Below are 288,358 nucleotides of genomic sequence, written 5' to 3'. Positions count from 1 at the left end.
GGGAAAGGGAAGTCAGACACCAACATAGTTTGAAAAGTGTAAGGTTCGACGATGAGCAGCTGGGCCTAAGGTGCCTCCCATCCTTGTCCCCCAGGAAGAGTGTGTTTCCAGTTAGTACCTGCCAGTATGGGCCAAGGATTCCAGGTGCCCCAGCCCGCCATAAACACTGTCCAAGGCATTGTCATCTTTGGGGAGGTGTCTTGCCTGGTCGACAGTAAAATCCTTCTTTAGTCTTCCCTTTAGTAGGAAAACATGTCTCCAAGTAAAAATTCAGTCCATGTAGAGAAAATGATTTTCTCATTAGCACATCCAAGATATTTAATGTTCCCCAATACATATATATTTTTTTTTTTCTAATAAAAGCATAGTGTAATGGCAAAAAAAAAGAAATTTAAAACGGCATGGAAAAATGCTGAACATTAGGAATAATTAAAGATATGCAAATCCAAATTACAAAAACCTATCCGCTCACACCAGTCAGAATGGCCATCAGCAAGAATTCTGCAAAAAGTAAATGCTGAAGGGGTTTTAGAGAAATGCCTACCCTTGGTCCAAAGTGGGACATGGTAAGAGCCAGTAATGAAAACAAAAATGAGGTGCCTTGTAAAGGTAAATACTGAGCTACCATTCAATCAAGCATACCCACTGCTGGGCCTATCGCCTGAGGGGATGAGAATCAAAAAAACACAGGCTGGGCTTCACTGGTGGCGCAGTGGTTGAGAGCCCGCCTGCCAATGCAGGGGACATGCGTTCATGCTCCGGGTCGGGAAGATCCCACGTGCCGCGGAGCGGCTTGTCCCGTGAGCTAGGGCTGCTGGGCCTGCGCGTCCGGAGCCTGTGCTCTGCAATGGGAGGGACCACCGCAGTGAGAGGCCCACGTACCGAAAAAAAAAAAAAAAAAAAAAAAACACAGGCTGGCAATCCTCCACTCCAGCAATATTTACCATAGCCAACACTTGGAAGCTACGAAAGTGTCCATCATCAGAGGAAGGCACAAAGAAGAAGTGGTCCATGTACACAATGGAATATGACTCCAATAAAAAATATATATAAATACAATTTATAAAACAAACCTAAGTAAGGAGACATCAGCTTTTGGGGGCACATTCCACTCTAATATATAACCGAGGAACACCACTGCCCGGATGGTCTGTTTCCCTAGTTCCCAGGTTGGGAAAAGCAGAAATGCTGCCGCCCTCTGGCCGTTACCTGCAACAGCAGCTTTAAGACCTGTGCTAAGGGTCACTTCATATGCAGCAGTACTGGTGGGCTGTAAATGAAACCTGCCCTCAAAACGTCTTGAGGGAGGTAATGGCCAAAATATTTCTAAATGTCACACACACTTCACGAAGACAATTTGAAGAGGTAAGCTGTACTCACAGTTGAAGAAAAGAAGGACATGCCAGAAAGCTCAATTTCAAGGGATTATGAGACGCATGCAAATCCAGCCACAAAGTGGTATCGGCTCACACTAGTCAGAACACACATCAGCAAAAAAAACTACAAACAAAAAATGCTGAAGGTGTTGTGGAGAAGTGCATACCCTCAACTTTAAGCGGGACGTAACCTGGAAAGAGCCACTAATGAGAACAGACTGGAGGTGCCTCTACAAGGTAAACATTCCGCTACCATATGATCCAGCAGGCCCACTCCTGGGCCTATAACCTAAGAAGACAGAATTGGAAAGACACAGGCAGGCAAATGTGCATTGCCGCAGCATTACAATAGCCATGACGTGGAAGCAACCAAAAAGTCCATCAACAGATGAGTGGACAAAGAAGAACTGGTACATGTACAGACAGAATATTAGCCAAGGAAGAAAAGGACACCATGCCATTTGCAGCACCGTAGATGAGTCTAGAGGTGATCACGTGACTTGTAGTAAGTCAGAAAGAGAAAGACACGTATCGTAGGATATCACTTATAGATGTTACCTAAAAATTGATACCAGTGAAGATATTTCCACAGAGAAGGGCAATCCCAGATTCATTAAACAAACTTATGGATCACCAACGGAAAGGTGTGAGGATTGGATACATTACGAGATTGGGGTGAACAGACATATACAAACACAGGTGAAATATATAATCACCAAAGACCTACAGAATACCAAGAGAAGACTACTCAACATTCTGTCATAACGTACATGGGAAAAGGATCCCAGCAAGAACAGACATATGTATATGTGTAAAAGAACCACATCTTGCACACCTGCAACAAGCCAAACATTGTAATCAAACATGCTGTGATTAAAAAAATAAAAAAATTAAATTAAAAAAACGAACAAGAAGTAGTGAGACAAACTTAAGGGGCCTTCTCCTGGCACATTCCATTCTAAATTACAACCTAGAACACGACTTCCATTGAGGCTCTGCTGCCCTAGTAACCAGATTTGGTAAGGGAGAACTGCTGCCCCCTTGTGGCCGTTTCACACAACAGCACCTTTAATCCCAGCGCTAATGGTCAGTTGATATTCAAAATCATTGCAGGCCTGTAAATGACACCTGCCCTGAAAACAAATCCTGGGGTCATATATCGACCAAAAAATTCAAAAGACGTCCATATTTCAAAACGACACTTTCAAGAGGCATATTTTGTTCTGCATATTTGTTCTGCACATTAGGGTTCTGCTTCTTTTGCTTTCTTTCTTTCTTTGTTAAAAAAAAAAAACGGGAATGGAAAAAGACAACCCTCAGAATGGGAGAAAATATTTGCAAACGAATCCACGGACAAAGGTTTAATCTCCAATATATATAACAGCTCATGCAGCTTAATATTAAAAAAAAACAAACAACCCAATACAAAAATGGGCAGAAGATCTAAATAGACGTTTCTTCAAAGAAGACACAGAGATGGCCAAGACGCACATGAAAAGCTGCTCAACATCACTCATCATTAGAGAAATGCACATCAAAACTACAGTGAGGTATCACCTCACACCTGTTAGAATGGGCATCATCAGAAAATGTACAAACAACAAATGCTGGCGAGGGTGTGGACCAAAGGAACCCTCTTCCACTACTGGTGGGAATGTAAATTGATACAGTCACTATGGAGAACAGCATGGAGGTTCCTTAAAAAACTAAAAATAGAATTACCATAGGATCCAGCAATCCCACTTCCGGGCATATACCCAGAGAAAACCATAAATGAAAAAGACACATTCACCACAATGTTCATTGCAGCACTATTTACAATAGCCAGGTAATGGAAGCAACCTAAATGCCCACAGACAGACGAACGGATAATGATGTGGTCCATCTATGAAACGGAATATTACTCAGCCATAAAAAGGAACGAAACTGGGTCATCTGTGGAGACGTCGACGGATCTAGAGACTGTCATACAGAGTGAAGTAAGTCAGAAGGAGAAAAACAAATATTGTATATTAATGCATATATGTGGAACCTAGAAAAATGGTACAGATGACCCGGTTTGCAGGGCAGAAATAGAGACACAGAGGTAGAGAACAAACGTATGGACACCAAGAGGGGGGAAGCCATGGGTTGTTGGTGGTGGGATGAGTCGGGAGATTGGGATTGTCCTGTATACATGTATATGCATAAAATAGATAACTAATAATAATCCTGCTGAATAAAAAAATAAACTTAAATTATAAAATTTTAAAATAAAACGGAAAAAAGTTCTTCCCTTCACACAGATGTATTTATAGGAATGAATTATTTCCATGCTTATATCTATAAATACATAGAAGAGGAATAAAATCTAACTTGAAGCAAAAAAGAAAAAAAAAAAAACCAGAACCCACCAGTTATACACAGGAAAACCCTATCAGGGCACTGGCTCCAGCGGCAAACAATTCTGAAGTTGGTCAGAGGTGGGGAATCATCTCCCATGCAGCCAGCAGCCCCCCCACCCCCGCAAGGAGCGTCCTCATTGCAAAGCTGGGGGACCGTGCCGAGGCGTCTGTGAGTAAACGTGAGCCGAGCCCCAGGCCAGCTGCTGCTGAACTGTTCCCACCCTTCCCAGGTAAAACACCTGAATATGTCCAAGGACTTGAAAGCCCAGAGGAAGGGCCGTGGAGCCACAGCAGCGACAGCACGCAGGCCGACTTGGTGCCTGCAGGCCAGCCAGGATGGTCCTGGCCCCGGGCGCTCTTCTGGAAGCTTTCCATTTCCCTGCCTGAGATACTCCTCCTGTCCCGGCCCCCACTGCTTTTTTCCTTCCTCACCTCTGCCCGGGGAGAAATTCCAACGGAAGGTATGGGTGACACATCCTCTTCTTTAGCAGGTGGCAGCCCGGCAACTCCTGCAGAAAGTCCAGCAGAGCCCCACTCACACCGGGCCACCCACAGAGCCGTGGCCCCTCACTCCCTCCCACCAGCACAGCCCCGAGACTGCTGACGGGGCAGAGAATATGGCGTCAGGCACAGCTGCAGGGGCTCTTGCTGCCTGGAGCCGTGTTTATATGGACCTCAACCCAGGCACACCTGGGGAGGGCTGGCCGGCAGGGTCAGGCTGCCCAGGTCAGCCCATCCTCACCCCTCAGGGACTCACATTGCAGAAAATGGACCTCGCTGAACCGGCCAGGTCCAAGGAACAGGTGTGGGCTCCTGAGAGTCTGGATAGACAAGGGGCTGCAGCTCCGGCTTGTTTTCTAATCCTTTTATCTGGCCCATGAGTGGGAGACAACTTCAAGAAGACCCTCTCCTAATGAGAGGAACCCAGGAGTCAGGGAGAGGAGGGGTGATGGGTGGAGACAGAGGCCTGGTGCCCCGGCTGCGGTGGAAGCCTCTGGAAGACCAGGCAGAGGGAGGCCGCACAGAGTGATGCCCAGGGTCACAGACCTGTCGGAGCTGCTGTTTGTTAGCTCAAGTCCTGCTCCGAGGTGCTCTGTGTCAGCTCTGAGTGACAGGTGATCTGGGCTGCTCTGCAATGAGGGCTACGTGCACGGTACCTGTGTGCCCAGCCCTGCCGGGGTACCTGCCCAGGGCAGCTCCGTATCCTGGGAGGGGCCTGACCACGAGAGCGCCATGGGCTGCTGGGGAGGGGGGGCCTGCCCAGGTGAGCTCCATATCCTGGGATTGCCCTGACCACGAGAGCCCCGTGGGCTGCTGGGGACCTGGTAAACGATGTCGGGACAGTCAGTGAAGCCACCGAGGATATACATCCGGTAGTTCCTAATTCCTACACCCTGCTGGTCATTCTACCATCCACCAGGACACGGTATTCTGTATTAGCCTTCAGGGATGCCTTCTTCTGGATTCCATTGGTCCCCGAAAGGCTCTGCTGCCCTAGTAACCAGATTTGGGAATGGAGAAATGCTGCCGCCTTGTGGCCGTTTGCCACAACAGCAGCTTTAAACCCAGTGCTCATGGTCACTAAATATTCACACTCATTGCAGCCTGTAAATGGCACCTGCCCTGAAAAACAATCCTGGGGTCGAAAATGGACCCAAAACTTCTAAAGAGGGCAACCATGCAAGAGGACAATTTCAAGAGGTTAATTGTACTCTCCGTTTTTTTCTGTTTTTCTGTACCAGAAATTTAAAACGGCCCCTCCGCCACGCCCCGGTACCCGAGGCCTCCGTTGCCCTGCCTGGGCGGGCGGCGGGGCGCTGCCGGGGCGGGCTGGCCGCGGGGATGGCGGTAAGGCGCAAGGACAAGCGAAGCTGGGCCTCAAGAGGCAGCCCGCGGTCCCCGCCCCCGTCTACGGCCATACCACCCTGAACGCGCCCGATCTCGTCTGATCTCGGAAGCTAAGCAGGGTCGGGCCTGGTTAGTACTTGTGATGGGAGACCGCCTGGGAATACCGGGTGCTGTAGGCTTTTGGCCTCCCGCTGCGGCTCCGCCTTCTCCTTTAGTCGCCCGCGGCGGTGGCCGCCAGCTCCGCCCCCCGCCGGGCACCGCTGCAGGCCCCACCTCCTCCGCCCACCCCCCCCCACCACCACAGAGCGCCAGAGGGGCCGCTCCATGCGGCCCGAAGGCGGCCCTGGAAGGCAGCGGCACACCCGACGCTCCGGGGGTGGCTGGCCCGGACCCAGACTCCGCCGCGGGCCCGGGTGCCGTCCGTGCGGCCCGCGAGCCCCTCCACCTGCACCTGGCCGGCCCCACCGGCGCCCAGCCCCGGCGCCGCCACCTGTCCGCCGGTGTGGCTCTCCGCAGCTCTCTCCGGATAAAGCTGGATAAAGGTCTGGACGGGAAGGAGGGGCAGTGATTCAGCCTATTGCTCTTAGTGCCCCTCCCCCACACTCAGGAGCCCTTTGTGACAAGGCCACAGCTCTGTGATGCAGGCCTGGGGTTCTGCCATCAAGTGAACTCCCAGGGCTCTGTTGCCTGAGGGCGGCAATGCAGTTCAGAAGACGGAGAATCTCTTTTCTTTGAAAAACACTGTTGCTATCTGGCTGAGATCCAGCCCAACTTCCTGGGTGATTGATATCATCCTTGGCTTCCTGTGTGGACTGGGGCTCTTCCTCGTGTTACTCCCCTGCTTCCAGAGTAATCCATTCTTAGCACCACCTAGGAAACCTAGAAACATCAGGAAGCATCAAGTAGAGCTGAAGGGGAGGAGCAGGAGTAGGAAGAAAAGTCGATCTTTGAAAGCTTGCAGAGATTGCCTGGAAGAACTGGAGGGGACTCACAACCTGGCTTCACCTCTGCGGAGCTGCCTGGGGAGGCTTCCTGGCAAGGGCAACTTTCATCAGCTCTCATGGCAAGACCCTCCTGGTGAGATGTGCAAAGCAGTGCCTGCTGGAGCCTGTGGAGGATACTGCTTGAAGGGTTGGGAACCCTGCAGGAACACCTCCTGTAGGGTTTCCTTCCTGGTTCAAGACACTCGAGAGGTGCTGGAAGCACATATTACAAGGTTTTGGGTAAAGCACGGGTGGACCCTACCCCTCAAGGTCCTCAAGCCCATCAATCTCTTGAAGTCGACAAAGTTCCAACCCTCCACCACCCTGCGGTTAGCCTCGTCCCCTTCAGCCACCTGTGTATCTGGGTCCCACTCAACAGTCACGTTTGCTGAGTTCCCGGAGAAACCTCCTCAGGCTCATTCAGGAGAGAAGGTGAGAACAGAAGAGTCCGTTCCTGCCCTGAAGAGGCCTCTCCTTGTCCCCTCCACTGTGTGTAAGGAAATCCAGAGTGCCCTGAGAGCGATTCCACCTGGTGACTACCATGGGCCCTCAAAGGCTTCTCTGACTGCACAGCAGGGCAGGCCACCTTCTCAGTCCCTCACACTCAGCCTTGTGGGCAGAACCTGGAAGAGTGAGACTGTGGAGTGGGTCAAGAGGGACAGCCTAGAGCCAGGTCCAAGTTCAGCAATGGTCAGGAACGAGCCAAGAGAGGAGAGTGGTGGTCAGGCCTCAGGAGACCCCTGCCATAGGGTAACAGTGATGGAGGTGAACTTAGGATCCCAATCTTTGAGAGGTGAAGAGGCCAGGGAGGCTATGGAGGCCAAGGAGTCTCCTGCTCTTCAACCACAGTCTAGTGTTATCTTGGAAACCAAAGTGTTGACAAAATCCCAAACCACAAATGCACCTATGAGGAGTTTAGAGGTGCCAGGGGCCAGTAAAAGTTTCCTACTACCTAGAATGTCTGTTTTCCAACATCTAGGTGAGCCATGCCTTAACATGGAGGTTGCTAGTGAGTTTAACTCCAAAGTAAAGGTACAGTCAGACAACCAGCTTCAGGACTTTCCCAAACACAGGTTCCTTGCTGCAGACAACTTGGCTTCTCAGGTGCCTCAGTGCCATCCCCAGAGAGTCCCCACCAGAGACACGTTAGCTTCCCAGGAGCCAAGTGGCCTTATGGAAGGCCAAAGGAGCAACCTAGGGCAGCAGGAGCCCCAAACTTCAAAACTCCAAGACTCATGGAAGAGCCAGAGCAAGATGATTGCCCCTACTTACAAAAGAGAGGACCGTAGGAGGCATAAACCAGGAGAGCATGAAGAGAGGTTTAAAGAATGAGGGACCCCTCAAGCTGGAAGTATGAGCCGCCCTGCCCAGGTCAGGGGCATAACAGACTCTATTGGGAGCAGATGTCTCCAGCTCATGCCAGAGAAGAAATATAGCCCTCCAGAAAGCCTCTTCAGAAAAAGGATGAGGCTATTTTTAAAGTGGATTTTCCCCAATAAAAAAGTCAATGGTCGAGATGCTCTGCAAAGAAAAAAAAAAAAAAAGCCCATATCAGCCACTGCCCGGAGTCACGGATCAGTCAAAAGCAGATCAATCTTGAAGAGTGAGACTGCTGAGGGTCAGGCACTCATGACAGCTGTTGGACAGATCGTAGAAGAAAAAAGAGCAATTCACCATGGACTTCATGCCACAAAGTTAAATGAGCACAGACTGGAATTCCAAGTCCCAGTATGTGGGGGTTTCTGCTACCATAGGCTTACCTCCTACCCAGAGCAAGGGAGAATGATGGGTTCTACAGCCTGCAGTCATAAAGCCACCTCCAAGGGCCAGAGTTGTTCTGTCAGGGAAAGGGAAGTCAGACACCAACATAGTTTGAAAAGTGTAAGGTTCGACGATGAGCAGCTGGGCCTAAGGTGCCTCCCATCCTTGTCCCCCAGGAAGAGTGTGTTTCCAGTTAGTACCTGCCAGTATGGGCCAAGGATTCCAGGTGCCCCAGCCCGCCATAAACACTGTCCAAGGCATTGTCATCTTTGGGGAGGTGTCTTGCCTGGTCGACAGTAAAATCCTTCTTTAGTCTTCCCTTTAGTAGGAAAACATGTCTCCAAGTAAAAATTCAGTCCATGTAGAGAAAATGATTTTCTCATTAGCACATCCAAGATATTTAATGTTCCCCAATACATATATATATATTTTTTTCTAATAAAAGCATAGTGTAATGGCAAAAAAAAAGAAATTTAAAACGGCATGGAAAAATGCTGAACATTAGGAATAATTAAAGATATGCAAATCCAAATTACAAAAACCTATCTGCTCACACCAGTCAGAATGGCCATCAGCAAGAATTCTGCAAAAAGTAAATGCTGAAGGGGTTTTAGAGAAATGCCTACCCTTGGTCCAAAGTGGGACATGGTAAGAGCCAGTAATGAAAACAAAAATGAGGTGCCTTGTAAAGGTAAATACTGAGCTACCATTCAATCAAGCATACCCACTGCTGGGCCTATCGCCTGAGGGGATGAGAATCAAAAAATCACAGGCTGGGCTTCACTGGTGGCGCAGTGGTTGAGAGCCCGCCTGCCAATGCAGGGGACACGCGTTCATGCTCCGGGTCGGGAAGATCCCACGTGCCGCGGAGCGGCTTGTCCCGTGAGCTAGGGCTGCTGGGCCTGCGCGTCCGGAGCCTGTGCTCTGCATTGGGAGGGACCACCGCAGTGAGAGGCCCACGTACCGAAAAAAAAAAAAAAAAAAAAACACAGGCTGGCAATCCTCCACTCCAGCAATATTTACCATAGCCAACACTTGGAAGCTACGAAAGTGTCCATCATCAGAGGAAGGCACAAAGAAGAAGTGGTCCATGTACACAATGGAATATGACTCCAATAAAAATATATATAAATACAATTTATAAAACAAACCTAAGTAAGGAGACATCAGCTTTTGGGGGCACATTCCACTCTAATATATAACCGAGGAACACCACTGCCCGGATGGTCTGTTTCCCTAGTTCCCAGGTTGGGAAAAGCAGAAATGCTGCCGCCCTCTGGCCGTTACCTGCAACAGCAGCTTTAAGACCTGTGCTAAGGGTCACTTCATATGCAGCAGTACTGGTGGGCTGTAAATGAAACCTGCCCTCAAAACGTCTTGAGGGAGGTAATGGCCAAAATATTTCTAAATGTCACACACACTTCACGAAGACAATTTGAAGAGGTAAGCTGTACTCACAGTTGAAGAAAAGAAGGACATGCCAGAAAGCTCAATTTCAAGGGATTATGAGACGCATGCAAATCCAGCCACAAAGTGGTATCGGCTCACACTAGTCAGAACACACATCAGCAAAAAAACTACAAACAAAAAATGCTGAAGGTGTTGTGGAGAAGTGCATACCCTCAACTTTAAGCGGGACGTAACCTGGAAAGAGCCACTAATGAGAACAGACTGGAGGTGCCTCTACAAGGTAAACATTCCGCTACCATATGATCCAGCAGGCCCACTCCTGGGCCTATAACCTAAGAAGACAGAATTGGAAAGACACAGGCAGGCAAATGTGCATTGCCGCAGCATTACAATAGCCATGACGTGGAAGCAACCAAAAAGTCCATCAACAGATGAGTGGACAAAGAAGAGCTGGTACATGTACAGAGAGAATATTAGCCAAGGAAGAAAAGGACACCATGCCATTTGCAGCACCGTAGATGAGTCTAGAGGTGATCACGTGACTTGTAGTAAGTCAGAAAGAGAAAGACACGTATCGTAGGATATCACTTATAGATGTTACCTAAAAATTGATACCAGTGAAGATATTTCCACAGAGAAGGGCAATCCCAGATTCATTAAACAAACTTATGGATCACCAACGGAAAGGTGTGAGGATTGGATACATTACGAGATTGGGGTGAACAGACATATACAAACACAGGTGAAATATATAATCACCAAAGACCTACAGAATACCAAGAGAAGACTACTCAACATTCTGTCATAACGTACATGGGAAAAGGATCCCAGCAAGAACAGACATATGTATATGTGTAAAAGAACCACATCTTGCACACCTGCAACAAGCCAAACATTGTAATCAAACATGCTGTGATTAAAAAAATAAAAAAATTAAATTAAGAAAACGAACAAGAAGTAGTGAGACAAACTTAAGGGGCCTTCTCCTGGCACATTCCATTCTAAATTACAACCTAGAACACGACTTCCATTGAGGCTCTGCTGCCCTAGTAACCAGATTTGGTAAGGGAGAACTGCTGCCCCCTTGTGGCCGTTTCACACAACAGCACCTTTAATCCCAGCGCTAATGGTCAGTTGATATTCAAAATCATTGCAGGCCTGTAAATGACACCTGCCCTGAAAACAAATCCTGGGGTCATATATCGACCAAAAAATTCAAAAGACGTCCATATTTCAAAACGACACTTTCAAGAGGCATATTTTGTTCTGCATATTTGTTCTGCACATTAGGGTTCTGCTTCTTTTGCTTTCTTTCTTTCTTTGTTAAAAAAAAAAAACGGGAATGGAAAAAGGCAACCCTCAGAATGGGAGAAAATATTTGCAAACGAATCCACGGACAAAGGTTTAATCTCCAATATATATAACAGCTCATGCAGCTTAATATTAAAAAAAAACAAACAACCCAATACAAAAATGGGCAGAAGATCTAAATAGACGTTTCTTCAAAGAAGACACAGAGATGGCCAAGACGCACATGAAAAGCTGCTCAACATCACTCATCATTAGAGAAATGCACATCAAAACTACAGTGAGGTATCACCTCACACCTGTTAGAATGGGCATCATCAGAAAATGTACAAACAACAAATGCTGGCGAGGGTGTGGACCAAAGGAACCCTCTTCCACTACTGGTGGGAATGTAAATTGATACAGTCACTATGGAGAACAGCATGGAGGTTCCTTAAAAAACTAAAAATAGAATTACCATAGGATCCAGCAATCCCACTTCCGGGCATATACCCAGAGAAAACCATAAATGAAAAAGACACATTCACCACAATGTTCATTGCAGCACTATTTACAATAGCCAGGTAATGGAAGCAACCTAAATGCCCACAGACAGACGAACGGATAATGATGTGGTCCATCTATGAAACGGAATATTACTCAGCCATAAAAAGGAACGAAACTGGGTCATCTGTGGAGACGTCGACGGATCTAGAGACTGTCATACAGAGTGAAGTAAGTCAGAAGGAGAAAAACAAATATTGTATATTAATGCATATATGTGGAACCTAGAAAAATGGTACAGATGACCCGGTTTGCAGGGCAGAAATAGAGACACAGAGGTAGAGAACAAACGTATGGACACCAAGAGGGGGGAAGCCATGGGTTGTTGGTGGTGGGATGAGTCGGGAGATTGGGATTGTCCTGTATACATGTATATGCATAAAATAGATAACTAATAATAATCCTGCTGAATAAAAAAATAAACTTAAATTATAAAATTTTAAAATAAAACGGAAAAAAGTTCTTCCCTTCACACAGATGTATTTATAGGAATGAATTATTTCCATGCTTATATCTATAAATACATAGAAGAGGAATAAAATCTAACTTGAAGCAAAAAAGAAAAAAAAAAAAAACCAGAACCCACCAGTTATACACAGGAAAACCCTATCAGGGCACTGGCTCCAGCGGCAAACAATTCTGAAGTTGGTCAGAGGTGGGGAATCATCTCCCATGCAGCCAGCAGCCCCCCCACCCCCGCAAGGAGCGTCCTCATTGCAAAGCTGGGGGACCGTGCCGAGGCGTCTGTGAGTAAACGTGAGCCGAGCCCCAGGCCAGCTGCTGCTGAACTGTTCCCACCCTTCCCAGGTAAAACACCTGAATATGTCCAAGGACTTGAAAGCCCAGAGGAAGGGCCGTGGAGCCACAGCAGCGACAGCACGCAGGCCGACTTGGTGCCTGCAGGCCAGCCAGGATGGTCCTGGCCCCGGGCGCTCTTCTGGAAGCTTTCCATTTCCCTGCCTGAGATACTCCTCCTGTCCCGGCCCCCACTGCTTTTTTCCTTCCTCACCTCTGCCCGGGGAGAAATTCCAACGGAAGGTATGGGTGACACATCCTCTTCTTTAGCAGGTGGCAGCCCGGCAACTCCTGCAGAAAGTCCAGCAGAGCCCCACTCACACCGGGCCACCCACAGAGCCGTGGCCCCTCACTCCCTCCCACCAGCACAGCCCCGAGACTGCTGACGGGGCAGAGAATATGGCGTCAGGCACAGCTGCAGGGGCTCTTGCTGCCTGGAGCCGTGTTTATATGGACCTCAACCCAGGCACACCTGGGGAGGGCTGGCCGGCAGGGTCAGGCTGCCCAGGTCAGCCCATCCTCACCCCTCAGGGACTCACATTGCAGAAAATGGACCTCGCTGAACCGGCCAGGTCCAAGGAACAGGTGTGGGCTCCTGAGAGTCTGGATAGACAAGGGGCTGCAGCTCCGGCTTGTTTTCTAATCCTTTTATCTGGCCCATGAGTGGGAGACAACTTCAAGAAGACCCTCTCCTAATGAGAGGAACCCAGGAGTCAGGGAGAGGAGGGGTGATGGGTGGAGACAGAGGCCTGGTGCCCCGGCTGCGGTGGAAGCCTCTGGAAGACCAGGCAGAGGGAGGCCGCACAGAGTGATGCCCAGGGTCACAGACCTGTCGGAGCTGCTCTTTGTTAGCTCAAGTCCTGCTCCGAGGTGCTCTGTGTCAGCTCTGAGTGACAGGTGATCTGGGCTGCTCTGCAATGAGGGCTACGTGCACGGTACCTGTGTGCCCAGCCCTGCCGGGGTACCTGCCCAGGGCAGCTCCGTATCCTGGGAGGGGCCTGACCACGAGAGCGCCATGGGCTGCTGGGGAGGGGGGGCCTGCCCAGGTGAGCTCCATATCCTGGGATTGCCCTGACCACGAGAGCCCCGTGGGCTGCTGGGGACCTGGTAAACGATGTCGGGACAGTCAGTGAAGCCACCGAGGATATACATCCGGTAGTTCCTAATTCCTACACCCTGCTGGTCATTCTACCATCCACCAGGACACGGTATTCTGTATTAGCCTTCAGGGATGCCTTCTTCTGGATTCCATTGGTCCCCGAAAGGCTCTGCTGCCCTAGTAACCAGATTTGGGAATGGAGAAATGCTGCCGCCTTGTGGCCGTTTGCCACAACAGCAGCTTTAAACCCAGTGCTCATGGTCACTAAATATTCACACTCATTGCAGCCTGTAAATGGCACCTGCCCTGAAAAACAATCCTGGGGTCGAAAATGGACCCAAAACTTCTAAAGAGGGCAACCATGCAAGAGGACAATTTCAAGAGGTTAATTGTACTCTCCGTTTTTTTCTGTTTTTCTGTACCAGAAATTTAAAACGGCCCCTCCGCCACGCCCCGGTACCCGAGGCCTCCGTTGCCCTGCCTGGGCGGGCGGCGGGGCGCTGCCGGGGCGGGCTGGCCGCGGGGATGGCGGTAAGGCGCAAGGACAAGCGAAGCTGGGCCTCAAGAGGCAGCCCGCGGTCCCCGCCCCCGTCTACGGCCATACCACCCTGAACGCGCCCGATCTCGTCTGATCTCGGAAGCTAAGCAGGGTCGGGCCTGGTTAGTACTTGTGATGGGAGACCGCCTGGGAATACCGGGTGCTGTAGGCTTTTGGCCTCCCGCTGCGGCTCCGCCTTCTCCTTTAGTCGCCCGCGGCGGTGGCCGCCAGCTCCGCCCCCCGCCGGGCACCGCTGCAGGCCCCACCTCCTCCGCCCACCCCCCACCACCACCACAGAGCGCCAGAGGGGCCGCTCCATGCGGCCCGAAGGCGGCCCTGGAAGGCAGCGGCACACCCGACGCTCCGGGGGTGGCTGGCCCGGACCCAGACTCCGCCGCGGGCCCGGGTGCCGTCCGTGCGGCCCGCGAGCCCCTCCACCTGCACCTGGCCGGCCCCACCGGCGCCCAGCCCCGGCGCCGCCACCTGTCCGCCGGTGTGGCTCTCCGCAGCTCTCTCCGGATAAAGCTGGATAAAGGTCTGGACGGGAAGGAGGGGCAGTGATTCAGCCTATTGCTCTTAGTGCCCCTCCCCCACACTCAGGAGCCCTTTGTGACAAGGCCACAGCTCTGTGATGCAGGCCTGGGGTTCTGCCATCAAGTGAACTCCCAGGGCTCTGTTGCCTGAGGGCGGCAATGCAGTTCAGAAGACGGAGAATCTCTTTTCTTTGAAAAACACTGTTGCTATCTGGCTGAGATCCAGCCCAACTTCCTGGGTGATTGATATCATCCTTGGCTTCCTGTGTGGACTGGGGCTCTTCCTCGTGTTACTCCCCTGCTTCCAGAGTAATCCATTCTTAGCACCACCTAGGAAACCTAGAAACATCAGGAAGCATCAAGTAGAGCTGAAGGGGAGGAGCAGGAGTAGGAAGAAAAGTCGATCTTTGAAAGCTTGCAGAGATTGCCTGGAAGAACTGGAGGGGACTCACAACCTGGCTTCACCTCTGCGGAGCTGCCTGGGGAGGCTTCCTGGCAAGGGCAACTTTCATCAGCTCTCATGGCAAGACCCTCCTGGTGAGATGTGCAAAGCAGTGCCTGCTGGAGCCTGTGGAGGATACTGCTTGAAGGGTTGGGAACCCTGCAGGAACACCTCCTGTAGGGTTTCCTTCCTGGTTCAAGACACTCGAGAGGTGCTGGAAGCACATATTACAAGGTTTTGGGTAAAGCACGGGTGGACCCTACCCCTCAAGGTCCTCAAGCCCATCAATCTCTTGAAGTCGACAAAGTTCCAACCCTCCACCACCCTGCGGTTAGCCTCGTCCCCTTCAGCCACCTGTGTATCTGGGTCCCACTCAACAGTCACGTTTGCTGAGTTCCCGGAGAAACCTCCTCAGGCTCATTCAGGAGAGAAGGTGAGAACAGAAGAGTCCGTTCCTGCCCTGAAGAGGCCTCTCCTTGTCCCCTCCACTGTGTGTAAGGAAATCCAGAGTGCCCTGAGAGCGATTCCACCTGGTGACTACCATGGGCCCTCAAAGGCTTCTCTGACTGCACAGCAGGGCAGGCCACCTTCTCAGTCCCTCACACTCAGCCTTGTGGGCAGAACCTGGAAGAGTGAGACTGTGGAGTGGGTCAAGAGGGACAGCCTAGAGCCAGGTCCAAGTTCAGCAATGGTCAGGAACGAGCCAAGAGAGGAGAGTGGTGGTCAGGCCTCAGGAGACCCCTGCCATAGGGTAACAGTGATGGAGGTGAACTTAGGATCCCAATCTTTGAGAGGTGAAGAGGCCAGGGAGGCTATGGAGGCCAAGGAGTCTCCTGCTCTTCAACCACAGTCTAGTGTTATCTTGGAAACCAAAGTGTTGACAAAATCCCAAACCACAAATGCACCTATGAGGAGTTTAGAGGTGCCAGGGGCCAGTAAAAGTTTCCTACTACCTAGAATGTCTGTTTTCCAACATCTAGGTGAGCCATGCCTTAACATGGAGGTTGCTAGTGAGTTTAACTCCAAAGTAAAGGTACAGTCAGACAACCAGCTTCAGGACTTTCCCAAACACAGGTTCCTTGCTGCAGACAACTTGGCTTCTCAGGTGCCTCAGTGCCATCCCCAGAGAGTCCCCACCAGAGACACGTTAGCTTCCCAGGAGCCAAGTGGCCTTATGGAAGGCCAAAGGAGCAACCTAGGGCAGCAGGAGCCCCAAACTTCAAAACTCCAAGACTCATGGAAGAGCCAGAGCAAGATGATTGCCCCTACTTACAAAAGAGAGGACCGTAGGAGGCATAAACCAGGAGAGCATGAAGAGAGGTTTAAAGAATGAGGGACCCCTCAAGCTGGAAGTATGAGCCGCCCTGCCCAGGTCAGGGGCATAACAGACTCTATTGGGAGCAGATGTCTCCAGCTCATGCCAGAGAAGAAATATAGCCCTCCAGAAAGCCTCTTCAGAAAAAGGATGAGGCTATTTTTAAAGTGGATTTTCCCCAATAAAAAAGTCAATGGTCGAGATGCTCTGCAAAGAAAAAAAAAAAAAAAGCCCATATCAGCCACTGCCCGGAGTCACGGATCAGTCAAAAGCAGATCAATCTTGAAGAGTGAGACTGCTGAGGGTCAGGCACTCATGACAGCTGTTGGACAGATCGTAGAAGAAAAAAGAGCAATTCACCATGGACTTCATGCCACAAAGTTAAATGAGCACAGACTGGAATTCCAAGTCCCAGTATGTGGGGGTTTCTGCTACCATAGGCTTACCTCCTACCCAGAGCAAGGGAGAATGATGGGTTCTACAGCCTGCAGTCATAAAGCCACCTCCAAGGGCCAGAGTTGTTCTGTCAGGGAAAGGGAAGTCAGACACCAACATAGTTTGAAAAGTGTAAGGTTCGACGATGAGCAGCTGGGCCTAAGGTGCCTCCCATCCTTGTCCCCCAGGAAGAGTGTGTTTCCAGTTAGTACCTGCCAGTATGGGCCAAGGATTCCAGGTGCCCCAGCCCGCCATAAACACTGTCCAAGGCATTGTCATCTTTGGGGAGGTGTCTTGCCTGGTCGACAGTAAAATCCTTCTTTAGTCTTCCCTTTAGTAGGAAAACATGTCTCCAAGTAAAAATTCAGTCCATGTAGAGAAAATGATTTTCTCATTAGCACATCCAAGATATTTAATGTTCCCCAATACATATATATATATTTTTTTCTAATAAAAGCATAGTGTAATGGCAAAAAAAAAGAAATTTAAAACGGCATGGAAAAATGCTGAACATTAGGAATAATTAAAGATATGCAAATCCAAATTACAAAAACCTATCTGCTCACACCAGTCAGAATGGCCATCAGCAAGAATTCTGCAAAAAGTAAATGCTGAAGGGGTTTTAGAGAAATGCCTACCCTTGGTCCAAAGTGGGACATGGTAAGAGCCAGTAATGAAAACAAAAATGAGGTGCCTTGTAAAGGTAAATACTGAGCTACCATTCAATCAAGCATACCCACTGCTGGGCCTATCGCCTGAGGGGATGAGAATCAAAAAATCACAGGCTGGGCTTCACTGGTGGCGCAGTGGTTGAGAGCCCGCCTGCCAATGCAGGGGACACGCGTTCATGCTCCGGGTCGGGAAGATCCCACGTGCCGCGGAGCGGCTTGTCCCGTGAGCTAGGGCTGCTGGGCCTGCGCGTCCGGAGCCTGTGCTCTGCATTGGGAGGGACCACCGCAGTGAGAGGCCCACGTACCGAAAAAAAAAAAAAAAAAAAAACACAGGCTGGCAATCCTCCACTCCAGCAATATTTACCATAGCCAACACTTGGAAGCTACGAAAGTGTCCATCATCAGAGGAAGGCACAAAGAAGAAGTGGTCCATGTACACAATGGAATATGACTCCAATAAAAATATATATAAATACAATTTATAAAACAAACCTAAGTAAGGAGACATCAGCTTTTGGGGGCACATTCCACTCTAATATATAACCGAGGAACACCACTGCCCGGATGGTCTGTTTCCCTAGTTCCCAGGTTGGGAAAAGCAGAAATGCTGCCGCCCTCTGGCCGTTACCTGCAACAGCAGCTTTAAGACCTGTGCTAAGGGTCACTTCATATGCAGCAGTACTGGTGGGCTGTAAATGAAACCTGCCCTCAAAACGTCTTGAGGGAGGTAATGGCCAAAATATTTCTAAATGTCACACACACTTCACGAAGACAATTTGAAGAGGTAAGCTGTACTCACAGTTGAAGAAAAGAAGGACATGCCAGAAAGCTCAATTTCAAGGGATTATGAGACGCATGCAAATCCAGCCACAAAGTGGTATCGGCTCACACTAGTCAGAACACACATCAGCAAAAAAACTACAAACAAAAAATGCTGAAGGTGTTGTGGAGAAGTGCATACCCTCAACTTTAAGCGGGACGTAACCTGGAAAGAGCCACTAATGAGAACAGACTGGAGGTGCCTCTACAAGGTAAACATTCCGCTACCATATGATCCAGCAGGCCCACTCCTGGGCCTATAACCTAAGAAGACAGAATTGGAAAGACACAGGCAGGCAAATGTGCATTGCCGCAGCATTACAATAGCCATGACGTGGAAGCAACCAAAAAGTCCATCAACAGATGAGTGGACAAAGAAGAGCTGGTACATGTACAGAGAGAATATTAGCCAAGGAAGAAAAGGACACCATGCCATTTGCAGCACCGTAGATGAGTCTAGAGGTGATCACGTGACTTGTAGTAAGTCAGAAAGAGAAAGACACGTATCGTAGGATATCACTTATAGATGTTACCTAAAAATTGATACCAGTGAAGATATTTCCACAGAGAAGGGCAATCCCAGATTCATTAAACAAACTTATGGATCACCAACGGAAAGGTGTGAGGATTGGATACATTACGAGATTGGGGTGAACAGACATATACAAACACAGGTGAAATATATAATCACCAAAGACCTACAGAATACCAAGAGAAGACTACTCAACATTCTGTCATAACGTACATGGGAAAAGGATCCCAGCAAGAACAGACATATGTATATGTGTAAAAGAACCACATCTTGCACACCTGCAACAAGCCAAACATTGTAATCAAACATGCTGTGATTAAAAAAATAAAAAAATTAAATTAAGAAAACGAACAAGAAGTAGTGAGACAAACTTAAGGGGCCTTCTCCTGGCACATTCCATTCTAAATTACAACCTAGAACACGACTTCCATTGAGGCTCTGCTGCCCTAGTAACCAGATTTGGTAAGGGAGAACTGCTGCCCCCTTGTGGCCGTTTCACACAACAGCACCTTTAATCCCAGCGCTAATGGTCAGTTGATATTCAAAATCATTGCAGGCCTGTAAATGACACCTGCCCTGAAAACAAATCCTGGGGTCATATATCGACCAAAAAATTCAAAAGACGTCCATATTTCAAAACGACACTTTCAAGAGGCATATTTTGTTCTGCATATTTGTTCTGCACATTAGGGTTCTGCTTCTTTTGCTTTCTTTCTTTCTTTGTTAAAAAAAAAAAACGGGAATGGAAAAAGGCAACCCTCAGAATGGGAGAAAATATTTGCAAACGAATCCACGGACAAAGGTTTAATCTCCAATATATATAACAGCTCATGCAGCTTAATATTAAAAAAAAACAAACAACCCAATACAAAAATGGGCAGAAGATCTAAATAGACGTTTCTTCAAAGAAGACACAGAGATGGCCAAGACGCACATGAAAAGCTGCTCAACATCACTCATCATTAGAGAAATGCACATCAAAACTACAGTGAGGTATCACCTCACACCTGTTAGAATGGGCATCATCAGAAAATGTACAAACAACAAATGCTGGCGAGGGTGTGGACCAAAGGAACCCTCTTCCACTACTGGTGGGAATGTAAATTGATACAGTCACTATGGAGAACAGCATGGAGGTTCCTTAAAAAACTAAAAATAGAATTACCATAGGATCCAGCAATCCCACTTCCGGGCATATACCCAGAGAAAACCATAAATGAAAAAGACACATTCACCACAATGTTCATTGCAGCACTATTTACAATAGCCAGGTAATGGAAGCAACCTAAATGCCCACAGACAGACGAACGGATAATGATGTGGTCCATCTATGAAACGGAATATTACTCAGCCATAAAAAGGAACGAAACTGGGTCATCTGTGGAGACGTCGACGGATCTAGAGACTGTCATACAGAGTGAAGTAAGTCAGAAGGAGAAAAACAAATATTGTATATTAATGCATATATGTGGAACCTAGAAAAATGGTACAGATGACCCGGTTTGCAGGGCAGAAATAGAGACACAGAGGTAGAGAACAAACGTATGGACACCAAGAGGGGGGAAGCCATGGGTTGTTGGTGGTGGGATGAGTCGGGAGATTGGGATTGTCCTGTATACATGTATATGCATAAAATAGATAACTAATAATAATCCTGCTGAATAAAAAAATAAACTTAAATTATAAAATTTTAAAATAAAACGGAAAAAAGTTCTTCCCTTCACACAGATGTATTTATAGGAATGAATTATTTCCATGCTTATATCTATAAATACATAGAAGAGGAATAAAATCTAACTTGAAGCAAAAAAGAAAAAAAAAAAAACCAGAACCCACCAGTTATACACAGGAAAACCCTATCAGGGCACTGGCTCCAGCGGCAAACAATTCTGAAGTTGGTCAGAGGTGGGGAATCATCTCCCATGCAGCCAGCAGCCCCCCCACCCCCGCAAGGAGCGTCCTCATTGCAAAGCTGGGGGACCGTGCCGAGGCGTCTGTGAGTAAACGTGAGCCGAGCCCCAGGCCAGCTGCTGCTGAACTGTTCCCACCCTTCCCAGGTAAAACACCTGAATATGTCCAAGGACTTGAAAGCCCAGAGGAAGGGCCGTGGAGCCACAGCAGCGACAGCACGCAGGCCGACTTGGTGCCTGCAGGCCAGCCAGGATGGTCCTGGCCCCGGGCGCTCTTCTGGAAGCTTTCCATTTCCCTGCCTGAGATACTCCTCCTGTCCCGGCCCCCACTGCTTTTTTCCTTCCTCACCTCTGCCCGGGGAGAAATTCCAACGGAAGGTATGGGTGACACATCCTCTTCTTTAGCAGGTGGCAGCCCGGCAACTCCTGCAGAAAGTCCAGCAGAGCCCCACTCACACCGGGCCACCCACAGAGCCGTGGCCCCTCACTCCCTCCCACCAGCACAGCCCCGAGACTGCTGACGGGGCAGAGAATATGGCGTCAGGCACAGCTGCAGGGGCTCTTGCTGCCTGGAGCCGTGTTTATATGGACCTCAACCCAGGCACACCTGGGGAGGGCTGGCCGGCAGGGTCAGGCTGCCCAGGTCAGCCCATCCTCACCCCTCAGGGACTCACATTGCAGAAAATGGACCTCGCTGAACCGGCCAGGTCCAAGGAACAGGTGTGGGCTCCTGAGAGTCTGGATAGACAAGGGGCTGCAGCTCCGGCTTGTTTTCTAATCCTTTTATCTGGCCCATGAGTGGGAGACAACTTCAAGAAGACCCTCTCCTAATGAGAGGAACCCAGGAGTCAGGGAGAGGAGGGGTGATGGGTGGAGACAGAGGCCTGGTGCCCCGGCTGCGGTGGAAGCCTCTGGAAGACCAGGCAGAGGGAGGCCGCACAGAGTGATGCCCAGGGTCACAGACCTGTCGGAGCTGCTGTTTGTTAGCTCAAGTCCTGCTCCGAGGTGCTCTGTGTCAGCTCTGAGTGACAGGTGATCTGGGCTGCTCTGCAATGAGGGCTACGTGCACGGTACCTGTGTGCCCAGCCCTGCCGGGGTACCTGCCCAGGGCAGCTCCGTATCCTGGGAGGGGCCTGACCACGAGAGCGCCATGGGCTGCTGGGGAGGGGGGGCCTGCCCAGGTGAGCTCCATATCCTGGGATTGCCCTGACCACGAGAGCCCCGTGGGCTGCTGGGGACCTGGTAAACGATGTCGGGACAGTCAGTGAAGCCACCGAGGATATACATCCGGTAGTTCCTAATTCCTACACCCTGCTGGTCATTCTACCATCCACCAGGACACGGTATTCTGTATTAGCCTTCAGGGATGCCTTCTTCTGGATTCCATTGGTCCCCGAAAGGCTCTGCTGCCCTAGTAACCAGATTTGGGAATGGAGAAATGCTGCCGCCTTGTGGCCGTTTGCCACAACAGCAGCTTTAAACCCAGTGCTCATGGTCACTAAATATTCACACTCATTGCAGCCTGTAAATGGCACCTGCCCTGAAAAACAATCCTGGGGTCGAAAATGGACCCAAAACTTCTAAAGAGGGCAACCATGCAAGAGGACAATTTCAAGAGGTTAATTGTACTCTCCGTTTTTTTCTGTTTTTCTGTACCAGAAATTTAAAACGGCCCCTCCGCCACGCCCCGGTACCCGAGGCCTCCGTTGCCCTGCCTGGGCGGGCGGCGGGGCGCTGCCGGGGCGGGCTGGCCGCGGGGATGGCGGTAAGGCGCAAGGACAAGCGAAGCTGGGCCTCAAGAGGCAGCCCGCGGTCCCCGCCCCCGTCTACGGCCATACCACCCTGAACGCGCCCGATCTCGTCTGATCTCGGAAGCTAAGCAGGGTCGGGCCTGGTTAGTACTTGTGATGGGAGACCGCCTGGGAATACCGGGTGCTGTAGGCTTTTGGCCTCCCGCTGCGGCTCCGCCTTCTCCTTTAGTCGCCCGCGGCGGTGGCCGCCAGCTCCGCCCCCCGCCGGGCACCGCTGCAGGCCCCACCTCCTCCGCCCACCCCCCACCACCACCACAGAGCGCCAGAGGGGCCGCTCCATGCGGCCCGAAGGCGGCCCTGGAAGGCAGCGGCACACCCGACGCTCCGGGGGTGGCTGGCCCGGACCCAGACTCCGCCGCGGGCCCGGGTGCCGTCCGTGCGGCCCGCGAGCCCCTCCACCTGCACCTGGCCGGCCCCACCGGCGCCCAGCCCCGGCGCCGCCACCTGTCCGCCGGTGTGGCTCTCCGCAGCTCTCTCCGGATAAAGCTGGATAAAGGTCTGGACGGGAAGGAGGGGCAGTGATTCAGCCTATTGCTCTTAGTGCCCCTCCCCCACACTCAGGAGCCCTTTGTGACAAGGCCACAGCTCTGTGATGCAGGCCTGGGGTTCTGCCATCAAGTGAACTCCCAGGGCTCTGTTGCCTGAGGGCGGCAATGCAGTTCAGAAGACGGAGAATCTCTTTTCTTTGAAAAACACTGTTGCTATCTGGCTGAGATCCAGCCCAACTTCCTGGGTGATTGATATCATCCTTGGCTTCCTGTGTGGACTGGGGCTCTTCCTCGTGTTACTCCCCTGCTTCCAGAGTAATCCATTCTTAACACCACCTAGGAAACCTAGAAACATCAGGAAGCATCAAGTAGAGCTGAAGGGGAGGAGCAGGAGTAGGAAGAAAAGTCGATCTTTGAAAGCTTGCAGAGATTGCCTGGAAGAACTGGAGGGGACTCACAACCTGGCTTCACCTCTGCGGAGCTGCCTGGGGAGGCTTCCTGGCAAGGGCAACTTTCATCAGCTCTCATGGCAAGACCCTCCTGGTGAGATGTGCAAAGCAGTGCCTGCTGGAGCCTGTGGAGGATACTGCTTGAAGGGTTGGGAACCCTGCAGGAACACCTCCTGTAGGGTTTCCTTCCTGGTTCAAGACACTCGAGAGGTGCTGGAAGCACATATTACAAGGTTTTGGGTAAAGCACGGGTGGACCCTACCCCTCAAGGTCCTCAAGCCCATCAATCTCTTGAAGTCGACAAAGTTCCAACCCTCCACCACCCTGCGGTTAGCCTCGTCCCCTTCAGCCACCTGTGTATCTGGGTCCCACTCAACAGTCACGTTTGCTGAGTTCCCGGAGAAACCTCCTCAGGCTCATTCAGGAGAGAAGGTGAGAACAGAAGAGTCCGTTCCTGCCCTGAAGAGGCCTCTCCTTGTCCCCTCCACTGTGTGTAAGGAAATCCAGAGTGCCCTGAGAGCGATTCCACCTGGTGACTACCATGGGCCCTCAAAGGCTTCTCTGACTGCACAGCAGGGCAGGCCACCTTCTCAGTCCCTCACACTCAGCCTTGTGGGCAGAACCTGGAAGAGTGAGACTGTGGAGTGGGTCAAGAGGGACAGCCTAGAGCCAGGTCCAAGTTCAGCAATGGTCAGGAACGAGCCAAGAGAGGAGAGTGGTGGTCAGGCCTCAGGAGACCCCTGCCATAGGGTAACAGTGATGGAGGTGAACTTAGGATCCCAATCTTTGAGAGGTGAAGAGGCCAGGGAGGCTATGGAGGCCAAGGAGTCTCCTGCTCTTCAACCACAGTCTAGTGTTATCTTGGAAACCAAAGTGTTGACAAAATCCCAAACCACAAATGCACCTATGAGGAGTTTAGAGGTGCCAGGGGCCAGTAAAAGTTTCCTACTACCTAGAATGTCTGTTTTCCAACATCTAGGTGAGCCATGCCTTAACATGGAGGTTGCTAGTGAGTTTAACTCCAAAGTAAAGGTACAGTCAGACAACCAGCTTCAGGACTTTCCCAAACACAGGTTCCTTGCTGCAGACAACTTGGCTTCTCAGGTGCCTCAGTGCCATCCCCAGAGAGTCCCCACCAGAGACACGTTAGCTTCCCAGGAGCCAAGTGGCCTTATGGAAGGCCAAAGGAGCAACCTAGGGCAGCAGGAGCCCAAAACTTCAAAACTCCAAGACTCATGGAAGAGCCAGAGCAAGATGATTGCCCCTACTTACAAAAGAGAGGACCGTAGGAGGCATAAACCAGGAGAGCATGAAGAGAGGTTTAAAGAATGAGGGACCCCTCAAGCTGGAAGTATGAGCCGCCCTGCCCAGGTCAGGGGCATAACAGACTCTATTGGGAGCAGATGTCTCCAGCTCATGCCAGAGAAGAAATATAGCCCTCCAGAAAGCCTCTTCAGAAAAAGGATGAGGCTATTTTTAAAGTGGATTTTCCCCAATAAAAAAGTCAATGGTCGAGATGCTCTGCAAAGAAAAAAAAAAAAAAGCCCATATCAGCCACTGCCCGGAGTCACGGATCAGTCAAAAGCAGATCAATCTTGAAGAGTGAGACTGCTGAGGGTCAGGCACTCATGACAGCTGTTGGACAGATCGTAGAAGAAAAAAGAGCAATTCACCATGGACTTCATGCCACAAAGTTAAATGAGCACAGACTGGAATTCCAAGTCCCAGTATGTGGGGGTTTCTGCTACCATAGGCTTACCTCCTACCCAGAGCAAGGGAGAATGATGGGTTCTACAGCCTGCAGTCATAAAGCCACCTCCAAGGGCCAGAGTTGTTCTGTCAGGGAAAGGGAAGTCAGACACCAACATAGTTTGAAAAGTGTAAGGTTCGACGATGAGCAGCTGGGCCTAAGGTGCCTCCCATCCTTGTCCCCCAGGAAGAGTGTGTTTCCAGTTAGTACCTGCCAGTATGGGCCAAGGATTCCAGGTGCCCCAGCCCGCCATAAACACTGTCCAAGGCATTGTCATCTTTGGGGAGGTGTCTTGCCTGGTCGACAGTAAAATCCTTCTTTAGTCTTCCCTTTAGTAGGAAAACATGTCTCCAAGTAAAAATTCAGTCCATGTAGAGAAAATGATTTTCTCATTAGCACATCCAAGATATTTAATGTTCCCCAATACATATATATATATTTTTTTCTAATAAAAGCATAGTGTAATGGCAAAAAAAAAGAAATTTAAAACGGCATGGAAAAATGCTGAACATTAGGAATAATTAAAGATATGCAAATCCAAATTACAAAAACCTATCCGCTCACACCAGTCAGAATGGCCATCAGCAAGAATTCTGCAAAAAGTAAATGCTGAAGGGGTTTTAGAGAAATGCCTACCCTTGGTCCAAAGTGGGACATGGTAAGAGCCAGTAATGAAAACAAAAATGAGGTGCCTTGTAAAGGTAAATACTGAGCTACCATTCAATCAAGCATACCCACTGCTGGGCCTATCGCCTGAGGGGATGAGAATCAAAAAATCACAGGCTGGGCTTCACTGGTGGCGCAGTGGTTGAGAGCCCGCCTGCCAATGCAGGGGACACGCGTTCATGCTCCGGGTCGGGAAGATCCCACGTGCCGCGGAGCGGCTTGTCCCGTGAGCTAGGGCTGCTGGGCCTGCGCGTCCGGAGCCTGTGCTCTGCATTGGGAGGGACCACCGCAGTGAGAGGCCCACGTACCGAAAAAAAAAAAAAAAAAAAAAAACACAGGCTGGCAATCCTCCACTCCAGCAATATTTACCATAGCCAACACTTGGAAGCTACGAAAGTGTCCATCATCAGAGGAAGGCACAAAGAAGAAGTGGTCCATGTACACAATGGAATATGACTCCAATAAAAAATATATATAAATACAATTTATAAAACAAACCTAAGTAAGGAGACATCAGCTTTTGGGGGCACATTCCACTCTAATATATAACCGAGGAACACCACTGCCCGGATGGTCTGTTTCCCTAGTTCCCAGGTTGGGAAAAGCAGAAATGCTGCCGCCCTCTGGCCGTTACCTGCAACAGCAGCTTTAAGACCTGTGCTAAGGGTCACTTCATATGCAGCAGTACTGGTGGGCTGTAAATGAAACCTGCCCTCAAAACGTCTTGAGGGAGGTAATGGCCAAAATATTTCTAAATGTCACACACACTTCACGAAGACAATTTGAAGAGGTAAGCTGTACTCACAGTTGAAGAAAAGAAGGACATGCCAGAAAGCTCAATTTCAAGGGATTATGAGACGCATGCAAATCCAGCCACAAAGTGGTATCGGCTCACACTAGTCAGAACACACATCAGCAAAAAAACTACAAACAAAAAATGCTGAAGGTGTTGTGGAGAAGTGCATACCCTCAACTTTAAGCGGGACGTAACCTGGAAAGAGCCACTAATGAGAACAGACTGGAGGTGCCTCTACAAGGTAAACATTCCGCTACCATATGATCCAGCAGGCCCACTCCTGGGCCTATAACCTAAGAAGACAGAATTGGAAAGACACAGGCAGGCAAATGTGCATTGCCGCAGCATTACAATAGCCATGACGTGGAAGCAACCAAAAAGTCCATCAACAGATGAGTGGACAAAGAAGAGCTGGTACATGTACAGAGAGAATATTAGCCAAGGAAGAAAAGGACACCATGCCATTTGCAGCACCGTAGATGAGTCTAGAGGTGATCACGTGACTTGTAGTAAGTCAGAAAGAGAAAGACACGTATCGTAGGATATCACTTATAGATGTTACCTAAAAATTGATACCAGTGAAGATATTTCCACAGAGAAGGGCAATCCCAGATTCATTAAACAAACTTATGGATCACCAACGGAAAGGTGTGAGGATTGGATACATTACGAGATTGGGGTGAACAGACATATACAAACACAGGTGAAATATATAATCACCAAAGACCTACAGAATACCAAGAGAAGACTACTCAACATTCTGTCATAACGTACATGGGAAAAGGATCCCAGCAAGAACAGACATATGTATATGTGTAAAAGAACCACATCTTGCACACCTGCAACAAGCCAAACATTGTAATCAAACATGCTGTGATTAAAAAAATAAAAAAATTAAATTAAGAAAACGAACAAGAAGTAGTGAGACAAACTTAAGGGGCCTTCTCCTGGCACATTCCATTCTAAATTACAACCTAGAACACGACTTCCATTGAGGCTCTGCTGCCCTAGTAACCAGATTTGGTAAGGGAGAACTGCTGCCCCCTTGTGGCCGTTTCACACAACAGCACCTTTAATCCCAGCGCTAATGGTCAGTTGATATTCAAAATCATTGCAGGCCTGTAAATGACACCTGCCCTGAAAACAAATCCTGGGGTCATATATCGACCAAAAAATTCAAAAGACGTCCATATTTCAAAACGACACTTTCAAGAGGCATATTTTGTTCTGCATATTTGTTCTGCACATTAGGGTTCTGCTTCTTTTGCTTTCTTTCTTTCTTTATTAAAAAAAAAACGGGAATGGAAAAAGGCAACCCTCAGAATGGGAGAAAATATTTGCAAACGAATCCACGGACAAAGGTTTAATCTCCAATATATATAACAGCTCATGCAGCTTAATATTAAAAAAAAACAAACAACCCAATACAAAAATGGGCAGAAGATCTAAATAGACGTTTCTTCAAAGAAGACACAGAGATGGGCAAGACGCACATGAAAAGCTGCTCAACATCACTCATCATTAGAGAAATGCACATCAAAACTACAGTGAGGTATCACCTCACACCTGTTAGAATGGGCATCATCAGAAAATGTACAAACAACAAATGCTGGTGAGGGTGTGGACCAAAGGAACCCTCTTCCACTATTGGTGGGAATGTAAATTGATACAGTCACTATGGAGAACAGCATGGAGGTTCCTTAAAAAACTAAAAATAGAATTACCATAGGATCCAGCAATCCCACTTCCGGGCATATACCCAGAGAAAACCATAAATGAAAAAGACACATTCACCACAATGTTCATTGCAGCACTATTTACAATAGCCAGGTAATGGAAGCAACCTAAATGCCCACAGACAGACGAACGGATAATGATGTGGTCCATCTATGAAACGGAATATTACTCAGCCATAAAAAGGAACGAAACTGGGTCATCTGTGGAGACGTCGACGGATCTAGAGACTGTCATACAGAGTGAAGTAAGTCAGAAGGAGAAAAACAAATATTGTATATTAATGCATATATGTGGAACCTAGAAAAATGGTACAGATGACCCGGTTTGCAGGGCAGAAATAGAGACACAGAGGTAGAGAACAAACGTATGGACACCAAGAGGGGGGAAGCCATGGGTTGTTGGTGGTGGGATGAGTCGGGAGATTGGGATTGTCCTGTATACATGTATATGCATAAAATAGATAACTAATAATAATCCTGCTGAATAAAAAAATAAACTTAAATTTCAAAATTTTTAAAAATAAATAAAATTTTAAAATAAAACGGAAAAAAAGTTCTTCCCTTCACACAGATGTATTTATAGGAATGAATTATTTCCATGCTTATATCTATAAATACATAGAAGAGGAATAAAATCTAACTTGAAGCAAAAAAGAAGAAAAAAAAAACCAGAACCCACCAGTTATACACAGGAAAACCCTATCAGGGCACTGGCTCCAGCGGCAAACAATTCTGAAGTTGGTCAGAGGTGGGGAATCATCTCCCATGCAGCCAGCAGCCCCCCCACCCCCGCAAGGAGCGTCCTCATTGCAAAGCTGGGGGACCGTGCCGAGGCGTCTGTGAGTAAACGTGAGCCGAGCCCCAGGCCAGCTGCTGCTGAACTGTTCCCACCCTTCCCAGGTAAAACACCTGAATATGTCCAAGGACTTGAAAGCCCAGAGGAAGGGCCGTGGAGCCACAGCAGCGACAGCACGCAGGCCGACTTGGTGCCTGCAGGCCAGCCAGGATGGTCCTGGCCCCGGGCGCTCTTCTGGAAGCTTTCCATTTCCCTGCCTGAGATACTCCTCCTGTCCCGGCCCCCACTGCTTTTTTCCTTCCTCACCTCTGCCCGGGGAGAAATTCCAACGGAAGGTATGGGTGACACATCCTCTTCTTTAGCAGGTGGCAGCCCGGCAACTCCTGCAGAAAGTCCAGCAGAGCCCCACTCACACCGGGCCACCCACAGAGCCGTGGCCCCTCACTCCCTCCCACCAGCACAGCCCCGAGACTGCTGACGGGGCAGAGAATATGGCGTCAGGCACAGCTGCAGGGGCTCTTGCTGCCTGGAGCCGTGTTTATATGGACCTCAACCCAGGCACACCTGGGGAGGGCTGGCCGGCAGGGTCAGGCTGCCCAGGTCAGCCCATCCTCACCCCTCAGGGACTCACATTGCAGAAAATGGACCTCGCTGAACCGGCCAGGTCCAAGGAACAGGTGTGGGCTCCTGAGAGTCTGGATAGACAAGGGGCTGCAGCTCCGGCTTGTTTTCTAATCCTTTTATCTGGCCCATGAGTGGGAGACAACTTCAAGAAGACCCTCTCCTAATGAGAGGAACCCAGGAGTCAGGGAGAGGAGGGGTGATGGGTGGAGACAGAGGCCTGGTGCCCCGGCTGCGGTGGAAGCCTCTGGAAGACCAGGCAGAGGGAGGCCGCACAGAGTGATGCCCAGGGTCACAGACCTGTCGGAGCTGCTGTTTGTTAGCTCAAGTCCTGCTCCGAGGTGCTCTGTGTCAGCTCTGAGTGACAGGTGATCTGGGCTGCTCTGCAATGAGGGCTACGTGCACGGTACCTGTGTGCCCAGCCCTGCCGGGGTACCTGCCCAGGGCAGCTCCGTATCCTGGGAGGGGCCTGACCACGAGAGCGCCATGGGCTGCTGGGGAGGGGGGGCCTGCCCAGGTGAGCTCCATATCCTGGGATTGCCCTGACCACGAGAGCCCCGTGGGCTGCTGGGGACCTGGTAAACGATGTCGGGACAGTCAGTGAAGCCACCGAGGATATACATCCGGTAGTTCCTAATTCCTACACCCTGCTGGTCATTCTACCATCCACCAGGACACGGTATTCTGTATTAGCCTTCAGGGATGCCTTCTTCTGGATTCCATTGGTCCCCGAAAGGCTCTGCTGCCCTAGTAACCAGATTTGGGAATGGAGAAATGCTGCCGCCTTGTGGCCGTTTGCCACAACAGCAGCTTTAAACCCAGTGCTCATGGTCACTAAATATTCACACTCATTGCAGCCTGTAAATGGCACCTGCCCTGAAAAACAATCCTGGGGTCGAAAATGGACCCAAAACTTCTAAAGAGGGCAACCATGCAAGAGGACAATTTCAAGAGGTTAATTGTACTCTCCGTTTTTTTCTGTTTTTCTGTACCAGAAATTTAAAACGGCCCCTCCGCCACGCCCCGGTACCCGAGGCCTCCGTTGCCCTGCCTGGGCGGGCGGCGGGGCGCTGCCGGGGCGGGCTGGCCGCGGGGATGGCGGTAAGGCGCAAGGACAAGCGAAGCTGGGCCTCAAGAGGCAGCCCGCGGTCCCTGCCCCCGTCTACGGCCATACCACCCTGAACGCGCCCGATCTCGTCTGATCTCGGAAGCTAAGCAGGGTCGGGCCTGGTTAGTACTTGTGATGGGAGACCGCCTGGGAATACCGGGTGCTGTAGGCTTTTGGCCTCCCGCTGCGGCTCTGCCTTCTCCTTTAGTCGCCCGCGGCGGTGGCCGCCAGCTCCGCCCCCCACCGGGCACCGCTGCAGGCCCCACCTCCTCCGCCCACCCCCCACCACCACCACAGAGCGCCAGAGGGGCCGCTCCATGCGGCCCGAAGGCGGCCCTGGAAGGCAGCGGCACACCCGACGCTCCGGGGGTGGCTGGCCCGGACCCAGACTCCGCCGCGGGCCCGGGTGCCGTCCGTGCGGCCCGCGAGCCCCTCCACCTGCACCTGGCCGGCCCCACCGGCGCCCAGCCCCGGCGCCGCCACCTGTCCGCCGGTGTGGCTCTCCGCAGCTCTCTCCGGATAAAGCTGGATAAAGGTCTGGACGGGAAGGAGGGGCAGTGATTCAGCCTATTGCTCTTAGTGCCCCTCCCCCACACTCAGGAGCCCTTTGTGACAAGGCCACAGCTCTGTGATGCAGGCCTGGGGTTCTGCCATCAAGTGAACTCCCAGGGCTCTGTTGCCTGAGGGCGGCAATGCAGTTCAGAAGACGGAGAATCTCTTTTCTTTGAAAAACACTGTTGCTATCTGGCTGAGATCCAGCCCAACTTCCTGGGTGATTGATATCATCCTTGGCTTCCTGTGTGGACTGGGGCTCTTCCTCGTGTTACTCCCCTGCTTCCAGAGTAATCCATTCTTAGCACCACCTAGGAAACCTAGAAACATCAGGAAGCATCAAGTAGAGCTGAAGGGGAGGAGCAGGAGTAGGAAGAAAAGTCGATCTTTGAAAGCTTGCAGAGATTGCCTGGAAGAACTGGAGGGGACTCACAACCTGGCTTCACCTCTGCGGAGCTGCCTGGGGAGGCTTCCTGGCAAGGGCAACTTTCATCAGCTCTCATGGCAAGACCCTCCTGGTGAGATGTGCAAAGCAGTGCCTGCTGGAGCCTGTGGAGGATACTGCTTGAAGGGTTGGGAACCCTGCAGGAACACCTCCTGTAGGGTTTCCTTCCTGGTTCAAGACACTCGAGAGGTGCTGGAAGCACATATTACAAGGTTTTGGGTAAAGCACGGGTGGACCCTACCCCTCAAGGTCCTCAAGCCCATCAATCTCTTGAAGTCGACAAAGTTCCAACCCTCCACCACCCTGCGGTTAGCCTCGTCCCCTTCAGCCACCTGTGTATCTGGGTCCCACTCAACAGTCACGTTTGCTGAGTTCCCGGAGAAACCTCCTCAGGCTCATTCAGGAGAGAAGGTGAGAACAGAAGAGTCCGTTCCTGCCCTGAAGAGGCCTCTCCTTGTCCCCTCCACTGTGTGTAAGGAAATCCAGAGTGCCCTGAGAGCGATTCCACCTGGTGACTACCATGGGCCCTCAAAGGCTTCTCTGACTGCACAGCAGGGCAGGCCACCTTCTCAGTCCCTCACACTCAGCCTTGTGGGCAGAACCTGGAAGAGTGAGACTGTGGAGTGGGTCAAGAGGGACAGCCTAGAGCCAGGTCCAAGTTCAGCAATGGTCAGGAACGAGCCAAGAGAGGAGAGTGGTGGTCAGGCCTCAGGAGACCCCTGCCATAGGGTAACAGTGATGGAGGTGAACTTAGGATCCCAATCTTTGAGAGGTGAAGAGGCCAGGGAGGCTATGGAGGTCAAGGAGTCTCCTGCTCTTCAACCACAGTCTAGTGTTATCTTGGAAACCAAAGTGTTGACAAAATCCCAAACCACAAATGCACCTATGAGGAGTTTAGAGGTGCCAGGGGCCAGTAAAAGTTTCCTACTACCTAGAATGTCTGTTTTCCAACATCTAGGTGAGCCATGCCTTAACATGGAGGTTGCTAGTGAGTTTAACTCCAAAGTAAAGGTACAGTCAGACAACCAGCTTCAGGACTTTCCCAAACACAGGTTCCTTGCTGCAGACAACTTGGCTTCTCAGGTGCCTCAGTGCCATCCCCAGAGAGTCCCCACCAGAGACACGTTAGCTTCCCAGGAGCCAAGTGGCCTTATGGAAGGCCAAAGGAGCAACCTAGGGCAGCAGGAGCCCAAAACTTCAAAACTCCAAGACTCATGGAAGAGCCAGAGCAAGATGATTGTCCCTACTTACAAAAGAGAGGACCGTAGGAGGCATAAACCAGGAGAGCATGAAGAGAGGTTTAAAGAATGAGGGACCCCTCAAGCTGGAAGTATGAGCCGCCCTGCCCAGGTCAGGGGCATAACAGACTCTATTGGGAGCAGATGTCTCCAGCTCATGCCAGACAAGAAATATAGCCCCCCAGAAAGCCTCTTCAGAAAAAGGATGAGGCTATTTTTAAAGTGGATTTTCCCCAATAAAAAAGTCAATGGTCGAGATGCTCTGCAAAGAAAAAAAAAAAAAAGCCCATATCAGCCACTGCCCGGAGTCACGGATCAGTCAAAAGCAGATCAATCTTGAAGAGTGAGACTGCTGAGGGTCAGGCACTCATGACAGCTGTTGGACAGATCGTAGAAGAAAAAAGAGCAATTCACCATGGACTTCATGCCACAAAGTTAAATGAGCACAGACTGGAATTCCAAGTCCCAGTATGTGGGGGTTTCTGCTACCATAGGCTTACCTCCTACCCAGAGCAAGGGAGAATGATGGGTTCTACAGCCTGCAGTCATAAAGCCACCTCCAAGGGCCAGAGTTGTTCTGTCAGGGAAAGGGAAGTCAGACACCAACATAGTTTGAAAAGTGTAAGGTTCGACGATGAGCAGCTGGGCCTAAGGTGCCTCCCATCCTTGTCCCCCAGGAAGAGTGTGTTTCCAGTTAGTACCTGCCAGTATGGGCCAAGGATTCCAGGTGCCCCAGCCCGCCATAAACACTGTCCAAGGCATTGTCATCTTTGGGGAGGTGTCTTGCCTGGTCGACAGTAAAATCCTTCTTTAGTCTTCCCTTTAGTAGGAAAACATGTCTCCAAGTAAAAATTCAGTCCATGTAGAGAAAATGATTTTCTCATTAGCACATCCAAGATATTTAATGTTCCCCAATACATATATATATATATTTTTTCTAATAAAAGCATAGTGTAATGGCAAAAAAAAAAAGAAATTTAAAACGGCATGGAAAAATGCTGAACATTAGGAATAATTAAAGATATGCAAATCCAAATTACAAAAACCTATCCGCTCACACCAGTCAGAATGGCCATCAGCAAGAATTCTGCAAAAAGTAAATGCTGAAGGGGTTTTAGAGAAATGCCTACCCTTGGTCCAAAGTGGGACATGGTAAGAGCCAGTAATGAAAAGAAAAATGAGGTGCCTTGTAAAGGTAAATACTGAGCTACCATTCAATCAAGCATACCCACTGCTGGGCCTATCGCCTGAGGGGGTGAGAATCAAAAAAACACAGGCTGGGCTTCACTGGTGGCGCAGTGGTTGAGAGCCCGCCTGCCAATGCAGGGGACATGCGTTCATGCTCCGGGTCGGGAAGATCCCACGTGCCGCGGAGCGGCTTGTCCCGTGAGCTAGGGCTGCTGGGCCTGCGCGTCCGGAGCCTGTGCTCTGCATTGGGAGGGACCACCGCAGTGAGAGGCCCACGTACCGAAAAAAAAAAAAAAAAAAAAAAAACACAGGCTGGCAATCCTCCACTCCAGCAATATTTACCATAGCCAACACTTGGAAGCTACGAAAGTGTCCATCATCAGAGGAAGGCACAAAGAAGAAGTGGTCCATGTACACAATGGAATATGACTCCAATAAAAAATATATATAAATACAATTTATAAAACAAACCTAAGTAAGGAGACATCAGCTTTTGGGGGCACATTCCACTCTAATATATAACCGAGGAACACCACTGCCCGGATGGTCTGTTTCCCTAGTTCCCAGGTTGGGAAAAGCAGAAATGCTGCCGCCCTCTGGCCGTTACCTGCAACAGCAGCTTTAAGACCTGTGCTAAGGGTCACTTCATATGCAGCAGTACTGGTGGGCTGTAAATGAAACCTGCCCTCAAAACGTCTTGAGGGAGGTAATGGCCAAAATATTTCTAAATGTCACACACACTTCACGAAGACAATTTGAAGAGGTAAGCTGTACTCACAGTTGAAGAAAAGAAGGACATGCCAGAAAGCTCAATTTCAAGGGATTATGAGACGCATGCAAATCCAGCCACAAAGTGGTATCGGCTCACACTAGTCAGAACACACATCAGCAAAAAAACTACAAACAAAAAATGCTGAAGGTGTTGTGGAGAAGCGCATACCCTCAACTTTAAGCGGGACGTAACCTGGAAAGAGCCACTAATGAGAACAGACTGGAGGTGCCTCTACAAGGTAAACATTCCGCTACCATATGATCCAGCAGGCCCACTCCTGGGCCTATAACCTAAGAAGACAGAATTGGAAAGACACAGGCAGGCAAATGTGCATTGCCGCAGCATTACAATAGCCATGACGTGGAAGCAACCAAAAAGTCCATCAACAGATGAGTGGACAAAGAAGAACTGGTACATGTACAGACAGAATATTAGCCAAGGAAGAAAAGGACACCATGCCATTTGCAGCACCGTAGATGAGTCTAGAGGTGATCACGTGACTTGTAGTAAGTCAGAAAGAGAAAGACACGTATCGTAGGATATCACTTATAGATGTTACCTAAAAATTGATACCAGTGAAGATATTTCCACAGAGAAGGGCAATCCCAGATTCATTAAACAAACTTATGGATCACCAACGGAAAGGTGTGAGGATTGGATACATTACGAGATTGGGGTGAACAGACATATACAAACACAGGTGAAATATATAATCACCAAAGACCTACAGAATACCAAGAGAAGACTACTCAACATTCTGTCATAACGTACATGGGAAAAGGATCCCAGCAAGAACAGACATATGTATATGTGTAAAAGAACCACATCTTGCACACCTGCAACAAGCCAAACATTGTAATCAAACATGCTGTGATTAAAAAAATAAAAAAATTAAATTAAGAAAACGAACAAGAAGTAGTGAGACAAACTTAAGGGGCCTTCTCCTGGCACATTCCATTCTAAATTACAACCTAGAACACGACTTCCATTGAGGCTCTGCTGCCCTAGTAACCAGATTTGGTAAGGGAGAACTGCTGCCCCCTTGTGGCCGTTTCACACAACAGCACCTTTAATCCCAGCGCTAATGGTCAGTTGATATTCAAAATCATTGCAGGCCTGTAAATGACACCTGCCCTGAAAACAAATCCTGGGGTCATATATCGACCAAAAAATTCAAAAGACGTCCATATTTCAAAACGACACTTTCAAGAGGCATATTTTGTTCTGCATATTTGTTCTGCACATTAGGGTTCTGCTTCTTTTGCTTTCTTTCTTTCTTTGTTAAAAAAAAAAAACGGGAATGGAAAAAGGCAACCCTCAGAATGGGAGAAAATATTTGCAAACGAATCCACGGACAAAGGTTTAATCTCCAATATATATAACAGCTCATGCAGCTTAATATTAAAAAAAAACAAACAACCCAATACAAAAATGGGCAGAAGATCTAAATAGACGTTTCTTCAAAGAAGACACAGAGATGGCCAAGACGCACATGAAAAGCTGCTCAACATCACTCATCATTAGAGAAATGCACATCAAAACTACAGTGAGGTATCACCTCACACCTGTTAGAATGGGCATCATCAGAAAATGTACAAACAACAAATGCTGGCGAGGGTGTGGACCAAAGGAACCCTCTTCCACTACTGGTGGGAATGTAAATTGATACAGTCACTATGGAGAACAGCATGGAGGTTCCTTAAAAAACTAAAAATAGAATTACCATAGGATCCAGCAATCCCACTTCCGGGCATATACCCAGAGAAAACCATAAATGAAAAAGACACATTCACCACAATGTTCATTGCAGCACTATTTACAATAGCCAGGTAATGGAAGCAACCTAAATGCCCACAGACAGACGAACGGATAATGATGTGGTCCATCTATGAAACGGAATATTACTCAGCCATAAAAAGGAACGAAACTGGGTCATCTGTGGAGACGTCGACGGATCTAGAGACTGTCATACAGAGTGAAGTAAGTCAGAAGGAGAAAAACAAATATTGTATATTAATGCATATATGTGGAACCTAGAAAAATGGTACAGATGACCCGGTTTGCAGGGCAGAAATAGAGACACAGAGGTAGAGAACAAACGTATGGACACCAAGAGGGGGGAAGCCATGGGTTGTTGGTGGTGGGATGAGTCGGGAGATTGGGATTGTCCTGTATACATGTATATGCATAAAATAGATAACTAATAATAATCCTGCTGAATAAAAAAATAAACTTAAATTATAAAATTTTAAAATAAAACGGAAAAAATTTCTTCCCTTCACACAGATGTATTTATAGGAATGAATTATTTCCATGCTTATATCTATAAATACATAGAAGAGGAATAAAATCTAACTTGAAGCAAAAAAGAAAAAAAAAAAACCAGAACCCACCAGTTATACACAGGAAAACCCTATCAGGGCACTGGCTCCAGCGGCAAACAATTCTGAAGTTGGTCAGAGGTGGGGAATCATCTCCCATGCAGCCAGCAGCCCCCCCACCCCCGCAAGGAGCGTCCTCATTGCAAAGCTGGGGGACCGTGCCGAGGCGTCTGTGAGTAAACGTGAGCCGAGCCCCAGGCCAGCTGCTGCTGAACTGTTCCCACCCTTCCCAGGTAAAACACCTGAATATGTCCAAGGACTTGAAAGCCCAGAGGAAGGGCCGTGGAGCCACAGCAGCGACAGCACGCAGGCCGACTTGGTGCCTGCAGGCCAGCCAGGATGGTCCTGGCCCCGGGCGCTCTTCTGGAAGCTTTCCATTTCCCTGCCTGAGATACTCCTCCTGTCCCGGCCCCCACTGCTTTTTTCCTTCCTCACCTCTGCCCGGGGAGAAATTCCAACGGAAGGTATGGGTGACACATCCTCTTCTTTAGCAGGTGGCAGCCCGGCAACTCCTGCAGAAAGTCCAGCAGAGCCCCACTCACACCGGGCCACCCACAGAGCCGTGGCCCCTCACTCCCTCCCACCAGCACAGCCCCGAGACTGCTGACGGGGCAGAGAATATGGCGTCAGGCACAGCTGCAGGGGCTCTTGCTGCCTGGAGCCGTGTTTATATGGACCTCAACCCAGGCACACCTGGGGAGGGCTGGCCGGCAGGGTCAGGCTGCCCAGGTCAGCCCATCCTCACCCCTCAGGGACTCACATTGCAGAAAATGGACCTCGCTGAACCGGCCAGGTCCAAGGAACAGGTGTGGGCTCCTGAGAGTCTGGATAGACAAGGGGCTGCAGCTCCGGCTTGTTTTCTAATCCTTTTATCTGGCCCATGAGTGGGAGACAACTTCAAGAAGACCCTCTCCTAATGAGAGGAACCCAGGAGTCAGGGAGAGGAGGGGTGATGGGTGGAGACAGAGGCCTGGTGCCCCGGCTGCGGTGGAAGCCTCTGGAAGACCAGGCAGAGGGAGGCCGCACAGAGTGATGCCCAGGGTCACAGACCTGTCGGAGCTGCTGTTTGTTAGCTCAAGTCCTGCTCCGAGGTGCTCTGTGTCAGCTCTGAGTGACAGGTGATCTGGGCTGCTCTGCAATGAGGGCTACGTGCACGGTACCTGTGTGCCCAGCCCTGCCGGGGTACCTGCCCAGGGCAGCTCCGTATCCTGGGAGGGGCCTGACCACGAGAGCGCCATGGGCTGCTGGGGAGGGGGGGCCTGCCCAGGTGAGCTCCATATCCTGGGATTGCCCTGACCACGAGAGCCCCGTGGGCTGCTGGGGACCTGGTAAACGATGTCGGGACAGTCAGTGAAGCCACCGAGGATATACATCCGGTAGTTCCTAATTCCTACACCCTGCTGGTCATTCTACCATCCACCAGGACACGGTATTCTGTATTAGCCTTCAGGGATGCCTTCTTCTGGATTCCATTGGTCCCCGAAAGGCTCTGCTGCCCTAGTAACCAGATTTGGGAATGGAGAAATGCTGCCGCCTTGTGGCCGTTTGCCACAACAGCAGCTTTAAACCCAGTGCTCATGGTCACTAAATATTCACACTCATTGCAGCCTGTAAATGGCACCTGCCCTGAAAAACAATCCTGGGGTCGAAAATGGACCCAAAACTTCTAAAGAGGGCAACCATGCAAGAGGACAATTTCAAGAGGTTAATTGTACTCTCCGTTTTTTTCTGTTTTTCTGTACCAGAAGTTTAAAACGGCCCCTCCGCCACGCCCCGGTACCCGAGGCCTCCGTTGCCCTGCCTGGGCGGGCGGCGGGGCGCTGCCGGGGCGGGCTGGCCGCGGGGATGGCGGTAAGGCGCAAGGACAAGCGAAGCTGGGCCTCAAGAGGCAGCCCGCGGTCCCCGCCCCCGTCTACGGCCATACCACCCTGAACGCGCCCGATCTCGTCTGATCTCGGAAGCTAAGCAGGGTCGGGCCTGGTTAGTACTTGTGATGGGAGACCGCCTGGGAATACCGGGTGCTGTAGGCTTTTGGCCTCCCGCTGCGGCTCCGCCTTCTCCTTTAGTCGCCCGCGGCGGTGGCCGCCAGCTCCGCCCCCCGCCGGGCACCGCTGCAGGCCCCACCTCCTCCGCCCACCCCCCACCACCACCACAGAGCGCCAGAGGGGCCGCTCCATGCGGCCCGAAGGCGGCCCTGGAAGGCAGCGGCACACCCGACGCTCCGGGGGTGGCTGGCCCGGACCCAGACTCCGCCGCGGGCCCGGGTGCCGTCCGTGCGGCCCGCGAGCCCCTCCACCTGCACCTGGCCGGCCCCACCGGCGCCCAGCCCCGGCGCCGCCACCTGTCCGCCGGTGTGGCTCTCCGCAGCTCTCTCCGGATAAAGCTGGATAAAGGTCTGGACGGGAAGGAGGGGCAGTGATTCAGCCTATTGCTCTTAGTGCCCCTCCCCCACACTCAGGAGCCCTTTGTGACAAGGCCACAGCTCTGTGATGCAGGCCTGGGGTTCTGCCATCAAGTGAACTCCCAGGGCTCTGTTGCCTGAGGGCGGCAATGCAGTTCAGAAGACGGAGAATCTCTTTTCTTTGAAAAACACTGTTGCTATCTGGCTGAGATCCAGCCCAACTTCCTGGGTGATTGATATCATCCTTGGCTTCCTGTGTGGACTGGGGCTCTTCCTCGTGTTACTCCCCTGCTTCCAGAGTAATCCATTCTTAGCACCACCTAGGAAACCTAGAAACATCAGGAAGCATCAAGTAGAGCTGAAGGGGAGGAGCAGGAGTAGGAAGAAAAGTCGATCTTTGAAAGCTTGCAGAGATTGCCTGGAAGAACTGGAGGGGACTCACAACCTGGCTTCACCTCTGCGGAGCTGCCTGGGGAGGCTTCCTGGCAAGGGCAACTTTCATCAGCTCTCATGGCAAGACCCTCCTGGTGAGATGTGCAAAGCAGTGCCTGCTGGAGCCTGTGGAGGATACTGCTTGAAGGGTTGGGAACCCTGCAGGAACACCTCCTGTAGGGTTTCCTTCCTGGTTCAAGACACTCGAGAGGTGCTGGAAGCACATATTACAAGGTTTTGGGTAAAGCACGGGTGGACCCTACCCCTCAAGGTCCTCAAGCCCATCAATCTCTTGAAGTCGACAAAGTTCCAACCCTCCACCACCCTGCGGTTAGCCTCGTCCCCTTCAGCCACCTGTGTATCTGGGTCCCACTCAACAGTCACGTTTGCTGAGTTCCCGGAGAAACCTCCTCAGGCTCATTCAGGAGAGAAGGTGAGAACAGAAGAGTCCGTTCCTGCCCTGAAGAGGCCTCTCCTTGTCCCCTCCACTGTGTGTAAGGAAATCCAGAGTGCCCTGAGAGCGATTCCACCTGGTGACTACCATGGGCCCTCAAAGGCTTCTCTGACTGCACAGCAGGGCAGGCCACCTTCTCAGTCCCTCACACTCAGCCTTGTGGGCAGAACCTGGAAGAGTGAGACTGTGGAGTGGGTCAAGAGGGACAGCCTAGAGCCAGGTCCAAGTTCAGCAATGGTCAGGAACGAGCCAAGAGAGGAGAGTGGTGGTCAGGCCTCAGGAGACCCCTGCCATAGGGTAACAGTGATGGAGGTGAACTTAGGATCCCAATCTTTGAGAGGTGAAGAGGCCAGGGAGGCTATGGAGGCCAAGGAGTCTCCTGCTCTTCAACCACAGTCTAGTGTTATCTTGGAAACCAAAGTGTTGACAAAATCCCAAACCATAAATGCACCTATGAGGAGTTTAGAGGTGCCAGGGGCCAGTAAAAGTTTCCTACTACCTAGAATGTCTGTTTTCCAACATCTAGGTGAGCCATGCCTTAACATGGAGGTTGCTAGTGAGTTTAACTCCAAAGTAAAGGTACAGTCAGACAACCAGCTTCAGGACTTTCCCAAACACAGGTTCCTTGCTGCAGACAACTTGGCTTCTCAGGTGCCTCAGTGCCATCCCCAGAGAGTCCCCACCAGAGACACGTTAGCTTCCCAGGAGCCAAGTGGCCTTATGGAAGGCCAAAGGAGCAACCTAGGGCAGCAGGAGCCCCAAACTTCAAAACTCCAAGACTCATGGAAGAGCCAGAGCAAGATGATTGCCCCTACTTACAAAAGAGAGGACCGTAGGAGGCATAAACCAGGAGAGCATGAAGAGAGGTTTAAAGAATGAGGGACCCCTCAAGCTGGAAGTATGAGCCGCCCTGCCCAGGTCAGGGGCATAACAGACTCTATTGGGAGCAGATGTCTCCAGCTCATGCCAGAGAAGAAATATAGCCCTCCAGAAAGCCTCTTCAGAAAAAGGATGAGGCTATTTTTAAAGTGGATTTTCCCCAATAAAAAAGTCAATGGTCGAGATGCTCTGCAAAGAAAAAAAAAAAAAAAGCCCATATCAGCCACTGCCCGGAGTCACGGATCAGTCAAAAGCAGATCAATCTTGAAGAGTGAGACTGCTGAGGGTCAGGCACTCATGACAGCTGTTGGACAGATCGTAGAAGAAAAAAGAGCAATTCACCATGGACTTCATGCCACAAAGTTAAATGAGCACAGACTGGAATTCCAAGTCCCAGTATGTGGGGGTTTCTGCTACCATAGGCTTACCTCCTACCCAGAGCAAGGGAGAATGATGGGTTCTACAGCCTGCAGTCATAAAGCCACCTCCAAGGGCCAGAGTTGTTCTGTCAGGGAAAGGGAAGTCAGACACCAACATAGTTTGAAAAGTGTAAGGTTCGACGATGAGCAGCTGGGCCTAAGGTGCCTCCCATCCTTGTCCCCCAGGAAGAGTGTGTTTCCAGTTAGTACCTGCCAGTATGGGCCAAGGATTCCAGGTGCCCCAGCCCGCCATAAACACTGTCCAAGGCATTGTCATCTTTGGGGAGGTGTCTTGCCTGGTCGACAGTAAAATCCTTCTTTAGTCTTCCCTTTAGTAGGAAAACATGTCTCCAAGTAAAAATTCAGTCCATGTAGAGAAAATGATTTTCTCATTAGCACATCCAAGATATTTAATGTTCCCCAATACATATATATATATATTTTTTTCTAATAAAAGCATAGTGTAATGGCAAAAAAAAAGAAATTTAAAACGGCATGGAAAAATGCTGAACATTAGGAATAATTAAAGATATGCAAATCCAAATTACAAAAACCTATCCGCTCACACCAGTCAGAATGGCCATCAGCAAGAATTCTGCAAAAAGTAAATGCTGAAGGGGTTTTAGAGAAATGCCTACCCTTGGTCCAAAGTGGGACATGGTAAGAGCCAGTAATGAAAACAAAAATGAGGTGCCTTGTAAAGGTAAATACTGAGCTACCATTCAATCAAGCATACCCACTGCTGGGCCTATCGCCTGAGGGGATGAGAATCAAAAAATCACAGGCTGGGCTTCACTGGTGGCGCAGTGGTTGAGAGCCCGCCTGCCAATGCAGGGGACACGCGTTCATGCTCCGGGTCGGGAAGATCCCACGTGCCGTGGAGCGGCTTGTCCCGTGAGCTAGGGCTGCTGGGCCTGCGCGTCCGGAGCCTGTGCTCTGCATTGGGAGGGACCACCGCAGTGAGAGGCCCACGTACCGAAAAAAAAAAAAAAAAAAAAACACAGGCTGGCAATCCTCCACTCCAGCAATATTTACCATAGCCAACACTTGGAAGCTACGAAAGTGTCCATCATCAGAGGAAGGCACAAAGAAGAAGTGGTCCATGTACACAATGGAATATGACTCCAATAAAAAATATATATAAATACAATTTATAAAACAAACCTAAGTAAGGAGACATCAGCTTTTGGGGGCACATTCCACTCTAATATATAACCGAGGAACACCACTGCCCGGATGGTCTGTTTCCCTAGTTCCCAGGTTGGGAAAAGCAGAAATGCTGCCGCCCTCTGGCCGTTACCTGCAACAGCAGCTTTAAGACCTGTGCTAAGGGTCACTTCATATGCAGCAGTACTGGTGGGCTGTAAATGAAACCTGCCCTCAAAACGTCTTGAGGGAGGTAATGGCCAAAATATTTCTAAATGTCACACACACTTCACGAAGACAATTTGAAGAGGTAAGCTGTACTCACAGTTGAAGAAAAGAAGGACATGCCAGAAAGCTCAATTTCAAGGGATTATGAGACGCATGCAAATCCAGCCACAAAGTGGTATCGGCTCACACTAGTCAGAACACACATCAGCAAAAAAACTACAAACAAAAAATGCTGAAGGTGTTGTGGAGAAGTGCATACCCTCAACTTTAAGCGGGACGTAACCTGGAAAGAGCCACTAATGAGAACAGACTGGAGGTGCCTCTACAAGGTAAACATTCCGCTACCATATGATCCAGCAGGCCCACTCCTGGGCCTATAACCTAAGAAGACAGAATTGGAAAGACACAGGCAGGCAAATGTGCATTGCCGCAGCATTACAATAGCCATGACGTGGAAGCAACCAAAAAGTCCATCAACAGATGAGTGGACAAAGAAGAGCTGGTACATGTACAGAGAGAATATTAGCCAAGGAAGAAAAGGACACCATGCCATTTGCAGCACCGTAGATGAGTCTAGAGGTGATCACGTGACTTGTAGTAAGTCAGAAAGAGAAAGACACGTATCGTAGGATATCACTTATAGATGTTACCTAAAAATTGATACCAGTGAAGATATTTCCACAGAGAAGGGCAATCCCAGATTCATTAAACAAACTTATGGATCACCAACGGAAAGGTGTGAGGATTGGATACATTACGAGATTGGGGTGAACAGACATATACAAACACAGGTGAAATATATAATCACCAAAGACCTACAGAATACCAAGAGAAGACTACTCAACATTCTGTCATAACGTACATGGGAAAAGGATCCCAGCAAGAACAGACATATGTATATGTGTAAAAGAACCACATCTTGCACACCTGCAACAAGCCAAACATTGTAATCAAACATGCTGTGATTAAAAAAATAAAAAAATTAAATTAAAAAAACGAACAAGAAGTAGTGAGACAAACTTAAGGGGCCTTCTCCTGGCACATTCCATTCTAAATTACAACCTAGAACACGACTTCCATTGAGGCTCTGCTGCCCTAGTAACCAGATTTGGTAAGGGAGAACTGCTGCCCCCTTGTGGCCGTTTCACACAACAGCACCTTTAATCCCAGCGCTAATGGTCAGTTGATATTCAAAATCATTGCAGGCCTGTAAATGACACCTGCCCTGAAAACAAATCCTGGGGTCATATATCGACCAAAAAATTCAAAAGACGTCCATATTTCAAAACGACACTTTCAAGAGGCATATTTTGTTCTGCATATTTGTTCTGCACATTAGGGTTCTGCTTCTTTTGCTTTCTTTCTTTCTTTATTAAAAAAAAAACGGGAATGGAAAAAGGCAACCCTCAGAATGGGAGAAAATATTTGCAAACGAATCCACGGACAAAGGTTTAATCTCCAATATATATAACAGCTCATGCAGCTTAATATTAAAAAAAAACAAACAACCCAATACAAACATGGGCAGAAGATCTAAATAGACGTTTCTTCAAAGAAGACACAGAGATGGCCAAGACGCACATGAAAAGCTGCTCAACATCACTCATCATTAGAGAAATGCACATCAAAACTACAGTGAGGTATCACCTCACACCTGTTAGAATGGGCATCATCAGAAAATGTACAAACAACAAATGCTGGCGAGGGTGTGGACCAAAGGAACCCTCTTCCACTATTGGTGGGAATGTAAATTGATACAGTCACTATGGAGAACAGCATGGAGGTTCCTTAAAAAACTAAAAATAGAATTACCATAGGATCCAGCAATCCCACTTCCGGGCATATACCCAGAGAAAACCATAAATGAAAAAGACACATTCACCACAATGTTCATTGCAGCACTATTTACAATAGCCAGGTAATGGAAGCAACCTAAATGCCCACAGACAGACGAACGGATAATGATGTGGTCCATCTATGAAACGGAATATTACTCAGCCATAAAAAGGAACGAAACTGGGTCATCTGTGGAGACGTCGACGGATCTAGAGACTGTCATACAGAGTGAAGTAAGTCAGAAGGAGAAAAACAAATATTGTATATTAATGCATATATGTGGAACCTAGAAAAATGGTACAGATGACCCGGTTTGCAGGGCAGAAATAGAGACACAGAGGTAGAGAACAAACGTATGGACACCAAGAGGGGGGAAGCCATGGGTTGTTGGTGGTGGGATGAGTCGGGAGATTGGGATTGTCCTGTATACATGTATATGCATAAAATAGATAACTAATAATAATCCTGCTGAATAAAAAAATAAACTTAAATTTCAAAATTTTTAAAAATAAATAAAATTTTAAAATAAAACGGAAAAAAAGTTCTTCCCTTCACACAGATGTATTTATAGGAATGAATTATTTCCATGCTTATATCTATAAATACATAGAAGAGGAATAAAATCTAACTTGAAGCAAAAAAGAAGAAAAAAAAAACCAGAACCCACCAGTTATACACAGGAAAACCCTATCAGGGCACTGGCTCCAGCGGCAAACAATTCTGAAGTTGGTCAGAGGTGGGGAATCATCTCCCATGCAGCCAGCAGCCCCCCCACCCCCGCAAGGAGCGTCCTCATTGCAAAGCTGGGGGACCGTGCCGAGGCGTCTGTGAGTAAACGTGAGCCGAGCCCCAGGCCAGCTGCTGCTGAACTGTTCCCACCCTTCCCAGGTAAAACACCTGAATATGTCCAAGGACTTGAAAGCCCAGAGGAAGGGCCGTGGAGCCACAGCAGCGACAGCACGCAGGCCGACTTGGTGCCTGCAGGCCAGCCAGGATGGTCCTGGCCCCGGGCGCTCTTCTGGAAGCTTTCCATTTCCCTGCCTGAGATACTCCTCCTGTCCCGGCCCCCACTGCTTTTTTCCTTCCTCACCTCTGCCCGGGGAGAAATTCCAACGGAAGGTATGGGTGACACATCCTCTTCTTTAGCAGGTGGCAGCCCGGCAACTCCTGCAGAAAGTCCAGCAGAGCCCCACTCACACCGGGCCACCCACAGAGCCGTGGCCCCTCACTCCCTCCCACCAGCACAGCCCCGAGACTGCTGACGGGGCAGAGAATATGGCGTCAGGCACAGCTGCAGGGGCTCTTGCTGCCTGGAGCCGTGTTTATATGGACCTCAACCCAGGCACACCTGGGGAGGGCTGGCCGGCAGGGTCAGGCTGCCCAGGTCAGCCCATCCTCACCCCTCAGGGACTCACATTGCAGAAAATGGACCTCGCTGAACCGGCCAGGTCCAAGGAACAGGTGTGGGCTCCTGAGAGTCTGGATAGACAAGGGGCTGCAGCTCCGGCTTGTTTTCTAATCCTTTTATCTGGCCCATGAGTGGGAGACAACTTCAAGAAGACCCTCTCCTAATGAGAGGAACCCAGGAGTCAGGGAGAGGAGGGGTGATGGGTGGAGACAGAGGCCTGGTGCCCCGGCTGCGGTGGAAGCCTCTGGAAGACCAGGCAGAGGGAGGCCGCACAGAGTGATGCCCAGGGTCACAGACCTGTCGGAGCTGCTGTTTGTTAGCTCAAGTCCTGCTCCGAGGTGCTCTGTGTCAGCTCTGAGTGACAGGTGATCTGGGCTGCTCTGCAATGAGGGCTACGTGCACGGTACCTGTGTGCCCAGCCCTGCCGGGGTACCTGCCCAGGGCAGCTCCGTATCCTGGGAGGGGCCTGACCACGAGAGCGCCATGGGCTGCTGGGGAGGGGGGGCCTGCCCAGGTGAGCTCCATATCCTGGGATTGCCCTGACCACGAGAGCCCCGTGGGCTGCTGGGGACCTGGTAAACGATGTCGGGACAGTCAGTGAAGCCACCGAGGATATACATCCGGTAGTTCCTAATTCCTACACCCTGCTGGTCATTCTACCATCCACCAGGACACGGTATTCTGTATTAGCCTTCAGGGATGCCTTCTTCTGGATTCCATTGGTCCCCGAAAGGCTCTGCTGCCCTAGTAACCAGATTTAGGAATGGAGAAATGCTGCCGCCTTGTGGCCGTTTGCCACAACAGCAGCTTTAAACCCAGTGCTCATGGTCACTAAATATTCACACTCATTGCAGCCTGTAAATGGCACCTGCCCTGAAAAACAATCCTGGGGTCGAAAATGGACCCAAAACTTCTAAAGAGGGCAACCATGCAAGAGGACAATTTCAAGAGGTTAATTGTACTCTCCGTTTTTTTCTGTTTTTCTGTACCAGAAATTTAAAACGGCCCCTCCGCCACGCCCCGGTACCCGAGGCCTCCGTTGCCCTGCCTGGGCGGGCGGCGGGGCGCTGCCGGGGCGGGCTGGCCGCGGGGATGGCGGTAAGGCGCAAGGACAAGCGAAGCTGGGCCTCAAGAGGCAGCCCGCGGTCCCCGCCCCCGTCTACGGCCATACCACCCTGAACGCGCCCGATCTCGTCTGATCTCGGAAGCTAAGCAGGGTCGGGCCTGGTTAGTACTTGTGATGGGAGACCGCCTGGGAATACCGGGTGCTGTAGGCTTTTGGCCTCCCGCTGCGGCTCCGCCTTCTCCTTTAGTCGCCCGCGGCGGTGGCCGCCAGCTCCGCCCCCCGCCGGGCACCGCTGCAGGCCCCACCTCCTCCGCCCACCCCCCACCACCACCACAGAGCGCCAGAGGGGCCGCTCCATGCGGCCCGAAGGCGGCCCTGGAAGGCAGCGGCACACCCGACGCTCCGGGGGTGGCTGGCCCGGACCCAGACTCCGCCGCGGGCCCGGGTGCCATCCGTGCGGCCCGCGAGCCCCTCCACCTGCACCTGGCCGGCCCCACCGGCGCCCAGCCCCGGCGCCGCCACCTGTCCGCCGGTGTGGCTCTCCGCAGCTCTCTCCGGATAAAGCTGGATAAAGGTCTGGACGGGAAGGAGGGGCAGTGATTCAGCCTATTGCTCTTAGTGCCCCTCCCCCACACTCAGGAGCCCTTTGTGACAAGGCCACAGCTCTGTGATGCAGGCCTGGGGTTCTGCCATCAAGTGAACTCCCAGGGCTCTGTTGCCTGAGGGCGGCAATGCAGTTCAGAAGACGGAGAATCTCTTTTCTTTGAAAAACACTGTTGCTATCTGGCTGAGATCCAGCCCAACTTCCTGGGTGATTGATATCATCCTTGGCTTCCTGTGTGGACTGGGGCTCTTCCTCGTGTTACTCCCCTGCTTCCAGAGTAATCCATTCTTAGCACCACCTAGGAAACCTAGAAACATCAGGAAGCATCAAGTAGAGCTGAAGGGGAGGAGCAGGAGTAGGAAGAAAAGTCGATCTTTGAAAGCTTGCAGAGATTGCCTGGAAGAACTGGAGGGGACTCACAACCTGGCTTCACCTCTGCGGAGCTGCCTGGGGAGGCTTCCTGGCAAGGGCAACTTTCATCAGCTCTCATGGCAAGACCCTCCTGGTGAGATGTGCAAAGCAGTGCCTGCTGGAGCCTGTGGAGGATACTGCTTGAAGGGTTGGGAACCCTGCAGGAACACCTCCTGTAGGGTTTCCTTCCTGGTTCAAGACACTCGAGAGGTGCTGGAAGCACATATTACAAGGTTTTGGGTAAAGCACGGGTGGACCCTACCCCTCAAGGTCCTCAAGCCCATCAATCTCTTGAAGTCGACAAAGTTCCAACCCTCCACCACCCTGCGGTTAGCCTCGTCCCCTTCAGCCACCTGTGTATCTGGGTCCCACTCAACAGTCACGTTTGCTGAGTTCCCGGAGAAACCTCCTCAGGCTCATTCAGGAGAGAAGGTGAGAACAGAAGAGTCCGTTCCTGCCCTGAAGAGGCCTCTCCTTGTCCCCTCCACTGTGTGTAAGGAAATCCAGAGTGCCCTGAGAGCGATTCCACCTGGTGACTACCATGGGCCCTCAAAGGCTTCTCTGACTGCACAGCAGGGCAGGCCACCTTCTCAGTCCCTCACACTCAGCCTTGTGGGCAGAACCTGGAAGAGTGAGACTGTGGAGTGGGTCAAGAGGGACAGCCTAGAGCCAGGTCCAAGTTCAGCAATGGTCAGGAACGAGCCAAGAGAGGAGAGTGGTGGTCAGGCCTCAGGAGACCCCTGCCATAGGGTAACAGTGATGGAGGTGAACTTAGGATCCCAATCTTTGAGAGGTGAAGAGGCCAGGGAGGCTATGGAGGCCAAGGAGTCTCCTGCTCTTCAACCACAGTCTAGTGTTATCTTGGAAACCAAAGTGTTGACAAAATCCCAAACCACAAATGCACCTATGAGGAGTTTAGAGGTGCCAGGGGCCAGTAAAAGTTTCCTACTACCTAGAATGTCTGTTTTCCAACATCTAGGTGAGCCATGCCTTAACATGGAGGTTGCTAGTGAGTTTAACTCCAAAGTAAAGGTACAGTCAGACAACCAGCTTCAGGACTTTCCCAAACACAGGTTCCTTGCTGCAGACAACTTGGCTTCTCAGGTGCCTCAGTGCCATCCCCAGAGAGTCCCCACCAGAGACACGTTAGCTTCCCAGGAGCCAAGTGGCCTTATGGAAGGCCAAAGGAGCAACCTAGGGCAGCAGGAGCCCCAAACTTCAAAACTCCAAGACTCATGGAAGAGCCAGAGCAAGATGATTGCCCCTACTTACAAAAGAGAGGACCGTAGGAGGCATAAACCAGGAGAGCATGAAGAGAGGTTTAAAGAATGAGGGACCCCTCAAGCTGGAAGTATGAGCCGCCCTGCCCAGGTCAGGGGCATAACAGACTCTATTGGGAGCAGATGTCTCCAGCTCATGCCAGAGAAGAAATATAGCCCTCCAGAAAGCCTCTTCAGAAAAAGGATGAGGCTATTTTTAAAGTGGATTTTCCCCAATAAAAAAGTCAATGGTCGAGATGCTCTGCAAAGAAAAAAAAAAAAAAAGCCCATATCAGCCACTGCCCGGAGTCACGGATCAGTCAAAAGCAGATCAATCTTGAAGAGTGAGACTGCTGAGGGTCAGGCACTCATGACAGCTGTTGGACAGATCGTAGAAGAAAAAAGAGCAATTCACCATGGACTTCATGCCACAAAGTTAAATGAGCACAGACTGGAATTCCAAGTCCCAGTATGTGGGGGTTTCTGCTACCATAGGCTTACCTCCTACCCAGAGCAAGGGAGAATGATGGGTTCTACAGCCTGCAGTCATAAAGCCACCTCCAAGGGCCAGAGTTGTTCTGTCAGGGAAAGGGAAGTCAGACACCAACATAGTTTGAAAAGTGTAAGGTTCGACGATGAGCAGCTGGGCCTAAGGTGCCTCCCATCCTTGTCCCCCAGGAAGAGTGTGTTTCCAGTTAGTACCTGCCAGTATGGGCCAAGGATTCCAGGTGCCCCAGCCCGCCATAAACACTGTCCAAGGCATTGTCATCTTTGGGGAGGTGTCTTGCCTGGTCGACAGTAAAATCCTTCTTTAGTCTTCCCTTTAGTAGGAAAACATGTCTCCAAGTAAAAATTCAGTCCATGTAGAGAAAATGATTTTCTCATTAGCACATCCAAGATATTTAATGTTCCCCAATACATATATATATATATTTTTCTAATAAAAGCATAGTGTAATGGCAAAAAAAAAGAAATTTAAAACGGCATGGAAAAATGCTGAACATTAGGAATAATTAAAGATATGCAAATCCAAATTACAAAAACCTATCCGCTCACACCAGTCAGAATGGCCATCAGCAAGAATTCTGCAAAAAGTAAATGCTGAAGGGGTTTTAGAGAAATGCCTACCCTTGGTCCAAAGTGGGACATGGTAAGAGCCAGTAATGAAAACAAAAATGAGGTGCCTTGTAAAGGTAAATACTGAGCTACCATTCAATCAAGCATACCCACTGCTGGGCCTATCGCCTGAGGGGATGAGAATCAAAAAATCACAGGCTGGGCTTCACTGGTGGCGCAGTGGTTGAGAGCCCGCCTGCCAATGCAGGGGACACGCGTTCATGCTCCGGGTCGGGAAGATCCCACGTGCCGTGGAGCGGCTTGTCCCGTGAGCTAGGGCTGCTGGGCCTGCGCGTCCGGAGCCTGTGCTCTGCATTGGGAGGGACCACCGCAGTGAGAGGCCCACGTACCGAAAAAAAAAAAAAAAAAAAAACACAGGCTGGCAATCCTCCACTCCAGCAATATTTACCATAGCCAACACTTGGAAGCTACGAAAGTGTCCATCATCAGAGGAAGGCACAAAGAAGAAGTGGTCCATGTACACAATGGAATATGACTCCAATAAAAAATATATATAAATACAATTTATAAAACAAACCTAAGTAAGGAGACATCAGCTTTTGGGGGCACATTCCACTCTAATATATAACCGAGGAACACCACTGCCCGGATGGTCTGTTTCCCTAGTTCCCAGGTTGGGAAAAGCAGAAATGCTGCCGCCCTCTGGCCGTTACCTGCAACAGCAGCTTTAAGACCTGTGCTAAGGGTCACTTCATATGCAGCAGTACTGGTGGGCTGTAAATGAAACCTGCCCTCAAAACGTCTTGAGGGAGGTAATGGCCAAAATATTTCTAAATGTCACACACACTTCACGAAGACAATTTGAAGAGGTAAGCTGTACTCACAGTTGAAGAAAAGAAGGACATGCCAGAAAGCTCAATTTCAAGGGATTATGAGACGCATGCAAATCCAGCCACAAAGTGGTATCGGCTCACACTAGTCAGAACACACATCAGCAAAAAAACTACAAACAAAAAATGCTGAAGGTGTTGTGGAGAAGTGCATACCCTCAACTTTAAGCGGGACGTAACCTGGAAAGAGCCACTAATGAGAACAGACTGGAGGTGCCTCTACAAGGTAAACATTCCGCTACCATATGATCCAGCAGGCCCACTCCTGGGCCTATAACCTAAGAAGACAGAATTGGAAAGACACAGGCAGGCAAATGTGCATTGCCGCAGCATTACAATAGCCATGACGTGGAAGCAACCAAAAAGTCCATCAACAGATGAGTGGACAAAGAAGAGCTGGTACATGTACAGAGAGAATATTAGCCAAGGAAGAAAAGGACACCATGCCATTTGCAGCACCGTAGATGAGTCTAGAGGTGATCACGTGACTTGTAGTAAGTCAGAAAGAGAAAGACACGTATCGTAGGATATCACTTATAGATGTTACCTAAAAATTGATACCAGTGAAGATATTTCCACAGAGAAGGGCAATCCCAGATTCATTAAACAAACTTATGGATCACCAACGGAAAGGTGTGAGGATTGGATACATTACGAGATTGGGGTGAACAGACATATACAAACACAGGTGAAATATATAATCACCAAAGACCTACAGAATACCAAGAGAAGACTACTCAACATTCTGTCATAACGTACATGGGAAAAGGATCCCAGCAAGAACAGACATATGTATATGTGTAAAAGAACCACATCTTGCACACCTGCAACAAGCCAAACATTGTAATCAAACATGCTGTGATTAAAAAAATAAAAAAATTAAATTAAAAAAACGAACAAGAAGTAGTGAGACAAACTTAAGGGGCCTTCTCCTGGCACATTCCATTCTAAATTACAACCTAGAACACGACTTCCATTGAGGCTCTGCTGCCCTAGTAACCAGATTTGGTAAGGGAGAACTGCTGCCCCCTTGTGGCCGTTTCACACAACAGCACCTTTAATCCCAGCGCTAATGGTCAGTTGATATTCAAAATCATTGCAGGCCTGTAAATGACACCTGCCCTGAAAACAAATCCTGGGGTCATATATCGACCAAAAAATTCAAAAGACGTCCATATTTCAAAACGACACTTTCAAGAGGCATATTTTGTTCTGCATATTTGTTCTGCACATTAGGGTTCTGCTTCTTTTGCTTTCTTTCTTTCTTTATTAAAAAAAAAACGGGAATGGAAAAAGGCAACCCTCAGAATGGGAGAAAATATTTGCAAACGAATCCACGGACAAAGGTTTAATCTCCAATATATATAACAGCTCATGCAGCTTAATATTAAAAAAAAACAAACAACCCAATACAAAAATGGGCAGAAGATCTAAATAGACGTTTCTTCAAAGAAGACACAGAGATGGCCAAGACGCACATGAAAAGCTGCTCAACATCACTCATCATTAGAGAAATGCACATCAAAACTACAGTGAGGTATCACCTCACACCTGTTAGAATGGGCATCATCAGAAAATGTACAAACAACAAATGCTGGCGAGGGTGTGGACCAAAGGAACCCTCTTCCACTATTGGTGGGAATGTAAATTGATACAGTCACTATGGAGAACAGCATGGAGGTTCCTTAAAAAACTAAAAATAGAATTACCATAGGATCCAGCAATCCCACTTCCGGGCATATACCCAGAGAAAACCATAAATGAAAAAGACACATTCACCACAATGTTCATTGCAGCACTATTTACAATAGCCAGGTAATGGAAGCAACCTAAATGCCCACAGACAGACGAACGGATAATGATGTGGTCCATCTATGAAACGGAATATTACTCAGCCATAAAAAGGAACGAAACTGGGTCATCTGTGGAGACGTCGACGGATCTAGAGACTGTCATACAGAGTGAAGTAAGTCAGAAGGAGAAAAACAAATATTGTATATTAATGCATATATGTGGAACCTAGAAAAATGGTACAGATGACCCGGTTTGCAGGGCAGAAATAGAGACACAGAGGTAGAGAACAAACGTATGGACACCAAGAGGGGGGAAGCCATGGGTTGTTGGTGGTGGGATGAGTCGGGAGATTGGGATTGTCCTGTATACATGTATATGCATAAAATAGATAACTAATAATAATCCTGCTGAATAAAAAAATAAACTTAAATTTCAAAATTTTTAAAAATAAATAAAATTTTAAAATAAAACGGAAAAAAAGTTCTTCCCTTCACACAGATGTATTTATAGGAATGAATTATTTCCATGCTTATATCTATAAATACATAGAAGAGGAATAAAATCTAACTTGAAGCAAAAAAGAAGAAAAAAAAAACCAGAACCCACCAGTTATACACAGGAAAACCCTATCAGGGCACTGGCTCCAGCGGCAAACAATTCTGAAGTTGGTCAGAGGTGGGGAATCATCTCCCATGCAGCCAGCAGCCCCCCCACCCCCGCAAGGAGCGTCCTCATTGCAAAGCTGGGGGACCGTGCCGAGGCGTCTGTGAGTAAACGTGAGCCGAGCCCCAGGCCAGCTGCTGCTGAACTGTTCCCACCCTTCCCAGGTAAAACACCTGAATATGTCCAAGGACTTGAAAGCCCAGAGGAAGGGCCGTGGAGCCACAGCAGCGACAGCACGCAGGCCGACTTGGTGCCTGCAGGCCAGCCAGGATGGTCCTGGCCCCGGGCGCTCTTCTGGAAGCTTTCCATTTCCCTGCCTGAGATACTCCTCCTGTCCCGGCCCCCACTGCTTTTTTCCTTCCTCACCTCTGCCCGGGGAGAAATTCCAACGGAAGGTATGGGTGACACATCCTCTTCTTTAGCAGGTGGCAGCCCGGCAACTCCTGCAGAAAGTCCAGCAGAGCCCCACTCACACCGGGCCACCCACAGAGCCGTGGCCCCTCACTCCCTCCCACCAGCACAGCCCCGAGACTGCTGACGGGGCAGAGAATATGGCGTCAGGCACAGCTGCAGGGGCTCTTGCTGCCTGGAGCCGTGTTTATATGGACCTCAACCCAGGCACACCTGGGGAGGGCTGGCCGGCAGGGTCAGGCTGCCCAGGTCAGCCCATCCTCACCCCTCAGGGACTCACATTGCAGAAAATGGACCTCGCTGAACCGGCCAGGTCCAAGGAACAGGTGTGGGCTCCTGAGAGTCTGGATAGACAAGGGGCTGCAGCTCCGGCTTGTTTTCTAATCCTTTTATCTGGCCCATGAGTGGGAGACAACTTCAAGAAGACCCTCTCCTAATGAGAGGAACCCAGGAGTCAGGGAGAGGAGGGGTGATGGGTGGAGACAGAGGCCTGGTGCCCCGGCTGCGGTGGAAGCCTCTGGAAGACCAGGCAGAGGGAGGCCGCACAGAGTGATGCCCAGGGTCACAGACCTGTCGGAGCTGCTGTTTGTTAGCTCAAGTCCTGCTCCGAGGTGCTCTGTGTCAGCTCTGAGTGACAGGTGATCTGGGCTGCTCTGCAATGAGGGCTACGTGCACGGTACCTGTGTGCCCAGCCCTGCCGGGGTACCTGCCCAGGGCAGCTCCGTATCCTGGGAGGGGCCTGACCACGAGAGCGCCATGGGCTGCTGGGGAGGGGGGGCCTGCCCAGGTGAGCTCCATATCCTGGGATTGCCCTGACCACGAGAGCCCCGTGGGCTGCTGGGGACCTGGTAAACGATGTCGGGACAGTCAGTGAAGCCACCGAGGATATACATCCGGTAGTTCCTAATTCCTACACCCTGCTGGTCATTCTACCATCCACCAGGACACGGTATTCTGTATTAGCCTTCAGGGATGCCTTCTTCTGGATTCCATTGGTCCCCGAAAGGCTCTGCTGCCCTAGTAACCAGATTTAGGAATGGAGAAATGCTGCCGCCTTGTGGCCGTTTGCCACAACAGCAGCTTTAAACCCAGTGCTCATGGTCACTAAATATTCACACTCATTGCAGCCTGTAAATGGCACCTGCCCTGAAAAACAATCCTGGGGTCGAAAATGGACCCAAAACTTCTAAAGAGGGCAACCATGCAAGAGGACAATTTCAAGAGGTTAATTGTACTCTCCGTTTTTTTCTGTTTTTCTGTACCAGAAATTTAAAACGGCCCCTCCGCCACGCCCCGGTACCCGAGGCCTCCGTTGCCCTGCCTGGGCGGGCGGCGGGGCGCTGCCGGGGCGGGCTGGCCGCGGGGATGGCGGTAAGGCGCAAGGACAAGCGAAGCTGGGCCTCAAGAGGCAGCCCGCGGTCCCCGCCCCCGTCTACGGCCATACCACCCTGAACGCGCCCGATCTCGTCTGATCTCGGAAGCTAAGCAGGGTCGGGCCTGGTTAGTACTTGTGATGGGAGACCGCCTGGGAATACCGGGTGCTGTAGGCTTTTGGCCTCCCGCTGCGGCTCCGCCTTCTCCTTTAGTCGCCCGCGGCGGTGGCCGCCAGCTCCGCCCCCCGCCGGGCACCGCTGCAGGCCCCACCTCCTCCGCCCACCCCCCACCACCACCACAGAGCGCCAGAGGGGCCGCTCCATGCGGCCCGAAGGCGGCCCTGGAAGGCAGCGGCACACCCGACGCTCCGGGGGTGGCTGGCCCGGACCCAGACTCCGCCGCGGGCCCGGGTGCCATCCGTGCGGCCCGCGAGCCCCTCCACCTGCACCTGGCCGGCCCCACCGGCGCCCAGCCCCGGCGCCGCCACCTGTCCGCCGGTGTGGCTCTCCGCAGCTCTCTCCGGATAAAGCTGGATAAAGGTCTGGACGGGAAGGAGGGGCAGTGATTCAGCCTATTGCTCTTAGTGCCCCTCCCCCACACTCAGGAGCCCTTTGTGACAAGGCCACAGCTCTGTGATGCAGGCCTGGGGTTCTGCCATCAAGTGAACTCCCAGGGCTCTGTTGCCTGAGGGCGGCAATGCAGTTCAGAAGACGGAGAATCTCTTTTCTTTGAAAAACACTGTTGCTATCTGGCTGAGATCCAGCCCAACTTCCTGGGTGATTGATATCATCCTTGGCTTCCTGTGTGGACTGGGGCTCTTCCTCGTGTTACTCCCCTGCTTCCAGAGTAATCCATTCTTAGCACCACCTAGGAAACCTAGAAACATCAGGAAGCATCAAGTAGAGCTGAAGGGGAGGAGCAGGAGTAGGAAGAAAAGTCGATCTTTGAAAGCTTGCAGAGATTGCCTGGAAGAACTGGAGGGGACTCACAACCTGGCTTCACCTCTGCGGAGCTGCCTGGGGAGGCTTCCTGGCAAGGGCAACTTTCATCAGCTCTCATGGCAAGACCCTCCTGGTGAGATGTGCAAAGCAGTGCCTGCTGGAGCCTGTGGAGGATACTGCTTGAAGGGTTGGGAACCCTGCAGGAACACCTCCTGTAGGGTTTCCTTCCTGGTTCAAGACACTCGAGAGGTGCTGGAAGCACATATTACAAGGTTTTGGGTAAAGCACGGGTGGACCCTACCCCTCAAGGTCCTCAAGCCCATCAATCTCTTGAAGTCGACAAAGTTCCAACCCTCCACCACCCTGCGGTTAGCCTCGTCCCCTTCAGCCACCTGTGTATCTGGGTCCCACTCAACAGTCACGTTTGCTGAGTTCCCGGAGAAACCTCCTCAGGCTCATTCAGGAGAGAAGGTGAGAACAGAAGAGTCCGTTCCTGCCCTGAAGAGGCCTCTCCTTGTCCCCTCCACTGTGTGTAAGGAAATCCAGAGTGCCCTGAGAGCGATTCCACCTGGTGACTACCATGGGCCCTCAAAGGCTTCTCTGACTGCACAGCAGGGCAGGCCACCTTCTCAGTCCCTCACACTCAGCCTTGTGGGCAGAACCTGGAAGAGTGAGACTGTGGAGTGGGTCAAGAGGGACAGCCTAGAGCCAGGTCCAAGTTCAGCAATGGTCAGGAACGAGCCAAGAGAGGAGAGTGGTGGTCAGGCCTCAGGAGACCCCTGCCATAGGGTAACAGTGATGGAGGTGAACTTAGGATCCCAATCTTTGAGAGGTGAAGAGGCCAGGGAGGCTATGGAGGCCAAGGAGTCTCCTGCTCTTCAACCACAGTCTAGTGTTATCTTGGAAACCAAAGTGTTGACAAAATCCCAAACCATAAATGCACCTATGAGGAGTTTAGAGGTGCCAGGGGCCAGTAAAAGTTTCCTACTACCTAGAATGTCTGTTTTCCAACATCTAGGTGAGCCATGCCTTAACATGGAGGTTGCTAGTGAGTTTAACTCCAAAGTAAAGGTACAGTCAGACAACCAGCTTCAGGACTTTCCCAAACACAGGTTCCTTGCTGCAGACAACTTGGCTTCTCAGGTGCCTCAGTGCCATCCCCAGAGAGTCCCCACCAGAGACACGTTAGCTTCCCAGGAGCCAAGTGGCCTTATGGAAGGCCAAAGGAGCAACCTAGGGCAGCAGGAGCCCAAAACTTCAAAACTCCAAGACTCATGGAAGAGCCAGAGCAAGATGATTGTCCCTACTTACAAAAGAGAGGACCGTAGGAGGCATAAACCAGGAGAGCATGAAGAGAGGTTTAAAGAATGAGGGACCCCTCAAGCTGGAAGTATGAGCCGCCCTGCCCAGGTCAGGGGCATAACAGACTCTATTGGGAGCAGATGTCTCCAGCTCATGCCAGAGAAGAAATATAGCCCTCCAGAAAGCCTCTTCAGAAAAAGGATGAGGCTATTTTTAAAGTGGATTTTCCCCAATAAAAAAGTCAATGGTCGAGATGCTCTGCAAAGAAAAAAAAAAAAAAAAGCCCATATCAGCCACTGCCCGGAGTCACGGATCAGTCAAAAGCAGATCAATCTTGAAGAGTGAGACTGCTGAGGGTCAGGCACTCATGACAGCTGTTGGACAGATCGTAGAAGAAAAAAGAGCAATTCACCATGGACTTCATGCCACAAAGTTAAATGAGCACAGACTGGAATTCCAAGTCCCAGTATGTGGGGGTTTCTGCTACCATAGGCTTACCTCCTACCCAGAGCAAGGGAGAATGATGGGTTCTACAGCCTGCAGTCATAAAGCCACCTCCAAGGGCCAGAGTTGTTCTGTCAGGGAAAGGGAAGTCAGACACCAACATAGTTTGAAAAGTGTAAGGTTCGACGATGAGCAGCTGGGCCTAAGGTGCCTCCCATCCTTGTCCCCCAGGAAGAGTGTGTTTCCAGTTAGTACCTGCCAGTATGGGCCAAGGATTCCAGGTGCCCCAGCCCGCCATAAACACTGTCCAAGGCATTGTCATCTTTGGGGAGGTGTCTTGCCTGGTCGACAGTAAAATCCTTCTTTAGTCTTCCCTTTAGTAGGAAAACATGTCTCCAAGTAAAAATTCAGTCCATGTAGAGAAAATGATTTTCTCATTAGCACATCCAAGATATTTAATGTTCCCCAATACATATATATATATATTTTTTCTAATAAAAGCATAGTGTAATGGCAAAAAAAAAAAGAAATTTAAAACGGCATGGAAAAATGCTGAACATTAGGAATAATTAAAGATATGCAAATCCAAATTACAAAAACCTATCCGCTCACACCAGTCAGAATGGCCATCAGCAAGAATTCTGCAAAAAGTAAATGCTGAAGGGGTTTTAGAGAAATGCCTACCCTTGGTCCAAAGTGGGACATGGTAAGAGCCAGTAATGAAAAGAAAAATGAGGTGCCTTGTAAAGGTAAATACTGAGCTACCATTCAATCAAGCATACCCACTGCTGGGCCTATCGCCTGAGGGGATGAGAATCAAAAAAACACAGGCTGGGCTTCACTGGTGGCGCAGTGGTTGAGAGCCCGCCTGCCAATGCAGGGGACATGCGTTCATGCTCCGGGTCGGGAAGATCCCACGTGCCGCGGAGCGGCTTGTCCCGTGAGCTAGGGCTGCTGGGCCTGCGCGTCCGGAGCCTGTGCTCTGCATTGGGAGGGACCACCGCAGTGAGAGGCCCACGTACCGAAAAAAAAAAAAAAAAAAAAAAAAACACAGGCTGGCAATCCTCCACTCCAGCAATATTTACCATAGCCAACACTTGGAAGCTACGAAAGTGTCCATCATCAGAGGAAGGCACAAAGAAGAAGTGGTCCATGTACACAATGGAATATGACTCCAATAAAATATATATATAAATACAATTTATAAAACAAACCTAAGTAAGGAGACATCAGCTTTTGGGGGCACATTCCACTCTAATATATAACCGAGGAACACCACTGCCCGGATGGTCTGTTTCCCTAGTTCCCAGGTGGGGAAAAGCAGAAATGCTGCCGCCCTCTGGCCGTTACCTGCAACAGCAGCTTTAAGACCTGTGCTAAGGGTCACTTCATATTCAGCAGTACTGGTGGGCTGTAAATGAAACCTGCCCTCAAAACGTCTTGAGGGAGGTAATGGCCAAAATATTTCTAAATGTCACACACACTTCACGAAGACAATTTGAAGAGGTAAGCTGTACTCACAGTTGAAGAAAAGAAGGACATGCCAGAAAGCTCAATTTCAAGGGATTATGAGACGCATGCAAATCCAGCCACAAAGTGGTATCGGCTCACACTAGTCAGAACACACATCAGCAAAAAAACTACAAACAAAAAATGCTGAAGGTGTTGTGGAGAAGCGCATACCCTCAACTTTAAGCGGGACGTAACCTGGAAAGAGCCACTAATGAGAACAGACTGGAGGTGCCTCTACAAGGTAAACATTCCGCTACCATATGATCCAGCAGGCCCACTCCTGGGCCTATAACCTAAGAAGACAGAATTGGAAAGACACAGGCAGGCAAATGTGCATTGCCGCAGCATTACAATAGCCATGACGTGGAAGCAACCAAAAAGTCCATCAACAGATGAGTGGACAAAGAAGAACTGGTACATGTACAGACAGAATATTAGCCAAGGAAGAAAAGGACACCATGCCATTTGCAGCACCGTAGATGAGTCTAGAGGTGATCACGTGACTTGTAGTAAGTCAGAAAGAGAAAGACACGTATCGTAGGATATCACTTATAGATGTTACCTAAAAATTGATACCAGTGAAGATATTTCCACAGAGAAGGGCAATCCCAGATTCATTAAACAAACTTATGGATCACCAACGGAAAGGTGTGAGGATTGGATACATTACGAGATTGGGGTGAACAGACATATACAAACACAGGTGAAATATATAATCACCAAAGACCTACAGAATACCAAGAGAAGACTACTCAACATTCTGTCATAACGTACATGGGAAAAGGATCCCAGCAAGAACAGACATATGTATATGTGTAAAAGAACCACATCTTGCACACCTGCAACAAGCCAAACATTGTAATCAAACATGCTGTGATTAAAAAAATAAAAAAATTAAATTAAGAAAACGAACAAGAAGTAGTGAGACAAACTTAAGGGGCCTTCTCCTGGCACATTCCATTCTAAATTACAACCTAGAACACGACTTCCATTGAGGCTCTGCTGCCCTAGTAACCAGATTTGGTAAGGGAGAACTGCTGCCCCCTTGTGGCCGTTTCACACAACAGCACCTTTAATCCCAGCGCTAATGGTCAGTTGATATTCAAAATCATTGCAGGCCTGTAAATGACACCTGCCCTGAAAACAAATCCTGGGGTCATATATCGACCAAAAAATTCAAAAGACGTCCATATTTCAAAACGACACTTTCAAGAGGCATATTTTGTTCTGCATATTTGTTCTGCACATTAGGGTTCTGCTTCTTTTGCTTTCTTTCTTTCTTTATTAAAAAAAAAACGGGAATGGAAAAAGGCAACCCTCAGAATGGGAGAAAATATTTGCAAACGAATCCACGGACAAAGGTTTAATCTCCAATATATATAACAGCTCATGCAGCTTAATATTAAAAAAAAACAAACAACCCAATACAAAAATGGGCAGAAGATCTAAATAGACGTTTCTTCAAAGAAGACACAGAGATGGCCAAGACGCACATGAAAAGCTGCTCAACATCACTCATCATTAGAGAAATGCACATCAAAACTACAGTGAGGTATCACCTCACACCTGTTAGAATGGGCATCATCAGAAAATGTACAAACAACAAATGCTGGCGAGGGTGTGGACCAAAGGAACCCTCTTCCACTATTGGTGGGAATGTAAATTGATACAGTCACTATGGAGAACAGCATGGAGGTTCCTTAAAAAACTAAAAATAGAATTACCATAGGATCCAGCAATCCCACTTCCGGGCATATACCCAGAGAAAACCATAAATGAAAAAGACACATTCACCACAATGTTCATTGCAGCACTATTTACAATAGCCAGGTAATGGAAGCAACCTAAATGCCCACAGACAGACGAACGGATAATGATGTGGTCCATCTATGAAACGGAATATTACTCAGCCATAAAAAGGAACGAAACTGGGTCATCTGTGGAGACGTCGACGGATCTAGAGACTGTCATACAGAGTGAAGTAAGTCAGAAGGAGAAAAACAAATATTGTATATTAATGCATATATGTGGAACCTAGAAAAATGGTACAGATGACCCGGTTTGCAGGGCAGAAATAGAGACACAGAGGTAGAGAACAAACGTATGGACACCAAGAGGGGGGAAGCCATGGGTTGTTGGTGGTGGGATGAGTCGGGAGATTGGGATTGTCCTGTATACATGTATATGCATAAAATAGATAACTAATAATAATCCTGCTGAATAAAAAAATAAACTTAAATTTCAAAATTTTTAAAAATAAATAAAATTTTAAAATAAAACGGAAAAAAAGTTCTTCCCTTCACACAGATGTATTTATAGGAATGAATTATTTCCATGCTTATATCTATAAATACATAGAAGAGGAATAAAATCTAACTTGAAGCAAAAAAGAAGAAAAAAAAAACCAGAACCCACCAGTTATACACAGGAAAACCCTATCAGGGCACTGGCTCCAGCGGCAAACAATTCTGAAGTTGGTCAGAGGTGGGGAATCATCTCCCATGCAGCCAGCAGCCCCCCCACCCCCGCAAGGAGCGTCGTCATTGCAAAGCTGGGGGACCGTGCCGAGGCGTCTGTGAGTCAACGTGAGCCGAGCCCCAGGCCAGCTGCTGCTGAACTGTTCCCACCCTTCCCAGGTAAAACACCTGAATATGTCCAAGGACTTGAAAGCCCAGAGGAAGGGCCGTGGAGCCACAGCAGCGACAGCACGCAGGCCGACTTGGTGCCTGCAGGCCAGCCAGGATGGTCCTGGCCCCGGGCGCTCTTCTGGAAGCTTTCCATTTCCCTGCCTGAGATACTCCTCCTGTCCCGGCCCCCACTGCTTTTTTCCTTCCTCACCTCTGCCCGGGGAGAAATTCCAACGGAAGGTATGGGTGACACATCCTCTTCTTTAGCAGGTGGCAGCCCGGCAACTCCTGCAGAAAGTCCAGCAGAGCCCCACTCACACCGGGCCACCCACAGAGCCGTGGCCCCTCACTCCCTCCCACCAGCACAGCCCCGAGACTGCTGACGGGGCAGAGAATATGGCGTCAGGCACAGCTGCAGGGGCTCTTGCTGCCTGGAGCCGTGTTTATATGGACCTCAACCCAGGCACACCTGGGGAGGGCTGGCCGGCAGGGTCAGGCTGCCCAGGTCAGCCCATCCTCACCCCTCAGGGACTCACATTGCAGAAAATGGACCTCGCTGAACCGGCCAGGTCCAAGGAACAGGTGTGGGCTCCTGAGAGTCTGGATAGACAAGGGGCTGCAGCTCCGGCTTGTTTTCTAATCCTTTTATCTGGCCCATGAGTGGGAGACAACTTCAAGAAGACCCTCTCCTAATGAGAGGAACCCAGGAGTCAGGGAGAGGAGGGGTGATGGGTGGAGACAGAGGCCTGGTGCCCCGGCTGCGGTGGAAGCCTCTGGAAGACCAGGCAGAGGGAGGCCGCACAGAGTGATGCCCAGGGTCACAGACCTGTCGGAGCTGCTGTTTGTTAGCTCAAGTCCTGCTCCGAGGTGCTCTGTGTCAGCTCTGAGTGACAGGTGATCTGGGCTGCTCTGCAATGAGGGCTACGTGCACGGTACCTGTGTGCCCAGCCCTGCCGGGGTACCTGCCCAGGGCAGCTCCGTATCCTGGGAGGGGCCTGACCACGAGAGCGCCATGGGCTGCTGGGGAGGGGGGGCCTGCCCAGGTGAGCTCCATATCCTGGGATTGCCCTGACCACGAGAGCCCCGTGGGCTGCTGGGGACCTGGTAAACGATGTCGGGACAGTCAGTGAAGCCACCGAGGATATACATCCGGTAGTTCCTAATTCCTACACCCTGCTGGTCATTCTACCATCCACCAGGACACGGTATTCTGTATTAGCCTTCAGGGATGCCTTCTTCTGGATTCCATTGGTCCCCGAAAGGCTCTGCTGCCCTAGTAACCAGATTTAGGAATGGAGAAATGCTGCCGCCTTGTGGCCGTTTGCCACAACAGCAGCTTTAAACCCAGTGCTCATGGTCACTAAATATTGACACTCATTGCAGCCTGTAAATGGCACCTGCCCTGAAAAACAATCCTGGGGTCGAAAATGGACCCAAAACTTCTAAAGAGGGCAACCATGCAAGAGGACAATTTCAAGAGGTTAATTGTACTCTCCGTTTTTTTCTGTTTTTCTGTACCAGAAATTTAAAACGGCCCCTCCGCCACGCCCCGGTACCCGAGGCCTCCGTTGCCCTGCCTGGGCGGGCGGCGGGGCGCTGCCGGGGCGGGCTGGCCGCGGGGATGGCGGTAAGGCGCAAGGACAAGCGAAGCTGGGCCTCAAGAGGCAGCCCGCGGTCCCCGCCCCCGTCTACGGCCATACCACCCTGAACGCGCCCGATCTCGTCTGATCTCGGAAGCTAAGCAGGGTCGGGCCTGGTTAGTACTTGTGATGGGAGACCGCCTGGGAATACCGGGTGCTGTAGGCTTTTGGCCTCCCGCTGCGGCTCCGCCTTCTCCTTTAGTCGCCCGCGGCGGTGGCCGCCAGCTCCGCCCCCCGCCGGGCACCGCTGCAGGCCCCACCTCCTCCGCCCACCCCCCACCACCACCACAGAGCGCCAGAGGGGCCGCTCCATGCGGCCCGAAGGCGGCCCTGGAAGGCAGCGGCACACCCGACGCTCCGGGGGTGGCTGGCCCGGACCCAGACTCCGCCGCGGGCCCGGGTGCCGTCCGTGCGGCCCGCGAGCCCCTCCACCTGCACCTGGCCGGCCCCACCGGCGCCCAGCCCCGGCGCCGCCACCTGTCCGCCGGTGTGGCTCTCCGCAGCTCTCTCCGGATAAAGCTGGATAAAGGTCTGGACGGGAAGGAGGGGCAGTGATTCAGCCTATTGCTCTTAGTGCCCCTCCCCCACACTCAGGAGCCCTTTGTGACAAGGCCACAGCTCTGTGATGCAGGCCTGGGGTTCTGCCATCAAGTGAACTCCCAGGGCTCTGTTGCCTGAGGGCGGCAATGCAGTTCAGAAGACGGAGAATCTCTTTTCTTTGAAAAACACTGTTGCTATCTGGCTGAGATCCAGCCCAACTTCCTGGGTGATTGATATCATCCTTGGCTTCCTGTGTGGACTGGGGCTCTTCCTCGTGTTACTCCCCTGCTTCCAGAGTAATCCATTCTTAGCACCACCTAGGAAACCTAGAAACATCAGGAAGCATCAAGTAGAGCTGAAGGGGAGGAGCAGGAGTAGGAAGAAAAGTCGATCTTTGAAAGCTTGCAGAGATTGCCTGGAAGAACTGGAGGGGACTCACAACCTGGCTTCACCTCTGCGGAGCTGCCTGGGGAGGCTTCCTGGCAAGGGCAACTTTCATCAGCTCTCATGGCAAGACCCTCCTGGTGAGATGTGCAAAGCAGTGCCTGCTGGAGCCTGTGGAGGATACTGCTTGAAGGGTTGGGAACCCTGCAGGAACACCTCCTGTAGGGTTTCCTTCCTGGTTCAAGACACTCGAGAGGTGCTGGAAGCACATATTACAAGGTTTTGGGTAAAGCACGGGTGGACCCTACCCCTCAAGGTCCTCAAGCCCATCAATCTCTTGAAGTCGACAAAGTTCCAACCCTCCACCACCCTGCGGTTAGCCTCGTCCCCTTCAGCCACCTGTGTATCTGGGTCCCACTCAACAGTCACGTTTGCTGAGTTCCCGGAGAAACCTCCTCAGGCTCATTCAGGAGAGAAGGTGAGAACAGAAGAGTCCGTTCCTGCCCTGAAGAGGCCTCTCCTTGTCCCCTCCACTGTGTGTAAGGAAATCCAGAGTGCCCTGAGAGCGATTCCACCTGGTGACTACCATGGGCCCTCAAAGGCTTCTCTGACTGCACAGCAGGGCAGGCCACCTTCTCAGTCCCTCACACTCAGCCTTGTGGGCAGAACCTGGAAGAGTGAGACTGTGGAGTGGGTCAAGAGGGACAGCCTAGAGCCAGGTCCAAGTTCAGCAATGGTCAGGAACGAGCCAAGAGAGGAGAGTGGTGGTCAGGCCTCAGGAGACCCCTGCCATAGGGTAACAGTGATGGAGGTGAACTTAGGATCCCAATCTTTGAGAGGTGAAGAGGCCAGGGAGGCTATGGAGGCCAAGGAGTCTCCTGCTCTTCAACCACAGTCTAGTGTTATCTTGGAAACCAAAGTGTTGACAAAATCCCAAACCATAAATGCACCTATGAGGAGTTTAGAGGTGCCAGGGGCCAGTAAAAGTTTCCTACTACCTAGAATGTCTGTTTTCCAACATCTAGGTGAGCCATGCCTTAACATGGAGGTTGCTAGTGAGTTTAACTCCAAAGTAAAGGTACAGTCAGACAACCAGCTTCAGGACTTTCCCAAACACAGGTTCCTTGCTGCAGACAACTTGGCTTCTCAGGTGCCTCAGTGCCATCCCCAGAGAGTCCCCACCAGAGACACGTTAGCTTCCCAGGAGCCAAGTGGCCTTATGGAAGGCCAAAGGAGCAACCTAGGGCAGCAGGAGCCCAAAACTTCAAAACTCCAAGACTCATGGAAGAGCCAGAGCAAGATGATTGTCCCTACTTACAAAAGAGAGGACCGTAGGAGGCATAAACCAGGAGAGCATGAAGAGAGGTTTAAAGAATGAGGGACCCCTCAAGCTGGAAGTATGAGCCGCCCTGCCCAGGTCAGGGGCATAACAGACTCTATTGGGAGCAGATGTCTCCAGCTCATGCCAGAGAAGAAATATAGCCCTCCAGAAAGCCTCTTCAGAAAAAGGATGAGGCTATTTTTAAAGTGGATTTTCCCCAATAAAAAAGTCAATGGTCGAGATGCTCTGCAAAGAAAAAAAAAAAAAAAGCCCATATCAGCCACTGCCCGGAGTCACGGATCAGTCAAAAGCAGATCAATCTTGAAGAGTGAGACTGCTGAGGGTCAGGCACTCATGACAGCTGTTGGACAGATCGTAGAAGAAAAAAGAGCAATTCACCATGGACTTCATGCCACAAAGTTAAATGAGCACAGACTGGAATTCCAAGTCCCAGTATGTGGGGGTTTCTGCTACCATAGGCTTACCTCCTACCCAGAGCAAGGGAGAATGATGGGTTCTACAGCCTGCAGTCATAAAGCCACCTCCAAGGGCCAGAGTTGTTCTGTCAGGGAAAGGGAAGTCAGACACCAACATAGTTTGAAAAGTGTAAGGTTCGACGATGAGCAGCTGGGCCTAAGGTGCCTCCCATCCTTGTCCCCCAGGAAGAGTGTGTTTCCAGTTAGTACCTGCCAGTATGGGCCAAGGATTCCAGGTGCCCCAGCCCGCCATAAACACTGTCCAAGGCATTGTCATCTTTGGGGAGGTGTCTTGCCTGGTCGACAGTAAAATCCTTCTTTAGTCTTCCCTTTAGTAGGAAAACATGTCTCCAAGTAAAAATTCAGTCCATGTAGAGAAAATGATTTTCTCATTAGCACATCCAAGATATTTAATGTTCCCCAATACATATATATATATATTTTTTCTAATAAAAGCATAGTGTAATGGCAAAAAAAAAAGAAATTTAAAACGGCATGGAAAAATGCTGAACATTAGGAATAATTAAAGATATGCAAATCCAAATTACAAAAACCTATCCGCTCACACCAGTCAGAATGGCCATCAGCAAGAATTCTGCAAAAAGTAAATGCTGAAGGGGTTTTAGAGAAATGCCTACCCTTGGTCCAAAGTGGGACATGGTAAGAGCCAGTAATGAAAAGAAAAATGAGGTGCCTTGTAAAGGTAAATACTGAGCTACCATTCAATCAAGCATACCCACTGCTGGGCCTATCGCCTGAGGGGATGAGAATCAAAAAAACACAGGCTGGGCTTCACTGGTGGCGCAGTGGTTGAGAGCCCGCCTGCCAATGCAGGGGACATGCGTTCATGCTCCGGGTCGGGAAGATCCCACGTGCCGCGGAGCGGCTTGTCCCGTGAGCTAGGGCTGCTGGGCCTGCGCGTCCGGAGCCTGTGCTCTGCATTGGGAGGGACCACCGCAGTGAGAGGCCCACGTACCGAAAAAAAAAAAACAAAAAAAAAACACAGGCTGGCAATCCTCCACTCCAGCAATATTTACCATAGCCAACACTTGGAAGCTACGAAAGTGTCCATCATCAGAGGAAGGCACAAAGAAGAAGTGGTCCATGTACACAATGGAATATGACTCCAATAAAATATATATATAAATACAATTTATAAAACAAACCTAAGTAAGGAGACATCAGCTTTTGGGGGCACATTCCACTCTAATATATAACCGAGGAACACCACTGCCCGGATGGTCTGTTTCCCTAGTTCCCAGGTTGGGAAAAGCAGAAATGCTGCCGCCCTCTGGCCGTTACCTGCAACAGCAGCTTTAAGACCTGTGCTAAGGGTCACTTCATATGCAGCAGTACTGGTGGGCTGTAAATGAAACCTGCCCTCAAAACGTCTTGAGGGAGGTAATGGCCAAAATATTTCTAAATGTCACACACACTTCACGAAGACAATTTGAAGAGGTAAGCTGTACTCACAGTTGAAGAAAAGAAGGACATGCCAGAAAGCTCAATTTCAAGGGATTATGAGACGCATGCAAATCCAGCCACAAAGTGGTATCGGCTCACACTAGTCAGAACACACATCAGCAAAAAAACTACAAACAAAAAATGCTGAAGGTGTTGTGGAGAAGCGCATACCCTCAACTTTAAGCGGGACGTAACCTGGAAAGAGCCACTAATGAGAACAGACTGGAGGTGCCTCTACAAGGTAAACATTCCGCTACCATATGATCCAGCAGGCCCACTCCTGGGCCTATAACCTAAGAAGACAGAATTGGAAAGACACAGGCAGGCAAATGTGCATTGCCGCAGCATTACAATAGCCATGACGTGGAAGCAACCAAAAAGTCCATCAACAGATGAGTGGACAAAGAAGAACTGGTACATGTACAGACAGAATATTAGCCAAGGAAGAAAAGGACACCATGCCATTTGCAGCACCGTAGATGAGTCTAGAGGTGATCACGTGACTTGTAGTAAGTCAGAAAGAGAAAGACACGTATCGTAGGATATCACTTATAGATGTTACCTAAAAATTGATACCAGTGAAGATATTTCCACAGAGAAGGGCAATCCCAGATTCATTAAACAAACTTATGGATCACCAACGGAAAGGTGTGAGGATTGGATACATTACGAGATTGGGGTGAACAGACATATACAAACACAGGTGAAATATATAATCACCAAAGACCTACAGAATACCAAGAGAAGACTACTCAACATTCTGTCATAACGTACATGGGAAAAGGATCCCAGCAAGAACAGACATATGTATATGTGTAAAAGAACCACATCTTGCACACCTGCAACAAGCCAAACATTGTAATCAAACATGCTGTGATTAAAAAAATAAAAAAATTAAATTAAGAAAACGAACAAGAAGTAGTGAGACAAACTTAAGGGGCCTTCTCCTGGCACATTCCATTCTAAATTACAACCTAGAACACGACTTCCATTGAGGCTCTGCTGCCCTAGTAACCAGATTTGGTAAGGGAGAACTGCTGCCCCCTTGTGGCCGTTTCACACAACAGCACCTTTAATCCCAGCGCTAATGGTCAGTTGATATTCAAAATCATTGCAGGCCTGTAAATGACACCTGCCCTGAAAACAAATCCTGGGGTCATATATCGACCAAAAAATTCAAAAGACGTCCATATTTCAAAACGACACTTTCAAGAGGCATATTTTGTTCTGCATATTTGTTCTGCACATTAGGGTTCTGCTTCTTTTGCTTTCTTTCTTTCTTTATTAAAAAAAAAACGGGAATGGAAAAAGGCAACCCTCAGAATGGGAGAAAATATTTGCAAACGAATCCACGGACAAAGGTTTAATCTCCAATATATATAACAGCTCATGCAGCTTAATATTAAAAAAAAACAAACAACCCAATACAAAAATGGGCAGAAGATCTAAATAGACGTTTCTTCAAAGAAGACACAGAGATGGCCAAGACGCACATGAAAAGCTGCTCAACATCACTCATCATTAGAGAAATGCACATCAAAACTACAGTGAGGTATCACCTCACACCTGTTAGAATGGGCATCATCAGAAAATGTACAAACAACAAATGCTGGCGAGGGTGTGGACCAAAGGAACCCTCTTCCACTATTGGTGGGAATGTAAATTGATACAGTCACTATGGAGAACAGCATGGAGGTTCCTTAAAAAACTAAAAATAGAATTACCATAGGATCCAGCAATCCCACTTCCGGGCATATACCCAGAGAAAACCATAAATGAAAAAGACACATTCACCACAATGTTCATTGCAGCACTATTTACAATAGCCAGGTAATGGAAGCAACCTAAATGCCCACAGACAGACGAACGGATAATGATGTGGTCCATCTATGAAACGGAATATTACTCAGCCATAAAAAGGAACGAAACTGGGTCATCTGTGGAGACGTCGACGGATCTAGAGACTGTCATACAGAGTGAAGTAAGTCAGAAGGAGAAAAACAAATATTGTATATTAATGCATATATGTGGAACCTAGAAAAATGGTACAGATGACCCGGTTTGCAGGGCAGAAATAGAGACACAGAGGTAGAGAACAAACGTATGGACACCAAGAGGGGAGAAGCCATGGGTTGTTGGTGGTGGGATGAGTCGGGAGATTGGGATTGTCCTGTATACATGTATATGCATAAAATAGATAACTAATAATAATCCTGCTGAATAAAAAAATAAACTTAAATTTCAAAATTTTTAAAAATAAATAAAATTTTAAAATAAAACGGAAAAAAAGTTCTTCCCTTCACACAGATGTATTTATAGGAATGAATTATTTCCATGCTTATATCTATAAATACATAGAAGAGGAATAAAATCTAACTTGAAGCAAAAAAGAAGAAAAAAAAAACCAGAACCCACCAGTTATACACAGGAAAACCCTATCAGGGCACTGGCTCCAGCGGCAAACAATTCTGAAGTTGGTCAGAGGTGGGGAATCATCTCCCATGCAGCCAGCAGCCCCCCCACCCCCGCAAGGAGCGTCCTCATTGCAAAGCTGGGGGACCGTGCCGAGGCGTCTGTGAGTAAACGTGAGCCGAGCCCCAGGCCAGCTGCTGCTGAACTGTTCCCACCCTTCCCAGGTAAAACACCTGAATATGTCCAAGGACTTGAAAGCCCAGAGGAAGGGCCGTGGAGCCACAGCAGCGACAGCACGCAGGCCGACTTGGTGCCTGCAGGCCAGCCAGGATGGTCCTGGCCCCGGGCGCTCTTCTGGAAGCTTTCCATTTCCCTGCCTGAGATACTCCTCCTGTCCCGGCCCCCACTGCTTTTTTCCTTCCTCACCTCTGCCCGGGGAGAAATTCCAACGGAAGGTATGGGTGACACATCCTCTTCTTTAGCAGGTGGCAGCCCGGCAACTCCTGCAGAAAGTCCAGCAGAGCCCCACTCACACCGGGCCACCCACAGAGCCGTGGCCCCTCACTCCCTCCCACCAGCACAGCCCCGAGACTGCTGACGGGGCAGAGAATATGGCGTCAGGCACAGCTGCAGGGGCTCTTGCTGCCTGGAGCCGTGTTTATATGGACCTCAACCCAGGCACACCTGGGGAGGGCTGGCCGGCAGGGTCAGGCTGCCCAGGTCAGCCCATCCTCACCCCTCAGGGACTCACATTGCAGAAAATGGACCTCGCTGAACCGGCCAGGTCCAAGGAACAGGTGTGGGCTCCTGAGAGTCTGGATAGACAAGGGGCTGCAGCTCCGGCTTGTTTTCTAATCCTTTTATCTGGCCCATGAGTGGGAGACAACTTCAAGAAGACCCTCTCCTAATGAGAGGAACCCAGGAGTCAGGGAGAGGAGGGGTGATGGGTGGAGACAGAGGCCTGGTGCCCCGGCTGCGGTGGAAGCCTCTGGAAGACCAGGCAGAGGGAGGCCGCACAGAGTGATGCCCAGGGTCACAGACCTGTCGGAGCTGCTGTTTGTTAGCTCAAGTCCTGCTCTGAGGTGCTCTGTGTCAGCTCTGAGTGACAGGTGATCTGGGCTGCTCTGCAATGAGGGCTACGTGCACGGTACCTGTGTGCCCAGCCCTGCCGGGGTACCTGCCCAGGGCAGCTCCGTATCCTGGGAGGGGCCTGACCACGAGAGCGCCATGGGCTGCTGGGGAGGGGGGGCCTGCCCAGGTGAGCTCCATATCCTGGGATTGCCCTGACCACGAGAGCCCCGTGGGCTGCTGGGGACCTGGTAAACGATGTCGGGACAGTCAGTGAAGCCACCGAGGATATACATCCGGTAGTTCCTAATTCCTACACCCTGCTGGTCATTCTACCATCCACCAGGACACGGTATTCTGTATTAGCCTTCAGGGATGCCTTCTTCTGGATTCCATTGGTCCCCGAAAGGCTCTGCTGCCCTAGTAACCAGATTTAGGAATGGAGAAATGCTGCCGCCTTGTGGCCGTTTGCCACAACAGCAGCTTTAAACCCAGTGCTCATGGTCACTAAATATTGACACTCATTGCAGCCTGTAAATGGCACCTGCCCTGAAAAACAATCCTGGGGTCGAAAATGGACCCAAAACTTCTAAAGAGGGCAACCATGCAAGAGGACAATTTCAAGAGGTTAATTGTACTCTCCGTTTTTTTCTGTTTTTCTGTACCAGAAATTTAAAACGGCCCCTCCGCCACGCCCCGGTACCCGAGGCCTCCGTTGCCCTGCCTGGGCGGGCGGCGGGGCGCTGCCGGGGCGGGCTGGCCGCGGGGATGGCGGTAAGGCGCAAGGACAAGCGAAGCTGGGCCTCAAGAGGCAGCCCGCGGTCCCCGCCCCCGTCTACGGCCATACCACCCTGAACGCGCCCGATCTCGTCTGATCTCGGAAGCTAAGCAGGGTCGGGCCTGGTTAGTACTTGTGATGGGAGACCGCCTGGGAATACCGGGTGCTGTAGGCTTTTGGCCTCCCGCTGCGGCTCCGCCTTCTCCTTTAGTCGCCCGCGGCGGTGGCCGCCAGCTCCGCCCCCCGCCGGGCACCGCTGCAGGCCCCACCTCCTCCGCCCACCCCCCACCACCACCACAGAGCGCCAGAGGGGCCGCTCCATGCGGCCCGAAGGCGGCCCTGGAAGGCAGCGGCACACCCGACGCTCCGGGGGTGGCTGGCCCGGACCCAGACTCCGCCGCGGGCCCGGGTGCCGTCCGTGCGGCCCGCGAGCCCCTCCACCTGCACCTGGCCGGCCCCACCGGCGCCCAGCCCCGGCGCCGCCACCTGTCCGCCGGTGTGGCTCTCCGCAGCTCTCTCCGGATAAAGCTGGATAAAGGTCTGGACGGGAAGGAGGGGCAGTGATTCAGCCTATTGCTCTTAGTGCCCCTCCCCCACACTCAGGAGCCCTTTGTGACAAGGCCACAGCTCTGTGATGCAGGCCTGGGGTTCTGCCATCAAGTGAACTCCCAGGGCTCTGTTGCCTGAGGGCGGCAATGCAGTTCAGAAGACGGAGAATCTCTTTTCTTTGAAAAACACTGTTGCTATCTGGCTGAGATCCAGCCCAACTTCCTGGGTGATTGATATCATCCTTGGCTTCCTGTGTGGACTGGGGCTCTTCCTCGTGTTACTCCCCTGCTTCCAGAGTAATCCATTCTTAGCACCACCTAGGAAACCTAGAAACATCAGGAAGCATCAAGTAGAGCTGAAGGGGAGGAGCAGGAGTAGGAAGAAAAGTCGATCTTTGAAAGCTTGCAGAGATTGCCTGGAAGAACTGGAGGGGACTCACAACCTGGCTTCACCTCTGCGGAGCTGCCTGGGGAGGCTTCCTGGCAAGGGCAACTTTCATCAGCTCTCATGGCAAGACCCTCCTGGTGAGATGTGCAAAGCAGTGCCTGCTGGAGCCTGTGGAGGATACTGCTTGAAGGGTTGGGAACCCTGCAGGAACACCTCCTGTAGGGTTTCCTTCCTGGTTCAAGACACTCGAGAGGTGCTGGAAGCACATATTACAAGGTTTTGGGTAAAGCACGGGTGGACCCTACCCCTCAAGGTCCTCAAGCCCATCAATCTCTTGAAGTCGACAAAGTTCCAACCCTCCACCACCCTGCGGTTAGCCTCGTCCCCTTCAGCCACCTGTGTATCTGGGTCCCACTCAACAGTCACGTTTGCTGAGTTCCCGGAGAAACCTCCTCAGGCTCATTCAGGAGAGAAGGTGAGAACAGAAGAGTCCGTTCCTGCCCTGAAGAGGCCTCTCCTTGTCCCCTCCACTGTGTGTAAGGAAATCCAGAGTGCCCTGAGAGCGATTCCACCTGGTGACTACCATGGGCCCTCAAAGGCTTCTCTGACTGCACAGCAGGGCAGGCCACCTTCTCAGTCCCTCACACTCAGCCTTGTGGGCAGAACCTGGAAGAGTGAGACTGTGGAGTGGGTCAAGAGGGACAGCCTAGAGCCAGGTCCAAGTTCAGCAATGGTCAGGAACGAGCCAAGAGAGGAGAGTGGTGGTCAGGCCTCAGGAGACCCCTGCCATAGGGTAACAGTGATGGAGGTGAACTTAGGATCCCAATCTTTGAGAGGTGAAGAGGCCAGGGAGGCTATGGAGGCCAAGGAGTCTCCTGCTCTTCAACCACAGTCTAGTGTTATCTTGGAAACCAAAGTGTTGACAAAATCCCAAACCATAAATGCACCTATGAGGAGTTTAGAGGTGCCAGGGGCCAGTAAAAGTTTCCTACTACCTAGAATGTCTGTTTTCCAACATCTAGGTGAGCCATGCCTTAACATGGAGGTTGCTAGTGAGTTTAACTCCAAAGTAAAGGTACAGTCAGACAACCAGCTTCAGGACTTTCCCAAACACAGGTTCCTTGCTGCAGACAACTTGGCTTCTCAGGTGCCTCAGTGCCATCCCCAGAGAGTCCCCACCAGAGACACGTTAGCTTCCCAGGAGCCAAGTGGCCTTATGGAAGGCCAAAGGAGCAACCTAGGGCAGCAGGAGCCCAAAACTTCAAAACTCCAAGACTCATGGAAGAGCCAGAGCAAGATGATTGTCCCTACTTACAAAAGAGAGGACCGTAGGAGGCATAAACCAGGAGAGCATGAAGAGAGGTTTAAAGAATGAGGGACCCCTCAAGCTGGAAGTATGAGCCGCCCTGCCCAGGTCAGGGGCATAACAGACTCTATTGGGAGCAGATGTCTCCAGCTCATGCCAGAGAAGAAATATAGCCCTCCAGAAAGCCTCTTCAGAAAAAGGATGAGGCTATTTTTAAAGTGGATTTTCCCCAATAAAAAAGTCAATGGTCGAGATGCTCTGCAAAGAAAAAAAAAAAAAAAAGCCCATATCAGCCACTGCCCGGAGTCACGGATCAGTCAAAAGCAGATCAATCTTGAAGAGTGAGACTGCTGAGGGTCAGGCACTCATGACAGCTGTTGGACAGATCGTAGAAGAAAAAAGAGCAATTCACCATGGACTTCATGCCACAAAGTTAAATGAGCACAGACTGGAATTCCAAGTCCCAGTATGTGGGGGTTTCTGCTACCATAGGCTTACCTCCTACCCAGAGCAAGGGAGAATGATGGGTTCTACAGCCTGCAGTCATAAAGCCACCTCCAAGGGCCAGAGTTGTTCTGTCAGGGAAAGGGAAGTCAGACACCAACATAGTTTGAAAAGTGTAAGGTTCGACGATGAGCAGCTGGGCCTAAGGTGCCTCCCATCCTTGTCCCCCAGGAAGAGTGTGTTTCCAGTTAGTACCTGCCAGTATGGGCCAAGGATTCCAGGTGCCCCAGCCCGCCATAAACACTGTCCAAGGCATTGTCATCTTTGGGGAGGTGTCTTGCCTGGTCGACAGTAAAATCCTTCTTTAGTCTTCCCTTTAGTAGGAAAACATGTCTCCAAGTAAAAATTCAGTCCATGTAGAGAAAATGATTTTCTCATTAGCACATCCAAGATATTTAATGTTCCCCAATACATATATATATATATTTTTTCTAATAAAAGCATAGTGTAATGGCAAAAAAAAAAAGAAATTTAAAACGGCATGGAAAAATGCTGAACATTAGGAATAATTAAAGATATGCAAATCCAAATTACAAAAACCTATCCGCTCACACCAGTCAGAATGGCCATCAGCAAGAATTCTGCAAAAAGTAAATGCTGAAGGGGTTTTAGAGAAATGCCTACCCTTGGTCCAAAGTGGGACATGGTAAGAGCCAGTAATGAAAAGAAAAATGAGGTGCCTTGTAAAGGTAAATACTGAGCTACCATTCAATCAAGCATACCCACTGCTGGGCCTATCGCCTGAGGGGATGAGAATCAAAAAAACACAGGCTGGGCTTCACTGGTGGCGCAGTGGTTGAGAGCCCGCCTGCCAATGCAGGGGACATGCGTTCATGCTCCGGGTCGGGAAGATCCCACGTGCCGCGGAGCGGCTTGTCCCGTGAGCTAGGGCTGCTGGGCCTGCGCGTCCGGAGCCTGTGCTCTGCATTGGGAGGGACCACCGCAGTGAGAGGCCCACGTACCGAAAAAAAAAAAAAAAAAAAAAAACACAGGCTGGCAATCCTCCACTCCAGCAATATTTACCATAGCCAACACTTGGAAGCTACGAAAGTGTCCATCATCAGAGGAAGGCACAAAGAAGAAGTGGTCCATGTACACAATGGAATATGACTCCAATAAAAAATATATATAAATACAATTTATAAAACAAACCTAAGTAAGGAGACATCAGCTTTTGGGGGCACATTCCACTCTAATATATAACCGAGGAACACCACTGCCCGGATGGTCTGTTTCCCTAGTTCCCAGGTTGGGAAAAGCAGAAATGCTGCCGCCCTCTGGCCGTTACCTGCAACAGCAGCTTTAAGACCTGTGCTAAGGGTCACTTCATATTCAGCAGTACTGGTGGGCTGTAAATGAAACCTGCCCTCAAAACGTCTTGAGGGAGGTAATGGCCAAAATATTTCTAAATGTCACACACACTTCACGAAGACAATTTGAAGAGGTAAGCTGTACTCACAGTTGAAGAAAAGAAGGACATGCCAGAAAGCTCAATTTCAAGGGATTATGAGACGCATGCAAATCCAGCCACAAAGTGGTATCGGCTCACACTAGTCAGAACACACATCAGCAAAAAAACTACAAACAAAAAATGCTGAAGGTGTTGTGGAGAAGCGCATACCCTCAACTTTAAGCGGGACGTAACCTGGAAAGAGCCACTAATGAGAACAGACTGGAGGTGCCTCTACAAGGTAAACATTCCGCTACCATATGATCCAGCAGGCCCACTCCTGGGCCTATAACCTAAGAAGACAGAATTGGAAAGACACAGGCAGGCAAATGTGCATTGCCGCAGCATTACAATAGCCATGACGTGGAAGCAACCAAAAAGTCCATCAACAGATGAGTGGACAAAGAAGAACTGGTACATGTACAGACAGAATATTAGCCAAGGAAGAAAAGGACACCATGCCATTTGCAGCACCGTAGATGAGTCTAGAGGTGATCACGTGACTTGTAGTAAGTCAGAAAGAGAAAGACACGTATCGTAGGATATCACTTATAGATGTTACCTAAAAATTGATACCAGTGAAGATATTTCCACAGAGAAGGGCAATCCCAGATTCATTAAACAAACTTATGGATCACCAACGGAAAGGTGTGAGGATTGGATACATTACGAGATTGGGGTGAACAGACATATACAAACACAGGTGAAATATATAATCACCAAAGACCTACAGAATACCAAGAGAAGACTACTCAACATTCTGTCATAACGTACATGGGAAAAGGATCCCAGCAAGAACAGACATATGTATATGTGTAAAAGAACCACATCTTGCACACCTGCAACAAGCCAAACATTGTAATCAAACATGCTGTGATTAAAAAAATAAAAAAATTAAATTAAGAAAACGAACAAGAAGTAGTGAGACAAACTTAAGGGGCCTTCTCCTGGCACATTCCATTCTAAATTACAACCTAGAACACGACTTCCATTGAGGCTCTGCTGCCCTAGTAACCAGATTTGGTAAGGGAGAACTGCTGCCCCCTTGTGGCCGTTTCACACAACAGCACCTTTAATCCCAGCGCTAATGGTCAGTTGATATTCAAAATCATTGCAGGCCTGTAAATGACACCTGCCCTGAAAACAAATCCTGGGGTCATATATCGACCAAAAAATTCAAAAGACGTCCATATTTCAAAACGACACTTTCAAGAGGCATATTTTGTTCTGCATATTTGTTCTGCACATTAGAGTTCTGCTTCTTTTGCTTTCTTTCCTTCTTTGTTAAAAAAAAAAAAACGGGAATGGAAAAAGGCAACCCTCAGAATGGGAGAAAATATTTGCAAACGAATCCACGGACAAAGGTTTAATCTCCAATATATATAACAGCTCATGCAGCTTAATATTAAAAAAAAAACAAACAACCCAATACAAAAATGGGCAGAAGATCTAAATAGACGTTTCTTCAAAGAAGACACAGAGATGGCCAAGACGCACATGAAAAGCTGCTCAACATCACTCATCATTAGAGAAATGCACATCAAAACTACAGTGAGGTATCACCTCACACCTGTTAGAATGGGCATCATCAGAAAATGTACAAACAACAAATGCTGGCGAGGGTGTGGACCAAAGGAACCCTCTTCCACTACTGGTGGGAATGTAAATTGATACAGTCACTATGGAGAACAGCATGGAGGTTCCTTAAAAAACTAAAAATAGAATTACCATAGGATCCAGCAATCCCACTTCCGGGCATATACCCAGAGAAAACCATAAATGAAAAAGACACATTCACCACAATGTTCATTGCAGCACTATTTACAATAGCCAGGTAATGGAAGCAACCTAAATGCCCACAGACAGACGAACGGATAATGATGTGGTCCATCTATGAAACGGAATATTACTCAGCCATAAAAAGGAACGAAACTGGGTCATCTGTGGAGACGTCGACGGATCTAGAGACTGTCATACAGAGTGAAGTAAGTCAGAAGGAGAAAAACAAATATTGTATATTAATGCATATATGTGGAACCTAGAAAAATGGTACAGATGACCCGGTTTGCAGGGCAGAAATAGAGACACAGAGGTAGAGAACAAACGTATGGACACCAAGAGGGGGGAAGCCATGGGTTGTTGGTGGTGGGATGAGTCGGGAGATTGGGATTGTCCTGTATACATGTATATGCATAAAATAGATAACTAATAATAATCCTGCTGAATAAAAAAATAAACTTAAATTATAAAATTTTAAAATAAAACGGAAAAAAGTTCTTCCCTTCACACAGATGTATTTATAGGAATGAATTATTTCCATGCTTATATCTATAAATACATAGAAGAGGAATAAAATCTAACTTGAAGCAAAAAAGAAAAAAAAAAAACCAGAACCCACCAGTTATACACAGGAAAACCCTATCAGGGCACTGGCTCCAGCGGCAAACAATTCTGAAGTTGGTCAGAGGTGGGGAATCATCTCCCATGCAGCCAGCAGCCCCCCCACCCCCGCAAGGAGCGTCCTCATTGCAAAGCTGGGGGACCGTGCCGAGGCGTCTGTGAGTAAACGTGAGCCGAGCCCCAGGCCAGCTGCTGCTGAACTGTTCCCACCCTTCCCAGGTAAAACACCTGAATATGTCCAAGGACTTGAAAGCCCAGAGGAAGGGCCGTGGAGCCACAGCAGCGACAGCACGCAGGCCGACTTGGTGCCTGCAGGCCAGCCAGGATGGTCCTGGCCCCGGGCGCTCTTCTGGAAGCTTTCCATTTCCCTGCCTGAGATACTCCTCCTGTCCCGGCCCCCACTGCTTTTTTCCTTCCTCACCTCTGCCCGGGGAGAAATTCCAACGGAAGGTATGGGTGACACATCCTCTTCTTTAGCAGGTGGCAGCCCGGCAACTCCTGCAGAAAGTCCAGCAGAGCCCCACTCACACCGGGCCACCCACAGAGCCGTGGCCCCTCACTCCCTCCCATCAGCACAGCCCCGAGACTGCTGACGGGGCAGAGAATATGGCGTCAGGCACAGCTGCAGGGGCTCTTGCTGCCTGGAGCCGTGTTTATATGGACCTCAACCCAGGCACACCTGGGGAGGGCTGGCCGGCAGGGTCAGGCTGCCCAGGTCAGCCCATCCTCACCCCTCAGGGACTCACATTGCAGAAAATGGACCTCGCTGAACCGGCCAGGTCCAAGGAACAGGTGTGGGCTCCTGAGAGTCTGGATAGACAAGGGGCTGCAGCTCCGGCTTGTTTTCTAATCCTTTTATCTGGCCCATGAGTGGGAGACAACTTCAAGAAGACCCTCTCCTAATGAGAGGAACCCAGGAGTCAGGGAGAGGAGGGGTGATGGGTGGAGACAGAGGCCTGGTGCCCCGGCTGCGGTGGAAGCCTCTGGAAGACCAGGCAGAGGGAGGCCGCACAGAGTGATGCCCAGGGTCACAGACCTGTCGGAGCTGCTGTTTGTTAGCTCAAGTCCTGCTCTGAGGTGCTCTGTGTCAGCTCTGAGTGACAGGTGATCTGGGCTGCTCTGCAATGAGGGCTACGTGCACGGTACCTGTGTGCCCAGCCCTGCCGGGGTACCTGCCCAGGGCAGCTCCGTATCCTGGGAGGGGCCTGACCACGAGAGCGCCATGGGCTGCTGGGGAGGGGGGGCCTGCCCAGGTGAGCTCCATATCCTGGGATTGCCCTGACCACGAGAGCCCCGTGGGCTGCTGGGGACCTGGTAAACGATGTCGGGACAGTCAATGAAGCCACCGAGGATATACATCCGGTAGTTCCTAATTCCTACACCCTGCTGGTCGTTCTACCATCCACCAGGACACGGTATTCTGTATGAGACTTCAGGGATGCCTTCTTCTGGATTCCATTGGTCCCCGAAAGGCTCTGCTGCCCTAGTAACCAGATTTGGGAATGGAGAAATGCTGCCGCCTTGTGGCCGTTTGCCACAACAGCAGCTTTAAACCCAGTGCTCATGGTCACTAAATATTCACACTCATTGCAGCCTGTAAATGGCACCTGCCCTGAAAAACAATCCTGGGGTCGAAAATGGACCCAAAACTTCTAAAGAGGGCAACCATGCAAGAGGACAATTTCAAGAGGTTAATTGTACTCTCCGTTTTTTTCTGTTTTTCTGTACCAGAAGTTTAAAACGGCCCCTCCGCCACGCCCCGGTACCCGAGGCCTCCGTTGCCCTGCCTGGGCGGGCGGCGGGGCGCTGCCGGGGCGGGCTGGCCGCGGGGATGGCGGTAAGGTGCAAGGACAAGCGAAGCTGGGCCTCAAGAGGCAGCCCGCGGTCCCCGCCCCCGTCTACGGCCATACCACCCTGAACGCGCCCGATCTCGTCTGATCTCGGAAGCTAAGCAGGGTCGGGCCTGGTTAGTACTTGTGATGGGAGACCGCCTGGGAATACCGGGTGCTGTAGGCTTTTGGCCTCCCGCTGCGGCTCCGCCTTCTCCTTTAGTCGCCCGCGGCGGTGGCCGCCAGCTCCGCCCCCCGCCGGGCACCGCTGCAGGCCCCACCTCCTCCGCCCACCCACCACCACCACCACAGAGCGCCAGAGGGGCCGCTCCATGCGGCCCGAAGGCGGCCCTGGAAGGCAGCGGCACACCCGACGCTCCGGGGGTGGCTGGCCCGGACCCAGACTCCGCCGCGGGCCCGGGTGCCGTCCGTGCGGCCCGCGAGCCCCTCCACCTGCACCTGGCCGGCCCCACCGGCGCCCAGCCCCGGCGCCGCCACCTGTCCGCCGGTGTGGCTCTCCGCAGCTCTCTCCGGATAAAGCTGGATAAAGGTCTGGACGGGAAGGAGGGGCAGTGATTCAGCCTATTGCTCTTAGTGCCCCTCCCCCACACTCAGGAGCCCTTTGTGACAAGGCCACAGCTCTGTGATGCAGGCCTGGGGTTCTGCCATCAAGTGAACTCCCAGGGCTCTGTTGCCTGAGGGCGGCAATGCAGTTCAGAAGACGGAGAATCTCTTTTCTTTGAAAAACACTGTTGCTATCTGGCTGAGATCCAGCCCAACTTCCTGGGTGATTGATATCATCCTTGGCTTCCTGTGTGGACTGGGGCTCTTCCTCGTGTTACTCCCCTGCTTCCAGAGTAATCCATTCTTAGCACCACCTAGGAAACCTAGAAACATCAGGAAGCATCAAGTAGAGCTGAAGGGGAGGAGCAGGAGTAGGAAGAAAAGTCGATCTTTGAAAGCTTGCAGAGATTGCCTGGAAGAACTGGAGGGGACTCACAACCTGGCTTCACCTCTGCGGAGCTGCCTGGGGAGGCTTCCTGGCAAGGGCAACTTTCATCAGCTCTCATGGCAAGACCCTCCTGGTGAGATGTGCAAAGCAGTGCCTGCTGGAGCCTGTGGAGGATACTGCTTGAAGGGTTGGGAACCCTGCAGGAACACCTCCTGTAGGGTTTCCTTCCTGGTTCAAGACACTCGAGAGGTGCTGGAAGCACATATTACAAGGTTTTGGGTAAAGCACGGGTGGACCCTACCCCTCAAGGTCCTCAAGCCCATCAATCTCTTGAAGTCGACAAAGTTCCAACCCTCCACCACCCTGCGGTTAGCCTCGTCCCCTTCAGCCACCTGTGTATCTGGGTCCCACTCAACAGTCACGTTTGCTGAGTTCCCGGAGAAACCTCCTCAGGCTCATTCAGGAGAGAAGGTGAGAACAGAAGAGTCCGTTCCTGCCCTGAAGAGGCCTCTCCTTGTCCCCTCCACTGTGTGTAAGGAAATCCAGAGTGCCCTGAGAGCGATTCCACCTGGTGACTACCATGGGCCCTCAAAGGCTTCTCTGACTGCACAGCAGGGCAGGCCACCTTCTCAGTCCCTCACACTCAGCCTTGTGGGCAGAACCTGGAAGAGTGAGACTGTGGAGTGGGTCAAGAGGGACAGCCTAGAGCCAGGTCCAAGTTCAGCAATGGTCAGGAACGAGCCAAGAGAGGAGAGTGGTGGTCAGGCCTCAGGAGACCCCTGCCATAGGGTAACAGTGATGGAGGTGAACTTAGGATCCCAATCTTTGAGAGGTGAAGAGGCCAGGGAGGCTATGGAGGCCAAGGAGTCTCCTGCTCTTCAACCACAGTCTAGTGTTATCTTGGAAACCAAAGTGTTGACAAAATCCCAAACCACAAATGCACCTATGAGGAGTTTAGAGGTGCCAGGGGCCAGTAAAAGTTTCCTACTACCTAGAATGTCTGTTTTCCAACATCTAGGTGAGCCATGCCTTAACATGGAGGTTGCTAGTGAGTTTAACTCCAAAGTAAAGGTACAGTCAGACAACCAGTTTCAGGACTTTCCCAAACACAGGTTCCTTGCTGCAGACAACTTGGCTTCTCAGGTGCCTCAGTGCCATCCCCAGAGAGTCCCCACCAGAGACACGTTAGCTTCCCAGGAGCCAAGTGGCCTTATGGAAGGCCAAAGGAGCAACCTAGGGCAGCAGGAGCCCAAAACTTCAAAACTCCAAGACTCATGGAAGAGCCAGAGCAAGATGATTGTCCCTACTTACAAAAGAGAGGACCGTAGGAGGCATAAACCAGGAGAGCATGAAGAGAGGTTTAAAGAATGAGGGACCCCTCAAGCTGGAAGTATGAGCCGCCCTGCCCAGGTCAGGGGCATAACAGACTCTATTGGGAGCAGATGTCTCCAGCTCATGCCAGAGAAGAAATATAGCCCTCCAGAAAGCCTCTTCAGAAAAAGGATGAGGCTATTTTTAAAGTGGATTTTCCCCAATAAAAAAGTCAATGGTCGAGATGCTCTGCAAAGAAAAAAAAAAAAAAAGCCCATATCAGCCACTGCCCGGAGTCACGGATCAGTCAAAAGCAGATCAATCTTGAAGAGTGAGACTGCTGAGGGTCAGGCACTCATGACAGCTGTTGGACAGATCGTAGAAGAAAAAAGAGCAATTCACCATGGACTTCATGCCACAAAGTTAAATGAGCACAGACTGGAATTCCAAGTCCCAGTATGTGGGGGTTTCTGCTACCATAGGCTTACCTCCTACCCAGAGCAAGGGAGAATGATGGGTTCTACAGCCTGCAGTCATAAAGCCACCTCCAAGGGCCAGAGTTGTTCTGTCAGGGAAAGGGAAGTCAGACACCAACATAGTTTGAAAAGTGTAAGGTTCGACGATGAGCAGCTGGGCCTAAGGTGCCTCCCATCCTTGTCCCCCAGGAAGAGTGTGTTTCCAGTTAGTACCTGCCAGTATGGGCCAAGGATTCCAGGTGCCCCAGCCCGCCATAAACACTGTCCAAGGCATTGTCATCTTTGGGGAGGTGTCTTGCCTGGTCGACAGTAAAATCCTTCTTTAGTCTTCCCTTTAGTAGGAAAACATGTCTCCAAGTAAAAATTCAGTCCATGTAGAGAAAATGATTTTCTCATTAGCACATCCAAGATATTTAATGTTCCCCAATACATATATATATATATTTTTTCTAATAAAAGCATAGTGTAATGGCAAAAAAAAAAAGAAATTTAAAACGGCATGGAAAAATGCTGAACATTAGGAATAATTAAAGATATGCAAATCCAAATTACAAAAACCTATCCGCTCACACCAGTCAGAATGGCCATCAGCAAGAATTCTGCAAAAAGTAAATGCTGAAGGGGTTTTAGAGAAATGCCTACCCTTGGTCCAAAGTGGGACATGGTAAGAGCCAGTAATGAAAAGAAAAATGAGGTGCCTTGTAAAGGTAAATACTGAGCTACCATTCAATCAAGCATACCCACTGCTGGGCCTATTGCCTGAGGGGATGAGAATCAAAAAAACACAGGCTGGGCTTCACTGGTGGCGCAGTGGTTGAGAGCCCGCCTGCCAATGCAGGGGACATGCGTTCATGCTCCGGGTCGGGAAGATCCCACGTGCCGCGGAGCGGCTTGTCCCGTGAGCTAGGGCTGCTGGGCCTGCGCGTCCGGAGCCTGTGCTCTGCATTGGGAGGGACCACCGCAGTGAGAGGCCCACGTACCGAAAAAAAAAAAAAAAAAAAAAAACACAGGCTGGCAATCCTCCACTCCAGCAATATTTACCATAGCCAACACTTGGAAGCTACGAAAGTGTCCATCATCAGAGGAAGGCACAAAGAAGAAGTGGTCCATGTACACAATGGAATATGACTCCAATAAAAAATATATATAAATACAATTTATAAAACAAACCTAAGTAAGGAGACATCAGCTTTTGGGGGCACATTCCACTCTAATATATAACCGAGGAACACCACTGCCCGGATGGTCTGTTTCCCTAGTTCCCAGGTTGGGAAAAGCAGAAATGCTGCCGCCCTCTGGCCGTTACCTGCAACAGCAGCTTTAAGACCTGTGCTAAGGGTCACTTCATATGCAGCAGTACTGGTGGGCTGTAAATGAAACCTGCCCTCAAAACGTCTTGAGGGAGGTAATGGCCAAAATATTTCTAAATGTCACACACACTTCACGAAGACAATTTGAAGAGGTAAGCTGTACTCACAGTTGAAGAAAAGAAGGACATGCCAGAAAGCTCAATTTCAAGGGATTATGAGACGCATGCAAATCCAGCCACAAAGTGGTATCGGCTCACACTAGTCAGAACACACATCAGCAAAAAAACTACAAACAAAAAATGCTGAAGGTGTTGTGGAGAAGCGCATACCCTCAACTTTAAGCGGGACGTAACCTGGAAAGAGCCACTAATGAGAACAGACTGGAGGTGCCTCTACAAGGTAAACATTCCGCTACCATATGATCCAGCAGGCCCACTCCTGGGCCTATAACCTAAGAAGACAGAATTGGAAAGACACAGGCAGGCAAATGTGCATTGCCGCAGCATTACAATAGCCATGACGTGGAAGCAACCAAAAAGTCCATCAACAGATGAGTGGACAAAGAAGAACTGGTACATGTACAGACAGAATATTAGCCAAGGAAGAAAAGGACACCATGCCATTTGCAGCACCGTAGATGAGTCTAGAGGTGATCACGTGACTTGTAGTAAGTCAGAAAGAGAAAGACACGTATCGTAGGATATCACTTATAGATGTTACCTAAAAATTGATACCAGTGAAGATATTTCCACAGAGAAGGGCAATCCCAGATTCATTAAACAAACTTATGGATCACCAACGGAAAGGTGTGAGGATTGGATACATTACGAGATTGGGGTGAACAGACATATACAAACACAGGTGAAATATATAATCACCAAAGACCTACAGAATACCAAGAGAAGACTACTCAACATTCTGTCATAACGTACATGGGAAAAGGATCCCAGCAAGAACAGACATATGTATATGTGTAAAAGAACCACATCTTGCACACCTGCAACAAGCCAAACATTGTAATCAAACATGCTGTGATTAAAAAAATAAAAAAATTAAATTAAGAAAACGAACAAGAAGTAGTGAGACAAACTTAAGGGGCCTTCTCCTGGCACATTCCATTCTAAATTACAACCTAGAACACGACTTCCATTGAGGCTCTGCTGCCCTAGTAACCAGATTTGGTAAGGGAGAACTGCTGCCCCCTTGTGGCCGTTTCACACAACAGCACCTTTAATCCCAGCGCTAATGGTCAGTTGATATTCAAAATCATTGCAGGCCTGTAAATGACACCTGCCCTGAAAACAAATCCTGGGGTCATATATCGACCAAAAAATTCAAAAGACGTCCATATTTCAAAACGACACTTTCAAGAGGCATATTTTGTTCTGCATATTTGTTCTGCACATTAGGGTTCTGCTTCTTTTGCTTTCTTTCCTTCTTTGTTAAAAAAAAAAAAACGGGAATGGAAAAAGGCAACCCTCAGAATGGGAGAAAATATTTGCAAACGAATCCACGGACAAAGGTTTAATCTCCAATATATATAACAGCTCATGCAGCTTAATATTAAAAAAAAACAAACAACCCAATACAAAAATGGGCAGAAGATCTAAATAGACGTTTCTTCAAAGAAGACACAGAGATGGCCAAGACGCACATGAAAAGCTGCTCAACATCACTCATCATTAGAGAAATGCACATCAAAACTACAGTGAGGTATCACCTCACACCTGTTAGAATGGGCGTCATCAGAAAATGTACAAACAACAAATGCTGGCGAGGGTGTGGACCAAAGGAACCCTCTTCCACTACTGGTGGGAATGTAAATTGATACAGTCACTATGGAGAACAGCATGGAGGTTCCTTAAAAAACTAAAAATAGAATTACCATAGGATCCAGCAATCCCACTTCCGGGCATATACCCAGAGAAAACCATAAATGAAAAAGACACATTCACCACAATGTTCATTGCAGCACTATTTACAATAGCCAGGTAATGGAAGCAACCTAAATGCCCACAGACAGACGAACGGATAATGATGTGGTCCATCTATGAAACGGAATATTACTCAGCCATAAAAAGGAACGAAACTGGGTCATCTGTGGAGACGTCGACGGATCTAGAGACTGTCATACAGAGTGAAGTAAGTCAGAAGGAGAAAAACAAATATTGTATATTAATGCATATATGTGGAACCTAGAAAAATGGTACAGATGACCCGGTTTGCAGGGCAGAAATAGAGACACAGAGGTAGAGAACAAACGTATGGACACCAAGAGGGGGGAAGCCATGGGTTGTTGGTGGTGGGATGAGTCGGGAGATTGGGATTGTCCTGTATACATGTATATGCATAAAATAGATAACTAATAATAATCCTGCTGAATAAAAAAATAAACTTAAATTATAAAATTTTAAAATAAAACGGAAAAAAGTTCTTCCCTTCACACAGATGTATTTATAGGAATGAATTATTTCCATGCTTATATCTATAAATACATAGAAGAGGAATAAAATCTAACTTGAAGCAAAAAAGAAAAAAAAAAAACCAGAACCCACCAGTTATACACAGGAAAACCCTATCAGGGCACTGGCTCCAGCGGCAAACAATTCTGAAGTTGGTCAGAGGTGGGGAATCATCTCCCATGCAGCCAGCAGCCCCCCCACCCCCGCAAGGAGCGTCCTCATTGCAAAGCTGGGGGACCGTGCCGAGGCGTCTGTGAGTAAACGTGAGCCGAGCCCCAGGCCAGCTGCTGCTGAACTGTTCCCACCCTTCCCAGGTAAAACACCTGAATATGTCCAAGGACTTGAAAGCCCAGAGGAAGGGCCGTGGAGCCACAGCAGCGACAGCACGCAGGCCGACTTGGTGCCTGCAGGCCAGCCAGGATGGTCCTGGCCCCGGGCGCTCTTCTGGAAGCTTTCCATTTCCCTGCCTGAGATACTCCTCCTGTCCCGGCCCCCACTGCTTTTTTCCTTCCTCACCTCTGCCCGGGGAGAAATTCCAACGGAAGGTATGGGTGACACATCCTCTTCTTTAGCAGGTGGCAGCCCGGCAACTCCTGCAGAAAGTCCAGCAGAGCCCCACTCACACCGGGCCACCCACAGAGCCGTGGCCCCTCACTCCCTCCCATCAGCACAGCCCCGAGACTGCTGACGGGGCAGAGAATATGGCGTCAGGCACAGCTGCAGGGGCTCTTGCTGCCTGGAGCCGTGTTTATATGGACCTCAACCCAGGCACACCTGGGGAGGGCTGGCCGGCAGGGTCAGGCTGCCCAGGTCAGCCCATCCTCACCCCTCAGGGACTCACATTGCAGAAAATGGACCTCGCTGAACCGGCCAGGTCCAAGGAACAGGTGTGGGCTCCTGAGAGTCTGGATAGACAAGGGGCTGCAGCTCCGGCTTGTTTTCTAATCCTTTTATCTGGCCCATGAGTGGGAGACAACTTCAAGAAGACCCTCTCCTAATGAGAGGAACCCAGGAGTCAGGGAGAGGAGGGGTGATGGGTGGAGACAGAGGCCTGGTGCCCCGGCTGCGGTGGAAGCCTCTGGAAGACCAGGCAGAGGGAGGCCGCACAGAGTGATGCCCAGGGTCACAGACCTGTCGGAGCTGCTGTTTGTTAGCTCAAGTCCTGCTCTGAGGTGCTCTGTGTCAGCTCTGAGTGACAGGTGATCTGGGCTGCTCTGCAATGAGGGCTACGTGCACGGTACCTGTGTGCCCAGCCCTGCCGGGGTACCTGCCCAGGGCAGCTCCGTATCCTGGGAGGGGCCTGACCACGAGAGCGCCATGGGCTGCTGGGGAGGGGGGGCCTGCCCAGGTGAGCTCCATATCCTGGGATTGCCCTGACCACGAGAGCCCCGTGGGCTGCTGGGGACCTGGTAAACGATGTCGGGACAGTCAATGAAGCCACCGAGGATATACATCCGGTAGTTCCTAATTCCTACACCCTGCTGGTCGTTCTACCATCCACCAGGACACGGTATTCTGTATGAGACTTCAGGGATGCCTTCTTCTGGATTCCATTGGTCCCCGAAAGGCTCTGCTGCCCTAGTAACCAGATTTGGGAATGGAGAAATGCTGCCGCCTTGTGGCCGTTTGCCACAACAGCAGCTTTAAACCCAGTGCTCATGGTCACTAAATATTGACACTCATTGCAGCCTGTAAATGGCACCTGCCCTGAAAAACAATCCTGGGGTCGAAAATGGACCCAAAACTTCTAAAGAGGGCAACCATGCAAGAGGACAATTTCAAGAGGTTAATTGTACTCTCCGTTTTTTTCTGTTTTTCTGTACCAGAAGTTTAAAACGGCCCCTCCGCCACGCCCCGGTACCCGAGGCCTCCGTTGCCCTGCCTGGGCGGGCGGCGGGGCGCTGCCGGGGCGGGCTGGCCGCGGGGATGGCGGTAAGGCGCAAGGACAAGCGAAGCTGGGCCTCAAGAGGCAGCCCGCGGTCCCCGCCCCCGTCTACGGCCATACCACCCTGAACGCGCCCGATCTCGTCTGATCTCGGAAGCTAAGCAGGGTCGGGCCTGGTTAGTACTTGTGATGGGAGACCGCCTGGGAATACCGGGTGCTGTAGGCTTTTGGCCTCCCGCTGCGGCTCCGCCTTCTCCTTTAGTCGCCCGCGGCGGTGGCCGCCAGCTCCGCCCCCCGCCGGGCACCGCTGCAGGCCCCACCTCCTCCGCCCACCCCCCACCACCACCACAGAGCGCCAGAGGGGCCGCTCCATGCGGCCCGAAGGCGGCCCTGGAAGGCAGCGGCACACCCGACGCTCCGGGGGTGGCTGGCCCGGACCCAGACTCCGCCGCGGGCCCGGGTGCCGTCCGTGCGGCCCGCGAGCCCCTCCACCTGCACCTGGCCGGCCCCACCGGCGCCCAGCCCCGGCGCCGCCACCTGTCCGCCGGTGTGGCTCTCCGCAGCTCTCTCCGGATAAAGCTGGATAAAGGTCTGGACGGGAAGGAGGGGCAGTGATTCAGCCTATTGCTCTTAGTGCCCCTCCCCCACACTCAGGAGCCCTTTGTGACAAGGCCACAGCTCTGTGATGCAGGCCTGGGGTTCTGCCATCAAGTGAACTCCCAGGGCTCTGTTGCCTGAGGGCGGCAATGCAGTTCAGAAGACGGAGAATCTCTTTTCTTTGAAAAACACTGTTGCTATCTGGCTGAGATCCAGCCCAACTTCCTGGGTGATTGATATCATCCTTGGCTTCCTGTGTGGACTGGGGCTCTTCCTCGTGTTACTCCCCTGCTTCCAGAGTAATCCATTCTTAGCACCACCTAGGAAACCTAGAAACATCAGGAAGCATCAAGTAGAGCTGAAGGGGAGGAGCAGGAGTAGGAAGAAAAGTCGATCTTTGAAAGCTTGCAGAGATTGCCTGGAAGAACTGGAGGGGACTCACAACCTGGCTTCACCTCTGCGGAGCTGCCTGGGGAGGCTTCCTGGCAAGGGCAACTTTCATCAGCTCTCATGGCAAGACCCTCCTGGTGAGATGTGCAAAGCAGTGCCTGCTGGAGCCTGTGGAGGATACTGCTTGAAGGGTTGGGAACCCTGCAGGAACACCTCCTGTAGGGTTTCCTTCCTGGTTCAAGACACTCGAGAGGTGCTGGAAGCACATATTACAAGGTTTTGGGTAAAGCACGGGTGGACCCTACCCCTCAAGGTCCTCAAGCCCATCAATCTCTTGAAGTCGACAAAGTTCCAACCCTCCACCACCCTGCGGTTAGCCTCGTCCCCTTCAGCCACCTGTGTATCTGGGTCCCACTCAACAGTCACGTTTGCTGAGTTCCCGGAGAAACCTCCTCAGGCTCATTCAGGAGAGAAGGTGAGAACAGAAGAGTCCGTTCCTGCCCTGAAGAGGCCTCTCCTTGTCCCCTCCACTGTGTGTAAGGAAATCCAGAGTGCCCTGAGAGCGATTCCACCTGGTGACTACCATGGGCCCTCAAAGGCTTCTCTGACTGCACAGCAGGGCAGGCCACCTTCTCAGTCCCTCACACTCAGCCTTGTGGGCAGAACCTGGAAGAGTGAGACTGTGGAGTGGGTCAAGAGGGACAGCCTAGAGCCAGGTCCAAGTTCAGCAATGGTCAGGAACGAGCCAAGAGAGGAGAGTGGTGGTCAGGCCTCAGGAGACCCCTGCCATAGGGTAACAGTGATGGAGGTGAACTTAGGATCCCAATCTTTGAGAGGTGAAGAGGCCAGGGAGGCTATGGAGGCCAAGGAGTCTCCTGCTCTTCAACCACAGTCTAGTGTTATCTTGGAAACCAAAGTGTTGACAAAATCCCAAACCACAAATGCACCTATGAGGAGTTTAGAGGTGCCAGGGGCCAGTAAAAGTTTCCTACTACCTAGAATGTCTGTTTTCCAACATCTAGGTGAGCCATGCCTTAACATGGAGGTTGCTAGTGAGTTTAACTCCAAAGTAAAGGTACAGTCAGACAACCAGTTTCAGGACTTTCCCAAACACAGGTTCCTTGCTGCAGACAACTTGGCTTCTCAGGTGCCTCAGTGCCATCCCCAGAGAGTCCCCACCAGAGACACGTTAGCTTCCCAGGAGCCAAGTGGCCTTATGGAAGGCCAAAGGAGCAACCTAGGGCAGCAGGAGCCCAAAACTTCAAAACTCCAAGACTCATGGAAGAGCCAGAGCAAGATGATTGTCCCTACTTACAAAAGAGAGGACCGTAGGAGGCATAAACCAGGAGAGCATGAAGAGAGGTTTAAAGAATGAGGGACCCCTCAAGCTGGAAGTATGAGCCGCCCTGCCCAGGTCAGGGGCATAACAGACTCTATTGGGAGCAGATGTCTCCAGCTCATGCCAGAGAAGAAATATAGCCCTCCAGAAAGCCTCTTCAGAAAAAGGATGAGGCTATTTTTAAAGTGGATTTTCCCCAATAAAAAAGTCAATGGTCGAGATGCTCTGCAAAGAAAAAAAAAAAAAAAGCCCATATCAGCCACTGCCCGGAGTCACGGATCAGTCAAAAGCAGATCAATCTTGAAGAGTGAGACTGCTGAGGGTCAGGCACTCATGACAGCTGTTGGACAGATCGTAGAAGAAAAAAGAGCAATTCACCATGGACTTCATGCCACAAAGTTAAATGAGCACAGACTGGAATTCCAAGTCCCAGTATGTGGGGGTTTCTGCTACCATAGGCTTACCTCCTACCCAGAGCAAGGGAGAATGATGGGTTCTACAGCCTGCAGTCATAAAGCCACCTCCAAGGGCCAGAGTTGTTCTGTCAGGGAAAGGGAAGTCAGACACCAACATAGTTTGAAAAGTGTAAGGTTCGACGATGAGCAGCTGGGCCTAAGGTGCCTCCCATCCTTGTCCCCCAGGAAGAGTGTGTTTCCAGTTAGTACCTGCCAGTATGGGCCAAGGATTCCAGGTGCCCCAGCCCGCCATAAACACTGTCCAAGGCATTGTCATCTTTGGGGAGGTGTCTTGCCTGGTCGACAGTAAAATCCTTCTTTAGTCTTCCCTTTAGTAGGAAAACATGTCTCCAAGTAAAAATTCAGTCCATGTAGAGAAAATGATTTTCTCATTAGCACATCCAAGATATTTAATGTTCCCCAATACATATATATATATATTTTTTCTAATAAAAGCATAGTGTAATGGCAAAAAAAAAAAGAAATTTAAAACGGCATGGAAAAATGCTGAACATTAGGAATAATTAAAGATATGCAAATCCAAATTACAAAAACCTATCCGCTCACACCAGTCAGAATGGCCATCAGCAAGAATTCTGCAAAAAGTAAATGCTGAAGGGGTTTTAGAGAAATGCCTACCCTTGGTCCAAAGTGGGACATGGTAAGAGCCAGTAATGAAAAGAAAAATGAGGTGCCTTGTAAAGGTAAATACTGAGCTACCATTCAATCAAGCATACCCACTGCTGGGCCTATCGCCTGAGGGGATGAGAATCAAAAAAACACAGGCTGGGCTTCACTGGTGGCGCAGTGGTTGAGAGCCCGCCTGCCAATGCAGGGGACATGCGTTCATGCTCCGGGTCGGGAAGATCCCACGTGCCGCGGAGCGGCTTGTCCCGTGAGCTAGGGCTGCTGGGCCTGCGCGTCCGGAGCCTGTGCTCTGCATTGGGAGGGACCACCGCAGTGAGAGGCCCACGTACCGAAAAAAAAAAAAAAAAAAAAAAAAACACAGGCTGGCAATCCTCCACTCCAGCAATATTTACCATAGCCAACACTTGGAAGCTACGAAAGTGTCCATCATCAGAGGAAGGCACAAAGAAGAAGTGGTCCATGTACACAATGGAATATGACTCCAATAAAAAATATATATAAATACAATTTATAAAACAAACCTAAGTAAGGAGACATCAGCTTTTGGGGGCACATTCCACTCTAATATATAACCGAGGAACACCACTGCCCGGATGGTCTGTTTCCCTAGTTCCCAGGTTGGGAAAAGCAGAAATGCTGCCGCCCTCTGGCCGTTACCTGCAACAGCAGCTTTAAGACCTGTGCTAAGGGTCACTTCATATGCAGCAGTACTGGTGGGCTGTAAATGAAACCTGCCCTCAAAACGTCTTGAGGGAGGTAATGGCCAAAATATTTCTAAATGTCACACACACTTCACGAAGACAATTTGAAGAGGTAAGCTGTACTCACAGTTGAAGAAAAGAAGGACATGCCAGAAAGCTCAATTTCAAGGGATTATGAGACGCATGCAAATCCAGCCACAAAGTGGTATCGGCTCACACTAGTCAGAACACACATCAGCAAAAAAACTACAAACAAAAAATGCTGAAGGTGTTGTGGAGAAGCGCATACCCTCAACTTTAAGCGGGACGTAACCTGGAAAGAGCCACTAATGAGAACAGACTGGAGGTGCCTCTACAAGGTAAACATTCCGCTACCATATGATCCAGCAGGCCCACTCCTGGGCCTATAACCTAAGAAGACAGAATTGGAAAGACACAGGCAGGCAAATGTGCATTGCCGCAGCATTACAATAGCCATGACGTGGAAGCAACCAAAAAGTCCATCAACAGATGAGTGGACAAAGAAGAACTGGTACATGTACAGACAGAATATTAGCCAAGGAAGAAAAGGACACCATGCCATTTGCAGCACCGTAGATGAGTCTAGAGGTGATCACGTGACTTGTAGTAAGTCAGAAAGAGAAAGACACGTATCGTAGGATATCACTTATAGATGTTACCTAAAAATTGATACCAGTGAAGATATTTCCACAGAGAAGGGCAATCCCAGATTCATTAAACAAACTTATGGATCACCAACGGAAAGGTGTGAGGATTGGATACATTACGAGATTGGGGTGAACAGACATATACAAACACAGGTGAAATATATAATCACCAAAGACCTACAGAATACCAAGAGAAGACTACTCAACATTCTGTCATAACGTACATGGGAAAAGGATCCCAGCAAGAACAGACATATGTATATGTGTAAAAGAACCACATCTTGCACACCTGCAACAAGCCAAACATTGTAATCAAACATGCTGTGATTAAAAAAATAAAAAAATTAAATTAAGAAAACGAACAAGAAGTAGTGAGACAAACTTAAGGGGCCTTCTCCTGGCACATTCCATTCTAAATTACAACCTAGAACACGACTTCCATTGAGGCTCTGCTGCCCTAGTAACCAGATTTGGTAAGGGAGAACTGCTGCCCCCTTGTGGCCGTTTCACACAACAGCACCTTTAATCCCAGCGCTAATGGTCAGTTGATATTCAAAATCATTGCAGGCCTGTAAATGACACCTGCCCTGAAAACAAATCCTGGGGTCATATATCGACCAAAAAATTCAAAAGACGTCCATATTTCAAAACGACACTTTCAAGAGGCATATTTTGTTCTGCATATTTGTTCTGCACATTAGGGTTCTGCTTCTTTTGCTTTCTTTCCTTCTTTGTTAAAAAAAAAAAAACGGGAATGGAAAAAGGCAACCCTCAGAATGGGAGAAAATATTTGCAAACGAATCCACGGACAAAGGTTTAATCTCCAATATATATAACAGCTCATGCAGCTTAATATTAAAAAAAAACAAACAACCCAATACAAAAATGGGCAGAAGATCTAAATAGACGTTTCTTCAAAGAAGACACAGAGATGGCCAAGACGCACATGAAAAGCTGCTCAACATCACTCATCATTAGAGAAATGCACATCAAAACTACAGTGAGGTATCACCTCACACCTGTTAGAATGGGCATCATCAGAAAATGTACAAACAACAAATGCTGGCGAGGGTGTGGACCAAAGGAACCCTCTTCCACTACTGGTGGGAATGTAAATTGATACAGTCACTATGGAGAACAGCATGGAGGTTCCTTAAAAAACTAAAAATAGAATTACCATAGGATCCAGCAATCCCACTTCCGGGCATATACCCAGAGAAAACCATAAATGAAAAAGACACATTCACCACAATGTTCATTGCAGCACTATTTACAATAGCCAGGTAATGGAAGCAACCTAAATGCCCACAGACAGACGAACGGATAATGATGTGGTCCATCTATGAAACGGAATATTACTCAGCCATAAAAAGGAACGAAACTGGGTCATCTGTGGAGACGTCGACGGATCTAGAGACTGTCATACAGAGTGAAGTAAGTCAGAAGGAGAAAAACAAATATTGTATATTAATGCATATATGTGGAACCTAGAAAAATGGTACAGATGACCCGGTTTGCAGGGCAGAAATAGAGACACAGAGGTAGAGAACAAACGTATGGACACCAAGAGGGGGGAAGCCATGGGTTGTTGGTGGTGGGATGAGTCGGGAGATTGGGATTGTCCTGTATACATGTATATGCATAAAATAGATAACTAATAATAATCCTGCTGAATAAAAAAATAAACTTAAATTTCAAAATTTTTAAAAATAAATAAAATTTTAAAATAAAACGGAAAAAAAGTTCTTCCCTTCACACAGATGTATTTATAGGAATGAATTATTTCCATGCTTATATCTATAAATACATAGAAGAGGAATAAAATCTAACTTGAAGCAAAAAAGAAGAAAAAAAAAACCAGAACCCACCAGTTATACACAGGAAAACCCTATCAGGGCACTGGCTCCAGCGGCAAACAATTCTGAAGTTGGTCAGAGGTGGGGAATCATCTCCCATGCAGCCAGCAGCCCCCCCACCCCCGCAAGGAGCGTCCTCATTGCAAAGCTGGGGGACCGTGCCGAGGCGTCTGTGAGTAAACGTGAGCCGAGCCCCAGGCCAGCTGCTGCTGAACTGTTCCCACCCTTCCCAGGTAAAACACCTGAATATGTCCAAGGACTTGAAAGCCCAGAGGAAGGGCCGTGGAGCCACAGCAGCGACAGCACGCAGGCCGACTTGGTGCCTGCAGGCCAGCCAGGATGGTCCTGGCCCCGGGCGCTCTTCTGGAAGCTTTCCATTTCCCTGCCTGAGATACTCCTCCTGTCCCGGCCCCCACTGCTTTTTTCCTTCCTCACCTCTGCCCGGGGAGAAATTCCAACGGAAGGTATGGGTGACACATCCTCTTCTTTAGCAGGTGGCAGCCCGGCAACTCCTGCAGAAAGTCCAGCAGAGCCCCACTCACACCGGGCCACCCACAGAGCCGTGGCCCCTCACTCCCTCCCACCAGCACAGCCCCGAGACTGCTGACGGGGCAGAGAATATGGCGTCAGGCACAGCTGCAGGGGCTCTTGCTGCCTGGAGCCGTGTTTATATGGACCTCAACCCAGGCACACCTGGGGAGGGCTGGCCGGCAGGGTCAGGCTGCCCAGGTCAGCCCATCCTCACCCCTCAGGGACTCACATTGCAGAAAATGGACCTCGCTGAACCGGCCAGGTCCAAGGAACAGGTGTGGGCTCCTGAGAGTCTGGATAGACAAGGGGCTGCAGCTCCGGCTTGTTTTCTAATCCTTTTATCTGGCCCATGAGTGGGAGACAACTTCAAGAAGACCCTCTCCTAATGAGAGGAACCCAGGAGTCAGGGAGAGGAGGGGTGATGGGTGGAGACAGAGGCCTGGTGCCCCGGCTGCGGTGGAAGCCTCTGGAAGACCAGGCAGAGGGAGGCCGCACAGAGTGATGCCCAGGGTCACAGACCTGTCGGAGCTGCTGTTTGTTAGCTCAAGTCCTGCTCCGAGGTGCTGTGTGTCAGCTCTGAGTGACAGGTGATCTGGGCTGCTCTGCAATGAGGGCTACGTGCACGGTACCTGTGTGCCCAGCCCTGCCGGGGTACCTGCCCAGGGCAGCTCCGTATCCTGGGAGGGGCCTGACCACGAGAGCGCCATGGGCTGCTGGGGAGGGGGGGCCTGCCCAGGTGAGCTCCATATCCTGGGATTGCCCTGACCACGAGAGCCCCGTGGGCTGCTGGGGACCTGGTAAACGATGTCGGGACAGTCAGTGAAGCCACCGAGGATATACATCCGGTAGTTCCTAATTCCTACACCCTGCTGGTCATTCTACCATCCACCAGGACACGGTATTCTGTATTAGCCTTCAGGGATGCCTTCTTCTGGATTCCATTGGTCCCCGAAAGGCTCTGCTGCCCTAGTAACCAGATTTAGGAATGGAGAAATGCTGCCGCCTTGTGGCCGTTTGCCACAACAGCAGCTTTAAACCCAGTGCTCATGGTCACTAAATATTGACACTCATTGCAGCCTGTAAATGGCACCTGCCCTGAAAAACAATCCTGGGGTCGAAAATGGACCCAAAACTTCTAAAGAGGGCAACCATGCAAGAGGACAATTTCAAGAGGTTAATTGTACTCTCCGTTTTTTTCTGTTTTTCTGTACCAGAAATTTAAAACGGCCCCTCCGCCACGCCCCGGTACCCGAGGCCTCCGTTGCCCTGCCTGGGCGGGCGGCGGGGCGCTGCCGGGGCGGGCTGGCCGCGGGGATGGCGGTAAGGCGCAAGGACAAGCGAAGCTGGGCCTCAAGAGGCAGCCCGCGGTCCCCGCCCCCGTCTACGGCCATACCACCCTGAACGCGCCCGATCTCGTCTGATCTCGGAAGCTAAGCAGGGTCGGGCCTGGTTAGTACTTGTGATGGGAGACCGCCTGGGAATACCGGGTGCTGTAGGCTTTTGGCCTCCCGCTGCGGCTCCGCCTTCTCCTTTAGTCGCCCGCGGCGGTGGCCGCCAGCTCCGCCCCCCGCCGGGCACCGCTGCAGGCCCCACCTCCTCCGCCTACCCCCCACCACCACCACAGAGCGCCAGAGGGGCCGCTCCATGCGGCCCGAAGGCGGCCCTGGAAGGCAGCGGCACACCCGACGCTCCGGGGGTGGCTGGCCCGGACCCAGACTCCGCCGCGGGCCCGGGTGCCGTCCGTGCGGCCCGCGAGCCCCTCCACCTGCACCTGGCCGGCCCCACCGGCGCCCAGCCCCGGCGCCGCCACCTGTCCGCCGGTGTGGCTCTCCGCAGCTCTCTCCGGATAAAGCTGGATAAAGGTCTGGACGGGAAGGAGGGGCAGTGATTCAGCCTATTGCTCTTAGTGCCCCTCCCCCACACTCAGGAGCCCTTTGTGACAAGGCCACAGCTCTGTGATGCAGGCCTGGGGTTCTGCCATCAAGTGAACTCCCAGGGCTCTGTTGCCTGAGGGCGGCAATGCAGTTCAGAAGACGGAGAATCTCTTTTCTTTGAAAAACACTGTTGCTATCTGGCTGAGATCCAGCCCAACTTCCTGGGTGATTGATATCATCCTTGGCTTCCTGTGTGGACTGGGGCTCTTCCTCGTGTTACTCCCCTGCTTCCAGAGTAATCCATTCTTAGCACCACCTAGGAAACCTAGAAACATCAGGAAGCATCAAGTAGAGCTGAAGGGGAGGAGCAGGAGTAGGAAGAAAAGTCGATCTTTGAAAGCTTGCAGAGATTGCCTGGAAGAACTGGAGGGGACTCACAACCTGGCTTCACCTCTGCGGAGCTGCCTGGGGAGGCTTCCTGGCAAGGGCAACTTTCATCAGCTCTCATGGCAAGACCCTCCTGGTGAGATGTGCAAAGCAGTGCCTGCTGGAGCCTGTGGAGGATACTGCTTGAAGGGTTGGGAACCCTGCAGGAACACCTCCTGTAGGGTTTCCTTCCTGGTTCAAGACACTCGAGAGGTGCTGGAAGCACATATTACAAGGTTTTGGGTAAAGCACGGGTGGACCCTACCCCTCAAGGTCCTCAAGCCCATCAATCTCTTGAAGTCGACAAAGTTCCAACCCTCCACCACCCTGCGGTTAGCCTCGTCCCCTTCAGCCACCTGTGTATCTGGGTCCCACTCAACAGTCACGTTTGCTGAGTTCCCGGAGAAACCTCCTCAGGCTCATTCAGGAGAGAAGGTGAGAACAGAAGAGTCCGTTCCTGCCCTGAAGAGGCCTCTCCTTGTCCCCTCCACTGTGTGTAAGGAAATCCAGAGTGCCCTGAGAGCGATTCCACCTGGTGACTACCATGGGCCCTCAAAGGCTTCTCTGACTGCACAGCAGGGCAGGCCACCTTCTCAGTCCCTCACACTCAGCCTTGTGGGCAGAACCTGGAAGAGTGAGACTGTGGAGTGGGTCAAGAGGGACAGCCTAGAGCCAGGTCCAAGTTCAGCAATGGTCAGGAACGAGCCAAGAGAGGAGAGTGGTGGTCAGGCCTCAGGAGACCCCTGCCATAGGGTAACAGTGATGGAGGTGAACTTAGGATCCCAATCTTTGAGAGGTGAAGAGGCCAGGGAGGCTATGGAGGCCAAGGAGTCTCCTGCTCTTCAACCACAGTCTAGTGTTATCTTGGAAACCAAAGTGTTGACAAAATCCCAAACCATAAATGCACCTATGAGGAGTTTAGAGGTGCCAGGGGCCAGTAAAAGTTTCCTACTACCTAGAATGTCTGTTTTCCAACATCTAGGTGAGCCATGCCTTAACATGGAGGTTGCTAGTGAGTTTAACTCCAAAGTAAAGGTACAGTCAGACAACCAGCTTCAGGACTTTCCCAAACACAGGTTCCTTGCTGCAGACAACTTGGCTTCTCAGGTGCCTCAGTGCCATCCCCAGAGAGTCCCCACCAGAGACACGTTAGCTTCCCAGGAGCCAAGTGGCCTTATGGAAGGCCAAAGGAGCAACCTAGGGCAGCAGGAGCCCAAAACTTCAAAACTCCAAGACTCATGGAAGAGCCAGAGCAAGATGATTGTCCCTACTTACAAAAGAGAGGACCGTAGGAGGCATAAACCAGGAGAGCATGAAGAGAGGTTTAAAGAATGAGGGACCCCTCAAGCTGGAAGTATGAGCCGCCCTGCCCAGGTCAGGGGCATAACAGACTCTATTGGGAGCAGATGTCTCCAGCTCATGCCAGAGAAGAAATATAGCCCTCCAGAAAGCCTCTTCAGAAAAAGGATGAGGCTATTTTTAAAGTGGATTTTCCCCAATAAAAAAGTCAATGGTCGAGATGCTCTGCAAAGAAAAAAAAAAAAAAAAGCCCATATCAGCCACTGCCCGGAGTCACGGATCAGTCAAAAGCAGATCAATCTTGAAGAGTGAGACTGCTGAGGGTCAGGCACTCATGACAGCTGTTGGACAGATCGTAGAAGAAAAAAGAGCAATTCACCATGGACTTCATGCCACAAAGTTAAATGAGCACAGAGTGGAATTCCAAGTCCCAGTATGTGGGGGTTTCTGCTACCATAGGCTTACCTCCTACCCAGAGCAAGGGAGAATGATGGGTTCTACAGCCTGCAGTCATAAAGCCACCTCCAAGGGCCAGAGTTGTTCTGTCAGGGAAAGGGAAGTCAGACACCAACATAGTTTGAAAAGTGTAAGGTTCGACGATGAGCAGCTGGGCCTAAGGTGCCTCCCATCCTTGTCCCCCAGGAAGAGTGTGTTTCCAGTTAGTACCTGCCAGTATGGGCCAAGGATTCCAGGTGCCCCAGCCCGCCATAAACACTGTCCAAGGCATTGTCATCTTTGGGGAGGTGTCTTGCCTGGTCGACAGTAAAATCCTTCTTTAGTCTTCCCTTTAGTAGGAAAACATGTCTCCAAGTAAAAATTCAGTCCATGTAGAGAAAATGATTTTCTCATTAGCACATCCAAGATATTTAATGTTCCCCAATACATATATATATATATTTTTTCTAATAAAAGCATAGTGTAATGGCAAAAAAAAAAAGAAATTTAAAACGGCATGGAAAAATGCTGAACATTAGGAATAATTAAAGATATGCAAATCCAAATTACAAAAACCTATCCGCTCACACCAGTCAGAATGGCCATCAGCAAGAATTCTGCAAAAAGTAAATGCTGAAGGGGTTTTAGAGAAATGCCTACCCTTGGTCCAAAGTGGGACATGGTAAGAGCCAGTAATGAAAAGAAAAATGAGGTGCCTTGTAAAGGTAAATACTGAGCTACCATTCAATCAAGCATACCCACTGCTGGGCCTATCGCCTGAGGGGATGAGAATCAAAAAAACACAGGCTGGGCTTCACTGGTGGCGCAGTGGTTGAGAGCCCGCCTGCCAATGCAGGGGACATGCGTTCATGCTCCGGGTCGGGAAGATCCCACGTGCCGCGGAGCGGCTTGTCCCGTGAGCTAGGGCTGCTGGGCCTGCGCGTCCGGAGCCTGTGCTCTGCATTGGGAGGGACCACCGCAGTGAGAGGCCCACGTACCGAAAAAAAAAAAAAAAAAAAAAAAACACAGGCTGGCAATCCTCCACTCCAGCAATATTTACCATAGCCAACACTTGGAAGCTACGAAAGTGTCCATCATCAGAGGAAGGCACAAAGAAGAAGTGGTCCATGTACACAATGGAATATGACTCCAATAAAAAATATATATAAATACAATTTATAAAACAAACCTAAGTAAGGAGACATCAGCTTTTGGGGGCACATTCCACTCTAATATATAACGGAGGAACACCACTGCCCGGATGGTCTGTTTCCCTAGTTCCCAGGTTGGGAAAAGCAGAAATGCTGCCGCCCTCTGGCCGTTACCTGCAACAGCAGCTTTAAGACCTGTGCTAAGGGTCACTTCATATTCAGCAGTACTGGTGGGCTGTAAATGAAACCTGCCCTCAAAACGTCTTGAGGGAGGTAATGGCCAAAATATTTCTAAATGTCACACACACTTCACGAAGACAATTTGAAGAGGTAAGCTGTACTCACAGTTGAAGAAAAGAAGGACATGCCAGAAAGCTCAATTTCAAGGGATTATGAGACGCATGCAAATCCAGCCACAAAGTGGTATCGGCTCACACTAGTCAGAACACACATCAGCAAAAAAACTACAAACAAAAAATGCTGAAGGTGTTGTGGAGAAGCGCATACCCTCAACTTTAAGCGGGACGTAACCTGGAAAGAGCCACTAATGAGAACAGACTGGAGGTGCCTCTACAAGGTAAACATTCCGCTACCATATGATCCAGCAGGCCCACTCCTGGGCCTATAACCTAAGAAGACAGAATTGGAAAGACACAGGCAGGCAAATGTGCATTGCCGCAGCATTACAATAGCCATGACGTGGAAGCAACCAAAAAGTCCATCAACAGATGAGTGGACAAAGAAGAACTGGTACATGTACAGACAGAATATTAGCCAAGGAAGAAAAGGACACCATGCCATTTGCAGCACCGTAGATGAGTCTAGAGGTGATCACGTGACTTGTAGTAAGTCAGAAAGAGAAAGACACGTATCGTAGGATATCACTTATAGATGTTACCTAAAAATTGATACCAGTGAAGATATTTCCACAGAGAAGGGCAATCCCAGATTCATTAAACAAACTTATGGATCACCAACGGAAAGGTGTGAGGATTGGATACATTACGAGATTGGGGTGAACAGACATATACAAACACAGGTGAAATATATAATCACCAAAGACCTACAGAATACCAAGAGAAGACTACTCAACATTCTGTCATAACGTACATGGGAAAAGGATCCCAGCAAGAACAGACATATGTATATGTGTAAAAGAACCACATCTTGCACACCTGCAACAAGCCAAACATTGTAATCAAACATGCTGTGATTAAAAAAATAAAAAAATTAAATTAAGAAAACGAACAAGAAGTAGTGAGACAAACTTAAGGGGCCTTCTCCTGGCACATTCCATTCTAAATTACAACCTAGAACACGACTTCCATTGAGGCTCTGCTGCCCTAGTAACCAGATTTGGTAAGGGAGAACTGCTGCCCCCTTGTGGCCGTTTCACACAACAGCACCTTTAATCCCAGCGCTAATGGTCAGTTGATATTCAAAATCATTGCAGGCCTGTAAATGACACCTGCCCTGAAAACAAATCCTGGGGTCATATATCGACCAAAAAATTCAAAAGACGTCCATATTTCAAAACGACACTTTCAAGAGGCATATTTTGTTCTGCATATTTGTTCTGCACATTAGGGTTCTGCTTCTTTTGCTTTCTTTCCTTCTTTGTTAAAAAAAAAAAAACGGGAATGGAAAAAGGCAACCCTCAGAATGGGAGAAAATATTTGCAAACGAATCCACGGACAAAGGTTTAATCTCCAATATATATAACAGCTCATGCAGCTTAATATTAAAAAAAAACAAACAACCCAATACAAAAATGGGCAGAAGATCTAAATAGACGTTTCTTCAAAGAAGACACAGAGATGGCCAAGACGCACATGAAAAGCTGCTCAACATCACTCATCATTAGAGAAATGCACATCAAAACTACAGTGAGGTATCACCTCACACCTGTTAGAATGGGCATCATCAGAAAATGTACAAACAACAAATGCTGGCGAGGGTGTGGACCAAAGGAACCCTCTTCCACTACTGGTGGGAATGTAAATTGATACAGTCACTATGGAGAACAGCATGGAGGTTCCTTAAAAAACTAAAAATAGAATTACCATAGGATCCAGCAATCCCACTTCCGGGCATATACCCAGAGAAAACCATAAATGAAAAAGACACATTCACCACAATGTTCATTGCAGCACTATTTACAATAGCCAGGTAATGGAAGCAACCTAAATGCCCACAGACAGACGAACGGATAATGATGTGGTCCATCTATGAAACGGAATATTACTCAGCCATAAAAAGGAACGAAACTGGGTCATCTGTGGAGACGTCGACGGATCTAGAGACTGTCATACAGAGTGAAGTAAGTCAGAAGGAGAAAAACAAATATTGTATATTAATGCATATATGTGGAACCTAGAAAAATGGTACAGATGACCCGGTTTGCAGGGCAGAAATAGAGACACAGAGGTAGAGAACAAACGTATGGACACCAAGAGGGGGGAAGCCATGGGTTGTTGGTGGTGGGATGAGTCGGGAGATTGGGATTGTCCTGTATACATGTATATGCATAAAATAGATAACTAATAATAATCCTGCTGAATAAAAAAATAAACTTAAATTTCAAAATTTTTAAAAATAAATAAAATTTTAAAATAAAACGGAAAAAAAGTTCTTCCCTTCACACAGATGTATTTATAGGAATGAATTATTTCCATGCTTATATCTATAAATACATAGAAGAGGAATAAAATCTAACTTGAAGCAAAAAAGAAGAAAAAAAAAACCAGAACCCACCAGTTATACACAGGAAAACCCTATCAGGGCACTGGCTCCAGCGGCAAACAATTCTGAAGTTGGTCAGAGGTGGGGAATCATCTCCCATGCAGCCAGCAGCCCCCCCACCCCCGCAAGGAGCGTCCTCATTGCAAAGCTGGGGGACCGTGCCGAGGCGTCTGTGAGTAAACGTGAGCCGAGCCCCAGGCCAGCTGCTGCTGAACTGTTCCCACCCTTCCCAGGTAAAACACCTGAATATGTCCAAGGACTTGAAAGCCCAGAGGAAGGGCCGTGGAGCCACAGCAGCGACAGCACGCAGGCCGACTTGGTGCCTGCAGGCCAGCCAGGATGGTCCTGGCCCCGGGCGCTCTTCTGGAAGCTTTCCATTTCCCTGCCTGAGATACTCCTCCTGTCCCGGCCCCCACTGCTTTTTTCCTTCCTCACCTCTGCCCGGGGAGAAATTCCAACGGAAGGTATGGGTGACACATCCTCTTCTTTAGCAGGTGGCAGCCCGGCAACTCCTGCAGAAAGTCCAGCAGAGCCCCACTCACACCGGGCCACCCACAGAGCCGTGGCCCCTCACTCCCTCCCACCAGCACAGCCCCGAGACTGCTGACGGGGCAGAGAATATGGCGTCAGGCACAGCTGCAGGGGCTCTTGCTGCCTGGAGCCGTGTTTATATGGACCTCAACCCAGGCACACCTGGGGAGGGCTGGCCGGCAGGGTCAGGCTGCCCAGGTCAGCCCATCCTCACCCCTCAGGGACTCACATTGCAGAAAATGGACCTCGCTGAACCGGCCAGGTCCAAGGAACAGGTGTGGGCTCCTGAGAGTCTGGATAGACAAGGGGCTGCAGCTCCGGCTTGTTTTCTAATCCTTTTATCTGGCCCATGAGTGGGAGACAACTTCAAGAAGACCCTCTCCTAATGAGAGGAACCCAGGAGTCAGGGAGAGGAGGGGTGATGGGTGGAGACAGAGGCCTGGTGCCCCGGCTGCGGTGGAAGCCTCTGGAAGACCAGGCAGAGGGAGGCCGCACAGAGTGATGCCCAGGGTCACAGACCTGTCGGAGCTGCTGTTTGTTAGCTCAAGTCCTGCTCCGAGGTGCTCTGTGTCAGCTCTGAGTGACAGGTGATCTGGGCTGCTCTGCAATGAGGGCTACGTGCACGGTACCTGTGTGCCCAGCCCTGCCGGGGTACCTGCCCAGGGCAGCTCCGTATCCTGGGAGGGGCCTGACCACGAGAGCGCCATGGGCTGCTGGGGAGGGGGGGCCTGCCCAGGTGAGCTCCATATCCTGGGATTGCCCTGACCACGAGAGCCCCGTGGGCTGCTGGGGACCTGGTAAACGATGTCGGGACAGTCAGTGAAGCCACCGAGGATATACATCCGGTAGTTCCTAATTCCTACACCCTGCTGGTCATTCTACCATCCACCAGGACACGGTATTCTGTATTAGCCTTCAGGGATGCCTTCTTCTGGATTCCATTGGTCCCCGAAAGGCTCTGCTGCCCTAGTAACCAGATTTAGGAATGGAGAAATGCTGCCGCCTTGTGGCCGTTTGCCACAACAGCAGCTTTAAACCCAGTGCTCATGGTCACTAAATATTGACACTCATTGCAGCCTGTAAATGGCACCTGCCCTGAAAAACAATCCTGGGGTCGAAAATGGACCCAAAACTTCTAAAGAGGGCAACCATGCAAGAGGACAATTTCAAGAGGTTAATTGTACTCTCCGTTTTTTTCTGTTTTTCTGTACCAGAAATTTAAAACGGCCCCTCCGCCACGCCCCGGTACCCGAGGCCTCCGTTGCCCTGCCTGGGCGGGCGGCGGGGCGCTGCCGGGGCGGGCTGGCCGCGGGGATGGCGGTAAGGCGCAAGGACAAGCGAAGCTGGGCCTCAAGAGGCAGCCCGCGGTCCCCGCCCCCGTCTACGGCCATACCACCCTGAACGCGCCCGATCTCGTCTGATCTCGGAAGCTAAGCAGGGTCGGGCCTGGTTAGTACTTGTGATGGGAGACCGCCTGGGAATACCGGGTGCTGTAGGCTTTTGGCCTCCCGCTGCGGCTCCGCCTTCTCCTTTAGTCGCCCGCGGCGGTGGCCGCCAGCTCCGCCCCCCGCCGGGCACCGCTGCAGGCCCCACCTCCTCCGCCCACCCCCCACCACCACCACAGAGCGCCAGAGGGGCCGCTCCATGCGGCCCGAAGGCGGCCCTGGAAGGCAGCGGCACACCCGACGCTCCGGGGGTGGCTGGCCCGGACCCAGACTCCGCCGCGGGCCCGGGTGCCGTCCGTGCGGCCCGCGAGCCCCTCCACCTGCACCTGGCCGGCCCCACCGGCGCCCAGCCCCGGCGCCGCCACCTGTCCGCCGGTGTGGCTCTCCGCAGCTCTCTCCGGATAAAGCTGGATAAAGGTCTGGACGGGAAGGAGGGGCAGTGATTCAGCCTATTGCTCTTAGTGCCCCTCCCCCACACTCAGGAGCCCTTTGTGACAAGGCCACAGCTCTGTGATGCAGGCCTGGGGTTCTGCCATCAAGTGAACTCCCAGGGCTCTGTTGCCTGAGGGCGGCAATGCAGTTCAGAAGACGGAGAATCTCTTTTCTTTGAAAAACACTGTTGCTATCTGGCTGAGATCCAGCCCAACTTCCTGGGTGATTGATATCATCCTTGGCTTCCTGTGTGGACTGGGGCTCTTCCTCGTGTTACTCCCCTGCTTCCAGAGTAATCCATTCTTAGCACCACCTAGGAAACCTAGAAACATCAGGAAGCATCAAGTAGAGCTGAAGGGGAGGAGCAGGAGTAGGAAGAAAAGTCGATCTTTGAAAGCTTGCAGAGATTGCCTGGAAGAACTGGAGGGGACTCACAACCTGGCTTCACCTCTGCGGAGCTGCCTGGGGAGGCTTCCTGGCAAGGGCAACTTTCATCAGCTCTCATGGCAAGACCCTCCTGGTGAGATGTGCAAAGCAGTGCCTGCTGGAGCCTGTGGAGGATACTGCTTGAAGGGTTGGGAACCCTGCAGGAACACCTCCTGTAGGGTTTCCTTCCTGGTTCAAGACACTCGAGAGGTGCTGGAAGCACATATTACAAGGTTTTGGGTAAAGCACGGGTGGACCCTACCCCTCAAGGTCCTCAAGCCCATCAATCTCTTGAAGTCGACAAAGTTCCAACCCTCCACCACCCTGCGGTTAGCCTCGTCCCCTTCAGCCACCTGTGTATCTGGGTCCCACTCAACAGTCACGTTTGCTGAGTTCCCGGAGAAACCTCCTCAGGCTCATTCAGGAGAGAAGGTGAGAACAGAAGAGTCCGTTCCTGCCCTGAAGAGGCCTCTCCTTGTCCCCTCCACTGTGTGTAAGGAAATCCAGAGTGCCCTGAGAGCGATTCCACCTGGTGACTACCATGGGCCCTCAAAGGCTTCTCTGACTGCACAGCAGGGCAGGCCACCTTCTCAGTCCCTCACACTCAGCCTTGTGGGCAGAACCTGGAAGAGTGAGACTGTGGAGTGGGTCAAGAGGGACAGCCTAGAGCCAGGTCCAAGTTCAGCAATGGTCAGGAACGAGCCAAGAGAGGAGAGTGGTGGTCAGGCCTCAGGAGACCCCTGCCATAGGGTAACAGTGATGGAGGTGAACTTAGGATCCCAATCTTTGAGAGGTGAAGAGGCCAGGGAGGCTATGGAGGCCAAGGAGTCTCCTGCTCTTCAACCACAGTCTAGTGTTATCTTGGAAACCAAAGTGTTGACAAAATCCCAAACCATAAATGCACCTATGAGGAGTTTAGAGGTGCCAGGGGCCAGTAAAAGTTTCCTACTACCTAGAATGTCTGTTTTCCAACATCTAGGTGAGCCATGCCTTAACATGGAGGTTGCTAGTGAGTTTAACTCCAAAGTAAAGGTACAGTCAGACAACCAGCTTCAGGACTTTCCCAAACACAGGTTCCTTGCTGCAGACAACTTGGCTTCTCAGGTGCCTCAGTGCCATCCCCAGAGAGTCCCCACCAGAGACACGTTAGCTTCCCAGGAGCCAAGTGGCCTTATGGAAGGCCAAAGGAGCAACCTAGGGCAGCAGGAGCCCAAAACTTCAAAACTCCAAGACTCATGGAAGAGCCAGAGCAAGATGATTGTCCCTACTTACAAAAGAGAGGACCGTAGGAGGCATAAACCAGGAGAGCATGAAGAGAGGTTTAAAGAATGAGGGACCCCTCAAGCTGGAAGTATGAGCCGCCCTGCCCAGGTCAGGGGCATAACAGACTCTATTGGGAGCAGATGTCTCCAGCTCATGCCAGAGAAGAAATATAGCCCTCCAGAAAGCCTCTTCAGAAAAAGGATGAGGCTATTTTTAAAGTGGATTTTCCCCAATAAAAAAGTCAATGGTCGAGATGCTCTGCAAAGAAAAAAAAAAAAAAAAGCCCATATCAGCCACTGCCCGGAGTCACGGATCAGTCAAAAGCAGATCAATCTTGAAGAGTGAGACTGCTGAGGGTCAGGCACTCATGACAGCTGTTGGACAGATCGTAGAAGAAAAAAGAGCAATTCACCATGGACTTCATGCCACAAAGTTAAATGAGCACAGAGTGGAATTCCAAGTCCCAGTATGTGGGGGTTTCTGCTACCATAGGCTTACCTCCTACCCAGAGCAAGGGAGAATGATGGGTTCTACAGCCTGCAGTCATAAAGCCACCTCCAAGGGCCAGAGTTGTTCTGTCAGGGAAAGGGAAGTCAGACACCAACATAGTTTGAAAAGTGTAAGGTTCGACGATGAGCAGCTGGGCCTAAGGTGCCTCCCATCCTTGTCCCCCAGGAAGAGTGTGTTTCCAGTTAGTACCTGCCAGTATGGGCCAAGGATTCCAGGTGCCCCAGCCCGCCATAAACACTGTCCAAGGCATTGTCATCTTTGGGGAGGTGTCTTGCCTGGTCGACAGTAAAATCCTTCTTTAGTCTTCCCTTTAGTAGGAAAACATGTCTCCAAGTAAAAATTCAGTCCATGTAGAGAAAATGATTTTCTCATTAGCACATCCAAGATATTTAATGTTCCCCAATACATATATATATATATTTTTTCTAATAAAAGCATAGTGTAATGGCAAAAAAAAAAAGAAATTTAAAACGGCATGGAAAAATGCTGAACATTAGGAATAATTAAAGATATGCAAATCCAAATTACAAAAACCTATCCGCTCACACCAGTCAGAATGGCCATCAGCAAGAATTCTGCAAAAAGTAAATGCTGAAGGGGTTTTAGAGAAATGCCTACCCTTGGTCCAAAGTGGGACATGGTAAGAGCCAGTAATGAAAAGAAAAATGAGGTGCCTTGTAAAGGTAAATACTGAGCTACCATTCAATCAAGCATACCCACTGCTGGGCCTATCGCCTGAGGGGATGAGAATCAAAAAAACACAGGCTGGGCTTCACTGGTGGCGCAGTGGTTGAGAGCCCGCCTGCCAATGCAGGGGACATGCGTTCATGCTCCGGGTCGGGAAGATCCCACGTGCCGCGGAGCGGCTTGTCCCGTGAGCTAGGGCTGCTGGGCCTGCGCGTCCGGAGCCTGTGCTCTGCATTGGGAGGGACCACCGCAGTGAGAGGCCCACGTACCGAAAAAAAAAAAAAAAAAAAAAAACACAGGCTGGCAATCCTCCACTCCAGCAATATTTACCATAGCCAACACTTGGAAGCTACGAAAGTGTCCATCATCAGAGGAAGGCACAAAGAAGAAGTGGTCCATGTACACAATGGAATATGACTCCAATAAAAAATATATATAAATACAATTTATAAAACAAACCTAAGTAAGGAGACATCAGCTTTTGGGGGCACATTCCACTCTAATATATAACCGAGGAACACCACTGCCCGGATGGTCTGTTTCCCTAGTTCCCAGGTTGGGAAAAGCAGAAATGCTGCCGCCCTCTGGCCGTTACCTGCAACAGCAGCTTTAAGACCTGTGCTAAGGGTCACTTCATATTCAGCAGTACTGGTGGGCTGTAAATGAAACCTGCCCTCAAAACGTCTTGAGGGAGGTAATGGCCAAAATATTTCTAAATGTCACACACACTTCACGAAGACAATTTGAAGAGGTAAGCTGTACTCACAGTTGAAGAAAAGAAGGACATGCCAGAAAGCTCAATTTCAAGGGATTATGAGACGCATGCAAATCCAGCCACAAAGTGGTATCGGCTCACACTAGTCAGAACACACATCAGCAAAAAAACTACAAACAAAAAATGCTGAAGGTGTTGTGGAGAAGCGCATACCCTCAACTTTAAGCGGGACGTAACCTGGAAAGAGCCACTAATGAGAACAGACTGGAGGTGCCTCTACAAGGTAAACATTCCGCTACCATATGATCCAGCAGGCCCACTCCTGGGCCTATAACCTAAGAAGACAGAATTGGAAAGACACAGGCAGGCAAATGTGCATTGCCGCAGCATTACAATAGCCATGACGTGGAAGCAACCAAAAAGTCCATCAACAGATGAGTGGACAAAGAAGAACTGGTACATGTACAGACAGAATATTAGCCAAGGAAGAAAAGGACACCATGCCATTTGCAGCACCGTAGATGAGTCTAGAGGTGATCACGTGACTTGTAGTAAGTCAGAAAGAGAAAGACACGTATCGTAGGATATCACTTATAGATGTTACCTAAAAATTGATACCAGTGAAGATATTTCCACAGAGAAGGGCAATCCCAGATTCATTAAACAAACTTATGGATCACCAACGGAAAGGTGTGAGGATTGGATACATTACGAGATTGGGGTGAACAGACATATACAAACACAGGTGAAATATATAATCACCAAAGACCTACAGAATACCAAGAGAAGACTACTCAACATTCTGTCATAACGTACATGGGAAAAGGATCCCAGCAAGAACAGACATATGTATATGTGTAAAAGAACCACATCTTGCACACCTGCAACAAGCCAAACATTGTAATCAAACATGCTGTGATTAAAAAAATAAAAAAATTAAATTAAGAAAACGAACAAGAAGTAGTGAGACAAACTTAAGGGGCCTTCTCCTGGCACATTCCATTCTAAATTACAACCTAGAACACGACTTCCATTGAGGCTCTGCTGCCCTAGTAACCAGATTTGGTAAGGGAGAACTGCTGCCCCCTTGTGGCCGTTTCACACAACAGCACCTTTAATCCCAGCGCTAATGGTCAGTTGATATTCAAAATCATTGCAGGCCTGTAAATGACACCTGCCCTGAAAACAAATCCTGGGGTCATATATCGACCAAAAAATTCAAAAGACGTCCATATTTCAAAACGACACTTTCAAGAGGCATATTTTGTTCTGCATATTTGTTCTGCACATTAGGGTTCTGCTTCTTTTGCTTTCTTTCCTTCTTTGTTAAAAAAAAAAAAAACGGGAATGGAAAAAGGCAACCCTCAGAATGGGAGAAAATATTTGCAAACGAATCCACGGACAAAGGTTTAATCTCCAATATATATAACAGCTCATGCAGCTTAATATTAAAAAAAAACAAACAACCCAATACAAAAATGGGCAGAAGATCTAAATAGACGTTTCTTCAAAGAAGACACAGAGATGGCCAAGACGCACATGAAAAGCTGCTCAACATCACTCATCATTAGAGAAATGCACATCAAAACTACAGTGAGGTATCACCTCACACCTGTTAGAATGGGCATCATCAGAAAATGTACAAACAACAAATGCTGGCGAGGGTGTGGACCAAAGGAACCCTCTTCCACTACTGGTGGGAATGTAAATTGATACAGTCACTATGGAGAACAGCATGGAGGTTCCTTAAAAAACTAAAAATAGAATTACCATAGGATCCAGCAATCCCACTTCCGGGCATATACCCAGAGAAAACCATAAATGAAAAAGACACATTCACCACAATGTTCATTGCAGCACTATTTACAATAGCCAGGTAATGGAAGCAACCTAAATGCCCACAGACAGACGAACGGATAATGATGTGGTCCATCTATGAAACGGAATATTACTCAGCCATAAAAAGGAACGAAACTGGGTCATCTGTGGAGACGTCGACGGATCTAGAGACTGTCATACAGAGTGAAGTAAGTCAGAAGGAGAAAAACAAATATTGTATATTAATGCATATATGTGGAACCTAGAAAAATGGTACAGATGACCCGGTTTGCAGGGCAGAAATAGAGACACAGAGGTAGAGAACAAACGTATGGACACCAAGAGGGGGGAAGCCATGGGTTGTTGGTGGTGGGATGAGTCGGGAGATTGGGATTGTCCTGTATACATGTATATGCATAAAATAGATAACTAATAATAATCCTGCTGAATAAAAAAATAAACTTAAATTATAAAATTTTAAAATAAAACGGAAAAAAGTTCTTCCCTTCACACAGATGTATTTATAGGAATGAATTATTTCCATGCTTATATCTATAAATACATAGAAGAGGAATAAAATCTAACTTGAAGCAAAAAAGAAAAAAAAAAAACCAGAACCCACCAGTTATACACAGGAAAACCCTATCAGGGCACTGGCTCCAGCGGCAAACAATTCTGAAGTTGGTCAGAGGTGGGGAATCATCTCCCATGCAGCCAGCAGCCCCCCCACCCCCGCAAGGAGCGTCCTCATTGCAAAGCTGGGGGACCGTGCCAAGGCGTCTGTGAGTAAACGTGAGCCGAGCCCCAGGCCAGCTGCTGCTGAACTGTTCCCACCCTTCCCAGGTAAAACACCTGAATATGTCCAAGGACTTGAAAGCCCAGAGGAAGGGCCGTGGAGCCACAGCAGCGACAGCACGCAGGCCGACTTGGTGCCTGCAGGCCAGCCAGGATGGTCCTGGCCCCGGGCGCTCTTCTGGAAGCTTTCCATTTCCCTGCCTGAGATACTCCTCCTGTCCCGGCCCCCACTGCTTTTTTCCTTCCTCACCTCTGCCCGGGGAGAAATTCCAACGGAAGGTATGGGTGACACATCCTCTTCTTTAGCAGGTGGCAGCCCGGCAACTCCTGCAGAAAGTCCAGCAGAGCCCCACTCACACCGGGCCACCCACAGAGCCGTGGCCCCTCACTCCCTCCCACCAGCACAGCCCCGAGACTGCTGACGGGGCAGAGAATATGGCGTCAGGCACAGCTGCAGGGGCTCTTGCTGCCTGGAGCCGTGTTTATATGGACCTCAACCCAGGCACACCTGGGGAGGGCTGGCCGGCAGGGTCAGGCTGCCCAGGTCAGCCCATCCTCACCCCTCAGGGACTCACATTGCAGAAAATGGACCTCGCTGAACCGGCCAGGTCCAAGGAACAGGTGTGGGCTCCTGAGAGTCTGGATAGACAAGGGGCTGCAGCTCCGGCTTGTTTTCTAATCCTTTTATCTGGCCCATGAGTGGGAGACAACTTCAAGAAGACCCTCTCCTAATGAGAGGAACCCAGGAGTCAGGGAGAGGAGGGGTGATGGGTGGAGACAGAGGCCTGGTGCCCCGGCTGCGGTGGAAGCCTCTGGAAGACCAGGCAGAGGGAGGCCGCACAGAGTGATGCCCAGGGTCACAGACCTGTCGGAGCTGCTGTTTGTTAGCTCAAGTCCTGCTCTGAGGTGCTCTGTGTCAGCTCTGAGTGACAGGTGATCTGGGCTGCTCTGCAATGAGGGCTACGTGCACGGTACCTGTGTGCCCAGCCCTGCCGGGGTACCTGCCCAGGGCAGCTCCGTATCCTGGGAGGGGCCTGACCACGAGAGCGCCATGGGCTGCTGGGGAGGGGGGGCCTGCCCAGGTGAGCTCCATATCCTGGGATTGCCCTGACCACGAGAGCCCCGTGGGCTGCTGGGGACCTGGTAAACGATGTCGGGACAGTCAATGAAGCCACCGAGGATATACATCCGGTAGTTCCTAATTCCTACACCCTGCTGGTCGTTCTACCATCCACCAGGACACGGTATTCTGTATGAGACTTCAGGGATGCCTTCTTCTGGATTCCATTGGTCCCCGAAAGGCTCTGCTGCCCTAGTAACCAGATTTGGGAATGGAGAAATGCTGCCGCCTTGTGGCCGTTTGCCACAACAGCAGCTTTAAACCCAGTGCTCATGGTCACTAAATATTCACACTCATTGCAGCCTGTAAATGGCACCTGCCCTGAAAAACAATCCTGGGGTCGAAAATGGACCCAAAACTTCTAAAGAGGGCAACCATGCAAGAGGACAATTTCAAGAGGTTAATTGTACTCTCCGTTTTTTTCTGTTTTTCTGTACCAGAAGTTTAAAACGGCCCCTCCGCCACGCCCCGGTACCCGAGGCCTCCGTTGCCCTGCCTGGGCGGGCGGCGGGGCGCTGCCGGGGCGGGCTGGCCGCGGGGATGGCGGTAAGGCGCAAGGACAAGCGAAGCTGGGCCTCAAGAGGCAGCCCGCGGTCCCCGCCCCCGTCTACGGCCATACCACCCTGAACGCGCCCGATCTCGTCTGATCTCGGAAGCTAAGCAGGGTCGGGCCTGGTTAGTACTTGTGATGGGAGACCGCCTGGGAATACCGGGTGCTGTAGGCTTTTGGCCTCCCGCTGCGGCTCCGCCTTCTCCTTTAGTCGCCCGCGGCGGTGGCCGCCAGCTCCGCCCCCCGCCGGGCACCGCTGCAGGCCCCACCTCCTCCGCCCACCCCCCACCACCACCACAGAGCGCCAGAGGGGCCGCTCCATGCGGCCCGAAGGCGGCCCTGGAAGGCAGCGGCACACCCGACGCTCCGGGGGTGGCTGGCCCGGACCCAGACTCCGCCGCGGGCCCGGGTGCCGTCCGTGCGGCCCGCGAGCCCCTCCACCTGCACCTGGCCGGCCCCACCGGCGCCCAGCCCCGGCGCCGCCACCTGTCCGCCGGTGTGGCTCTCCGCAGCTCTCTCCGGATAAAGCTGGATAAAGGTCTGGACGGGAAGGAGGGGCAGTGATTCAGCCTATTGCTCTTAGTGCCCCTCCCCCACACTCAGGAGCCCTTTGTGACAAGGCCACAGCTCTGTGATGCAGGCCTGGGGTTCTGCCATCAAGTGAACTCCCAGGGCTCTGTTGCCTGAGGGCGGCAATGCAGTTCAGAAGACGGAGAATCTCTTTTCTTTGAAAAACACTGTTGCTATCTGGCTGAGATCCAGCCCAACTTCCTGGGTGATTGATATCATCCTTGGCTTCCTGTGTGGACTGGGGCTCTTCCTCGTGTTACTCCCCTGCTTCCAGAGTAATCCATTCTTAGCACCACCTAGGAAACCTAGAAACATCAGGAAGCATCAAGTAGAGCTGAAGGGGAGGAGCAGGAGTAGGAAGAAAAGTCGATCTTTGAAAGCTTGCAGAGATTGCCTGGAAGAACTGGAGGGGACTCACAACCTGGCTTCACCTCTGCGGAGCTGCCTGGGGAGGCTTCCTGGCAAGGGCAACTTTCATCAGCTCTCATGGCAAGACCCTCCTGGTGAGATGTGCAAAGCAGTGCCTGCTGGAGCCTGTGGAGGATACTGCTTGAAGGGTTGGGAACCCTGCAGGAACACCTCCTGTAGGGTTTCCTTCCTGGTTCAAGACACTCGAGAGGTGCTGGAAGCACATATTACAAGGTTTTGGGTAAAGCACGGGTGGACCCTACCCCTCAAGGTCCTCAAGCCCATCAATCTCTTGAAGTCGACAAAGTTCCAACCCTCCACCACCCTGCGGTTAGCCTCGTCCCCTTCAGCCACCTGTGTATCTGGGTCCCACTCAACAGTCACGTTTGCTGAGTTCCCGGAGAAACCTCCTCAGGCTCATTCAGGAGAGAAGGTGAGAACAGAAGAGTCCGTTCCTGCCCTGAAGAGGCCTCTCCTTGTCCCCTCCACTGTGTGTAAGGAAATCCAGAGTGCCCTGAGAGCGATTCCACCTGGTGACTACCATGGGCCCTCAAAGGCTTCTCTGACTGCACAGCAGGGCAGGCCACCTTCTCAGTCCCTCACACTCAGCCTTGTGGGCAGAACCTGGAAGAGTGAGACTGTGGAGTGGGTCAAGAGGGACAGCCTAGAGCCAGGTCCAAGTTCAGCAATGGTCAGGAACGAGCCAAGAGAGGAGAGTGGTGGTCAGGCCTCAGGAGACCCCTGCCATAGGGTAACAGTGATGGAGGTGAACTTAGGATCCCAATCTTTGAGAGGTGAAGAGGCCAGGGAGGCTATGGAGGCCAAGGAGTCTCCTGCTCTTCAACCACAGTCTAGTGTTATCTTGGAAACCAAAGTGTTGACAAAATCCCAAACCACAAATGCACCTATGAGGAGTTTAGAGGTGCCAGGGGCCAGTAAAAGTTTCCTACTACCTAGAATGTCTGTTTTCCAACATCTAGGTGAGCCATGCCTTAACATGGAGGTTGCTAGTGAGTTTAACTCCAAAGTAAAGGTACAGTCAGACAACCAGCTTCAGGACTTTCCCAAACACAGGTTCCTTGCTGCAGACAACTTGGCTTCTCAGGTGCCTCAGTGCCATCCCCAGAGAGTCCCCACCAGAGACACGTTAGCTTCCCAGGAGCCAAGTGGCCTTATGGAAGGCCAAAGGAGCAACCTAGGGCAGCAGGAGCCCAAAACTTCAAAACTCCAAGACTCATGGAAGAGCCAGAGCAAGATGATTGTCCCTACTTACAAAAGAGAGGACCGTAGGAGGCATAAACCAGGAGAGCATGAAGAGAGGTTTAAAGAATGAGGGACCCCTCAAGCTGGAAGTATGAGCCGCCCTGCCCAGGTCAGGGGCATAACAGACTCTATTGGGAGCAGATGTCTCCAGCTCATGCCAGAGAAGAAATATAGCCCTCCAGAAAGCCTCTTCAGAAAAAGGATGAGGCTATTTTTAAAGTGGATTTTCCCCAATAAAAAAGTCAATGGTCGAGATGCTCTGCAAAGAAAAAAAAAAAAAAAAGCCCATATCAGCCACTGCCCGGAGTCACGGATCAGTCAAAAGCAGATCAATCTTGAAGAGTGAGACTGCTGAGGGTCAGGCACTCATGACAGCTGTTGGACAGATCGTAGAAGAAAAAAGAGCAATTCACCATGGACTTCATGCCACAAAGTTAAATGAGCACAGACTGGAATTCCAAGTCCCAGTATGTGGGGGTTTCTGCTACCATAGGCTTACCTCCTACCCAGAGCAAGGGAGAATGATGGGTTCTACAGCCTGCAGTCATAAAGCCACCTCCAAGGGCCAGAGTTGTTCTGTCAGGGAAAGGGAAGTCAGACACCAACATAGTTTGAAAAGTGTAAGGTTCGACGATGAGCAGCTGGGCCTAAGGTGCCTCCCATCCTTGTCCCCCAGGAAGAGTGTGTTTCCAGTTAGTACCTGCCAGTATGGGCCAAGGATTCCAGGTGCCCCAGCCCGCCATAAACACTGTCCAAGGCATTGTCATCTTTGGGGAGGTGTCTTGCCTGGTCGACAGTAAAATCCTTCTTTAGTCTTCCCTTTAGTAGGAAAACATGTCTCCAAGTAAAAATTCAGTCCATGTAGAGAAAATGATTTTCTCATTAGCACATCCAAGATATTTAATGTTCCCCAATACATATATATATATATTTTTTCTAATAAAAGCATAGTGTAATGGCAAAAAAAAAAAGAAATTTAAAACGGCATGGAAAAATGCTGAACATTAGGAATAATTAAAGATATGCAAATCCAAATTACAAAAACCTATCCGCTCACACCAGTCAGAATGGCCATCAGCAAGAATTCTGCAAAAAGTAAATGCTGAAGGGGTTTTAGAGAAATGCCTACCCTTGGTCCAAAGTGGGACATGGTAAGAGCCAGTAATGAAAAGAAAAATGAGGTGCCTTGTAAAGGTAAATACTGAGCTACCATTCAATCAAGCATACCCACTGCTGGGCCTATCGCCTGAGGGGATGAGAATCAAAAAAACACAGGCTGGGCTTCACTGGTGGCGCAGTGGTTGAGAGCCCGCCTGCCAATGCAGGGGACATGCGTTCATGCTCCGGGTCGGGAAGATCCCACGTGCCGCGGAGCGGCTTGTCCCGTGAGCTAGGGCTGCTGGGCCTGCGCGTCCGGAGCCTGTGCTCTGCATTGGGAGGGACCACCGCAGTGAGAGGCCCACGTACCGAAAAAAAAAAAAAAAAAAAAAACACAGGCTGGCAATCCTCCACTCCAGCAATATTTACCATAGCCAACACTTGGAAGCTACGAAAGTGTCCATCATCAGAGGAAGGCACAAAGAAGAAGTGGTCCATGTACACAATGGAATATGACTCCAATAAAAAATATATATAAATACAATTTATAAAACAAACCTAAGTAAGGAGACATCAGCTTTTGGGGGCACATTCCACTCTAATATATAACCGAGGAACACCACTGCCCGGATGGTCTGTTTCCCTAGTTCCCAGGTTGGGAAAAGCAGAAATGCTGCCGCCCTCTGGCCGTTACCTGCAACAGCAGCTTTAAGACCTGTGCTAAGGGTCACTTCATATGCAGCAGTACTGGTGGGCTGTAAATGAAACCTGCCCTCCAAACGTCTTGAGGGAGGTAATGGCCAAAATATTTCTAAATGTCACACACACTTCACGAAGACAATTTGAAGAGGTAAGCTGTACTCACAGTTGAAGAAAAGAAGGACATGCCAGAAAGCTCAATTTCAAGGGATTATGAGACGCATGCAAATCCAGCCACAAAGTGGTATCGGCTCACACTAGTCAGAACACACATCAGCAAAAAAACTACAAACAAAAAATGCTGAAGGTGTTGTGGAGAAGCGCATACCCTCAACTTTAAGCGGGACGTAACCTGGAAAGAGCCACTAATGAGAACAGACTGGAGGTGCCTCTACAAGGTAAACATTCCGCTACCATATGATCCAGCAGGCCCACTCCTGGGCCTATAACCTAAGAAGACAGAATTGGAAAGACACAGGCAGGCAAATGTGCATTGCCGCAGCATTACAATAGCCATGACGTGGAAGCAACCAAAAAGTCCATCAACAGATGAGTGGACAAAGAAGAACTGGTACATGTACAGACAGAATATTAGCCAAGGAAGAAAAGGACACCATGCCATTTGCAGCACCGTAGATGAGTCTAGAGGTGATCACGTGACTTGTAGTAAGTCAGAAAGAGAAAGACACGTATCGTAGGATATCACTTATAGATGTTACCTAAAAATTGATACCAGTGAAGATATTTCCACAGAGAAGGGCAATCCCAGATTCATTAAACAAACTTATGGATCACCAACGGAAAGGTGTGAGGATTGGATACATTACGAGATTGGGGTGAACAGACATATACAAACACAGGTGAAATATATAATCACCAAAGACCTACAGAATACCAAGAGAAGACTACTCAACATTCTGTCATAACGTACATGGGAAAAGGATCCCAGCAAGAACAGACATATGTATATGTGTAAAAGAACCACATCTTGCACACCTGCAACAAGCCAAACATTGTAATCAAACATGCTGTGATTAAAAAAATAAAAAAATTAAATTAAGAAAACGAACAAGAAGTAGTGAGACAAACTTAAGGGGCCTTCTCCTGGCACATTCCATTCTAAATTACAACCTAGAACACGACTTCCATTGAGGCTCTGCTGCCCTAGTAACCAGATTTGGTAAGGGAGAACTGCTGCCCCCTTGTGGCCGTTTCACACAACAGCACCTTTAATCCCAGCGCTAATGGTCAGTTGATATTCAAAATCATTGCAGGCCTGTAAATGACACCTGCCCTGAAAACAAATCCTGGGGTCATATATCGACCAAAAAATTCAAAAGACGTCCATATTTCAAAACGACACTTTCAAGAGGCATATTTTGTTCTGCATATTTGTTCTGCACATTAGGGTTCTGCTTCTTTTGCTTTCTTTCCTTCTTTGTTAAAAAAAAAAAACGGGAATGGAAAAAGGCAACCCTCAGAATGGGAGAAAATATTTGCAAACGAATCCACAGACAAAGGTTTAATCTCCAATATATATAACAGCTCATGCAGCTTAATATTAAAAAAAAACAAACAACCCAATACAAAAATGGGCAGAAGATCTAAATAGACGTTTCTTCAAAGAAGACACAGAGATGGCCAAGACGCACATGAAAAGCTGCTCAACATCACTCATCATTAGAGAAATGCACATCAAAACTACAGTGAGGTATCACCTCACACCTGTTAGAATGGGCATCATCAGAAAATGTACAAACAACAAATGCTGGCGAGGGTGTGGACCAAAGGAACCCTCTTCCACTACTGGTGGGAATGTAAATTGATACAGTCACTATGGAGAACAGCATGGAGGTTCCTTAAAAAACTAAAAATAGAATTACCATAGGATCCAGCAATCCCACTTCCGGGCATATACCCAGAGAAAACCATAAATGAAAAAGACACATTCACCACAATGTTCATTGCAGCACTATTTACAATAGCCAGGTAATGGAAGCAACCTAAATGCCCACAGACAGACGAACGGATAATGATGTGGTCCATCTATGAAACGGAATATTACTCAGCCATAAAAAGGAACGAAACTGGGTCATCTGTGGAGACGTCGACGGATCTAGAGACTGTCATACAGAGTGAAGTAAGTCAGAAGGAGAAAAACAAATATTGTATATTAATGCATATATGTGGAACCTAGAAAAATGGTACAGATGACCCGGTTTGCAGGGCAGAAATAGAGACACAGAGGTAGAGAACAAACGTATGGACACCAAGAGGGGGGAAGCCATGGGTTGTTGGTGGTGGGATGAGTCGGGAGATTGGGATTGTCCTGTATACATGTATATGCATAAAATAGATAACTAATAATAATCCTGCTGAATAAAAAAATAAACTTAAATTATAAAATTTTAAAATAAAACGGAAAAAAGTTCTTCCCTTCACACAGATGTATTTATAGGAATGAATTATTTCCATGCTTATATCTATAAATACATAGAAGAGGAATAAAATCTAACTTGAAGCAAAAAAGAAAAAAAAAAAAACAGAACCCACCAGTTATACACAGGAAAACCCTATCAGGGCACTGGCTCCAGCGGCAAACAATTCTGAAGTTGGTCAGAGGTGGGGAATCATCTCCCATGCAGCCAGCAGCCCCCCCACCCCCGCAAGGAGCGTCCTCATTGCAAAGCTGGGGGACCGTGCCGAGGCGTCTGTGAGTAAACGTGAGCCGAGCCCCAGGCCAGCTGCTGCTGAACTGTTCCCACCCTTCCCAGGTAAAACACCTGAATATGTCCAAGGACTTGAAAGCCCAGAGGAAGGGCCGTGGAGCCACAGCAGCGACAGCACGCAGGCCGACTTGGTGCCTGCAGGCCAGCCAGGATGGTCCTGGCCCCGGGCGCTCTTCTGGAAGCTTTCCATTTCCCTGCCTGAGATACTCCTCCTGTCCCGGCCCCCACTGCTTTTTTCCTTCCTCACCTCTGCCCGGGGAGAAATTCCAACGGAAGGTATGGGTGACACATCCTCTTCTTTAGCAGGTGGCAGCCCGGCAACTCCTGCAGAAAGTCCAGCAGAGCCCCACTCACACCGGGCCACCCACAGAGCCGTGGCCCCTCACTCCCTCCCATCAGCACAGCCCCGAGACTGCTGACGGGGCAGAGAATATGGCGTCAGGCACAGCTGCAGGGGCTCTTGCTGCCTGGAGCCGTGTTTATATGGACCTCAACCCAGGCACACCTGGGGAGGGCTGGCCGGCAGGGTCAGGCTGCCCAGGTCAGCCCATCCTCACCCCTCAGGGACTCACATTGCAGAAAATGGACCTCGCTGAACCGGCCAGGTCCAAGGAACAGGTGTGGGCTCCTGAGAGTCTGGATAGACAAGGGGCTGCAGCTCCGGCTTGTTTTCTAATCCTTTTATCTGGCCCATGAGTGGGAGACAACTTCAAGAAGACCCTCTCCTAATGAGAGGAACCCAGGAGTCAGGGAGAGGAGGGGTGATGGGTGGAGACAGAGGCCTGGTGCCCCGGCTGCGGTGGAAGCCTCTGGAAGACCAGGCAGAGGGAGGCCGCACAGAGTGATGCCCAGGGTCACAGACCTGTCGGAGCTGCTGTTTGTTAGCTCAAGTCCTGCTCTGAGGTGCTCTGTGTCAGCTCTGAGTGACAGGTGATCTGGGCTGCTCTGCAATGAGGGCTACGTGCACGGTACCTGTGTGCCCAGCCCTGCCGGGGTACCTGCCCAGGGCAGCTCCGTATCCTGGGAGGGGCCTGACCACGAGAGCGCCATGGGCTGCTGGGGAGGGGGGGCCTGCCCAGGTGAGCTCCATATCCTGGGATTGCCCTGACCACGAGAGCCCCGTGGGCTGCTGGGGACCTGGTAAACGATGTCGGGACAGTCAATGAAGCCACCGAGGATATACATCCGGTAGTTCCTAATTCCTACACCCTGCTGGTCGTTCTACCATCCACCAGGACACGGTATTCTGTATGAGACTTCAGGGATGCCTTCTTCTGGATTCCATTGGTCCCCGAAAGGCTCTGCTGCCCTAGTAACCAGATTTGGGAATGGAGAAATGCTGCCGCCTTGTGGCCGTTTGCCACAACAGCAGCTTTAAACCCAGTGCTCATGGTCACTAAATATTCACACTCATTGCAGCCTGTAAATGGCACCTGCCCTGAAAAACAATCCTGGGGTCGAAAATGGACCCAAAACTTCTAAAGAGGGCAACCATGCAAGAGGACAATTTCAAGAGGTTAATTGTACTCTCCGTTTTTTTCTGTTTTTCTGTACCAGAAGTTTAAAACGGCCCCTCCGCCACGCCCCGGTACCCGAGGCCTCCGTTGCCCTGCCTGGGCGGGCGGCGGGGCGCTGCCGGGGCGGGCTGGCCGCGGGGATGGCGGTAAGGCGCAAGGACAAGCGAAGCTGGGCCTCAAGAGGCAGCCCGCGGTCCCCGCCCCCGTCTACGGCCATACCACCCTGAACGCGCCCGATCTCGTCTGATCTCGGAAGCTAAGCAGGGTCGGGCCTGGTTAGTACTTGTGATGGGAGACCGCCTGGGAATACCGGGTGCTGTAGGCTTTTGGCCTCCCGCTGCGGCTCCGCCTTCTCCTTTAGTCGCCCGCGGCGGTGGCCGCCAGCTCCGCCCCCCGCCGGGCACCGCTGCAGGCCCCACCTCCTCCGCCCACCCCCCCCCACCACCACAGAGCGCCAGAGGGGCCGCTCCATGCGGCCCGAAGGCGGCCCTGGAAGGCAGCGGCACACCCGACGCTCCGGGGGTGGCTGGCCCGGACCCAGACTCCGCCGCGGGCCCGGGTGCCGTCCGTGCGGCCCGCGAGCCCCTCCACCTGCACCTGGCCGGCCCCACCGGCGCCCAGCCCCGGCGCCGCCACCTGTCCGCCGGTGTGGCTCTCCGCAGCTCTCTCCGGATAAAGCTGGATAAAGGTCTGGACGGGAAGGAGGGGCAGTGATTCAGCCTATTGCTCTTAGTGCCCCTCCCCCACACTCAGGAGCCCTTTGTGACAAGGCCACAGCTCTGTGATGCAGGCCTGGGGTTCTGCCATCAAGTGAACTCCCAGGGCTCTGTTGCCTGAGGGCGGCAATGCAGTTCAGAAGACGGAGAATCTCTTTTCTTTGAAAAACACTGTTGCTATCTGGCTGAGATCCAGCCCAACTTCCTGGGTGATTGATATCATCCTTGGCTTCCTGTGTGGACTGGGGCTCTTCCTCGTGTTACTACCCTGCTTCCAGAGTAATCCATTCTTAGCACCACCTAGGAAACCTAGAAACATCAGGAAGCATCAAGTAGAGCTGAAGGGGAGGAGCAGGAGTAGGAAGAAAAGTCGATCTTTGAAAGCTTGCAGAGATTGCCTGGAAGAACTGGAGGGGACTCACAACCTGGCTTCACCTCTGCGGAGCTGCCTGGGGAGGCTTCCTGGCAAGGGCAACTTTCATCAGCTCTCATGGCAAGACCCTCCTGGTGAGATGTGCAAAGCAGTGCCTGCTGGAGCCTGTGGAGGATACTGCTTGAAGGGTTGGGAACCCTGCAGGAACACCTCCTGTAGGGTTTCCTTCCTGGTTCAAGACACTCGAGAGGTGCTGGAAGCACATATTACAAGGTTTTGGGTAAAGCACGGGTGGACCCTACCCCTCAAGGTCCTCAAGCCCATCAATCTCTTGAAGTCGACAAAGTTCCAACCCTCCACCACCCTGCGGTTAGCCTCGTCCCCTTCAGCCACCTGTGTATCTGGGTCCCACTCAACAGTCACGTTTGCTGAGTTCCCGGAGAAACCTCCTCAGGCTCATTCAGGAGAGAAGGTGAGAACAGAAGAGTCCGTTCCTGCCCTGAAGAGGCCTCTCCTTGTCCCCTCCACTGTGTGTAAGGAAATCCAGAGTGCCCTGAGAGCGATTCCACCTGGTGACTACCATGGGCCCTCAAAGGCTTCTCTGACTGCACAGCAGGGCAGGCCACCTTCTCAGTCCCTCACACTCAGCCTTGTGGGCAGAACCTGGAAGAGTGAGACTGTGGAGTGGGTCAAGAGGGACAGCCTAGAGCCAGGTCCAAGTTCAGCAATGGTCAGGAACGAGCCAAGAGAGGAGAGTGGTGGTCAGGCCTCAGGAGACCCCTGCCATAGGGTAACAGTGATGGAGGTGAACTTAGGATCCCAATCTTTGAGAGGTGAAGAGGCCAGGGAGGCTATGGAGGCCAAGGAGTCTCCTGCTCTTCAACCACAGTCTAGTGTTATCTTGGAAACCAAAGTGTTGACAAAATCCCAAACCACAAATGCACCTATGAGGAGTTTAGAGGTGCCAGGGGCCAGTAAAAGTTTCCTACTACCTAGAATGTCTGTTTTCCAACATCTAGGTGAGCCATGCCTTAACATGGAGGTTGCTAGTGAGTTTAACTCCAAAGTAAAGGTACAGTCAGACAACCAGTTTCAGGACTTTCCCAAACACAGGTTCCTTGCTGCAGACAACTTGGCTTCTCAGGTGCCTCAGTGCCATCCCCAGAGAGTCCCCACCAGAGACACGTTAGCTTCCCAGGAGCCAAGTGGCCTTATGGAAGGCCAAAGGAGCAACCTAGGGCAGCAGGAGCCCAAAACTTCAAAACTCCAAGACTCATGGAAGAGCCAGAGCAAGATGATTGTCCCTACTTACAAAAGAGAGGACCGTAGGAGGCATAAACCAGGAGAGCATGAAGAGAGGTTTAAAGAATGAGGGACCCCTCAAGCTGGAAGTATGAGCCGCCCTGCCCAGGTCAGGGGCATAACAGACTCTATTGGGAGCAGATGTCTCCAGCTCATGCCAGAGAAGAAATATAGCCCTCCAGAAAGCCTCTTCAGAAAAAGGATGAGGCTATTTTTAAAGTGGATTTTCCCCAATAAAAAAGTCAATGGTCGAGATGCTCTGCAAAGAAAAAAAAAAAAAAAAGCCCATATCAGCCACTGCCCGGAGTCACGGATCAGTCAAAAGCAGATCAATCTTGAAGAGTGAGACTGCTGAGGGTCAGGCACTCATGACAGCTGTTGGACAGATCGTAGAAGAAAAAAGAGCAATTCACCATGGACTTCATGCCACAAAGTTAAATGAGCACAGACTGGAATTCCAAGTCCCAGTATGTGGGGGTTTCTGCTACCATAGGCTTACCTCCTACCCAGAGCAAGGGAGAATGATGGGTTCTACAGCCTGCAGTCATAAAGCCACCTCCAAGGGCCAGAGTTGTTCTGTCAGGGAAAGGGAAGTCAGACACCAACATAGTTTGAAAAGTGTAAGGTTCGACGATGAGCAGCTGGGCCTAAGGTGCCTCCCATCCTTGTCCCCCAGGAAGAGTGTGTTTCCAGTTAGTACCTGCCAGTATGGGCCAAGGATTCCAGGTGCCCCAGCCCGCCATAAACACTGTCCAAGGCATTGTCATCTTTGGGGAGGTGTCTTGCCTGGTCGACAGTAAAATCCTTCTTTAGTCTTCCCTTTAGTAGGAAAACATGTCTCCAAGTAAAAATTCAGTCCATGTAGAGAAAATGATTTTCTCATTAGCACATCCAAGATATTTAATGTTCCCCAATACATATATATATATATTTTTTCTAATAAAAGCATAGTGTAATGGCAAAAAAAAAAGAAATTTAAAACGGCATGGAAAAATGCTGAACATTAGGAATAATTAAAGATATGCAAATCCAAATTACAAAAACCTATCCGCTCACACCAGTCAGAATGGCCATCAGCAAGAATTCTGCAAAAAGTAAATGCTGAAGGGGTTTTAGAGAAATGCCTACCCTTGGTCCAAAGTGGGACATGGTAAGAGCCAGTAATGAAAAGAAAAATGAGGTGCCTTGTAAAGGTAAATACTGAGCTACCATTCAATCAAGCATACCCACTGCTGGGCCTATCGCCTGAGGGGATGAGAATCAAAAAAACACAGGCTGGGCTTCACTGGTGGCGCAGTGGTTGAGAGCCCGCCTGCCAATGCAGGGGACATGCGTTCATGCTCCGGGTCGGGAAGATCCCACGTGCCGCGGAGCGGCTTGTCCCGTGAGCTAGGGCTGCTGGGCCTGCGCGTCCGGAGCCTGTGCTCTGCATTGGGAGGGACCACCGCAGTGAGAGGCCCACGTACCGAAAAAAAAAAAAAAAAAAAAAAAAACACAGGCTGGCAATCCTCCACTCCAGCAATATTTACCATAGCCAACACTTGGAAGCTACGAAAGTGTCCATCATCAGAGGAAGGCACAAAGAAGAAGTGGTCCATGTACACAATGGAATATGACTCCAATAAAAAATATATATAAATACAATTTATAAAACAAACCTAAGTAAGGAGACATCAGCTTTTGGGGGCACATTCCACTCTAATATATAACCGAGGAACACCACTGCCCGGATGGTCTGTTTCCCTAGTTCCCAGGTTGGGAAAAGCAGAAATGCTGCCGCCCTCTGGCCGTTACCTGCAACAGCAGCTTTAAGACCTGTGCTAAGGGTCACTTCATATGCAGCAGTACTGGTGGGCTGTAAATGAAACCTGCCCTCCAAACGTCTTGAGGGAGGTAATGGCCAAAATATTTCTAAATGTCACACACACTTCACGAAGACAATTTGAAGAGGTAAGCTGTACTCACAGTTGAAGAAAAGAAGGACATGCCAGAAAGCTCAATTTCAAGGGATTATGAGACGCATGCAAATCCAGCCACAAAGTGGTATCGGCTCACACTAGTCAGAACACACATCAGCAAAAAAACTACAAACAAAAAATGCTGAAGGTGTTGTGGAGAAGCGCATACCCTCAACTTTAAGCGGGACGTAACCTGGAAAGAGCCACTAATGAGAACAGACTGGAGGTGCCTCTACAAGGTAAACATTCCGCTACCATATGATCCAGCAGGCCCACTCCTGGGCCTATAACCTAAGAAGACAGAATTGGAAAGACACAGGCAGGCAAATGTGCATTGCCGCAGCATTACAATAGCCATGACGTGGAAGCAACCAAAAAGTCCATCAACAGATGAGTGGACAAAGAAGAACTGGTACATGTACAGACAGAATATTAGCCAAGGAAGAAAAGGACACCATGCCATTTGCAGCACCGTAGATGAGTCTAGAGGTGATCACGTGACTTGTAGTAAGTCAGAAAGAGAAAGACACGTATCGTAGGATATCACTTATAGATGTTACCTAAAAATTGATACCAGTGAAGATATTTCCACAGAGAAGGGCAATCCCAGATTCATTAAACAAACTTATGGATCACCAACGGAAAGGTGTGAGGATTGGATACATTACGAGATTGGGGTGAACAGACATATACAAACACAGGTGAAATATATAATCACCAAAGACCTACAGAATACCAAGAGAAGACTACTCAACATTCTGTCATAACGTACATGGGAAAAGGATCCCAGCAAGAACAGACATATGTATATGTGTAAAAGAACCACATCTTGCACACCTGCAACAAGCCAAACATTGTAATCAAACATGCTGTGATTAAAAAAATAAAAAAATTAAATTAAGAAAACGAACAAGAAGTAGTGAGACAAACTTAAGGGGCCTTCTCCTGGCACATTCCATTCTAAATTACAACCTAGAACACGACTTCCATTGAGGCTCTGCTGCCCTAGTAACCAGATTTGGTAAGGGAGAACTGCTGCCCCCTTGTGGCCGTTTCACACAACAGCACCTTTAATCCCAGCGCTAATGGTCAGTTGATATTCAAAATCATTGCAGGCCTGTAAATGACACCTGCCCTGAAAACAAATCCTGGGGTCATATATCGACCAAAAAATTCAAAAGACGTCCATATTTCAAAACGACACTTTCAAGAGGCATATTTTGTTCTGCATATTTGTTCTGCACATTAGGGTTCTGCTTCTTTTGCTTTCTTTCTTTCTTTGTTAAAAAAAAAAAAACGGGAATGGAAAAAGGCAACCCTCAGAATGGGAGAAAATATTTGCAAACGAATCCACGGACAAAGGTTTAATCTCCAATATATATAACAGCTCATGCAGCTTAATATTAAAAAAAAACAAACAACCCAATACAAAAATGGGCAGAAGATCTAAATAGACGTTTCTTCAAAGAAGACACAGAGATGGCCAAGACGCACATGAAAAGCTGCTCAACATCACTCATCATTAGAGAAATGCACATCAAAACTACAGTGAGGTATCACCTCACACCTGTTAGAATGGGCATCATCAGAAAATGTACAAACAACAAATGCTGGCGAGGGTGTGGACCAAAGGAACCCTCTTCCACTACTGGTGGGAATGTAAATTGATACAGTCACTATGGAGAACAGCATGGAGGTTCCTTAAAAAACTAAAAATAGAATTACCATAGGATCCAGCAATCCCACTTCCGGGCATATACCCAGAGAAAACCATAAATGAAAAAGACACATTCACCACAATGTTCATTGCAGCACTATTTACAATAGCCAGGTAATGGAAGCAACCTAAATGCCCACAGACAGACGAACGGATAATGATGTGGTCCATCTATGAAACGGAATATTACTCAGCCATAAAAAGGAACGAAACTGGGTCATCTGTGGAGACGTCGACGGATCTAGAGACTGTCATACAGAGTGAAGTAAGTCAGAAGGAGAAAAACAAATATTGTATATTAATGCATATATGTGGAACCTAGAAAAATGGTACAGATGACCCGGTTTGCAGGGCAGAAATAGAGACACAGAGGTAGAGAACAAACGTATGGACACCAAGAGGGGGGAAGCCATGGGTTGTTGGTGGTGGGATGAGTCGGGAGATTGGGATTGTCCTGTATACATGTATATGCATAAAATAGATAACTAATAATAATCCTGCTGAATAAAAAAATAAACTTAAATTATAAAATTTTAAAATAAAACGGAAAAAAGTTCTTCCCTTCACACAGATGTATTTATAGGAATGAATTATTTCCATGCTTATATCTATAAATACATAGAAGAGGAATAAAATCTAACTTGAAGCAAAAAAGAAAAAAAAAAAACCAGAACCCACCAGTTATACACAGGAAAACCCTATCAGGGCACTGGCTCCAGCGGCAAACAATTCTGAAGTTGGTCAGAGGTGGGGAATCATCTCCCATGCAGCCAGCAGCCCCCCCACCCCCGCAAGGAGCGTCCTCATTGCAAAGCTGGGGGACCGTGCCGAGGCGTCTGTGAGTAAACGTGAGCCGAGCCCCAGGCCAGCTGCTGCTGAACTGTTCCCACCCTTCCCAGGTAAAACACCTGAATATGTCCAAGGACTTGAAAGCCCAGAGGAAGGGCCGTGGAGCCACAGCAGCGACAGCACGCAGGCCGACTTGGTGCCTGCAGGCCAGCCAGGATGGTCCTGGCCCCGGGCGCTCTTCTGGAAGCTTTCCATTTCCCTGCCTGAGATACTCCTCCTGTCCCGGCCCCCACTGCTTTTTTCCTTCCTCACCTCTGCCCGGGGAGAAATTCCAACGGAAGGTATGGGTGACACATCCTCTTCTTTAGCAGGTGGCAGCCCGGCAACTCCTGCAGAAAGTCCAGCAGAGCCCCACTCACACCGGGCCACCCACAGAGCCGTGGCCCCTCACTCCCTCCCACCAGCACAGCCCCGAGACTGCTGACGGGGCAGAGAATATGGCGTCAGGCACAGCTGCAGGGGCTCTTGCTGCCTGGAGCCGTGTTTATATGGACCTCAACCCAGGCACACCTGGGGAGGGCTGGCCGGCAGGGTCAGGCTGCCCAGGTCAGCCCATCCTCACCCCTCAGGGACTCACATTGCAGAAAATGGACCTCGCTGAACCGGCCAGGTCCAAGGAACAGGTGTGGGCTCCTGAGAGTCTGGATAGACAAGGGGCTGCAGCTCCGGCTTGTTTTCTAATCCTTTTATCTGGCCCATGAGTGGGAGACAACTTCAAGAAGACCCTCTCCTAATGAGAGGAACCCAGGAGTCAGGGAGAGGAGGGGTGATGGGTGGAGACAGAGGCCTGGTGCCCCGGCTGCGGTGGAAGCCTCTGGAAGACCAGGCAGAGGGAGGCCGCACAGAGTGATGCCCAGGGTCACAGACCTGTCGGAGCTGCTGTTTGTTAGCTCAAGTCCTGCTCTGAGGTGCTCTGTGTCAGCTCTGAGTGACAGGTGATCTGGGCTGCTCTGCAATGAGGGCTACGTGCACGGTACCTGTGTGCCCAGCCCTGCCGGGGTACCTGCCCAGGGCAGCTCCGTATCCTGGGAGGGGCCTGACCACGAGAGCGCCATGGGCTGCTGGGGAGGGGGGGCCTGCCCAGGTGAGCTCCATATCCTGGGATTGCCCTGACCACGAGAGCCCCGTGGGCTGCTGGGGACCTGGTAAACGATGTCGGGACAGTCAATGAAGCCACCGAGGATATACATCCGGTAGTTCCTAATTCCTACACCCTGCTGGTCGTTCTACCATCCACCAGGACACGGTATTCTTTATGAGACTTCAGGGATGCCTTCTTCTGGATTCCATTGGTCCCCGAAAGGCTCTGCTGCCCTAGTAACCAGATTTGGGAATGGAGAAATGCTGCCGCCTTGTGGCCGTTTGCCACAACAGCAGCTTTAAACCCAGTGCTCATGGTCACTAAATATTCACACTCATTGCAGCCTGTAAATGGCACCTGCCCTGAAAAACAATCCTGGGGTCGAAAATGGACCCAAAACTTCTAAAGAGGGCAACCATGCAAGAGGACAATTTCAAGAGGTTAATTGTACTCTCCGTTTTTTTCTGTTTTTCTGTACCAGAAATTTAAAACGGCCCCTCCGCCACGCCCCGGTACCCGAGGCCTCCGTTGCCCTGCCTGGGCGGGCGGCGGGGCGCTGCCGGGGCGGGCTGGCCGCGGGGATGGCGGTAAGGTGCAAGGACAAGCGAAGCTGGGCCTCAAGAGGCAGCCCGCGGTCCCCGCCCCCGTCTACGGCCATACCACCCTGAACGCGCCCGATCTCGTCTGATCTCGGAAGCTAAGCAGGGTCGGGCCTGGTTAGTACTTGTGATGGGAGACCGCCTGGGAATACCGGGTGCTGTAGGCTTTTGGCCTCCCGCTGCGGCTCCGCCTTCTCCTTTAGTCGCCCGCGGCGGTGGCCGCCAGCTCCGCCCCCCGCCGGGCACCGCTGCAGGCCCCACCTCCTCCGCCCACCCCCCACCACCACCACAGAGCGCCAGAGGGGCCGCTCCATGCGGCCCGAAGGCGGCCCTGGAAGGCAGCGGCACACCCGACGCTCCGGGGGTGGCTGGCCCGGACCCAGACTCCGCCGCGGGCCCGGGTGCCGTCCGTGCGGCCCGCGAGCCCCTCCACCTGCACCTGGCCGGCCCCACCGGCGCCCAGCCCCGGCGCCGCCACCTGTCCGCCGGTGTGGCTCTCCGCAGCTCTCTCCGGATAAAGCTGGATAAAGGTCTGGACGGGAAGGAGGGGCAGTGATTCAGCCTATTGCTCTTAGTGCCCCTCCCCCACACTCAGGAGCCCTTTGTGACAAGGCCACAGCTCTGTGATGCAGGCCTGGGGTTCTGCCATCAAGTGAACTCCCAGGGCTCTGTTGCCTGAGGGCGGCAATGCAGTTCAGAAGACGGAGAATCTCTTTTCTTTGAAAAACACTGTTGCTATCTGGCTGAGATCCAGCCCAACTTCCTGGGTGATTGATATCATCCTTGGCTTCCTGTGTGGACTGGGGCTCTTCCTCGTGTTACTCCCCTGCTTCCAGAGTAATCCATTCTTAGCACCACCTAGGAAACCTAGAAACATCAGGAAGCATCAAGTAGAGCTGAAGGGGAGGAGCAGGAGTAGGAAGAAAAGTCGATCTTTGAAAGCTTGCAGAGATTGCCTGGAAGAACTGGAGGGGACTCACAACCTGGCTTCACCTCTGCGGAGCTGCCTGGGGAGGCTTCCTGGCAAGGGCAACTTTCATCAGCTCTCATGGCAAGACCCTCCTGGTGAGATGTGCAAAGCAGTGCCTGCTGGAGCCTGTGGAGGATACTGCTTGAAGGGTTGGGAACCCTGCAGGAACACCTCCTGTAGGGTTTCCTTCCTGGTTCAAGACACTCGAGAGGTGCTGGAAGCACATATTACAAGGTTTTGGGTAAAGCACGGGTGGACCCTACCCCTCAAGGTCCTCAAGCCCATCAATCTCTTGAAGTCGACAAAGTTCCAACCCTCCACCACCCTGCGGTTAGCCTCGTCCCCTTCAGCCACCTGTGTATCTGGGTCCCACTCAACAGTCACGTTTGCTGAGTTCCCGGAGAAACCTCCTCAGGCTCATTCAGGAGAGAAGGTGAGAACAGAAGAGTCCGTTCCTGCCCTGAAGAGGCCTCTCCTTGTCCCCTCCACTGTGTGTAAGGAAATCCAGAGTGCCCTGAGAGCGATTCCACCTGGTGACTACCATGGGCCCTCAAAGGCTTCTCTGACTGCACAGCAGGGCAGGCCACCTTCTCAGTCCCTCACACTCAGCCTTGTGGGCAGAACCTGGAAGAGTGAGACTGTGGAGTGGGTCAAGAGGGACAGCCTAGAGCCAGGTCCAAGTTCAGCAATGGTCAGGAACGAGCCAAGAGAGGAGAGTGGTGGTCAGGCCTCAGGAGACCCCTGCCATAGGGTAACAGTGATGGAGGTGAACTTAGGATCCCAATCTTTGAGAGGTGAAGAGGCCAGGGAGGCTATGGAGGCCAAGGAGTCTCCTGCTCTTCAACCACAGTCTAGTGTTATCTTGGAAACCAAAGTGTTGACAAAATCCCAAACCACAAATGCACCTATGAGGAGTTTAGAGGTGCCAGGGGCCAGTAAAAGTTTCCTACTACCTAGAATGTCTGTTTTCCAACATCTAGGTGAGCCATGCCTTAACATGGAGGTTGCTAGTGAGTTTAACTCCAAAGTAAAGGTACAGTCAGACAACCAGCTTCAGGACTTTCCCAAACACAGGTTCCTTGCTGCAGACAACTTGGCTTCTCAGGTGCCTCAGTGCCATCCCCAGAGAGTCCCCACCAGAGACACGTTAGCTTCCCAGGAGCCAAGTGGCCTTATGGAAGGCCAAAGGAGCAACCTAGGGCAGCAGGAGCCCCAAACTTCAAAACGCCAAGACTCATGGAAGAGCCAGAGCAAGATGATTGCCCCTACTTACAAAAGAGAGGACCGTAGGAGGCATAAACCAGGAGAGCATGAAGAGAGGTTTAAAGAATGAGGGACCCCTCAAGCTGGAAGTATGAGCCGCCCTGCCCAGGTCAGGGGCATAACAGACTCTATTGGGAGCAGATGTCTCCAGCTCATGCCAGAGAAGAAATATAGCCCTCCAGAAAGCCTCTTCAGAAAAAGGATGAGGCTATTTTTAAAGTGGATTTTCCCCAATAAAAAAGTCAATGGTCGAGATGCTCTGCAAAGAAAAAAAAAAAAAAGCCCATATCAGCCACTGCCCGGAGTCACGGATCAGTCAAAAGCAGATCAATCTTGAAGAGTGAGACTGCTGAGGGTCAGGCACTCATGACAGCTGTTGGACAGATCGTAGAAGAAAAAAGAGCAATTCACCATGGACTTCATGCCACAAAGTTAAATGAGCACAGACTGGAATTCCAAGTCCCAGTATGTGGGGGTTTCTGCTACCATAGGCTTACCTCCTACCCAGAGCAAGGGAGAATGATGGGTTCTACAGCCTGCAGTCATAAAGCCACCTCCAAGGGCCAGAGTTGTTCTGTCAGGGAAAGGGAAGTCAGACACCAACATAGTTTGAAAAGTGTAAGGTTCGACGATGAGCAGCTGGGCCTAAGGTGCCTCCCATCCTTGTCCCCCAGGAAGAGTGTGTTTCCAGTTAGTACCTGCCAGTATGGGCCAAGGATTCCAGGTGCCCCAGCCCGCCATAAACACTGTCCAAGGTATTGTCATCTTTGGGGAGGTGTCTTGCCTGGTCGACAGTAAAATCCTTCTTTAGTCTTCCCTTTAGTAGGAAAACATGTCTCCAAGTAAAAATTCAGTCCATGTAGAGAAAATGATTTTCTCATTAGCACATCCAAGATATTTAATGTTCCCCAATACATATATATATATTTTTTTCTAATAAAAGCATAGTGTAATGGCAAAAAAAAAAAGAAATTTAAAACGGCATGGAAAAATGCTGAACATTAGGAATAATTAAAGATATGCAAATCCAAATTACAAAAACCTATCCGCTCACACCAGTCAGAATGGCCATCAGCAAGAATTCTGCAAAAAGTAAATGCTGAAGGGGTTTTAGAGAAATGCCTACCCTTGGTCCAAAGTGGGACATGGTAAGAGCCAGTAATGAAAACAAAAATGAGGTGCCTTGTAAAGGTAAATACTGAGCTACCATTCAATCAAGCATACCCACTGCTGGGCCTATCGCCTGAGGGGATGAGAATCAAAAAAACACAGGCTGGGCTTCACTGGTGGCGCAGTGGTTGAGAGCCCGCCTGCCAATGCAGGGGACATGCGTTCATGCTCTGGGTCGGGAAGATCCCACGTGCCGCGGAGCGGCTTGTCCCGTGAGCTAGGGCTGCTGGGCCTGCGCGTCCGGAGCCTGTGCTCTGCATTGGGAGGGACCACCGCAGTGAGAGGCCCACGTACCGAAAAAAAAAAAAAAAAAAAAACACAGGCTGGCAATCCTCCACTCCAGCAATATTTACCATAGCCAACACTTGGAAGCTACGAAAGTGTCCATCATCAGAGGAAGGCACAAAGAAGAAGTGGTCCATGTACACAATGGAATATGACTCCAATAAAAAATATATATAAATACAATTTATAAAACAAACCTAAGTAAGGAGACATCAGCTTTTGGGGGCACATTCCACTCTAATATATAACCGAGGAACACCACTGCCCGGATGGTCTGTTTCCCTAGTTCCCAGGTTGGGAAAAGCAGAAATGCTGCCGCCCTCTGGCCGTTACCTGCAACAGCAGCTTTAAGACCTGTGCTAAGGGTCACTTCATATGCAGCAGTACTGGTGGGCTGTAAATGAAACCTGCCCTCAAAACGTCTTGAGGGAGGTAATGGCCAAAATATTTCTAAATGTCACACACACTTCACGAAGACAATTTGAAGAGGTAAGCTGTACTCACAGTTGAAGAAAAGAAGGACATGCCAGAAAGCTCAATTTCAAGGGATTATGAGACGCATGCAAATCCAGCCACAAAGTGGTATCGGCTCACACTAGTCAGAACACACATCAGCAAAAAAACTACAAACAAAAAATGCTGAAGGTGTTGTGGAGAAGCGCATACCCTCAACTTTAAGCGGGACGTAACCTGGAAAGAGCCACTAATGAGAACAGACTGGAGGTGCCTCTACAAGGTAAACATTCCGCTACCATATGATCCAGCAGGCCCACTCCTGGGCCTATAACCTAAGAAGACAGAATTGGAAAGACACAGGCAGGCAAATGTGCATTGCCGCAGCATTACAATAGCCATGACGTGGAAGCAACCAAAAAGTCCATCAACAGATGAGTGGACAAAGAAGAACTGGTACATGTACAGACAGAATATTAGCCAAGGAAGAAAAGGACACCATGCCATTTGCAGCACCGTAGATGAGTCTAGAGGTGATCACGTGACTTGTAGTAAGTCAGAAAGAGAAAGACACGTATCGTAGGATATCACTTATAGATGTTACCTAAAAATTGATACCAGTGAAGATATTTCCACAGAGAAGGGCAATCCCAGATTCATTAAACAAACTTATGGATCACCAACGGAAAGGTGTGAGGATTGGATACATTACGAGATTGGGGTGAACAGACATATACAAACACAGGTGAAATATATAATCACCAAAGACCTACAGAATACCAAGAGAAGACTACTCAACATTCTGTCATAACGTACATGGGAAAAGGATCCCAGCAAGAACAGACATATGTATATGTGTAAAAGAACCACATCTTGCACACCTGCAACAAGCCAAACATTGTAATCAAACATGCTGTGATTAAAAAAATAAAAAAATTAAATTAAGAAAACGAACAAGAAGTAGTGAGACAAACTTAAGGGGCCTTCTCCTGGCACATTCCATTCTAAATTACAACCTAGAACACGACTTCCATTGAGGCTCTGCTGCCCTAGTAACCAGATTTGGTAAGGGAGAACTGCTGCCCCCTTGTGGCCGTTTCACACAACAGCACCTTTAATCCCAGCGCTAATGGTCAGTTGATATTCAAAATCATTGCAGGCCTGTAAATGACACCTGCCCTGAAAACAAATCCTGGGGTCATATATCGACCAAAAAATTCAAAAGACGTCCATATTTCAAAACGACACTTTCAAGAGGCATATTTTGTTCTGCATATTTGTTCTGCACATTAGGGTTCTGCTTCTTTTGCTTTCTTTCTTTCTTTGTTAAAAAAAAAAAACGGGAATGGAAAAAGGCAACCCTCAGAATGGGAGAAAATATTTGCAAACGAATCCACGGACAAAGGTTTAATCTCCAATATATATAACAGCTCATGCAGCTTAATATTAAAAAAAAACAAACAACCCAATACAAAAATGGGCAGAAGATCTAAATAGACGTTTCTTCAAAGAAGACACAGAGATGGCCAAGACGCACATGAAAAGCTGCTCAACATCACTCATCATTAGAGAAATGCACATCAAAACTACAGTGAGGTATCACCTCACACCTGTTAGAATGGGCATCATCAGAAAATGTACAAACAACAAATGCTGGCGAGGGTGTGGACCAAAGGAACCCTCTTCCACTACTGGTGGGAATGTAAATTGATACAGTCACTATGGAGAACAGCATGGAGGTTCCTTAAAAATCTAAAAATAGAATTACCATAGGATCCAGCAATCCCACTTCCGGGCATATACCCAGAGAAAACCATAAATGAAAAAGACACATTCACCACAATGTTCATTGCAGCACTATTTACAATAGCCAGGTAATGGAAGCAACCTAAATGCCCACAGACAGACGAACGGATAATGATGTGGTCCATCTATGAAACGGAATATTACTCAGCCATAAAAAGGAACGAAACTGGGTCATCTGTGGAGACGTCGACGGATCTAGAGACTGTCATACAGAGTGAAGTAAGTCAGAAGGAGAAAAACAAATATTGTATATTAATGCATATATGTGGAACCTAGAAAAATGGTACAGATGACCCGGTTTGCAGGGCAGAAATAGAGACACAGAGGTAGAGAACAAACGTATGGACACCAAGAGGGGGGAAGCCATGGGTTGTTGGTGGTGGGATGAGTCGGGAGATTGGGATTGTCCTGTATACATGTATATGCATAAAATAGATAACTAATAATAATCCTGCTGAATAAAAAAATAAACTTAAATTATAAAATTTTAAAATAAAACGGAAAAAAGTTCTTCCCTTCACACAGATGTATTTATAGGAATGAATTATTTCCATGCTTATATCTATAAATACATAGAAGAGGAATAAAATCTAACTTGAAGCAAAAAAGAAAAAAAAAAAACCAGAACCCACCAGTTATACACAGGAAAACCCTATCAGGGCACTGGCTCCAGCGGCAAACAATTCTGAAGTTGGTCAGAGGTGGGGAATCATCTCCCATGCAGCCAGCAGCCCCCCCACCCCCGCAAGGAGCGTCCTCATTGCAAAGCTGGGGGACCGTGCCGAGGCGTCTGTGAGTAAACGTGAGCCGAGCCCCAGGCCAGCTGCTGCTGAACTGTTCCCACCCTTCCCAGGTAAAACACCTGAATATGTCCAAGGACTTGAAAGCCCAGAGGAAGGGCCGTGGAGCCACAGCAGCGACAGCACGCAGGCCGACTTGGTGCCTGCAGGCCAGCCAGGATGGTCCTGGCCCCGGGCGCTCTTCTGGAAGCTTTCCATTTCCCTGCCTGAGATACTCCTCCTGTCCCGGCCCCCACTGCTTTTTTCCTTCCTCACCTCTGCCCGGGGAGAAATTCCAACGGAAGGTATGGGTGACACATCCTCTTCTTTAGCAGGTGGCAGCCCGGCAACTCCTGCAGAAAGTCCAGCAGAGCCCCACTCACACCGGGCCACCCAGAGAGCCGTGGCCCCTCACTCCCTCCCATCAGCACAGCCCCGAGACTGCTGACGGGGCAGAGAATATGGCGTCAGGCACAGCTGCAGGGGCTCTTGCTGCCTGGAGCCGTGTTTATATGGACCTCAACCCAGGCACACCTGGGGAGGGCTGGCCGGCAGGGTCAGGCTGCCCAGGTCAGCCCATCCTCACCCCTCAGGGACTCACATTGCAGAAAATGGACCTCGCTGAACCGGCCAGGTCCAAGGAACAGGTGTGGGCTCCTGAGAGTCTGGATAGACAAGGGGCTGCAGCTCCGGCTTGTTTTCTAATCCTTTTATCTGGCCCATGAGTGGGAGACAACTTCAAGAAGACCCTCTCCTAATGAGAGGAACCCAGGAGTCAGGGAGAGGAGGGGTGATGGGTGGAGACAGAGGCCTGGTGCCCCGGCTGCGGTGGAAGCCTCTGGAAGACCAGGCAGAGGGAGGCCGCACAGAGTGATGCCCAGGGTCACAGACCTGTCGGAGCTGCTGTTTGTTAGCTCAAGTCCTGCTCTGAGGTGCTCTGTGTCAGCTCTGAGTGACAGGTGATCTGGGCTGCTCTGCAATGAGGGCTACGTGCACGGTACCTGTGTGCCCAGCCCTGCCGGGGTACCTGCCCAGGGCAGCTCCGTATCCTGGGAGGGGCCTGACCACGAGAGCGCCATGGGCTGCTGGGGAGGGGGGGCCTGCCCAGGTGAGCTCCATATCCTGGGATTGCCCTGACCACGAGAGCCCCGTGGGCTGCTGGGGACCTGGTAAACGATGTCGGGACAGTCAATGAAGCCACCGAGGATATACATCCGGTAGTTCCTAATTCCTACACCCTGCTGGTCGTTCTACCATCCACCAGGACACGGTATTCTGTATGAGACTTCAGTGATGCCTTCTTCTGGATTCCATTGGTCCCCGAAAGGCTCTGCTGCCCTAGTAACCAGATTTGGGAATGGAGAAATGCTGCCGCCTTGTGGCCGTTTGCCACAACAGCAGCTTTAAACCCAGTGCTCATGGTCACTAAATATTCACACTCATTGCAGCCTGTAAATGGCACCTGCCCTGAAAAACAATCCTGGGGTCGAAAATGGACCCAAAACTTCTAAAGAGGGCAACCATGCAAGAGGACAATTTCAAGAGGTTAATTGTACTCTCCGTTTTTTTCTGTTTTTCTGTACCAGAAATTTAAAACGGCCCCTCCGCCACGCCCCGGTACCCGAGGCCTCCGTTGCCCTGCCTGGGCGGGCGGCGGGGCGCTGCCGGGGCGGGCTGGCCGCGGGGATGGCGGTAAGGCGCAAGGACAAGCGAAGCTGGGCCTCAAGAGGCAGCCCGCGGTCCCCGCCCCCGTCTACGGCCATACCACCCTGAACGCGCCCGATCTCGTCTGATCTCGGAAGCTAAGCAGGGTCGGGCCTGGTTAGTACTTGTGATGGGAGACTGCCTGGGAATACCGGGTGCTGTAGGCTTTTGGCCTCCCGCTGCGGCTCCGCCTTCTCCTTTAGTCGCCCGCGGCGGTGGCCGCCAGCTCCGCCCCCCGCCGGGCACCGCTGCAGGCCCCACCTCCTCCGCCCACCCCCCACCACCACCACAGAGCGCCAGAGGGGCCGCTCCATGCGGCCCGAAGGCGGCCCTGGAAGGCAGCGGCACACCCGACGCTCCGGGGGTGGCTGGCCCGGACCCAGACTCCGCCGCGGGCCCGGGTGCCGTCCGTGCGGCCCGCGAGCCCCTCCACCTGCACCTGGCCGGCCCCACCGGCGCCCAGCCCCGGCGCCGCCACCTGTCCGCCGGTGTGGCTCTCCGCAGCTCTCTCCGGATAAAGCTGGATAAAGGTCTGGATGGGAAGGAGGGGCAGTGATTCAGCCTATTGCTCTTAGTGCCCCTCCCCCACACTCAGGAGCCCTTTGTGACAAGGCCACAGCTCTGTGATGCAGGCCTGGGGTTCTGCCATCAAGTGAACTCCCAGGGCTCTGTTGCCTGAGGGCGGCAATGCAGTTCAGAAGACGGAGAATCACTTTTCTTTGAAAAACACTGTTGCTATCTGGCTGAGATCCAGCCCAACTTCCTGGGTGATTGATATCATCCTTGGCTTCCTGTGTGGACTGGGGCTCTTCCTCGTGTTACTCCCCTGCTTCCAGAGTAATCCATTCTTAGCACCACCTAGGAAACCTAGAAACATCAGGAAGCATCAAGTAGAGCTGAAGGGGAGGAGCAGGAGTAGGAAGAAAAGTCGATCTTTGAAAGCTTGCAGAGATTGCCTGGAAGAACTGGAGGGGACTCACAACCTGGCTTCACCTCTGCGGAGCTGCCTGGGGAGGCTTCCTGGCAAGGGCAACTTTCATCAGCTCTCATGGCAAGACCCTCCTGGTGAGACGTGCAAAGCAGTGCCTGCTGGAGCCTGTGGAGGATACTGCTTGAAGGGTTGGGAACCCTGCAGGAACACCTCCTGTAGGGTTTCCTTCCTGGTTCAAGACACTCGAGAGGTGCTGGAAGCACATATTACAAGGTTTTGGGTAAAGCACGGGTGGACCCTACCCCTCAAGGTCCTCAAGCCCATCAATCTCTTGAAGTCGACAAAGTTCCAACCCTCCACCACCCTGCGGTTAGCCTCGTCCCCTTCAGCCACCTGTGTATCTGGGTCCCACTCAACAGTCACGTTTGCTGAGTTCCCGGAGAAACCTCCTCAGGCTCATTCAGGAGAGAAGGTGAGAACAGAAGAGTCCGTTCCTGCCCTGAAGAGGCCTCTCCTTGTCCCCTCCACTGTGTGTAAGGAAATCCAGAGTGCCCTGAGAGCGATTCCACCTGGTGACTACCATGGGCCCTCAAAGGCTTCTCTGACTGCACAGCAGGGCAGGCCACCTTCTCAGTCCCTCACACTCAGCCTTGTGGGCAGAACCTGGAAGAGTGAGACTGTGGAGTGGGTCAAGAGGGACAGCCTAGAGCCAGGTCCAAGTTCAGCAATGGTCAGGAACGAGCCAAGAGAGGAGAGTGGTGGTCAGGCCTCAGGAGACCCCTGCCATAGGGTAACAGCGATGGAGGTGAACTTAGGATCCCAATCTTTGAGAGGTGAAGAGGCCAGGGAGGCTATGGAGGCCAAGGAGTCTCCTGCTCTTCAACCACAGTCTAGTGTTATCTTGGAAACCAAAGTGTTGACAAAATCCCAAACCACAAATGCACCTATGAGGAGTTTAGAGGTGCCAGGGGCCAGTAAAAGTTTCCTACTACCTAGAATGTCTGTTTTCCAACATCTAGGTGAGCCATGCCTTAACATGGAGGTTGCTAGTGAGTTTAACTCCAAAGTAAAGGTACAGTCAGACAACCAGCTTCAGGACTTTCCCAAACACAGGTTCCTTGCTGCAGACAACTTGGCTTCTCAGGTGCCTCAGTGCCATCCCCAGAGAGTCCCCACCAGAGACACGTTAGCTTCCCAGGAGCCAAGTGGCCTTATGGAAGGCCAAAGGAGCAACCTAGGGCAGCAGGAGCCCAAAACTTCAAAACTCCAAGACTCATGGAAGAGCCAGAGCAAGATGATTGCCCCTACTTACAAAAGAGAGGACCGTAGGAGGCATAAACCAGGAGAGCATGAAGAGAGGTTTAAAGAATGAGGGACCCCTCAAGCTGGAAGTATGAGCCGCCCTGCCCAGGTCAGGGGCATAACAGACTCTATTGGGAGCAGATGTCTCCAGCTCATGCCAGAGAAGAAATATAGCCCTCCAGAAAGCCTCTTCAGAAAAAGGATGAGGCTATTTTTAAAGTGGATTTTCCCCAATAAAAAAGTCAATGGTCGAGATGCTCTGCAAAGAAAAAAAAAAAAAAAAGCCCATATCAGCCACTGCCCGGAGTCACGGATCAGTCAAAAGCAGATCAATCTTGAAGAGTGAGACTGCTGAGGGTCAGGCACTCATGACAGCTGTTGGACAGATCGTAGAAGAAAAAAGAGCAATTCACCATGGACTTCATGCCACAAAGTTAAATGAGCACAGACTGGAATTCCAAGTCCCAGTATGTGGGGGTTTCTGCTACCATAGGCTTACCTCCTACCCAGAGCAAGGGAGAATGATGGGTTCTACAGCCTGCAGTCATAAAGCCACCTCCAAGGGCCAGAGTTGTTCTGTCAGGGAAAGGGAAGTCAGACACCAACATAGTTTGAAAAGTGTAAGGTTCGACGATGAGCAGCTGGGCCTAAGGTGCCTCCCATCCTTGTCCCCCAGGAAGAGTGTGTTTCCAGTTAGTACCTGCCAGTATGGGCCAAGGATTCCAGGTGCCCCAGCCCGCCATAAACACTGTCCAAGGCATTGTCATCTTTGGGGAGGTGTCTTGCCTGGTCGACAGTAAAATCCTTCTTTAGTCTTCCCTTTAGTAGGAAAACATGTCTCCAAGTAAAAATTCAGTCCATGTAGAGAAAATGATTTTCTCATTAGCACATCCAAGATATTTAATGTTCCCCAATACATATATATATATTTTTTCTAATAAAAGCATAGTGTAATGGCAAAAAAAAAAGAAATTTAAAACGGCATGGAAAAATGCTGAACATTAGGAATAATTAAAGATATGCAAATCCAAATTACAAAAACCTATCCGCTCACACCAGTCAGAATGGCCATCAGCAAGAATTCTGCAAAAAGTAAATGCTGAAGGGGTTTTAGAGAAATGCCTACCCTTGGTCCAAAGTGGGACATGGTAAGAGCCAGTAATGAAAAGAAAAATGAGGTGCCTTGTAAAGGTAAATACTGAGCTACCATTCAATCAAGCATACCCACTGCTGGGCCTATCGCCTGAGGGGATGAGAATCAAAAAAACACAGGCTGGGCTTCACTGGTGGCGCAGTGGTTGAGAGCCCGCCTGCCAATGCAGGGGACATGCGTTCATGCTCCGGGTCGGGAAGATCCCACGTGCCACGGAGCGGCTTGTCCCGTGAGCTAGGGCTGCTGGGCCTGCGCGTCCGGAGCCTGTGCTCTGCATTGGGAGGGACCACCGCAGTGAGAGGCCCACGTACCGAAAAAAAAAAAAAAAAAAAAAAACACAGGCTGGCAATCCTCCACTCCAGCAATATTTACCATAGCCAACACTTGGAAGCTACGAAAGTGTCCATCATCAGAGGAAGGCACAAAGAAGAAGTGGTCCATGTACACAATGGAATATGACTCCAATAAAAAATATATATAAATACAATTTATAAAACAAACCTAAGTAAGGAGACATCAGCTTTTGGGGGCACATTCCACTCTAATATATAACCGAGGAACACCACTGCCCGGATGGTCTGTTTCCCTAGTTCCCAGGTTGGGAAAAGCAGAAATGCTGCCGCCCTCTGGCCGTTACCTGCAACAGCAGCTTTAAGACCTGTGCTAAGGGTCACTTCATATGCAGCAGTACTGGTGGGCTGTAAATGAAACCTGCCCTCAAAACGTCTTGAGGGAGGTAATGGCCAAAATATTTCTAAATGTCACACACACTTCACGAAGACAATTTGAAGAGGTAAGCTGTACTCACAGTTGAAGAAAAGAAGGACATGCCAGAAAGCTCAATTTCAAGGGATTATGAGACGCATGCAAATCCAGCCACAAAGTGGTATCGGCTCACACTAGTCAGAACACACATCAGCAAAAAAACTACAAACAAAAAATGCTGAAGGTGTTGTGGAGAAGCGCATACCCTCAACTTTAAGCGGGACGTAACCTGGAAAGAGCCACTAATGAGAACAGACTGGAGGTGCCTCTACAAGGTAAACATTCCGCTACCATATGATCCAGCAGGCCCACTCCTGGGCCTATAACCTAAGAAGACAGAATTGGAAAGACACAGGCAGGCAAATGTGCATTGCCGCAGCATTACAATAGCCATGACGTGGAAGCAACCAAAAAGTCCATCAACAGATGAGTGGACAAAGAAGAACTGGTACATGTACAGACAGAATATTAGCCAAGGAAGAAAAGGACACCATGCCATTTGCAGCACCGTAGATGAGTCTAGAGGTGATCACGTGACTTGTAGTAAGTCAGAAAGAGAAAGACACGTATCGTAGGATATCACTTATAGATGTTACCTAAAAATTGATACCAGTGAAGATATTTCCACAGAGAAGGGCAATCCCAGATTCATTAAACAAACTTATGGATCACCAACGGAAAGGTGTGAGGATTGGATACATTACGAGATTGGGGTGAACAGACATATACAAACACAGGTGAAATATATAATCACCAAAGACCTACAGAATACCAAGAGAAGACTACTCAACATTCTGTCATAACGTACATGGGAAAAGGATCCCAGCAAGAACAGACATATGTATATGTGTAAAAGAACCACATCTTGCACACCTGCAACAAGCCAAACATTGTAATCAAACATGCTGTGATTAAAAAAATAAAAAAATTAAATTAAGAAAACGAACAAGAAGTAGTGAGACAAACTTAAGGGGCCTTCTCCTGGCACATTCCATTCTAAATTACAACCTAGAACACGACTTCCATTGAGGCTCTGCTGCCCTAGTAACCAGATTTGGTAAGGGAGAACTGCTGCCCCCTTGTGGCCGTTTCACACAACAGCACCTTTAATCCCAGCGCTAATGGTCAGTTGATATTCAAAATCATTGCAGGCCTGTAAATGACACCTGCCCTGAAAACAAATCCTGGGGTCATATATCGACCAAAAAATTCAAAAGACGTCCATATTTCAAAACGACACTTTCAAGAGGCATATTTTGTTCTGCATATTTGTTCTGCACATTAGGGTTCTGCTTCTTTTGCTTTCTTTCTTTCTTTGTTAAAAAAAAAAACGGGAATGGAAAAAGGCAACCCTCAGAATGGGAGAAAATATTTGCAAACGAATCCACGGACAAAGGTTTAATCTCCAATATATATAACAGCTCATGCAGCTTAATATTAAAAAAAAACAAACAACCCAATACAAAAATGGGCAGAAGATCTAAATAGACGTTTCTTCAAAGAAGACACAGAGATGGCCAAGACGCACATGAAAAGCTGCTCAACATCACTCATCATTAGAGAAATGCACATCAAAACTACAGTGAGGTATCACCTCACACCTGTTAGAATGGGCATCATCAGAAAATGTACAAACAACAAATGCTGGCGAGGGTGTGGACCAAAGGAACCCTCTTCCACTACTGGTGGGAATGTAAATTGATACAGTCACTATGGAGAACAGCATGGAGGTTCCTTAAAAATCTAAAAATAGAATTACCATAGGATCCAGCAATCCCACTTCCGGGCATATACCCAGAGAAAACCATAAATGAAAAAGACACATTCACCACAATGTTCATTGCAGCACTATTTACAATAGCCAGGTAATGGAAGCAACCTAAATGCCCACAGACAGACGAACGGATAATGATGTGGTCCATCTATGAAACGGAATATTACTCAGCCATAAAAAGGAACGAAACTGGGTCATCTGTGGAGACGTCGACGGATCTAGAGACTGTCATACAGAGTGAAGTAAGTCAGAAGGAGAAAAACAAATATTGTATATTAATGCATATATGTGGAACCTAGAAAAATGGTACAGATGACCCGGTTTGCAGGGCAGAAATAGAGACACAGAGGTAGAGAACAAACGTATGGACACCAAGAGGGGGGAAGCCATGGGTTGTTGGTGGTGGGATGAGTCGGGAGATTGGGATTGTCCTGTATACATGTATATGCATAAAATAGATAACTAATAATAATCCTGCTGAATAAAAAAATAAACTTAAATTATAAAATTTTAAAATAAAACGGAAAAAAGTTCTTCCCTTCACACAGATGTATTTATAGGAATGAATTATTTCCATGCTTATATCTATAAATACATAGAAGAGGAATAAAATCTAACTTGAAGCAAAAAAGAAAAAAAAAAAACCAGAACCCACCAGTTATACACAGGAAAACCCTATCAGGGCACTGGCTCCAGCGGCAAACAATTCTGAAGTTGGTCAGAGGTGGGGAATCATCTCCCATGCAGCCAGCAGCCCCCCCACCCCCGCAAGGAGCGTCCTCATTGCAAAGCTGGGGGACCGTGCCGAGGCGTCTGTGAGTAAACGTGAGCCGAGCCCCAGGCCAGCTGCTGCTGAACTGTTCCCACCCTTCCCAGGTAAAACACCTGAATATGTCCAAGGACTTGAAAGCCCAGAGGAAGGGCCGTGGAGCCACAGCAGCGACAGCACGCAGGCCGACTTGGTGCCTGCAGGCCAGCCAGGATGGTCCTGGCCCCGGGCGCTCTTCTGGAAGCTTTCCATTTCCCTGCCTGAGATACTCCTCCTGTCCCGGCCCCCACTGCTTTTTTCCTTCCTCACCTCTGCCCGGGGAGAAATTCCAACGGAAGGTATGGGTGACACATCCTCTTCTTTAGCAGGTGGCAGCCCGGCAACTCCTGCAGAAAGTCCAGCAGAGCCCCACTCACACCGGGCCACCCAGAGAGCCGTGGCCCCTCACTCCCTCCCATCAGCACAGCCCCGAGACTGCTGACGGGGCAGAGAATATGGCGTCAGGCACAGCTGCAGGGGCTCTTGCTGCCTGGAGCCGTGTTTATATGGACCTCAACCCAGGCACACCTGGGGAGGGCTGGCCGGCAGGGTCAGGCTGCCCAGGTCAGCCCATCCTCACCCCTCAGGGACTCACATTGCAGAAAATGGACCTCGCTGAACCGGCCAGGTCCAAGGAACAGGTGTGGGCTCCTGAGAGTCTGGATAGACAAGGGGCTGCAGCTCCGGCTTGTTTTCTAATCCTTTTATCTGGCCCATGAGTGGGAGACAACTTCAAGAAGACCCTCTCCTAATGAGAGGAACCCAGGAGTCAGGGAGAGGAGGGGTGATGGGTGGAGACAGAGGCCTGGTGCCCCGGCTGCGGTGGAAGCCTCTGGAAGACCAGGCAGAGGGAGGCCGCACAGAGTGATGCCCAGGGTCACAGACCTGTCGGAGCTGCTGTTTGTTAGCTCAAGTCCTGCTCTGAGGTGCTCTGTGTCAGCTCTGAGTGACAGGTGATCTGGGCTGCTCTGCAATGAGGGCTACGTGCACGGTACCTGTGTGCCCAGCCCTGCCGGGGTACCTGCCCAGGGCAGCTCCGTATCCTGGGAGGGGCCTGACCACGAGAGCGCCATGGGCTGCTGGGGAGGGGGGGCCTGCCCAGGTGAGCTCCATATCCTGGGATTGCCCTGACCACGAGAGCCCCGTGGGCTGCTGGGGACCTGGTAAACGATGTCGGGACAGTCAATGAAGCCACCGAGGATATACATCCGGTAGTTCCTAATTCCTACACCCTGCTGGTCGTTCTACCATCCACCAGGACACGGTATTCTGTATGAGACTTCAGTGATGCCTTCTTCTGGATTCCATTGGTCCCCGAAAGGCTCTGCTGCCCTAGTAACCAGATTTGGGAATGGAGAAATGCTGCCGCCTTGTGGCCGTTTGCCACAACAGCAGCTTTAAACCCAGTGCTCATGGTCACTAAATATTCACACTCATTGCAGCCTGTAAATGGCACCTGCCCTGAAAAACAATCCTGGGGTCGAAAATGGACCCAAAACTTCTAAAGAGGGCAACCATGCAAGAGGACAATTTCAAGAGGTTAATTGTACTCTCCGTTTTTTTCTGTTTTTCTGTACCAGAAATTTAAAACGGCCCCTCCGCCACGCCCCGGTACCCGAGGCCTCCGTTGCCCTGCCTGGGCGGGCGGCGGGGCGCTGCCGGGGCGGGCTGGCCGCGGGGATGGCGGTAAGGCGCAAGGACAAGCGAAGCTGGGCCTCAAGAGGCAGCCCGCGGTCCCCGCCCCCGTCTACGGCCATACCACCCTGAACGCGCCCGATCTCGTCTGATCTCGGAAGCTAAGCAGGGTCGGGCCTGGTTAGTACTTGTGATGGGAGACCGCCTGGGAATACCGGGTGCTGTAGGCTTTTGGCCTCCCGCTGCGGCTCCGCCTTCTCCTTTAGTCGCCCGCGGCGGTGGCCGCCAGCTCCGCCCCCCGCCGGGCACCGCTGCAGGCCCCACCTCCTCCGCCCACCCCCCACCACCACCACAGAGCGCCAGAGGGGCCGCTCCATGCGGCCCGAAGGCGGCCCTGGAAGGCAGCGGCACACCCGACGCTCCGGGGGTGGCTGGCCCGGACCCAGACTCCGCCGCGGGCCCGGGTGCCGTCCGTGCGGCCCGCGAGCCCCTCCACCTGCACCTGGCCGGCCCCACCGGCGCCCAGCCCCGGCGCCGCCACCTGTCCGCCGGTGTGGCTCTCCGCAGCTCTCTCCGGATAAAGCTGGATAAAGGTCTGGACGGGAAGGAGGGGCAGTGATTCAGCCTATTGCTCTTAGTGCCCCTCCCCCACACTCAGGAGCCCTTTGTGACAAGGCCACAGCTCTGTGATGCAGGCCTGGGGTTCTGCCATCAAGTGAACTCCCAGGGCTCTGTTGCCTGAGGGCGGCAATGCAGTTCAGAAGATGGAGAATCTCTTTTCTTTGAAAAACACTGTTGCTATCTGGCTGAGATCCAGCCCAACTTCCTGGGTGATTGATATCATCCTTGGCTTCCTGTGTGGACTGGGGCTCTTCCTCGTGTTACTCCCCTGCTTCCAGAGTAATCCATTCTTAGCACCACCTAGGAAACCTAGAAACATCAGGAAGCATCAAGTAGAGCTGAAGGGGAGGAGCAGGAGTAGGAAGAAAAGTCGATCTTTGAAAGCTTGCAGAGATTGCCTGGAAGAACTGGAGGGGACTCACAACCTGGCTTCACCTCTGCGGAGCTGCCTGGGGAGGCTTCCTGGCAAGGGCAACTTTCATCAGCTCTCATGGCAAGACCCTCCTGGTGAGATGTGCAAAGCAGTGCCTGCTGGAGCCTGTGGAGGATACTGCTTGAAGGGTTGGGAACCCTGCAGGAACACCTCCTGTAGGGTTTCCTTCCTGGTTCAAGACACTCGAGAGGTGCTGGAAGCACATATTACAAGGTTTTGGGTAAAGCACGGGTGGACCCTACCCCTCAAGGTCCTCAAGCCCATCAATCTCTTGAAGTCGACAAAGTTCCAACCCTCCACCACCCTGCGGTTAGCCTCGTCCCCTTCAGCCACCTGTGTATCTGGGTCCCACTCAACAGTCACGTTTGCTGAGTTCCCGGAGAAACCTCCTCAGGCTCATTCAGGAGAGAAGGTGAGAACAGAAGAGTCCGTTCCTGCCCTGAAGAGGCCTCTCCTTGTCCCCTCCACTGTGTGTAAGGAAATCCAGAGTGCCCTGAGAGCGATTCCACCTGGTGACTACCATGGGCCCTCAAAGGCTTCTCTGACTGCACAGCAGGGCAGGCCACCTTCTCAGTCCCTCACACTCAGCCTTGTGGGCAGAACCTGGAAGAGTGAGACTGTGGAGTGGGTCAAGAGGGACAGCCTAGAGCCAGGTCCAAGTTCAGCAATGGTCAGGAACGAGCCAAGAGAGGAGAGTGGTGGTCAGGCCTCAGGAGACCCCTGCCATAGGGTAACAGTGATGGAGGTGAACTTAGGATCCCAATCTTTGAGAGGTGAAGAGGCCAGGGAGGCTATGGAGGCCAAGGAGTCTCCTGCTCTTCAACCACAGTCTAGTGTTATCTTGGAAACCAAAGTGTTGACAAAATCCCAAACCACAAATGCACCTATGAGGAGTTTAGAGGTGCCAGGGGCCAGTAAAAGTTTCCTACTACCTAGAATGTCTGTTTTCCAACATCTAGGTGAGCCATGCCTTAACATGGAGGTTGCTAGTGAGTTTAACTCCAAAGTAAAGGTACAGTCAGACAACCAGCTTCAGGACTTTCCCAAACACAGGTTCCTTGCTGCAGACAACTTGGCTTCTCAGGTGCCTCAGTGCCATCCCCAGAGAGTCCCCACCAGAGACACGTTAGCTTCCCAGGAGCCAAGTGGCCTTATGGAAGGCCAAAGGAGCAACCTAGGGCAGCAGGAGCCCCAAACTTCAAAACTCCAAGACTCATGGAAGAGCCAGAGCAAGATGATTGCCCCTACTTACAAAAGAGAGGACCGTAGGAGGCATAAACCAGGAGAGCATGAAGAGAGGTTTAAAGAATGAGGGACCCCTCAAGCTGGAAGTATGAGCCGCCCTGCCCAGGTCAGGGGCATAACAGACTCTATTGGGAGCAGATGTCTCCAGCTCATGCCAGAGAAGAAATATAGCCCTCCAGAAAGCCTCTTCAGAAAAAGGATGAGGCTATTTTTAAAGTGGATTTTCCCCAATAAAAAAGTCAATGGTCGAGATGCTCTGCAAAGAAAAAAAAAAAAAAAGCCCATATCAGCCACTGCCCGGAGTCACGGATCAGTCAAAAGCAGATCAATCTTGAAGAGTGAGACTGCTGAGGGTCAGGCACTCATGACAGCTGTTGGACAGATCGTAGAAGAAAAAAGAGCAATTCACCATGGACTTCATGCCACAAAGTTAAATGAGCACAGACTGGAATTCCAAGTCCCAGTATGTGGGGGTTTCTGCTACCATAGGCTTACCTCCTACCCAGAGCAAGGGAGAATGATGGGTTCTACAGCCTGCAGTCATAAAGCCACCTCCAAGGGCCAGAGTTGTTCTGTCAGGGAAAGGGAAGTCAGACACCAACATAGTTTGAAAAGTGTAAGGTTCGACGATGAGCAGCTGGGCCTAAGGTGCCTCCCATCCTTGTCCCCCAGGAAGAGTGTGTTTCCAGTTAGTACCTGCCAGTATGGGCCAAGGATTCCAGGTGCTCCAGCCCGCCATAAACACTGTCCAAGGCATTGTCATCTTTGGGGAGGTGTCTTGCCTGGTCGACAGTAAAATCCTTCTTTAGTCTTCCCTTTAGTAGGAAAACATGTCTCCAAGTAAAAATTCAGTCCATGTAGAGAAAATGATTTTCTCATTAGCACATCCAAGATATTTAATGTTCCCCAATACATATATATTTTTTTTTCTAATAAAAGCATAGTGTAATGGCAAAAAAAAAAAGAAATTTAAAACGGCATGGAAAAATGCTGAACATTAGGAATAATTAAAGATATGCAAATCCAAATTACAAAAACCTATCCGCTCACACCAGTCAGAATGGCCATCAGCAAGAATTCTGCAAAAAGTAAATGCTGAAGGGGTTTTAGAGAAATGCCTACCCTTGGTCCAAAGTGGGACATGGTACGAGCCAGTAATGAAAAGAAAAATGAGGTGCCTTGTAAAGGTAAATACTGAGCTACCATTCAATCAAGCATACCCACTGCTGGGCCTATCGCCTGAGGGGATGAGAATCAAAAAAACACAGGCTGGGCTTCACTAGTGGCGCAGTGGTTGAGAGCCCGCCTGCCAATGCAGGGGACATGCGTTCATGCTCCGGGTCGGGAAGATCCCACGTGCCGCGGAGCGGCTTGTCCCGTGAGCTAGGGCTGCTGGGCCTGCGCGTCCGGAGCCTGTGCTCTGCATTGGGAGGGACCACCGCAGTGAGAGGCCCACGTACCGAAAAAAAAAAAAAAAAAAAAAACACAGGCTGGCAATCCTCCACTCCAGCAATATTTACCATAGCCAACACTTGGAAGCTACGAAAGTGTCCATCATCAGAGGAAGGCACAAAGAAGAAGTGGTCCATGTACACAATGGAATATGACTCCAATAAAAAATATATATAAATACAATTTATAAAACAAACCTAAGTAAGGAGACATCAGCTTTTGGGGGCACATTCCACTCTAATATATAACCGAGGAACACCACTGCCCGGATGGTCTGTTTCCCTAGTTCCCAGGTTGGGAAAAGCAGAAATGCTGCCGCCCTCTGGCCGTTACCTGCAACAGCAGCTTTAAGACCTGTGCTAAGGGTCACTTCATATTCAGCAGTACTGGTGGGCTGTAAATGAAACCTGCCCTCAAAACGTCTTGAGGGAGGTAATGGCCAAAATATTTCTAAATGTCACACACACTTCACGAAGACAATTTGAAGAGGTAAGCTGTACTCACAGTTGAAGAAAAGAAGGACATGCCAGAAAGCTCAATTTCAAGGGATTATGAGACGCATGCAAATCCAGCCACAAAGTGGTATCGGCTCACACTAGTCAGAACACACATCAGCAAAAAAACTACAAACAAAAAATGCTGAAGGTGTTGTGGAGAAGCGCATACCCTCAACTTTAAGCGGGACGTAACCTGGAAAGAGCCACTAATGAGAACAGACTGGAGGTGCCTCTACAAGGTAAACATTCCGCTACCATATGATCCAGCAGGCCCACTCCTGGGCCTATAACCTAAGAAGACAGAATTGGAAAGACACAGGCAGGCAAATGTGCATTGCCGCAGCATTACAATAGCCATGACGTGGAAGCAACCAAAAAGTCCATCAACAGATGAGTGGACAAAGAAGAACTGGTACATGTACAGACAGAATATTAGCCAAGGAAGAAAAGGACACCATGCCATTTGCAGCACCGTAGATGAGTCTAGAGGTGATCACGTGACTTGTAGTAAGTCAGAAAGAGAAAGACACGTATCGTAGGATATCACTTATAGATGTTACCTAAAAATTGATACCAGTGAAGATATTTCCACAGAGAAGGGCAATCCCAGATTCATTAAACAAACTTATGGATCACCAACGGAAAGGTGTGAGGATTGGATACATTACGAGATTGGGGTGAACAGACATATACAAACACAGGTGAAATATATAATCACCAAAGACCTACAGAATACCAAGAGAAGACTACTCAACATTCTGTCATAACGTACATGGGAAAAGGATCCCAGCAAGAACAGACATATGTATATGTGTAAAAGAACCACATCTTGCACACCTGCAACAAGCCAAACATTGTAATCAAACATGCTGTGATTAAAAAAATAAAAAAATTAAATTAAGAAAACGAACAAGAAGTAGTGAGACAAACTTAAGGGGCCTTCTCCTGGCACATTCCATTCTAAATTACAACCTAGAACACGACTTCCATTGAGGCTCTGCTGCCCTAGTAACCAGATTTGGTAAGGGAGAACTGCTGCCCCCTTGTGGCCGTTTCACACAACAGCACCTTTAATCCCAGCGCTAATGGTCAGTTGATATTCAAAATCATTGCAGGCCTGTAAATGACACCTGCCCTGAAAACAAATCCTGGGGTCATATATCGACCAAAAAATTCAAAAGACGTCCATATTTCAAAACGACACTTTCAAGAGGCATATTTTGTTCTGCATATTTGTTCTGCACATTAGGGTTCTGCTTCTTTTGCTTTCTTTCCTTCTTTGTTAAAAAAAAAAAAACGGGAATGGAAAAAGGCAACCCTCAGAATGGGAGAAAATATTTGCAAACGAATCCACGGACAAAGGTTTAATCTCCAATATATATAACAGCTCATGCAGCTTAATATTAAAAAAAAAACAAACAACCCAATACAAAAATGGGCAGAAGATCTAAATAGACGTTTCTTCAAAGAAGACACAGAGATGGCCAAGACGCACATGAAAAGCTGCTCAACATCACTCATCATTAGAGAAATGCACATCAAAACTACAGTGAGGTATCACCTCACACCTGTTAGAATGGGCATCATCAGAAAATGTACAAACAACAAATGCTGGCGAGGGTGTGGACCAAAGGAACCCTCTTCCACTACTGGTGGGAATGTAAATTGATACAGTCACTATGGAGAACAGCATGGAGGTTCCTTAAAAAACTAAAAATAGAATTACCATAGGATCCAGCAATCCCACTTCCGGGCATATACCCAGAGAAAACCATAAATGAAAAAGACACATTCACCACAATGTTCATTGCAGCACTATTTACAATAGCCAGGTAATGGAAGCAACCTAAATGCCCACAGACAGACGAACGGATAATGATGTGGTCCATCTATGAAACGGAATATTACTCAGCCATAAAAAGGAACGAAACTGGGTCATCTGTGGAGACGTCGACGGATCTAGAGACTGTCATACAGAGTGAAGTAAGTCAGAAGGAGAAAAACAAATATTGTATATTAATGCATATATGTGGAACCTAGAAAAATGGTACAGATGACCCGGTTTGCAGGGCAGAAATAGAGACACAGAGGTAGAGAACAAACGTATGGACACCAAGAGGGGGGAAGCCATGGGTTGTTGGTGGTGGGATGAGTCGGGAGATTGGGATTGTCCTGTATACATGTATATGCATAAAATAGATAACTAATAATAATCCTGCTGAATAAAAAAATAAACTTAAATTATAAAATTTTAAAATAAAACGGAAAAAAGTTCTTCCCTTCACACAGATGTATTTATAGGAATGAATTATTTCCATGCTTATATCTATAAATACATAGAAGAGGAATAAAATCTAACTTGAAGCAAAAAAGAAAAAAAAAAAACCAGAACCCACCAGTTATACACAGGAAAACCCTATCAGGGCACTGGCTCCAGCGGCAAACAATTCTGAAGTTGGTCAGAGGTGGGGAATCATCTCCCATGCAGCCAGCAGCCCCCCCACCCCCGCAAGGAGCGTCCTCATTGCAAAGCTGGGGGACCGTGCCGAGGCGTCTGTGAGTAAACGTGAGCCGAGCCCCAGGCCAGCTGCTGCTGAACTGTTCCCACCCTTCCCAGGTAAAACACCTGAATATGTCCAAGGACTTGAAAGCCCAGAGGAAGGGCCGTGGAGCCACAGCAGCGACAGCACGCAGGCCGACTTGGTGCCTGCAGGCCAGCCAGGATGGTCCTGGCCCCGGGCGCTCTTCTGGAAGCTTTCCATTTCCCTGCCTGAGATACTCCTCCTGTCCCGGCCCCCACTGCTTTTTTCCTTCCTCACCTCTGCCCGGGGAGAAATTCCAACGGAAGGTATGGGTGACACATCCTCTTCTTTAGCAGGTGGCAGCCCGGCAACTCCTGCAGAAAGTCCAGCAGAGCCCCACTCACACCGGGCCACCCACAGAGCCGTGGCCCCTCACTCCCTCCCACCAGCACAGCCCCGAGACTGCTGACGGGGCAGAGAATATGGCGTCAGGCACAGCTGCAGGGGCTCTTGCTGCCTGGAGCCGTGTTTATATGGACCTCAACCCAGGCACACCTGGGGAGGGCTGGCCGGCAGGGTCAGGCTGCCCAGGTCAGCCCATCCTCACCCCTCAGGGACTCACATTGCAGAAAATGGACCTCGCTGAACCGGCCAGGTCCAAGGAACAGGTGTGGGCTCCTGAGAGTCTGGATAGACAAGGGGCTGCAGCTCCGGCTTGTTTTCTAATCCTTTTATCTGGCCCATGAGTGGGAGACAACTTCAAGAAGACCCTCTCCTAATGAGAGGAACCCAGGAGTCAGGGAGAGGAGGGGTGATGGGTGGAGACAGAGGCCTGGTGCCCCGGCTGCGGTGGAAGCCTCTGGAAGACCAGGCAGAGGGAGGCCGCACAGAGTGATGCCCAGGGTCACAGACCTGTCGGAGCTGCTGTTTGTTAGCTCAAGTCCTGCTCTGAGGTGCTCTGTGTCAGCTCTGAGTGACAGGTGATCTGGGCTGCTCTGCAATGAGGGCTACGTGCACGGTACCTGTGTGCCCAGCCCTGCCGGGGTACCTGCCCAGGGCAGCTCCGTATCCTGGGAGGGGCCTGACCACGAGAGCGCCATGGGCTGCTGGGGAGGGGGGGCCTGCCCAGGTGAGCTCCATATCCTGGGATTGCCCTGACCACGAGAGCCCCGTGGGCTGCTGGGGACCTGGTAAACGATGTCGGGACAGTCAATGAAGCCACCGAGGATATACATCCGGTAGTTCCTAATTCCTACACCCTGCTGGTCGTTCTACCATCCACCAGGACACGGTATTCTGTATGAGACTTCAGTGATGCCTTCTTCTGGATTCCATTGGTCCCCGAAAGGCTCTGCTGCCCTAGTAACCAGATTTGGGAATGGAGAAATGCTGCCGCCTTGTGGCCGTTTGCCACAACAGCAGCTTTAAACCCAGTGCTCATGGTCACTAAATATTCACACTCATTGCAGCCTGTAAATGGCACCTGCCCTGAAAAACAATCCTGGGGTCGAAAATGGACCCAAAACTTCTAAAGAGGGCAACCATGCAAGAGGACAATTTCAAGAGGTTAATTGTACTCTCCGTTTTTTTCTGTTTTTCTGTACCAGAAATTTAAAACGGCCCCTCCGCCACGCCCCGGTACCCGAGGCCTCCGTTGCCCTGCCTGGGCGGGCGGCGGGGCGCTGCCGGGGCGGGCTGGCCGCGGGGATGGCGGTAAGGCGCAAGGACAAGCGAAGCTGGGCCTCAAGAGGCAGCCCGCGGTCCCCGCCCCCGTCTACGGCCATACCACCCTGAACGCGCCCGATCTCGTCTGATCTCGGAAGCTAAGCAGGGTCGGGCCTGGTTAGTACTTGTGATGGGAGACCGCCTGGGAATACCGGGTGCTGTAGGCTTTTGGCCTCCCGCTGCGGCTCCGCCTTCTCCTTTAGTCGCCCGCGGTGGTGGCCGCCAGCTCCGCCCCCCGCCGGGCACCGCTGCAGGCCCCACCTCCTCCGCCCACCCCCCACCACCACCACAGAGCGCCAGAGGGGCCGCTCCATGCGGCCCGAAGGCGGCCCTGGAAGGCAGCGGCACACCCGACGCTCCGGGGGTGGCTGGCCCGGACCCAGACTCCGCCGCGGGCCCGGGTGCCGTCCGTGCGGCCCGCGAGCCCCTCCACCTGCACCTGGCCGGCCCCACCGGCGCCCAGCCCCGGCGCCGCCACCTGTCCGCCGGTGTGGCTCTCCGCAGCTCTCTCCGGATAAAGCTGGATAAAGGTCTGGACGGGAAGGAGGGGCAGTGATTCAGCCTATTGCTCTTAGTGCCCCTCCCCCACACTCAGGAGCCCTTTGTGACAAGGCCACAGCTCTGTGATGCAGGCCTGGGGTTCTGCCATCAAGTGAACTCCCAGGGCTCTGTTGCCTGAGGGCGGCAATGCAGTTCAGAAGACGGAGAATCTCTTTTCTTTGAAAAACACTGTTGCTATCTGGCTGAGATCCAGCCCAACTTCCTGGGTGATTGATATCATCCTTGGCTTCCTGTGTGGACTGGGGCTCTTCCTCGTGTTACTCCCCTGCTTCCAGAGTAATCCATTCTTAGCACCACCTAGGAAACCTAGAAACATCAGGAAGCATCAAGTAGAGCTGAAGGGGAGGAGCAGGAGTAGGAAGAAAAGTCGATCTTTGAAAGCTTGCAGAGATTGCCTGGAAGAACTGGAGGGGACTCACAACCTGGCTTCACCTCTGCGGAGCTGCCTGGGGAGGCTTCCTGGCAAGGGCAACTTTCATCAGCTCTCATGGCAAGACCCTCCTGGTGAGATGTGCAAAGCAGTGCCTGCTGGAGCCTGTGGAGGATACTGCTTGAAGGGTTGGGAACCCTGCAGGAACACCTCCTGTAGGGTTTCCTTCCTGGTTCAAGACACTCGAGAGGTGCTGGAAGCACATATTACAAGGTTTTGGGTAAAGCACAGGTGGACCCTACCCCTCAAGGTCCTCAAGCCCATCAATCTCTTGAAGTCGACAAAGTTCCAACCCTCCACCACCCTGCGGTTAGCCTCGTCCCCTTCAGCCACCTGTGTATCTGGGTCCCACTCAACAGTCACGTTTGCCGAGTTCGCGGAGAAACCTCCTCAGGCTCATTCAGGAGAGAAGGTGAGAACAGAAGAGTCCGTTCCTGCCCTGAAGAGGCCTCTCCTTGTCCCCTCCACTGTGTGTAAGGAAATCCAGAGTGCCCTGAGAGCGATTCCACCTGGTGACTACCATGGGCCCTCAAAGGCTTCTCTGACTGCACAGCAGGGCAGGCCACCTTCTCAGTCCCTCACACTCAGCCTTGTGGGCAGAACCTGGAAGAGTGAGACTGTGGAGTGGGTCAAGAGGGACAGCCTAGAGCCAGGTCCAAGTTCAGCAATGGTCAGGAACGAGCCAAGAGAGGAGAGTGGTGGTCAGGCCTCAGGAGACCCCTGCCATAGGGTAACAGTGATGGAGGTGAACTTAGGATCCCAATCTTTGAGAGGTGAAGAGGCCAGGGAGGCTATGGAGGCCAAGGAGTCTCCTGCTCTTCAACCACAGTCTAGTGTTATCTTGGAAACCAAAGTGTTGACAAAATCCCAAACCACAAATGCACCTATGAGGAGTTTAGAGGTGCCAGGGGCCAGTAAAAGTTTCCTACTACCTAGAATGTCTGTTTTCCAACATCTAGGTGAGCCATGCCTTAACATGGAGGTTGCTAGTGAGTTTAACTCCAAAGTAAAGGTACAGTCAGACAACCAGCTTCAGGACTTTCCCAAACACAGGTTCCTTGCTGCAGACAACTTGGCTTCTCAGGTGCCTCAGTGCCATCCCCAGAGAGTCCCCACCAGAGACACGTTAGCTTCCCAGGAGCCAAGTGGCCTTATGGAAGGCCAAAGGAGCAACCTAGGGCAGCAGGAGCCCAAAACTTCAAAACTCCAAGACTCATGGAAGAGCCAGAGCAAGATGATTGTCCCTACTTACAAAAGAGAGGACCGTAGGAGGCATAAACCAGGAGAGCATGAAGAGAGGTTTAAAGAATGAGGGACCCCTCAAGCTGGAAGTATGAGCCGCCCTGCCCAGGTCAGGGGCATAACAGACTCTATTGGGAGCAGATGTCTCCAGCTCATGCCAGAGAAGAAATATAGCCCTCCAGAAAGCCTCTTCAGAAAAAGGATGAGGCTATTTTTAAAGTGGATTTTCCCCAATAAAAAAGTCAATGGTCGAGATGCTCTGCAAAGAAAAAAAAAAAAAAAAAGCCCATATCAGCCACTGCCCGGAGTCACGGATCAGTCAAAAGCAGATCAATCTTGAAGAGTGAGACTGCTGAGGGTCAGGCACTCATGACAGCTGTTGGACAGATCGTAGAAGAAAAAAGAGCAATTCACCATGGACTTCATGCCACAAAGTTAAATGAGCACAGACTGGAATTCCAAGTCCCAGTATGTGGGGGTTTCTGCTACCATAGGCTTACCTCCTACCCAGAGCAAGGGAGAATGATGGGTTCTACAGCCTGCAGTCATAAAGCCACCTCCAAGGGCCAGAGTTGTTCTGTCAGGGAAAGGGAAGTCAGACACCAACATAGTTTGAAAAGTGTAAGGTTCGACGATGAGCAGCTGGGCCTAAGGTGCCTCCCATCCTTGTCCCCCAGGAAGAGTGTGTTTCCAGTTAGTACCTGCCAGTATGGGCCAAGGATTCCAGGTGCCCCAGCCCGCCATAAACACTGTCCAAGGCATTGTCATCTTTGGGGAGGTGTCTTGCCTGGTCGACAGTAAAATCCTTCTTTAGTCTTCCCTTTAGTAGGAAAACATGTCTCCAAGTAAAAATTCAGTCCATGTAGAGAAAATGATTTTCTCATTAGCACATCCAAGATATTTAATGTTCCCCAATACATATATATATATTTTTTTCTAATAAAAGCATAGTGTAATGGCAAAAAAAAAGAAATTTAAAACGGCATGGAAAAATGCTGAACATTAGGAATAATTAAAGATATGCAAATCCAAATTACAAAAACCTATCCGCTCACACCAGTCAGAATGGCCATCAGCAAGAATTCTGCAAAAAGTAAATGCTGAAGGGGTTTTAGAGAAATGCCTACCCTTGGTCCAAAGTGGGACATGGTAAGAGCCAGTAATGAAAAGAAAAATGAGGTGCCTTGTAAAGGTAAATACTGAGCTACCATTCAATCAAGCATACCCACTGCTGGGCCTATCGCCTGAGGGGATGAGAATCAAAAAAACACAGGCTGGGCTTCACTGGTGGCGCAGTGGTTGAGAGCCCGCCTGCCAATGCAGGGGACATGCGTTCATGCTCCGGGTCGGGAAGATCCCACGTGCCGCGGAGCGGCTTGTCCCGTGAGCTAGGGCTGCTGGGCCTGCGCGTCCGGAGCCTGTGCTCTGCATTGGGAGGGACCACCGCAGTGAGAGGCCCACGTACCGAAAAAAAAAAAAAAAAAAAAACACAGGCTGGCAATCCTCCACTCCAGCAATATTTACCATAGCCAACACTTGGAAGCTACGAAAGTGTCCATCATCAGAGGAAGGCACAAAGAAGAAGTGGTCCATGTACACAATGGAATATGACTCCAATAAAAAATATATATAAATACAATTTATAAAACAAACCTAAGTAAGGAGACATCAGCTTTTGGGGGCACATTCCACTCTAATATATAACCGAGGAACACCACTGCCCGGATGGTCTGTTTCCCTAGTTCCCAGGTTGGGAAAAGCAGAAATGCTGCCGCCCTCTGGCCGTTACCTGCAACAGCAGCTTTAAGACCTGTGCTAAGGGTCACTTCATATGCAGCAGTACTGGTGGGCTGTAAATGAAACCTGCCCTCAAAACGTCTTGAGGGAGGTAATGGCCAAAATATTTCTAAATGTCACACACACTTCACGAAGACAATTTGAAGAGGTAAGCTGTACTCACAGTTGAAGAAAAGAAGGACATGCCAGAAAGCTCAATTTCAAGGGATTATGAGACGCATGCAAATCCAGCCACAAAGTGGTATCGGCTCACACTAGTCAGAACACACATCAGCAAAAAAACTACAAACAAAAAATGCTGAAGGTGTTGTGGAGAAGCGCATACCCTCAACTTTAAGCGGGACGTAACCTGGAAAGAGCCACTAATGAGAACAGACTGGAGGTGCCTCTACAAGGTAAACATTCCGCTACCATATGATCCAGCAGGCCCACTCCTGGGCCTATAACCTAAGAAGACAGAATTGGAAAGACACAGGCAGGCAAATGTGCATTGCCGCAGCATTACAATAGCCATGACGTGGAAGCAACCAAAAAGTCCATCAACAGATGAGTGGACAAAGAAGAACTGGTACATGTACAGACAGAATATTAGCCAAGGAAGAAAAGGACACCATGCCATTTGCAGCACCGTAGATGAGTCTAGAGGTGATCACGTGACTTGTAGTAAGTCAGAAAGAGAAAGACACGTATCGTAGGATATCACTTATAGATGTTACCTAAAAATTGATACCAGTGAAGATATTTCCACAGAGAAGGGCAATCCCAGATTCATTAAACAAACTTATGGATCACCAACGGAAAGGTGTGAGGATTGGATACATTACGAGATTGGGGTGAACAGACATATACAAACACAGGTGAAATATATAATCACCAAAGACCTACAGAATACCAAGAGAAGACTACTCAACATTCTGTCATAACGTACATGGGAAAAGGATCCCAGCAAGAACAGACATATGTATATGTGTAAAAGAACCACATCTTGCACACCTGCAACAAGCCAAACATTGTAATCAAACATGCTGTGATTAAAAAAATTAAAAAATTAAATTAAGAAAACGAACAAGAAGTAGTGAGACAAACTTAAGGGGCCTTCTCCTGGCACATTCCATTCTAAATTACAACCTAGAACACGACTTCCATTGAGGCTCTGCTGCCCTAGTAACCAGATTTGGTAAGGGAGAACTGCTGCCCCCTTGTGGCCGTTTCACACAACAGCACCTTTAATCCCAGCGCTAATGGTCAGTTGATATTCAAAATCATTGCAGGCCTGTAAATGACACCTGCCCTGAAAACAAATCCTGGGGTCATATATCGACCAAAAAATTCAAAAGACGTCCATATTTCAAAACGACACTTTCAAGAGGCATATTTTGTTCTGCATATTTGTTCTGCACATTAGGGTTCTGCTTCTTTTGCTTTCTTTCTTTCTTTGTTAAAAAAAAAAAACGGGAATGGAAAAAGGCAACCCTCAGAATGGGAGAAAATATTTGCAAACGAATCCACGGACAAAGGTTTAATCTCCAATATATATAACAGCTCATGCAGCTTAATATTAAAAAAAAACAAACAACCCAATACAAAAATGGGCAGAAGATCTAAATAGACGTTTCTTCAAAGAAGACACAGAGATGGCCAAGACGCACATGAAAAGCTGCTCAACATCACTCATCATTAGAGAAATGCACATCAAAACTACAGTGAGGTATCACCTCACACCTGTTAGAATGGGCATCATCAGAAAATGTACAAACAACAAATGCTGGCGAGGGTGTGGACCAAAGGAACCCTCTTCCACTACTGGTGGGAATGTAAATTGATACAGTCACTATGGAGAACAGCATGGAGGTTCCTTAAAAAACTAAAAATAGAATTACCATAGGATCCAGCAATCCCACTTCCGGGCATATACCCAGAGAAAACCATAAATGAAAAAGACACATTCACCACAATGTTCATTGCAGCACTATTTACAATAGCCAGGTAATGGAAGCAACCTAAATGCCCACAGACAGACGAACGGATAATGATGTGGTCCATCTATGAAACGGAATATTACTCAGCCATAAAAAGGAACGAAACTGGGTCATCTGTGGAGACGTCGACGGATCTAGAGACTGTCATACAGAGTGAAGTAAGTCAGAAGGAGAAAAACAAATATTGTATATTAATGCATATATGTGGAACCTAGAAAAATGGTACAGATGACCCGGTTTGCAGGGCAGAAATAGAGACACAGAGGTAGAGAACAAACGTATGGACACCAAGAGGGGGGAAGCCATGGGTTGTTGGTGGTGGGATGAGTCGGGAGATTGGGATTGTCCTGTATACATGTATATGCATAAAATAGATAACTAATAATAATCCTGCTGAATAAAAAAATAAACTTAAATTTCAAAATTTTTAAAAATAAATAAAATTTTAAAATAAAACGGAAAAAAGTTCTTCCCTTCACACAGATGTATTTATAGGAATGAATTATTTCCATGCTTATATCTATAAATACATAGAAGAGGAATAAAATCTAACTTGAAGCAAAAAAGAAAAAAAAAAAACCAGAACCCACCAGTTATACACAGGAAAACCCTATCAGGGCACTGGCTCCAGCGGCAAACAATTCTGAAGTTGGTCAGAGGTGGGGAATCATCTCCCATGCAGCCAGCAGCCCCCCCACCCCCGCAAGGAGCGTCCTCATTGCAAAGCTGGGGGACCGTGCCGAGGCGTCTGTGAGTAAACGTGAGCCGAGCCCCAGGCCAGCTGCTGCTGAACTGTTCCCACCCTTCCCAGGTAAAACACCTGAATATGTCCAAGGACTTGAAAGCCCAGAGGAAGGGCCGTGGAGCCACAGCAGCGACAGCACGCAGGCCGACTTGGTGCCTGCAGGCCAGCCAGGATGGTCCTGGCCCCGGGCGCTCTTCTGGAAGCTTTCCATTTCCCTGCCTGAGATACTCCTCCTGTCCCGGCCCCCACTGCTTTTTTCCTTCCTCACCTCTGCCCGGGGAGAAATTCCAACGGAAGGTATGGGTGACACATCCTCTTCTTTAGCAGGTGGCAGCCCGGCAACTCCTGCAGAAAGTCCAGCAGAGCCCCACTCACACCGGGCCACCCACAGAGCCGTGGCCCCTCACTCCCTCCCATCAGCACAGCCCCGAGACTGCTGACGGGGCAGAGAATATGGCGTCAGGCACAGCTGCAGGGGCTCTTGCTGCCTGGAGCCGTGTTTATATGGACCTCAACCCAGGCACACCTGGGGAGGGCTGGCCGGCAGGGTCAGGCTGCCCAGGTCAGCCCATCCTCACCCCTCAGGGACTCACATTGCAGAAAATGGACCTCGCTGAACCGGCCAGGTCCAAGGAACAGGTGTGGGCTCCTGAGAGTCTGGATAGACAAGGGGCTGCAGCTCCGGCTTGTTTTCTAATCCTTTTATCTGGCCCATGAGTGGGAGACAACTTCAAGAAGACCCTCTCCTAATGAGAGGAACCCAGGAGTCAGGGAGAGGAGGGGTGATGGGTGGAGACAGAGGCCTGGTGCCCCGGCTGCGGTGGAAGCCTCTGGAAGACCAGGCAGAGGGAGGCCGCACAGAGTGATGCCCAGGGTCACAGACCTGTCGGAGCTGCTGTTTGTTAGCTCAAGTCCTGCTCCGAGGTGCTCTGTGTCAGCTCTGAGTGACAGGTGATCTGGGCTGCTCTGCAATGAGGGCTACGTGCACGGTACCTGTGTGCCCAGCCCTGCCGGGGTACCTGCCCAGGGCAGCTCCGTATCCTGGGAGGGGCCTGACCACGAGAGCGCCATGGGCTGCTGGGGAGGGGGGGCCTGCCCAGGTGAGCTCCATATCCTGGGATTGCCCTGACCACGAGAGCCCCGTGGGCTGCTGGGGACCTGGTAAACGATGTCGGGACAGTCAATGAAGCCACCGAGGATATACATCCGGTAGTTCCTAATTCCTACACCCTGCTGGTCGTTCTACCATCCACCAGGACACGGTATTCTGTATGAGACTTCAGTGATGCCTTCTTCTGGATTCCATTGGTCCCCGAAAGGCTCTGCTGCCCTAGTAACCAGATTTGGGAATGGAGAAATGCTGCCGCCTTGTGGCCGTTTGCCACAACAGCAGCTTTAAACCCAGTGCTCATGGTCACTAAATATTCACACTCATTGCAGCCTGTAAATGGCACCTGCCCTGAAAAACAATCCTGGGGTCGAAAATGGACCCAAAACTTCTAAAGAGGGCAACCATGCAAGAGGACAATTTCAAGAGGTTAATTGTACTCTCCGTTTTTTTCTGTTTTTCTGTACCAGAAATTTAAAACGGCCCCTCCGCCACGCCCCGGTACCCGAGGCCTCCGTTGCCCTGCCTGGGCGGGCGGCGGGGCGCTGCCGGGGCGGGCTGGCCGCGGGGATGGCGGTAAGGCGCAAGGACAAGCGAAGCTGGGCCTCAAGAGGCAGCCCGCGGTCCCCGCCCCCGTCTACGGCCATACCACCCTGAACGCGCCCGATCTCGTCTGATCTCGGAAGCTAAGCAGGGTCGGGCCTGGTTAGTACTTGTGATGGGAGACCGCCTGGGAATACCGGGTGCTGTAGGCTTTTGGCCTCCCGCTGCGGCTCCGCCTTCTCCTTTAGTCGCCCACGGCGGTGGCCGCCAGCTCCGCCCCCCGCCGGGCACCGCTGCAGGCCCCACCTCCTCCGCCCACCCCCCACCACCACCACAGAGCGCCAGAGGGGCCGCTCCATGCGGCCCGAAGGCGGCCCTGGAAGGCAGCGGCACACCCGACGCTCCGGGGGTGGCTGGCCCGGACCCAGACTCCGCCGCGGGCCCGGGTGCCGTCCGTGCGGCCCGCGAGCCCCTCCACCTGCACCTGGCCGGCCCCACCGGCGCCCAGCCCCGGCGCCGCCACCTGTCCGCCGGTGTGGCTCTCCGCAGCTCTCTCCGGATAAAGCTGGATAAAGGTCTGGACGGGAAGGAGGGGCAGTGATTCAGCCTATTGCTCTTAGTGCCCCTCCCCCACACTCAGGAGCCCTTTGTGACAAGGCCACAGCTCTGTGATGCAGGCCTGGGGTTCTGCCATCAAGTGAACTCCCAGGGCTCTGTTGCCTGAGGGCGGCAATGCAGTTCAGAAGACAGAGAATCTCTTTTCTTTGAAAAACACTGTTGCTATCTGGCTGAGATCCAGCCCAACTTCCTGGGTGATTGATATCATCCTTGGCTTCCTGTGTGGACTGGGGCTCTTCCTCGTGTTACTCCCCTGCTTCCAGAGTAATCCATTCTTAGCACCACCTAGGAAACCTAGAAACATCAGGAAGCATCAAGTAGAGCTGAAGGGGAGGAGCAGGAGTAGGAAGAAAAGTCGATCTTTGAAAGCTTGCAGAGATTGCCTGGAAGAACTGGAGGGGACTCACAACCTGGCTTCACCTCTGCGGAGCTGCCTGGGGAGGCTTCCTGGCAAGGGCAACTTTCATCAGCTCTCATGGCAAGACCCTCCTGGTGAGATGTGCAAAGCAGTGCCTGCTGGAGCCTGTGGAGGATACTGCTTGAAGGGTTGGGAACCCTGCAGGAACACCTCCTGTAGGGTTTCCTTCCTGGTTCAAGACACTCGAGAGGTGCTGGAAGCACATATTACAAGGTTTTGGGTAAAGCACGGGTGGACCCTACCCCTCAAGGTCCTCAAGCCCATCAATCTCTTGAAGTCGACAAAGTTCCAACCCTCCACCACCCTGCGGTTAGCCTCGTCCCCTTCAGCCACCTGTGTATCTGGGTCCCACTCAACAGTCACGTTTGCTGAGTTCCCGGAGAAACCTCCTCAGGCTCATTCAGGAGAGAAGGTGAGAACAGAAGAGTCCGTTCCTGCCCTGAAGAGGCCTCTCCTTGTCCCCTCCACTGTGTGTAAGGAAATCCAGAGTGCCCTGAGAGCGATTCCACCTGGTGACTACCATGGGCCCTCAAAGGCTTCTCTGACTGCACAGCAGGGCAGGCCACCTTCTCAGTCCCTCACACTCAGCCTTGTGGGCAGAACCTGGAAGAGTGAGACTGTGGAGTGGGTCAAGAGGGACAGCCTAGAGCCAGGTCCAAGTTCAGCAATGGTCAGGAACGAGCCAAGAGAGGAGAGTGGTGGTCAGGCCTCAGGAGACCCCTGCCATAGGGTAACAGTGATGGAGGTGAACTTAGGATCCCAATCTTTGAGAGGTGAAGAGGCCAGGGAGGCTATGGAGGCCAAGGAGTCTCCTGCTCTTCAACCACAGTCTAGTGTTATCTTGGAAACCAAAGTGTTGACAAAATCCCAAACCACAAATGCACCTATGAGGAGTTTAGAGGTGCCAGGGGCCAGTAAAAGTTTCCTACTACCTAGAATGTCTGTTTTCCAACATCTAGGTGAGCCATGCCTTAACATGGAGGTTGCTAGTGAGTTTAACTCCAAAGTAAAGGTACAGTCAGACAACCAGCTTCAGGACTTTCCCAAACACAGGTTCCTTGCTGCAGACAACTTGGCTTCTCAGGTGCCTCAGTGCCATCCCCAGAGAGTCCCCACCAGAGACACGTTAGCTTCCCAGGAGCCAAGTGGCCTTATGGAAGGCCAAAGGAGCAACCTAGGGCAGCAGGAGCCCCAAACTTCAAAACTCCAAGACTCATGGAAGAGCCAGAGCAAGATGATTGCCCCTACTTACAAAAGAGAGGACCGTAGGAGGCATAAACCAGGAGAGCATGAAGAGAGGTTTAAAGAATGAGGGACCCCTCAAGCTGGAAGTATGAGCCGCCCTGCCCAGGTCAGGGGCATAACAGACTCTATTGGGAGCAGATGTCTCCAGCTCATGCCAGAGAAGAAATATAGCCCTCCAGAAAGCCTCTTCAGAAAAAGGATGAGGCTATTTTTAAAGTGGATTTTCCCCAATAAAAAAGTCAATGGTCGAGATGCTCTGCAAAGAAAAAAAAAAAAAAAGCCCATATCAGCCACTGCCCGGAGTCACGGATCAGTCAAAAGCAGATCAATCTTGAAGAGTGAGACTGCTGAGGGTCAGGCACTCATGACAGCTGTTGGACAGATCGTAGAAGAAAAAAGAGCAATTCACCATGGACTTCATGCCACAAAGTTAAATGAGCACAGACTGGAATTCCAAGTCCCAGTATGTGGGGGTTTCTGCTACCATAGGCTTACCTCCTACCCAGAGCAAGGGAGAATGATGGGTTCTACAGCCTGCAGTCATAAAGCCACCTCCAAGGGCCAGAGTTGTTCTGTCAGGGAAAGGGAAGTCAGACACCAACATAGTTTGAAAAGTGTAAGGTTCGACGATGAGCAGCTGGGCCTAAGGTGCCTCCCATCCTTGTCCCCCAGGAAGAGTGTGTTTCCAGTTAGTACCTGCCAGTATGGGCCAAGGATTCCACGTGCCCCAGCCCGCCATAAACACTGTCCAAGGCATTGTCATCTTTGGGGAGGTGTCTTGCCTGGTCGACAGTAAAATCCTTCTTTAGTCTTCCCTTTAGTAGGAAAACATGTCTCCAAGTAAAAATTCAGTCCATGTAGAGAAAATGATTTTCTCATTAGCACATCCAAGATATTTAATGTTCCCCAATACATATATATTTTTTTTTCTAATAAAAGCATAGTGTAATGGCAAAAAAAAAAAGAAATTTAAAACGGCATGGAAAAATGCTGAACATTAGGAATAATTAAAGATATGCAAATCCAAATTACAAAAACCTATCCGCTCACACCAGTCAGAATGGCCATCAGCAAGAATTCTGCAAAAAGTAAATGCTGAAGGGGTTTTAGAGAAATGCCTACCCTTGGTCCAAAGTGGGACATGGTAAGAGCCAGTAATGAAAAGAAAAATGAGGTGCCTTGTAAAGGTAAATACTGAGCTACCATTCAATCAAGCATACCCACTGCTGGGCCTATCGCCTGAGGGGATGAGAATCAAAAAAACACAGGCTGGGCTTCACTGGTGGCGCAGTGGTTGAGAGCCCGCCTGCCAATGCAGGGGACATGCGTTCATGCTCCGGGTCGGGAAGATCCCATGTGCCGCGGAGCGGCTTGTCCCGTGAGCTAGGGCTGCTGGGCCTGCGCGTCCGGAGCCTGTGCTCTGCATTGGGAGGGACCACCGCAGTGAGAGGCCCACGTACCGAAAAAAAAAAAAAAAAAAAAAACACAGGCTGGCAATCCTCCACTCCAGCAATATTTACCATAGCCAACACTTGGAAGCTACGAAAGTGTCCATCATCAGAGGAAGGCACAAAGAAGAAGTGGTCCATGTACACAATGGAATATGACTCCAATAAAAAATATATATAAATACAATTTATAAAACAAACCTAAGTAAGGAGACATCAGCTTTTGGGGGCACATTCCACTCTAATATATAACCGAGGAACACCACTGCCCGGATGGTCTGTTTCCCTAGTTCCCAGGTTGGGAAAAGCAGAAATGCTGCCGCCCTCTGGCCGTTACCTGCAACAGCAGCTTTAAGACCTGTGCTAAGGGTCACTTCATATGCAGCAGTACTGGTGGGCTGTAAATGAAACCTGCCCTCAAAACGTCTTGAGGGAGGTAATGGCCAAAATATTTCTAAATGTCACACACACTTCACGAAGACAATTTGAAGAGGTAAGCTGTACTCACAGTTGAAGAAAAGAAGGACATGCCAGAAAGCTCAATTTCAAGGGATTATGAGACGCATGCAAATCCAGCCACAAAGTGGTATCGGCTCACACTAGTCAGAACACACATCAGCAAAAAAACTACAAACAAAAAATGCTGAAGGTGTTGTGGAGAAGCGCATACCCTCAACTTTAAGCGGGACGTAACCTGGAAAGAGCCACTAATGAGAACAGACTGGAGGTGCCTCTACAAGGTAAACATTCCGCTACCATATGATCCAGCAGGCCCACTCCTGGGCCTATAACCTAAGAAGACAGAATTGGAAAGACACAGGCAGGCAAATGTGCATTGCCGCAGCATTACAATAGCCATGACGTGGAAGCAACCAAAAAGTCCATCAACAGATGAGTGGACAAAGAAGAACTGGTACATGTACAGACAGAATATTAGCCAAGGAAGAAAAGGACACCATGCCATTTGCAGCACCGTAGATGAGTCTAGAGGTGATCACGTGACTTGTAGTAAGTCAGAAAGAGAAAGACACGTATCGTAGGATATCACTTATAGATGTTACCTAAAAATTGATACCAGTGAAGATATTTCCACAGAGAAGGGCAATCCCAGATTCATTAAACAAACTTATGGATCACCAACGGAAAGGTGTGAGGATTGGATACATTACGAGATTGGGGTGAACAGACATATACAAACACAGGTGAAATATATAATCACCAAAGACCTACAGAATACCAAGAGAAGACTACTCAACATTCTGTCATAACGTACATGGGAAAAGGATCCCAGCAAGAACAGACATATGTATATGTGTAAAAGAACCACATCTTGCACACCTGCAACAAGCCAAACATTGTAATCAAACATGCTGTGATTAAAAAAATAAAAAAATTAAATTAAGAAAACGAACAAGAAGTAGTGAGACAAACTTAAGGGGCCTTCTCCTGGCACATTCCATTCTAAATTACAACCTAGAACACGACTTCCATTGAGGCTCTGCTGCCCTAGTAACCAGATTTGGTAAGGGAGAACTGCTGCCCCCTTGTGGCCGTTTCACACAACAGCACCTTTAATCCCAGCGCTAATGGTCAGTTGATATTCAAAATAATTGCAGGCCTGTAAATGACACCTGCCCTGAAAACAAATCCTGGGGTCATATATCGACCAAAAAATTCAAAAGACGTCCATATTTCAAAACGACACTTTCAAGAGGCATATTTTGTTCTGCATATTTGTTCTGCACATTAGGGTTCTGCTTCTTTTGCTTTCTTTCTTTCTTTGTTAAAAAAAAAAAACGGGAATGGAAAAAGGCAACCCTCAGAATGGGAGAAAATATTTGCAAACGAATCCACGGACAAAGGTTTAATCTCCAATATATATAACAGCTCATGCAGCTTAATATTAAAAAAAAACAAACAACCCAATACAAAAATGGGCAGAAGATCTAAATAGACGTTTCTTCAAAGAAGACACAGAGATGGCCAAGACGCACATGAAAAGCTGCTCAACATCACTCATCATTAGAGAAATGCACATCAAAACTACAGTGAGGTATCACCTCACACCTGTTAGAATGGGCATCATCAGAAAATGTACAAACAACAAATGCTGGCGAGGGTGTGGACCAAAGGAACCCTCTTCCACTACTGGTGGGAATGTAAATTGATACAGTCACTATGGAGAACAGCATGGAGGTTCCTTAAAAAACTAAAAATAGAATTACCATAGGATCCAGCAATCCCACTTCCGGGCATATACCCAGAGAAAACCATAAATGAAAAAGACACATTCACCACAATGTTCATTGCAGCACTATTTACAATAGCCAGGTAATGGAAGCAACCTAAATGCCCACAGACAGACGAACGGATAATGATGTGGTCCATCTATGAAACGGAATATTACTCAGCCATAAAAAGGAACGAAACTGGGTCATCTGTGGAGACGTCGACGGATCTAGAGACTGTCATACAGAGTGAAGTAAGTCAGAAGGAGAAAAACAAATATTGTATATTAATGCATATATGTGGAACCTAGAAAAATGGTACAGATGACCCGGTTTGCAGGGCAGAAATAGAGACACAGAGGTAGAGAACAAACGTATGGACACCAAGAGGGGGGAAGCCATGGGTTGTTGGTGGTGGGATGAGTCGGGAGATTGGGATTGTCCTGTATACATGTATATGCATAAAATAGATAACTAATAATAATCCTGCTGAATAAAAAAATAAACTTAAATTTCAAAATTTTAAAAAATAAATAAAATTTTAAAATAAAACGGAAAAAAGTTCTTCCCTTCACACAGATGTATTTATAGGAATGAATTATTTCCATGCTTATATCTATAAATACATAGAAGAGGAATAAAATCTAACTTGAAGCAAAAAAGAAAAAAAAAAAAAAACCAGAACCCACCAGTTATACACAGGAAAACCCTATCAGGGCACTGGCTCCAGCGGCAAACAATTCTGAAGTTGGTCAGAGGTGGGGAATCATCTCCCATGCAGCCAGCAGCCCCCCCACCCCCGCAAGGAGCGTCCTCATTGCAAAGCTGGGGGACCGTGCCGAGGCGTCTGTGAGTAAACGTGAGCCGAGCCCCAGGCCAGCTGCTGCTGAACTGTTCCCACCCTTCCCAGGTAAAACACCTGAATATGTCCAAGGACTTGAAAGCCCAGAGGAAGGGCCGTGGAGCCACAGCAGCGACAGCACGCAGGCCGACTTGGTGCCTGCAGGCCAGCCAGGATGGTCCTGGCCCCGGGCGCTCTTCTGGAAGCTTTCCATTTCCCTGCCTGAGATACTCCTCCTGTCCCGGCCCCCACTGCTTTTTTCCTTCCTCACCTCTGCCCGGGGAGAAATTCCAACGGAAGGTATGGGTGACACATCCTCTTCTTTAGCAGGTGGCAGCCCGGCAACTCCTGAAGAAAGTCCAGCAGAGCCCCACTCACACCGGGCCACCCACAGAGCCGTGGCCCCTCACTCCCTCCCACCAGCACAGCCCCGAGACTGCTGACGGGGCAGAGAATATGGCGTCAGGCACAGCTGCAGGGGCTCTTGCTGCCTGGAGCCGTGTTTATATGGACCTCAACCCAGGCACACCTGGGGAGGGCTGGCCGGCAGGGTCAGGCTGCCCAGGTCAGCCCATCCTCACCCCTCAGGGACTCACATTGCAGAAAATGGACCTCGCTGAACCGGCCAGGTCCAAGGAACAGGTGTGGGCTCCTGAGAGTCTGGATAGACAAGGGGCTGCAGCTCCGGCTTGTTTTCTAATCCTTTTATCTGGCCCATGAGTGGGAGACAACTTCAAGAAGACCCTCTCCTAATGAGAGGAACCCAGGAGTCAGGGAGAGGAGGGGTGATGGGTGGAGACAGAGGCCTGGTGCCCCGGCTGCGGTGGAAGCCTCTGGAAGACCAGGCAGAGGGAGGCCGCACAGAGTGATGCCCAGGGTCACAGACCTGTCGGAGCTGCTGTTTGTTAGCTCAAGTCCTGCTCCGAGGTGCTCTGTGTCAGCTCTGAGTGACAGGTGATCTGGGCTGCTCTGCAATGAGGGCTACGTGCACGGTACCTGTGTGCCCAGCCCTGCCGGGGTACCTGCCCAGGGCAGCTCCGTATCCTGGGAGGGGCCTGACCACGAGAGCGCCATGGGCTGCTGGGGAGGGGGGGCCTGCCCAGGTGAGCTTCATATCCTGGGATTGCCCTGACCACGAGAGCCCCGTGGGCTGCTGGGGACCTGGTAAACGATGTCGGGACAGTCAGTGAAGCCACCGAGGATATACATCCGGTAGTTCCTAATTCCTACACCCTGCTGGTCATTCTACCATCCACCAGGACACGGTATTCTGTATTAGCCTTCAGGGATGCCTTCTTCTGGATTCCATTGGTCCCCGAAAGGCTCTGCTGCCCTAGTAACCAGATTTGGGAATGGAGAAATGCTGCCGCCTTGTGGCCGTTTGCCACAACAGCAGCTTTAAACCCAGTGCTCATGGTCACTAAATATTCACACTCATTGCAGCCTGTAAATGGCACCTGCCCTGAAAAACAATCCTGGGGTCGAAAATGGACCCAAAACTTCTAAAGAGGGCAACCATGCAAGAGGACAATTTCAAGAGGTTAATTGTACTCTCCGTTTTTTTCTGTTTTTCTGTACCAGAAATTTAAAACGGCCCCTCCGCCACGCCCCGGTACCCGAGGCCTCCGTTGCCCTGCCTGGGCGGGCGGCGGGGCGCTGCCGGGGCGGGCTGGCCGCGGGGATGGCGGTAAGGCGCAAGGACAAGCGAAGCTTGGCCTCAAGAGGCAGCCCGCGGTCCCCGCCCCCGTCTACGGCCATACCACCCTGAACGTGCCCGATCTCGTCTGATCTCGGAAGCTAAGCAGGGTCGGGCCTGGTTAGTACTTGTGATGGGAGACCGCCTGGGAATACCGGGTGCTGTAGGCTTTTGGCCTCCCGCTGCGGCTCCGCCTTCTCCTTTAGTCGCCCGCGGCGGTGGCCTCCAGCTCCGCCCCCCGCCGGGCACCGCTGCAGGCCCCACCTCCTCCGCCCACCCCCCACCACCACCACAGAGCGCCAGAGGGGCCGCTCCATGCGGCCCGAAGGCGGCCCTGGAAGGCAGCGGCACACCCGACGCTCCGGGGGTGGCTGGCCCGGACCCAGACTCCGCCGCGGGCCCGGGTGCCGTCCGTGCGGCCCGCGAGCCCCTCCACCTGCACCTGGCCGGCCCCACCGGCGCCCAGCCCCGGCGCCGCCACCTGTCCGCCGGTGTGGCTCTCCGCAGCTCTCTCCGGATAAAGCTGGATAAAGGTCTGGACGGGAAGGAGGGGCAGTGATTCAGCCTATTGCTCTTAGTGCCCCTCCCCCACACTCAGGAGCCCTTTGTGACAAGGCCACAGCTCTGTGATGCAGGCCTGGGGTTCTGCCATCAAGTGAACTCCCAGGGCTCTGTTGCCTGAGGGCGGCAATGCAGTTCAGAAGACGGAGAATCTCTTTTCTTTGAAAAACACTGTTGCTATCTGGCTGAGATCCAGCCCAACTTCCTGGGTGATTGATATCATCCTTGGCTTCCTGTGTGGACTGGGGCTCTTCCTCGTGTTACTCCCCTGCTTCCAGAGTAATCCATTCTTAGCACCACCTAGGAAACCTAGAAACATCAGGAAGCATCAAGTAGAGCTGAAGGGGAGGAGCAGGAGTAGGAAGAAAAGTCGATCTTTGAAAGCTTGCAGAGATTGCCTGGAAGAACTGGAGGGGACTCACAACCTGGCTTCACCTCTGTGGAGCTGCCTGGGGAGGCTTCCTGGCAAGGGCAACTTTCATCAGCTCTCATGGCAAGACCCTCCTGGTGAGATGTGCAAAGCAGTGCCTGCTGGAGCCTGTGGAGGATACTGCTTGAAGGGTTGGGAACCCTGCAGGAACACCTCCTGTAGGGTTTCCTTCCTGGTTCAAGACACTCGAGAGGTGCTGGAAGCACATATTACAAGGTTTTGGGTAAAGCACGGGTGGACCCTACCCCTCAAGGTCCTCAAGCCCATCAATCTCTTGAAGTCGACAAAGTTCCAACCCTCCACCACCCTGCGGTTAGCCTCGTCCCCTTCAGCCACCTGTGTATCTGGGTCCCACTCAACAGTCACGTTTGCTGAGTTCCCGGAGAAACCTCCTCAGGCTCATTCAGGAGAGAAGGTGAGAACAGAAGAGTCCGTTCCTGCCCTGAAGAGGCCTCTCCTTGTCCCCTCCACTGTGTGTAAGGAAATCCAGAGTGCCCTGAGAGCGATTCCACCTGGTGACTACCATGGGCCCTCAAAGGCTTCTCTGACTGCACAGCAGGGCAGGCCACCTTCTCAGTCCCTCACACTCAGCCTTGTGGGCAGAACCTGGAAGAGTGAGACTGTGGAGTGGGTCAAGAGGGACAGCCTAGAGCCAGGTCCAAGTTCAGCAATGGTCAGGAACGAGCCAAGAGAGGAGAGTGGTGGTCAGGCCTCAGGAGACCCCTGCCATAGGGTAACAGTGATGGAGGTGAACTTAGGATCCCAATCTTTGAGAGGTGAAGAGGCCAGGGAGGCTATGGAGGCCAAGGAGTCTCCTGCTCTTCAACCACAGTCTAGTGTTATCTTGGAAACCAAAGTGTTGACAAAATCCCAAACCACAAATGCACCTATGAGGAGTTTAGAGGTGCCAGGGGCCAGTAAAAGTTTCCTACTACCTAGAATGTCTGTTTTCCAACATCTAGGTGAGCCATGCCTTAACATGGAGGTTGCTAGTGAGTTTAACTCCAAAGTAAAGGTACAGTCAGACAACCAGCTTCAGGACTTTCCCAAACACAGGTTCCTTGCTGCAGACAACTTGGCTTCTCAGGTGCCTCAGTGCCATCCCCAGAGAGTCCCCACCAGAGACACGTTAGCTTCCCAGGAGCCAAGTGGCCTTATGGAAGGCCAAAGGAGCAACCTAGGGCAGCAGGAGCCCAAAACTTCAAAACTCCAAGACTCATGGAAGAGCCAGAGCAAGATGATTGCCCCTACTTACAAAAGAGAGGACCGTAGGAGGCATAAACCAGGAGAGCATGAAGAGAGGTTTAAAGAATGAGGGACCCCTCAAGCTGGAAGTATGAGCCGCCCTGCCCAGGTCAGGGGCATAACAGACTCTATTGGGAGCAGATGTCTCCAGCTCATGCCAGAGAAGAAATATAGCCCTCCAGAAAGCCTCTTCAGAAAAAGGATGAGGCTATTTTTAAAGTGGATTTTCCCCAATAAAAAAGTCAATGGTCGAGATGCTCTGCAAAGAAAAAAAAAAAAAAAGCCCATATCAGCCACTGCCCGGAGTCACGGATCAGTCAAAAGCAGATCAATCTTGAAGAGTGAGACTGCTGAGGGTCAGGCACTCATGACAGCTGTTGGACAGATCGTAGAAGAAAAAAGAGCAATTCACCATGGACTTCATGCCACAAAGTTAAATGAGCACAGACTGGAATTCCAAGTCCCAGTATGTGGGGGTTTCTGCTACCATAGGCTTACCTCCTACCCAGAGCAAGGGAGAATGATGGGTTCTACAGCCTGCAGTCATAAAGCCACCTCCAAGGGCCAGAGTTGTTCTGTCAGGGAAAGGGAAGTCAGACACCAACATAGTTTGAAAAGTGTAAGGTTCGACGATGAGCAGCTGGGCCTAAGGTGCCTCCCATCCTTGTCCCCCAGGAAGAGTGTGTTTCCAGTTAGTACCTGCCAGTATGGGCCAAGGATTCCAGGTGCCCCAGCCCGCCATAAACACTGTCCAAGGCATTGTCATCTTTGGGGAGGTGTCTTGCCTGGTCGACAGTAAAATCCTTCTTTAGTCTTCCCTTTAGTAGGAAAACATGTCTCCAAGTAAAAATTCAGTCCATGTAGAGAAAATGATTTTCTCATTAGCACATCCAAGATATTTAATGTTCCCCAATACATATATATATATTTTTTCTAATAAAAGCATAGTGTAATGGCAAAAAAAAAGAAATTTAAAACGGCATGGAAAAATGCTGAACATTAGGAATAATTAAAGATATGCAAATCCAAATTACAAAAACCTATCCGCTCACACCAGTCAGAATGGCCATCAGCAAGAATTCTGCAAAAAGTAAATGCTGAAGGGGTTTTAGAGAAATGCCTACCCTTGGTCCAAAGTGGGACATGGTAAGAGCCAGTAATGAAAACAAAAATGAGGTGCCTTGTAAAGGTAAATACTGAGCTACCATTCAATCAAGCATACCCACTGCTGGGCCTATCGCCTGAGGGGATGAGAATCAAAAAATCACAGGCTGGGCTTCACTGGTGGCGCAGTGGTTGAGAGCCCGCCTGCCAATGCAGGGGACACGCGTTCATGCTCCGGGTCGGGAAGATCCCACGTGCCGCGGAGCGGCTTGTCCCGTGAGCTAGGGCTGCTGGGCCTGCGCGTCCGGAGCCTGTGCTCTGCATTGGGAGGGACCACCGCAGTGAGAGGCCCACGTACCGAAAAAAAAAAAAAAAAAAAAACACAGGCTGGCAATCCTCCACTCCAGCAATATTTACCATAGCCAACACTTGGAAGCTACGAAAGTGTCCATCATCAGAGGAAGGCACAAAGAAGAAGTGGTCCATGTACACAATGGAATATGACTCCAATAAAAAATATATATAAATACAATTTATAAAACAAACCTAAGTAAGGAGACATCAGCTTTTGGGGGCACATTCCACTCTAATATATAACCGAGGAACACCACTGCCCGGATGGTCTGTTTCCCTAGTTCCCAGGTTGGGAAAAGCAGAAATGCTGCCGCCCTCTGGCCGTTACCTGCAACAGCAGCTTTAAGACCTGTGCTAAGGGTCACTTCATATGCAGCAGTACTGGTGGGCTGTAAATGAAACCTGCCCTCAAAACGTCTTGAGGGAGGTAATGGCCAAAATATTTCTAAATGTCACACACACTTCACGAAGACAATTTGAAGAGGTAAGCTGTACTCACAGTTGAAGAAAAGAAGGACATGCCAGAAAGCTCAATTTCAAGGGATTATGAGACGCATGCAAATCCAGCCACAAAGTGGTATCGGCTCACACTAGTCAGAACACACATCAGCAAAAAAACTACAAACAAAAAATGCTGAAGGTGTTGTGGAGAAGTGCATACCCTCAACTTTAAGCGGGACGTAACCTGGAAAGAGCCACTAATGAGAACAGACTGGAGGTGCCTCTACAAGGTAAACATTCCGCTACCATATGATCCAGCAGGCCCACTCCTGGGCCTATAACCTAAGAAGACAGAATTGGAAAGACACAGGCAGGCAAATGTGCATTGCCGCAGCATTACAATAGCCATGACGTGGAAGCAACCAAAAAGTCCATCAACAGATGAGTGGACAAAGAAGAACTGGTACATGTACAGAGAGAATATTAGCCAAGGAAGAAAAGGACACCATGCCATTTGCAGCACCGTAGATGAGTCTAGAGGTGATCACGTGACTTGTAGTAAGTCAGAAAGAGAAAGACACGTATCGTAGGATATCACTTATAGATGTTACCTAAAAATTGATACCAGTGAAGATATTTCCACAGAGAAGGGCAATCCCAGATTCATTAAACAAACTTATGGATCACCAACGGAAAGGTGTGAGGATTGGATACATTACGAGATTGGGGTGAACAGACATATACAAACACAGGTGAAATATATAATCACCAAAGACCTACAGAATACCAAGAGAAGACTACTCAACATTCTGTCATAACGTACATGGGAAAAGGATCCCAGCAAGAACAGACATATGTATATGTGTAAAAGAACCACATCTTGCACACCTGCAACAAGCCAAACATTGTAATCAAACATGCTGTGATTAAAAAAATAAAAAAAATTAAATTAAGAAAACGAACAAGAAGTAGTGAGACAAACTTAAGGGGCCTTCTCCTGGCACATTCCATTCTAAATTACAACCTAGAACACGACTTCCATTGAGGCTCTGCTGCCCTAGTAACCAGATTTGGTAAGGGAGAACTGCTGCCCCCTTGTGGCCGTTTCACACAACAGCACCTTTAATCCCAGCGCTAATGGTCAGTTGATATTCAAAATCATTGCAGGCCTGTAAATGACACCTGCCCTGAAAACAAATCCTGGGGTCATATATCGACCAAAAAATTCAAAAGACGTCCATATTTCAAAACGACACTTTCAAGAGGCATATTTTGTTCTGCATATTTGTTCTGCACATTAGGGTTCTGCTTCTTTTGCTTTCTTTCTTTCTTTGTTAAAAAAAAAAACGGGAATGGAAAAAGGCAACCCTCAGAATGGGAGAAAATATTTGCAAACGAATCCACGGACAAAGGTTTAATCTCCAATATATATAACAGCTCATGCAGCTTAATATTAAAAAAAACAAACAACCCAATACAAAAATGGGCAGAAGATCTAAATAGACGTTTCTTCAAAGAAGACACAGAGATGGCCAAGACGCACATGAAAAGCTGCTCAACATCACTCATCATTAGAGAAATGCACATCAAAACTACAGTGAGGTATCACCTCACACCTGTTAGAATGGGCATCATCAGAAAATGTACAAACAACAAATGCTGGGGAGGGTGTGGACCAAAGGAACCCTCTTCCACTATTGGTGGGAATGTAAATTGATACAGTCACTATGGAGAACAGCATGGAGGTTCCTTAAAAAACTAAAAATAGAATTACCATAGGATCCAGCAATCCCACTTCCGGGCATATACCCAGAGAAAACCATAAATGAAAAAGACACATTCACCACAATGTTCATTGCAGCACTATTTACAATAGCCAGGTAATGGAAGCAACCTAAATGCCCACAGACAGACGAACGGATAATGATGTGGTCCATCTATGAAACGGAATATTACTCAGCCATAAAAAGGAACGAAACTGGGTCATCTGTGGAGACGTCGATGGATCTAGAGACTGTCATACAGAGTGAAGTAAGTCAGAAGGAGAAAAACAAATATTGTATATTAATGCATATATGTGGAACCTAGAAAAATGGTACAGATGACCCGGTTTGCAGGGCAGAAATAGAGACACAGAGGTAGAGAACAAACGTATGGACACCAAGAGGGGGGAAGCCATGGGTTGTTGGTGGTGGGATGAGTCGGGAGATTGGGATTGTCCTGTATACATGTATATGCATAAAATAGATAACTAATAATAATCCTGCTGAATAAAAAAATAAACTTAAATTTCAAAATTTTTTAAAATAAATAAAATTTTAAAATAAAACGGAAAAAAAGTTCTTCCCTTCACACAGATGTATTTATAGGAATGAATTATTTCCATGCTTATATCTATAAATACATAGAAGAGGAATAAAATCTAACTTGAAGCAAAAAAGAAGAAAAAAAAAAACCAGAACCCACCAGTTATACACAGGAAAACCCTATCAGGGCACTGGCTCCAGCGGCAAACAATTCTGAAGTTGGTCAGAGGTGGGGAATCATCTCCCATGCAGCCAGCAGCCCCCCCACCCCCGCAAGGAGCGTCCTCATTGCAAAGCTGGGGGACCGTGCCGAGGCGTCTGTGAGTAAACGTGAGCTGAGCCCCAGGCCAGCTGCTGCTGAACTGTTCCCACCCTTCCCAGGTAAAACACCTGAATATGTCCAAGGACTTGAAAGCCCAGAGGAAGGGCCGTGGAGCCACAGCAGCGACAGCACGCAGGCCGACTTGGTGCCTGCAGGCCAACCAGGATGGTCCTGGCCCCGGGCGCTCTTCTGGAAGCTTTCCATTTCCCTGCCTGAGATACTCCTCCTGTCCCGGCCCCCACTGCTTTTTTCCTTCCTCACCTCTGCCCGGGGAGAAATTCCAACGGAAGGTATGGGTGACACATCCTCTTCTTTAGCAGGTGGCAGCCCGGCAACTCCTGCAGAAAGTCCAGCAGAGCCCCACTCACACCGGGCCACCCACAGAGCCGTGGCCCCTCACTCCCTCCCACCAGCACAGCCCCGAGACTGCTGACGGGGCAGAGAATATGGCGTCAGGCACAGCTGCAGGGGCTCTTGCTGCCTGGAGCCGTGTTTATATGGACCTCAACCCAGGCACACCTGGGGAGGGCTGGCCGGCAGGGTCAGGCTGCCCAGGTCAGCCCATCCTCACCCCTCAGGGACTCACATTGCAGAAAATGGACCTCGCTGAACCGGCCAGGTCCAAGGAACAGGTGTGGGCTCCTGAGAGTCTGGATAGACAAGGGGCTGCAGCTCCGGCTTGTTTTCTAATCCTTTTATCTGGCCCATGAGTGGGAGACAACTTCAAGAAGACCCTCTCCTAATGAGAGGAACCCAGGAGTCAGGGAGAGGAGGGGTGATGGGTGGAGACAGAGGCCTGGTGCCCCGGCTGCGGTGGAAGCCTCTGGAAGACCAGGCAGAGGGAGGCCGCACAGAGTGATGCCCAGGGTCACAGACCTGTCGGAGCTGCTGTTTGTTAGCTCAAGTCCTGCTCCGAGGTGCTCTGTGTCAGCTCTGAGTGACAGGTGATCTGGGCTGCTCTGCAATGAGGGCTACGTGCACGGTACCTGTGTGCCCAGCCCTGCCGGGGTACCTGCCCAGGGCAGCTCCGTATCCTGGGAGGGGCCTGACCACGAGAGCGCCATGGGCTGCTGGGGAGGGGGGGCCTGCCCAGGTGAGCTCCATATCCTGGGATTGCCCTGACCACGAGAGCCCCGTGGGCTGCTGGGGACCTGGTAAACGATGTCGGGACAGTCAGTGAAGCCACCGAGGATATACATCCGGTAGTTCCTAATTCCTACACCCTGCTGGTCATTCTACCATCCACCAGGACACGGTATTCTGTATTAGCCTTCAGGGATGCCTTCTTCTGGATTCCATTGGTCCCCGAAAGGCTCTGCTGCCCTAGTAACCAGATTTGGGAATGGAGAAATGCTGCCGCCTTGTGGCCGTTTGCCACAACAGCAGCTTTAAACCCAGTGCTCATGGTCACTAAATATTCACACTCATTGCAGCCTGTAAATGGCACCTGCCCTGAAAAACAATCCTGGGGTCGAAAATGGACCCAAAACTTCTAAAGAGGGCAACCATGCAAGAGGACAATTTCAAGAGGTTAATTGTACTCTCCGTTTTTTTCTGTTTTTCTGTACCAGAAATTTAAAACGGCCCCTCCGCCACGCCCCGGTACCCGAGGCCTCCGTTGCCCTGCCTGGGCGGGCGGCGGGGCGCTGCCGGGGCGGGCTGGCCGCGGGGATGGCGGTAAGGCGCAAGGACAAGCGAAGCTGGGCCTCAAGAGGCAGCCCGCGGTCCCCGCCCCCGTCTACGGCCATACCACCCTGAACGCGCCCGATCTCGTCTGATCTCAGAAGCTAAGCAGGGTCGGGCCTGGTTAGTACTTGTGATGGGAGACCGCCTGGGAATACCGGGTGCTGTAGGCTTTTGGCCTCCCGCTGCGGCTCCGCCTTCTCCTTTAGTCGCCCGCGGCGGTGGCCGCCAGCTCCGCCCCCCGCCGGGCACCGCTGCAGGCCCCACCTCCTCCGCCCACCCCCCACCACCACCACAGAGCGCCAGAGGGGCCGCTCCATGCGGCCCGAAGGCGGCCCTGGAAGGCAGCGGCACACCCGACGCTCCGGGGGTGGCTGGCCCGGACCCAGACTCCGCCGCGGGCCCGGGTGCCGTCCGTGCGGCCCGCGAGCCCCTCCACCTGCACCTGGCCGGCCCCACCGGCGCCCAGCCCCGGCGCCGCCACCTGTCCGCCGGTGTGGCTCTCCGCAGCTCTCTCCGGATAAAGCTGGATAAAGGTCTGGACGGGAAGGAGGGGCAGTGATTCAGCCTATTGCTCTTAGTGCCCCTCCCCCACACTCAGGAGCCCTTTGTGACAAGGCCACAGCTCTGTGATGCAGGCCTGGGGTTCTGCCATCAAGTGAACTCCCAGGGCTCTGTTGCCTGAGGGCGGCAATGCAGTTCAGAAGACGGAGAATCTCTTTTCTTTGAAAAACACTGTTGCTATCTGGCTGAGATCCAGCCCAACTTCCTGGGTGATTGATATCATCCTTGGCTTCCTGTGTGGACTGGGGCTCTTCCTCGTGTTACTCCCCTGCTTCCAGAGTAATCCATTCTTAGCACCACCTAGGAAACCTAGAAACATCAGGAAGCATCAAGTAGAGCTGAAGGGGAGGAGCAGGAGTAGGAAGAAAAGTCGATCTTTGAAAGCTTGCAGAGATTGCCTGGAAGAACTGGAGGGGACTCACAACCTGGCTTCACCTCTGCGGAGCTGCCTGGGGAGGCTTCCTGGCAAGGGCAACTTTCATCAGCTCTCATGGCAAGACCCTCCTGGTGAGACGTGCAAAGCAGTGCCTGCTGGAGCCTGTGGAGGATACTGCTTGAAGGGTTGGGAACCCTGCAGGAACACCTCCTGTAGGGTTTCCTTCCTGGTTCAAGACACTCGAGAGGTGCTGGAAGCACATATTACAAGGTTTTGGGTAAAGCACGGGTGGACCCTACCCCTCAAGGTCCTCAAGCCCATCAATCTCTTGAAGTCGACAAAGTTCCAACCCTCCACCACCCTGCGGTTAGCCTCGTCCCCTTCAGCCACCTGTGTATCTGGGTCCCACTCAACAGTCACGTTTGCTGAGTTCCCGGAGAAACCTCCTCAGGCTCATTCAGGAGAGAAGGTGAGAACAGAAGAGTCCGTTCCTGCCCTGAAGAGGCCTCTCCTTGTCCCCTCCACTGTGTGTAAGGAAATCCAGAGTGCCCTGAGAGCGATTCCACCTGGTGACTACCATGGGCCCTCAAAGGCTTCTCTGACTGCACAGCAGGGCAGGCCACCTTCTCAGTCCCTCACACTCAGCCTTGTGGGCAGAACCTGGAAGAGTGAGACTGTGGAGTGGGTCAAGAGGGACAGCCTAGAGCCAGGTCCAAGTTCAGCAATGGTCAGGAACGAGCCAAGAGAGGAGAGTGGTGGTCAGGCCTCAGGAGACCCCTGCCATAGGGTAACAGTGATGGAGGTGAACTTAGGATCCCAATCTTTGAGAGGTGAAGAGGCCAGGGAGGCTATGGAGGCCAAGGAGTCTCCTGCTCTTCAACCACAGTCTAGTGTTATCTTGGAAACCAAAGTGTTGACAAAATCCCAAACCACAAATGCACCTATGAGGAGTTTAGAGGTGCCAGGGGCCAGTAAAAGTTTCCTACTACCTAGAATGTCTGTTTTCCAACATCTAGGTGAGCCATGCCTTAACATGGAGGTTGCTAGTGAGTTTAACTCCAAAGTAAAGGTACAGTCAGACAACCAGCTTCAGGACTTTCCCAAACACAGGTTCCTTGCTGCAGACAACTTGGCTTCTCAGGTGCCTCAGTGCCATCCCCAGAGAGTCCCCACCAGAGACACGTTAGCTTCCCAGGAGCCAAGTGGCCTTATGGAAGGCCAAAGGAGCAACCTAGGGCAGCAGGAGCCCCAAACTTCAAAACTCCAAGACTCATGGAAGAGCCAGAGCAAGATGATTGCCCCTACTTACAAAAGAGAGGACCGTAGGAGGCATAAACCAGGAGAGCATGAAGAGAGGTTTAAAGAATGAGGGACCCCTCAAGCTGGAAGTATGAGCCGCCCTGCCCAGGTCAGGGGCATAACAGACTCTATTGGGAGCAGATGTCTCCAGCTCATGCCAGAGAAGAAATATAGCCCTCCAGAAAGCCTCTTCAGAAAAAGGATGAGGCTATTTTTAAAGTGGATTTTCCCCAATAAAAAAGTCAATGGTCGAGATGCTCTGCAAAGAAAAAAAAAAAAAAGCCCATATCAGCCACTGCCCGGAGTCACGGATCAGTCAAAAGCAGATCAATCTTGAAGAGTGAGACTGCTGAGGGTCAGGCACTCATGACAGCTGTTGGACAGATCGTAGAAGAAAAAAGAGCAATTCACCATGGACTTCATGCCACAAAGTTAAATGAGCACAGACTGGAATTCCAAGTCCCAGTATGTGGGGGTTTCTGCTACCATAGGCTTACCTCCTACCCAGAGCAAGGGAGAATGATGGGTTCTACAGCCTGCAGTCATAAAGCCACCTCCAAGGGCCAGAGTTGTTCTGTCAGGGAAAGGGAAGTCAGACACCAACATAGTTTGAAAAGTGTAAGGTTCGACGATGAGCAGCTGGGCCTAAGGTGCCTCCCATCCTTGTCCCCCAGGAAGAGTGTGTTTCCAGTTAGTACCTGCCAGTATGGGCCAAGGATTCCAGGTGCCCCAGCCCGCCATAAACACTGTCCAAGGCATTGTCATCTTTGGGGAGGTGTCTTGCCTGGTCGACAGTAAAATCCTTCTTTAGTCTTCCCTTTAGTAGGAAAACATGTCTCCAAGTAAAAATTCAGTCCATGTAGAGAAAATGATTTTCTCATTAGCACATCCAAGATATTTAATGTTCCCCAATACATATATATATATTTTTTTCTAATAAAAGCATAGTGTAATGGCAAAAAAAAAGAAATTTAAAACGGCATGGAAAAATGCTGAACATTAGGAATAATTAAAGATATGCAAATCCAAATTACAAAAACCTATCCGCTCACACCAGTCAGAATGGCCATCAGCAAGAATTCTGCAAAAAGTAAATGCTGAAGGGGTTTTAGAGAAATGCCTACCCTTGGTCCAAAGTGGGACATGGTAAGAGCCAGTAATGAAAACAAAAATGAGGTGCCTTGTAAAGGTAAATACTGAGCTACCATTCAATCAAGCATACCCACTGCTGGGCCTATCGCCTGAGGGGATGAGAATCAAAAAATCACAGGCTGGGCTTCACTGGTGGCGCAGTGGTTGAGAGCCCGCCTGCCAATGCAGGGGACACGCGTTCATGCTCCGGGTCGGGAAGATCCCACGTGCCGCGGAGCGGCTTGTCCCGTGAGCTAGGGCTGCTGGGCCTGCGCGTCCGGAGCCTGTGCTCTGCATTGGGAGGGACCACCGCAGTGAGAGGCCCACGTACCGAAAAAAAAAAAAAAAAAAAAAACCACAGGCTGGCAATCCTCCACTCCAGCAATATTTACCATAGCCAACACTTGGAAGCTACGAAAGTGTCCATCATCAGAGGAAGGCACAAAGAAGAAGTGGTCCATGTACACAATGGAATATGACTCCAATAAAATATATATATAAATACAATTTATAAAACAAACCTAAGTAAGGAGACATCAGCTTTTGGGGGCACATTCCACTCTAATATATAACCGAGGAACACCACTGCCCGGATGGTCTGTTTCCCTAGTTCCCAGGTTGGGAAAAGCAGAAATGCTGCCGCCCTCTGGCCGTTACCTGCAACAGCAGCTTTAAGACCTGTGCTAAGGGTCACTTCATATGCAGCAGTACTGGTGGGCTGTAAATGAAACCTGCCCTCAAAACGTCTTGAGGGAGGTAATGGCCAAAATATTTCTAAATGTCACACACACTTCACGAAGACAATTTGAAGAGGTAAGCTGTACTCACAGTTGAAGAAAAGAAGGACATGCCAGAAAGCTCAATTTCAAGGGATTATGAGACGCATGCAAATCCAGCCACAAAGTGGTATCGGCTCACACTAGTCAGAACACACATCAGCAAAAAAACTACAAACAAAAAATGCTGAAGGTGTTGTGGAGAAGTGCATACCCTCAACTTTAAGCGGGACGTAACCTGGAAAGAGCCACTAATGAGAACAGACTGGAGGTGCCTCTACAAGGTAAACATTCCGCTACCATATGATCCAGCAGGCCCACTCCTGGGCCTATAACCTAAGAAGACAGAATTGGAAAGACACAGGCAGGCAAATGTGCATTGCCGCAGCATTACAATAGCCATGACGTGGAAGCAACCAAAAAGTCCATCAACAGATGAGTGGACAAAGAAGAGCTGGTACATGTACAGAGAGAATATTAGCCAAGGAAGAAAAGGACACCATGCCATTTGCAGCACCGTAGATGAGTCTAGAGGTGATCACGTGACTTGTAGTAAGTCAGAAAGAGAAAGACACGTATCGTAGGATATCACTTATAGATGTTACCTAAAAATTGATACCAGTGAAGATATTTCCACAGAGAAGGGCAATCCCAGATTCATTAAACAAACTTATGGATCACCAACGGAAAGGTGTGAGGATTGGATACATTACGAGATTGGGGTGAACAGACATATACAAACACAGGTGAAATATATAATCACCAAAGACCTACAGAATACCAAGAGAAGACTACTCAACATTCTGTCATAACGTACATGGGAAAAGGATCCCAGCAAGAACAGACATATGTATATGTGTAAAAGAACCACATCTTGCACACCTGCAACAAGCCAAACATTGTAATCAAACATGCTGTGATTAAAAAAATAAAAAAATTAAATTAAAAAAACGAACAAGAAGTAGTGAGACAAACTTAAGGGGCCTTCTCCTGGCACATTCCATTCTAAATTACAACCTAGAACACGACTTCCATTGAGGCTCTGCTGCCCTAGTAACCAGATTTGGTAAGGGAGAACTGCTGCCCCCTTGTGGCCGTTTCACACAACAGCACCTTTAATCCCAGCGCTAATGGTCAGTTGATATTCAAAATCATTGCAGGCCTGTAAATGACACCTGCCCTGAAAACAAATCCTGGGGTCATATATCGACCAAAAAATTCAAAAGACGTCCATATTTCAAAACGACACTTTCAAGAGGCATATTTTGTTCTGCATATTTGTTCTGCACATTAGGGTTCTGCTTCTTTTGCTTTCTTTCTTTCTTTATTAAAAAAAAAACGGGAATGGAAAAAGGCAACCCTCAGAATGGGAGAAAATATTTGCAAACGAATCCACGGACAAAGGTTTAATCTCCAATATATATAACAGCTCATGCAGCTTAATATTAAAAAAAAACAAACAACCCAATACAAAAATGGGCAGAAGATCTAAATAGACGTTTCTTCAAAGAAGACACAGAGATGGCCAAGACGCACATGAAAAGCTGCTCAACATCACTCATCATTAGAGAAATGCACATCAAAACTACAGTGAGGTATCACCTCACACCTGTTAGAATGGGCATCATCAGAAAATGTACAAACAACAAATGCTGGCGAGGGTGTGGACCAAAGGAACCCTCTTCCACTATTGGTGGGAATGTAAATTGATACAGTCACTATGGAGAACAGCATGGAGGTTCCTTAAAAAACTAAAAATAGAATTACCATAGGATCCAGCAATCCCACTTCCGGGCATATACCCAGAGAAAACCATAAATGAAAAAGACACATTCACCACAATGTTCATTGCAGCACTATTTACAATAGCCAGGTAATGGAAGCAACCTAAATGCCCACAGACAGACGAACGGATAATGATGTGGTCCATCTATGAAACGGAATATTACTCAGCCATAAAAAGGAACGAAACTGGGTCATCTGTGGAGACGTCGACGGATCTAGAGACTGTCATACAGAGTGAAGTAAGTCAGAAGGAGAAAAACAAATATTGTATATTAATGCATATATGTGGAACCTAGAAAAATGGTACAGATGACCCGGTTTGCAGGGCAGAAATAGAGACACAGAGGTAGAGAACAAACGTATGGACACCAAGAGGGGGGAAGCCATGGGTTGTTGGTGGTGGGATGAGTCGGGAGATTGGGATTGTCCTGTATACATGTATATGCATAAAATAGATAACTAATAATAATCCTGCTGAATAAAAAAATAAACTTAAATTTCAAAATTTTTAAAAATAAATAAAATTTTAAAATAAAACGGAAAAAAAGTTCTTCCCTTCACACAGATGTATTTATAGGAATGAATTATTTCCATGCTTATATCTATAAATACATAGAAGAGGAATAAAATCTAACTTGAAGCAAAAAAGAAGAAAAAAAAAACCAGAACCCACCAGTTATACACAGGAAAACCCTATCAGGGCACTGGCTCCAGCGGCAAACAATTCTGAAGTTGGTCAGAGGTGGGGAATCATCTCCCATGCAGCCAGCAGCCCCCCCACCCCCGCAAGGAGCGTCCTCATTGCAAAGCTGGGGGACCGTGCCGAGGCGTCTGTGAGTAAACGTGAGCCGAGCCCCAGGCCAGCTGCTGCTGAACTGTTCCCACCCTTCCCAGGTAAAGCACCTGAATATGTCCAAGGACTTGAAAGCCCAGAGGAAGGGCCGTGGAGCCACAGCAGCGACAGCACGCAGGCCGACTTGGTGCCTGCAGGCCAGCCAGGATGGTCCTGGCCCCGGGCGCTCTTCTGGAAGCTTTCCATTTCCCTGCCTGAGATACTCCTCCTGTCCCGGCCCCCACTGCTTTTTTCCTTCCTCACCTCTGCCCGGGGAGAAATTCCAACGGAAGGTATGGGTGACACATCCTCTTCTTTAGCAGGTGGCAGCCCGGCAACTCCTGAAGAAAGTCCAGCAGAGCCCCACTCACACCGGGCCACCCACAGAGCCGTGGCCCCTCACTCCCTCCCACCAGCACAGCCCCGAGACTGCTGACGGGGCAGAGAATATGGCGTCAGGCACAGCTGCAGGGGCTCTTGCTGCCTGGAGCCGTGTTTATATGGACCTCAACCCAGGCACACCTGGGGAGGGCTGGCCGGCAGGGTCAGGCTGCCCAGGTCAGCCCATCCTCACCCCTCAGGGACTCACATTGCAGAAAATGGACCTCGCTGAACCGGCCAGGTCCAAGGAACAGGTGTGGGCTCCTGAGAGTCTGGATAGACAAGGGGCTGCAGCTCCGGCTTGTTTTCTAATCCTTTTATCTGGCCCATGAGTGGGAGACAACTTCAAGAAGACCCTCTCCTAATGAGAGGAACCCAGGAGTCAGGGAGAGGAGGGGTGATGGGTGGAGACAGAGGCCTGGTGCCCCGGCTGCGGTGGAAGCCTCTGGAAGACCAGGCAGAGGGAGGCCGCACAGAGTGATGCCCAGGGTCACAGACCTGTCGGAGCTGCTGTTTGTTAGCTCAAGTCCTGCTCCGAGGTGCTCTGTGTCAGCTCTGAGTGACAGGTGATCTGGGCTGCTCTGCAATGAGGGCTACGTGCACGGTACCTGTGTGCCCAGCCCTGCCGGGGTACCTGCCCAGGGCAGCTCCGTATCCTGGGAGGGGCCTGACCACGAGAGCGCCATGGGCTGCTGGGGAGGGGGGGCCTGCCCAGGTGAGCTCCATATCCTGGGATTGCCCTGACCACGAGAGCCCCGTGGGCTGCTGGGGACCTGGTAAACGATGTCGGGACAGTCAGTGAAGCCACCGAGGATATACATCCGGTAGTTCCTAATTCCTACACCCTGCTGGTCATTCTACCATCCACCAGGACACGGTATTCTGTATTAGCCTTCAGGGATGCCTTCTTCTGGATTCCATTGGTCCCCGAAAGGCTCTGCTGCCCTAGTAACCAGATTTGGGAATGGAGAAATGCTGCCGCCTTGTGGCCGTTTGCCACAACAGCAGCTTTAAACCCAGTGCTCATGGTCACTAAATATTCACACTCATTGCAGCCTGTAAATGGCACCTGCCCTGAAAAACAATCCTGGGGTCGAAAATGGACCCAAAACTTCTAAAGAGGGCAACCATGCAAGAGGACAATTTCAAGAGGTTAATTGTACTCTCCGTTTTTTTCTGTTTTTCTGTACCAGAAATTTAAAACGGCCCCTCCGCCACGCCCCGGTACCCGAGGCCTCCGTTGCCCTGCCTGGGCGGGCGGCGGGGCGCTGCCGGGGCGGGCTGGCCGCGGGGATGGCGGTAAGGCGCAAGGACAAGCGAAGCTGGGCCTCAAGAGGCAGCCCGCGGTCCCCGCCCCCGTCTACGGCCATACCACCCTGAACGCGCCCGATCTCGTCTGATCTCGGAAGCTAAGCAGGGTCGGGCCTGGTTAGTACTTGTGATGGGAGACCGCCTGGGAATACCGGGTGCTGTAGGCTTTTGGCCTCCCGCTGCGGCTCCGCCTTCTCCTTTAGTCGCCCGCGGCGGTGGCCGCCAGCTCCGCCCCCCGCCGGGCACCGCTGCAGGCCCCACCTCCTCCGCCCACCCCCCACCACCACCACAGAGCGCCAGAGGGGCCGCTCCATGCGGCCCGAAGGCGGCCCTGGAAGGCAGCGGCACACCCGACGCTCCGGGGGTGGCTGGCCCGGACCCAGACTCCGCCGCGGGCCCGGGTGCCGTCCGTGCGGCCCGCGAGCCCCTCCACCTGCACCTGGCCGGCCCCACCGGCGCCCAGCCCCGGCGCCGCCACCTGTCCGCCGGTGTGGCTCTCCGCAGCTCTCTCCGGATAAAGCTGGATAAAGGTCTGGACGGGAAGGAGGGGCAGTGATTCAGCCTATTGCTCTTAGTGCCCCTCCCCCACACTCAGGAGCCCTTTGTGACAAGGCCACAGCTCTGTGATGCAGGCCTGGGGTTCTGCCATCAAGTGAACTCCCAGGGCTCTGTTGCCTGAGGGCGGCAATGCAGTTCAGAAGACGGAGAATCTCTTTTCTTTGAAAAACACTGTTGCTATCTGGCTGAGATCCAGCCCAACTTCCTGGGTGATTGATATCATCCTTGGCTTCCTGTGTGGACTGGGGCTCTTCCTCGTGTTACTCCCCTGCTTCCAGAGTAATCCATTCTTAGCACCACCTAGGAAACCTAGAAACATCAGGAAGCATCAAGTAGAGCTGAAGGGGAGGAGCAGGAGTAGGAAGAAAAGTCGATCTTTGAAAGCTTGCAGAGATTGCCTGGAAGAACTGGAGGGGACTCACAACCTGGCTTCACCTCTGCGGAGCTGCCTGGGGAGGCTTCCTGGCAAGGGCAACTTTCATCAGCTCTCATGGCAAGACCCTCCTGGTGAGATGTGCAAAGCAGTGCCTGCTGGAGCCTGTGGAGGATACTGCTTGAAGGGTTGGGAACCCTGCAGGAACACCTCCTGTAGGGTTTCCTTCCTGGTTCAAGACACTCGAGAGGTGCTGGAAGCACATATTACAAGGTTTTGGGTAAAGCACGGGTGGACCCTACCCCTCAAGGTCCTCAAGCCCATCAATCTCTTGAAGTCGACAAAGTTCCAACCCTCCACCACCCTGCGGTTAGCCTCGTCCCCTTCAGCCACCTGTGTATCTGGGTCCCACTCAACAGTCACGTTTGCTGAGTTCCCGGAGAAACCTCCTCAGGCTCATTCAGGAGAGAAGGTGAGAACAGAAGAGTCCGTTCCTGCCCTGAAGAGGCCTCTCCTTGTCCCCTCCACTGTGTGTAAGGAAATCCAGAGTGCCCTGAGAGCGATTCCACCTGGTGACTACCATGGGCCCTCAAAGGCTTCTCTGACTGCACAGCAGGGCAGGCCACCTTCTCAGTCCCTCACACTCAGCCTTGTGGGCAGAACCTGGAAGAGTGAGACTGTGGAGTGGGTCAAGAGGGACAGCCTAGAGCCAGGTCCAAGTTCAGCAATGGTCAGGAACGAGCCAAGAGAGGAGAGTGGTGGTCAGGCCTCAGGAGACCCCTGCCATAGGGTAACAGTGATGGAGGTGAACTTAGGATCCCAATCTTTGAGAGGTGAAGAGGCCAGGGAGGCTATGGAGGCCAAGGAGTCTCCTGCTCTTCAACCACAGTCTAGTGTTATCTTGGAAACCAAAGTGTTGACAAAATCCCAAACCACAAATGCACCTATGAGGAGTTTAGAGGTGCCAGGGGCCAGTAAAAGTTTCCTACTACCTAGAATGTCTGTTTTCCAACATCTAGGTGAGCCATGCCTTAACATGGAGGTTGCTAGTGAGTTTAACTCCAAAGTAAAGGTACAGTCAGACAACCAGCTTCAGGACTTTCCCAAACACAGGTTCCTTGCTGCAGACAACTTGGCTTCTCAGGTGCCTCAGTGCCATCCCCAGAGAGTCCCCACCAGAGACACGTTAGCTTCCCAGGAGCCAAGTGGCCTTATGGAAGGCCAAAGGAGCAACCTAGGGCAGCAGGAGCCCCAAACTTCAAAACTCCAAGACTCATGGAAGAGCCAGAGCAAGATGATTGCCCCTACTTACAAAAGAGAGGACCGTAGGAGGCATAAACCAGGAGAGCACGAAGAGAGGTTTAAAGAATGAGGGACCCCTCAAGCTGGAAGTATGAGCCGCCCTGCCCAGGTCAGGGGCATAACAGACTCTATTGGGAGCAGATGTCTCCAGCTCATGCCAGAGAAGAAATATAGCCCTCCAGAAAGCCTCTTCAGAAAAAGGATGAGGCTATTTTTAAAGTGGATTTTCCCCAATAAAAAAGTCAATGGTCGAGATGCTCTGCAAAGAAAAAAAAAAAAAAAGCCCATATCAGCCACTGCCCGGAGTCACGGATCAGTCAAAAGCAGATCAATCTTGAAGAGTGAGACTGCTGAGGGTCAGGCACTCATGACAGCTGTTGGACAGATCGTAGAAGAAAAAAGAGCAATTCACCATGGACTTCATGCCACAAAGTTAAATGAGCACAGACTGGAATTCCAAGTCCCAGTATGTGGGGGTTTCTGCTACCATAGGCTTACCTCCTACCCAGAGCAAGGGAGAATGATGGGTTCTACAGCCTGCAGTCATAAAGCCACCTCCAAGGGCCAGAGTTGTTCTGTCAGGGAAAGGGAAGTCAGACACCAACATAGTTTGAAAAGTGTAAGGTTCGACGATGAGCAGCTGGGCCTAAGGTGCCTCCCATCCTTGTCCCCCAGGAAGAGTGTGTTTCCAGTTAGTACCTGCCAGTATGGGCCAAGGATTCCAGGTGCCCCAGCCCGCCATAAACACTGTCCAAGGCATTGTCATCTTTGGGGAGGTGTCTTGCCTGGTCGACAGTAAAATCCTTCTTTAGTCTTCCCTTTAGTAGGAAAACATGTCTCCAAGTAAAAATTCAGTCCATGTAGAGAAAATGATTTTCTCATTAGCACATCCAAGATATTTAATGTTCCCCAATACATATATATATATTTTTTTCTAATAAAAGCATAGTGTAATGGCAAAAAAAAAGAAATTTAAAACGGCATGGAAAAATGCTGAACATTAGGAATAATTAAAGATATGCAAATCCAAATTACAAAAACCTATCCGCTCACACCAGTCAGAATGGCCATCAGCAAGAATTCTGCAAAAAGTAAATGCTGAAGGGGTTTTAGAGAAATGCCTACCCTTGGTCCAAAGTGGGACATGGTAAGAGCCAGTAATGAAAACAAAAATGAGGTGCCTTGTAAAGGTAAATACTGAGCTACCATTCAATCAAGCATACCCACTGCTGGGCCTATCGCCTGAGGGGATGAGAATCAAAAAATCACAGGCTGGGCTTCACTGGTGGCGCAGTGGTTGAGAGCCCGCCTGCCAATGCAGGGGACACGCGTTCATGCTCCGGGTCGGGAAGATCCCACGTGCCGCGGAGCGGCTTGTCCCGTGAGCTAGGGCTGCTGGGCCTGCGCGTCCGGAGCCTGTGCTCTGCATTGGGAGGGACCACCGCAGTGAGAGGCCCACGTACCGAAAAAAAAAAAAAAAAAAAAAAAACACAGGCTGGCAATCCTCCACTCCAGCAATATTTACCATAGCCAACACTTGGAAGCTACGAAAGTGTCCATCATCAGAGGAAGGCACAAAGAAGAAGTGGTCCATGTACACAATGGAATATGACTCCAATAAAAAATATATATAAATACAATTTATAAAACAAACCTAAGTAAGGAGACATCAGCTTTTGGGGGCACATTCCACTCTAATATATAACCGAGGAACACCACTGCCCGGATGGTCTGTTTCCCTAGTTCCCAGGTTGGGAAAAGCAGAAATGCTGCCGCCCTCTGGCCGTTACCTGCAACAGCAGCTTTAAGACCTGTGCTAAGGGTCACTTCATATGCAGCAGTACTGGTGGGCTGTAAATGAAACCTGCCCTCAAAACGTCTTGAGGGAGGTAATGGCCAAAATATTTCTAAATGTCACACACACTTCACGAAGACAATTTGAAGAGGTAAGCTGTACTCACAGTTGAAGAAAAGAAGGACATGCCAGAAAGCTCAATTTCAAGGGATTATGAGACGCATGCAAATCCAGCCACAAAGTGGTATCGGCTCACACTAGTCAGAACACACATCAGCAAAAAAACTACAAACAAAAAATGCTGAAGGTGTTGTGGAGAAGTGCATACCCTCAACTTTAAGCGGGACGTAACCTGGAAAGAGCCACTAATGAGAACAGACTGGAGGTGCCTCTACAAGGTAAACATTCCGCTACCATATGATCCAGCAGGCCCACTCCTGGGCCTATAACCTAAGAAGACAGAATTGGAAAGACACAGGCAGGCAAATGTGCATTGCCGCAGCATTACAATAGCCATGACGTGGAAGCAACCAAAAAGTCCATCAACAGATGAGTGGACAAAGAAGAGCTGGTACATGTACAGAGAGAATATTAGCCAAGGAAGAAAAGGACACCATGCCATTTGCAGCACCGTAGATGAGTCTAGAGGTGATCACGTGACTTGTAGTAAGTCAGAAAGAGAAAGACACGTATCGTAGGATATCACTTATAGATGTTACCTAAAAATTGATACCAGTGAAGATATTTCCACAGAGAAGGGCAATCCCAGATTCATTAAACAAACTTATGGATCACCAACGGAAAGGTGTGAGGATTGGATACATTACGAGATTGGGGTGAACAGACATATACAAACACAGGTGAAATATATAATCACCAAAGACCTACAGAATACCAAGAGAAGACTACTCAACATTCTGTCATAACGTACATGGGAAAAGGATCCCAGCAAGAACAGACATATGTATATGTGTAAAAGAACCACATCTTGCACACCTGCAACAAGCCAAACATTGTAATCAAACATGCTGTGATTAAAAATATAAAAAAATTAAATTAAAAAAACGAACAAGAAGTAGTGAGACAAACTTAAGGGGCCTTCTCCTGGCACATTCCATTCTAAATTACAACCTAGAACACGACTTCCATTGAGGCTCTGCTGCCCTAGTAACCAGATTTGGTAAGGGAGAACTGCTGCCCCCTTGTGGCCGTTTCACACAACAGCACCTTTAATCCCAGCGCTAATGGTCAGTTGATATTCAAAATCATTGCAGGCCTGTAAATGACACCTGCCCTGAAAACAAATCCTGGGGTCATATATCGACCAAAAAATTCAAAAGACGTCCATATTTCAAAACGACACTTTCAAGAGGCATATTTTGTTCTGCATATTTGTTCTGCACATTAGGGTTCTGCTTCTTTTGCTTTCTTTCTTTCTTTATTAAAAAAAAAACGGGAATGGAAAAAGGCAACCCTCAGAATGGGAGAAAATATTTGCAAACGAATCCACGGACAAAGGTTTAATCTCCAATATATATAACAGCTCATGCAGCTTAATATTAAAAAAAAACAAACAACCCAATACAAAAATGGGCAGAAGATCTAAATAGACGTTTCTTCAAAGAAGACACAGAGATGGCCAAGACGCACATGAAAAGCTGCTCAACATCACTCATCATTAGAGAAATGCACATCAAAACTACAGTGAGGTATCACCTCACACCTGTTAGAATGGGCATCATCAGAAAATGTACAAACAACAAATGCTGGCGAGGGTGTGGACCAAAGGAACCCTCTTCCACTATTGGTGGGAATGTAAATTGATACAGTCACTATGGAGAACAGCATGGAGGTTCCTTAAAAAACTAAAAATAGAATTACCATAGGATCCAGCAATCCCACTTCCGGGCATATACCCAGAGAAAACCATAAATGAAAAAGACACATTCACCACAATGTTCATTGCAGCACTATTTACAATAGCCAGGTAATGGAAGCAACCTAAATGCCCACAGACAGACGAACGGATAATGATGTGGTCCATCTATGAAACGGAATATTACTCAGCCATAAAAAGGAACGAAACTGGGTCATCTGTGGAGACGTCGACGGATCTAGAGACTGTCATACAGAGTGAAGTAAGTCAGAAGGAGAAAAACAAATATTGTATATTAATGCATATATGTGGAACCTAGAAAAATGGTACAGATGACCCGGTTTGCAGGGCAGAAATAGAGACACAGAGGTAGAGAACAAACGTATGGACACCAAGAGGGGGGAAGCCATGGGTTGTTGGTGGTGGGATGAGTCGGGAGATTGGGATTGTCCTGTATACATGTATATGCATAAAATAGATAACTAATAATAATCCTGCTGAATAAAAAAATAAACTTAAATTTCAAAATTTTTAAAAATAAATAAAATTTTAAAATAAAACGGAAAAAAAGTTCTTCCCTTCACACAGATGTATTTATAGGAATGAATTATTTCCATGCTTATATCTATAAATACATAGAAGAGGAATAAAATCTAACTTGAAGCAAAAAAGAAGAAAAAAAAAACCAGAACCCACCAGTTATACACAGGAAAACCCTATCAGGGCACTGGCTCCAGCGGCAAACAATTCTGAAGTTGGTCAGAGGTGGGGAATCATCTCCCATGCAGCCAGCAGCCCCCCCACCCCCGCAAGGAGCGTCCTCATTGCAAAGCTGGGGGACCGTGCCGAGGCGTCTGTGAGTAAACGTGAGCCGAGCCCCAGGCCAGCTGCTGCTGAACTGTTCCCACCCTTCCCAGGTAAAACACCTGAATATGTCCAAGGACTTGAAAGCCCAGAGGAAGGGCCGTGGAGCCACAGCAGCGACAGCACGCAGGCCGACTTGGTGCCTGCAGGCCAGCCAGGATGGTCCTGGCCCCGGGCGCTCTTCTGGAAGCTTTCCATTTCCCTGCCTGAGATACTCCTCCTGTCCCGGCCCCCACTGCTTTTTTCCTTCCTCACCTCTGCCCGGGGAGAAATTCCAACGGAAGGTATGGGTGACACATCCTCTTCTTTAGCAGGTGGCAGCCCGGCAACTCCTGCAGAAAGTCCAGCAGAGCCCCACTCACACCGGGCCACCCACAGAGCCGTGGCCCCTCACTCCCTCCCACCAGCACAGCCCCGAGACTGCTGACGGGGCAGAGAATATGGCGTCAGGCACAGCTGCAGGGGCTCTTGCTGCCTGGAGCCGTGTTTATATGGACCTCAACCCAGGCACACCTGGGGAGGGCTGGCCGGCAGGGTCAGGCTGCCCAGGTCAGCCCATCCTCACCCCTCAGGGACTCACATTGCAGAAAATGGACCTCGCTGAACCGGCCAGGTCCAAGGAACAGGTGTGGGCTCCTGAGAGTCTGGATAGACAAGGGGCTGCAGCTCCGGCTTGTTTTCTAATCCTTTTATCTGGCCCATGAGTGGGAGACAACTTCAAGAAGACCCTCTCCTAATGAGAGGAACCCAGGAGTCAGGGAGAGGAGGGGTGATGGGTGGAGACAGAGGCCTGGTGCCCCGGCTGCGGTGGAAGCCTCTGGAAGACCAGGCAGAGGGAGGCCGCACAGAGTGATGCCCAGGGTCACAGACCTGTCGGAGCTGCTGTTTGTTAGCTCAAGTCCTGCTCCGAGGTGCTCTGTGTCAGCTCTGAGTGACAGGTGATCTGGGCTGCTCTGCAATGAGGGCTACGTGCACGGTACCTGTGTGCCCAGCCCTGCCGGGGTACCTGCCCAGGGCAGCTCCGTATCCTGGGAGGGGCCTGACCACGAGAGCGCCATGGGCTGCTGGGGAGGGGAGGCCTGCCCAGGTGAGCTCCATATCCTGGGATTGCCCTGACCACGAGAGCCCCGTGGGCTGCTGGGGACCTGGTAAACGATGTCGGGACAGTCAGTGAAGCCACCGAGGATATACATCCGGTAGTTCCTAATTCCTACACCCTGCTGGTCATTCTACCATCCACCAGGACACGGTATTCTGTATTAGCCTTCAGGGATGCCTTCTTCTGGATTCCATTGGTCCCCGAAAGGCTCTGCTGCCCTAGTAACCAGATTTGGGAATGGAGAAATGCTGCCGCCTTGTGGCCGTTTGCCACAACAGCAGCTTTAAACCCAGTGCTCATGGTCACTAAATATTCACGCTCATGCAGCCTGTAAATGGCACCTGCCCTGAAAAACAATCCTGGGGTCGAAAATGGACCCAAAACTTCTAAAGAGGGCAACCATGCAAGAGGACAATTTCAAGAGGTTAATTGTACTCTCCGTTTTTTTCTGTTTTTCTGTACCAGAAATTTAAAACGGCCCCTCCGCCACGCCCCGGTACCCGAGGCCTCCGTTGCCCTGCCTGGGCGGGCGGCGGGGCGCTGCCGGGGCGGGCTGGCCGCGGGGATGGCGGTAAGGCGCAAGGACAAGCGAAGCTGGGCCTCAAGAGGCAGCCCGCGGTCCCCGCCCCCGTCTACGGCCATACCACCCTGAACGCGCCCGATCTCGTCTGATCTCGGAAGCTAAGCAGGGTCGGGCCTGGTTAGTACTTGTGATGGGAGACCGCCTGGGAATACCGGGTGCTGTAGGCTTTTGGCCTCCCGCTGCGGCTCCGCCTTCTCCTTTAGTCGCCCGCGGCGGTGGCCGCCAGCTCCGCCCCCCGCCGGGCACCGCTGCAGGCCCCACCTCCTCCGCCCACCCCCCACCACCACCACAGAGCGCCAGAGGGGCCGCTCCATGCGGCCCGAAGGCGGCCCTGGAAGGCAGCGGCACACCCGACGCTCCGGGGGTGGCTGGCCCGGACCCAGACTCCGCCGCGGGCCCGGGTGCCGTCCGTGCGGCCCGCGAGCCCCTCCACCTGCACCTGGCCGGCCCCACCGGCGCCCAGCCCCGGCGCCGCCACCTGTCCGCCGGTGTGGCTCTCCGCAGCTCTCTCCGGATAAAGCTGGATAAAGGTCTGGACGGGAAGGAGGGGCAGTGATTCAGCCTATTGCTCTTAGTGCCCCTCCCCCACACTCAGGAGCCCTTTGTGACAAGGCCACAGCTCTGTGATGCAGGCCTGGGGTTCTGCCATCAAGTGAACTCCCAGGGCTCTGTTGCCTGAGGGCGGCAATGCAGTTCAGAAGACGGAGAATCTCTTTTCTTTGAAAAACACTGTTGCTATCTGGCTGAGATCCAGCCCAACTTCCTGGGTGATTGATATCATCCTTGGCTTCCTGTGTGGACTGGGGCTCTTCCTCGTGTTACTCCCCTGCTTCCAGAGTAATCCATTCTTAGCACCACCTAGGAAACCTAGAAACATCAGGAAGCATCAAGTAGAGCTGAAGGGGAGGAGCAGGAGTAGGAAGAAAAGTCGATCTTTGAAAGCTTGCAGAGATTGCCTGGAAGAACTGGAGGGGACTCACAACCTGGCTTCACCTCTGCGGAGCTGCCTGGGGAGGCTTCCTGGCAAGGGCAACTTTCATCAGCTCTCATGGCAAGACCCTCCTGGTGAGATGTGCAAAGCAGTGCCTGCTGGAGCCTGTGGAGGATACTGCTTGAAGGGTTGGGAACCCTGCAGGAACACCTCCTGTAGGGTTTCCTTCCTGGTTCAAGACACTCGAGAGGTGCTGGAAGCACATATTACAAGGTTTTGGGTAAAGCACGGGTGGACCCTACCCCTCAAGGTCCTCAAGCCCATCAATCTCTTGAAGTCGACAAAGTTCCAACCCTCCACCACCCTGCGGTTAGCCTCGTCCCCTTCAGCCACCTGTGTATCTGGGTCCCACTCAACAGTCACGTTTGCTGAGTTCCCGGAGAAACCTCCTCAGGCTCATTCAGGAGAGAAGGTGAGAACAGAAGAGTCCGTTCCTGCCCTGAAGAGGCCTCTCCTTGTCCCCTCCACTGTGTGTAAGGAAATCCAGAGTGCCCTGAGAGCGATTCCACCTGGTGACTACCATGGGCCCTCAAAGGCTTCTCTGACTGCACAGCAGGGCAGGCCACCTTCTCAGTCCCTCACACTCAGCCTTGTGGGCAGAACCTGGAAGAGTGAGACTGTGGAGTGGGTCAAGAGGGACAGCCTAGAGCCAGGTCCAAGTTCAGCAATGGTCAGGAACGAGCCAAGAGAGGAGAGTGGTGGTCAGGCCTCAGGAGACCCCTGCCATAGGGTAACAGTGATGGAGGTGAACTTAGGATCCCAATCTTTGAGAGGTGAAGAGGCCAGGGAGGCTATGGAGGCCAAGGAGTCTCCTGCTCTTCAACCACAGTCTAGTGTTATCTTGGAAACCAAAGTGTTGACAAAATCCCAAACCACAAATGCACCTATGAGGAGTTTAGAGGTTCCAGGGGCCAGTAAAAGTTTCCTACTACCTAGAATGTCTGTTTTCCAACATCTAGGTGAGCCATGCCTTAACATGGAGGTTGCTAGTGAGTTTAACTCCAAAGTAAAGGTACAGTCAGACAACCAGCTTCAGGACTTTCCCAAACACAGGTTCCTTGCTGCAGACAACTTGGCTTCTCAGGTGCCTCAGTGCCATCCCCAGAGAGTCCCCACCAGAGACACGTTAGCTTCCCAGGAGCCAAGTGGCCTTATGGAAGGCCAAAGGAGCAACCTAGGGCAGCAGGAGCCCCAAACTTCAAAACTCCAAGACTCATGGAAGAGCCAGAGCAAGATGATTGCCCCTACTTACAAAAGAGAGGACCGTAGGAGGCATAAACCAGGAGAGCATGAAGAGAGGTTTAAAGAATGAGGGACCCCTCAAGCTGGAAGTATGAGCCGCCCTGCCCAGGTCAGGGGCATAACAGACTCTATTGGGAGCAGATGTCTCCAGCTCATGCCAGAGAAGAAATATAGCCCTCCAGAAAGCCTCTTCAGAAAAAGGATGAGGCTATTTTTAAAGTGGATTTTCCCCAATAAAAAAGTCAATGGTCGAGATGCTCTGCAAAGAAAAAAAAAAAAAAAGCCCATATCAGCCACTGCCCGGAGTCACGGATCAGTCAAAAGCAGATCAATCTTGAAGAGTGAGACTGCTGAGGGTCAGGCACTCATGACAGCTGTTGGACAGATCGTAGAAGAAAAAAGAGCAATTCACCATGGACTTCATGCCACAAAGTTAAATGAGCACAGACTGGAATTCCAAGTCCCAGTATGTGGGGGTTTCTGCTACCATAGGCTTACCTCCTACCCAGAGCAAGGGAGAATGATGGGTTCTACAGCCTGCAGTCATAAAGCCACCTCCAAGGGCCAGAGTTGTTCTGTCAGGGAAAGGGAAGTCAGACACCAACATAGTTTGAAAAGTGTAAGGTTCGACGATGAGCAGCTGGGCCTAAGGTGCCTCCCATCCTTGTCCCCCAGGAAGAGTGTGTTTCCAGTTAGTACCTGCCAGTATGGGCCAAGGATTCCAGGTGCCCCAGCCCGCCATAAACACTGTCCAAGGCATTGTCATCTTTGGGGAGGTGTCTTGCCTGGTCGACAGTAAAATCCTTCTTTAGTCTTCCCTTTAGTAGGAAAACATGTCTCCAAGTAAAAATTCAGTCCATGTAGAGAAAATGATTTTCTCATTAGCACATCCAAGATATTTAATGTTCCCCAATACATATATATATTTTTTTTTCTAATAAAAGCATAGTGTAATGGCAAAAAAAAAGAAATTTAAAACGGCATGGAAAAATGCTGAACATTAGGAATAATTAAAGATATGCAAATCCAAATTACAAAAACCTATCCGCTCACACCAGTCAGAATGGCCATCAGCAAGAATTCTGCAAAAAGTAAATGCTGAAGGGGTTTTAGAGAAATGCCTACCCTTGGTCCAAAGTGGGACATGGTAAGAGCCAGTAATGAAAACAAAAATGAGGTGCCTTGTAAAGGTAAATACTGAGCTACCATTCAATCAAGCATACCCACTGCTGGGCCTATCGCCTGAGGGGATGAGAATCAAAAAATCACAGGCTGGGCTTCACTGGTGGCGCAGTGGTTGAGAGCCCGCCTGCCAATGCAGGGGACACGCGTTCATGCTCCGGGTCGGGAAGATCCCACGTGCCGCGGAGCGGCTTGTCCCGTGAGCTAGGGCTGCTGGGCCTGCGCGTCCGGAGCCTGTGCTCTGCATTGGGAGGGACCACCGCAGTGAGAGGCCCACGTACCGAAAAAAAAAAAAAAAAAAAAAAAAAACACAGGCTGGCAATCCTCCACTCCAGCAATATTTACCATAGCCAACACTTGGAAGCTACGAAAGTGTCCATCATCAGAGGAAGGCACAAAGAAGAAGTGGTCCATGTACACAATGGAATATGACTCCAATAAAAAATATATATAAATACAATTTATAAAACAAACCTAAGTAAGGAGACATCAGCTTTTGGGGGCACATTCCACTCTAATATATAACCGAGGAACACCACTGCCCGGATGGTCTGTTTCCCTAGTTCCCAGGTTGGGAAAAGCAGAAATGCTGCCGCCCTCTGGCCGTTACCTGCAACAGCAGCTTTAAGACCTGTGCTAAGGGTCACTTCATATGCAGCAGTACTGGTGGGCTGTAAATGAAACCTGCCCTCAAAACGTCTTGAGGGAGGTAATGGCCAAAATATTTCTAAATGTCACACACACTTCACGAAGACAATTTGAAGAGGTAAGCTGTACTCACAGTTGAAGAAAAGAAGGACATGCCAGAAAGCTCAATTTCAAGGGATTATGAGACGCATGCAAATCCAGCCACAAAGTGGTATCGGCTCACACTAGTCAGAACACACATCAGCAAAAAAACTACAAACAAAAAATGCTGAAGGTGTTGTGGAGAAGTGCATACCCTCAACTTTAAGCGGGACGTAACCTGGAAAGAGCCACTAATGAGAACAGACTGGAGGTGCCTCTACAAGGTAAACATTCCGCTACCATATGATCCAGCAGGCCCACTCCTGGGCCTATAACCTAAGAAGACAGAATTGGAAAGACACAGGCAGGCAAATGTGCATTGCCGCAGCATTACAATAGCCATGACGTGGAAGCAACCAAAAAGTCCATCAACAGATGAGTGGACAAAGAAGAGCTGGTACATGTACAGAGAGAATATTAGCCAAGGAAGAAAAGGACACCATGCCATTTGCAGCACCGTAGATGAGTCTAGAGGTGATCACGTGACTTGTAGTAAGTCAGAAAGAGAAAGACACGTATCGTAGGATATCACTTATAGATGTTACCTAAAAATTGATACCAGTGAAGATATTTCCACAGAGAAGGGCAATCCCAGATTCATTAAACAAACTTATGGATCACCAACGGAAAGGTGTGAGGATTGGATACATTACGAGATTGGGGTGAACAGACATATACAAACACAGGTGAAATATATAATCACCAAAGACCTACAGAATACCAAGAGAAGACTACTCAACATTCTGTCATAACGTACATGGGAAAAGGATCCCAGCAAGAACAGACATATGTATATGTGTAAAAGAACCACATCTTGCACACCTGCAACAAGCCAAACATTGTAATCAAACATGCTGTGATTAAAAAAATAAAAAAATTAAATTAAGAAAACGAACAAGAAGTAGTGAGACAAACTTAAGGGGCCTTCTCCTGGCACATTCCATTCTAAATTACAACCTAGAACACGACTTCCATTGAGGCTCTGCTGCCCTAGTAACCAGATTTGGTAAGGGAGAACTGCTGCCCCCTTGTGGCCGTTTCACACAACAGCACCTTTAATCCCAGCGCTAATGGTCAGTTGATATTCAAAATCATTGCAGGCCTGTAAATGACACCTGCCCTGAAAACAAATCCTGGGGTCATATATCGACCAAAAAATTCAAAAGACGTCCATATTTCAAAACGACACTTTCAAGAGGCATATTTTGTTCTGCATATTTGTTCTGCACATTAGGGTTCTGCTTCTTTTGCTTTCTTTCTTTCTTTGTTAAAAAAAAAAAAACGGGAATGGAAAAAGGCAACCCTCAGAATGGGAGAAAATATTTGCAAACGAATCCACGGACAAAGGTTTAATCTCCAATATATATAACAGCTCATGCAGCTTAATATTAAAAAAAAACAAACAACCCAATACAAAAATGGGCAGAAGATCTAAATAGACGTTTCTTCAAAGAAGACACAGAGATGGCCAAGACGCACATGAAAAGCTGCTCAACATCACTCATCATTAGAGAAATGCACATCAAAACTACAGTGAGGTATCACCTCACACCTGTTAGAATGGGCATCATCAGAAAATGTACAAACAACAAATGCTGGCGAGGGTGTGGACCAAAGGAACCCTCTTCCACTACTGGTGGGAATGTAAATTGATACAGTCACTATGGAGAACAGCATGGAGGTTCCTTAAAAAACTAAAAATAGAATTACCATAGGATCCAGCAATCCCACTTCTGGGCATATAGCCAGAGAAAACCATAAATGAAAAAGACACATTCACCACAATGTTCATTGCAGCACTATTTACAATAGCCAGGTAATGGAAGCAACCTAAATGCCCACAGACAGACGAACGGATAATGATGTGGTCCATCTATGAAACGGAATATTACTCAGCCATAAAAAGGAACGAAACTGGGTCATCTGTGGAGACGTCGACGGATCTAGAGACTGTCATACAGAGTGAAGTAAGTCAGAAGGAGAAAAACAAATATTGTATATTAATGCATATATGTGGAACCTAGAAAAATGGTACAGATGATCCGGTTTGCAGGGCAGAAATAGAGACACAGAGGTAGAGAACAAACGTATGGACACCAAGAGGGGGGAAGCCATGGGTTGTTGGTGGTGGGATGAGTCGGGAGATTGGGATTGTCCTGTATACATGTATATGCATAAAATAGATAACTAATAATAATCCTGCTGAATAAAAAAATAAACTTAAATTATAAAATTTTAAAATAAAACGGAAAAAAGTTCTTCCCTTCACACAGATGTATTTATAGGAATGAATTATTTCCATGCTTATATCTATAAATACATAGAAGAGGAATAAAATCTAACTTGAAGCAAAAAAGAAAAAAAAAAACCAGAACCCACCAGTTATACACAGGAAAACCCTATCAGGGCACTGGCTCCAGCGGCAAACAATTCTGAAGTTGGTCAGAGGTGGGGAATCATCTCCCATGCAGCCAGCAGCCCCCCCACCCCCGCAAGGAGCGTCCTCATTGCAAAGCTGGGGGACCGTGCCGAGGCGTCTGTGAGTAAACGTGAGCCGAGCCCCAGGCCAGCTGCTGCTGAACTGTTCCCACCCTTCCCAGGTAAAACACCTGAATATGTCCAAGGACTTGAAAGCCCAGAGGAAGGGCCGTGGAGCCACAGCAGCGACAGCACGCAGGCCGACTTGGTGCCTGCAGGCCAGCCAGGATGGTCCTGGCCCCGGGCGCTCTTCTGGAAGCTTTCCATTTCCCTGCCTGAGATACTCCTCCTGTCCCGGCCCCCACTGCTTTTTTCCTTCCTCACCTCTGCCCGGGGAGAAATTCCAACGGAAGGTATGGGTGACACATCCTCTTCTTTAGCAGGTGGCAGCCCGGCAACTCCTGAAGAAAGTCCAGCAGAGCCCCACTCACACCGGGCCACCCACAGAGCCGTGGCCCCTCACTCCCTCCCACCAGCACAGCCCCGAGACTGCTGACGGGGCAGAGAATATGGCGTCAGGCACAGCTGCAGGGGCTCTTGCTGCCTGGAGCCGTGTTTATATGGACCTCAACCCAGGCACACCTGGGGAGGGCTGGCCGGCAGGGTCAGGCTGCCCAGGTCAGCCCATCCTCACCCCTCAGGGACTCACATTGCAGAAAATGGACCTCGCTGAACCGGCCAGGTCCAAGGAACAGGTGTGGGCTCCTGAGAGTCTGGATAGACAAGGGGCTGCAGCTCCGGCTTGTTTTCTAATCCTTTTATCTGGCCCATGAGTGGGAGACAACTTCAAGAAGACCCTCTCCTAATGAGAGGAACCCAGGAGTCAGGGAGAGGAGGGGTGATGGGTGGAGACAGAGGCCTGGTGCCCCGGCTGCGGTGGAAGCCTCTGGAAGACCAGGCAGAGGGAGGCCGCACAGAGTGATGCCCAGGGTCACAGACCTGTCGGAGCTGCTGTTTGTTAGCTCAAGTCCTGCTCCGAGGTGCTCTGTGTCAGCTCTGAGTGACAGGTGATCTGGGCTGCTCTGCAATGAGGGCTACGTGCACGGTACCTGTGTGCCCAGCCCTGCCGGGGTACCTGCCCAGGGCAGCTCCGTATCCTGGGAGGGGCCTGACCACGAGAGCGCCATGGGCTGCTGGGGAGGGGGGGCCTGCCCAGGTGAGCTCCATATCCTGGGATTGCCCTGACCACGAGAGCCCCGTGGGCTGCTGGGGACCTGGTAAACGATGTCGGGACAGTCAGTGAAGCCACCGAGGATATACATCCGGTAGTTCCTAATTCCTACACCCTGCTGGTCATTCTACCATCCACCAGGACACGGTATTCTGTATTAGCCTTCAGGGATGCCTTCTTCTGGATTCCATTGGTCCCCGAAAGGCTCTGCTGCCCTAGTAACCAGATTTGGGAATGGAGAAATGCTGCCGCCTTGTGGCCGTTTGCCACAACAGCAGCTTTAAACCCAGTGCTCATGGTCACTAAATATTCACACTCATTGCAGCCTGTAAATGGCACCTGCCCTGAAAAACAATCCTGGGGTCGAAAATGGACCCAAAACTTCTAAAGAGGGCAACCATGCAAGAGGACAATTTCAAGAGGTTAATTGTACTCTCCGTTTTTTTCTGTTTTTCTGTACCAGAAGTTTAAAACGGCCCCTCCGCCACGCCCCGGTACCCGAGGCCTCCGTTGCCCTGCCTGGGCGGGCGGCGGGGCGCTGCCGGGGCGGGCTGGCCGCGGGGATGGCGGTAAGGCGCAAGGACAAGCGAAGCTGGGCCTCAAGAGGCAGCCCGCGGTCCCCGCCCCCGTCTACGGCCATACCACCCTGAACGCGCCCGATCTCGTCTGATCTCGGAAGCTAAGCAGGGTCGGGCCTGGTTAGTACTTGTGATGGGAGACCGCCTGGGAATACCGGGTGCTGTAGGCTTTTGGCCTCCCGCTGCGGCTCCGCCTTCTCCTTTAGTCGCCCGCGGCGGTGGCCGCCAGCTCCGCCCCCCGCCGGGCACCGCTGCAGGCCCCACCTCCTCCGCCCACCCCCCACCACCACCACAGAGCGCCAGAGGGGCCGCTCCATGCGGCCCGAAGGCGGCCCTGGAAGGCAGCGGCACACCCGACGCTCCGGGGGTGGCTGGCCCGGACCCAGACTCCGCCGCGGGCCCGGGTGCCGTCCGTGCGGCCCGCGAGCCCCTCCACCTGCACCTGGCCGGCCCCACCGGCGCCCAGCCCCGGCGCCGCCACCTGTCCGCCGGTGTGGCTCTCCGCAGCTCTCTCCGGATAAAGCTGGATAAAGGTCTGGACGGGAAGGAGGGGCAGTGATTCAGCCTATTGCTCTTAGTGCCCCTCCCCCACACTCAGGAGCCCTTTGTGACAAGGCCACAGCTCTGTGATGCAGGCCTGGGGTTCTGCCATCAAGTGAACTCCCAGGGCTCTGTTGCCTGAGGGCGGCAATGCAGTTCAGAAGACGGAGAATCTCTTTTCTTTGAAAAACACTGTTGCTATCTGGCTGAGATCCAGCCCAACTTCCTGGGTGATTGATATCATCCTTGGCTTCCTGTGTGGACTGGGGCTCTTCCTCGTGTTACTCCCCTGCTTCCAGAGTAATCCATTCTTAGCACCACCTAGGAAACCTAGAAACATCAGGAAGCATCAAGTAGAGCTGAAGGGGAGGAGCAGGAGTAGGAAGAAAAGTCGATCTTTGAAAGCTTGCAGAGATTGCCTGGAAGAACTGGAGGGGACTCACAACCTGGCTTCACCTCTGCGGAGCTGCCTGGGGAGGCTTCCTGGCAAGGGCAACTTTCATCAGCTCTCATGGCAAGACCCTCCTGGTGAGATGTGCAAAGCAGTGCCTGCTGGAGCCTGTGGAGGATACTGCTTGAAGGGTTGGGAACCCTGCAGGAACACCTCCTGTAGGGTTTCCTTCCTGGTTCAAGACACTCGAGAGGTGCTGGAAGCACATATTACAAGGTTTTGGGTAAAGCACGGGTGGACCCTACCCCTCAAGGTCCTCAAGCCCATCAATCTCTTGAAGTCGACAAAGTTCCAACCCTCCACCACCCTGCGGTTAGCCTCGTCCCCTTCAGCCACCTGTGTATCTGGGTCCCACTCAACAGTCACGTTTGCTGAGTTCCCGGAGAAACCTCCTCAGGCTCATTCAGGAGAGAAGGTGAGAACAGAAGAGTCCGTTCCTGCCCTGAAGAGGCCTCTCCTTGTCCCCTCCACTGTGTGTAAGGAAATCCAGAGTGCCCTGAGAGCGATTCCACCTGGTGACTACCATGGGCCCTCAAAGGCTTCTCTGACTGCACAGCAGGGCAGGCCACCTTCTCAGTCCCTCACACTCAGCCTTGTGGGCAGAACCTGGAAGAGTGAGACTGTGGAGTGGGTCAAGAGGGACAGCCTAGAGCCAGGTCCAAGTTCAGCAATGGTCAGGAACGAGCCAAGAGAGGAGAGTGGTGGTCAGGCCTCAGGAGACCCCTGCCATAGGGTAACAGTGATGGAGGTGAACTTAGGATCCCAATCTTTGAGAGGTGAAGAGGCCAGGGAGGCTATGGAGGCCAAGGAGTCTCCTGCTCTTCAACCACAGTCTAGTGTTATCTTGGAAACCAAAGTGTTGACAAAATCCCAAACCACAAATGCACCTATGAGGAGTTTAGAGGTGCCAGGGGCCAGTAAAAGTTTCCTACTACCTAGAATGTCTGTTTTCCAACATCTAGGTGAGCCATGCCTTAACATGGAGGTTGCTAGTGAGTTTAACTCCAAAGTAAAGGTACAGTCAGACAACCAGCTTCAGGACTTTCCCAAACACAGGTTCCTTGCTGCAGACAACTTGGCTTCTCAGGTGCCTCAGTGCCATCCCCAGAGAGTCCCCACCAGAGACACGTTAGCTTCCCAGGAGCCAAGTGGCCTTATGGAAGGCCAAAGGAGCAACCTAGGGCAGCAGGAGCCCAAAACTTCAAAACTCCAAGACTCATGGAAGAGCCAGAGCAAGATGATTGCCCCTACTTACAAAAGAGAGGACCGTAGGAGGCATAAACCAGGAGAGCATGAAGAGAGGTTTAAAGAATGAGGGACCCCTCAAGCTGGAAGTATGAGCCGCCCTGCCCAGGTCAGGGGCATAACAGACTCTATTGGGAGCAGATGTCTCCAGCTCATGCCAGAGAAGAAATATAGCCCTCCAGAAAGCCTCTTCAGAAAAAGGATGAGGCTATTTTTAAAGTGGATTTTCCCCAATAAAAAAGTCAATGGTCGAGATGCTCTGCAAAGAAAAAAAAAAAAAAGCCCATATCAGCCACTGCCCGGAGTCACGGATCAGTCAAAAGCAGATCAATCTTGAAGAGTGAGACTGCTGAGGGTCAGGCACTCATGACAGCTGTTGGACAGATCGTAGAAGAAAAAAGAGCAATTCACCATGGACTTCATGCCACAAAGTTAAATGAGCACAGACTGGAATTCCAAGTCCCAGTATGTGGGGGTTTCTGCTACCATAGGCTTACCTCCTACCCAGAGCAAGGGAGAATGATGGGTTCTACAGCCTGCAGTCATAAAGCCACCTCCAAGGGCCAGAGTTGTTCTGTCAGGGAAAGGGAAGTCAGACACCAACATAGTTTGAAAAGTGTAAGGTTCGACGATGAGCAGCTGGGCCTAAGGTGCCTCCCATCCTTGTCCCCCAGGAAGAGTGTGTTTCCAGTTAGTACCTGCCAGTATGGGCCAAGGATTCCAGGTGCCCCAGCCCGCCATAAACACTGTCCAAGGCATTGTCATCTTTGGGGAGGTGTCTTGCCTGGTCGACAGTAAAATCCTTCTTTAGTCTTCCCTTTAGTAGGAAAACATGTCTCCAAGTAAAAATTCAGTCCATGTAGAGAAAATGATTTTCTCATTAGCACATCCAAGATATTTAATGTTCCCCAATACATATATATATATTTTTTTCTAATAAAAGCATAGTGTAATGGCAAAAAAAAAGAAATTTAAAACGGCATGGAAAAATGCTGAACATTAGGAATAATTAAAGATATGCAAATCCAAATTACAAAAACCTATCCGCTCACACCAGTCAGAATGGCCATCAGCAAGAATTCTGCAAAAAGTAAATGCTGAAGGGGTTTTAGAGAAATGCCTACCCTTGGTCCAAAGTGGGACATGGTAAGAGCCAGTAATGAAAACAAAAATGAGGTGCCTTGTAAAGGTAAATACTGAGCTACCATTCAATCAAGCATACCCACTGCTGGGCCTATCGCCTGAGGGGATGAGAATCAAAAAATCACAGGCTGGGCTTCACTGGTGGCGCAGTGGTTGAGAGCCCGCCTGCCAATGCAGGGGACACGCGTTCATGCTCCGGGTCGGGAAGATCCCACGTGCCGCGGAGCGGCTTGTCCCGTGAGCTAGGGCTGCTGGGCCTGCGCGTCCGGAGCCTGTGCTCTGCATTGGGAGGGACCACCGCAGTGAGAGGCCCACGTACCGAAAAAAAAAAAAAAAAAAAAACACAGGCTGGCAATCCTCCACTCCAGCAATATTTACCATAGCCAACACTTGGAAGCTACGAAAGTGTCCATCATCAGAGGAAGGCACAAAGAAGAAGTGGTCCATGTACACAATGGAATATGACTCCAATAAAAAATATATATAAATACAATTTATAAAACAAACCTAAGTAAGGAGACATCAGCTTTTGGGGGCACATTCCACTCTAATATATAACCGAGGAACACCACTGCCCGGATGGTCTGTTTCCCTAGTTCCCAGGTTGGGAAAAGCAGAAATGCTGCCGCCCTCTGGCCGTTACCTGCAACAGCAGCTTTAAGACCTGTGCTAAGGGTCACTTCATATGCAGCAGTACTGGTGGGCTGTAAATGAAACCTGCCCTCAAAACGTCTTGAGGGAGGTAATTGGCCAAAATATTTCTAAATGTCACACACACTTCACGAAGACAATTTGAAGAGGTAAGCTGTACTCACAGTTGAAGAAAAGAAGGACATGCCAGAAAGCTCAATTTCAAGGGATTATGAGACGCATGCAAATCCAGCCACAAAGTGGTATCGGCTCACACTAGTCAGAACACACATCAGCAAAAAAACTACAAACAAAAAATGCTGAAGGTGTTGTGGAGAAGTGCATACCCTCAACTTTAAGCGGGACGTAACCTGGAAAGAGCCACTAATGAGAACAGACTGGAGGTGCCTCTACAAGGTAAACATTCCGCTACCATATGATCCAGCAGGCCCACTCCTGGGCCTATAACCTAAGAAGACAGAATTGGAAAGACACAGGCAGGCAAATGTGCATTGCCGCAGCATTACAATAGCCATGACGTGGAAGCAACCAAAAAGTCCATCAACAGATGAGTGGACAAAGAAGAGCTGGTACATGTACAGAGAGAATATTAGCCAAGGAAGAAAAGGACACCATGCCATTTGCAGCACCGTAGATGAGTCTAGAGGTGATCACGTGACTTGTAGTAAGTCAGAAAGAGAAAGACACGTATCGTAGGATATCACTTATAGATGTTACCTAAAAATTGATACCAGTGAAGATATTTCCACAGAGAAGGGCAATCCCAGATTCATTAAACAAACTTATGGATCACCAACGGAAAGGTGTGAGGATTGGATACATTACGAGATTGGGGTGAACAGACATATACAAACACAGGTGAAATATATAATCACCAAAGACCTACAGAATACCAAGAGAAGACTACTCAACATTCTGTCATAACGTACATGGGAAAAGGATCCCAGCAAGAACAGACATATGTATATGTGTAAAAGAACCACATCTTGCACACCTGCAACAAGCCAAACATTGTAATCAAACATGCTGTGATTAAAAAAATAAAAAAATTAAATTAAAAAAACGAACAAGAAGTAGTGAGACAAACTTAAGGGGCCTTCTCCTGGCACATTCCATTCTAAATTACAACCTAGAACACGACTTCCATTGAGGCTCTGCTGCCCTAGTAACCAGATTTGGTAAGGGAGAACTGCTGCCCCCTTGTGGCCGTTTCACACAACAGCACCTTTAATCCCAGCGCTAATGGTCAGTTGATATTCAAAATCATTGCAGGCCTGTAAATGACACCTGCCCTGAAAACAAATCCTGGGGTCATATATCGACCAAAAAATTCAAAAGACGTCCATATTTCAAAACGACACTTTCAAGAGGCATATTTTGTTCTGCATATTTGTTCTGCACATTAGGGTTCTGCTTCTTTTGCTTTCTTTCTTTCTTTATTAAAAAAAAAACGGGAATGGAAAAAGGCAACCCTCAGAATGGGAGAAAATATTTGCAAACGAATCCACGGACAAAGGTTTAATCTCCAATATATATAACAGCTCATGCAGCTTAATATTAAAAAAAAACAAACAACCCAATACAAAAATGGGCAGAAGATCTAAATAGACGTTTCTTCAAAGAAGACACAGAGATGGCCAAGACGCACATGAAAAGCTGCTCAACATCACTCATCATTAGAGAAATGCACATCAAAACTACAGTGAGGTATCACCTCACACCTGTTAGAATGGGCATCATCAGAAAATGTACAAACAACAAATGCTGGCGAGGGTGTGGACCAAAGGAACCCTCTTCCACTACTGGTGGGAATGTAAATTGATACAGTCACTATGGAGAACAGCATGGAGGTTCCTTAAAAAACTAAAAATAGAATTACCATAGGATCCAGCAATCCCACTTCCGGGCATATACCCAGAGAAAACCATAAATGAAAAAGACACATTCACCACAATGTTCATTGCAGCACTATTTACAATAGCCAGGTAATGGAAGCAACCTAAATGCCCACAGACAGACGAACGGATAATGATGTGGTCCATCTATGAAACGGAATATTACTCAGCCATAAAAAGGAACGAAACTGGGTCATCTGTGGAGACGTCGACGGATCTAGAGACTGTCATACAGAGTGAAGTAAGTCAGAAGGAGAAAAACAAATATTGTATATTAATGCATATATGTGGAACCTAGAAAAATGGTACAGATGACCCGGTTTGCAGGGCAGAAATAGAGACACAGAGGTAGAGAACAAACGTATGGACACCAAGAGGGGGGAAGCCATGGGTTGTTGGTGGTGGGATGAGTCGGGAGATTGGGATTGTCCTGTATACATGTATATGCATAAAATAGATAACTAATAATAATCCTGCTGAATAAAAAAATAAACTTAAATTTCAAAATTTTTAAAAATAAATAAAATTTTAAAATAAAACGGAAAAAAAGTTCTTCCCTTCACACAGATGTATTTATAGGAATGAATTATTTCCATGCTTATATCTATAAATACATAGAAGAGGAATAAAATCTAACTTGAAGCAAAAAAGAAGAAAAAAAAAACCAGAACCCACCAGTTATACACAGGAAAACCCTATCAGGGCACTGGCTCCAGCGGCAAACAATTCTGAAGTTGGTCAGAGGTGGGGAATCATCTCCCATGCAGCCAGCAGCCCCCCCACCCCCGCAAGGAGCGTCCTCATTGCAAAGCTGGGGGACCGTGCCGAGGCGTCTGTGAGTAAACGTGAGCCGAGCCCCAGGCCAGCTGCTGCTGAACTGTTCCCACCCTTCCCAGGTAAAACACCTGAATATGTCCAAGGACTTGAAAGCCCAGAGGAAGGGCCGTGGAGCCACAGCAGCGACAGCACGCAGGCCGACTTGGTGCCTGCAGGCCAGCCAGGATGGTCCTGGCCCCGGGCGCTCTTCTGGAAGCTTTCCATTTCCCTGCCTGAGATACTCCTCCTGTCCCGGCCCCCACTGCTTTTTTCCTTCCTCACCTCTGCCCGGGGAGAAATTCCAACGGAAGGTATGGGTGACACATCCTCTTCTTTAGCAGGTGGCAGCCCGGCAACTCCTGCAGAAAGTCCAGCAGAGCCCCACTCACACCGGGCCACCCACAGAGCCGTGGCCCCTCACTCCCTCCCACCAGCACAGCCCCGAGACTGCTGACGGGGCAGAGAATATGGCGTCAGGCACAGCTGCAGGGGCTCTTGCTGCCTGGAGCCGTGTTTATATGGACCTCAACCCAGGCACACCTGGGGAGGGCTGGCCGGCAGGGTCAGGCTGCCCAGGTCAGCCCATCCTCACCCCTCAGGGACTCACATTGCAGAAAATGGACCTCGCTGAACCGGCCAGGTCCAAGGAACAGGTGTGGGCTCCTGAGAGTCTGGATAGACAAGGGGCTGCAGCTCCGGCTTGTTTTCTAATCCTTTTATCTGGCCCATGAGTGGGAGACAACTTCAAGAAGACCCTCTCCTAATGAGAGGAACCCAGGAGTCAGGGAGAGGAGGGGTGATGGGTGGAGACAGAGGCCTGGTGCCCCGGCTGCGGTGGAAGCCTCTGGAAGACCAGGCAGAGGGAGGCCGCACAGAGTGATGCCCAGGGTCACAGACCTGTCGGAGCTGCTGTTTGTTAGCTCAAGTCCTGCTCCGAGGTGCTCTGTGTCAGCTCTGAGTGACAGGTGATCTGGGCTGCTCTGCAATGAGGGCTACGTGCACGGTACCTGTGTGCCCAGCCCTGCCGGGGTACCTGCCCAGGGCAGCTCCGTATCCTGGGAGGGGCCTGACCACGAGAGCGCCATGGGCTGCTGGGGAGGGGGGGCCTGCCCAGGTGAGCTCCATATCCTGGGATTGCCCTGACCACGAGAGCCCCGTGGGCTGCTGGGGACCTGGTAAACGATGTCGGGACAGTCAGTGAAGCCACCGAGGATATACATCCGGTAGTTCCTAATTCCTACACCCTGCTGGTCATTCTACCATCCACCAGGACACGGTATTCTGTATTAGCCTTCAGGGATGCCTTCTTCTGGATTCCATTGGTCCCCGAAAGGCTCTGCTGCCCTAGTAACCAGATTTGGGAATGGAGAAATGCTGCCGCCTTGTGGCCGTTTGCCACAACAGCAGCTTTAAACCCAGTGCTCATGGTCACTAAATATTCACACTCATTGCAGCCTGTAAATGGCACCTGCCCTGAAAAACAATCCTGGGGTCGAAAATGGACCCAAAACTTCTAAAGAGGGCAACCATGCAAGAGGACAATTTCAAGAGGTTAATTGTACTCTCCGTTTTTTTCTGTTTTTCTGTACCAGAAATTTAAAACGGCCCCTCCGCCACGCCCCGGTACCCGAGGCCTCCGTTGCCCTGCCTGGGCGGGCGGCGGGGCGCTGCCGGGGCGGGCTGGCCGCGGGGATGGCGGTAAGGCGCAAGGACAAGCGAAGCTGGGCCTCAAGAGGCAGCCCGCGGTCCCCGCCCCCGTCTACGGCCATACCACCCTGAACGCGCCCGATCTCGTCTGATCTCGGAAGCTAAGCAGGGTCGGGCCTGGTTAGTACTTGTGATGGGAGACCGCCTGGGAATACCGGGTGCTGTAGGCTTTTGGCCTCCCGCTGCGGCTCCGCCTTCTCCTTTAGTCGCCCGCGGCGGTGGCCGCCAGCTCCGCCCCCCGCCGGGCACCGCTGCAGGCCCCACCTCCTCCGCCCACCCCCCACCACCACCACAGAGCGCCAGAGGGGCCGCTCCATGCGGCCCGAAGGCGGCCCTGGAAGGCAGCGGCACACCCGACGCTCCGGGGGTGGCTGGCCCGGACCCAGACTCCGCCGCGGGCCCGGGTGCCGTCCGTGCGGCCCGCGAGCCCCTCCACCTGCACCTGGCCGGCCCCACCGGCGCCCAGCCCCGGCGCCGCCACCTGTCCGCCGGTGTGGCTCTCCGCAGCTCTCTCCGGATAAAGCTGGATAAAGGTCTGGACGGGAAGGAGGGGCAGTGATTCAGCCTATTGCTCTTAGTGCCCCTCCCCCACACTCAGGAGCCCTTTGTGACAAGGCCACAGCTCTGTGATGCAGGCCTGGGGTTCTGCCATCAAGTGAACTCCCAGGGCTCTGTTGCCTGAGGGCGGCAATGCAGTTCAGAAGACGGAGAATCTCTTTTCTTTGAAAAACACTGTTGCTATCTGGCTGAGATCCAGCCCAACTTCCTGGGTGATTGATATCATCCTTGGCTTCCTGTGTGGACTGGGGCTCTTCCTCGTGTTACTCCCCTGCTTCCAGAGTAATCCATTCTTAGCACCACCTAGGAAACCTAGAAACATCAGGAAGCATCAAGTAGAGCTGAAGGGGAGGAGCAGGAGTAGGAAGAAAAGTCGATCTTTGAAAGCTTGCAGAGATTGCCTGGAAGAACTGGAGGGGACTCACAACCTGGCTTCACCTCTGCGGAGCTGCCTGGGGAGGCTTCCTGGCAAGGGCAACTTTCATCAGCTCTCATGGCAAGACCCTCCTGGTGAGATGTGCAAAGCAGTGCCTGCTGGAGCCTGTGGAGGATACTGCTTGAAGGGTTGGGAACCCTGCAGGAACACCTCCTGTAGGGTTTCCTTCCTGGTTCAAGACACTCGAGAGGTGCTGGAAGCACATATTACAAGGTTTTGGGTAAAGCACGGGTGGACCCTACCCCTCAAGGTCCTCAAGCCCATCAATCTCTTGAAGTCGACAAAGTTCCAACCCTCCACCACCCTGCGGTTAGCCTCGTCCCCTTCAGCCACCTGTGTATCTGGGTCCCACTCAACAGTCACGTTTGCTGAGTTCCCGGAGAAACCTCCTCAGGCTCATTCAGGAGAGAAGGTGAGAACAGAAGAGTCCGTTCCTGCCCTGAAGAGGCCTCTCCTTGTCCCCTCCACTGTGTGTAAGGAAATCCAGAGTGCCCTGAGAGCGATTCCACCTGGTGACTACCATGGGCCCTCAAAGGCTTCTCTGACTGCACAGCAGGGCAGGCCACCTTCTCAGTCCCTCACACTCAGCCTTGTGGGCAGAACCTGGAAGAGTGAGACTGTGGAGTGGGTCAAGAGGGACAGCCTAGAGCCAGGTCCAAGTTCAGCAATGGTCAGGAACGAGCCAAGAGAGGAGAGTGGTGGTCAGGCCTCAGGAGACCCCTGCCATAGGGTAACAGTGATGGAGGTGAACTTAGGATCCCAATCTTTGAGAGGTGAAGAGGCCAGGGAGGCTATGGAGGCCAAGGAGTCTCCTGCTCTTCAACCACAGTCTAGTGTTATCTTGGAAACCAAAGTGTTGACAAAATCCCAAACCACAAATGCACCTATGAGGAGTTTAGAGGTGCCAGGGGCCAGTAAAAGTTTCCTACTACCTAGAATGTCTGTTTTCCAACATCTAGGTGAGCCATGCCTTAACATGGAGGTTGCTAGTGAGTTTAACTCCAAAGTAAAGGTACAGTCAGACAACCAGCTTCAGGACTTTCCCAAACACAGGTTCCTTGCTGCAGACAACTTGGCTTCTCAGGTGCCTCAGTGCCATCCCCAGAGAGTCCCCACCAGAGACACGTTAGCTTCCCAGGAGCCAAGTGGCCTTATGGAAGGCCAAAGGAGCAACCTAGGGCAGCAGGAGCCCCAAACTTCAAAACTCCAAGACTCATGGAAGAGCCAGAGCAAGATGATTGCCCCTACTTACAAAAGAGAGGACCGTAGGAGGCATAAACCAGGAGAGCATGAAGAGAGGTTTAAAGAATGAGGGACCCCTCAAGCTGGAAGTATGAGCCGCCCTGCCCAGGTCAGGGGCATAACAGACTCTATTGGGAGCAGATGTCTCCAGCTCATGCCAGAGAAGAAATATAGCCCTCCAGAAAGCCTCTTCAGAAAAAGGATGAGGCTATTTTTAAAGTGGATTTTCCCCAATAAAAAAGTCAATGGTCGAGATGCTCTGCAAAGAAAAAAAAAAAAAAAGCCCATATCAGCCACTGCCCGGAGTCACGGATCAGTCAAAAGCAGATCAATCTTGAAGAGTGAGACTGCTGAGGGTCAGGCACTCATGACAGCTGTTGGACAGATCGTAGAAGAAAAAAGAGCAATTCACCATGGACTTCATGCCACAAAGTTAAATGAGCACAGACTGGAATTCCAAGTCCCAGTATGTGGGGGTTTCTGCTACCATAGGCTTACCTCCTACCCAGAGCAAGGGAGAATGATGGGTTCTACAGCCTGCAGTCATAAAGCCACCTCCAAGGGCCAGAGTTGTTCTGTCAGGGAAAGGGAAGTCAGACACCAACATAGTTTGAAAAGTGTAAGGTTCGACGATGAGCAGCTGGGCCTAAGGTGCCTCCCATCCTTGTCCCCCAGGAAGAGTGTGTTTCCAGTTAGTACCTGCCAGTATGGGCCAAGGATTCCAGGTGCCCCAGCCCGCCATAAACACTGTCCAAGGCATTGTCATCTTTGGGGAGGTGTCTTGCCTGGTCGACAGTAAAATCCTTCTTTAGTCTTCCCTTTAGTAGGAAAACATGTCTCCAAGTAAAAATTCAGTCCATGTAGAGAAAATGATTTTCTCATTAGCACATCCAAGATATTTAATGTTCCCCAATACATATATATATATATTTTTTCTAATAAAAGCATAGTGTAATGGCAAAAAAAAAAGAAATTTAAAACGGCATGGAAAAATGCTGAACATTAGGAATAATTAAAGATATGCAAATCCAAATTACAAAATCCTATCCGCTCACACCAGTCAGAATGGCCATCAGCAAGAATTCTGCAAAAAGTAAATGCTGAAGGGGTTTTAGAGAAATGCCTACCCTTGGTCCAAAGTGGGACATGGTAAGAGCCAGTAATGAAAAGAAAAATGAGGTGCCTTGTAAAGGTAAATACTGAGCTACCATTCAATCAAGCATACCCACTGCTGGGCCTATCGCCTGAGGGGATGAGAATCAAAAAAACACAGGCTGGGCTTCACTGGTGGCGCAGTGGTTGAGAGCCCGCCTGCCAATGCAGGGGACATGCGTTCATGCTCCGGGTCGGGAAGATCCCACGTGCCGCGGAGCGGCTTGTCCCGTGAGCTAGGGCTGCTGGGCCTGCGCGTCCGGAGCCTGTGCTCTGCATTGGGAGGGACCACCGCAGTGAGAGGCCCACGTACCGAAAAAAAAAAAAAAAAAAAAACACAGGCTGGCAATCCTCCACTCCAGCAATATTTACCATAGCCAACACTTGGAAGCTACGAAAGTGTCCATCATCAGAGGAAGGCACAAAGAAGAAGTGGTCCATGTACACAATGGAATATGACTCCAATAAAAAATATATATAAATACAATTTATAAAACAAACCTAAGTAAGGAGACATCAGCTTTTGGGGGCACATTCCACTCTAATATATAACCGAGGAACACCACTGCCCGGATGGTCTGTTTCCCTAGTTCCCAGGTTGGGAAAAGCAGAAATGCTGCCGCCCTCTGGCCGTTACCTGCAACAGCAGCTTTAAGACCTGTGCTAAGGGTCACTTCATATGCAGCAGTACTGGTGGGCTGTAAATGAAACCTGCCCTCAAAACGTCTTGAGGGAGGTAATGGCCAAAATATTTCTAAATGTCACACACACTTCACGAAGACAATTTGAAGAGGTAAGCTGTACTCACAGTTGAAGAAAAGAAGGACATGCCAGAAAGCTCAATTTCAAGGGATTATGAGACGCATGCAAATCCAGCCACAAAGTGGTATCGGCTCACACTAGTCAGAACACACATCAGCAAAAAAACTACAAACAAAAAATGCTGAAGGTGTTGTGGAGAAGCGCATACCCTCAACTTTAAGCGGGACGTAACCTGGAAAGAGCCACTAATGAGAACAGACTGGAGGTGCCTCTACAAGGTAAACATTCCGCTACCATATGATCCAGCAGGCCCACTCCTGGGCCTATAACCTAAGAAGACAGAATTGGAAAGACACAGGCAGGCAAATGTGCATTGCCGCAGCATTACAATAGCCATGACGTGGAAGCAACCAAAAAGTCCATCAACAGATGAGTGGACAAAGAAGAGCTGGTACATGTACAGAGAGAATATTAGCCAAGGAAGAAAAGGACACCATGCCATTTGCAGCACCGTAGATGAGTCTAGAGGTGATCACGTGACTTGTAGTAAGTCAGAAAGAGAAAGACACGTATCGTAGGATATCACTTATAGATGTTACCTAAAAATTGATACCAGTGAAGATATTTCCACAGAGAAGGGCAATCCCAGATTCATTAAACAAACTTATGGATCACCAACGGAAAGGTGTGAGGATTGGATACATTACGAGATTGGGGTGAACAGACATATACAAACACAGGTGAAATATATAATCACCAAAGACCTACAGAATACCAAGAGAAGACTACTCAACATTCTGTCATAACGTACATGGGAAAAGGATCCCAGCAAGAACAGACATATGTATATGTGTAAAAGAACCACATCTTGCACACCTGCAACAAGCCAAACATTGTAATCAAACATGCTGTGATTAAAAAAATAAAAAAATTAAATTAAGAAAACGAACAAGAAGTAGTGAGACAAACTTAAGGGGCCTTCTCCTGGCACATTCCATTCTAAATTACAACCTAGAACACGACTTCCATTGAGGCTCTGCTGCCCTAGTAACCAGATTTGGTAAGGGAGAACTGCTGCCCCCTTGTGGCCGTTTCACACAACAGCACCTTTAATCCCAGCGCTAATGGTCAGTTGATATTCAAAATCATTGCAGGCCTGTAAATGACACCTGCCCTGAAAACAAATCCTGGGGTCATATATCGACCAAAAAATTCAAAAGACGTCCATATTTCAAAACGACACTTTCAAGAGGCATATTTTGTTCTGCATATTTGTTCTGCACATTAGGGTTCTGCTTCTTTTGCTTTCTTTCTTTCTTTGTTAAAAAAAAAAAACGGGAATGGAAAAAGGCAACCCTCAGAATGGGAGAAAATATTTGCAAACGAATCCACGGACAAAGGTTTAATCTCCAATATATATAACAGCTCATGCAGCTTAATATTAAAAAAAAACAAACAACCCAATACAAAAATGGGCAGAAGATCTAAATAGACGTTTCTTCAAAGAAGACACAGAGATGGCCAAGACGCACATGAAAAGCTGCTCAACATCACTCATCATTAGAGAAATGCACATCAAAACTACAGTGAGGTATCACCTCACACCTGTTAGAATGGGCATCATCAGAAAATGTACAAACAACAAATGCTGGCGAGGGTGTGGACCAAAGGAACCCTCTTCCACTACTGGTGGGAATGTAAATTGATACAGTCACTATGGAGAACAGCATGGAGGTTCCTTAAAAAACTAAAAATAGAATTACCATAGGATCCAGCAATCCCACTTCCGGGCATATACCCAGAGAAAACCATAAATGAAAAAGACACATTCACCACAATGTTCATTGCAGCACTATTTACAATAGCCAGGTAATGGAAGCAACCTAAATGCCCACAGACAGACGAACGGATAATGATGTGGTCCATCTATGAAACGGAATATTACTCAGCCATAAAAAGGAACGAAACTGGGTCATCTGTGGAGACGTCGACGGATCTAGAGACTGTCATACAGAGTGAAGTAAGTCAGAAGGAGAAAAACAAATATTGTATATTAATGCATATATGTGGAACCTAGAAAAATGGTACAGATGACCCGGTTTGCAGGGCAGAAATAGAGACACAGAGGTAGAGAACAAACGTATGGACACCAAGAGGGGGGAAGCCATGGGTTGTTGGTGGTGGGATGAGTCGGGAGATTGGGATTGTCCTGTATACATGTATATGCATAAAATAGATAACTAATAATAATCCTGCTGAATAAAAAAATAAACTTAAATTTCAAAATTTTTAAAAATAAATAAAATTTTAAAATAAAACGGAAAAAAAGTTCTTCCCTTCACACAGATGTATTTATAGGAATGAATTATTTCCATGCTTATATCTATAAATACATAGAAGAGGAATAAAATCTAACTTGAAGCAAAAAAGAAGAAAAAAAAAACCAGAACCCACCAGTTATACACAGGAAAACCCTATCAGGGCACTGGCTCCAGCGGCAAACAATTCTGAAGTTGGTCAGAGGTGGGGAATCATCTCCCATGCAGCCAGCAGCCCCCCCACCCCCGCAAGGAGCGTCCTCATTGCAAAGCTGGGGGACCGTGCCGAGGCGTCTGTGAGTAAACGTGAGCCGAGCCCCAGGCCAGCTGCTGCTGAACTGTTCCCACCCTTCCCAGGTAAAACACCTGAATATGTCCAAGGACTTGAAAGCCCAGAGGAAGGGCCGTGGAGCCACAGCAGCGACAGCACGCAGGCCGACTTGGTGCCTGCAGGCCAGCCAGGATGGTCCTGGCCCCGGGCGCTCTTCTGGAAGCTTTCCATTTCCCTGCCTGAGATACTCCTCCTGTCCCGGCCCCCACTGCTTTTTTCCTTCCTCACCTCTGCCCGGGGAGAAATTCCAACGGAAGGTATGGGTGACACATCCTCTTCTTTAGCAGGTGGCAGCCCGGCAACTCCTGCAGAAAGTCCAGCAGAGCCCCACTCACACCGGGCCACCCACAGAGCCGTGGCCCCTCACTCCCTCCCACCAGCACAGCCCCGAGACTGCTGACGGGGCAGAGAATATGGCGTCAGGCACAGCTGCAGGGGCTCTTGCTGCCTGGAGCCGTGTTTATATGGACCTCAACCCAGGCACACCTGGGGAGGGCTGGCCGGCAGGGTCAGGCTGCCCAGGTCAGCCCATCCTCACCCCTCAGGGACTCACATTGCAGAAAATGGACCTCGCTGAACCGGCCAGGTCCAAGGAACAGGTGTGGGCTCCTGAGAGTCTGGATAGACAAGGGGCTGCAGCTCCGGCTTGTTTTCTAATCCTTTTATCTGGCCCATGAGTGGGAGACAACTTCAAGAAGACCCTCTCCTAATGAGAGGAACCCAGGAGTCAGGGAGAGGAGGGGTGATGGGTGGAGACAGAGGCCTGGTGCCCCGGCTGCGGTGGAAGCCTCTGGAAGACCAGGCAGAGGGAGGCCGCACAGAGTGATGCCCAGGGTCACAGACCTGTCGGAGCTGCTGTTTGTTAGCTCAAGTCCTGCTCCGAGGTGCTCTGTGTCAGCTCTGAGTGACAGGTGATCTGGGCTGCTCTGCAATGAGGGCTACGTGCACGGTACCTGTGTGCCCAGCCCTGCCGGGGTACCTGCCCAGGGCAGCTCCGTATCCTGGGAGGGGCCTGACCACGAGAGCGCCATGGGCTGCTGGGGAGGGGGGGCCTGCCCAGGTGAGCTCCATATCCTGGGATTGCCCTGACCACGAGAGCCCCGTGGGCTGCTGGGGACCTGGTAAACGATGTCGGGACAGTCAGTGAAGCCACCGAGGATATACATCCGGTAGTTCCTAATTCCTACACCCTGCTGGTCATTCTACCATCCACCAGGACACGGTATTCTGTATTAGCCTTCAGGGATGCCTTCTTCTGGATTCCATTGGTCCCCGAAAGGCTCTGCTGCCCTAGTAACCAGATTTGGGAATGGAGAAATGCTGCCGCCTTGTGGCCGTTTGCCACAACAGCAGCTTTAAACCCAGTGCTCATGGTCACTAAATATTCACACTCATTGCAGCCTGTAAATGGCACCTGCCCTGAAAAACAATCCTGGGGTCGAAAATGGACCCAAAACTTCTAAAGAGGGCAACCATGCAAGAGGACAATTTCAAGAGGTTAATTGTACTCTCCGTTTTTTTCTGTTTTTCTGTACCAGAAATTTAAAACGGCCCCTCCGCCACGCCCCGGTACCCGAGGCCTCCGTTGCCCTGCCTGGGCGGGCGGCGGGGCGCTGCCGGGGCGGGCTGGCCGCGGGGATGGCGGTAAGGCGCAAGGACAAGCGAAGCTGGGCCTCAAGAGGCAGCCCGCGGTCCCCGCCCCCGTCTACGGCCATACCACCCTGAACGCGCCCGATCTCGTCTGATCTCGGAAGCTAAGCAGGGTCGGGCCTGGTTAGTACTTGTGATGGGAGACCGCCTGGGAATACCGGGTGCTGTAGGCTTTTGGCCTCCCGCTGCGGCTCCGCCTTCTCCTTTAGTCGCCCGCGGCGGTGGCCGCCAGCTCCGCCCCCCGCCGGGCACCGCTGCAGGCCCCACCTCCTCCGCCCACCCCCCACCACCACCACAGAGCGCCAGAGGGGCCGCTCCATGCAGCCCGAAGGCGGCCCTGGAAGGCAGCGGCACACCCGACGCTCCGGGGGTGGCTGGCCCGGACCCAGACTCCGCCGCGGGCCCGGGTGCCGTCCGTGCGGCCCGCGAGCCCCTCCACCTGCACCTGGCCGGCCCCACCGGCGCCCAGCCCCGGCGCCGCCACCTGTCCGCCGGTGTGGCTCTCCGCAGCTCTCTCCGGATAAAGCTGGATAAAGGTCTGGACGGGAAGGAGGGGCAGTGATTCAGCCTATTGCTCTTAGTGCCCCTCCCCCACACTCAGGAGCCCTTTGTGACAAGGCCACAGCTCTGTGATGCAGGCCTGGGGTTCTGCCATCAAGTGAACTCCCAGGGCTCTGTTGCCTGAGGGCGGCAATGCAGTTCAGAAGACGGAGAATCTCTTTTCTTTGAAAAACACTGTTGCTATCTGGCTGAGATCCAGCCCAACTTCCTGGGTGATTGATATCATCCTTGGCTTCCTGTGTGGACTGGGGCTCTTCCTCGTGTTACTCCCCTGCTTCCAGAGTAATCCATTCTTAGCACCACCTAGGAAACCTAGAAACATCAGGAAGCATCAAGTAGAGCTGAAGGGGAGGAGCAGGAGTAGGAAGAAAAGTCGATCTTTGAAAGCTTGCAGAGATTGCCTGGAAGAACTGGAGGGGACTCACAACCTGGCTTCACCTCTGCGGAGCTGCCTGGGGAGGCTTCCTGGCAAGGGCAACTTTCATCAGCTCTCATGGCAAGACCCTCCTGGTGAGATGTGCAAAGCAGTGCCTGCTGGAGCCTGTGGAGGATACTGCTTGAAGGGTTGGGAACCCTGCAGGAACACCTCCTGTAGGGTTTCCTTCCTGGTTCAAGACACTCGAGAGGTGCTGGAAGCACATATTACAAGGTTTTGGGTAAAGCACGGGTGGACCCTACCCCTCAAGGTCCTCAAGCCCATCAATCTCTTGAAGTCGACAAAGTTCCAACCCTCCACCACCCTGCGGTTAGCCTCGTCCCCTTCAGCCACCTGTGTATCTGGGTCCCACTCAACAGTCACGTTTGCTGAGTTCCCGGAGAAACCTCCTCAGGCTCATTCAGGAGAGAAGGTGAGAACAGAAGAGTCCGTTCCTGCCCTGAAGAGGCCTCTCCTTGTCCCCTCCACTGTGTGTAAGGAAATCCAGAGTGCCCTGAGAGCGATTCCACCTGGTGACTACCATGGGCCCTCAAAGGCTTCTCTGACTGCACAGCAGGGCAGGCCACCTTCTCAGTCCCTCACACTCAGCCTTGTGGGCAGAACCTGGAAGAGTGAGACTGTGGAGTGGGTCAAGAGGGACAGCCTAGAGCCAGGTCCAAGTTCAGCAATGGTCAGGAACGAGCCAAGAGAGGAGAGTGGTGGTCAGGCCTCAGGAGACCCCTGCCATAGGGTAACAGTGATGGAGGTGAACTTAGGATCCCAATCTTTGAGAGGTGAAGAGGCCAGGGAGGCTATGGAGGCCAAGGAGTCTCCTGCTCTTCAACCACAGTCTAGTGTTATCTTGGAAACCAAAGTGTTGACAAAATCCCAAACCACAAATGCACCTATGAGGAGTTTAGAGGTGCCAGGGGCCAGTAAAAGTTTCCTACTACCTAGAATGTCTGTTTTCCAACATCTAGGTGAGCCATGCCTTAACATGGAGGTTGCTAGTGAGTTTAACTCCAAAGTAAAGGTACAGTCAGACAACCAGCTTCAGGACTTTCCCAAACACAGGTTCCTTGCTGCAGACAACTTGGCTTCTCAGGTGCCTCAGTGCCATCCCCAGAGAGTCCCCACCAGAGACACGTTAGCTTCCCAGGAGCCAAGTGGCCTTATGGAAGGCCAAAGGAGCAACCTAGGGCAGCAGGAGCCCCAAACTTCAAAACTCCAAGACTCATGGAAGAGCCAGAGCAAGATGATTGCCCCTACTTACAAAAGAGAGGACCGTAGGAGGCATAAACCAGGAGAGCATGAAGAGAGGTTTAAAGAATGAGGGACCCCTCAAGCTGGAAGTATGAGCCGCCCTGCCCAGGTCAGGGGCATAACAGACTCTATTGGGAGCAGATGTCTCCAGCTCATGCCAGAGAAGAAATATAGCCCTCCAGAAAGCCTCTTCAGAAAAAGGATGAGGCTATTTTTAAAGTGGATTTTCCCCAATAAAAAAGTCAATGGTCGAGATGCTCTGCAAAGAAAAAAAAAAAAAAAGCCCATATCAGCCACTGCCCGGAGTCACGGATCAGTCAAAAGCAGATCAATCTTGAAGAGTGAGACTGCTGAGGGTCAGGCACTCATGACAGCTGTTGGACAGATCGTAGAAGAAAAAAGAGCAATTCACCATGGACTTCATGCCACAAAGTTAAATGAGCACAGACTGGAATTCCAAGTCCCAGTATGTGGGGGTTTCTGCTACCATAGGCTTACCTCCTACCCAGAGCAAGGGAGAATGATGGGTTCTACAGCCTGCAGTCATAAAGCCACCTCCAAGGGCCAGAGTTGTTCTGTCAGGGAAAGGGAAGTCAGACACCAACATAGTTTGAAAAGTGTAAGGTTCGACGATGAGCAGCTGGGCCTAAGGTGCCTCCCATCCTTGTCCCCCAGGAAGAGTGTGTTTCCAGTTAGTACCTGCCAGTATGGGCCAAGGATTCCAGGTGCCCCAGCCCGCCATAAACACTGTCCAAGGCATTGTCATCTTTGGGGAGGTGTCTTGCCTGGTCGACAGTAAAATCCTTCTTTAGTCTTCCCTTTAGTAGGAAAACATGTCTCCAAGTAAAAATTCAGTCCATGTAGAGAAAATGATTTTCTCATTAGCACATCCAAGATATTTAATGTTCCCCAATACATATATATATATTTTTTTCTAATAAAAGCATAGTGTAATGGCAAAAAAAAAGAAATTTAAAACGGCATGGAAAAATGCTGAACATTAGGAATAATTAAAGATATGCAAATCCAAATTACAAAAACCTATCCGCTCACACCAGTCAGAATGGCCATCAGCAAGAATTCTGCAAAAAGTAAATGCTGAAGGGGTTTTAGAGAAATGCCTACCCTTGGTCCAAAGTGGGACATGGTAAGAGCCAGTAATGAAAAGAAAAATGAGGTGCCTTGTAAAGGTAAATACTGAGCTACCATTCAATCAAGCATACCCACTGCTGGGCCTATCGCCTGAGGGGATGAGAATCAAAAAATCACAGGCTGGGCTTCACTGGTGGCGCAGTGGTTGAGAGCCCGCCTGCCAATGCAGGGGACACGCGTTCATGCTCCGGGTCGGGAAGATCCCACGTGCCGCGGAGCGGCTTGTCCCGTGAGCTAGGGCTGCTGGGCCTGCGCGTCCGGAGCCTGTGCTCTGCATTGGGAGGGACCACCGCAGTGAGAGGCCCACGTACCGAAAAAAAAAAAAAAAAAAAAAAAAAAAACACAGGCTGGCAATCCTCCACTCCAGCAATATTTACCATAGCCAACACTTGGAAGCTACGAAAGTGTCCATCATCAGAGGAAGGCACAAAGAAGAAGTGGTCCATGTACACAATGGAATATGACTCCAATAAAAAATATATATAAATACAATTTATAAAACAAACCTAAGTAAGGAGACATCAGCTTTTGGGGGCACATTCCACTCTAATATATAACCGAGGAACACCACTGCCCGGATGGTCTGTTTCCCTAGTTCCCAGGTTGGGAAAAGCAGAAATGCTGCCGCCCTCTGGCCGTTACCTGCAACAGCAGCTTTAAGACCTGTGCTAAGGGTCACTTCATATGCAGCAGTACTGGTGGGCTGTAAATGAAACCTGCCCTCAAAACGTCTTGAGGGAGGTAATGGCCAAAGTATTTCTAAATGTCACACACACTTCACGAAGACAATTTGAAGAGGTAAGCTGTACTCACAGTTGAAGAAAAGAAGGACATGCCAGAAAGCTCAATTTCAAGGGATTATGAGACGCATGCAAATCCAGCCACAAAGTGGTATCGGCTCACACTAGTCAGAACACACATCAGCAAAAAAACTACAAACAAAAAATGCTGAAGGTGTTGTGGAGAAGTGCATACCCTCAACTTTAAGCGGGACGTAACCTGGAAAGAGCCACTAATGAGAACAGACTGGAGGTGCCTCTACAAGGTAAACATTCCGCTACCATATGATCCAGCAGGCCCACTCCTGGGCCTATAACCTAAGAAGACAGAATTGGAAAGACACAGGCAGGCAAATGTGCATTGCCGCAGCATTACAATAGCCATGACGTGGAAGCAACCAAAAAGTCCATCAACAGATGAGTGGACAAAGAAGAGCTGGTACATGTACAGAGAGAATATTAGCCAAGGAAGAAAAGGACACCATGCCATTTGCAGCACCGTAGATGAGTCTAGAGGTGATCACGTGACTTGTAGTAAGTCAGAAAGAGAAAGACACGTATCGTAGGATATCACTTATAGATGTTACCTAAAAATTGATACCAGTGAAGATATTTCCACAGAGAAGGGCAATCCCAGATTCATTAAACAAACTTATGGATCACCAACGGAAAGGTGTGAGGATTGGATACATTACGAGATTGGGGTGAACAGACATATACAAACACAGGTGAAATATATAATCACCAAAGACCTACAGAATACCAAGAGAAGACTACTCAACATTCTGTCATAACGTACATGGGAAAAGGATCCCAGCAAGAACAGACATATGTATATGTGTAAAAGAACCACATCTTGCACACCTGCAACAAGCCAAACATTGTAATCAAACATGCTGTGATTAAAAAAATAAAAAAATTAAATTAAAAAAACGAACAAGAAGTAGTGAGACAAACTTAAGGGGCCTTCTCCTGGCACATTCCATTCTAAATTACAACCTAGAACACGACTTCCATTGAGGCTCTGCTGCCCTAGTAACCAGATTTGGTAAGGGAGAACTGCTGCCCCCTTGTGGCCGTTTCACACAACAGCACCTTTAATCCCAGCGCTAATGGTCAGTTGATATTCAAAATCATTGCAGGCCTGTAAATGACACCTGCCCTGAAAACAAATCCTGGGGTCATATATCGACCAAAAAATTCAAAAGACGTCCATATTTCAAAACGACACTTTCAAGAGGCATATTTTGTTCTGCATATTTGTTCTGCACATTAGGGTTCTGCTTCTTTTGCTTTCTTTCTTTCTTTATTAAAAAAAAAACGGGAATGGAAAAAGGCAACCCTCAGAATGGGAGAAAATATTTGCAAACGAATCCACGGACAAAGGTTTAATCTCCAATATATATAACAGCTCATGCAGCTTAATATTAAAAAAAAACAAACAACCCAATACAAAAATGGGCAGAAGATCTAAATAGACGTTTCTTCAAAGAAGACACAGAGATGGCCAAGACGCACATGAAAAGCTGCTCAACATCACTCATCATTAGAGAAATGCACATCAAAACTACAGTGAGGTATCACCTCACACCTGTTAGAATGGGCATCATCAGAAAATGTACAAACAACAAATGCTGGCGAGGGTGTGGACCAAAGGAACCCTCTTCCACTATTGGTGGGAATGTAAATTGATACAGTCACTATGGAGAACAGCATGGAGGTTCCTTAAAAAACTAAAAATAGAATTACCATAGGATCCAGCAATCCCACTTCCGGGCATATACCCAGAGAAAACCATAAATGAAAAAGACACATTCACCACAATGTTCATTGCAGCACTATTTACAATAGCCAGGTAATGGAAGCAACCTAAATGCCCACAGACAGACGAACGGATAATGATGTGGTCCATCTATGAAACGGAATATTACTCAGCCATAAAAAGGAACGAAACTGGGTCATCTGTGGAGACGTCGACGGATCTAGAGACTGTCATACAGAGTGAAGTAAGTCAGAAGGAGAAAAACAAATATTGTATATTAATGCATATATGTGGAACCTAGAAAAATGGTACAGATGACCCGGTTTGCAGGGCAGAAATAGAGACACAGAGGTAGAGAACAAACGTATGGACACCAAGAGGGGGGAAGCCATGGGTTGTTGGTGGTGGGATGAGTCGGGAGATTGGGATTGTCCTGTATACATGTATATGCATAAAATAGATAACTAATAATAATCCTGCTGAATAAAAAAATAAACTTAAATTTCAAAATTTTTAAAAATAAATAAAATTTTAAAATAAAACGGAAAAAAAGTTCTTCCCTTCACACAGATGTATTTATAGGAATGAATTATTTCCATGCTTATATCTATAAATACATAGAAGAGGAATAAAATCTAACTTGAAGCAAAAAAGAAGAAAAAAAAAACCAGAACCCACCAGTTATACACAGGAAAACCCTATCAGGGCACTGGCTCCAGCGGCAAACAATTCTGAAGTTGGTCAGAGGTGGGGAATCATCTCCCATGCAGCCAGCAGCCCCCCCACCCCCGCAAGGAGCGTCCTCATTGCAAAGCTGGGGGACCGTGCCGAGGCGTCTGTGAGTAAACGTGAGCCGAGCCCCAGGCCAGCTGCTGCTGAACTGTTCCCACCCTTCCCAGGTAAAACACCTGAATATGTCCAAGGACTTGAAAGCCCAGAGGAAGGGCCGTGGAGCCACAGCAGCGACAGCACGCAGGCCGACTTGGTGCCTGCAGGCCAGCCAGGATGGTCCTGGCCCCGGGCGCTCTTCTGGAAGCTTTCCATTTCCCTGCCTGAGATACTCCTCCTGTCCCGGCCCCCACTGCTTTTTTCCTTCCTCACCTCTGCCCGGGGAGAAATTCCAACGGAAGGTATGGGTGACACATCCTCTTCTTTAGCAGGTGGCAGCCCGGCAACTCCTGCAGAAAGTCCAGCAGAGCCCCACTCACACCGGGCCACCCACAGAGCCGTGGCCCCTCACTCCCTCCCACCAGCACAGCCCCGAGACTGCTGACGGGGCAGAGAATATGGCGTCAGGCACAGCTGCAGGGGCTCTTGCTGCCTGGAGCCGTGTTTATATGGACCTCAACCCAGGCACACCTGGGGAGGGCTGGCCGGCAGGGTCAGGCTGCCCAGGTCAGCCCATCCTCACCCCTCAGGGACTCACATTGCAGAAAATGGACCTCGCTGAACCGGCCAGGTCCAAGGAACAGGTGTGGGCTCCTGAGAGTCTGGATAGACAAGGGGCTGCAGCTCCGGCTTGTTTTCTAATCCTTTTATCTGGCCCATGAGTGGGAGACAACTTCAAGAAGACCCTCTCCTAATGAGAGGAACCCAGGAGTCAGGGAGAGGAGGGGTGATGGGTGGAGACAGAGGCCTGGTGCCCCGGCTGCGGTGGAAGCCTCTGGAAGACCAGGCAGAGGGAGGCCGCACAGAGTGATGCCCAGGGTCACAGACCTGTCGGAGCTGCTGTTTGTTAGCTCAAGTCCTGCTCCGAGGTGCTCTGTGTCAGCTCTGAGTGACAGGTGATCTGGGCTGCTCTGCAATGAGGGCTACGTGCACGGTACCTGTGTGCCCAGCCCTGCCGGGGTACCTGCCCAGGGCAGCTCCGTATCCTGGGAGGGGCCTGACCACGAGAGCGCCATGGGCTGCTGGGGAGGGGGGGCCTGCCCAGGTGAGCTCCATATCCTGGGATTGCCCTGACCACGAGAGCCCCGTGGGCTGCTGGGGACCTGGTAAACGATGTCGGGACAGTCAGTGAAGCCACCGAGGATATACATCCGGTAGTTCCTAATTCCTACACCCTGCTGGTCATTCTACCATCCACCAGGACACGGTATTCTGTATTAGCCTTCAGGGATGCCTTCTTCTGGATTCCATTGGTCCCCGAAAGGCTCTGCTGCCCTAGTAACCAGATTTGGGAATGGAGAAATGCTGCCGCCTTGTGGCCGTTTGCCACAACAGCAGCTTTAAACCCAGTGCTCATGGTCACTAAATATTCACACTCATTGCAGCCTGTAAATGGCACCTGCCCTGAAAAACAATCCTGGGGTCGAAAATGGACCCAAAACTTCTAAAGAGGGCAACCATGCAAGAGGACAATTTCAAGAGGTTAATTGTACTCTCCGTTTTTTTCTGTTTTTCTGTACCAGAAATTTAAAACGGCCCCTCCGCCACGCCCCGGTACCCGAGGCCTCCGTTGCCCTGCCTGGGCGGGCGGCGGGGCGCTGCCGGGGCGGGCTGGCCGCGGGGATGGCGGTAAGGCGCAAGGACAAGCGAAGCTGGGCCTCAAGAGGCAGCCCGCGGTCCCCGCCCCCGTCTACGGCCATACCACCCTGAACGCGCCCGATCTCGTCTGATCTCGGAAGCTAAGCAGGGTCGGGCCTGGTTAGTACTTGTGATGGGAGACCGCCTGGGAATACCGGGTGCTGTAGGCTTTTGGCCTCCCGCTGCGGCTCCGCCTTCTCCTTTAGTCGCCCGCGGCGGTGGCCGCCAGCTCCGCCCCCCGCCGGGCACCGCTGCAGGCCCCACCTCCTCCGCCCACCCCCCACCACCACCACAGAGCGCCAGAGGGGCCGCTCCATGCGGCCCGAAGGCGGCCCTGGAAGGCAGCGGCACACCCGACGCTCCGGGGGTGGCTGGCCCGGACCCAGACTCCGCCGCGGGCCCGGGTGCCGTCCGTGCGGCCCGCGAGCCCCTCCACCTGCACCTGGCCGGCCCCACCGGCGCCCAGCCCCGGCGCCGCCACCTGTCCGCCGGTGTGGCTCTCCGCAGCTCTCTCCGGATAAAGCTGGATAAAGGTCTGGACGGGAAGGAGGGGCAGTGATTCAGCCTATTGCTCTTAGTGCCCCTCCCCCACACTCAGGAGCCCTTTGTGACAAGGCCACAGCTCTGTGATGCAGGCCTGGGGTTCTGCCATCAAGTGAACTCCCAGGGCTCTGTTGCCTGAGGGCGGCAATGCAGTTCAGAAGACGGAGAATCTCTTTTCTTTGAAAAACACTGTTGCTATCTGGCTGAGATCCAGCCCAACTTCCTGGGTGATTGATATCATCCTTGGCTTCCTGTGTGGACTGGGGCTCTTCCTCGTGTTACTCCCCTGCTTCCAGAGTAATCCATTCTTAGCACCACCTAGGAAACCTAGAAACATCAGGAAGCATCAAGTAGAGCTGAAGGGGAGGAGCAGGAGTAGGAAGAAAAGTCGATCTTTGAAAGCTTGCAGAGATTGCCTGGAAGAACTGGAGGGGACTCACAACCTGGCTTCACCTCTGCGGAGCTGCCTGGGGAGGCTTCCTGGCAAGGGCAACTTTCATCAGCTCTCATGGCAAGACCCTCCTGGTGAGATGTGCAAAGCAGTGCCTGCTGGAGCCTGTGGAGGATACTGCTTGAAGGGTTGGGAACCCTGCAGGAACACCTCCTGTAGGGTTTCCTTCCTGGTTCAAGACACTCGAGAGGTGCTGGAAGCACATATTACAAGGTTTTGGGTAAAGCACGGGTGGACCCTACCCCTCAAGGTCCTCAAGCCCATCAATCTCTTGAAGTCGACAAAGTTCCAACCCTCCACCACCCTGCGGTTAGCCTCGTCCCCTTCAGCCACCTGTGTATCTGGGTCCCACTCAACAGTCACGTTTGCTGAGTTCCCGGAGAAACCTCCTCAGGCTCATTCAGGAGAGAAGGTGAGAACAGAAGAGTCCGTTCCTGCCCTGAAGAGGCCTCTCCTTGTCCCCTCCACTGTGTGTAAGGAAATCCAGAGTGCCCTGAGAGCGATTCCACCTGGTGACTACCATGGGCCCTCAAAGGCTTCTCTGACTGCACAGCAGGGCAGGCCACCTTCTCAGTCCCTCACACTCAGCCTTGTGGGCAGAACCTGGAAGAGTGAGACTGTGGAGTGGGTCAAGAGGGACAGCCTAGAGCCAGGTCCAAGTTCAGCAATGGTCAGGAACGAGCCAAGAGAGGAGAGTGGTGGTCAGGCCTCAGGAGACCCCTGCCATAGGGTAACAGTGATGGAGGTGAACTTAGGATCCCAATCTTTGAGAGGTGAAGAGGCCAGGGAGGCTATGGAGGCCAAGGAGTCTCCTGCTCTTCAACCACAGTCTAGTGTTATCTTGGAAACCAAAGTGTTGACAAAATCCCAAACCACAAATGCACCTATGAGGAGTTTAGAGGTGCCAGGGGCCAGTAAAAGTTTCCTACTACCTAGAATGTCTGTTTTCCAACATCTAGGTGAGCCATGCCTTAACATGGAGGTTGCTAGTGAGTTTAACTCCAAAGTAAAGGTACAGTCAGACAACCAGCTTCAGGACTTTCCCAAACACAGGTTCCTTGCTGCAGACAACTTGGCTTCTCAGGTGCCTCAGTGCCATCCCCAGAGAGTCCCCACCAGAGACACGTTAGCTTCCCAGGAGCCAAGTGGCCTTATGGAAGGCCAAAGGAGCAACCTAGGGCAGCAGGAGCCCCAAACTTCAAAACTCCAAGACTCATGGAAGAGCCAGAGCAAGATGATTGCCCCTACTTACAAAAGAGAGGACCGTAGGAGGCATAAACCAGGAGAGCATGAAGAGAGGTTTAAAGAATGAGGGACCCCTCAAGCTGGAAGTATGAGCCGCCCTGCCCAGGTCAGGGGCATAACAGACTCTATTGGGAGCAGATGTCTCCAGCTCATGCCAGAGAAGAAATATAGCCCTCCAGAAAGCCTCTTCAGAAAAAGGATGAGGCTATTTTTAAAGTGGATTTTCCCCAATAAAAAAGTCAATGGTCGAGATGCTCTGCAAAGAAAAAAAAAAAAAAAGCCCATATCAGCCACTGCCCGGAGTCACGGATCAGTCAAAAGCAGATCAATCTTGAAGAGTGAGACTGCTGAGGGTCAGGCACTCATGACAGCTGTTGGACAGATCGTAGAAGAAAAAAGAGCAATTCACCATGGACTTCATGCCACAAAGTTAAATGAGCACAGACTGGAATTCCAAGTCCCAGTATGTGGGGGTTTCTGCTACCATAGGCTTACCTCCTACCCAGAGCAAGGGAGAATGATGGGTTCTACAGCCTGCAGTCATAAAGCCACCTCCAAGGGCCAGAGTTGTTCTGTCAGGGAAAGGGAAGTCAGACACCAACATAGTTTGAAAAGTGTAAGGTTCGACGATGAGCAGCTGGGCCTAAGGTGCCTCCCATCCTTGTCCCCCAGGAAGAGTGTGTTTCCAGTTAGTACCTGCCAGTATGGGCCAAGGATTCCAGGTGCCCCAGCCCGCCATAAACACTGTCCAAGGCATTGTCATCTTTGGGGAGGTGTCTTGCCTGGTCGACAGTAAAATCCTTCTTTAGTCTTCCCTTTAGTAGGAAAACATGTCTCCAAGTAAAAATTCAGTCCATGTAGAGAAAATGATTTTCTCATTAGCACATCCAAGATATTTAATGTTCCCCAATACATATATATATATATTTTTTCTAATAAAAGCATAGTGTAATGGCAAAAAAAAAAGAAATTTAAAACGGCATGGAAAAATGCTGAACATTAGGAATAATTAAAGATATGCAAATCCAAATTACAAAATCCTATCCGCTCACACCAGTCAGAATGGCCATCAGCAAGAATTCTGCAAAAAGTAAATGCTGAAGGGGTTTTAGAGAAATGCCTACCCTTGGTCCAAAGTGGGACATGGTAAGAGCCAGTAATGAAAAGAAAAATGAGGTGCCTTGTAAAGGTAAATACTGAGCTACCATTCAATCAAGCATACCCACTGCTGGGCCTATCGCCTGAGGGGATGAGAATCAAAAAAACACAGGCTGGGCTTCACTGGTGGCGCAGTGGTTGAGAGCCCGCCTGCCAATGCAGGGGACATGCGTTCATGCTCCGGGTCGGGAAGATCCCACGTGCCGCGGAGCGGCTTGTCCCGTGAGCTAGGGCTGCTGGGCCTGCGCGTCCGGAGCCTGTGCTCTGCATTGGGAGGGACCACCGCAGTGAGAGGCCCACGTACCGAAAAAAAAAAAAAAAAAAAAACACAGGCTGGCAATCCTCCACTCCAGCAATATTTACCATAGCCAACACTTGGAAGCTACGAAAGTGTCCATCATCAGAGGAAGGCACAAAGAAGAAGTGGTCCATGTACACAATGGAATATGACTCCAATAAAAAATATATATAAATACAATTTATAAAACAAACCTAAGTAAGGAGACATCAGCTTTTGGGGGCACATTCCACTCTAATATATAACCGAGGAACACCACTGCCCGGATGGTCTGTTTCCCTAGTTCCCAGGTTGGGAAAAGCAGAAATGCTGCCGCCCTCTGGCCGTTACCTGCAACAGCAGCTTTAAGACCTGTGCTAAGGGTCACTTCATATGCAGCAGTACTGGTGGGCTGTAAATGAAACCTGCCCTCAAAACGTCTTGAGGGAGGTAATGGCCAAAATATTTCTAAATGTCACACACACTTCACGAAGACAATTTGAAGAGGTAAGCTGTACTCACAGTTGAAGAAAAGAAGGACATGCCAGAAAGCTCAATTTCAAGGGATTATGAGACGCATGCAAATCCAGCCACAAAGTGGTATCGGCTCACACTAGTCAGAACACACATCAGCAAAAAAACTACAAACAAAAAATGCTGAAGGTGTTGTGGAGAAGCGCATACCCTCAACTTTAAGCGGGACGTAACCTGGAAAGAGCCACTAATGAGAACAGACTGGAGGTGCCTCTACAAGGTAAACATTCCGCTACCATATGATCCAGCAGGCCCACTCCTGGGCCTATAACCTAAGAAGACAGAATTGGAAAGACACAGGCAGGCAAATGTGCATTGCCGCAGCATTACAATAGCCATGACGTGGAAGCAACCAAAAAGTCCATCAACAGATGAGTGGACAAAGAAGAGCTGGTACATGTACAGAGAGAATATTAGCCAAGGAAGAAAAGGACACCATGCCATTTGCAGCACCGTAGATGAGTCTAGAGGTGATCACGTGACTTGTAGTAAGTCAGAAAGAGAAAGACACGTATCGTAGGATATCACTTATAGATGTTACCTAAAAATTGATACCAGTGAAGATATTTCCACAGAGAAGGGCAATCCCAGATTCATTAAACAAACTTATGGATCACCAACGGAAAGGTGTGAGGATTGGATACATTACGAGATTGGGGTGAACAGACATATACAAACACAGGTGAAATATATAATCACCAAAGACCTACAGAATACCAAGAGAAGACTACTCAACATTCTGTCATAACGTACATGGGAAAAGGATCCCAGCAAGAACAGACATATGTATATGTGTAAAAGAACCACATCTTGCACACCTGCAACAAGCCAAACATTGTAATCAAACATGCTGTGATTAAAAAAATAAAAAAATTAAATTAAAAAAACGAACAAGAAGTAGTGAGACAAACTTAAGGGGCCTTCTCCTGGCACATTCCATTCTAAATTACAACCTAGAACACGACTTCCATTGAGGCTCTGCTGCCCTAGTAACCAGATTTGGTAAGGGAGAACTGCTGCCCCCTTGTGGCCGTTTCACACAACAGCACCTTTAATCCCAGCGCTAATGGTCAGTTGATATTCAAAATCATTGCAGGCCTGTAAATGACACCTGCCCTGAAAACAAATCCTGGGGTCATATATCGACCAAAAAATTCAAAAGACGTCCATATTTCAAAACGACACTTTCAAGAGGCATATTTTGTTCTGCATATTTGTTCTGCACATTAGGGTTCTGCTTCTTTTGCTTTCTTTCTTTCTTTATTAAAAAAAAAACGGGAATGGAAAAAGGCAACCCTCAGAATGGGAGAAAATATTTGCAAACGAATCCACGGACAAAGGTTTAATCTCCAATATATATAACAGCTCATGCAGCTTAATATTAAAAAAAAACAAACAACCCAATACAAAAATGGGCAGAAGATCTAAATAGACGTTTCTTCAAAGAAGACACAGAGATGGCCAAGACGCACATGAAAAGCTGCTCAACATCACTCATCATTAGAGAAATGCACATCAAAACTACAGTGAGGTATCACCTCACACCTGTTAGAATGGGCATCATCAGAAAATGTACAAACAACAAATGCTGGCGAGGGTGTGGACCAAAGGAACCCTCTTCCACTATTGGTGGGAATGTAAATTGATACAGTCACTATGGAGAACAGCATGGAGGTTCCTTAAAAAACTAAAAATAGAATTACCATAGGATCCAGCAATCCCACTTCCGGGCATATACCCAGAGAAAACCATAAATGAAAAAGACACATTCACCACAATGTTCATTGCAGCACTATTTACAATAGCCAGGTAATGGAAGCAACCTAAATGCCCACAGACAGACGAACGGATAATGATGTGGTCCATCTATGAAACGGAATATTACTCAGCCATAAAAAGGAACGAAACTGGGTCATCTGTGGAGACGTCGACGGATCTAGAGACTGTCATACAGAGTGAAGTAAGTCAGAAGGAGAAAAACAAATATTGTATATTAATGCATATATGTGGAACCTAGAAAAATGGTACAGATGACCCGGTTTGCAGGGCAGAAATAGAGACACAGAGGTAGAGAACAAACGTATGGACACCAAGAGGGGGGAAGCCATGGGTTGTTGGTGGTGGGATGAGTCGGGAGATTGGGATTGTCCTGTATACATGTATATGCATAAAATAGATAACTAATAATAATCCTGCTGAATAAAAAAATAAACTTAAATTTCAAAATTTTTAAAAATAAATAAAATTTTAAAATAAAACGGAAAAAAAGTTCTTCCCTTCACACAGATGTATTTATAGGAATGAATTATTTCCATGCTTATATCTATAAATACATAGAAGAGGAATAAAATCTAACTTGAAGCAAAAAAGAAGAAAAAAAAAACCAGAACCCACCAGTTATACACAGGAAAACCCTATCAGGGCACTGGCTCCAGCGGCAAACAATTCTGAAGTTGGTCAGAGGTGGGGAATCATCTCCCATGCAGCCAGCAGCCCCCCCACCCCCGCAAGGAGCGTCCTCATTGCAAAGCTGGGGGACCGTGCCGAGGCGTCTGTGAGTAAACGTGAGCCGAGCCCCAGGCCAGCTGCTGCTGAACTGTTCCCACCCTTCCCAGGTAAAACACCTGAATATGTCCAAGGACTTGAAAGCCCAGAGGAAGGGCCGTGGAGCCACAGCAGCGACAGCACGCAGGCCGACTTGGTGCCTGCAGGCCAGCCAGGATGGTCCTGGCCCCGGGCGCTCTTCTGGAAGCTTTCCATTTCCCTGCCTGAGATACTCCTCCTGTCCCGGCCCCCACTGCTTTTTTCCTTCCTCACCTCTGCCCGGGGAGAAATTCCAACGGAAGGTATGGGTGACACATCCTCTTCTTTAGCAGGTGGCAGCCCGGCAACTCCTGCAGAAAGTCCAGCAGAGCCCCACTCACACCGGGCCACCCACAGAGCCGTGGCCCCTCACTCCCTCCCACCAGCACAGCCCCGAGACTGCTGACGGGGCAGAGAATATGGCGTCAGGCACAGCTGCAGGGGCTCTTGCTGCCTGGAGCCGTGTTTATATGGACCTCAACCCAGGCACACCTGGGGAGGGCTGGCCGGCAGGGTCAGGCTGCCCAGGTCAGCCCATCCTCACCCCTCAGGGACTCACATTGCAGAAAATGGACCTCGCTGAACCGGCCAGGTCCAAGGAACAGGTGTGGGCTCCTGAGAGTCTGGATAGACAAGGGGCTGCAGCTCCGGCTTGTTTTCTAATCCTTTTATCTGGCCCATGAGTGGGAGACAACTTCAAGAAGACCCTCTCCTAATGAGAGGAACCCAGGAGTCAGGGAGAGGAGGGGTGATGGGTGGAGACAGAGGCCTGGTGCCCCGGCTGCGGTGGAAGCCTCTGGAAGACCAGGCAGAGGGAGGCCGCACAGAGTGATGCCCAGGGTCACAGACCTGTCGGAGCTGCTGTTTGTTAGCTCAAGTCCTGCTCCGAGGTGCTCTGTGTCAGCTCTGAGTGACAGGTGATCTGGGCTGCTCTGCAATGAGGGCTACGTGCACGGTACCTGTGTGCCCAGCCCTGCCGGGGTACCTGCCCAGGGCAGCTCCGTATCCTGGGAGGGGCCTGACCACGAGAGCGCCATGGGCTGCTGGGGAGGGGGGGCCTGCCCAGGTGAGCTCCATATCCTGGGATTGCCCTGACCACGAGAGCCCCGTGGGCTGCTGGGGACCTGGTAAACGATGTCGGGACAGTCAGTGAAGCCACCGAGGATATACATCCGGTAGTTCCTAATTCCTACACCCTGCTGGTCATTCTACCATCCACCAGGACACGGTATTCTGTATTAGCCTTCAGGGATGCCTTCTTCTGGATTCCATTGGTCCCCGAAAGGCTCTGCTGCCCTAGTAACCAGATTTGGGAATGGAGAAATGCTGCCGCCTTGTGGCCGTTTGCCACAACAGCAGCTTTAAACCCAGTGCTCATGGTCACTAAATATTCACACTCATTGCAGCCTGTAAATGGCACCTGCCCTGAAAAACAATCCTGGGGTCGAAAATGGACCCAAAACTTCTAAAGAGGGCAACCATGCAAGAGGACAATTTCAAGAGGTTAATTGTACTCTCCGTTTTTTTCTGTTTTTCTGTACCAGAAATTTAAAACGGCCCCTCCGCCACGCCCCGGTACCCGAGGCCTCCGTTGCCCTGCCTGGGCGGGCGGCGGGGCGCTGCCGGGGCGGGCTGGCCGCGGGGATGGCGGTAAGGCGCAAGGACAAGCGAAGCTGGGCCTCAAGAGGCAGCCCGCGGTCCCCGCCCCCGTCTACGGCCATACCACCCTGAACGCGCCCGATCTCGTCTGATCTCGGAAGCTAAGCAGGGTCGGGCCTGGTTAGTACTTGTGATGGGAGACCGCCTGGGAATACCGGGTGCTGTAGGCTTTTGGCCTCCCGCTGCGGCTCCGCCTTCTCCTTTAGTCGCCCGCGGCGGTGGCCGCCAGCTCCGCCCCCCGCCGGGCACCGCTGCAGGCCCCACCTCCTCCGCCCACCCCCCACCACCACCACAGAGCGCCAGAGGGGCCGCTCCATGCGGCCCGAAGGCGGCCCTGGAAGGCAGCGGCACACCCGACGCTCCGGGGGTGGCTGGCCCGGACCCAGACTCCGCCGCGGGCCCGGGTGCCGTCCGTGCGGCCCGCGAGCCCCTCCACCTGCACCTGGCCGGCCCCACCGGCGCCCAGCCCCGGCGCCGCCACCTGTCCGCCGGTGTGGCTCTCCGCAGCTCTCTCCGGATAAAGCTGGATAAAGGTCTGGACGGGAAGGAGGGGCAGTGATTCAGCCTATTGCTCTTAGTGCCCCTCCCCCACACTCAGGAGCCCTTTGTGACAAGGCCACAGCTCTGTGATGCAGGCCTGGGGTTCTGCCATCAAGTGAACTCCCAGGGCTCTGTTGCCTGAGGGCGGCAATGCAGTTCAGAAGACGGAGAATCTCTTTTCTTTGAAAAACACTGTTGCTATCTGGCTGAGATCCAGCCCAACTTCCTGGGTGATTGATATCATCCTTGGCTTCCTGTGTGGACTGGGGCTCTTCCTCGTGTTACTCCCCTGCTTCCAGAGTAATCCATTCTTAGCACCACCTAGGAAACCTAGAAACATCAGGAAGCATCAAGTAGAGCTGAAGGGGAGGAGCAGGAGTAGGAAGAAAAGTCGATCTTTGAAAGCTTGCAGAGATTGCCTGGAAGAACTGGAGGGGACTCACAACCTGGCTTCACCTCTGCGGAGCTGCCTGGGGAGGCTTCCTGGCAAGGGCAACTTTCATCAGCTCTCATGGCAAGACCCTCCTGGTGAGATGTGCAAAGCAGTGCCTGCTGGAGCCTGTGGAGGATACTGCTTGAAGGGTTGGGAACCCTGCAGGAACACCTCCTGTAGGGTTTCCTTCCTGGTTCAAGACACTCGAGAGGTGCTGGAAGCACATATTACAAGGTTTTGGGTAAAGCACGGGTGGACCCTACCCCTCAAGGTCCTCAAGCCCATCAATCTCTTGAAGTCGACAAAGTTCCAACCCTCCACCACCCTGCGGTTAGCCTCGTCCCCTTCAGCCACCTGTGTATCTGGGTCCCACTCAACAGTCACGTTTGCTGAGTTCCCGGAGAAACCTCCTCAGGCTCATTCAGGAGAGAAGGTGAGAACAGAAGAGTCCGTTCCTGCCCTGAAGAGGCCTCTCCTTGTCCCCTCCACTGTGTGTAAGGAAATCCAGAGTGCCCTGAGAGCGATTCCACCTGGTGACTACCATGGGCCCTCAAAGGCTTCTCTGACTGCACAGCAGGGCAGGCCACCTTCTCAGTCCCTCACACTCAGCCTTGTGGGCAGAACCTGGAAGAGTGAGACTGTGGAGTGGGTCAAGAGGGACAGCCTAGAGCCAGGTCCAAGTTCAGCAATGGTCAGGAACGAGCCAAGAGAGGAGAGTGGTGGTCAGGCCTCAGGAGACCCCTGCCATAGGGTAACAGTGATGGAGGTGAACTTAGGATCCCAATCTTTGAGAGGTGAAGAGGCCAGGGAGGCTATGGAGGCCAAGGAGTCTCCTGCTCTTCAACCACAGTCTAGTGTTATCTTGGAAACCAAAGTGTTGACAAAATCCCAAACCACAAATGCACCTATGAGGAGTTTAGAGGTGCCAGGGGCCAGTAAAAGTTTCCTACTACCTAGAATGTCTGTTTTCCAACATCTAGGTGAGCCATGCCTTAACATGGAGGTTGCTAGTGAGTTTAACTCCAAAGTAAAGGTACAGTCAGACAACCAGCTTCAGGACTTTCCCAAACACAGGTTCCTTGCTGCAGACAACTTGGCTTCTCAGGTGCCTCAGTGCCATCCCCAGAGAGTCCCCACCAGAGACACGTTAGCTTCCCAGGAGCCAAGTGGCCTTATGGAAGGCCAAAGGAGCAACCTAGGGCAGCAGGAGCCCCAAACTTCAAAACTCCAAGACTCATGGAAGAGCCAGAGCAAGATGATTGCCCCTACTTACAAAAGAGAGGACCGTAGGAGGCATAAACCAGGAGAGCATGAAGAGAGGTTTAAAGAATGAGGGACCCCTCAAGCTGGAAGTATGAGCCGCCCTGCCCAGGTCAGGGGCATAACAGACTCTATTGGGAGCAGATGTCTCCAGCTCATGCCAGAGAAGAAATATAGCCCTCCAGAAAGCCTCTTCAGAAAAAGGATGAGGCTATTTTTAAAGTGGATTTTCCCCAATAAAAAAGTCAATGGTCGAGATGCTCTGCAAAGAAAAAAAAAAAAAAAGCCCATATCAGCCACTGCCCGGAGTCACGGATCAGTCAAAAGCAGATCAATCTTGAAGAGTGAGACTGCTGAGGGTCAGGCACTCATGACAGCTGTTGGACAGATCGTAGAAGAAAAAAGAGCAATTCACCATGGACTTCATGCCACAAAGTTAAATGAGCACAGACTGGAATTCCAAGTCCCAGTATGTGGGGGTTTCTGCTACCATAGGCTTACCTCCTACCCAGAGCAAGGGAGAATGATGGGTTCTACAGCCTGCAGTCATAAAGCCACCTCCAAGGGCCAGAGTTGTTCTGTCAGGGAAAGGGAAGTCAGACACCAACATAGTTTGAAAAGTGTAAGGTTCGACGATGAGCAGCTGGGCCTAAGGTGCCTCCCATCCTTGTCCCCCAGGAAGAGTGTGTTTCCAGTTAGTACCTGCCAGTATGGGCCAAGGATTCCAGGTGCCCCAGCCCGCCATAAACACTGTCCAAGGCATTGTCATCTTTGGGGAGGTGTCTTGCCTGGTCGACAGTAAAATCCTTCTTTAGTCTTCCCTTTAGTAGGAAAACATGTCTCCAAGTAAAAATTCAGTCCATGTAGAGAAAATGATTTTCTCATTAGCACATCCAAGATATTTAATGTTCCCCAATACATATATATATATATTTTTTCTAATAAAAGCATAGTGTAATGGCAAAAAAAAAAGAAATTTAAAACGGCATGGAAAAATGCTGAACATTAGGAATAATTAAAGATATGCAAATCCAAATTACAAAATCCTATCCGCTCACACCAGTCAGAATGGCCATCAGCAAGAATTCTGCAAAAAGTAAATGCTGAAGGGGTTTTAGAGAAATGCCTACCCTTGGTCCAAAGTGGGACATGGTAAGAGCCAGTAATGAAAAGAAAAATGAGGTGCCTTGTAAAGGTAAATACTGAGCTACCATTCAATCAAGCATACCCACTGCTGGGCCTATCGCCTGAGGGGATGAGAATCAAAAAAACACAGGCTGGGCTTCACTGGTGGCGCAGTGGTTGAGAGCCCGCCTGCCAATGCAGGGGACATGCGTTCATGCTCCGGGTCGGGAAGATCCCACGTGCCGCGGAGCGGCTTGTCCCGTGAGCTAGGGCTGCTGGGCCTGCGCGTCCGGAGCCTGTGCTCTGCATTGGGAGGGACCACCGCAGTGAGAGGCCCACGTACCGAAAAAAAAAAAAAAAAAAAAACACAGGCTGGCAATCCTCCACTCCAGCAATATTTACCATAGCCAACACTTGGAAGCTACGAAAGTGTCCATCATCAGAGGAAGGCACAAAGAAGAAGTGGTCCATGTACACAATGGAATATGACTCCAATAAAAAATATATATAAATACAATTTATAAAACAAACCTAAGTAAGGAGACATCAGCTTTTGGGGGCACATTCCACTCTAATATATAACCGAGGAACACCACTGCCCGGATGGTCTGTTTCCCTAGTTCCCAGGTTGGGAAAAGCAGAAATGCTGCCGCCCTCTGGCCGTTACCTGCAACAGCAGCTTTAAGACCTGTGCTAAGGGTCACTTCATATGCAGCAGTACTGGTGGGCTGTAAATGAAACCTGCCCTCAAAACGTCTTGAGGGAGGTAATGGCCAAAATATTTCTAAATGTCACACACACTTCACGAAGACAATTTGAAGAGGTAAGCTGTACTCACAGTTGAAGAAAAGAAGGACATGCCAGAAAGCTCAATTTCAAGGGATTATGAGACGCATGCAAATCCAGCCACAAAGTGGTATCGGCTCACACTAGTCAGAACACACATCAGCAAAAAAACTACAAACAAAAAATGCTGAAGGTGTTGTGGAGAAGCGCATACCCTCAACTTTAAGCGGGACGTAACCTGGAAAGAGCCACTAATGAGAACAGACTGGAGGTGCCTCTACAAGGTAAACATTCCGCTACCATATGATCCAGCAGGCCCACTCCTGGGCCTATAACCTAAGAAGACAGAATTGGAAAGACACAGGCAGGCAAATGTGCATTGCCGCAGCATTACAATAGCCATGACGTGGAAGCAACCAAAAAGTCCATCAACAGATGAGTGGACAAAGAAGAGCTGGTACATGTACAGAGAGAATATTAGCCAAGGAAGAAAAGGACACCATGCCATTTGCAGCACCGTAGATGAGTCTAGAGGTGATCACGTGACTTGTAGTAAGTCAGAAAGAGAAAGACACGTATCGTAGGATATCACTTATAGATGTTACCTAAAAATTGATACCAGTGAAGATATTTCCACAGAGAAGGGCAATCCCAGATTCATTAAACAAACTTATGGATCACCAACGGAAAGGTGTGAGGATTGGATACATTACGAGATTGGGGTGAACAGACATATACAAACACAGGTGAAATATATAATCACCAAAGACCTACAGAATACCAAGAGAAGACTACTCAACATTCTGTCATAACGTACATGGGAAAAGGATCCCAGCAAGAACAGACATATGTATATGTGTAAAAGAACCACATCTTGCACACCTGCAACAAGCCAAACATTGTAATCAAACATGCTGTGATTAAAAAAATAAAAAAATTAAATTAAGAAAACGAACAAGAAGTAGTGAGACAAACTTAAGGGGCCTTCTCCTGGCACATTCCATTCTAAATTACAACCTAGAACACGACTTCCATTGAGGCTCTGCTGCCCTAGTAACCAGATTTGGTAAGGGAGAACTGCTGCCCCCTTGTGGCCGTTTCACACAACAGCACCTTTAATCCCAGCGCTAATGGTCAGTTGATATTCAAAATCATTGCAGGCCTGTAAATGACACCTGCCCTGAAAACAAATCCTGGGGTCATATATCGACCAAAAAATTCAAAAGACGTCCATATTTCAAAACGACACTTTCAAGAGGCATATTTTGTTCTGCATATTTGTTCTGCACATTAGGGTTCTGCTTCTTTTGCTTTCTTTCTTTCTTTGTTAAAAAAAAAAAACGGGAATGGAAAAAGGCAACCCTCAGAATGGGAGAAAATATTTGCAAACGAATCCACGGACAAAGGTTTAATCTCCAATATATATAACAGCTCATGCAGCTTAATATTAAAAAAAAACAAACAACCCAATACAAAAATGGGCAGAAGATCTAAATAGACGTTTCTTCAAAGAAGACACAGAGATGGCCAAGACGCACATGAAAAGCTGCTCAACATCACTCATCATTAGAGAAATGCACATCAAAACTACAGTGAGGTATCACCTCACACCTGTTAGAATGGGCATCATCAGAAAATGTACAAACAACAAATGCTGGCGAGGGTGTGGACCAAAGGAACCCTCTTCCACTACTGGTGGGAATGTAAATTGATACAGTCACTATGGAGAACAGCATGGAGGTTCCTTAAAAAACTAAAAATAGAATTACCATAGGATCCAGCAATCCCACTTCCGGGCATATACCCAGAGAAAACCATAAATGAAAAAGACACATTCACCACAATGTTCATTGCAGCACTATTTACAATAGCCAGGTAATGGAAGCAACCTAAATGCCCACAGACAGACGAACGGATAATGATGTGGTCCATCTATGAAACGGAATATTACTCAGCCATAAAAAGGAACGAAACTGGGTCATCTGTGGAGACGTCGACGGATCTAGAGACTGTCATACAGAGTGAAGTAAGTCAGAAGGAGAAAAACAAATATTGTATATTAATGCATATATGTGGAACCTAGAAAAATGGTACAGATGACCCGGTTTGCAGGGCAGAAATAGAGACACAGAGGTAGAGAACAAACGTATGGACACCAAGAGGGGGGAAGCCATGGGTTGTTGGTGGTGGGATGAGTCGGGAGATTGGGATTGTCCTGTATACATGTATATGCATAAAATAGATAACTAATAATAATCCTGCTGAATAAAAAAATAAACTTAAATTATAAAATTTTAAAATAAAACGGAAAAAAGTTCTTCCCTTCACACAGATGTATTTATAGGAATGAATTATTTCCATGCTTATATCTATAAATACATAGAAGAGGAATAAAATCTAACTTGAAGCAAAAAAGAAGAAAAAAAAAACCAGAACCCACCAGTTATACACAGGAAAACCCTATCAGGGCACTGGCTCCAGCGGCAAACAATTCTGAAGTTGGTCAGAGGTGGGGAATCATCTCCCATGCAGCCAGCAGCCCCCCCACCCCCGCAAGGAGCGTCCTCATTGCAAAGCTGGGGGACCGTGCCGAGGCGTCTGTGAGTAAACGTGAGCCGAGCCCCAGGCCAGCTGCTGCTGAACTGTTCCCACCCTTCCCAGGTAAAACACCTGAATATGTCCAAGGACTTGAAAGCCCAGAGGAAGGGCCGTGGAGCCACAGCAGCGACAGCACGCAGGCCGACTTGGTGCCTGCAGGCCAGCCAGGATGGTCCTGGCCCCGGGCGCTCTTCTGGAAGCTTTCCATTTCCCTGCCTGAGATACTCCTCCTGTCCCGGCCCCCACTGCTTTTTTCCTTCCTCACCTCTGCCCGGGGAGAAATTCCAACGGAAGGTATGGGTGACACATCCTCTTCTTTAGCAGGTGGCAGCCCGGCAACTCCTGCAGAAAGTCCAGCAGAGCCCCACTCACACCGGGCCACCCACAGAGCCGTGGCCCCTCACTCCCTCCCACCAGCACAGCCCCGAGACTGCTGACGGGGCAGAGAATATGGCGTCAGGCACAGCTGCAGGGGCTCTTGCTGCCTGGAGCCGTGTTTATATGGACCTCAACCCAGGCACACCTGGGGAGGGCTGGCCGGCAGGGTCAGGCTGCCCAGGTCAGCCCATCCTCACCCCTCAGGGACTCACATTGCAGAAAATGGACCTCGCTGAACCGGCCAGGTCCAAGGAACAGGTGTGGGCTCCTGAGAGTCTGGATAGACAAGGGGCTGCAGCTCCGGCTTGTTTTCTAATCCTTTTATCTGGCCCATGAGTGGGAGACAACTTCAAGAAGACCCTCTCCTAATGAGAGGAACCCAGGAGTCAGGGAGAGGAGGGGTGATGGGTGGAGACAGAGGCCTGGTGCCCCGGCTGCGGTGGAAGCCTCTGGAAGACCAGGCAGAGGGAGGCCGCACAGAGTGATGCCCAGGGTCACAGACCTGTCGGAGCTGCTCTTTGTTAGCTCAAGTCCTGCTCCGAGGTGCTCTGTGTCAGCTCTGAGTGACAGGTGATCTGGGCTGCTCTGCAATGAGGGCTACGTGCACGGTACCTGTGTGCCCAGCCCTGCCGGGGTACCTGCCCAGGGCAGCTCCGTATCCTGGGAGGGGCCTGACCACGAGAGCGCCATGGGCTGCTGGGGAGGGGGGGCCTGCCCAGGTGAGCTCCATATCCTGGGATTGCCCTGACCACGAGAGCCCCGTGGGCTGCTGGGGACCTGGTAAACGATGTCGGGACAGTCAGTGAAGCCACCGAGGATATACATCCGGTAGTTCCTAATTCCTACACCCTGCTGGTCATTCTACCATCCACCAGGACACGGTATTCTGTATTAGCCTTCAGGGATGCCTTCTTCTGGATTCCATTGGTCCCCGAAAGGCTCTGCTGCCCTAGTAACCAGATTTGGGAATGGAGAAATGCTGCCGCCTTGTGGCCGTTTGCCACAACAGCAGCTTTAAACCCAGTGCTCATGGTCACTAAATATTCACACTCATTGCAGCCTGTAAATGGCACCTGCCCTGAAAAACAATCCTGGGGTCGAAAATGGACCCAAAACTTCTAAAGAGGGCAACCATGCAAGAGGACAATTTCAAGAGGTTAATTGTACTCTCCGTTTTTTTCTGTTTTTCTGTACCAGAAATTTAAAACGGCCCCTCCGCCACGCCCCGGTACCCGAGGCCTCCGTTGCCCTGCCTGGGCGGGCGGCGGGGCGCTGCCGGGGCGGGCTGGCCGCGGGGATGGCGGTAAGGCGCAAGGACAAGCGAAGCTGGGCCTCAAGAGGCAGCCCGCGGTCCCCGCCCCCGTCTACGGCCATACCACCCTGAACGCGCCCGATCTCGTCTGATCTCGGAAGCTAAGCAGGGTCGGGCCTGGTTAGTACTTGTGATGGGAGACCGCCTGGGAATACCGGGTGCTGTAGGCTTTTGGCCTCCCGCTGCGGCTCCGCCTTCTCCTTTAGTCGCCCGCGGCGGTGGCCGCCAGCTCCGCCCCCCGCCGGGCACCGCTGCAGGCCCCACCTCCTCCGCCCACCCCCCACCACCACCACAGAGCGCCAGAGGGGCCGCTCCATGCGGCCCGAAGGCGGCCCTGGAAGGCAGCGGCACACCCGACGCTCCGGGGGTGGCTGGCCCGGACCCAGACTCCGCCGCGGGCCCGGGTGCCGTCCGTGCGGCCCGCGAGCCCCTCCACCTGCACCTGGCCGGCCCCACCGGCGCCCAGCCCCGGCGCCGCCACCTGTCCGCCGGTGTGGCTCTCCGCAGCTCTCTCCGGATAAAGCTGGATAAAGGTCTGGACGGGAAGGAGGGGCAGTGATTCAGCCTATTGCTCTTAGTGCCCCTCCCCCACACTCAGGAGCCCTTTGTGACAAGGCCACAGCTCTGTGATGCAGGCCTGGGGTTCTGCCATCAAGTGAACTCCCAGGGCTCTGTTGCCTGAGGGCGGCAATGCAGTTCAGAAGACGGAGAATCTCTTTTCTTTGAAAAACACTGTTGCTATCTGGCTGAGATCCAGCCCAACTTCCTGGGTGATTGATATCATCCTTGGCTTCCTGTGTGGACTGGGGCTCTTCCTCGTGTTACTCCCCTGCTTCCAGAGTAATCCATTCTTAGCACCACCTAGGAAACCTAGAAACATCAGGAAGCATCAAGTAGAGCTGAAGGGGAGGAGCAGGAGTAGGAAGAAAAGTCGATCTTTGAAAGCTTGCAGAGATTGCCTGGAAGAACTGGAGGGGACTCACAACCTGGCTTCACCTCTGCGGAGCTGCCTGGGGAGGCTTCCTGGCAAGGGCAACTTTCATCAGCTCTCATGGCAAGACCCTCCTGGTGAGATGTGCAAAGCAGTGCCTGCTGGAGCCTGTGGAGGATACTGCTTGAAGGGTTGGGAACCCTGCAGGAACACCTCCTGTAGGGTTTCCTTCCTGGTTCAAGACACTCGAGAGGTGCTGGAAGCACATATTACAAGGTTTTGGGTAAAGCACGGGTGGACCCTACCCCTCAAGGTCCTCAAGCCCATCAATCTCTTGAAGTCGACAAAGTTCCAACCCTCCACCACCCTGCGGTTAGCCTCGTCCCCTTCAGCCACCTGTGTATCTGGGTCCCACTCAACAGTCACGTTTGCTGAGTTCCCGGAGAAACCTCCTCAGGCTCATTCAGGAGAGAAGGTGAGAACAGAAGAGTCCGTTCCTGCCCTGAAGAGGCCTCTCCTTGTCCCCTCCACTGTGTGTAAGGAAATCCAGAGTGCCCTGAGAGCGATTCCACCTGGTGACTACCATGGGCCCTCAAAGGCTTCTCTGACTGCACAGCAGGGCAGGCCACCTTCTCAGTCCCTCACACTCAGCCTTGTGGGCAGAACCTGGAAGAGTGAGACTGTGGAGTGGGTCAAGAGGGACAGCCTAGAGCCAGGTCCAAGTTCAGCAATGGTCAGGAACGAGCCAAGAGAGGAGAGTGGTGGTCAGGCCTCAGGAGACCCCTGCCATAGGGTAACAGTGATGGAGGTGAACTTAGGATCCCAATCTTTGAGAGGTGAAGAGGCCAGGGAGGCTATGGAGGCCAAGGAGTCTCCTGCTCTTCAACCACAGTCTAGTGTTATCTTGGAAACCAAAGTGTTGACAAAATCCCAAACCACAAATGCACCTATGAGGAGTTTAGAGGTGCCAGGGGCCAGTAAAAGTTTCCTACTACCTAGAATGTCTGTTTTCCAACATCTAGGTGAGCCATGCCTTAACATGGAGGTTGCTAGTGAGTTTAACTCCAAAGTAAAGGTACAGTCAGACAACCAGCTTCAGGACTTTCCCAAACACAGGTTCCTTGCTGCAGACAACTTGGCTTCTCAGGTGCCTCAGTGCCATCCCCAGAGAGTCCCCACCAGAGACACGTTAGCTTCCCAGGAGCCAAGTGGCCTTATGGAAGGCCAAAGGAGCAACCTAGGGCAGCAGGAGCCCCAAACTTCAAAACTCCAAGACTCATGGAAGAGCCAGAGCAAGATGATTGCCCCTACTTACAAAAGAGAGGACCGTAGGAGGCATAAACCAGGAGAGCATGAAGAGAGGTTTAAAGAATGAGGGACCCCTCAAGCTGGAAGTATGAGCCGCCCTGCCCAGGTCAGGGGCATAACAGACTCTATTGGGAGCAGATGTCTCCAGCTCATGCCAGAGAAGAAATATAGCCCTCCAGAAAGCCTCTTCAGAAAAAGGATGAGGCTATTTTTAAAGTGGATTTTCCCCAATAAAAAAGTCAATGGTCGAGATGCTCTGCAAAGAAAAAAAAAAAAAAAGCCCATATCAGCCACTGCCCGGAGTCACGGATCAGTCAAAAGCAGATCAATCTTGAAGAGTGAGACTGCTGAGGGTCAGGCACTCATGACAGCTGTTGGACAGATCGTAGAAGAAAAAAGAGCAATTCACCATGGACTTCATGCCACAAAGTTAAATGAGCACAGACTGGAATTCCAAGTCCCAGTATGTGGGGGTTTCTGCTACCATAGGCTTACCTCCTACCCAGAGCAAGGGAGAATGATGGGTTCTACAGCCTGCAGTCATAAAGCCACCTCCAAGGGCCAGAGTTGTTCTGTCAGGGAAAGGGAAGTCAGACACCAACATAGTTTGAAAAGTGTAAGGTTCGACGATGAGCAGCTGGGCCTAAGGTGCCTCCCATCCTTGTCCCCCAGGAAGAGTGTGTTTCCAGTTAGTACCTGCCAGTATGGGCCAAGGATTCCAGGTGCCCCAGCCCGCCATAAACACTGTCCAAGGCATTGTCATCTTTGGGGAGGTGTCTTGCCTGGTCGACAGTAAAATCCTTCTTTAGTCTTCCCTTTAGTAGGAAAACATGTCTCCAAGTAAAAATTCAGTCCATGTAGAGAAAATGATTTTCTCATTAGCACATCCAAGATATTTAATGTTCCCCAATACATATATATATATATTTTTTCTAATAAAAGCATAGTGTAATGGCAAAAAAAAAAGAAATTTAAAACGGCATGGAAAAATGCTGAACATTAGGAATAATTAAAGATATGCAAATCCAAATTACAAAATCCTATCCGCTCACACCAGTCAGAATGGCCATCAGCAAGAATTCTGCAAAAAGTAAATGCTGAAGGGGTTTTAGAGAAATGCCTACCCTTGGTCCAAAGTGGGACATGGTAAGAGCCAGTAATGAAAAGAAAAATGAGGTGCCTTGTAAAGGTAAATACTGAGCTACCATTCAATCAAGCATACCCACTGCTGGGCCTATCGCCTGAGGGGATGAGAATCAAAAAAACACAGGCTGGGCTTCACTGGTGGCGCAGTGGTTGAGAGCCCGCCTGCCAATGCAGGGGACATGCGTTCATGCTCCGGGTCGGGAAGATCCCACGTGCCGCGGAGCGGCTTGTCCCGTGAGCTAGGGCTGCTGGGCCTGCGCGTCCGGAGCCTGTGCTCTGCATTGGGAGGGACCACCGCAGTGAGAGGCCCACGTACCGAAAAAAAAAAAAAAAAAAAAACACAGGCTGGCAATCCTCCACTCCAGCAATATTTACCATAGCCAACACTTGGAAGCTACGAAAGTGTCCATCATCAGAGGAAGGCACAAAGAAGAAGTGGTCCATGTACACAATGGAATATGACTCCAATAAAAAATATATATAAATACAATTTATAAAACAAACCTAAGTAAGGAGACATCAGCTTTTGGGGGCACATTCCACTCTAATATATAACCGAGGAACACCACTGCCCGGATGGTCTGTTTCCCTAGTTCCCAGGTTGGGAAAAGCAGAAATGCTGCCGCCCTCTGGCCGTTACCTGCAACAGCAGCTTTAAGACCTGTGCTAAGGGTCACTTCATATGCAGCAGTACTGGTGGGCTGTAAATGAAACCTGCCCTCAAAACGTCTTGAGGGAGGTAATGGCCAAAATATTTCTAAATGTCACACACACTTCACGAAGACAATTTGAAGAGGTAAGCTGTACTCACAGTTGAAGAAAAGAAGGACATGCCAGAAAGCTCAATTTCAAGGGATTATGAGACGCATGCAAATCCAGCCACAAAGTGGTATCGGCTCACACTAGTCAGAACACACATCAGCAAAAAAACTACAAACAAAAAATGCTGAAGGTGTTGTGGAGAAGCGCATACCCTCAACTTTAAGCGGGACGTAACCTGGAAAGAGCCACTAATGAGAACAGACTGGAGGTGCCTCTACAAGGTAAACATTCCGCTACCATATGATCCAGCAGGCCCACTCCTGGGCCTATAACCTAAGAAGACAGAATTGGAAAGACACAGGCAGGCAAATGTGCATTGCCGCAGCATTACAATAGCCATGACGTGGAAGCAACCAAAAAGTCCATCAACAGATGAGTGGACAAAGAAGAGCTGGTACATGTACAGAGAGAATATTAGCCAAGGAAGAAAAGGACACCATGCCATTTGCAGCACCGTAGATGAGTCTAGAGGTGATCACGTGACTTGTAGTAAGTCAGAAAGAGAAAGACACGTATCGTAGGATATCACTTATAGATGTTACCTAAAAATTGATACCAGTGAAGATATTTCCACAGAGAAGGGCAATCCCAGATTCATTAAACAAACTTATGGATCACCAACGGAAAGGTGTGAGGATTGGATACATTACGAGATTGGGGTGAACAGACATATACAAACACAGGTGAAATATATAATCACCAAAGACCTACAGAATACCAAGAGAAGACTACTCAACATTCTGTCATAACGTACATGGGAAAAGGATCCCAGCAAGAACAGACATATGTATATGTGTAAAAGAACCACATCTTGCACACCTGCAACAAGCCAAACATTGTAATCAAACATGCTGTGATTAAAAAAATAAAAAAATTAAATTAAGAAAACGAACAAGAAGTAGTGAGACAAACTTAAGGGGCCTTCTCCTGGCACATTCCATTCTAAATTACAACCTAGAACACGACTTCCATTGAGGCTCTGCTGCCCTAGTAACCAGATTTGGTAAGGGAGAACTGCTGCCCCCTTGTGGCCGTTTCACACAACAGCACCTTTAATCCCAGCGCTAATGGTCAGTTGATATTCAAAATCATTGCAGGCCTGTAAATGACACCTGCCCTGAAAACAAATCCTGGGGTCATATATCGACCAAAAAATTCAAAAGACGTCCATATTTCAAAACGACACTTTCAAGAGGCATATTTTGTTCTGCATATTTGTTCTGCACATTAGGGTTCTGCTTCTTTTGCTTTCTTTCTTTCTTTGTTAAAAAAAAAAAACGGGAATGGAAAAAGGCAACCCTCAGAATGGGAGAAAATATTTGCAAACGAATCCACGGACAAAGGTTTAATCTCCAATATATATAACAGCTCATGCAGCTTAATATTAAAAAAAAACAAACAACCCAATACAAAAATGGGCAGAAGATCTAAATAGACGTTTCTTCAAAGAAGACACAGAGATGGCCAAGACGCACATGAAAAGCTGCTCAACATCACTCATCATTAGAGAAATGCACATCAAAACTACAGTGAGGTATCACCTCACACCTGTTAGAATGGGCATCATCAGAAAATGTACAAACAACAAATGCTGGCGAGGGTGTGGACCAAAGGAACCCTCTTCCACTACTGGTGGGAATGTAAATTGATACAGTCACTATGGAGAACAGCATGGAGGTTCCTTAAAAAACTAAAAATAGAATTACCATAGGATCCAGCAATCCCACTTCCGGGCATATACCCAGAGAAAACCATAAATGAAAAAGACACATTCACCACAATGTTCATTGCAGCACTATTTACAATAGCCAGGTAATGGAAGCAACCTAAATGCCCACAGACAGACGAACGGATAATGATGTGGTCCATCTATGAAACGGAATATTACTCAGCCATAAAAAGGAACGAAACTGGGTCATCTGTGGAGACGTCGACGGATCTAGAGACTGTCATACAGAGTGAAGTAAGTCAGAAGGAGAAAAACAAATATTGTATATTAATGCATATATGTGGAACCTAGAAAAATGGTACAGATGACCCGGTTTGCAGGGCAGAAATAGAGACACAGAGGTAGAGAACAAACGTATGGACACCAAGAGGGGGGAAGCCATGGGTTGTTGGTGGTGGGATGAGTCGGGAGATTGGGATTGTCCTGTATACATGTATATGCATAAAATAGATAACTAATAATAATCCTGCTGAATAAAAAAATAAACTTAAATTATAAAATTTTAAAATAAAACGGAAAAAAGTTCTTCCCTTCACACAGATGTATTTATAGGAATGAATTATTTCCATGCTTATATCTATAAATACATAGAAGAGGAATAAAATCTAACTTGAAGCAAAAAAGAAAAAAAAAAAAACCAGAACCCACCAGTTATACACAGGAAAACCCTATCAGGGCACTGGCTCCAGCGGCAAACAATTCTGAAGTTGGTCAGAGGTGGGGAATCATCTCCCATGCAGCCAGCAGCCCCCCCACCCCCGCAAGGAGCGTCCTCATTGCAAAGCTGGGGGACCGTGCCGAGGCGTCTGTGAGTAAACGTGAGCCGAGCCCCAGGCCAGCTGCTGCTGAACTGTTCCCACCCTTCCCAGGTAAAACACCTGAATATGTCCAAGGACTTGAAAGCCCAGAGGAAGGGCCGTGGAGCCACAGCAGCGACAGCACGCAGGCCGACTTGGTGCCTGCAGGCCAGCCAGGATGGTCCTGGCCCCGGGCGCTCTTCTGGAAGCTTTCCATTTCCCTGCCTGAGATACTCCTCCTGTCCCGGCCCCCACTGCTTTTTTCCTTCCTCACCTCTGCCCGGGGAGAAATTCCAATGGAAGGTATGGGTGACACATCCTCTTCTTTAGCAGGTGGCAGCCCGGCAACTCCTGCAGAAAGTCCAGCAGAGCCCCACTCACACCGGGCCACCCACAGAGCCGTGGCCCCTCACTCCCTCCCACCAGCACAGCCCCGAGACTGCTGACGGGGCAGAGAATATGGCGTCAGGCACAGCTGCAGGGGCTCTTGCTGCCTGGAGCCGTGTTTATATGGACCTCAACCCAGGCACACCTGGGGAGGGCTGGCCGGCAGGGTCAGGCTGCCCAGGTCAGCCCATCCTCACCCCTCAGGGACTCACATTGCAGAAAATGGACCTCGCTGAACCGGCCAGGTCCAAGGAACAGGTGTGGGCTCCTGAGAGTCTGGATAGACAAGGGGCTGCAGCTCCGGCTTGTTTTCTAATCCTTTTATCTGGCCCATGAGTGGGAGACAACTTCAAGAAGACCCTCTCCTAATGAGAGGAACCCAGGAGTCAGGGAGAGGAGGGGTGATGGGTGGAGACAGAGGCCTGGTGCCCCGGCTGCGGTGGAAGCCTCTGGAAGACCAGGCAGAGGGAGGCCGCACAGAGTGATGCCCAGGGTCACAGACCTGTCGGAGCTGCTCTTTGTTAGCTCAAGTCCTGCTCCGAGGTGCTCTGTGTCAGCTCTGAGTGACAGGTGATCTGGGCTGCTCTGCAATGAGGGCTACGTGCACGGTACCTGTGTGCCCAGCCCTGCCGGGGTACCTGCCCAGGGCAGCTCCGTATCCTGGGAGGGGCCTGACCACGAGAGCGCCATGGGCTGCTGGGGAGGGGGGGCCTGCCCAGGTGAGCTCCATATCCTGGGATTGCCCTGACCACGAGAGCCCCGTGGGCTGCTGGGGACCTGGTAAACGATGTCGGGACAGTCAGTGAAGCCACCGAGGATATACATCCGGTAGTTCCTAATTCCTACACCCTGCTGGTCATTCTACCATCCACCAGGACACGGTATTCTGTATTAGCCTTCAGGGATGCCTTCTTCTGGATTCCATTGGTCCCCGAAAGGCTCTGCTGCCCTAGTAACCAGATTTGGGAATGGAGAAATGCTGCCGCCTTGTGGCCGTTTGCCACAACAGCAGCTTTAAACCCAGTGCTCATGGTCACTAAATATTCACACTCATTGCAGCCTGTAAATGGCACCTGCCCTGAAAAACAATCCTGGGGTCGAAAATGGACCCAAAACTTCTAAAGAGGGCAACCATGCAAGAGGACAATTTCAAGAGGTTAATTGTACTCTCCGTTTTTTTCTGTTTTTCTGTACCAGAAATTTAAAACGGCCCCTCCGCCACGCCCCGGTACCCGAGGCCTCCGTTGCCCTGCCTGGGCGGGCGGCGGGGCGCTGCCGGGGCGGGCTGGCCGCGGGGATGGCGGTAAGGCGCAAGGACAAGCGAAGCTGGGCCTCAAGAGGCAGCCCGCGGTCCCCGCCCCCGTCTACGGCCATACCACCCTGAACGCGCCCGATCTCGTCTGATCTCGGAAGCTAAGCAGGGTCGGGCCTGGTTAGTACTTGTGATGGGAGACCGCCTGGGAATACCGGGTGCTGTAGGCTTTTGGCCTCCCGCTGCGGCTCCGCCTTCTCCTTTAGTCGCCCGCGGCGGTGGCCGCCAGCTCCGCCCCCCGCCGGGCACCGCTGCAGGCCCCACCTCCTCCGCCCACCCCCCACCACCACCACAGAGCGCCAGAGGGGCCGCTCCATGCGGCCCGAAGGCGGCCCTGGAAGGCAGCGGCACACCCGACGCTCCGGGGGTGGCTGGCCCGGACCCAGACTCCGCCGCGGGCCCGGGTGCCGTCCGTGCGGCCCGCGAGCCCCTCCACCTGCACCTGGCCGGCCCCACCGGCGCCCAGCCCCGGCGCCGCCACCTGTCCGCCGGTGTGGCTCTCCGCAGCTCTCTCCGGATAAAGCTGGATAAAGGTCTGGACGGGAAGGAGGGGCAGTGATTCAGCCTATTGCTCTTAGTGCCCCTCCCCCACACTCAGGAGCCCTTTGTGACAAGGCCACAGCTCTGTGATGCAGGCCTGGGGTTCTGCCATCAAGTGAACTCCCAGGGCTCTGTTGCCTGAGGGCGGCAATGCAGTTCAGAAGACGGAGAATCTCTTTTCTTTGAAAAACACTGTTGCTATCTGGCTGAGATCCAGCCCAACTTCCTGGGTGATTGATATCATCCTTGGCTTCCTGTGTGGACTGGGGCTCTTCCTCGTGTTACTCCCCTGCTTCCAGAGTAATCCATTCTTAGCACCACCTAGGAAACCTAGAAACATCAGGAAGCATCAAGTAGAGCTGAAGGGGAGGAGCAGGAGTAGGAAGAAAAGTCGATCTTTGAAAGCTTGCAGAGATTGCCTGGAAGAACTGGAGGGGACTCACAACCTGGCTTCACCTCTGCGGAGCTGCCTGGGGAGGCTTCCTGGCAAGGGCAACTTTCATCAGCTCTCATGGCAAGACCCTCCTGGTGAGATGTGCAAAGCAGTGCCTGCTGGAGCCTGTGGAGGATACTGCTTGAAGGGTTGGGAACCCTGCAGGAACACCTCCTGTAGGGTTTCCTTCCTGGTTCAAGACACTCGAGAGGTGCTGGAAGCACATATTACAAGGTTTTGGGTAAAGCACGGGTGGACCCTACCCCTCAAGGTCCTCAAGCCCATCAATCTCTTGAAGTCGACAAAGTTCCAACCCTCCACCACCCTGCGGTTAGCCTCGTCCCCTTCAGCCACCTGTGTATCTGGGTCCCACTCAACAGTCACGTTTGCTGAGTTCCCGGAGAAACCTCCTCAGGCTCATTCAGGAGAGAAGGTGAGAACAGAAGAGTCCGTTCCTGCCCTGAAGAGGCCTCTCCTTGTCCCCTCCACTGTGTGTAAGGAAATCCAGAGTGCCCTGAGAGCGATTCCACCTGGTGACTACCATGGGCCCTCAAAGGCTTCTCTGACTGCACAGCAGGGCAGGCCACCTTCTCAGTCCCTCACACTCAGCCTTGTGGGCAGAACCTGGAAGAGTGAGACTGTGGAGTGGGTCAAGAGGGACAGCCTAGAGCCAGGTCCAAGTTCAGCAATGGTCAGGAACGAGCCAAGAGAGGAGAGTGGTGGTCAGGCCTCAGGAGACCCCTGCCATAGGGTAACAGTGATGGAGGTGAACTTAGGATCCCAATCTTTGAGAGGTGAAGAGGCCAGGGAGGCTATGGAGGCCAAGGAGTCTCCTGCTCTTCAACCACAGTCTAGTGTTATCTTGGAAACCAAAGTGTTGACAAAATCCCAAACCACAAATGCACCTATGAGGAGTTTAGAGGTGCCAGGGGCCAGTAAAAGTTTCCTACTACCTAGAATGTCTGTTTTCCAACATCTAGGTGAGCCATGCCTTAACATGGAGGTTGCTAGTGAGTTTAACTCCAAAGTAAAGGTACAGTCAGACAACCAGCTTCAGGACTTTCCCAAACACAGGTTCCTTGCTGCAGACAACTTGGCTTCTCAGGTGCCTCAGTGCCATCCCCAGAGAGTCCCCACCAGAGACACGTTAGCTTCCCAGGAGCCAAGTGGCCTTATGGAAGGCCAAAGGAGCAACCTAGGGCAGCAGGAGCCCCAAACTTCAAAACTCCAAGACTCATGGAAGAGCCAGAGCAAGATGATTGCCCCTACTTACAAAAGAGAGGACCGTAGGAGGCATAAACCAGGAGAGCATGAAGAGAGGTTTAAAGAATGAGGGACCCCTCAAGCTGGAAGTATGAGCCGCCCTGCCCAGGTCAGGGGCATAACAGACTCTATTGGGAGCAGATGTCTCCAGCTCATGCCAGAGAAGAAATATAGCCCTCCAGAAAGCCTCTTCAGAAAAAGGATGAGGCTATTTTTAAAGTGGATTTTCCCCAATAAAAAAGTCAATGGTCGAGATGCTCTGCAAAGAAAAAAAAAAAAAAAGCCCATATCAGCCACTGCCCGGAGTCACGGATCAGTCAAAAGCAGATCAATCTTGAAGAGTGAGACTGCTGAGGGTCAGGCACTCATGACAGCTGTTGGACAGATCGTAGAAGAAAAAAGAGCAATTCACCATGGACTTCATGCCACAAAGTTAAATGAGCACAGACTGGAATTCCAAGTCCCAGTATGTGGGGGTTTCTGCTACCATAGGCTTACCTCCTACCCAGAGCAAGGGAGAATGATGGGTTCTACAGCCTGCAGTCATAAAGCCACCTCCAAGGGCCAGAGTTGTTCTGTCAGGGAAAGGGAAGTCAGACACCAACATAGTTTGAAAAGTGTAAGGTTCGACGATGAGCAGCTGGGCCTAAGGTGCCTCCCATCCTTGTCCCCCAGGAAGAGTGTGTTTCCAGTTAGTACCTGCCAGTATGGGCCAAGGATTCCAGGTGCCCCAGCCCGCCATAAACACTGTCCAAGGCATTGTCATCTTTGGGGAGGTGTCTTGCCTGGTCGACAGTAAAATCCTTCTTTAGTCTTCCCTTTAGTAGGAAAACATGTCTCCAAGTAAAAATTCAGTCCATGTAGAGAAAATGATTTTCTCATTAGCACATCCAAGATATTTAATGTTCCCCAATACATATATATATATTTTTTTCTAATAAAAGCATAGTGTAATGGCAAAAAAAAAGAAATTTAAAACGGCATGGAAAAATGCTGAACATTAGGAATAATTAAAGATATGCAAATCCAAATTACAAAAACCTATCCGCTCACACCAGTCAGAATGGCCATCAGCAAGAATTCTGCAAAAAGTAAATGCTGAAGGGGTTTTAGAGAAATGCCTACCCTTGGTCCAAAGTGGGACATGGTAAGAGCCAGTAATGAAAACAAAAATGAGGTGCCTTGTAAAGGTAAATACTGAGCTACCATTCAATCAAGCATACCCACTGCTGGGCCTATCGCCTGAGGGGATGAGAATCAAAAAATCACAGGCTGGGCTTCACTGGTGGCGCAGTGGTTGAGAGCCCGCCTGCCAATGCAGGGGACACGCGTTCATGCTCCGGGTCGGGAAGATCCCACGTGCCGCGGAGCGGCTTGTCCCGTGAGCTAGGGCTGCTGGGCCTGCGCGTCCGGAGCCTGTGCTCTGCATTGGGAGGGACCACCGCAGTGAGAGGCCCACGTACCGAAAAAAAAAAAAAAAAAAAAACACAGGCTGGCAATCCTCCACTCCAGCAATATTTACCATAGCCAACACTTGGAAGCTACGAAAGTGTCCATCATCAGAGGAAGGCACAAAGAAGAAGTGGTCCATGTACACAATGGAATATGACTCCAATAAAAATATATATAAATACAATTTATAAAACAAACCTAAGTAAGGAGACATCAGCTTTTGGGGGCACATTCCACTCTAATATATAACCGAGGAACACCACTGCCCGGATGGTCTGTTTCCCTAGTTCCCAGGTTGGGAAAAGCAGAAATGCTGCCGCCCTCTGGCCGTTACCTGCAACAGCAGCTTTAAGACCTGTGCTAAGGGTCACTTCATATGCAGCAGTACTGGTGGGCTGTAAATGAAACCTGCCCTCAAAACGTCTTGAGGGAGGTAATGGCCAAAATATTTCTAAATGTCACACACACTTCACGAAGACAATTTGAAGAGGTAAGCTGTACTCACAGTTGAAGAAAAGAAGGACATGCCAGAAAGCTCAATTTCAAGGGATTATGAGACGCATGCAAATCCAGCCACAAAGTGGTATCGGCTCACACTAGTCAGAACACACATCAGCAAAAAAACTACAAACAAAAAATGCTGAAGGTGTTGTGGAGAAGCGCATACCCTCAACTTTAAGCGGGACGTAACCTGGAAAGAGCCACTAATGAGAACAGACTGGAGGTGCCTCTACAAGGTAAACATTCCGCTACCATATGATCCAGCAGGCCCACTCCTGGGCCTATAACCTAAGAAGACAGAATTGGAAAGACACAGGCAGGCAAATGTGCATTGCCGCAGCATTACAATAGCCATGACGTGGAAGCAACCAAAAAGTCCATCAACAGATGAGTGGACAAAGAAGAGCTGGTACATGTACAGAGAGAATATTAGCCAAGGAAGAAAAGGACACCATGCCATTTGCAGCACCGTAGATGAGTCTAGAGGTGATCACGTGACTTGTAGTAAGTCAGAAAGAGAAAGACACGTATCGTAGGATATCACTTATAGATGTTACCTAAAAATTGATACCAGTGAAGATATTTCCACAGAGAAGGGCAATCCCAGATTCATTAAACAAACTTATGGATCACCAACGGAAAGGTGTGAGGATTGGATACATTACGAGATTGGGGTGAACAGACATATACAAACACAGGTGAAATATATAATCACCAAAGACCTACAGAATACCAAGAGAAGACTACTCAACATTCTGTCATAACGTACATGGGAAAAGGATCCCAGCAAGAACAGACATATGTATATGTGTAAAAGAACCACATCTTGCACACCTGCAACAAGCCAAACATTGTAATCAAACATGCTGTGATTAAAAAAATAAAAAAATTAAATTAAGAAAACGAACAAGAAGTAGTGAGACAAACTTAAGGGGCCTTCTCCTGGCACATTCCATTCTAAATTACAACCTAGAACACGACTTCCATTGAGGCTCTGCTGCCCTAGTAACCAGATTTGGTAAGGGAGAACTGCTGCCCCCTTGTGGCCGTTTCACACAACAGCACCTTTAATCCCAGCGCTAATGGTCAGTTGATATTCAAAATCATTGCAGGCCTGTAAATGACACCTGCCCTGAAAACAAATCCTGGGGTCATATATCGACCAAAAAATTCAAAAGACGTCCATATTTCAAAACGACACTTTCAAGAGGCATATTTTGTTCTGCATATTTGTTCTGCACATTAGGGTTCTGCTTCTTTTGCTTTCTTTCTTTCTTTATTAAAAAAAAAAACGGGAATGGAAAAAGGCAACCCTCAGAATGGGAGAAAATATTTGCAAACGAATCCACGGACAAAGGTTTAATCTCCAATATATATAACAGCTCATGCAGCTTAATATTAAAAAAAAACAAACAACCCAATACAAAAATGGGCAGAAGATCTAAATAGACGTTTCTTCAAAGAAGACACAGAGATGGCCAAGACGCACATGAAAAGCTGCTCAACATCACTCATCATTAGAGAAATGCACATCAAAACTACAGTGAGGTATCACCTCACACCTGTTAGAATGGGCATCATCAGAAAATGTACAAACAACAAATGCTGGCGAGGGTGTGGACCAAAGGAACCCTCTTCCACTACTGGTGGGAATGTAAATTGATACAGTCACTATGGAGAACAGCATGGAGGTTCCTTAAAAAACTAAAAATAGAATTACCATAGGATCCAGCAATCCCACTTCCGGGCATATACCCAGAGAAAACCATAAATGAAAAAGACACATTCACCACAATGTTCATTGCAGCACTATTTACAATAGCCAGGTAATGGAAGCAACCTAAATGCCCACAGACAGACGAATGGATAATGATGTGGTCCATCTATGAAACGGAATATTACTCAGCCATAAAAAGGAACGAAACTGGGTCATCTGTGGAGACGTCGACGGATCTAGAGACTGTCATACAGAGTGAAGTAAGTCAGAAGGAGAAAAACAAATATTGTATATTAATGCATATATGTGGAACCTAGAAAAATGGTACAGATGACCCGGTTTGCAGGGCAGAAATAGAGACACAGAGGTAGAGAACAAACGTATGGACACCAAGAGGGGGGAAGCCATGGGTTGTTGGTGGTGGGATGAGTCGGGAGATTGGGATTGTCCTGTATACATGTATATGCATAAAATAGATAACTAATAATAATCCTGCTGAATAAAAAAATAAACTTAAATTTCAAAATTTTTAAAAATAAATAAAATTTTAAAATAAAACGGAAAAAAAGTTCTTCCCTTCACACAGATGTATTTATAGGAATGAATTATTTCCATGCTTATATCTATAAATACATAGAAGAGGAATAAAATCTAACTTGAAGCAAAAAAGAAGAAAAAAAAAACCAGAACCCACCAGTTATACACAGGAAAACCCTATCAGGGCACTGGCTCCAGCGGCAAACAATTCTGAAGTTGGTCAGAGGTGGGGAATCATCTCCCATGCAGCCAGCAGCCCCCCCACCCCCGCAAGGAGCGTCCTCATTGCAAAGCTGGGGGACCGTGCCGAGGCGTCTGTGAGTAAACGTGAGCCGAGCCCCAGGCCAGCTGCTGCTGAACTGTTCCCACCCTTCCCAGGTAAAACACCTGAATATGTCCAAGGACTTGAAAGCCCAGAGGAAGGGCCGTGGAGCCACAGCAGCGACAGCACGCAGGCCGACTTGGTGCCTGCAGGCCAGCCAGGATGGTCCTGGCCCCGGGCGCTCTTCTGGAAGCTTTCCATTTCCCTGCCTGAGATACTCCTCCTGTCCCGGCCCCCACTGCTTTTTTCCTTCCTCACCTCTGCCCGGGGAGAAATTCCAACGGAAGGTATGGGTGACACATCCTCTTCTTTAGCAGGTGGCAGCCCGGCAACTCCTGCAGAAAGTCCAGCAGAGCCCCACTCACACCGGGCCACCCACAGAGCCGTGGCCCCTCACTCCCTCCCACCAGCACAGCCCCGAGACTGCTGACGGGGCAGAGAATATGGCGTCAGGCACAGCTGCAGGGGCTCTTGCTGCCTGGAGCCGTGTTTATATGGACCTCAACCCAGGCACACCTGGGGAGGGCTGGCCGGCAGGGTCAGGCTGCCCAGGTCAGCCCATCCTCACCCCTCAGGGACTCACATTGCAGAAAATGGACCTCGCTGAACCGGCCAGGTCCAAGGAACAGGTGTGGGCTCCTGAGAGTCTGGATAGACAAGGGGCTGCAGCTCCGGCTTGTTTTCTAATCCTTTTATCTGGCCCATGAGTGGGAGACAACTTCAAGAAGACCCTCTCCTAATGAGAGGAACCCAGGAGTCAGGGAGAGGAGGGGTGATGGGTGGAGACAGAGGCCTGGTGCCCCGGCTGCGGTGGAAGCCTCTGGAAGACCAGGCAGAGGGAGGCCGCACAGAGTGATGCCCAGGGTCACAGACCTGTCGGAGCTGCTGTTTGTTAGCTCAAGTCCTGCTCCGAGGTGCTCTGTGTCAGCTCTGAGTGACAGGTGATCTGGGCTGCTCTGCAATGAGGGCTACGTGCACGGTACCTGTGTGCCCAGCCCTGCCGGGGTACCTGCCCAGGGCAGCTCCGTATCCTGGGAGGGGCCTGACCACGAGAGCGCCATGGGCTGCTGGGGAGGGGGGGCCTGCCCAGGTGAGCTCCATATCCTGGGATTGCCCTGACCACGAGAGCCCCGTGGGCTGCTGGGGACCTGGTAAACGATGTCGGGACAGTCAGTGAAGCCACCGAGGATATACATCCGGTAGTTCCTAATTCCTACACCCTGCTGGTCATTCTACCATCCACCAGGACACGGTATTCTGTATTAGCCTTCAGGGATGCCTTCTTCTGGATTCCATTGGTCCCCGAAAGGCTCTGCTGCCCTAGTAACCAGATTTGGGAATGGAGAAATGCTGCCGCCTTGTGGCCGTTTGCCACAACAGCAGCTTTAAACCCAGTGCTCATGGTCACTAAATATTCACACTCATTGCAGCCTGTAAATGGCACCTGCCCTGAAAAACAACCCTGGGGTCGAAAATGGACCCAAAACTTCTAAAGAGGGCAAGCACGCAAGAGGACAATTTCAAGAGGTTAATTGTACTCTCCGTTTTTTTCTGTTTTTCTGTACCAGAAGTTTAAAACGGCCCCTCCGCCACGCCCCGGTACCCGAGGCCTCCGTTGCCCTGCCTGGGCGGGCGGCGGGGCGCTGCCGGGGCGGGCTGGCCGCGGGGACGGCGGTAAGGCGCAAGGACAAGCGAAGCTGGGCCTCAAGAGGCAGCCCGCGGTCCCCGCCCCCGTCTACGGCCATACCACCCTGAACGCGCCCGATCTCGTCTGATCTCGTAAGCTAAGCAGGGTCGGGCCTGGTTAGTACTTGGATGGGAGACCGCCTGGGAATACCGGGTGCTGTAGGCTTTTGGCCTCCCGCTGCGGCTCCGCCTTCTCCTTTAGTCGCCCGCGGCGGTGGCCGCCAGCTCCGCCCCCCGCCGGCCACCGCTGCAGGCCCCACCTCCTCCGCCCCCCCTCCACCACCACCACCACAGAGCGCCAGAGGGGCCGCTCCATGCGGCCCGAAGGCGGCCCTGGAAGGCAGCGGCACACCCGACGCTCCGGGGGTGGCTGGCCCGGACCCAGACTCCGCCGCGGGCCCGGGTGCCGTCCGTGCGGCCCGCGAGCCCCTCCACCTGCACCTGGCCGGCCCCACCGGCGCCCAGCCCCGGCGCCGCCACCTGTCCGCCGGTGTGGCTCTCCGCAGCTCTCTCCGGATAAAGCTGGATAAAGGTCTGGACGGGAAGGAGGGGCAGTGATTCAGCCTATTGCTCTTAGTGCCCCTCCCCCACACTCAGGAGCCCTTTGTGACAAGGCCACAGCTCTGTGATGCAGGCCTGGGGTTCTGCCATCAAGTGAACTCCCAGGGCTCTGTTGCCTGAGGGCGGCAATGCAGTTCAGAAGACGGAGAATCTCTTTTCTTTGAAAAACACTGTTGCTATCTGGCTGAGATCCAGCCCAACTTCCTGGGTGATTGATATCATCCTTGGCTTCCTGTGTGGACTGGGGCTCTTCCTCGTGTTACTCCCCTGCTTCCAGAGTAATCCATTCTTAGCACCACCTAGGAAACCTAGAAACATCAGGAAGCATCAAGTAGAGCTGAAGGGGAGGAGCAGGAGTAGGAAGAAAAGTCGATCTTTGAAAGCTTGCAGAGATTGCCTGGAAGAACTGGAGGGGACTCACAACCTGGCTTCACCTCTGCGGAGCTGCCTGGGGAGGCTTCCTGGCAAGGGCAACTTTCATCAGCTCTCATGGCAAGACCCTCCTGGTGAGATGTGCAAAGCAGTGCCTGCTGGAGCCTGTGGAGGATACTGCTTGAAGGGTTGGGAACCCTGCAGGAACACCTCCTGTAGGGTTTCCTTCCTGGTTCAAGACACTCGAGAGGTGCTGGAAGCACATATTACAAGGTTTTGGGTAAAGCACGGGTGGACCCTACCCCTCAAGGTCCTCAAGCCCATCAATCTCTTGAAGTCGACAAAGTTCCAACCCTCCACCACCCTGCGGTTAGCCTCGTCCCCTTCAGCCACCTGTGTATCTGGGTCCCACTCAACAGTCACGTTTGCTGAGTTCCCGGAGAAACCTCCTCAGGCTCATTCAGGAGAGAAGGTGAGAACAGAAGAGTCCGTTCCTGCCCTGAAGAGGCCTCTCCTTGTCCCCTCCACTGTGTGTAAGGAAATCCAGAGTGCCCTGAGAGCGATTCCACCTGGTGACTACCATGGGCCCTCAAAGGCTTCTCTGACTGCACAGCAGGGCAGGCCACCTTCTCAGTCCCTCACACTCAGCCTTGTGGGCAGAACCTGGAAGAGTGAGACTGTGGAGTGGGTCAAGAGGGACAGCCTAGAGCCAGGTCCAAGTTCAGCAATGGTCAGGAACGAGCCAAGAGAGGAGAGTGGTGGTCAGGCCTCAGGAGACCCCTGCCATAGGGTAACAGTGATGGAGGTGAACTTAGGATCCCAATCTTTGAGAGGTGAAGAGGCCAGGGAGGCTATGGAGGCCAAGGAGTCTCCTGCTCTTCAACCACAGTCTAGTGTTATCTTGGAAACCAAAGTGTTGACAAAATCCCAAACCACAAATGCACCTATGAGGAGTTTAGAGGTGCCAGGGGCCAGTAAAAGTTTCCTACTACCTAGAATGTCTGTTTTCCAACATCTAGGTGAGCCATGCCTTAACATGGAGGTTGCTAGTGAGTTTAACTCCAAAGTAAAGGTACAGTCAGACAACCAGCTTCAGGACTTTCCCAAACACAGGTTCCTTGCTGCAGACAACTTGGCTTCTCAGGTGCCTCAGTGCCATCCCCAGAGAGTCCCCACCAGAGACACGTTAGCTTCCCAGGAGCCAAGTGGCCTTATGGAAGGCCAAAGGAGCAACCTAGGGCAGCAGGAGCCCCAAACTTCAAAACTCCAAGACTCATGGAAGAGCCAGAGCAAGATGATTGCCCCTACTTACAAAAGAGAGGACCGTAGGAGGCATAAACCAGGAGAGCATGAAGAGAGGTTTAAAGAATGAGGGACCCCTCAAGCTGGAAGTATGAGCCGCCCTGCCCAGGTCAGGGGCATAACAGACTCTATTGGGAGCAGATGTCTCCAGCTCATGCCAGAGAAGAAATATAGCCCTCCAGAAAGCCTCTTCAGAAAAAGGATGAGGCTATTTTTAAAGTGGATTTTCCCCAATAAAAAAGTCAATGGTCGAGATGCTCTGCAAAGAAAAAAAAAAAAAAAGCCCATATCAGCCACTGCCCGGAGTCACGGATCAGTCAAAAGCAGATCAATCTTGAAGAGTGAGACTGCTGAGGGTCAGGCACTCATGACAGCTGTTGGACAGATCGTAGAAGAAAAAAGAGCAATTCACCATGGACTTCATGCCACAAAGTTAAATGAGCACAGACTGGAATTCCAAGTCCCAGTATGTGGGGGTTTCTGCTACCATAGGCTTACCTCCTACCCAGAGCAAGGGAGAATGATGGGTTCTACAGCCTGCAGTCATAAAGCCACCTCCAAGGGCCAGAGTTGTTCTGTCAGGGAAAGGGAAGTCAGACACCAACATAGTTTGAAAAGTGTAAGGTTCGACGATGAGCAGCTGGGCCTAAGGTGCCTCCCATCCTTGTCCCCCAGGAAGAGTGTGTTTCCAGTTAGTACCTGCCAGTATGGGCCAAGGATTCCAGGTGCCCCAGCCCGCCATAAACACTGTCCAAGGCATTGTCATCTTTGGGGAGGTGTCTTGCCTGGTCGACAGTAAAATCCTTCTTTAGTCTTCCCTTTAGTAGGAAAACATGTCTCCAAGTAAAAATTCAGTCCATGTAGAGAAAATGATTTTCTCATTAGCACATCCAAGATATTTAATGTTCCCCAATACATATATATATATTTTTTTCTAATAAAAGCATAGTGTAATGGCAAAAAAAAAGAAATTTAAAACGGCATGGAAAAATGCTGAACATTAGGAATAATTAAAGATATGCAAATCCAAATTACAAAAACCTATCCGCTCACACCAGTCAGAATGGCCATCAGCAAGAATTCTGCAAAAAGTAAATGCTGAAGGGGTTTTAGAGAAATGCCTACCCTTGGTCCAAAGTGGGACATGGTAAGAGCCAGTAATGAAAACAAAAATGAGGTGCCTTGTAAAGGTAAATACTGAGCTACCATTCAATCAAGCATACCCACTGCTGGGCCTATCGCCTGAGGGGATGAGAATCAAAAAATCACAGGCTGGGCTTCACTGGTGGCGCAGTGGTTGAGAGCCCGCCTGCCAATGCAGGGGACACGCGTTCATGCTCCGGGTCGGGAAGATCCCACGTGCCGCGGAGCGGCTTGTCCCGTGAGCTAGGGCTGCTGGGCCTGCGCGTCCGGAGCCTGTGCTCTGCATTGGGAGGGACCACCGCAGTGAGAGGCCCACGTACCGAAAAAAAAAAAAAAAAAAAAAAACACAGGCTGGCAATCCTCCACTCCAGCAATATTTACCATAGCCAACACTTGGAAGCTACGAAAGTGTCCATCATCAGAGGAAGGCACAAAGAAGAAGTGGTCCATGTACACAATGGAATATGACTCCAATAAAAAATATATATAAATACAATTTATAAAACAAACCTAAGTAAGGAGACATCAGCTTTTGGGGGCACATTCCACTCTAATATATAACCGAGGAACACCACTGCCCGGATGGTCTGTTTCCCTAGTTCCCAGGTTGGGAAAAGCAGAAATGCTGCCGCCCTCTGGCCGTTACCTGCAACAGCAGCTTTAAGACCTGTGCTAAGGGTCACTTCATATGCAGCAGTACTGGTGGGCTGTAAATGAAACCTGCCCTCAAAACGTCTTGAGGGAGGTAATGGCCAAAATATTTCTAAATGTCACACACACTTCACGAAGACAATTTGAAGAGGTAAGCTGTACTCACAGTTGAAGAAAAGAAGGACATGCCAGAAAGCTCAATTTCAAGGGATTATGAGACGCATGCAAATCCAGCCACAAAGTGGTATCGGCTCACACTAGTCAGAACACACATCAGCAAAAAAACTACAAACAAAAAATGCTGAAGGTGTTGTGGAGAAGCGCATACCCTCAACTTTAAGCGGGACGTAACCTGGAAAGAGCCACTAATGAGAACAGACTGGAGGTGCCTCTACAAGGTAAACATTCCGCTACCATATGATCCAGCAGGCCCACTCCTGGGCCTATAACCTAAGAAGACAGAATTGGAAAGACACAGGCAGGCAAATGTGCATTGCCGCAGCATTACAATAGCCATGACGTGGAAGCAACCAAAAAGTCCATCAACAGATGAGTGGACAAAGAAGAGCTGGTACATGTACAGAGAGAATATTAGCCAAGGAAGAAAAGGACACCATGCCATTTGCAGCACCGTAGATGAGTCTAGAGGTGATCACGTGACTTGTAGTAAGTCAGAAAGAGAAAGACACGTATCGTAGGATATCACTTATAGATGTTACCTAAAAATTGATACCAGTGAAGATATTTCCACAGAGAAGGGCAATCCCAGATTCATTAAACAAACTTATGGATCACCAACGGAAAGGTGTGAGGATTGGATACATTACGAGATTGGGGTGAACAGACATATACAAACACAGGTGAAATATATAATCACCAAAGACCTACAGAATACCAAGAGAAGACTACTCAACATTCTGTCATAACGTACATGGGAAAAGGATCCCAGCAAGAACAGACATATGTATATGTGTAAAAGAACCACATCTTGCACACCTGCAACAAGCCAAACATTGTAATCAAACATGCTGTGATTAAAAAAATAAAAAAATTAAATTAAGAAAACGAACAAGAAGTAGTGAGACAAACTTAAGGGGCCTTCTCCTGGCACATTCCATTCTAAATTACAACCTAGAACACGACTTCCATTGAGGCTCTGCTGCCCTAGTAACCAGATTTGGTAAGGGAGAACTGCTGCCCCCTTGTGGCCGTTTCACACAACAGCACCTTTAATCCCAGCGCTAATGGTCAGTTGATATTCAAAATCATTGCAGGCCTGTAAATGACACCTGCCCTGAAAACAAATCCTGGGGTCATATATCGACCAAAAAATTCAAAAGACGTCCATATTTCAAAACGACACTTTCAAGAGGCATATTTTGTTCTGCATATTTGTTCTGCACATTAGGGTTCTGCTTCTTTTGCTTTCTTTCTTTCTTTATTAAAAAAAAAAACGGGAATGGAAAAAGGCAACCCTCAGAATGGGAGAAAATATTTGCAAACGAATCCACGGACAAAGGTTTAATCTCCAATATATATAACAGCTCATGCAGCTTAATATTAAAAAAAAACAAACAACCCAATACAAAAATGGGCAGAAGATCTAAATAGACGTTTCTTCAAAGAAGACACAGAGATGGGCAAGACGCACATGAAAAGCTGCTCAACATCACTCATCATTAGAGAAATGCACATCAAAACTACAGTGAGGTATCACCTCACACCTGTTAGAATGGGCATCATCAGAAAATGTACAAACAACAAATGCTGGTGAGGGTGTGGACCAAAGGAACCCTCTTCCACTATTGGTGGGAATGTAAATTGATACAGTCACTATGGAGAACAGCATGGAGGTTCCTTAAAAAACTAAAAATAGAATTACCATAGGATCCAGCAATCCCACTTCCGGGCATATACCCAGAGAAAACCATAAATGAAAAAGACACATTCACCACAATGTTCATTGCAGCACTATTTACAATAGCCAGGTAATGGAAGCAACCTAAATGCCCACAGACAGACGAACGGATAATGATGTGGTCCATCTATGAAACGGAATATTACTCAGCCATAAAAAGGAACGAAACTGGGTCATCTGTGGAGACGTCGACGGATCTAGAGACTGTCATACAGAGTGAAGTAAGTCAGAAGGAGAAAAACAAATATTGTATATTAATGCATATATGTGGAACCTAGAAAAATGGTACAGATGACCCGGTTTGCAGGGCAGAAATAGAGACACAGAGGTAGAGAACAAACGTATGGACACCAAGAGGGGGGAAGCCATGGGTTGTTGGTGGTGGGATGAGTCGGGAGATTGGGATTGTCCTGTATACATGTATATGCATAAAATAGATAACTAATAATAATCCTGCTGAATAAAAAAATAAACTTAAATTTCAAAATTTTTAAAAATAAATAAAATTTTAAAATAAAACGGAAAAAAAGTTCTTCCCTTCACACAGATGTATTTATAGGAATGAATTATTTCCATGCTTATATCTATAAATACATAGAAGAGGAATAAAATCTAACTTGAAGCAAAAAAGAAGAAAAAAAAAACCAGAACCCACCAGTTATACACAGGAAAACCCTATCAGGGCACTGGCTCCAGCGGCAAACAATTCTGAAGTTGGTCAGAGGTGGGGAATCATCTCCCATGCAGCCAGCAGCCCCCCCACCCCCGCAAGGAGCGTCCTCATTGCAAAGCTGGGGGACCGTGCCGAGGCGTCTGTGAGTAAACGTGAGCCGAGCCCCAGGCCAGCTGCTGCTGAACTGTTCCCACCCTTCCCAGGTAAAACACCTGAATATGTCCAAGGACTTGAAAGCCCAGAGGAAGGGCCGTGGAGCCACAGCAGCGACAGCACGCAGGCCGACTTGGTGCCTGCAGGCCAGCCAGGATGGTCCTGGCCCCGGGCGCTCTTCTGGAAGCTTTCCATTTCCCTGCCTGAGATACTCCTCCTGTCCCGGCCCCCACTGCTTTTTTCCTTCCTCACCTCTGCCCGGGGAGAAATTCCAACGGAAGGTATGGGTGACACATCCTCTTCTTTAGCAGGTGGCAGCCCGGCAACTCCTGAAGAAAGTCCAGCAGAGCCCCACTCACACCGGGCCACCCACAGAGCCGTGGCCCCTCACTCCCTCCCACCAGCACAGCCCCGAGACTGCTGACGGGGCAGAGAATATGGCGTCAGGCACAGCTGCAGGGGCTCTTGCTGCCTGGAGCCGTGTTTATATGGACCTCAACCCAGGCACACCTGGGGAGGGCTGGCCGGCAGGGTCAGGCTGCCCAGGTCAGCCCATCCTCACCCCTCAGGGACTCACATTGCAGAAAATGGACCTCGCTGAACCGGCCAGGTCCAAGGAACAGGTGTGGGCTCCTGAGAGTCTGGATAGACAAGGGGCTGCAGCTCCGGCTTGTTTTCTAATCCTTTTATCTGGCCCATGAGTGGGAGACAACTTCAAGAAGACCCTCTCCTAATGAGAGGAACCCAGGAGTCAGGGAGAGGAGGGGTGATGGGTGGAGACAGAGGCCTGGTGCCCCGGCTGCGGTGGAAGCCTCTGGAAGACCAGGCAGAGGGAGGCCGCACAGAGTGATGCCCAGGGTCACAGACCTGTCGGAGCTGCTGTTTGTTAGCTCAAGTCCTGCTCCGAGGTGCTCTGTGTCAGCTCTGAGTGACAGGTGATCTGGGCTGCTCTGCAATGAGGGCTACGTGCACGGTACCTGTGTGCCCAGCCCTGCCGGGGTACCTGCCCAGGGCAGCTCCGTATCCTGGGAGGGGCCTGACCACGAGAGCGCCATGGGCTGCTGGGGAGGGGGGGCCTGCCCAGGTGAGCTCCATATCCTGGGATTGCCCTGACCACGAGAGCCCCGTGGGCTGCTGGGGACCTGGTAAACGATGTCGGGACAGTCAGTGAAGCCACCGAGGATATACATCCGGTAGTTCCTAATTCCTACACCCTGCTGGTCATTCTACCATCCACCAGGACACGGTATTCTGTATTAGCCTTCAGGGATGCCTTCTTCTGGATTCCATTGGTCCCCGAAAGGCTCTGCTGCCCTAGTAACCAGATTTGGGAATGGAGAAATGCTGCCGCCTTGTGGCCGTTTGCCACAACAGCAGCTTTAAACCCAGTGCTCATGGTCACTAAATATTCACACTCATTGCAGCCTGTAAATGGCACCTGCCCTGAAAAACAATCCTGGGGTCGAAAATGGACCCAAAACTTCTAAAGAGGGCAACCATGCAAGAGGACAATTTCAAGAGGTTAATTGTACTCTCCGTTTTTTTCTGTTTTTCTGTACCAGAAATTTAAAACGGCCCCTCCGCCACGCCCCGGTACCCGAGGCCTCCGTTGCCCTGCCTGGGCGGGCGGCGGGGCGCTGCCGGGGCGGGCTGGCCGCGGGGATGGCGGTAAGGCGCAAGGACAAGCGAAGCTGGGCCTCAAGAGGCAGCCCGCGGTCCCCGCCCCCGTCTACGGCCATACCACCCTGAACGCGCCCGATCTCGTCTGATCTCGGAAGCTAAGCAGGGTCGGGCCTGGTTAGTACTTGTGATGGGAGACCGCCTGGGAATACCGGGTGCTGTAGGCTTTTGGCCTCCCGCTGCGGCTCCGCCTTCTCCTTTAGTCGCCCGCGGCGGTGGCCGCCAGCTCCGCCCCCCGCCGGGCACCGCTGCAGGCCCCACCTCCTCCGCCCACCCCCCACCACCACCACAGAGCGCCAGAGGGGCCGCTCCATGCGGCCCGAAGGCGGCCCTGGAAGGCAGCGGCACACCCGACGCTCCGGGGGTGGCTGGCCCGGACCCAGACTCCGCCGCGGGCCCGGGTGCCGTCCGTGCGGCCCGCGAGCCCCTCCACCTGCACCTGGCCGGCCCCACCGGCGCCCAGCCCCGGCGCCGCCACCTGTCCGCCGGTGTGGCTCTCCGCAGCTCTCTCCGGATAAAGCTGGATAAAGGTCTGGACGGGAAGGAGGGGCAGTGATTCAGCCTATTGCTCTTAGTGCCCCTCCCCCACACTCAGGAGCCCTTTGTGACAAGGCCACAGCTCTGTGATGCAGGCCTGGGGTTCTGCCATCAAGTGAACTCCCAGGGCTCTGTTGCCTGAGGGCGGCAATGCAGTTCAGAAGACGGAGAATCTCTTTTCTTTGAAAAACACTGTTGCTATCTGGCTGAGATCCAGCCCAACTTCCTGGGTGATTGATATCATCCTTGGCTTCCTGTGTGGACTGGGGCTCTTCCTCGTGTTACTCCCCTGCTTCCAGAGTAATCCATTCTTAGCACCACCTAGGAAACCTAGAAACATCAGGAAGCATCAAGTAGAGCTGAAGGGGAGGAGCAGGAGTAGGAAGAAAAGTCGATCTTTGAAAGCTTGCAGAGATTGCCTGGAAGAACTGGAGGGGACTCACAACCTGGCTTCACCTCTGCGGAGCTGCCTGGGGAGGCTTCCTGGCAAGGGCAACTTTCATCAGCTCTCATGGCAAGACCCTCCTGGTGAGATGTGCAAAGCAGTGCCTGCTGGAGCCTGTGGAGGATACTGCTTGAAGGGTTGGGAACCCTGCAGGAACACCTCCTGTAGGGTTTCCTTCCTGGTTCAAGACACTCGAGAGGTGCTGGAAGCACATATTACAAGGTTTTGGGTAAAGCACGGGTGGACCCTACCCCTCAAGGTCCTCAAGCCCATCAATCTCTTGAAGTCGACAAAGTTCCAACCCTCCACCACCCTGCGGTTAGCCTCGTCCCCTTCAGCCACCTGTGTATCTGGGTCCCACTCAACAGTCACGTTTGCTGAGTTCCCGGAGAAACCTCCTCAGGCTCATTCAGGAGAGAAGGTGAGAACAGAAGAGTCCGTTCCTGCCCTGAAGAGGCCTCTCCTTGTCCCCTCCACTGTGTGTAAGGAAATCCAGAGTGCCCTGAGAGCGATTCCACCTGGTGACTACCATGGGCCCTCAAAGGCTTCTCTGACTGCACAGCAGGGCAGGCCACCTTCTCAGTCCCTCACACTCAGCCTTGTGGGCAGAACCTGGAAGAGTGAGACTGTGGAGTGGGTCAAGAGGGACAGCCTAGAGCCAGGTCCAAGTTCAGCAATGGTCAGGAACGAGCCAAGAGAGGAGAGTGGTGGTCAGGCCTCAGGAGACCCCTGCCATAGGGTAACAGTGATGGAGGTGAACTTAGGATCCCAATCTTTGAGAGGTGAAGAGGCCAGGGAGGCTATGGAGGTCAAGGAGTCTCGTGCTCTTCAACCACAGTCTAGTGTTATCTTGGAAACCAAAGTGTTGACAAAATCCCAAACCACAAATGCACCTATGAGGAGTTTAGAGGTGCCAGGGGCCAGTAAAAGTTTCCTACTACCTAGAATGTCTGTTTTCCAACATCTAGGTGAGCCATGCCTTAACATGGAGGTTGCTAGTGAGTTTAACTCCAAAGTAAAGGTACAGTCAGACAACCAGCTTCAGGACTTTCCCAAACACAGGTTCCTTGCTGCAGACAACTTGGCTTCTCAGGTGCCTCAGTGCCATCCCCAGAGAGTCCCCACCAGAGACACGTTAGCTTCCCAGGAGCCAAGTGGCCTTATGGAAGGCCAAAGGAGCAACCTAGGGCAGCAGGAGCCCAAAACTTCAAAACTCCAAGACTCATGGAAGAGCCAGAGCAAGATGATTGTCCCTACTTACAAAAGAGAGGACCGTAGGAGGCATAAACCAGGAGAGCATGAAGAGAGGTTTAAAGAATGAGGGACCCCTCAAGCTGGAAGTATGAGCCGCCCTGCCCAGGTCAGGGGCATAACAGACTCTATTGGGAGCAGATGTCTCCAGCTCATGCCAGAGAAGAAATATAGCCCCCCAGAAAGCCTCTTCAGAAAAAGGATGAGGCTATTTTTAAAGTGGATTTTCCCCAATAAAAAAGTCAATGGTCGAGATGCTCTGCAAAGAAAAAAAAAAAAAAGCCCATATCAGCCACTGCCCGGAGTCACGGATCAGTCAAAAGCAGATCAATCTTGAAGAGTGAGACTGCTGAGGGTCAGGCACTCATGACAGCTGTTGGACAGATCGTAGAAGAAAAAAGAGCAATTCACCATGGACTTCATGCCACAAAGTTAAATGAGCACAGACTGGAATTCCAAGTCCCAGTATGTGGGGGTTTCTGCTACCATAGGCTTACCTCCTACCCAGAGCAAGGGAGAATGATGGGTTCTACAGCCTGCAGTCATAAAGCCACCTCCAAGGGCCAGAGTTGTTCTGTCAGGGAAAGGGAAGTCAGACACCAACATAGTTTGAAAAGTGTAAGGTTCGACGATGAGCAGCTGGGCCTAAGGTGCCTCCCATCCTTGTCCCCCAGGAAGAGTGTGTTTCCAGTTAGTACCTGCCAGTATGGGCCAAGGATTCCAGGTGCCCCAGCCCGCCATAAACACTGTCCAAGGCATTGTCATCTTTGGGGAGGTGTCTTGCCTGGTCGACAGTAAAATCCTTCTTTAGTCTTCCCTTTAGTAGGAAAACATGTCTCCAAGTAAAAATTCAGTCCATGTAGAGAAAATGATTTTCTCATTAGCACATCCAAGATATTTAATGTTCCCCAATACATATATATATATATTTTTTCTAATAAAAGCATAGTGTAATGGCAAAAAAAAAAAGAAATTTAAAACGGCATGGAAAAATGCTGAACATTAGGAATAATTAAAGATATGCAAATCCAAATTACAAAAACCTATCCGCTCACACCAGTCAGAATGGCCATCAGCAAGAATTCTGCAAAAAGTAAATGCTGAAGGGGTTTTAGAGAAATGCCTACCCTTGGTCCAAAGTGGGACATGGTAAGAGCCAGTAATGAAAACAAAAATGAGGTGCCTTGTAAAGGTAAATACTGAGCTACCATTCAATCAAGCATACCCACTGCTGGGCCTATCGCCTGAGGGGATGAGAATCAAAAAAACACAGGCTGGGCTTCACTGGTGGCGCAGTGGTTGAGAGCCCGCCTGCCAATGCAGGGGACATGCGTTCATGCTCCGGGTCGGGAAGATCCCACGTGCCGCGGAGCGGCTTGTCCCGTGAGCTAGGGCTGCTGGGCCTGCGCGTCCGGAGCCTGTGCTCTGCATTGGGAGGGACCACCGCAGTGAGAGGCCCACGTACCGAAAAAAAAAAAAAAAAAAAAAAAACACAGGCTGGCAATCCTCCACTCCAGCAATATTTACCATAGCCAACACTTGGAAGCTACGAAAGTGTCCATCATCAGAGGAAGGCACAAAGAAGAAGTGGTCCATGTACACAATGGAATATGACTCCAATAAAAAATATATATAAATACAATTTATAAAACAAACCTAAGTAAGGAGACATCAGCTTTTGGGGGCACATTCCACTCTAATATATAACCGAGGAACACCACTGCCCGGATGGTCTGTTTCCCTAGTTCCCAGGTTGGGAAAAGCAGAAATGCTGCCGCCCTCTGGCCGTTACCTGCAACAGCAGCTTTAAGACCTGTGCTAAGGGTCACTTCATATGCAGCAGTACTGGTGGGCTGTAAATGAAACCTGCCCTCAAAACGTCTTGAGGGAGGTAATGGCCAAAATATTTCTAAATGTCACACACACTTCACGAAGACAATTTGAAGAGGTAAGCTGTACTCACAGTTGAAGAAAAGAAGGACATGCCAGAAAGCTCAATTTCAAGGGATTATGAGACGCATGCAAATCCAGCCACAAAGTGGTATCGGCTCACACTAGTCAGAACACACATCAGCAAAAAAACTACAAACAAAAAATGCTGAAGGTGTTGTGGAGAAGCGCATACCCTCAACTTTAAGCGGGACGTAACCTGGAAAGAGCCACTAATGAGAACAGACTGGAGGTGCCTCTACAAGGTAAACATTCCGCTACCATATGATCCAGCAGGCCCACTCCTGGGCCTATAACCTAAGAAGACAGAATTGGAAAGACACAGGCAGGCAAATGTGCATTGCCGCAGCATTACAATAGCCATGACGTGGAAGCAACCAAAAAGTCCATCAACAGATGAGTGGACAAAGAAGAACTGGTACATGTACAGACAGAATATTAGCCAAGGAAGAAAAGGACACCATGCCATTTGCAGCACCGTAGATGAGTCTAGAGGTGATCACGTGACTTGTAGTAAGTCAGAAAGAGAAAGACACGTATCGTAGGATATCACTTATAGATGTTACCTAAAAATTGATACCAGTGAAGATATTTCCACAGAGAAGGGCAATCCCAGATTCATTAAACAAACTTATGGATCACCAACGGAAAGGTGTGAGGATTGGATACATTACGAGATTGGGGTGAACAGACATATACAAACACAGGTGAAATATATAATCACCAAAGACCTACAGAATACCAAGAGAAGACTACTCAACATTCTGTCATAACGTACATGGGAAAAGGATCCCAGCAAGAACAGACATATGTATATGTGTAAAAGAACCACATCTTGCACACCTGCAACAAGCCAAACATTGTAATCAAACATGCTGTGATTAAAAAAATAAAAAAATTAAATTAAGAAAACGAACAAGAAGTAGTGAGACAAACTTAAGGGGCCTTCTCCTGGCACATTCCATTCTAAATTACAACCTAGAACACGACTTCCATTGAGGCTCTGCTGCCCTAGTAACCAGATTTGGTAAGGGAGAACTGCTGCCCCCTTGTGGCCGTTTCACACAACAGCACCTTTAATCCCAGCGCTAATGGTCAGTTGATATTCAAAATCATTGCAGGCCTGTAAATGACACCTGCCCTGAAAACAAATCCTGGGGTCATATATCGACCAAAAAATTCAAAAGACGTCCATATTTCAAAACGACACTTTCAAGAGGCATATTTTGTTCTGCATATTTGTTCTGCACATTAGGGTTCTGCTTCTTTTGCTTTCTTTCTTTCTTTGTTAAAAAAAAAAACGGGAATGGAAAAAGGCAACCCTCAGAATGGGAGAAAATATTTGCAAACGAATCCACGGACAAAGGTTTAATCTCCAATATATATAACAGCTCATGCAGCTTAATATTAAAAAAAAACAAACAACCCAATACAAAAATGGGCAGAAGATCTAAATAGACGTTTCTTCAAAGAAGACACAGAGATGGCCAAGACGCACATGAAAAGCTGCTCAACATCACTCATCATTAGAGAAATGCACATCAAAACTACAGTGAGGTATCACCTCACACCTGTTAGAATGGGCATCATCAGAAAATGTACAAACAACAAATGCTGGCGAGGGTGTGGACCAAAGGAACCCTCTTCCACTACTGGTGGGAATGTAAATTGATACAGTCACTATGGAGAACAGCATGGAGGTTCCTTAAAAAACTAAAAATAGAATTACCATAGGATCCAGCAATCCCACTTCCGGGCATATACCCAGAGAAAACCATAAATGAAAAAGACACATTCACCACAATGTTCATTGCAGCACTATTTACAATAGCCAGGTAATGGAAGCAACCTAAATGCCCACAGACAGACGAACGGATAATGATGTGGTCCATCTATGAAACGGAATATTACTCAGCCATAAAAAGGAACGAAACTGGGTCATCTGTGGAGACGTCGACGGATCTAGAGACTGTCATACAGAGTGAAGTAAGTCAGAAGGAGAAAAACAAATATTGTATATTAATGCATATATGTGGAACCTAGAAAAATGGTACAGATGACCCGGTTTGCAGGGCAGAAATAGAGACACAGAGGTAGAGAACAAACGTATGGACACCAAGAGGGGGGAAGCCATGGGTTGTTGGTGGTGGGATGAGTCGGGAGATTGGGATTGTCCTGTATACATGTATATGCATAAAATAGATAACTAATAATAATCCTGCTGAATAAAAAAATAAACTTAAATTATAAAATTTTAAAATAAAACGGAAAAAATTTCTTCCCTTCACACAGATGTATTTATAGGAATGAATTATTTCCATGCTTATATCTATAAATACATAGAAGAGGAATAAAATCTAACTTGAAGCAAAAAAGAAAAAAAAAAAACCAGAACCCACCAGTTATACACAGGAAAACCCTATCAGGGCACTGGCTCCAGCGGCAAACAATTCTGAAGTTGGTCAGAGGTGGGGAATCATCTCCCATGCAGCCAGCAGCCCCCCCACCCCCGCAAGGAGCGTCCTCATTGCAAAGCTGGGGGACCGTGCCGAGGCGTCTGTGAGTAAACGTGAGCCGAGCCCCAGGCCAGCTGCTGCTGAACTGTTCCCACCCTTCCCAGGTAAAACACCTGAATATGTCCAAGGACTTGAAAGCCCAGAGGAAGGGCCGTGGAGCCACAGCAGCGACAGCACGCAGGCCGACTTGGTGCCTGCAGGCCAGCCAGGATGGTCCTGGCCCCGGGCGCTCTTCTGGAAGCTTTCCATTTCCCTGCCTGAGATACTCCTCCTGTCCCGGCCCCCACTGCTTTTTTCCTTCCTCACCTCTGCCCGGGGAGAAATTCCAACGGAAGGTATGGGTGACACATCCTCTTCTTTAGCAGGTGGCAGCCCGGCAACTCCTGCAGAAAGTCCAGCAGAGCCCCACTCACACCGGGCCACCCACAGAGCCGTGGCCCCTCACTCCCTCCCACCAGCACAGCCCCGAGACTGCTGACGGGGCAGAGAATATGGCGTCAGGCACAGCTGCAGGGGCTCTTGCTGCCTGGAGCCGTGTTTATATGGACCTCAACCCAGGCACACCTGGGGAGGGCTGGCCGGCAGGGTCAGGCTGCCCAGGTCAGCCCATCCTCACCCCTCAGGGACTCACATTGCAGAAAATGGACCTCGCTGAACCGGCCAGGTCCAAGGAACAGGTGTGGGCTCCTGAGAGTCTGGATAGACAAGGGGCTGCAGCTCCGGCTTGTTTTCTAATCCTTTTATCTGGCCCATGAGTGGGAGACAACTTCAAGAAGACCCTCTCCTAATGAGAGGAACCCAGGAGTCAGGGAGAGGAGGGGTGATGGGTGGAGACAGAGGCCTGGTGCCCCGGCTGCGGTGGAAGCCTCTGGAAGACCAGGCAGAGGGAGGCCGCACAGAGTGATGCCCAGGGTCACAGACCTGTCGGAGCTGCTGTTTGTTAGCTCAAGTCCTGCTCCGAGGTGCTCTGTGTCAGCTCTGAGTGACAGGTGATCTGGGCTGCTCTGCAATGAGGGCTACGTGCACGGTACCTGTGTGCCCAGCCCTGCCGGGGTACCTGCCCAGGGCAGCTCCGTATCCTGGGAGGGGCCTGACCACGAGAGCGCCATGGGCTGCTGGGGAGGGGGGGCCTGCCCAGGTGAGCTCCATATCCTGGGATTGCCCTGACCACGAGAGCCCCGTGGGCTGCTGGGGACCTGGTAAACGATGTCGGGACAGTCAGTGAAGCCACCGAGGATATACATCCGGTAGTTCCTAATTCCTACACCCTGCTGGTCATTCTACCATCCACCAGGACACGGTATTCTGTATTAGCCTTCAGGGATGCCTTCTTCTGGATTCCATTGGTCCCCGAAAGGCTCTGCTGCCCTAGTAACCAGATTTGGGAATGGAGAAATGCTGCCGCCTTGTGGCCGTTTGCCACAACAGCAGCTTTAAACCCAGTGCTCATGGTCACTAAATATTCACACTCATTGCAGCCTGTAAATGGCACCTGCCCTGAAAAACAATCCTGGGGTCGAAAATGGACCCAAAACTTCTAAAGAGGGCAACCATGCAAGAGGACAATTTCAAGAGGTTAATTGTACTCTCCGTTTTTTTCTGTTTTTCTGTACCAGAAGTTTAAAACGGCCCCTCCGCCACGCCCCGGTACCCGAGGCCTCCGTTGCCCTGCCTGGGCGGGCGGCGGGGCGCTGCCGGGGCGGGCTGGCCGCGGGGATGGCGGTAAGGCGCAAGGACAAGCGAAGCTGGGCCTCAAGAGGCAGCCCGCGGTCCCCGCCCCCGTCTACGGCCATACCACCCTGAACGCGCCCGATCTCGTCTGATCTCGGAAGCTAAGCAGGGTCGGGCCTGGTTAGTACTTGTGATGGGAGACCGCCTGGGAATACCGGGTGCTGTAGGCTTTTGGCCTCCCGCTGCGGCTCCGCCTTCTCCTTTAGTCGCCCGCGGCGGTGGCCGCCAGCTCCGCCCCCCGCCGGGCACCGCTGCAGGCCCCACCTCCTCCGCCCACCCCCCACCACCACCACAGAGCGCCAGAGGGGCCGCTCCATGCGGCCCGAAGGCGGCCCTGGAAGGCAGCGGCACACCCGACGCTCCGGGGGTGGCTGGCCCGGACCCAGACTCCGCCGCGGGCCCGGGTGCCGTCCGTGCGGCCCGCGAGCCCCTCCACCTGCACCTGGCCGGCCCCACCGGCGCCCAGCCCCGGCGCCGCCACCTGTCCGCCGGTGTGGCTCTCCGCAGCTCTCTCCGGATAAAGCTGGATAAAGGTCTGGACGGGAAGGAGGGGCAGTGATTCAGCCTATTGCTCTTAGTGCCCCTCCCCCACACTCAGGAGCCCTTTGTGACAAGGCCACAGCTCTGTGATGCAGGCCTGGGGTTCTGCCATCAAGTGAACTCCCAGGGCTCTGTTGCCTGAGGGCGGCAATGCAGTTCAGAAGACGGAGAATCTCTTTTCTTTGAAAAACACTGTTGCTATCTGGCTGAGATCCAGCCCAACTTCCTGGGTGATTGATATCATCCTTGGCTTCCTGTGTGGACTGGGGCTCTTCCTCGTGTTACTCCCCTGCTTCCAGAGTAATCCATTCTTAGCACCACCTAGGAAACCTAGAAACATCAGGAAGCATCAAGTAGAGCTGAAGGGGAGGAGCAGGAGTAGGAAGAAAAGTCGATCTTTGAAAGCTTGCAGAGATTGCCTGGAAGAACTGGAGGGGACTCACAACCTGGCTTCACCTCTGCGGAGCTGCCTGGGGAGGCTTCCTGGCAAGGGCAACTTTCATCAGCTCTCATGGCAAGACCCTCCTGGTGAGATGTGCAAAGCAGTGCCTGCTGGAGCCTGTGGAGGATACTGCTTGAAGGGTTGGGAACCCTGCAGGAACACCTCCTGTAGGGTTTCCTTCCTGGTTCAAGACACTCGAGAGGTGCTGGAAGCACATATTACAAGGTTTTGGGTAAAGCACGGGTGGACCCTACCCCTCAAGGTCCTCAAGCCCATCAATCTCTTGAAGTCGACAAAGTTCCAACCCTCCACCACCCTGCGGTTAGCCTCGTCCCCTTCAGCCACCTGTGTATCTGGGTCCCACTCAACAGTCACGTTTGCTGAGTTCCCGGAGAAACCTCCTCAGGCTCATTCAGGAGAGAAGGTGAGAACAGAAGAGTCCGTTCCTGCCCTGAAGAGGCCTCTCCTTGTCCCCTCCACTGTGTGTAAGGAAATCCAGAGTGCCCTGAGAGCGATTCCACCTGGTGACTACCATGGGCCCTCAAAGGCTTCTCTGACTGCACAGCAGGGCAGGCCACCTTCTCAGTCCCTCACACTCAGCCTTGTGGGCAGAACCTGGAAGAGTGAGACTGTGGAGTGGGTCAAGAGGGACAGCCTAGAGCCAGGTCCAAGTTCAGCAATGGTCAGGAACGAGCCAAGAGAGGAGAGTGGTGGTCAGGCCTCAGGAGACCCCTGCCATAGGGTAACAGTGATGGAGGTGAACTTAGGATCCCAATCTTTGAGAGGTGAAGAGGCCAGGGAGGCTATGGAGGCCAAGGAGTCTCCTGCTCTTCAACCACAGTCTAGTGTTATCTTGGAAACCAAAGTGTTGACAAAATCCCAAACCACAAATGCACCTATGAGGAGTTTAGAGGTGCCAGGGGCCAGTAAAAGTTTCCTACTACCTAGAATGTCTGTTTTCCAACATCTAGGTGAGCCATGCCTTAACATGGAGGTTGCTAGTGAGTTTAACTCCAAAGTAAAGGTACAGTCAGACAACCAGCTTCAGGACTTTCCCAAACACAGGTTCCTTGCTGCAGACAACTTGGCTTCTCAGGTGCCTCAGTGCCATCCCCAGAGAGTCCCCACCAGAGACACGTTAGCTTCCCAGGAGCCAAGTGGCCTTATGGAAGGCCAAAGGAGCAACCTAGGGCAGCAGGAGCCCCAAACTTCAAAACTCCAAGACTCATGGAAGAGCCAGAGCAAGATGATTGCCCCTACTTACAAAAGAGAGGACCGTAGGAGGCATAAACCAGGAGAGCATGAAGAGAGGTTTAAAGAATGAGGGACCCCTCAAGCTGGAAGTATGAGCCGCCCTGCCCAGGTCAGGGGCATAACAGACTCTATTGGGAGCAGATGTCTCCAGCTCATGCCAGAGAAGAAATATAGCCCTCCAGAAAGCCTCTTCAGAAAAAGGATGAGGCTATTTTTAAAGTGGATTTTCCCCAATAAAAAAGTCAATGGTCGAGATGCTCTGCAAAGAAAAAAAAAAAAAAAGCCCATATCAGCCACTGCCCGGAGTCACGGATCAGTCAAAAGCAGATCAATCTTGAAGAGTGAGACTGCTGAGGGTCAGGCACTCATGACAGCTGTTGGACAGATCGTAGAAGAAAAAAGAGCAATTCACCATGGACTTCATGCCACAAAGTTAAATGAGCACAGACTGGAATTCCAAGTCCCAGTATGTGGGGGTTTCTGCTACCATAGGCTTACCTCCTACCCAGAGCAAGGGAGAATGATGGGTTCTACAGCCTGCAGTCATAAAGCCACCTCCAAGGGCCAGAGTTGTTCTGTCAGGGAAAGGGAAGTCAGACACCAACATAGTTTGAAAAGTGTAAGGTTCGACGATGAGCAGCTGGGCCTAAGGTGCCTCCCATCCTTGTCCCCCAGGAAGAGTGTGTTTCCAGTTAGTACCTGCCAGTATGGGCCAAGGATTCCAGGTGCCCCAGCCCGCCATAAACACTGTCCAAGGCATTGTCATCTTTGGGGAGGTGTCTTGCCTGGTCGACAGTAAAATCCTTCTTTAGTCTTCCCTTTAGTAGGAAAACATGTCTCCAAGTAAAAATTCAGTCCATGTAGAGAAAATGATTTTCTCATTAGCACATCCAAGATATTTAATGTTCCCCAATACATATATATATATTTTTTTCTAATAAAAGCATAGTGTAATGGCAAAAAAAAAGAAATTTAAAACGGCATGGAAAAATGCTGAACATTAGGAATAATTAAAGATATGCAAATCCAAATTACAAAAACCTATCCGCTCACACCAGTCAGAATGGCCATCAGCAAGAATTCTGCAAAAAGTAAATGCTGAAGGGGTTTTAGAGAAATGCCTACCCTTGGTCCAAAGTGGGACATGGTAAGAGCCAGTAATGAAAAGAAAAATGAGGTGCCTTGTAAAGGTAAATACTGAGCTACCATTCAATCAAGCATACCCACTGCTGGGCCTATCGCCTGAGGGGATGAGAATCAAAAAAACACAGGCTGGGCTTCACTGGTGGCGCAGTGGTTGAGAGCCCGCCTGCCAATGCAGGGGACACGCGTTCATGCTCCGGGTCGGGAAGATCCCACGTGCCGTGGAGCGGCTTGTCCCGTGAGCTAGGGCTGCTGGGCCTGCGCGTCCGGAGCCTGTGCTCTGCATTGGGAGGGACCACCGCAGTGAGAGGCCCACGTACCGAAAAAAAAAAAAAAAAAAAACACAGGCTGGCAATCCTCCACTCCAGCAATATTTACCATAGCCAACACTTGGAAGCTACGAAAGTGTCCATCATCAGAGGAAGGCACAAAGAAGAAGTGGTCCATGTACACAATGGAATATGACTCCAATAAAAAATATATATAAATACAATTTATAAAACAAACCTAAGTAAGGAGACATCAGCTTTTGGGGGCACATTCCACTCTAATATATAACCGAGGAACACCACTGCCCGGATGGTCTGTTTCCCTAGTTCCCAGGTTGGGAAAAGCAGAAATGCTGCCGCCCTCTGGCCGTTACCTGCAACAGCAGCTTTAAGACCTGTGCTAAGGGTCACTTCATATGCAGCAGTACTGGTGGGCTGTAAATGAAACCTGCCCTCAAAACGTCTTGAG

At 50.1% G+C, this 288,358-nt stretch overlaps 1 protein-coding gene and 1 pseudogene across 2 annotated transcripts; both read left to right on the top strand.

The window, feature by feature from the left end:
- Positions 1-40,432: 40,432 nt before the first annotated feature.
- LOC309806951 (spermatogenesis-associated protein 31A6-like) lies at positions 40,433-42,394 on the top strand (annotated as a pseudogene). The gene has a single exon. The product of its transcript is annotated as a spermatogenesis-associated protein 31A6-like (transcript).
- Positions 42,395-149,797: 107,403 nt separating this feature from the next.
- On the top strand, positions 149,798-277,636 carry LOC309806946 (spermatogenesis-associated protein 31-like; the record flags this gene model as incomplete). The annotated part of the gene is made up of 4 exons (XM_082626035.1): positions 149,798-149,931; positions 158,748-158,813; positions 159,114-159,201; positions 277,632-277,636. Exons 1-4 carry the CDS (start codon positions 149,827-149,829, stop codon positions 277,634-277,636), a joined length of 264 nt encoding a protein of 87 aa, XP_082482161.1. The 5' UTR covers positions 149,798-149,826.
- Between the last annotated feature and the right edge of the window lie 10,722 nt (positions 277,637-288,358).

The sequence above is a fragment of the Mesoplodon mirus genome (genome assembly GCF_964341445.2).
Source record: "Mesoplodon mirus genome assembly, chromosome: 1".
In the NCBI taxonomy this organism is placed as follows: domain Eukaryota; kingdom Metazoa; phylum Chordata; class Mammalia; order Artiodactyla; family Ziphiidae; genus Mesoplodon; species Mesoplodon mirus.
Note: the sequence above shows the minus strand (reverse complement) of the source record. Positions and strands in the feature narration are given on the sequence as shown.